Below are 288358 nucleotides of genomic sequence, written 5' to 3' on the forward strand. Positions count from 1 at the left end.
TTCAGCAAGGCTTTTGACACTGTCTCCTGTAACGTCCTACTAGGCAAGCTTAGGAAGTGTGGTTGGACGAGTGGACAGTGAGGTGGATTGAGAACTGGCTGAAAGGCAGAGTTCAGAGGGTTGTTATCAGTGGCATGGAGTCTAGTTGGAGGCCTGTGGCTCGTGGCATCCCCCAGGGCTTAGAATTGGGTCCCATCCTGTTCAGCTTTTTCATCAATGACCTGGATGAGGGGACAGAGTGCATCCTCAGCAAGTTTGCTGGTGATACCAAGCTGGGAGGAGTGGCTGAGGACTGTGCTGCCATTCAGAGAGACCTGGACAGGCTGGAGAGTTGGGCGGAGAGGAACCTCATGAGGTTCAACAAGGGCAAGTGCAGAGTCCTGCACCTAGGGAAAAATAACCCCAGGCACCAGTATGAACTGACCTTCTGGGGAGCTTCTCTGCAGAGAAGGACCTGGGAGTGCTGGTGGATGACAAGTTGACCATGAGCCAGCAATGTGCTCTTGTGGCCAGGAAGGCCAGTGGTATCGTGGGGTGCATTAGAAAGAGTGTTGCCAGCAGGTGGAGGGAGGTGATCTTGCCCCTCTACTCAGCTGTGGTGAGGCCTCATCTGGAGTACTGTGTCTAGTTCTGGGCTCCCCAGTACAAGAGAGACATGGAGCTACAGGAGAGAGTCCAGCATAGGGCTACGAAGATGATCAGAGGGCTGGAGCATCTGCCCTACGAGGAACAGCTGCAAGAGCTGGGCCTGTTCAGCCTGGGGAAGAGAAGACTTAGGGGGGATCTTATCAATGTGTACAAGTATCTGAAGGGAGGGTGTCAAGGGGATGGGGACAAACTCTTTTCAGTTGTCCCATGTGACAGGACAGGAGGCAACAGGCACAAATTGAACCACAGGAAGTTCCGCCTGCACATGTGAGGGAATTTCTTCTCTGTGAGAGTGATGGAGCACTGGAACAGTTTGCCCAGAGAGGTTGTGCAGTCTCCTTCCCTGGAGATCTTCAAGGTCCACCTGGACACAACCCTGTCTAACATGCTGTAGGTGACCCTGCTGAGCAGGGAGGTTGGACTAGATGATCTCCAGAGGTCCTTTCCAGCCTTACTGATTCTATGATTCTATGACTGGAGCCACATTAGGTCGAATGATCTGATCAAGGTATGTAGGTACTATTTTCAGTTCTGAAAGATCCAGATGGGTTATCACAAAACACACTGCAACAGGGACTCATGATTTGCTTCTAAGTGGCACAGTAGCATCCAAACCAACAAGAGGGGAGCCAGTAGGGACAATTTGTATTTGTGGACCACTAATCAAAATGAAATTAAGCTGATTATCGAAATATGTTTTTAAAAGAATATCACTTTCAGTAGTGCTTTTTCAGCTCTTTGTTTTCTTATACTGTAAGGTTGATCAAGAAAGAACTACAGTAAAACACAGGCTCATCCTCAAAGAAAGCAACTAATGTAAAAGAACAGTAACCCTAGCCTTGATTTTTGTGTGTGTGTTGTTTAAAGCCTTACATAAATCAAGAAGAGGCCCTCAAAGGGAAGACTGTTTGGTTCAGGGACTGGTCTTGATTTTCTGCTTAGGATAATCAAGATCAGGAATCCATCTCTAATTAAAGGCAAACATAAAATATGCAGCATTTTCACATACATTCTTTTCATACTCATAGTTTAACATGTTATGTATACAGTATTCTTTTCCTTTAATTCAACTTTCTCAAATTATGTGCAGACAGCCTCAGCTGCAAGGAAAGGTGGGAGGACTTAGGATAACTAGAATTTAACTGTTTCACTACTACTACAGAAAGACCTGTTTCTTTATCAGAGATATTCAGTAGAAAAGTGTTTTCTGCTTTCTGCAAAAAAAACCTCAATGATTCTGCGTGATTCTGATTTTTTCTTAATGAGCAGATCCTAGTGAAGATGTTGGTCTGGCTTCTCTGAAGAAAGACATACTTTTAGTTTTAATAAACATAGTATATTTCCTTGTCTGCTTCTGTTGTAGTTTTGGTTTTATTTGCAGTGATTTTCCATGGAAATGTCATTCAAGTGAATAAAATTTAAGCAGGATGTGGGTTTTGTCACTTTGATGGTGATGTAGTTTTCCAGATGCAAGATTTTTGTTAAGAAATTAATATTGGCAGATTGAGTATTACAGTAAACTAAACAAGCTCGAGTATGCAGTAGGACCACATCATTTTGCATAGTGATGTTCCAGTTCCCCCCTCACCCTGCCTGGTGAGGTCTGGGGTTGATCTGCATAAATTCTTGGATTTCTAACAGCAGCACCCCATAAGTTGAACTATTCCTTGTGCTTTTGGCTGCCTTTCTGAGAAATACTGCTGACACTTCCATCACTGAGACAGTACAGCCCAATCAATCAGTATCTGATGTCTAGGTTTTAATACAGGAAAAGGTCTCTGATGATATATGTGGTTGCATTTAACTCTGTAGCAATAAGATGAATGAAGATTAAAACTTGGCTGAGACAGTTCTGCTCTGAGAACGTCTTGATCTAATGCTTGGAGAATAGTCACTTGCAGAACTTGACTTTATCCACTAAACATGCTTTCTGTAATTAAAGAAAAGTCTGTGTGTCGGACTGCTTGCTGAAAGCCAGTACAGACTTTAGTTAGGCCAGTTGGCCAGAGTGATTTAAATTGTAAACTGCTAGGAGAGGAAATATAGAGGTAATTTCGTATCAAGCAAAAGATTCAGCATCTTCAGCAAAGTAACTTTCTCAAAAAAAAAAAAAAAAAAAAGCTTTTTTCGATTGAGCAAAAAAGGTAGTGCCCTTCTGCCTGGATGTAAGAATAGTAATCACTGTGCTGTGCATGCCAGAGCACTTTTTTTTGGAATGACTATTTACTTCTGTGGGCTGTTGCCCCAATAGCTCAGAGGCTTTATGTGAATCATCAGTATTACTGTGGGTGTTTTGTGAGTATGTATCTTTTAACAAGTCTTTTAGGAAAAAAGTCCCATGCACTTCTCACTTGGTTAGTCACCAGTGCATCCTTGGTTCTGCTTTTTTCCTTCTCTTCCATTTGTATGGACTCTACAATTTACTGCTCTGAGAAAAGTGAGCAGTAAGAGAAGGCTAAAATTGGAGACCTGGCAGCTATTTCTGAAATAATTCATAAACAAGGGTGTTTCACCTGCAAGCTTTAAACTGTGTAGGTGTTCATGCTAACAGAGAGGTCTAAACATGCCTCTTCAAATAAACTGTAATTTTTATTTGGCTTTTTAGAGTTGCATGTAATAGCTAGTGCTTTTAACTACAGTACTCCTGAATAGGAGGTTAAAGCAGGAGGCTGGTAGAAATGGGCCTTTTAAAGGTCTTCTTAAAAAATGACTCTGTGAAAGTTTCTGTTTTAGATCATTTGGAACAAAAATTGCCTCTGGCAATTAATATGTTATATTTCTTTCTTGTGAGGAATTCTATTAATATCTCACTCTTCTTACAGATTTACCATAGTGTAAAAATTTAATCTAAAAATATTTAAGGTTCCTTTTTTATTGTAACTTTAAAATTGGCAGTGAGCAACCACTGTAATTTGAAAGTAACAATTTTATATTTTGGTAAAGATTATTGAAATTCTTTCCACCAGCAGAGGAGTATTTTTATTTTTTCCTTCTCTTGTTTTAAAGAGTATAGAATATTGAGAACAGTTCATTTTTTCTGCTTATGCATTACAAAAAATATTAATTAATCAAATAATAATTTAAAACCAGACTGGTGTGTTTACTGTATCTTTTTTGGGATATTCTTGTTTGGATTACTGCTTGCCTTTGTCTTCTTTTTCTTGTAGTTTTTGGCTATGAGAGTGTTTTTTGAGCTCCTTAAAAACATTTTTTTCCATGATTATTTCTATCTCCCAAACAGTTAATGATTTTCTGGAAACAGTGTTGTCACAGTACCTTTGTTGTGCTAAGTTTTGGGTTTGGGAACTTAGGCTTTAAGTGTGCTGATTTGAAGCCACTTAGTAGAAGATAGACTAACATTTCTTTCCAAAACGGTATCTTGAGTCTCCTTTACTGCATATTGTTTGATTCAGTCTGCTGAATCTGCTTACTTAACCGGGATCATAATTTAGTGAATTTAGCTAAAACTCTTTATGAAATCAGTTAAAGGCTACTGAGTATTTCCAAATAAAAAAGAGCTAGTTATACACGAAATATATATTCTTGAGGACAGGCAAACCAGTTCTTTGAATATGAGCACATGTAGGTATCCACATTGGCTAGTAGCATGGATCCCCACTCTCCAACATGTACTTATACTGACGTTTAAGAAAGAAATATTTGTAAAATTAACAAACTCTGTGAAGTTTCAGTCTGTTGACAAAGTAAAGAAAAAGTAGAAGTGAACTGTGTGCAATTTTGAGTCATCTGCTAACTGACTATAAATCTAAAACAGTCTATTTATCACTTCTACCGTGGCTACAGCAGTTTAAACAGGCAAGAGAATACAGCTGCCTGTGCCTGTACATAGGGGCTATAGCAGGGTCGAAAACTGAGTGTAAATCAACAGTATTTGCTCTGAGGGACATGCACTCTATGGGAGCAATGCCTGTATGAGAAGTATCCTTCCCTCCTACACAGGAAGGTCATGCAGTAAGGTTTTAACTTGAATATTGTGTCTAGTGCTGGGCACCGCACTTTGAGAAAGTATAGGCTAAGGAAAGAAAACCCAAGAACACTGATGAGGATGATCAGAGTTTTCCGAAACATTGTCCACTAAGAAAGGCAAAAAAGACTGCAGTGGGTTTCTTCATCTCGGAAATGGAAAGACTGAGGGGCAGGTACGATAACTGTGCTCAAATACGTGAAAGACAGCACTTCATGCCTGCAGTGAGTGCAACAGGATTTGGTGAAGAGCAGCAAGGAAGGTTCAAGTCAGGAATTAGGGTTAGGAAAAGCTTTCTCATGACAAGCAGATAGAAGTACTGGAGAAGTTGTCTTCATTACCAAAAGTCTTTAAAACTGGACTAGATAGACATGTATCGGGGATAGTTTATGTAATCACTGTCCTTCCAAGGGGACCTTCTGAGATTCTTAACAGCCTTGAGACTTTTAGGAGATGCTCTAAGCAAATTCCTCCTTTCCTGAACTTGAGTAATATGGCAAGTTTTTTCAAAGCTTTGCAGTGAAATATTAAGGTGTATATAACAGGATATCCTAAAAACAATGGTCTGTATCTAAGTACCCAGTCCTGTTGCATTTTGTTGGCTGTGCCAAGCTGTTTTTATGTGAAGTAGTCTGAATTTGAAAAATAATTTTATAATTCTCTTATTTGATGATATACAGTTGCCAAAGTTTTAGCAGCATATTCAGGAAAAGCTTGGGGCAGGGTCAACAACTCTTAATAAGATGAGATGTGTCTCTAGATGTAGCTGTAGCTTTTCCAAGCATGCCAGTCCTGAGAAGGCTTGTGGGGCTAGTTGCTTGTCTCCACTAATATATCTAAAATAAAGAAGCATCTACAGAGAACTCTTGACTGGTAAGTTTATCTGACTGTTTATACTCACTTGTGCTTTTCTAATGGTTTGAATTGAGACTTGTTCTTTTATCTTTCAAGGCAAAAGCACACATATACTTCAAATTAGTAACGATCCAATAATAAAGCTGAATCTTGTTGATTTGATAAACATGGGATGTAAGCATGCAGGGTGAGGAGTCCTGGGGTATTTGGAGAGTGTTATTTTCCTTAAACTGCAGGGGCTCATTGCCAGCTGATAGCTCAGGGTGCCAGGTCAGTGGTGAGATATCTTCTTTAAGTGTTAGCCAAAATTTGTTGGCAGGCAGTAGGGATGTGGATGGAGGACCTGAAGGTCAGATGTTGTTCCAAGTGTGTCACAAGTATGTATTTGGGAACAGTTATGTGGGGGTGGAAAAGGCTGAGACACTAGATTTAAGCAGGAGACTGGTGCCTGATACCAGTGCAGACAGGAGTGTGGATAAAAGGACAGAAAACTGCAATGCTGTTTTTCTTCAGATTTCTGAAATGAAATAACTGTAGGGCTGCGTGTGATAGATCGACCTTAACCCAAATCTATCCCATACAGGAAACATGATGGCATACTTGAATAGTTTTGAGGTGTGCCTGCTGAGTGTCATGTAGATTCCTGAAGAAGCAGTAAAAGCAGAACAGTCTTTAGCTGCCTAAATATCAACACATAAATACTCTAATACTGGCCATCTCACCCAGTACGCTTTCTCTCCAACAGCATGAATAACCATACTTGCTATCTAGTGAGAGGGTGCAAGCCTGGCCATTTCTCCTGGACTGTTCCCCTTGTATTGTCCCAAGCCCACCATTGCTGGTCCAGGGACATTCAAGGACACATTCCTTCCTATTCCCCTTCTGCTTATGGACCGATTGTCCATAGATTTGTGTGATCCCTTTTTGAATCAGCTGATGCTGTCAGTCTCCAAAATCTCCCATGGTAGCACATTCCACAGCATTTACGTTAGATTTAATGTGATTTTTCATGAGAGGGACCCCAAGCTTACCTTTCTGATTTCTACTGTAGAAAGTTTTGATTTCTGCCTCTTGGTCACTTCAGAACCACAGCTTTGAACCATGTGGAGCTGGGGATGGAGTTTCCTTTCTGCCTATCTATTTGCACGTATTTGGAGACTTCCTGCTGGCTACCAGTAGGACTGCATGGAGACAAAAGTATCCTCCTAGCCATTTATCTATTTTCTTCCATATGATGTATCTTTAAGAAAAAGTGTCCATATTTCACCACTCAGTAACAAAACTAGACAAAATATTAACTAAAATTGATGCACTCCTATTTTGATCTCTTTAGAAGTTTGGTTTTTAGTATTAAAGTGACACTATTTAGTATTACTAGTATACCTGTAGCTAATTCAGGGTTGTCCTCCTGGTATGCCTGTATTTCTTTCAAGGGGACAGTGCTTGATATAGTGCCCCCAGTACAGGTTGAGGATTATCCTCTGTACAGGAAGACTCTTGGTCTCTCCCCTGCGAGTGAAGGTGATCACAAATGTATCTGCCACTTACGTGTTTGTCCTGAAGCTGCAACAGGAAGAAAGGAAGGAAAAAAAAAGCCTTTGACCTTATAAATTGAGCAAATTCATTTTTCTGTGCCTGGCAGATATTAAGTATTCTTCATGTCATTGTTGCAATACTTTTCAGACTCTACCATAAGGTGAACTGTGGCATGAGGTTCATTTTTAAAGCTCAGATCTGCAGCTTCCAACTGGTTACTTAATTGCATTTTTGAGTTGTGGTGGCAGCTCACTTGGTGTTACTGCAGCCAGAAAAGAGGTTAAGTTCAGAAAGGGATAGAAAAAAAACTCAGCATTTGTATCTTTTCTGTAATAGTTTCTGATTTCTCTAATCTGAACAAGTCAGATGTGGGAGAAGGCTTTTTCTTCCCCTCCTCCCCCCCCCCCCACTGGCAACTCTTTAAGTGTTTCCAAGAAATAGTCAAAACAGGAAAAAAAAGAATATTAGCGTGATTAGATTGTTGATGTAAAAAAATAAGTAAATTTGATCTTTGATATGGATTTATCCTTCCTACAGAGGAAATATTCTTATATTCCTAATAGTCCTAGGGAGGAAAAGTACTTAGAAACCTGCAGGATAATAGAGGCTGAAATTAAATATTTAACTTGGTTCTTTCAGGTGCAGTGTCTTATATTTGGGCAAGAGTTTTGTTTTTAAAATATTTTTAAAGTTCAATGATTTTTTTAAGTATTTAGTGGTGCACATATATCTTTAAATAGATATATAAAGATTTTAAAAGGGATGTGTATGTGATATGTGTACATATGTATATCTATATACAGACACACACACACATTTCATTTAACTTTCTTGTTGATAATTTTGTAAGGCTCCAAGGGTAAAATCTTTATTTATTTATTTATTTATTTATTTATTTATTTATTTATTTATTGTGCACCTTCTAAAGCAACCTCCTTTCCTCAGATGCCTTTGGCAGAGGAGAACACAGTCAGCGAAACTGAGTAACGCACAGCTGGAAATGCTGCTAATAGAGATGACAGCAGTGCTTTGTCACAGTGGAAAAACTTTGCAGCGTGAATCTTGCTTTGCTTCTTCGGATGTGCGAGTAGCAGCTCCCCATCCCCTACTTCCTTCTCATAGCTTCCCTGAAGTAAATGCTTTTCTCTAAACACAGAGAGATCTTCTGTTAAGAGTTAACATATGACTGCACTTACTTCCCTTTCTATTTTACTCCATTTCTGCTTTTCAGTACTGTTTAAGCATAAGATACTGTGCATTACAGAGGGAGCAATTAATCTAACACTTCTTTAAAAGTTAAAGCATTCAGATACAAATTCAATGCTTACATTTGTCCATATGCCTACAGGGCAAATCCACATATGATGAAATATGTTATAATTGTTGCACTTTAATTATAGCATATTGAATTATTATAATAAGATCATGCTAATGGATTCCCGCTCCCCACTTCTCAGGTTCTTCAACTTTACCAGCAGTGTCAGGGAAAAAAAGGAAGAACTGTGTGGTACCAGTTGCATTGCTTATTTATGGCCTTACAGATTTTTTTATTTGTTGTTGTTGTTATTGTTTTGGTTTGATTTGGTGTTATTTGCTTGTTCTTTCTTAGTTCCTCGCTGAAATAGCAGAAACATCCATCTTTTTCCTTTCATTGAGGAGAATCATTTATGAGTCCCAGATTTACCAACAGTATCAGTTACATCCAGCAAACCTCACTCTTGGTCTTATTAATTACTTTCCATCTGCTTTTCCCTCAGGCATCTTGGTTAGCAGAAAAATGCTGACAATCAACAGTAATAGCTTCTTAAGTTATTTATTAAGTCAAGCCTTTTGCAGATACAGTTTCAATAATTCAATAAATACAAGTCTTTTTTTTTTTTTTTTTTTTTTTTTTTTTTTTTTAGAAAGAGTCATCTTTGAATTGGACTTAGTTGAAAATGAAAACACAATAATTGCAGAAGCTGGGGAAGGTGTGTGGAGTGATTTTTTTTTTAACTGATAAATGATCTTAGTTTCTGTTTTGACTTTTTTTTTAGTTGTAGGAAACACCAGTCTGATTCGTTAGTTGCATTCTCAACCCATGGAAAAAGTAAAGCTCCAGCAAATGCTGTTGGATCAGATACTATGGGTAAAATGGGATGATTCTGCTAGGGTTTAGGGATTTTGCTGTTGTCTTATTTTATTTTATTTTTTTTAAGAGAACATTTATATTCTTCTTTTCCCATGACTTTTCCCTCTTTTGGCTAGGTTGCTGCCTTGGTCTCCTACTGGGAAAACAGCACTGAACTTGCAGTGCTGAAAAGATGATTAATGATAGGCAAAACTGTATACAACATGCAGTTTACTGAAGGGACAGGGAGAGAGCGCATAGCAAAACATCGCATTTGAAAGGTCTGGGCAAATGGTGTGTGAAATTGCTGACAAATTGCCCTCATTAAGCTCCCTAAATGAATGCTTTCATGAGAACATTGGCTTGGTATCACCATGTACAATGTAACCTCTATTTAAAATTGCATGTGGTGCTATTCTGATCTTTTAAACCATTGTAACAGCTTGAATGTAGCTACAAGGGTACCACTGTAGCTGTCTTCACTGTTTAGGACATGGGATGTGAAGGAAAAATGCTGAGGGAGATTTCCAGGTGCGGTTCTGAATTTTTGATTAATTTATTCACTATAATGTACTGTTCTGAGTACCACTGTTCCCGAATGCCAAGAGACGAATTTAGGAGTGCCTTAAGTTCCTGAGGGTCCTTAACTTGAGCCCTGTCCATGACAGAGGCAGTTAAAGAGCAGCGATCACAGAGGCCTCCATTTTAGAAGATGCAACTTCAGATACTGTTTGGCCTTGTTGATGGTAGAAAATCTGCAGAAAAAGGTGTCTTAAAGATGATAGTGTTTAACGAACCAGTATGTTCACTGGCATTTGAGTAAGATCAATGTGCACTACAGACTTTCCCTACCATATGGTACACTTAGGCCTACCATAAGCCTCAGTATGCCCACTGGATGGAGCTACTGGGGAGAATAATGCAGTATGAAGCCATTGCAGGGGGACTTACTGAAACCTTTAAAGCTGTAGGTGAGCCCATAACCTAGCATTAAAACTTATGCTACTGTGTGCATTTGTTACCAGATTTATCATAGTAAAACGGAAAGCACCCATGCAAAAAAAGAAGGTAATACCTCTTGCAACTCTTTGGTGATCCTGGACAAATAATGAAATATAAGTTTTAAGCAATCTTTTAACCTGTGGGCAAGTGAGCACCAGCTAGGGGGTTGTGGAGGAAGAGGAGAGCGAGACTGAATTAGCTACCAGTGTGAACAGTTTACCTTTGGGTAAGCAGTTGCTTTAGTTCCCACAAAAGAGTAAGTGAGATCACAGTCAATTCATGTTAAAAAAAAAATCATACAATGAAAAGTTGAAAAATCTCTGTCCTAAAACAAATGTATAGCATATAGGAAATGACATGAGTGTAGATACAGTACTCTCTTAGTGTTCAAGATTGTTAGTCTCAGTAATTTTGAATAGAAGTCACAGTATAGGGAAAAAATGTGGCATGAATGTATTCTCAGCCATTGATCCACTTGGGGTAAAACCAGATGTAGCTGGCGCTTCTTACAGCTTTTACTGTAAGAAGGGTCTGGCTGGAAAAGCTATTCATGCAGGAAGAAGAGGAAAAGCATACTATGTAAACAAGAGAGCGGGAGGGTATTTTTCCCTCATCCTTCTTCTCTATCACACAGTATGACTTCTCAGCTTATGCTCTTATATGGCTCCAGTAGTCCCCTTGCCTTTAAGTATTGCTAGGTAAGGGTGTGTGCAGAAACATCTGAAAACCCGGGAGAAATGTTCTGCGCCTAGCTTAGTTTTGCAATTGGGAAAAGGCTGAGCCTGACTGAATTATGTCGATGTGCAGTGCTGTGATCTGTGCTAGAAAATCATGTAAGCAGCCCAGGGCATGGCAGGGCTTGTGTGGGTGTTCTGGAGTCGGCCTCAGGCAAAGCCAGTGGTTTCGCTTACAGTATCTCTGTGGGCTGTTAAGCCAACCTTGAGACTTTAAACTCAAGTACCCTCGGGAGCGTATGTATGATCCCTTTCAACAGTAACACCGAGGGGCAAATACAGCTGGCACAGGTAGTTTGTACCATAAAGGTCTCTCTACATTTTAGGTCAGCTCAATTCAATATAGCCACTTAAGATCTGTCAGACTGTTGCACAGTGGGTTGTTTGGTTTAACCAGTGCATTTAAATTCATATTTTCTGAGTAATTTTCAGATTGAGCTTCCTTCAGTCCTTCGAAGAGGAGATCTTAGCGTGTTACAGGGCTAAGACTGTGAGTGACTGTGAGGTAACAAAGGTATTAACTACATATTAAAAAAATTGAAAGATGGAGCTTCTCCATATTTAATCCTTTGCCAAAAGTGAAATCTCCATATTAGCCAGGGAGAAAAATCTACTCTTACCAAGAGCACCACACAGAAGCAGAGGTTAAAAATTGCCTCAATTATTCCCCAGAGATCTTCATTTTTGCCCATTCTGAGAGTGAAGCTGTTATAGGTTGTCAGTTATAAATATTAGTATCACAGAGCAGTTCCAAATTATTTGGTTCATGGATCATAGGCAGCCTTTAATATTTCTCTATTTTCTTACTTGGGGACAAGCTTGAATAAATTTTCCCCACTACTACAAACTATGTAGTCCAATTTCCCACATTTACAGAAATCTCAGATGAGCTCCATCACCTTTGTAACCTGCTTTCCTGAACATGCTGTCTCCCCTCCTGTAAAAATACATGTATTCTGTGCCTCTGATGTGCTGAGGGTAAAGTGTAGGTGTGAGACACTTCTGTGATTTGAACTCAGCTTCTCCTGTTTACCGTAAAGCATATCCTCACAGATCACTCTTCTTTCCACAAGAGTCTACAGAGACTTCTCTACTCGTGATTAGTGTAACAGATTGCAGGGTGCATTGGCACTGAAGTGGGTTATGGAGTCCCTTAGAGAGGCAGTATCTGGATCTTTATTAATTCTGAGTATCCTGATACCCCAGAAATGGGGGTGTCTCATTTTAGGCAGAACAGAATTTAAAGTTGGTCACATATGGCTAATTTCTCTAAGATTGGGAGGTCAAACTTTCTTCTTCAGCAGTGATGTTAGGAAAAAGTAACTTCAAATACAACTATTGATTTGTCCTCCATAGCATATCTTCTAGTAACTGCAAACTAATGTGTAACATCTGAAAAATGTGAGTATTAGTAGATGAAGAAACTAAAGAGCTGTAATGTGCTTAACCTGGGAGTTAACTCTTGGTGCGAAAGAGAGGAGGAAAGAAGATACAGGAACTATGAAGAACATGGAGGGATGAATCATATACTGTTGGGGCAGGGCCTTCATGATCCACTTGTTCTGATGAGAATAGCTGCTTTACAGGTATCACAGGCTTCTATGTGGCCACAGATTGTTTTGAGACTTGCTCTTGTGAATCTTAAGTATCTCACAGTATTATGACCCAAGTGAGAAAGCTGAAGTTCACTGATTCTGGATGCTGTTTTGTATGACGACTCATGTTTCTTCAACAAAAGGCTGTGGGAGTTTAAGATACCGCTGTCCATCTATTCGTAATGCCCATCTATTGCCTGTGACGGTGGTGTGAAGCAGAAGGCAGTTTTTGCCCAGATGCCTATCATTCCCTTTTGCTAACAAAAATCTTAATTTATTGATGGTTTAAGTGACCACCTGGCACCTTGACCAGGTGTGGCTCAGGCACTTATTTGTTCAGCCGTACTGGCTACAGATCAGTAACTTCTGACAGAGGAGAACACACAGCTTGAGAGGTGGTATAATATTACACTGACAGAACAAAACCTGTTACAGGCTTTTAAACCATTCATACCAGTTAAATACTAAACACTGCCAGTTGGAAGATGTCAGCTTTGAAAATGGACAATTTTTATTCAGCTCTTAATTTTAATATTGCTTTAAGAGGTTTGATACTACATTTTGACATATAAGGGTAAGACAGTGGGACAGAAAAGAAATCTAAAGAGAAAACATCCAGGATATTAGCAATAGACAGCACTTCAATAAAGGATCTAAAATTTTATGTCAAACACTCCTATGCTGGTTGGTACCACCATCTGCTTCATCTATTTGATCTCTTGCTCAGAGGAAAGGGACAAGTTATGTAATTGATCTCAACTCCTGTAATTTATCAACTGAAGGCCTCCTCTTCATTTCCTTCCATCATGTTCTGAAGAAAGGATCTACTTTCATCTGTTGTGCTCTTTGAACTGTCACCAGATGTTTCTTGGAGCCAACTTTTGTGGTAATGGGTAGACTTCTCCTGGAGCTGTCAATGAGAGAAGCACATTGTGTGATGAAAAGGGATCTCAGAAAACAGAAATCAATGAAAGTCAAACTGAAAAAAATAGTGCTTCAACTGTTGGCTCACTTACTGATAAGATCCCTATGATAGCTCTCTTGACTGTGGAAGACATGTGCAAGTGATTTAATATGTATGAGCAAAAATATTTAGAATAATATATTTGAATGTTCAAAATGAAGCAATGCTACTTTGTTGCCCAGAAGCAACTGACTGATTTTAATTAAACCAGAAATTAGCTTGTTAGATGATGGCTCATAACATTGTGGGAAATACTGAGTGCATGCTAATTGTGCTGGCTTCACACGTGGACACTGTCCTCATGGTAGACTTCCAAATTAGTCAGGGACACATGAGACAAGGCAGGCTGTTTGTGGGGGAATGAAAGCTGCAGGGCTTTCTCACTGAGCATGGATGCACTGCATTGTAGAGCTGCTGCATTGGGATGTTTGCCCTGGGAAGAGGAAACTTGCTCTGCTATTATCTACAGGCCCTCTTTTATCTGTCACTGGGAAGGGCAAATGACAGGGCAAGATATGATATTGCCAGGCCTGTGGGGAAGTCAAAGGGCATCAGAGACTAGGGGGAGAGTGTTTTTTTTTTTTTTTTTTTTTTTTTTTTTTCCCAGTAAGCCTAGTTGTGAGTTATCAGCAAATTCCTTGTTGAAAAACAAGAAGAATCAAACCAGGATATGAAGGAAGTCTAGGCTGGCTGTGCAGGAAGTGGCACTTGCAAGGCAAGATGAAGCATTCTCGCCCTAGGCTAGACAGCTCAGGTGTGATGTTTCAGAAAGCTTTGAAATAGAATAAACTTTTTAACAGAAAATTGGTGACACTCCCTTCCCCTTTCACGTTGCTAACTTGTGCTACCTCCAAGAAGGGAAGAAAGAACTGGGAGGGAGCCCTTCAGGGCTGAATGATTCAAGAGTCAATGCCTGTGCATCTTCATAAGCCATTATGCATTAACAGCAGTCTAGGGCAGAAGAATGGAACCATGCAAGGAGGAGAAACCAAGAAAAGAAAACAGTGGCTGCAGGGAATGCTGGTAAAGGCTGAATGTAGAGAAAAGTTAGTGGAGATTAGTGCTGAGGAAAAAAATTTTGTGGAAATGTGAGAGAGGTTACTGGTTACTGCCTTGGGAAGGAAGGCAGCAGAGGAAGGAAGCAGGATGAGAAAACGAGCAGAGTGAAAGAGAGTTTTGCTGAGAAAGATGTCTGGAATAAATGGGGCCTGAGAATTCAGGACTACAGCTAGCCAAATGTGAAGAGCAGGATGTGGAATGAGGCATTGGTGTGTGTATGGTGTGGCACTGTTCCTTGTAGGAGAGCAGTCCACAGTGTGAGAGTATCCACCATGAACAAGCCAAGCACAAATCTCACCCAGCTCCATTTCTCACAGAAAGGAAACCTGGCCAAAACGGCTGAACAGTGAGCTGCAACCAGATTTCCAAGAAGGAAGTCAATTTAGACACAGCCACGGAGGATGGAAAACCTGGTGTTGCTATCAGTTCTTCTCTTAGCCCAATTAACAGCAGTCTGTTTAATAGAGCTTGGGTTTCCAACCCTGCCAATAATATCCATAGAGTCAATAAGATGAGGAAATATATCTTCATGCATTTGTTCTTTGCTTAGGTTCTTGGATCTTGCACCAGCCAACCCTGTGTTTTGAAACAAACAAACAAAAAAAGACTTGTACATTAAAATTGCAAGGTCAGATATAAGCTATGAAATGCCAGGATTAGTTTTGCTTATACAGACCTACTATGTCTCCATTATGCGTATGCATTATAATGTCATAAATTACATTATCACAAACTGCTTCTGGGAATAAAGTAGTTTTGTGATATTGGTTGTAGGCCCCAGCCTTGTTTGTTGTGGAAGGTGTACTCTAAGCAAGGCAGGGAAAGTCAGGACAGTGGTTCTGGATTTGCACTCAGTCTTCATTCTTGTATTTTCTAACACTTAAGAGCTTGACTTTGCAAACTTAGTATTCTTTTCAGTCAATTTTGCATATAATGTAAAACATGTTTCCACACAAACTGAAGTTTATTTATTGTTTTTGTTGTTGGAAGAAGAGAAAAATCAGGTCCAAGTGGGGTTTTTCTCCTTTAAGACTGAAAAATACCATGTTGGTTAACAAATTTTGTTTAAGATTTAAATAAGTTGATATTCTGGCAGATGGTCCAAACAAAACTGGATCTTTATTTAGCTGAAGTGTACTTCATCTGTTCTGCAATTCTATCATCACCTACCATAAGACAAACTCATTGAAGTCCAAAGAATCCTAAAATGTGAGCACCTCCTTGATTTAATGCATTTTAACCAAATCTATTGAAGTTATTATAGGAGTAGAGCCTTTGCTTGGCTTGGAATAGCCTAACCTCGTGTTAGGATATGCTATGGGAGTTCTTAGCCAGAAGAACAAACCCTACCAAAAGCTGTCTGTTAAAAGCTGTCTGCTATCCATAGATCCTGCAGCATTTTAGCCATGTAGACCAATTCAGTTCTAATTACAGTAAGGCTACTAACAAATAAAATGGCACATACTCTCAGATCATATGGAAATCAGGCCATAACTTTTATCTCTCATGTTAAAGAGAATCTAGATATTACTTAGGTAATAATAATGGGTCGTTCTGTAGTTAATAAAACCATATGCTTTGGATAATTGCTTTAAGTTGCCAGTAACTTGTTAGTCAAATTTCTTTTGGATTCTTTTTCACTTTAGAATGCCCAAAAGCAGTCAACACAGATATTATCATGGAGTGCTCACAAAATATGTACAGCCATACAAACATCCTGATTTAAAAGTAGAATTAATTAGAAAAATACCACTTGGTTTCTGCTGTCTCAGAAAAGAAAAAAACATACAGGTAATGCTATTTTTTTCATCATTTTATTTAAATACAAAGTGCAAAACCAAATGCTTTAAATGTCTCAATTATGAAAAATCAAAGCTTCCTACACAAAATAGGAAACTAGGCTCAGTTTTGTTGCTGGAATTTGAAGGCCTGGGATATGCCAGGCTTTTAAGCTGAAGCTGAAGCATAAAACTAACTGGAAGGTTTTGAGGTTTTTTGAGGGAAAATTTCAAAGAAGAAAACTTAAGTCTAAAACTGAAAAAAAAAAAAAAAAAAAAAAAAAAAAAGAACTGTGGCAAAAATTCCAAAGCCAAAATATTTAGCCTTGGAACTGAAATAGTTCATTTGCTTTCAAATTCATTTTCTTTCCCCTTAATCCAGAACCCTTTGTTTGGGTACTTCTTCCAAAAATCGCTGTGGTTTTATTCATGGAATGAAAAAATGGTGCATCATGAGACATGTAATGTACCACAGAGAGAGGCCCATAATGAATAGAGATGTAGGACAAACACTCTCAGGAAGAACTGTAGCAACACATCCAAACACAAACATTTTGGCCCACAGCTTTCTTGCTTTTTTCTCAGCTCTGATAACTTGTAAGTCCCCCTCCCTGGGATAGGATGCAAGTCTATGAAAAGTACTATGAGATCTCCTGATGAAGAAGGAAAATGACAATATAGGAAAGCATATCTTGTATAATAACAAACATTTCCCATGCTTGCAATAACAGTAGTTGATACTACTTCATTTCCTCTTCTCTTAGGTTGGATCATATTGATCATATTAAGAGACAACAGACTAGAAAGTTATTTTTCTCCTTAAAGGAAGCATTTTATCTCCTTTTGGCTGGTGCAAAGACAGCAGCAGAACTGATGTGCTTTCAGATTCTTTGCACCATTTTGAAGACTAGGGTATTTTTAAAGGGTTGTTATGAACAAAAATCATAGTTTCACAAGGGAATTATATGATGTGGTTCAAGGAGCTGAACTCAGTCACACCCAAGATATTCCTGCCAGTCCTTTGTATTTATGTACAAATACATTATATTTGCAGTTCAAGCTGAATAGTCTCAACAGACGCTGCTCACAACTAAGGTATTGACCAACTTGAAGACGAGAAAAAAAAAGACTACTACATAACTTTGTTGGGGAGGGGTGAAACATCTCTGAAATTGCTAACCTTCTAATACCTTCTTAGAGCTCATCCACAGGCACCAAAATCATACTAAGCCCCAAACCATATGCCTATGCCTAACAGGCCTGCCAGACTCCCACAGTGAATCCCACAAAGAACCAAGGGTTTGATGAATACTAAATGGCTCTGGGATAACTCAGTTCTAGCTGAGACTTGTAGGTCCACTTTGAACTAGCATTTCCCAACTTTTTTTGTTCATGTTGATGTTCTGGGGCTTAACAGGCTCCAAGTTTGACTGTCCTAAATGCCTTGCAGAAAAGGGTTACCCATTTTCAGTAGTAGCATCAGTGCCAAATATGCTTCTGCTGAGTTTTTTATGCCTTCCTACCCATATGAGTTTGGTACTTTACTATTTCTCCATGTGGCCTCCATTTCATTCTTCTCCGCAGAGTGTAATGAGATGTGCAGTAGAAATAGTCACTCCGTTATCTGAAAGCTTAATTCAGATCTCTTAAAACAAGATGTTCTTTCCTAACCATTATTTGTCTTCTGGTTCTGGTCATGTCAGAATACTCCTGGGCTTTGTGCCATAAACTTGATGGGAGTGGTGACTTGTTTGGGTAATTTCTTTATTCTTTACAAGGCTCTGTCCACAGCTGAACTTATGTCTCACAAAGCACTGTTTTGTGCTATTCTTAAAAATGCTCCCTGATAAAGGGATAGATTTCAATTGTGCAGCAAGTTTAGAGTTTGGAGGGAAACTGCTACCTTCCTTCTCATGACAGCTCTGTTCTTTTTGAATTCTGCAGCAACATTTAAGTGCATCTATGCACTTAAGTCTACGTGAGATGGTGTTTTTAATCCTAGGTGTTTCCTAGGAAATTCCTCTCTTATATGCAAGGAAGGCTACTGCAGCAAATTAACTACCTTTTCAGGAGGTAGAAGAGGGTTTGTTAGCCTTCCTGGCCTTATGACCTGCATACTAAACCTTCAGAGAGCTGGCTACCAAGGGATGCATAGCATAGGACGAAAGGAGCTGAAGGCCCGCCTAGGGAGTAGTTTGCAACAGCTACTCCCTTCTCTCTATTTCAGGATAAGATTAAGCACAGCTGGGCTGCACATGGAGCTGGGATGCAGTGATGCTGGTTTCAGCCTGTCTGCTCTCCCACAGCTGGGAATTAGCTTGCCCAGCAGTACCTAAAGCTGGGGAGATGATGTAGCTGGGATATGGTGACCACAGCTGGCCAACCTTGAGGTTGGGTTTGAGTGACACAGGTAGGCTGCCACACCAGAGAAAGTCACAGCTTTTTTCTTTAACAGGCTACTTTCCTCAAGTGAGCTTCTAGTAAGTATTTGGGAATGGGGTTTTCAAACCCTAGAAGCCATACTACAGGAGCAAAAATACTTTATGTCTTAGTTGGCAGCCTGGGCCTATATGTAAAGCAAACAACCTTGCACCATAATATTGTAGTGTTTTACAAATGTGAAGGTAGATTGCTTCTCTCCCAACCTCCAGACAGATGAAGCTCAAAAAGAAAACCAAGTGTGTTAAGAAGAGGTGCTTGTATCAAAGCATGAGCCTGCCTTGAAGCAGTGCAAATATTGGTTAATATCAGTGATTAGAAATTCACTTTTGATTCCAGAAAACTATATTTTTAGGCTAATTCATATTTTCTTTCAAAAACCTATGGTAAATTAATAAGATTGAGCCCAGTAGGCACTTTTTTCTTGTACTTTCACTGATTTGTGAGAATTAAGGGTGTCTATGTTTGTGTGTAGTCACCTTGGATCAGGACCAAAACTTCTTCTCAAGGGGAACCCTTAATGACCTGTATTTGATAGGATTAGAGTCTAAATAATGTTGCCTGACAACTTCTCATTCATTAGTGCTGCCGGTACTCATTTCAGCTTCAGATAATTAGCATGCTCCTTCATGAAAATGCACATTTATTTTTTGTTTTTCGTTATTTTAAAAAATACTCAAATCTCACGCTTTAGAGACTTCCTTTGGAGTGCTGTCAATGTTGATGCTTTTGTGTCTGCAGTTCCATGTGCTCTCTGTGTATTTAGACAAAGACATAACCTGCTGAAAACTACCTGTAGATGCAGTCATTGCCTAGTGCAATGTATTTAGGAAGATGGTCTTTTTGTTATACATGATTGTAGTGTGTTGGAGGGAAAGCAGATCAACTTGGGATTTAAATCAAATCAGGATCGCAGCATTTATTTATTAATGACATGTAACTGACTGGCAGTCAGTGAACTATATATTCAGGATCAGGATCAGCAGAACAACAGATAAGCCACAACAGTAGATATTTGCAAAATATTAGCAAGCACTGACACATTTCTAAGTGCGCTTCTATGACTAATCTAGAAGAGTCCTAATTACGTGCACAGTGGAGTTACAGGCACAGGGCTCCCACCCCTCTTTGCGCACCTCCTGGAAGAGATGTGGGTGCTCTGGCTTTCGGTGTAAATTCTCCTCTCTGTCCTCACTGTGGGCTGCTGTTGGCCTAGTGATGGCGTCCCTTACGGTGTTAAATGTACTCCCACTTGTGTGGTTACAGGATGCTCCCTTAGATAGCGTGGGCAGTGGCATTTGAACCCCTGTCAGAGGTTTCTAGTCCTGTGCAGAGCCCTTAGCGCGGCCAGTTGCCTCCTGCCATGCCCAGAACCCGGGCCAACCAGTGGGTGTCCAAGCCACCTGCCAGGTGAAGGGATAAGCAGCTGTTGGCTAAGAAAGCTTAGATAAAAATCTTATCTCAAAAGCACTGACCGAAAGAACTAATTTGGAGGGTGTTAAGATTTTTTTTCTCCTTTTTTTCTTTCTTCTCCCATGAATCGATGAAAGCCAGGAGCGATCCTCGGTGCCTGCAGACAGGCTACTGGCAAAGGCGAAAACGGAAAATGAGGTTTTTGTACGCTTTTCCCGCACCGCCGCGCCCAGTTTCTGGTGGCCGCCGCGGGTCGGCCGGGGGCCGGGCCGGGCCGGGCCGGCTGCGCGGCGCTGCGCGGGGCGCCGGGAGGCGGCGCCTGCCGCTAACAAAAGTGCGCGGCGCCGGGCGACTCCCCGCTTCGCTGCCCCCCGCGCACGGGCAACAAGTGGCCGCCGGCGGCTCCCCGCGGAGGAGGAGGCGGAGGAGGGGGGCGGAGCGGCGCGGAGGTGCGGCAGGACCGGCGCCCGGGGCCTGCCCGCCCGCTAGCGGATTACAGCTGGGGCCTCGCCGCGACGCCGCGTTTCCCCCCTCTCGCGTTTCTGGAGGCGGGAGGAGGCGGGAGGGAGGCGCCTCGGCCGCCCGCGGAGGCGCCGCGGAAGTCGCCGCGGGCATGGAGGAGTGAGGGCGCGGGGGCCGCCGGCGGCGCTGCCGCCGCGCTAGGGACGGTGCGCGCCGGCGCAGGGCGGCGGCGGGCATGAGGCGCGCAGCATGGGCGCCAACAACGGCAAGCAGTGCGGCAGCGACGGTGAGTGCGGGCCGGGCCGGGCCGGGCCGCGGCGGAGTGGGGGCGGCGGCGGCGGCTGCGCGCGGTTCGGCCGCTTTGTGGCCGCGCGGGGCGGTGAGCGGCCGGCGCTGGCAGCCGCCCCCTTCCAGCGGCCTCGGGCACCGCGAGGTGGCGGCGCGGCTGGTGCCGCCCTCCGGGGCCGGGTCCGCGCTGCGCTCCGCGGGCATCAGCGCGGCCTGAAGCGCCGAGCCCGGGTAGCGGCTGCGACGGCCGCACCGCGCCTCCCGCGCGCCCTCTGCAACGCTGCTCGGGTTGTCTTTATGTGCGCGGATTCCTGCGCCGCGGTTCGTGACCGCTTCCTGTCTGAGCAGGAAAAAAAAGGAGTTGCAACTCCCTGCGCCTGAGCGTGCAGCGGGGAGCTAATGTTCTCCAGCTGCTCGCGTAGATCCTAGTCCTGCAATTTCGCTTCAGTGAAACTTCGCGGGGTTCGATTTTAGATACACGGGGCCTAGTTCGTTCTTGTGGAAACTTCTTAGTCTCGCTGGAGCTGCGTCGGGATGAGTTTGAGCTGTCTTGCCGCTGGTGCGAAGGACTGCTGGAGCAGTCAGCTGGTGGCAGGCAAACCCCTGGGGAGCACGGAAAGCTTGTCCTGGCTACAGCCGCAGTGAAAGCGAGCTTCGCCCTGTCTTTGACTTCTGGTTGTCTTTGGTCTGCCTTGCCCTCGTAGTATTTGGAAGACTATGCAAGATCGCTGCCTTAATCACCTTCGTTTGATGGTTTGTGGGAGCAGAAGGAGAGATAGTCTCATGATCTGCTAGATTCTTTGGGAGTCTGGAAGGCAACTGCCAAAGAATACACCTCTCTCACATCCAAAGTATGTGTGGAGATTGGGAAAAGGGAAGGAAAAACACCACTTTTATACCAGAATCTGCAGCTCCTTTCATTTATTGCCAAATGAGTTCCGCCTTTGAAAAGAGTTCAAGAAGTCACACTCTCTAAGCTAAATATCTTCTCGTTGTTGTAGGGTTTAACTCTCTTCATGCCATTGCTAGAATAATTTGTGTATAACTGAGCTGAGACTGAAAATTGTGATCACAAACTTCTTTGGGTTTCCCCTTGCAGGGGAAACCCTAGTCTTCCCCCAGAGCTGGAAAGGTGTTTATAAAACTTCTGGTCATTTGCAGAAATCATGTTGCTGAAGGGTGTTTAGCATGATGATGGGAAGCCATGGCTGCATCTTTGAGTGTTCTTATGCGTTCAGAAGAATGCTTCCTCTAATTAATGTAAAATTTTTTTGGATGGGAATGATGAGTCCTGGCTCTTCTGCAGCCCTCTGCAAGCTGTTCCAGAGCTACTTTGTAGTAAGTGTAAGGAAGAGAAGGATTGCTGCAACTAGGATATTCTTAACTAATCCACCTTTTTCCTCCCTCAGAGAGGAGTGGAGGTCAGGCCTTTGAGACTGCAGACTAGTTGTGGCACGTGTGGCAAATTAATTTTTACAGTGCGGAGCATTACCTGAGTCGAAATATAATAGGCAGAGTATTGCTAGAAAACCCCAAATCCCTAACACTTGTGGCCAAAACTTTTTTCAGTTTAGGTAATTTGTTCTATGCATCATTAACGTGCTGGTAGATCTGGCTTTTCTGGCAGCTTGTGTATTGTCAGTTATTGTGGAACTTAGACTTTTTGCTCGCCACTTTCTTTCCATGTGATGCAGAAGAGAACAAATCTAATAAAAAAGAAGCCTTTTTTCATGAGGTACTTTGTATTCCCAGCTGGGGCCTTTGGTGCCTTTGGCATCTGAACTGCTGTGAAAAGTTGCTTTTAGCACGGTGTGATTATGATTCCCAGTGGGGAGGTAACATTGTCCATCTCTGAGAGAAAGTGCATCCAATTTTTGTATGATCTGAGAGCAACCCAAATGTCTGGGTTGAAGATCAGAGTGATGTTTGTTGTTAGGTAGGTAATTCTTGACATTGGGTATTTTATAGGCAATTCAATGTTGTAGTCCAGGATGCTGGTTTAGGGATGGAGGAATGTACTGCTGTTTAGGTAAATGTCTTGACTATTTTTATCTTAGTCACTGCTTGCTAGTGTCTTAAGTGAGATTTCAGAAAAGCAACTGAAAATAATTAAGATGTCTGTTGTTTGTTTGGCGTTCCTGTTGGCTGTAAAGCTAAAGAACACCAGGACTTTGCTGTCTGCCCAGGTTGCTTCTAACCTTCAAAGGTGAAGAGATGTGTTAGGGCAAAGATAACTCCTGTTCTGTGAGCCATTTCTGAAATACTAGATTATCTTTCACAACTGTATCTTACATGACTTACCATATTTTATTGCACTTACCAACACTGGACAGTGATTCAAAATTGACATATATTGATATATATAATTGACATACATGTTGCATATGTTTAAAAAAAGAAATCTCGTCAACTAACCTGAGCATTTGTGACTACTCACATAAACTACTCTGAACATCCTTTTATTTTTGTCTGAGGTTTTAGTGAGAAGAATTGTATTGCAAAGCAACAGGTTGCCATGTTAAGATGAGCGGGAGAGTTAGATATTGAAGAGTTTAACCATAAGTGACTTTTAATATCTAAATGAATAACTCTTGCCCTGATACACTTCTTCACTGTCTGCCCAAACAGCTTCCAATTTCAAAGGTGGAGCCCTGTGATGTTTATATCTGTTTTTCACAAATTCAGTTCTGTAGAAAAGGCCAAAACTTGCTCTGAACCAAGCTCAGTGCCAACATAGTTTCTCAGAATACTCGTGTGATGCAAATGGTGTATGAACAGAACTCTTTTTTTTTTTTTTTTTTCAAAAATACCCAAATTATAACTTAGCAAAATTATGTCTAGTGGAGTTTACCTGTTTTTTAAGAGTAAATTACTAAATGTAAGTTGATATTGCTAGTCATAACTTTAAAATATTTCTGTAAAGGACATGATTTGTGGAAGCATGTTTTCTCTCCCCCCCCCCCCCCCCAAAAAAAAAAAAATCGAACAAAAACCTTAAAGCTTGAGATTTCAGGCTTATCATAGTATGCAGTAGATACTGATTTAAGTATTAAAGCTTAAAGTTGGTCTTTAAAAATGTGTTCCAGGAGTCATGTTTGAATAGTGCAGCTGAAGCTAATAGATTATTGAAGTGAGAAATCCATTTGATCGTGAAGTAGTTTTTCTAAGGTTTGCCCCTATTTAATGGAAATGTAGAGATACCGTAGCAACAGTGCTTATTGTTGTTCTTCACTTTCTTGTCTTAAGAGTAAGTTATTCACCTTTACGTCACTGATTTAAATCTTTTCTTGGACCTTAAATAAGAAGAGGCATGCTTAGCTCATGGCTGACAGCAGAAGGAGCAGCACTTTGTTGTAGAAGCTGTTAAATTTTTTTTGTTTTTGGTTCAAGTATCCCAGTCAGAATATATTTCAGGAGAAAATTACAGCTGAATGGATAACAGACACAGCTCATCTTACAGATGAGTCTGAATTGAGGTGCATCAGCCTTTAACTGTTGCTGACTTGATTAGGCTCCTTAAACAGTTCTGTGTCAGGTCTGTGCAGAACAATTTCGTGTTTGCTTGCTGTGGATCTAGAGTGGAGGCTGGTTATGGGGCCTGTTGTAGGAGTGAGGAGCAGAAAAATTTCCCTTCTTTCTTTGGAAAAAGATGACTGAACCATGTCCCTCTTACCAAGTGAGAAATTTTTGCATCCAAAAAGGGGAGGGGAAGGACTACAAAATCTTTGCTTTCTGTTTTGTAAGGAGCTTGGTGCTGGGACATGAGCCAGAAGAGCAATCTGTATCATTACAAAAGGGAACTGTGGCATTTAGGTGGAATAGCTATTTTGCAAAATAACTTTTCAGCACTTGTCTTGCTGCCCCAAATGGCTTATTACTAAATTGAGAGATTTAGGAACCAGTCAAATTTGAGAGTAATTATATGATGTTTCAACATTTTTGACAATGAACAATGTTTAAGTATTATGTAGGAATAGCTTTTCAATTAGACAATTACCTCGATTGCTGCAGTTATTCATGCAATTTCTTTTGGATGCCTTGTGCCCTTTCTCTTTCTAGAGGCCTGTCTAGAGATGACCTGCTGCAGTGTGCAGCAGCTCTGGTTGCTCTGCCAAAAGGCACCATGAGAGAGTTGGCATGGCAGGGGGGCCTGGTGCTGTGGAGAGAGAGAATGGCAAGAAGAAATGAGATAAATGGCAGCTTAGGCAGGGAGATCAGCACTTCCTCTGAATTTAAAGCCTTGCTAACAAACTGTAGTTTTGCTTTTTGGATCAGATTATTTAAAATTGGAAGATTTAAACAGAAGCTCTTTTGTCATAATTTTAACCCAATTCTGACTTTAAAAATAGTTCTTTCTTCTCTACCTTCTCCAAAATTTTTTTGTGGTACTTTTCCATTTGCACATCACTTGGATGGTGGAGAATTCCTCTGTAGGTTTAAGTGTCCTGCTAGTATAAATGCCAGTCCAGAAACCTGGCTGTATTGCAAGATACAGCTGCAAAGCAGGGACAATGTGTTTGTGTGAAGGTGGCTTTAATTATGATGTGCTGTGAGCTAGGGTATGGTGACTGAAGCTTTTAGGAATTACATTGATAGCCAGCATGCAGCACTGTGGCAAAATAGGTCTATCTGTGTTCATTTTGGAGTACATTACTCTTAAATTCCTCTCTTCAGGAGAAGAAGATAGTTAACTCTGTTTTACAGACTTAAGATTTCATATGTCCTTTCTTGAAGATGTCTTCAGACACATTAATTACTTGTGAATGATGGCTTTGATTTCAAGTTTGATCTCTCAAGTAGGTGATGGTAAGTGTCCAGATACATGAGATGCTGTGTACAGAAGTCTTTTACTTCCAAAATTCTGTTTTTCATGACCTGTAGGGCTTGCTCCTAATAGGATTTGTTTCCCCACAAACTGGTGGTACATTAACTTCCCTAGCAGTGTTTGTCAGGTCTGAAATGCAGTTTAAGGTGGTAGCCTTGCACTAAAGCAAATGACTAGTGTTAGTGGTGGGTAGGCTATTTTATTTAAATAGTCAGTCTTGATACTATTAAGTGATGCTGGTTATCTGTATAGCCTTACAGGGTGTTTATTGAGGCTAAAGCAAAGGGAAAAGGCAGTAAATTAGCTTTCATTGAATTCTTTGGTTACAGTTGTGAAGCCTGTTTTGAGGTATAGTCTTCTGTAGGGCTTCACGTCTTTGAAAGCCAGAACAGTTTTTCGTGGTAGTATTTTATTTATTTATTTATTTATTTATTTTCCTTTCTTGCCTGTGATTCCCAGAATCAAGTGAAGGGTCTTGTGAAGGTAGGTGCTGAATGACTCTATGCTGTGCAGCTCACTACCACTTTGTTTTGATGCTTTATACACTGTGTTTATGCGTTAATATCTGGTGTTACACGTGAAGTTTAGCATATAGTCTTTTCTTGCTTGCTATTCTGATCTTTCCTGGATTCTGGTCCTGATTTGGCTAGTCCCCTCTCTTACATCCCCCAACATATAATTGCTGTGACTGAACTCTAGCACCTTCCATAAATAAATACTGAAATGTTATGATGCCACTTGGTGGTACTTTGTGTGTTGTGCTTAATTGTGTTATGTTCTGTTTTCTCGTGCTTGGCCAGCAGTGATGTTGTGTTTTACCCATAGCTGTGTTTCACTGCTGGGTGCAGGGAATAAGAGTTGTTGTCTCTTAACAGCAAGATTTGGGCAAGAAAGATGGCAAAACTTGAAATGCCAGTCCTTTAAGCGATGTTGATATTAAAAGTGAACTTGCAGAACTTGTGCTCTGACAGTGGCCAACTGCTGCTGAACAAGAGTAACCTTCATAAACTCTGCTTGTGAGATATATATTTTTTTTTAAACATGACTTTCAACTGAGTGATGCAAACGGATTGTGTGTGTATGTTTACTCAGTTTGTCTCCAAAAAGTAAATTTATTCTAGGCTTTGTGCTTGTATTGCTTGTTATTGTTTGGATCATGTGGGTGGTGGGGTGGAGTAGGGAGAGGCCTGGATATGGCAGTGAACTGAGCTGCTTCCAGTGCTGCTTGCAGTTTCCTGGAATGCAGTATTTGGTTTCTTAAAGTGAATGGCCTGTGTATATGCCTGTATGCATACGCATGTGTGTGCCCCTGCACATGAAAAAGTGTGTGTGTGTATGTATATGTATGTATACAAAGTGTCTTAGATTTAGGCTTTATCTGTAGCTTTCTAGAAAATTAGTGGTTTGCATGTTATCATGTTACTTTTTTTCATAAAAGGTTACTGGAGGAAGGTAGGGTTTTATTATTTCTTTGCAGATTTGAAGTAAGTCACTGTATTCCAAGGATTGTCTTTATCTTAGACGGTCCTTTCAGCCAAGTGAAAAAGTAACTGGATGCTATTCCTTTTGTGCATTTTCAAACAAATTGCCAGCTGGGTGCCATGCAGTGGCCTGAGTAAACTTCAGTGCTGGTGGTGTGTGAAATGGGAAGGCATCAATGGATCCCTCTCAGCAGAGATGGTGGAAATCTAGCCCTGGCAAAGATTGAGCCTTCTTTCACACCACATGTGAGGAAGTAAATGAGATTGCTTAGGTAACTTTCCTTAACAGAAATGGTATTTTTGTAGTCTTAAAAATGTCCTTCCACCAAACTGGACTTCATAAAATCCAAATTGAAATTGATACTGCATCATTGTGACAAACATCAACATTCATTCAAGATTGGCTGAATGGGTTGAAGTCTAGCATTAAATTGCCATGCTAAAGATCTCCACAGATAACTTAGTTTTTTGGCGTTTTCAGTCCTTTGGCTACTTCTGGATTCCTTGCTTCTACTAACAATTCCTAACTAGGAATTGGTTTGGCTCTTTGTGGGGTCTTGTTTGTGTTAGGAAGGTGATTGGCAGAAGGAAATAGATGACATTTAAAGGCTGAAATACACAAATGGTTTATGTCTGCTCTTCGGTTTGTTTGTTATTCAGCTATGCCTCTATTTTTTAATATAGAATGTGTGCTTTGCTAAATTAGGGCAACTATTTCCTTAAGGAGCAACGAGCTTGGAAACTTAAAAAAAAAATGGGTAGTGGGTGTTGTTAGAACATATTCCTTGTCCATGAGAAATATAAGCAACTAGTTTATTCCAAGAATTTGTATGTGCAAGCTTGTGACTTGATAGGCACGCCCTGAGACTGTTCATCTGAACAGCGTTTGCATTGAGTACTAGTTGAGTGTTGCTGTAGCCAAACTCAGGGAAAAGCTCTTAGTTATGTCTGACTGTATCCCTCACTTAAGTTTCAAGGCTACCTGTCTCCTTTAGTATAGACAATGTGTTATGGACAGTTTTAAACACAAGACCTTCTTGGAAGATCTGAAGCATAGAGAACTGCTGTTATTTTGATGCTGTATGCTGCATGTCATTGGAGAAACCCCTGTTATCCTGGCTTGCAACTCTTACGTGCCTGCTGCTGTGGTGACTGGATGTGTGAATGGCTGTTTGTGCACAAGGAGACTTCAGTAGAGACTCTAGCTGTTCCTCTCAAAAGATTTTGAGTACGATCAGTGTATTGATTAAAAGTAAGATTATTCACTCCACAAAGCTCTAAAGGAGCAGCAAGCAAGACTAAGTTGTACTGGCCAGAGAAATAATTTCAAATATTTTATCTAAGGAGGTGTGAAAAAGTGCTGCTGTGCTTGTGTTGTATAGACTGGAGAAAAGCCTGGAATGTGCACATTTTGTCCTTAAATGCTTTTTTGACTTCTATTTTAAACAAGTAAACGAGGAGAAATTTGCTGGCTACTCTTCCTGATAACCCTGTTAGTCCTGCCAAGTTGAAACCTGTTATTCCTATGTGAACCGATGTTTAACACGCATCTATATTTAAGCTGGATAATTACTGCAGGGATGAGATTGGGAATCCCTTTTCTTCTGAAGCTCAACAGAACTGTTTTCAGCAGACTCAGCCCCAGATTTTATGTGCATAGGCTCTGAAATGGAAGAATCTACAGTGACATGTTGGATATTGCTCTGATTTAAGCAGTTTTTTTGCTCTCTCTTGAGGGTTTGTCTTAACACATCTGTTCTCAGGACTGAAATATGAAAATGCATAGCAGGTAAAGGAACTAAAAGCATTCAGGAATGATAGCATAGTAAATCTTTTGAGTTGAAGAGTCATGTAGTTAGACTTCTGTTGTCCTGATGTCCTTGCTTTAGTAATGTACATGTTAATAGAGTACTTAATTTGAGCTATGTATTCCAAGCAATTAGTGGCATACTGTAGTAGTAAATTGTAATGGACCCTTCTGGAGTAAAGGGAGAAATGGGAAGTTCTTTCATGCTTGTGTTTCGAATCAGGAAATTTCTGTCTACAATACATAAATTTGTCATTTTAACATCTTAAATCACACAACATTTTTCTTTCTTGGAGACTTGTGTACAAGTGTGTATAATAGCTGAAGGACTACTAAAATCTTCTCAAATGATGTACTAACTTGGAGGACAGTGTTGTAATCATCTTCTCAGTGGACCTATTCTAGAAATTATCTCCCTTACTTTCCTTTGTTGTTTCTGGAAGAATGTGAATGAAATTTGCAGATGATGATGTGAAAGGAGCAGTTATTAGGTCAGCTGTCTTCTGAAAAGTTTGGGAGAAATTGGAAATACTAGCACGACAGCATTGAGAATTAGTTAGGAAAAAAAACTTTTTGATCAGAAGTCAAATGGGCTTATGTGACAGGAAAATGAGACTCTGGATTAAGCTAGTTGTCATGTTACAAGTGTAATCTTGTCAGTTTGTGGGAAGCCCTGAATTTTAGCACTTGTATGCCTGCAGGTGTTATGGAGAAACAAGTCATCTATTTAAAGCTTTGGTGCTACTTTGATATCATGTTCCACACAATTTTCTTTATATAAAAAGTGCAACTGGATTGGATTGAAGGATTTATTTTTCTTAAAACCGTGTTAAAATTCCTTAATGAACAGGTATTTCAATTAAATTCTATCCTTGTAAATCTATTGTGGGAGTTGATCAACAGCAATTGCATATATCTGAGAGTTTACTTAGAGTGCTCATGAGCTCCTAGCATGAAACATGTTGGTTTTGTCACAGCACAGTGACAGTAGTACTTGATCTAACTCATTCAGGAGTGTAAGGCAAAAGGCAACAGCTGGTCTCCAATGGAAGTACTGAGCAAATGATCTTTTCTGTAGTACCTAGCAAAATACATTTCTACTCTCATTATATTTGCCTTTTCTCTGACAGTTTATAAGAAAGTTGCTTGTGGCATCAACTTAATTCTCCCTCTTCCTCCCAAACTAAGATGATGGAAATAATAAGCTATTGCTGAAATATGTGGTGAAGATTGTTGATACACTACGACTTGTGCTTCTAGAATTTTTGGAACCTTAGGATCTACTAAGAGAGGTATAAATAAAAGCCTTGGAGCAGAGGTGTTTCAACTCTAGTTAGTCATGCTAGTTGATACTAACAATATGGTTTTATATGTCAAGAAGATCTAGTAGCTGTTCTTCCTCCTTGAGTTCATGTTTGATTGTACTCTTATGTAGCCAACAAGCCTGAAGGCCCTAATCTTTTTTTTAGCAGGCTCTTGAACATAGATGCTGTTACTGCAAGGTCTCTGACCGAGGAATCGTGTCCTCACTCTAGAGTACTAGACTGCTAGTGGAGCTGTGTACAGGCAGTAAAACTTCATTAGGGCATTTTTTAGTCAACTCCTAGCCATATCTTGATGTGTACTTCAGAGCCTGAAGCATACAGAGTAACAGAATTGTTGAGGATGGAAGGGACCTCTGGAGACTGCCTAGTCCAACCCCCTTTCTCAAAGCAGAGTCAACTAGAGCAGGTTGCTCAGGACTTTGTCCAGTCAGGTTTTGAGCATCTGCAAGGATGGAAACTGCACAGTCTCTCTGGGCAACCAGTTCTAGTGTTCAATCACTTTCAGTAAAAACAGCTTTCTTGTGTTTAAGTGGAACTTCTTGTATTACAATTGTTGCTTCTTGTCCTGTCACTGGATATCACTGATGAGTCTGGTTCTGTAGTCATGACTCCTTCCCATCAGGTATTTATACACTTCAATAAGATACCCCCTGAGCCTTTTCCAGGCTGAACCATCCCAGCTCTCAGCCTCTCCTCACATGTCAGATGCTCTAATCCCTTAATCATCTTTGTGGCACTTTGCTGAGATTTCTCTAATGTGTCCATGTTTCTCTTGTACTAGTTTGCCCAGATCTGGGCACAGCACTCCAGATATGAACTCAGTAGGGCTGAGTAAAGGGGAAAGAAACTTTCCTTGACCTGCTTGCAGTACTCTTCCTAATGCAGCCTAGGATGCTGTTAGCTTTCTTTGCTGCAAAGGTACTTTGCTGGCTCATGTTCAACTCCTTGTCTACCAGGGCCCCCAGGTCTCTTTTGCAGAGCTGCTTTCCAGTCAGTTGGCCCTCAGCCTGTACTAATGCATGGGGTTATTTCTCCCCAGGTGCAGGACTTGGCATTTCCTTTTGAACTAATTTCAAGAGATTCTTGTCACTTCTCCACTTCTCCAGCTTGTTGAGGTTCCTGTGAATGGCAGCACAGCTCTCTGGTGTATCAGCTACTCTCCCAGTTTTGTGTCATCTGCAGATGATCCACTTTCCCAGGGAAATGGAGCTGACCAGCCTGTAGTTCTTTAAATCCTCATTCCCGACCTTCTGAAGATAATGGTGACGCTTGCTTTTTCCAGTCCTCATGACCCTCTCCCAGTTGCCACACCCTTTCAAAAATAGAGTGGTCTCACATTGACATTGGCCAGTGCCCTCAGCACTTGGGGATGCATCTCATTAGATCTCATGGACCTGTGTGTGTCCAGTTTGTTTACATGTTTCCTAACTTGATCCTTGTCTACTTCAGCTGGTTGCTTACATTTGTGAAAGGTGCTACCTGACTTTCAGAAGCAGTAGAGTTCAAGTGTAGCAGATTCTGGCAAATGTTAAGGCTGACTTGAAGCGATGGAGTATCTGTAAACATGCTCCTTAAATTTGTATTTACAGGAGGCTTGGAGTTTCTTCATTTGTAACTTACTTTTACCCTATATTATTAAGAAATTCATGTCTTCCTCTCCACTGTTTAAAGAAATTCACTATTCCTGCATGATTACGTTTTCTCCAGTCAAAGAACAGTTAAAATAGAAGAATTTTTGTAAGAGCTGGGATATTAGTTTTTGAGTCTGGTTGTTTTGTTGCTGTTTCTGACAATAAATGGTCATTTGTTTTTTATGAAAATATTCTTTGAGTGAATTTTGCTCATTTCAGAAAGAAATGCTAGCTCAGGATCACATTTTGCTGTCCTAGAAAATAAAGATAATTGCTTTAGTTAATGAAGTGGTTATTTTTGTATTAGACATGGAAGGAAATTTTTTCTGAAGTTTCCAAGTAGATGTAGTCATGACTTCATCAATTTGTGATTTAAAAACACTGGAAAGTAACCCATATTCTGCTGGAGTAAAGACTTGATTCTTTCTGTGTATTTTTTTCTAGAATTGGATCAAAAAGCATTTAAATCCCTCACTAAATTACAGTGCCAGGTGTAGGTTAACAGTCAAGTTTAGAAGCAGCAGCCTATTTTCTGTATTGCTAAACTTATGAAATGTATTTGTCTTTAGTTTTAAGCTGAAGATGCTAAACTGAGAAGGATCTACTGGAGCTTTAATCACCAAAAATTAACCATGCCCTCTGGTATTTTTTTCGTTTTTGTTTTTTTGTTTTTAGAAGTAAACTCATGCAGAACAAAAAGATTTTTATGTATTGCTGTGTGTTGTATTACTTGAGCACTGGAGCTTATTTTGCTTTTGATACCAAAATGCTACCTTTAGGTTTAACTCACCTTAAAGTATTATCGGTTCCTTGAACAGCTCTTCCGTATGAGAAGGAAGGTGACTTCTCAGTAAGATGGAAGGATCAGTGCCCTGTGCCACTATCAGGTCTATGAAAGACATTGAGGCCAGAACTACATCCACAGTGCCTGAATTAAAACGTTCAGACGTGAAAAATGTTACCTAAAGTATTCCTAAAAATCTTTCAAAACAGGTTTTCTTTCAGTGTATATGTACAGAGTATGCAGTGTAGTCTGGTATGAAGTTTTCATTGGCAGCCATTAGGCATGGTCAAAATATTTTGCTTATGCCTTCATTTCTCTTGGGTAATTATTGCATTTATTCCCTTATGGATGTACCTTTTGTTACACTGTATGGTTGTCTTTATGGAGGAACATGAATCCTTGGTGTAGGTATTTGTTTCTTTTGCCAGGAAATGCTGGAACAAAGGGGAAAAATGCAAAACTTCCTTGCCCTCAAACAGTTGTTAACCTGTTCTGTTTTGACTCTGGTTTCTCCGTGCTTCATACAAGCAGACTTTTTCTCCTATCTGAGGAATTACCAAACTGTGAATGGGCCTGCAGGTTTTGGTCAAGTATTCGCACAAGGATTGGAAGTAAGCCGAAGGATTCCTTTCTGCTGCTTTGTCCAGAAATGTATTGATTGTAAGTAGTGAGCTTTAACATAGGGCTTTGATGATGATTTTTATTTCTCACTGTGAAAGTACATGGTATGTCGAGTTGTATTTCTCCAAGAGCTGAACTGGAAACACTGTCCAGCATCTTTAAACCAAACCTGTGTTTCTCTGGTTGGTGGGTCAGCTAACAAGGTGGATGCAAGACACTGTACTGTTTACAGTTTTTGAGCACAGGAAGAGTGTTGGCAGCAGAAGTCGGGCAAAAGAGAATGTCGCAGACGTGCTGAGTTTCCTGCCTTCGTTTTGCCAAGCCTCGTTTTCTGGAGAAAATACATGCCCTTCTGAGAATAAGCTCTTCCCCCATCCCTGCCCCCCCAGTCGACTACTGAAGTCTAGGGTTTCTTAATTAAGTCTCTACATGAGCAACGACATTCCTAGAAAGTGAAGCTAAACTTCCAGAGGATTAGACTCTAAACCAGAGCAAGTCTAGTCAGACACAGGAGCCTTTCAAGTAGGGGTGTCTGCTCTTGGGACCTGTGCAGTTTGGTGTTTTTTAAACACTGATTAATCATATCCTTGTTTTCCTCAATTTTCTTCCTAATGGGTGTATCATCAGCACTTAACTGAAAGGAGTGTGGTAGGCTTAAAAAAATAAGGCTCACAGAAATAAGGTGTTTTTTATTTTTATCTGGCTTGTTTTTATCACTAGCTTTCCATGGTTTTGAGTAAACGTGGGTGAAGTTATAGACAAATTGTGAAGGATTCTGAGTATTTAGGAGGTGTTTTCAAACCAAGGCCAAATCTCTAACTCTGCACGTGAGGAGAAGAATCCTTGTTCATTTTTTCTTTAACCCTGTAGATGCTGGCTTATCTCTGCAAGCAGAGAGTGGTTGAAATCCTAGTATAATCTGTAGCACTTTCCCCCCCCCCTTTTTTTTTTTTTTTTAACGATGTTAGGTGAGCAAATCCTGTATTTATCAAGGGCCAAAAGTGGTGAAACTTGGCTAGTGGACAGCCCTATGAGGGGAATCTTCAGGTCTGCTGACTTGTATCCAAAAGTGGCTGTCAAGACCTTATACCTTGAGGTAAAGTTTTTCAGTAAATAGCATTCTTCAGAAATAAAGAGCTTAGCCCCAAGCCGCTCTAACAGATATGCTGCATGAGGCTCACTCCTTGGGATCCAGTGATCCAACCCTGTAGTCCAAGGTGGCTGATGAAGAAACCTGTTGTATGTACCTGGGAAGGGCAGGAAGGGAAAAAGGTGTTTTGGGGTTCTGCAGTCTTTTGCACAAATCCTTAACTCATAGGCAGCATGACCACACTTAAACAAGTATGCTTTTTCTTCCCTCAGGCTTGTGTGGCAAATCTTTTGGTCATCCTGGTAACCTGTAGCCATATTGGTGATACAGGATGATCTGTTTGATAGTTCAAACATGTTTAAAAATGTGTTTTTTTAAAAACAACAACAAAACCCTCAGGATTATTGTTAACTTGTAACCTACTTTAAGTTAGCACACCCTCCAGAAAGTGTATGCGAACAGTGTAATGCTGCTCTGTGACACCTTTGCACTCAACCTCTTCCAGCTGTCCCTCAGTTGGACTCAACCTTTTCCACCTGTCCCTCCTCAGCTCCTTTTATTCTCTCTAGAGCTTTACTTTTTTTTTTTTTTCCTGCAGGAGGAAAAAGCATGAATCTTTACTTCTTCCACTGTTCTTATGGGGTGCTGTAACTTACCTGGATGGGAATCGATCTGTCTGCTTCTGTTCAGGTCACATTCTGTAGTGTCTAACAAAGATTTTATAAGCAAGGAGAAGTGCTGCTGTCTCATTGTCCTAGGTTTGGAAGCGTGTTACCAATAAAATCGTCAATCTATTTGGCTAGTGAAGAATCTAGTGAACTGTGATATTCCTGGATTTAACTCTATGTGTGTTTGGAGCAAAGGCAGTTGTAGTACATCAGCAAATGATGTCAAGTGTTATCTCTGCTATGCTGTGGTACAGCAATATTGAAGCTGAATTTGCCTCAGTTTTAAGAGAGGGATTATGTCCTACGCTATGGCTGAGCTGGTTGTCTCTGGACAAGAGTTGCTACTTATTTTAAAATAAGGACTTAATACTTTTAAAATCCATCCTTCATCATAGAGCCATGAAAAATTACAGAAGACCCTACTATGCTAATTCTTAGATCCAGGCTCTGAGTTTGTCAGACAGATGAAGTCCTGTCTTACTGATACTGAAGCTATAGTATGACTAATGTGGTCTTTGAAACTGTGTTACAGAGAAAGAAATAGCTGAAGAACAAAATTGTTTAGGAAACTGACCGTTCTTAAAAATTAAAGAGTTCTCTAAAGTCAATGCATATATTGCAGCAGATGTTGCCCATTTACAACATATGTTGTTATTCATGTTCTGGCTTTTTAGCTTAATGGTGCAGTGTATTTATAAGAAATTGCGTTCACAGCTTGCTTCTCACACTTTTTTTTTTCTTACTGTATACAGTAAGCTAATGGAAGACAAGCTTCTAAAATTCAAAGTTCTTGAATTCCAATAAGAATACTCAAAGTGGTTTTAAGTCTAGTTCTAGTAAAATGACTTTGAAGATTTAAGTCTGAGAATCTGACTTTCAGTGTTCCGTGATCATCTTTGACTTCTCTGATCTAAAATAGGCAGCTCACCTTTGAAATATTTCAGATAGAATAGATCTGTATTGCTATTTTTTTTTTTTGATTAAAATGGAGTAATGTTCAGATAGGAACAGTCAAATATAAGATGTCTGTCTTAAAAAAAACAAATAAAACCTACCCCCCCCCAAAAAAAAAAAAAAAAAAAAAAAGAGTGAGTGAGCACAAGTTATGGAGGAAGGAGATGTGCTAGGGAGGCTGGAAAATGGGCTGACTGCATATTATGTGAGACAGTCTATCCCATGTCAGATATACAGGAGAATCATTAAATCCTGGCCATCTTCTCAGATGCATCAGCTGAGTCCTGATAATTCTAATTGACAGCAGACCAATAACTAATTAATTGCATTTTTCATAACCAGTTTACCTTAATATTTTCATAGCAGGAAAGAGAAATGCATGCCTGTATTTTTTTGATGTGAGACTCAAAGGAAGTGTAGAAAAATCTGTAGAAAATTCTTCAACAGATGCATCTTTCCTTGTCTCTGGGTTTTGCATAGATGCTCCTATCTTCACTGTGTTGTGTGTGCTTGTTTTTTGAACAAGCTTTTTGTTTTGTTTTTGTTTTGCACAGGGGGAACACCTTTGGCAGTACCCTTAGACAGCTCTAGTCTTTCAGCATTCTTTTTATATAGTGTTATCCTCTTTGGAAAGTCAGAAGTTCAAAATTAATTCATCAGTGTAGTGTGTTCCTTGCTTGCTTGTGACAGGGCTGAGATGAGAAACCAGATGCAACAGACCGGGTATTCCGTGGTGCCTTTTTTTGGTGGCATAGATGCTCGGTGATGGAGGAAATGGACATGCTAAATGTAATTCTATAATGTGGAGCTATGCCACTGTAGCTTTTGTAATCTTAAACAATTTTGTTCTCCTCTTGCTTTTAGTAAGGACTCTTCCTCTTTCCCAAAAATTAGAGAAAGCTAGAGCAACTCAATGTTATCTTTTCTATTTTGCTTTGGTCATAGTCCGGTTGACCTCAGGGATCTGGCATGTCAGGCAGTCCTTAAATGTTTCTGTACAAGTTTGAGAAAGTATCACTGATTTCATTTTCTTGAAGATTGATTCTTTGCAATAGATGTAAGAAAACTCTCCCCTGAAAAAGAGGTATCAATGATGGGTAAATGGGCAACTGTTCCTATGAATTGTTCAGTAGTTGCTTTGCTACTTAAAGGAAGATTTATTCTGAAGTTAAGTTGCATTATTTTATAACATTGTACGCATAGATATGTAATTTAGAAAGCAGTAACACAAAAGCTTTCAAAGGTATTAAAAAACCAACCCACCTCCCCCAAATTCAATTACTTCCTGTGCTATCTGCTGTATGAATGCTGCAAAGCTCTGGGAAAATATTAGAGAAGTTAAGAAAGGTAGGGCTTTAAAAAAATGCATAAAGCTTAAAAAAAAAAAAAAAAAAAAAAAAAGAAGAAGAAGGATCCATCCAGAGGTTATTTGAGGAATTGGGGCTTGTATTTTGAGGTTAAATCTGGTATTGCTCCTTCAACACTTGTCTCTCAAATCATCTCTTCAGCTGAAAGCAAAATGAGTTAGTCTGGCTTCACGCCACTGTATTTCAAGAGCTGAACATGACTGGTTATATCTGCTTCTCAGATCCTTGGACTCGCAGTTAATTTGGTTGCGTGCTGCCCTTTTGTGAAGTCTGACAACGGTTTGTCATAGTTCAGTGACTGTCTGTGAAGTAAATAGTCTCAGGTTTGCTCCTACCGGCAGATTGTTGGCTGAGTGCAAGCACTGCTTATGACTCTTTGCAGCTCAGATAGTTGTGGGTTTTTTTTTTTTTTTTTTTTTTTTTTTTTTTCCCTCTGCTGGTGTAGTTAAGGCTGTTTTGAAGATGATTAATATCCTGATGAAGTATGCCTGAATTACCCTCCCAGTGGTTAAGAAGCTGTCCTTACCTTGCTTAATGGTGTCATCATCTCCTGAGAGGAGCATGAGTATTTCTCTTCTGGTGCATAGTTGAAATGTGGGAGAGTGGGCACTGTGACTGCTTGTTTTGTTTTGAAAATGCTTCTTGGGATCCAGACAAAAAGTAATGTCTGGAATATTTCTGTTTATTGTCTGTGAGAGGCACAGGAAACAAAGGCCAACTAAATATAGCAGGCAGCATGCTTCTCTGAAGCAAAGGAAAATTGAGGAGTGACAGAACTGGGCCTTGCTGCCCACTTGGTCTCTGTGGCTGTTTGTCATAAATCTAGTGGCAGGCCTAGGTTGAGGGTCCTTTGTTGCAAAAATAAATAAATAAAATAAATAATAATAAAAAAATGAGGGGGGGAAACAAAGCCAGAGGTTCAGAGCTGAACTACCAAGTCAGAAAGGGAGCATCTTCCCTCCTCGTCTTCCCTTCAAGTCTCTGTACTCTTTGGGCAAGTTCTCTGTTAAGTACCAGAACTAAAGGCAAATTTGTAGGTGAGATTTTTCTTCTAGTCTTACTTAACAGGACAGAGTCTTGATTTGTAGCAAGTGCAGCTGCACTTGCACATGCAAAACTTAGTGCTAAATTTTTCTGCTAAGATAAAGCCAAGGGAGTTACTATTTACAGTAGTCCATGCTAATTGTATTTCAAGAAAAGGTAGAGGTTTTCCTTGAGTTTTGAGTTCCTAAATTGTGCAAATGAGCTAGTTGCCTTCTTGAAATGTAACTCAACAGTTGTGTTTTCTGCAGGTCTTTTTATTTTGCTAGAGGAGTAGAGGTATTTCAGTCATAAACATCGAGTGAAAATCAGTATCCATACATGCCTCCTGGCCTTCTAGAGGCTTTGATAGACTTCTCTTCTGAGGTAACTGCAACAATTTCAGGTTAAGACTCTCCAGGAGTGACCTGCTGTTGGAGAAGCATACTCTGAGTCAGCTGCAGAGGACACTGTAAAGCAACCTTCTCATTTTGGCTCCTGGTAGGACAGTGGTGATGCTGAATGTATATCAGTGTATCCTCTTGTGAAATTAAAGCTGAAAATGACAGTGTGTCCAAGGACAGTAAAGACTGATATGCTATGTTAGTGTGCAGAAACATAAAAATATTGAGTGATTATGTGTTGCCTCAGCTAATTGGGAATCTCCAGGTTTGGCAAAATTTCAGCTCCTTTACTGTACAAATAAATAACCTGCCAGGTTCACTAAGTTCCTTAGCCTCAAGGCAAAGTTTTTCCTATTTTCTGACTACTGTTTTGTTGCAGCTGAAACTATTCAGTCTCTAGATTAAACAGTAGCATTCAAAAAAAATAATAAAATTAAAAATTTAAATCTGGGCATGTGGCCATAGTAAACAGACTAGGAGTTGCTGCTTCTTTGAATGTTTAATGACAATAAAATAAGTTGTTACAGAATACTTTATGCCTCATTTGTAGCGGAAGTACCATTTTTATCTCTAACTGCTGCTTGCACATGTGTGATATATAAATGTAATGTAGACTTGAGTATCTTTTGGTTTTTCGTTGACACTGTTCCTCAAATGGTGATTGGGTCCTTGGGATTCATTAATGGGTTTTCTGCTAACCTGAAATATGTACCTGACCTGAGAGGGTGTGCTGCTGGGGGGCTCCTTGCCTCCCATTGTAATATGGGCACCTGAGTGTTTGTCCTGCAAAGCAACACTCCCGTACAGGTTAAGGGACTCCGTGTTGCACTGTTGTGTTTCTTTTTTGGCATTTAATATTAATTCTTTTATCCTATCCTAAGAAATGTGTATTTTGCAGATGATGCTCATCACTTAAGGCTGAGAGCTCAGGGTTTGCACAGGGACTGTGTGCCTGTTGATTAGTGATTTTAATTAAAATCTTAAGGGCAGTTAACAACAGTGGTAGAAGTAGGCCACATGGATGCGATTGCCCTCTCTAAAGGGACTTTTGGAAGCGTCTTTCCGCAGAGCATGAGCATGTTTGTACTGGGTGAGACCCAAGGCCAGTATAGCCCGGTGTTCTATCTTCCACTGTAATTCTAAGTGGATTTTGAAGAAAGAATAGTAGTAGACATAGCTATAAGCCTGATCTTAGGACATCATCTCAACTATATAAAATACCAGTAGTAATATGAAATGCTTTTTTTCAGAAACTATAAACTAGATTTTTTTTGGGGTTATGACTAATATCTGAAGCAGGAATGGGTTTGCATGTGTGTGCTTTTCTTATTAAGTCTTCCTTTCTTCTTGTTAGAATTACTACATCTGGACTACTGAAAAAAAGTAAAAAGCTAGTCGTATTTTTTGTTTAAAAACTAAATTCTGCAAACTGTGGTTATGTGTCTTTAGTTATTTAAAAATATTTGTGTTCCTGACACCTTGTGGTTGAGTGCCAGAGCAGCAGCAATATGGGAAAGCCATATTGCTCTACTTCTACTTGCTTTATAATTCTGCTCTCCTACCTCTACCCCAAAAATGTTGGATGAAAATGTATTAACCTAGTTACGTAAAATCTTTCTGTTCAAGACGAGGAAGTTAATTGAAGCTCCGTGAATTTATGTTGAACTATGAAGGACCCTTCTAGCATTCTGGAAATTCAATTTTGTCATGTGTATAGTACCTCCCTAACTATTGGATTTATGGACCATAAGAAGTAAAACTGCCTTTTTCCAAGCTTATCTTTTTTCCTGCATAAGCATTTTTATTGTTCATCTGTTTTCAATAGCCCTCAATAAGGGATGGGTTTTATAAAACAGTTTTACATTAAAACCTTTGAAGCATATCGTTGTTTGAGTTCATCTTACCCTGAAATAGCTTTTTCCCAAATACTTTCATTGTATCGTATGGGACAGCTGTAGCTCCAAGTCTTGGCTCAGACTTACATGAGTGCGACTGGGATGACTTTCACTGTGAGTTACTCTGTCTGCAAGTCAAAGCCTATGTTTGCATGCAGAAAGTACACTTATCCTTCTGGAACGGTCTCCTTTAACTGGAGAAGCGAGAAGAGCTTTGAACTGAGGGTGAACATAGAGTGAGAGGTAGTCTACCAAATGACTTTATTGGCTGGGTATTACCCATAAGCTGTCTTGGGTTTTGTTTGACTTATGCCAGGAAAAGGCTATTTCTGAATGTAGAGTGTATAATAGTTTCCTCACTTGAGGAAAAGTATCATTGTTTGCTGGTATAATTGTCAAAGTTGAGGTCCTAGTCCACATAGAAGCTTTATAGGAAGACATGTTGCTGCTAATGGATGTTACTATATCAGCAAAAGTTTCTGGTAATGGTCTTGCCTGCGGATTCAAACAACATGGGTAGAACTCACTTACGGACTTGAACCTCTTCCAGAGGCTTAAGAAAAACAGAATTACTGGGCCTATGTTTCCTTTTTGGTAAGGATAGAAGACAGGCAAAAGGACACTCTTGCTATCTGTGATTATTAGCCGAATGCTGAGACTAGTGTTTTTTGTACCTTGCTAACAGCTCTGACTCAGAGCTACGTAACTTGCATGTCTGTTTGTAATCATCTAATCCTCCTTAGCCTTGCTTTTCCTGGTTTCTATATAGTGTGTTTCCTGCAACATGGGACTAAATTAGCAAACAGCTGTGGTAGGTGATTCAAACTGGGGACCTCCTTTAAGGAAACTTGTTTTGCAGGAGTGTGGGAGGGAAGGAAACTTAGGCCTGAGAAGTTTTGGTTCATGCCTGTTGAAATTTGAGTTTGTTTGTTGATCACGTAATGCTGGAAATATAGAAGCTATCCAACTAATTTAGTTAAATGTCAGGTCATCTATTTTAAGCTGAAATATCTAAAATATTTGGGTTATTAGTCTTTACACAAAGCAAACCAAACAGGAATACGTTGTAGCAAAAGCTGTTATGGGAAATGTCAAGGTAAGTAACAAGTAGTGCCCTTTCTACACAAATTGAAAATGATTATGAAAGACATGGGAAATCAAGAGCCTGAGTGGATATAACAGCATGGTCCAAATGCTGAAATCCTCAAAAATTTGTCCCATGTTTCTAGACATCCTGTCATGTTTCTTTTGTTAGGCTATGTTGCAATAATCAAGGTAAATATTTTGCCTGTTTTTTAATGGTGAATATTATAAATTCTGACTCCTCCTTTTTGCTTAGCTGTGTCATCCATCGGGGGGCCCATGAGTTGAGGCTTGCTATTGCCATGAGTTTGCCATTCATATCCATGTCTAAATCACAGGATTTGCTGGCGTTGGACCCAGGATAGCTGCTGTCAATAGCCAGTGTCGTCGTGGCCTCCATTAACTGAGCTGATAGAAGTCTACACTGGGCCCTTATAGTAAGATGTTATTCCCAGATATTTGCTTGGTTGGTGTGGTGTGTGTGTGTGTTGTGTGTTTAAGCAGGTCTGCTAGTGACAGAGATCTAGCAGTAATTAATATATCAATAACCCAGTTATGGTTTATGAAAGTTTGGTCAAACATTGCTGTGCTGCTGTAATATCAGAACCTTGAAAGAAAGGTAAGCATATAGTTTCCTTATGTTAAAAAAATTATTATGTATATACTTGACAAAGGAATACAAAGAGCCATTGTTACTGTTACTATGAGAGTTTAGAAGTTACATATGGAATGCCTGATGTGTATGGTTTTGTTTGTTTGTTTTTTTATTTTTTAGCAATTCTAACTTAAATGTGAGTAATAATCAAAAGAGTGTAGGTAGAATGACCAATATGTATTGTTTACAAATATATCTGTAACTATGTGCTTTTGAGATAGAGACTGAGAGAAGAGGAACTTCTGAGATGAGATCTGACATCTCTGCTTTACTGACTCTGACTGGCATAAGCTTTTGCAGATGCAAAGGTGACTTCTCAGTTTTCCTTCCTCTGTGCTGTGTCATACCTGCCTGCTACAGTACTTCTTTCTGCTCCTGACCTAGCAGGCTGTTAATGATCTTTGGCTGTATCTAAAATCTGAGTGTAAAGAAACAAGTGTTTGCACAATGTTATCAGAACATCCATTGCCTATTGCTTAGGTAGAGTGGGAACTACTGCCTTAGTTAAAGCCAAGACTCTGGAAATATGGTTAGTATTGGTTTGAAACAGATGGGAGAAACAATCTCTTGCTATTTATCTTGACATTAGATCTTATACTTGTGATGTGTACTGTCTTTCAAGGTGTTTCTCTGAGGTTGTGAAATCACTTCCAGTTTTATGGAGAGTAGCTAGTTGGATTTCATGAAGAGTTTTAGCTTTCATTTTAAAATGGGTATTTCTTCAGAGGTAAAATGACTATACAGACAAGAATTTCAAATCTTATGTCATATGAGCTTAAATTTGAAACTTAGCATTTGCTAGCTGTCCTGTAAAATTCTTTGCAGGGGAAGAATTTAGAATACTGTACCGCAGCTACAGCATACAGCAGAGAAAGCTTTAAAAGGAACCTAACTTCCATAAATTTTCATTTGAACATGCAAAGTGCTTTTAAGGATAGTCCAGCCTCGCATCTTCCTTGTAAGGTACAGCATCTGGAAGCTACTTGCTTTAATGGGTTCTTGTGGCCAGACAGATAAAACTTTTTGTACGTTTGGAGCACTGCAGAGTGCAGTATTTGTATACCCAAATTAGATATTCATGAAAATGTGGGTTAAAGACAGTAGCTTGACTTTCACAGCATTTAATCTAATTTAGCTGCAGTAATTATTACTTGTATTGATTTGTGGGTGCTTTGCTTTCCTTTTTTAGATATGCAAGTATGAATTTGAGTTCACAAGCTTACAAGTTTAAGGTTGCTTTTATAGGGCTTGACTATGAATCAGCCCTATGAGTTCTTGATTGAACTTTTTTTTTTTTTTTTTTTTTTTTTTTTTGGGGGGGGGCAACTGTTACACTTAAGATTGGAAGGAAAAGAATTTGATAAAAGGAGAGGAGACCTTTGGTGTATCTGTCACATATTCAAAGAGTCTTCCTCTTCTCTGCACATGCCATCAAAGGAAGTTTAATAATTGACAAACAAATCTTCCACGTATGAAATTTTTGTGGTAGTGGTTGTTTTGACCCTATATATGGCTATATTGAAAATGATACTGCTGAATTGTATTTTCAAACTTTTATTAAGGTGATTTTTAAATTGTGAAGTTCTGTCAAAACCAAACCCACAGTAGGTTTTATGGCATAAGGGAAGGGACTTTCTGCTTTTGGTAGTCTAGATTTAATGTGTGTTTCAGCTTGAGAGTGCACCCTCCAAAGGATTGTGTCATTGCCACTGGCCAGCATCTGTAGGATCACTGCAGCTCTCTGCTGCCTCATCCTCTCTTTAGCACCACCAGTATCCCTCACAAATCCGCTTTAGTAGCGTTAGTGTCTGAGCATGGATATACGCACACATACAGCCACAGAAGTATGAATTTTCTCAGCTAGTGAGTTCTGCCTTTGGAGGTCTTGCCTGTAACAAGCCTTTCAAGTCAAGGGTTAAGGAAACCTCTTTCTTCTTCTTTTCTTTTCTTTCTTTCTTTTCTTTTTCTTTTTTTTTTTTTTTTTTTTTTTTTAACAAACCCAAAACAATTTTTTTTAAGGCCCCCCCCCCCCCATCAAAAACACACACAGTAGAATTCCTGCTAATCTTCCTAACCCTTGGGGCCATTTTCTGAATCCTCTTCCTGCCTGGGATGATAACGCTCTCTACTGAGCCAAGAGTGTCTCTATTACAGAAGAACAACTGGCAAAGGAAATAAAACTTTATGGCAACAATTTGCCAGTAGACTCTCAGTTCAAGAAGCAGATAATGATGATCTGACTGGAGAAGGCAGAAGTTAAATAGTGGGAATAAATTGATTCAGGTAGTTAGCCTGACTTGCATACTCTCCAGTATTGTGCATTTTAAAACTGAGGGGATCACTTATGCAGAGGTGAACATGAACTTGAGAGATATTATCTTGGCCAAGGTGGGTTGTGTCAGTAGCTTAATTTTCTAGTTGAAACTTAAGTATCTTAATTATATCCACTGCATTGGCTTGTCCATGTAGATTTAATCAAGTCCTCTGATATGGTTCCCTACAGGGGAAAAATGGGGATTGAACTGGGACTTGACTTCCAGTGAAGAGAAACTTGGCTCATATGAAGAGTGCAATAAGCAGTTTTTGAGAGGGAGTTAGCACGATGGAGATGTTACTAATAATGCTCCCTCAGAGACCTCTCTTGGTTAATGTTTTCCTTAGTGTCTTTGAAGTAGAAGAGCTCTAGTGGATAACAGTTTGTGGATAACAATGGGAAACATTCCCACTGCAAAAGGACTTTATCATGTTACAGTAACAGAACTTTGTGGAGTGGAAAAGTAGAAATGGCATGAATTCAGTGGGGCAAAATGCTGAGTGATGCATGGTGGAGTCCGTTACAATACAGGTTTTTATAGTTGGCATCTCATTGATCGAGCACAGCTAAGGAAAGGGAGCAAGAGCATGCTGCTTGAGTGTAGACTGACCACAGGTTGGCAGCTTGGTATAGCTGTGAACTATATCGAGGCCACAATAAGGAAGGTATTTTTCAATAAGCAGAAGCATTAGAACCTGTGTAAGAGATCCTGTGGAGAGGGCCAGAAAAGCAGTGTTAGTTTAAACCAGAACATCTGTAGGGAAGTGCTTTTAGAGTGATTAGAGAACGTGGGAACTCCACCTTTCACAGGGGCTTCCTTTAAGAGCCTGGCATGTCTAGCACTATAAAACCAGGAATGTGGCTTGTTTCCCAGGGGTAGAAGAAAAGTTGTAAGCCGGATGCGCTTGCTCGGTATATGCTTTTGGGGAGTCATCCTTAATTCTTCTTGTAAAGATCAGGGGAATATAAATCAGTCATGAAAAAAGGCTTAAACTAGAAGTTGTAACACTTGATGTCAGCAGTAAAGTTCTAAAATAATCTTCCAAAGCTGGGAGCAGGGGCAGGGATTCGAAGTTAAAGCAAGGGGTCCTTAAATTGTTATGGTGGTGTTGGTCTCTATAACCTGAACCAAAAGTCGTTGTCTAGGTAAAAATGCCTAGAAAATCCATACTATTAAGTTTGCTGTTGTGTCTTATGTTTGTAAGTGTGCAAAGAAGTGTGGTGGCTTGGCTACTCTGAACCTTTTATCAGGAAAAGAGCATTAGGAAGGATCCAGACTGTTTTGTCCTGGCCCTATAACTCTTACCTAATGTCAGATTTGACTAGTTTTCATTGTCCTTGGAGAGTGCGAGCAGCTTTTGTATTCTGGGCAGAGACCACCCCCTATAGACTGATTAGGCACCCAGTGATCTGCAGTGTTACTTTCCTAGTGGAACAGGGCTAGTCACGAAGTCTGTACTATGCTGTAGGGAGAAAGCTGTTACGAGGTGCATTGTGAGGCCTCTGCATCTCTTAGTCTGCCCTTTTGAGGGTTTTGCTTCCAAAAAAAATTCCTGTAATAGGTCATCATTATTGCCACATTTCAGTGTGATGTACTTAAAGTATTCTTTAAGAGCAAACTCTGATGGGGAAATTGGTGTTAATGAGAAACCTGATGCATCCAGGAGGTTATGCCTGCTGTGGCAGATCATCTTCTAGTTAGAAGGGAGACTGGGATGGGATTAGCAGAATGGGGAGCAAACAAGCTAATTTGCAATACTGCAAAGTTTTCAGTAAACTTAATCTCTTCCTTTGTCCTCACAGAATAAGTAGTGGGTAGCTATTGGAAGCATACAGCTAATAGTCATCCTTCAGTTGCTTGTATTTTTGCACATTTTTATAAAGCTGTTGTGAAAGGCAGTCTAGTTCAGTATGCTCTATCAGTACAAACTTGTTAGATGAAGAGTGAAGAGTGACATGACTACTTTCTTTATTCTCTTGATTTCTACAGTTTTTTTTTTTTTTTTTTTTGAATCATTGTGGAAGGTAGTGGTATCATGAACTTGCATTCCTTTGCAGGGAACCTGTTATATGTCGCTTGACAGTTTGTTTTATCACCTTGTGGTGGATATTTGATCAACCTGAAGAGAGAGGTTTTTATTCTCTGCTCTTCAGTGAAAATCAGAAGATTAACTGCTTGCCCTCAACAGTAAAAAGTAGAAAAGCTGTCCTCAGACTCTTTCAAAACTGGAACGTTGGTAAGGTGGTTGCTTCTGCAGCTGGACTGCAGCAGTAGAATAAAACTCTAGTCCTCCAGAGCTTGTTGCCCTAAGTGCGGAATGAGTTAAATGGGTATAGGGAGGTGAACTGAGACAAAGAATATTTAATATTGGTTGGTGTCAGAGATACAGGCCTATCTACTGGCAGACTAGTTAAGCAAAGGAGAACATCACCTGAGCCTTGAAGCAGGAGGTAGCTTTGCAGAGATTTCATGAACTTGAGGAGCATCTTGGGGAATTGACTGCCCTGCAAACAGAACGGATTGTTGTGGTGGAAGAGCTGTTTCGTTTTGGTGGAACAACAGGTAGGATGGGCATAATATGCTGTGAATGAGTTTGAGTTAAATGTACTGGCTCTATTTTGTGTGGTGAAGCTTGGAGATAGTGTCCATGGTATTGACTTCATTAGGGACCAATGCTTGTAGTGCCAGTTCTTATCTTAAGATGTTTTGTATCAGTGGTGTGGTACATGAATGCCATTTTGGAAATGGAGACTGCCAGAAAGCTTAAGGAGGGTTTTCTGCACTGTTGTATGCCAGTGGGGTAGGATAATGCATCCTTGGGCCAAGACTTAACCTTTCAGATTTCTTGCCTAGCAAAAGCTCACCTTGGTGACAGCTCAAGCTTTACATTATGGAATCTTCCACCCCCACCTCCCTCCCCCTCCCTCCCCCCAAGAAAACCTTTCTACTAATAGTTGCTGTGAGGCAACTCTCTTGTATTCAGTGACTTATGAATGACTTATCAAAGATACTTTTATGATTAATTGATATCTTTCTGTGCAGCTTTAGATTTTATGGTGATGCTTTCTAAAGGTGGATTTTACTACTATGGCTAAAATCAAACTGTTTTCACTTCAACAGTATGTGCTGTATTAGAGGCAAAAGACAAGGAGCAGTGCATCTTAAAAAGTAATAGCATAAGAGAAAGCTTGCTGTGAAATATTCACTAACATTTGAAGTACAAATAATGAATTTCAACAAAGTAAAACTGGTGCAATTGTTATCCTGCAAAACTTCCATTTTCAAAGTGATCTTAAGAATGGAAATGCTATTATATTTGTGGTGTGTGTGTGTACATATATATACACATATGTATATATAAATGTGTATATATACATACACAAAGTTCTTCATTGAGTCTTCAAATTGGCATGAATGTTCAAATAGCATTCTTCTTTTGATTTAACTATGAATTATTAGATCTGCAATACTAGTTTCTTCCTGCTCTGTATCTAGTAAAACTGTCACAGCAAGAAATTTTCTAGAAAAGAAACAATAGTATTTTTTACTGGTTAAAACACTTTTCAGTGATTTTTTTTTTTTTTTTTTTTTTCCCTAAAGCCACTTCCTTTTGGTTGATTTTGATTTATTTCAGAGGTTTAGTGTGATCATTCCAGTAGTAGGAACATCTGTTCCACATTGCTAGTATAGTGTTTAAAAAAAACCAACTTATTTTATCTATGCTACTCAACTTCATTTTACATACATCCTAACTAGCTTTCTAATGTAGACAAAATAAGTTTTTCTTGAATTCTCCTCTTCACCTTTCTTCCCCTACACACTGTGACTGCTGATGGTTTGAGCAAGTAACATCTAGTAAGTTTGCTGTTGCCTTTAACGAAGTCAATTTGAAAACACTTGTGGTAGTTGCAAGTATTCCTGCCTTCTCTCAGATCCTCTGGTAGCATATTTAAGTTGTGCGCCCAGCTGTCACTTGCTGCAGGGGAGAAATCAGCTTGCTTAAATTAAACGCCCCTGGAGTTGGTTTAAGCTAACATATGGATTCTGCACTGAGGCATGTAGTGTACAATCGTGCGTTGGAGATGTAAGTCTTGCTTGCCCCAGCAGCACAGCTGGGATGATAGCTGAAATGAGGGTGGCAGTAAGACAAACCGCTGTGGGCACTGGGATCTGACCACACAAAATAGAGCTAGTACATTTAACTCACTCATTCACAGCATATTATGCCCATCCTACCTGTTGTTCCACTGAAACCAAACAGCTCCTCCACCACAACAATCCGTTCTGTTTACAGGGCTGGACTCCCTGGTGGGCTTGATCATTCCAGTCTGGTGGAGGACTGTGGTGGTCTTCCTGCTGCTCTGTGGCACTTGTACCCATGTTTAGAAAAAATACTAGCTCTGGAGGTTTCCTTTAAAGAAGTTAAGGAGTACCTAAGGAAATCCTTAGAAAATGTTTAAATGAGAATTTGCTGTTTCAATGTTAGCTTTAGGGTGTCTTGTGGTTTGAGAGAAATCAGTTTTACTAAACGTGCGCTTGTATGTCAATAGTCATACATACCCCACTAGGAATTATTTCAATATAAATGAAGTATTTTGTGCTTTTAAACTGTATTTTGCACTCAGTACTAACTGGTAGAAGAGTATCTTGAAATGTTCTGAAGGCCACTTCTGGGTTGGAGCTGTGGTTTAGCTCTTGGACTTTTCACCGAACGTAGCACTGAATAGCATGATGGTGAATGAGATAGACCAACAAAACTTCTGACTAGGGTGGGCAAGCAGTATGGCTTTTTCCAACTAGTGGTGCGACAGTGGGGATCAGAAGTATTTGTTGCCATAGTACAGATGTTTTTCTGAAGACTACATTTTAAGGGGAGTAAGTCAGGTCCTTGGCACGGCACTCAGCATTTCTCAGACTGTGATTTTATAGTGTCATTTAGTCAAAACATACATCAGAAAAATAATCATATGAGCAGTTAGCAGCTCTCCTAAGAGTATTTATCAAAGGATAAGCAGTCCTTTTAAAAGGATATTGTGGAAATGAACGCTGGAGTAGGCTTCCTGCACCTGGGTCTCTTTGACATCAGCTATGTTTTGATCTGATGTGCAGTTATGAGCGTGCAAGACTAGAGAAATGCAGGTGTTTCCCTCTGGCTCGTGTAAACTATATGCTTTCCTGGAAATTAAATGCAGATTGCTATTACCTACAAATACAAAAGTAGATGCTTACTAATGAAGGAAGTGCTTTGGTATGACAGGTGTAAAATGGCACTAGACAAGACTCTTTTTTTTTCTGAAAGGAGGGAGCAGGAGGAAATGCACAACTGTGGTTATGTCCTGTTATGTCCTGTTATGTTCAGAAAATTAAATTCTCTGCCCCATGATCTACTTTTGCATACAAAAGTCCTGACTTGCTCTGATCTCTAGCAAGAACCTGTAAAATTCATGATTATGTTGGTAAACTTAGTCCCTAGAAATCAGCAAACAAGTGGGTGCAGATACAGGAAGATGCAGAATAAGTTCCAAATAGCTAAATAGTCAGAAATCTTTAATCAGCACCTGAAAATCACTTTAAGACTGTGTATTGCTGGACAATTTTTGTTCAAGAAGTAGAGTAGCTCCTTGTGGAATGGAGTTACCAGTGATGAATGCTTTCAGCAAAACGAGAATAACCAGGGAGCCAGAAGGACCTGGAAAATGAAGAGAAAATGAAGTGGTGGGTTTTTTCTTTTGTTTTGGGTTTTGTGTGTGTGTGTTCTTGTCTAGTGACAAAAGCAGTTAATGCATATGTGGACACTTTGGCCTCACAGGCCTGCCATAAAAGCTGCTGTTGTGAAGTCTGCTTTGTTCGGTTCATCAAGTCAACATCCTTCGAAGCTCCTAGGAATGAGATGTTGATGCTTTACTGGAGCTGACTGGACAATCTCCCTTAATTTTGCTGCCCTACACAGATGTGCCACATAATGTAGCTGATTTCAGGGTGAAGCCAAAAACATTAACATGAATAACTAAGTGGAAGTTCGTGCAAGGAAAGAACCAGAAGGAGCATGTAGATAGTGTGCCTAGACATTAACCTAGTGACCACAGTTTGGCCTGTGTTTCCCATTAACCTACCTTTAAGACAATAGTCTATACTTTACAGCCCAATTTGGATTTATGGTTTCATTTTCATGACACAAAACCCCTTGATTTTCACAGCACTTCCTAACGAGCTATCTCTTCTTTTATCACTGCTGTTATATTTGCCATTTTAAATGCCCACTATCAATATTACTACCATTTCATATGCTCACTCTGAACCTGCAATAATTTTTACTACTACATAATTTTTACTTGCTGCATAGTTTAGCAACTTTTTATTAGAGCATTTTAGAAAATATTTTTTCATTTATTTTGAGTATGACTTTAGTTTTTATCGAAACTACTCAATTCAAATGTATGTGTTAAAGTAGTATCAAGAAGCAGAAATGATTACTGAGATTCTCTGAGCATTTTGGGGTGCCGTTGTAGTAAGGGTGGTGAAGATCTGCAATCCAATGATGGGTATTAATGCAAGTGTTATGTCCTCCCCTCCTCTTCCTTCTGGTGAGTTGGATCAGAGGAATAAACTTGCGTTAATAAATGAATATTGCAAGTTACCAGGACATCTGGCAGAGAATCTGGCACTGGAATTACATATTGTTGGATCTGGACGATATATTCTGACAGCTATGAATAATTTCTGTGTTAGGTTTGAATAGTATCATCACCTTCATATTGGGGGGAGGGGAGGGCGCGCTGTCAGGGACTTGACAGTAATGACTTTCTCCTAGTGTGGGGTTTTTTTTTCCCCCTTTCTTCCAGAGTATTTTGAGCTAACTGGTTCTTCCATTCTACCGTAGTTCTTGCCATTTATTTGGACATAATCTACTTCTCATTATCTTGTCTGTGCTTATCTTAACCTTATGAAGTCTAAGCTAGTTAGAGAAGAATTGTGTGAGCTACTCAGGCTGCAGCAAATTAAAGTTAAGTAGTTGCTGCTGGCCTTCACCCAGCTGCTTGTCTTGAGTCTGGCTATTAGTTACTGCCCTGTTACTCCTGTGCACTTGAGTTCTAATGCAGCTGTACCCTAGCTCAAGTGCTCTTTTTATGAATTGCATTTTAAAAGTGTGGATCTGTTATCTACATGTTAGCATTGCTGCTTCTCCACGCGGTGAGAAAGAGGACTGAAGAATGTTGTTTCACAAAGATACTAGATAAAACATTTTTGAAAGCACTGTCACTGAAATTTTTAGAGAATTATTCAATTTTATCTGAGTTTCAGAGATGTTCTTCAGAGGGCATTTTTCTTTAATCCTGAAACCATAACCAAAATCTATGTGACTTTCACAAGTGAAAATGGAAAAATATAAGTGGACAGAATTGAACTGCAGATTAATCAACTGGCTAGCTATTAAACACCTTCGTTTTGCCTTAAGGTGTCCTTCATCCACTTAATGTGTGCGTGAGTTACAGTAGAGTCCCCTGTAGGTATCAGAGGAAGCTAAAAAGACCTTTGTGTTTTTATTGCTAATCTATTGTGATACCTTAGAGTATGCTATGCTTAAAATATAGCAAGAAATTCTAACATCTTGTGGCTGATGCATCTATATTTAACTTTTCTGAGATCTCGTGTGCCATACCATGTTCTCTGAAAGGCAGGTTGATTGGAGGACAGCTCATACATCGATAACACTGTGGCAGAAACAAAAAAGCTCAACTGGCTTTTACAATCTTAATTGTTCTGTGGAGAATTACTGTCCTGCTTGTGTTTTGGGGACCTGTCTGGTGTTTGAAGATCATTTTATTCCCATATTTGTCTAATATGTATGTAGTGACTGCAGCAGCAAACTGTGCAGCTGCTTCATATGCACAGGCTCTGGACAGAGTTAAGACCACAAGATGATTAAGTTATGCAACTGAAACTACAAAGAGAGTTTTGAATAGGAAGAATGAGTTTGTTTCCATTGTAATCAAATAATCTCTTATGACACAGCTTCACATTGCTGGCAACTTGCAAAATATTTGATAGATTTACAACTGATGCTGGATACATCATTGAGCAAATATGTATGCTTGAAACAAAAAGAAAATCAAGTGGGGCTGATCTTTTTGCATTGCTTGCTAACATTGCCAGATGTGGTTAGTGCAGTTCCAGCTCCTTTACATTTCCTCCTTTTTCCTCTACCTTCTCTGTAGGAATTCAGAGTTGACCCTCCAATGTATGGTGTGAAGCCTTAAAGTTTGATTCAATTAGCAATTGTAAATGCTGCTTCTTTCAGACTTAACTGGTTTTATTTCAGTTTTGGTGGTGATGAGCTGGTTTCTAAACCCACAAATATGTGACTTCTAGATTTGATAGACTTGATTGTCAGTAGAAAAATGTAGAGATCCTTCTCAAGCACCCTGATTAAGATTCTGCTATATATACACCTTTTCTTTTTACAAGCCTGTTTTATTTAGTTTTCATAATCTCATGGTCTTTCAAGGTCTACTTTTACTTGAAATCTCAAGTCAACCACTTCCTTTTTCCCTTACCTTCTTCCCTATATCTAGCAGTGCAGAGAAGGTAAAAGGTGGTTTGCTCATCTAAAGCAGTGAAGTGATGCTTGTTTTTTTTTCTTTTTGTTTTCTTTTCTCCCCTCCATGTCAAATTCCCTTGAAGTGGTCTTAGGTGGTCATGTCTGTATTGTAATGTGAGAGACTTTCATGTTGTGTTTTACAGCAGTCACTTATACCTGCACTCTTTGTTTCTACACTGTCTTGATAAAGATATTTTGCTTTCTCATCCTGTTACTGTTGACTGACAATCCACTGTCAACACTGAAACTGAAAATGAGGTCATTTTAAACTTATTTATTGTATGGTGCTAATATGTACTATGCCAGAAGAGCTGTTTTCCAACTGCCAGCACGGCAGCAACCTTCAGCCAACGGTTACTTCTACTTTCATCATACCTGATGCATACAGCCGTGCAGTTACGGGAAGTATCTGCTTAATTTGCTGATCCAGCTTAGAATGAACCTAGAAGAAAAAGGAATTGTTTTCTGTTATGTCAGCAATCTGTACTATAATCTAGTCATGCAATTTAGTATCAGACCAGAAAAGCAAAACACCGTAAGTGGCAACTTTAAGCTCAGTATGTGGACTGCGTTAGGTTTCAGGTGACAAGAACCCAAGCAGGTTGTGGGAGTTCTCGTATCACGGAGAAGTGTGCAGAGATCTGTTACCTTGCTTAAGCACATGTGGACTAGCATATTTGGGTGGAAAGGCTTCTGTGAAAATCTAGATTTGAGTCAAGCTTCACAGACGTCAGACAAACTGCTTCTGTGTACTGTGCTGCTGCTGCGCTTTGTAAGCTGGAGAATTTGCGTTCACTTCTGGACCTTTCTCAAGTTTTCCCCTGTAAACCAGGTACTCTGAGAACTGAGACCACTAGCAAAGCAAAGAGCAGGGAGCAGTGAAGGCTCAACCAGCCAGGGACAGGTCTCCCTAAGTCAGCAGATGGTAGGATGTGGTAGGAGAATTTCAGTAGGAGAGGTGTAGCCTGCAGAGTCAGCTGTTGAAAAGAGGGGAGGAGCTGGAAACTGGGTTGGGACCATGGCTTGCTTTGGGTCCAGTCCTCAGGAGGGAGTAGAGCTGTGCAGCCAGATTGCCTGGATGACTGACTTTTAGTCTGTTTTGGGTAGAGATGGACATGACTAGGGATCAAACACTGTATTCAAAAAAAGCTTTGCATTCCCTGTATAGTTACATCTTTAAGTGCTGGTTAAAGCTTGACCTGTGAGGCTGACAGTGTTTTATATAAAAACTGTAAACAGAAGATCTGGGCCTCAAAAGGAAACTGGAAGTGAAAGACTAAGCTAAGGTGGTGAGACTGAACTTTTGAGAATGTCTGTGATAAGGAGGCTGTTAAAATCCATTTTCACAAGGATCTAGGCCACTGATAGTGGAAAGCTCACAGCCACTTCTGAGTGTAGTGTGCCCATTCATGCAGCAGCAATATGCACCTTACTTTTTTAATTAAAAAAAAGTGATTTAAACCATAATTGCTGTTTCAATTGCCCTCAGAGTAACTAAGGATGAAAGTTAATTTTTCTGAAGAGGATAACAGCATGCTGCAAGCTGCAACACCTCGCTATCTGCCACTTTTCAATCTGTTCTAGCCTTTCATTGCTGCTTATTTAGTGCTCTTCTCTGCTTACTGTTACCAGTAAGCTGAACAAGCCAAGTTCAACAAATAGCAATGATATCCTTTCAATAAAAATTGAGGTAATGTATAGGGGGTGCATCTGGAGGACAAAGCGGCAGGAGCTGGATCATCAAGATAGTCAGCTGTAGAAGATGGTGGCTCTTTGGAGTAGACTACAGTTCTGAAACATTTTTGCAGCTCTGTCTCTGATACTGAATACCACCTTCAGAGACTATGTGTAGTATTTAACTGAAACAACACCTACTGGGTGATTAATCTTCAGATGCTGTGTGCATTTTTTTTTTTTTTTTTTTTTTTTTTTTTTTTTTTGCTACGGATTCCACACTCGATCTGCAATAGCTCCCCCAGCTTCTGCTGTAGTTAAAAGGAAAGTCAAGTCTGTTCAAAGCTTACGTTCATATTAGATTCCAGGACCATAGTGTGTGCACTGGATAGAGTTCCAGTAAGCAGATGAAAGTTATAACCGAGAATCTCATAGCTTTTGTGCTTTAGGTGAAATGAGCAGTAAGATTAAACTTTTAATCCCGTGTTTGTCCAAGTGGTGAGACTATTTGTTTAAAATTTTTAAAAAAAATCTAAATACAAGTTTTAAATACTGATCGTTTTATTGTGGAATATGAACATATCAGTAGTGTTTTCTGCTGTAGGTTTCTGAACAATTTGTCACTATGAAACGAAATTCAAACCTGTGCCGAATGCCTGATGCATTCCAGTGTAACAGTAGGCTCTGCAATAGCTTTAAGAATCTTTATTGGCATTTATCCGTTCAGACTGCCTCCGCCCACGGGAATGCTGCTTGTGGCATTGTGCAAATGAAGGCTGTGCCAGTTTGGCACTGAGCTGAATAGCCATTGCCTTTTCAGAATATAAAAAGCTAACATTTTATTTAAATTTCAGTGGAGCCTGATGGGGGGGAGGAGGGTGGAATCTGAAGCCTCCATTAGTGGAGGGAGACTCTGGCAGTGAAGTAATATTCTCAGAGATGGTGTAAAACAAAACAAAAACAAAAAAAATAGTTCTGATTCAATCACATAAATTAAAATTTCTTGTATTGGTTTATTGGTTTAGTAGTTAATTTGGCTGGTTAATTGAATTAAGAGTTAAGTTTAGGGAGGTGGAGTTAGAAAGGTGTGTACTAAGGAAGTTTTCTTTCTAACCTAACTTCAGAATGGCATATTTTGAGTAAGTACTTTTCAAAAGTTGCTGGTGGCTGGAAGACAAATTGTCAAGAAAAGCCCCAAATTTAATAATTTGACAAATCTTGTGATTGGGAAGAAGGATGAAGTTCATTTCTCTGTTGCTTCTGGGGTTCAGTTGAAGGCCACATGGTAGGACCAGCTTTTAGAGTATAGGCTAAGCCATCTCAGTGGAAGGTGAGCTTTGAGTTGTAGTTTAAGACTTAGTCATGAGAAGTACTAGTCCTGTTACTTCTATTTACATGGCTGCTTTGGTAACTAAAAAGCAATGTTATAGATACCTAATCCTGTTTTCTCACTTGAAGTCCATAAACTTATTTGTATTCTTTTCTACTCAGGCAGCATTTCTTGAAGGAATAGACTAAGTCTAGACTTATAGACTAAATTGTTTATGGGTGCTTACTAGTGTTGAAAAACTAGAGCTTAAGGCTTGGAGTTGGGTGCAAAGTTTGGCTGCAAATTTGTGTTGCTTTCTGGCAAGCAAGACTGCTTAGGCTTCAGAGAGAAGCCTTGTACCAGAATAGTTTATAATGCGTTATTACTTCTTTGTTTTGGGGGGGGAAGAGAATAAACAATAATATTTGTTATTTATCAATCTATGTTGAGAAATACTATTATAAGGAAAGAGACCTATTATCTTCAAAAATGATGAAGGTGGTTTTAGTCCCATTAAGCAGTTTTTGGTTAACAAGTCTTGTCAGTAGTGTTGAAACTCCCTAGAAAAGGGGTCAATATCATCAACTGTTAGGTGGGGGAAGCAAAGGCACACTACTGAGACTGGGTACTTGAGAACTGAAAGCATGTGTCCTGCCTCCCCTTTTTTAAATCGTTAGATATGAAATGAGGCTGCTAGAAGATTACCACTACAGATTAAACAGATTCCCATCAAGCCACAGCAAGTAGTCTCTACCAGAGCTAATTAACAGTTTCTACTTAAAAAAATAAAAAATAAATAAATAAAATAAAAAAACCTTAGTTGGATTTTACATTTTTTTCACCCAGCCTTGCTGAACAGGTTAGCATGGTGACAATAAACATCACTCTGCTAGGCAGTTCTGAAAAGTTCATTTTGTCATGTGCATTTTACATACATTTTCAAGCTTGTTATAGTGTAGTGAATAAAACACTGTCTTACTAGCTACAGAATTTATGCAGTCATATTTGTCAGACTAAAATCAGGCCTTATTGTCATTGGTATTACAGCTTCACCTTGCAAGTGATTTATTGAATCTTGCTGTAGCGTTGGTTAATGAAAGACAATAACAAGAGACTGTATTCAAGGATTTGCTCTTCTGTGTTCAGATAAGTATTGTCTTATTCATATATTCTTGTTTTTATGCTCTTTAAGAATGTTTTATGTTGGGCAATCGGTAACTACTGCTTGGTTGGCTAGCCGTCAAGAGCAATTTGCATTTTATTGGTGCTTCAGATCCTTTGCCTTGTTGCCTATTTCAGCATGTCTTTTAGATGGGAAACTCCAGAAAAGGTTGGACAAAATAGGCAGAGTGCTGCCAGCAGGATGCTGTTGTGCATTGACCGGAAAGCTAACTGTACACCGACTTGATCAAGGAAGGCTTGCCAAGTGCATGGGGAAGCAGAGAATAAGCGTACTTGGACTTGTTCATACAGGAATTCAATGAATTTGTAAAGCAGTTTTTCTTATTCTGATTTGGGAAAAAAATTGGCTATAGAAACCCTGGTGTATGGGATGTCATCTTTTGACTATATGCAATATCTCATCTGAAACATTTAAATACATAACATTTAAATGTTATCTAGCAGAAAAGCAATGTATATGTGTACAAGTACCTGAAGGGAGGGTGTCAAGGGGATGGGGACAAACTCTTTTCGGTTGCACCATGTGACAGGACAAGAGGCAATGGGCAGAAATTGAAGCACAGGAAGTTCCACCTGACCGTGAGGTGGAATTTCTTCCCTGTGAGAGTGATGGAGCAGTGGACCAGATTGCCCAGAGAGGTTGTGGAGTCTCCTTCTCTGGAGATGTTCACGGGCCGCCTGGATGCAACCCTGTCTAACATGCTGTAGGTGACCCTGCTGAGCAGGGTGGTTGGACTAGATGATCTCCGGAGGTCCCTTCCAACCTTACTGATTCTATGATTCTATATGTCTTTTCATGTTAGGAAGTTAAATTAATGATTAATATCATGCATATAAGGATTGACTTCTTTACTAAACAAATTTGTCAGATACTCTTACACCTAAGACATTGCAATATAATGATTTTGGACAATTCAAAAATCTAATTTTTGTGGACTCTGTTTCCTTTTGCTATTTGTTCTGGATTGTTATGTTTTATTTCCATCTTAGTATTTTGATGAATGTTTCCCTTTGGCATGGCAAACAGTGGATTTGGCCCTACTCTGCCTTTAACTCCTGGGGTAATTTCTTCTGAAGGCCAACGTGCCATTGGGTGAAAACTCCATGTCAAGAATTACACTGATGTTTCTTGCCGGGGAGGCACCTAAGAAGTCAGGCTGTTTATATGATCTTAGTACATTTAAGACACAGCACAAGAAGAAACTCCTCAGAATTTAGGAGCAAATGTGTTGCAGAAAAATCCAGAGCAGAGTGGAAGGGGCCCGTACTACCAGAACACACTCTTACCTGTCCCAAAGGTCAGTGAGCTTCAGGTGCCTGATAGCAGATTGTGTATTTCTCTCAGCCCCTGGTTGTGTTATAGCTGCATGTGAAGTAACAAGAAGCAAAATGCCAAGATGATAGAAAAGATGACAATAATATTGCCAACTGAAACACCCTCGGGATTAGGACAGACTTTGCATGTGTGCTTTTGAAAATTCCTGTTTCTCTCCAAATTTTTGCGGTTATAGGTTATGCTTTCCTATATCAGTTTAATTTGCATTGCCTCTGTCCTGAAGGACTTCTGATGTCCTTGGCCCTTTATAGTGTGGTGTGTGATTGACTGAATCCAAAGTTTTTCATCAATTCAAGCTGTTTTCTTTCCAGTGTTGATGAAATCCTTCCTCTTTTGACATTTTGGTGCATGTTGGTTTTATTTCTGTCCTGCAAGTTTTTAAGTGGTCCTGTATCCATTGAGTGAGGTATTTGGAAAGTTGTTGCTCTAATTAATATATAGTTGGAAACAAAAAGCTGTAACTATTTATACAAGCAACTGGGAAAAAAACTCTTGCTTTTTGCAACAGTGCTGGAGTATAGAGTGAGAACAACCAAATCTTCTGGTGATATTTCATTGCATAATGTATAGTATCTTATCATGTGTGGTTATTCTGTTCTGATAAATTTTAGAAAAGTTCTTAGAGCTTCAATTTTCCTAATGTTCTCATCAATATAACTATCTGTGATAAAAAAGAAAATGGAGATTATTTTTAGTTGTGATTCAGAAAGGTCCCAGGTAGACTTAATCAAGTTATTAAGCACAAAGGCATCATCTATGACTAAAGAAATTCCTTGTGCTACAAAATGGAGGCTGAGAGAATGGTCAGGGAAAGTATTGCAGTGTGCATGCCATACTCTAATTTTCTTTCCAACAAGATCAAAATCAAATGTGTAGAAAACAGGATACTAGGCTGGATGGCTGGAATCCTGTTGCTGTGACTATGGTAGGGCTTTGGCACTAGTGAATGGAAAAAACTGTCCATACTGTTCCTGCTTCAGAAGCAGGTCAGAGACCTGATTTGAATTGCAATTGTGAAGTTTTGTTTTGTGTGGGGAAAGCTTCCCCCCCCTCCTCCCCCCACAAGGTGTGGTAAAGTTCATGATGTCCTCACTCCTGTAACAAATTGTGTTGTACTTTGTGAAAACTGCTTTCTAACACCATGTCTACCTATTGCAGTGCAGTTTGCTTTCTTATGGGTTGTGATTTCTGGCTTCAGAAGCAAAAACTGTGAATGTAAACTTAAGACCATCTCAAGTCATGCTAGGGAAGTATTTGGCAGACCTCTAATTTGTATTATGAAGAGTCACGTAAGCTAAGCTGAGAATTAAATATGATCATTACTACTTTAATCTCTGGCCCATTACCCTCTTTTTTTTTTTTTTGTCCTTCCAGTTGTCATTTTGATAAAACCCCTGCCAGGTTATATTTACTTGCTATGACTTTCTCCAGACATCTTTTAAGTTGAACAGGTGAGCTGATCTCTGAAGACTAGTGTTTTGCTGCATTACAAATATTTCTGTGGTTTTGGAGAAATCATCAAGCTTTGAATTTACATGACATGTTAGACAGACAACATTGATAAAAGTGCTGCAGAAGGACCCTACTTCACATGGGCTTGGGTGAATGTGCGAGACCTGGGAATTCAAGCCACTTACTGCATGCCTGGCAGAATATATATATGATCCAGTATATCTGGATCATAATATGCCTTTTTCCTTCTCCTTGCAGCTTGCTTCCCGAAAGGAGTATTTGAGCATCGCATGGTATGACAAAGAGCTTCTCTGGAGTGGTGTATCTTCTGAATTTGGGACTGGATAGTGTATTATCTAGCACTGGATTTCTGCGGAATAATTTTTTCTGAAACATTCCCTCTGGTTGCAGGCTCTTCTTGATCTTGTTTTGGGATGGTGAATTCTGGATGATAGGCTTAGTGTCTTTCATTTTTGTTTAGTTTTGGAGGTTCAACTTAGTGTATGTTAGTTATGGATCATAGAGACTACTACTTTTGCTGTTATTTGTTACCAGTCCAGCTGCCTGCAGATCTGTGTGTTGGAGAGCTTAAGATAGCTGTCTAGAAAACAAAAGGGAGGGGGGAAGTAGCTACATCTTTGGGAGAAATTTTTAGAGGAGCACATGATTGCATCTCTAGGCAAACAGCAAGAGTTCTAGAACAGGATATGAGCGGTTAAATTCTGGACTCTGGGTATATATGTTTGTAGTAAGCAGATAGTGAGACCTACTAGTTTACTAGTAGTTACTAATATTAAAGGTAAGAAATGAAGCTCATACTTGATATAGCCAGTTGCAAAGCAATGTGTATAAATATCTGAAGGGAGGGTGTCAAGGGGATGGGGACAAACTCTTTTCGGTTGTCCCATGTGACAGGACAAGAGGCAATGGGCAGAAATTGAAGCACAGGAAGTTCCACCTGACCGTGAGGTGGAATTTCTTCCCTGTGAGAGTGATGGAGCAGTGGACCAGGTTGCCCAGAGAGGTTGTGGAGTCTCCTTCTCTGGAGATGTTCACGGGCCGCCTGGATGCAACCCTGTCTAACATGCTGTAGGTGACCCTGCTGAGCAGGGTGGTTGGACTAGATGATCTCCGGAGGTCCCTTCCAACCTTACTGATTCTATGATTCTGTGGTTCTATTTATATAGTTAAAATGTTTGTAGAGGTGATAAAATTATGGGTTGATTGATGCAATTGCTGATCTAAAAAATGCTGTTCTTGTGGGTTGCTCAAATCGTAGAATCACAAAATAGTTGAGGTTGGAAGGGACCTCTGGAGATTGTCTAGTGCAGACCTCTCTGCTCAAAGCAGGGTCTGCTGTAGCAGATTTCTCAGGTGCTCAGGGCTGTGTCCAGATGAGTTTAGGAGACTGCAGTCTTTGATCACCCTCATAGTTTAAAAAACAATCAAAACCGAGAAACAGAAAGAACTTACATTTAAGTGGAGATTCTTTTATTATAATTTTGTGCCTATTGCTGCTTGTCCTGTCACTGGATATCGCTGACAAGAATCAGGCTCAGATATTTATACACTTTGATTAACTCCTTCCTCCCCCTCCAAGCCTTCTCTTCCTCAGGCTAAACAGGCCCAGCTCTCTCAGCCTCTTCTCATGTGATAGTCCCTTAATCATCTTTACAGCTCTTCCTGGGACCTGTTCAGGTATGTCTATGTCTCTTTTGTACTTGGAACCTGGGACTCATTCAAGTATGTCCATGTCTCTCTTGCACTCAGAAGCCCAGAAGTGGACCAACATCACTTCCCTCAGCCTGTTGCCAATGTTCTACCTAATGCAACCCAGGATGCTGTTGACCACCTTTGCCGTAAGCATGCTTTGCTCATCTGTGGTCAATTTGTCCTCCAGACCCCCGTGTCCTTCTCTGCCAAGCTGCTGCCAGCCTGTACTGGTGCATGGGTTTTTCCTTTCCAGGTACAGGACTTGGCATTTCCCTTTGCTAAAGGTTCCTCTCTACTCATGTCTCCAGTGTGTCGAGGTTAATGTGAACAGTAGCACATCCTTCTGGTGTATGAACCGCTTCTCCCAGTTTTGTATTGTCTGCAATCTTGCTGAGGGTGCACAAGCAGTGAGAAGTAGTGTCTGCTAATGTATTTAAAATAGATGCTGAAAATATACTAAAAATCATCCCTTACTCTCAAATGGAGTATTTCGAGGTAGACAGTGATAGAGAAAGCTTGCCTGAGAGCTTTATACACTAAGAGCCTAGTATCATAAAATACTAGAAGTATAATTGCAGGAAAAATGGTTAGTCTTTTGGTTGGATACACCGATTGGCTTTTTTTGTTCTTAGTTTCTAGTTGTTTAAAACACTTTCTCTCCCTGTGAGAACATAAGGTTAAAAGTAGAAGTAAATGGAAAATACCTAGATTAGTATCTGGCTGTCAAAGGTCGCTACAGACCTTGTAATGGTAAATGTATGCTCTTGTAAGTAATACATTACTCATTATAGGGTGTTGATAGCCTGTACCTCAAATAGTAATGTATTGTTGTTGTGCTCTTGGTGGCTTCCTTGTCCACAGTGTAAATGTAAGTAATATGATGTTAACAGGGAGTGTATGTGACTGCACGAAGTATTTGCTCTGTGAGAACAGAGCGTATGCCACAGATGCCCATCTGGCAACTGTTTTCTTTTGGTATTACTGACTTCCTTACAAAGACTTTTTTCTTGCCTTAGAAGAAATCCTGTTTGTTTGCTTTGAGGAAATCAGTTTTCTGTTCTTCTTTTCTCTATTAATCTTCATATGATTTTCTTTGATACAATGGTATGTGCCACTTGTCCTTGGAAGCTTGTTTTCTGTCTTTGACCTTGTAGTACTTTATAGGTGAGCGGCTGGTGGTGGCAATACCATGTAAACTTCTTCCTCATCGGAAGTGTTCCCATTCTCTGTTTTCTTTCTGGGAATGAGCATCTTGTGTCTGCCCTGCTCTCTTCTAATCTGCCTTTCTTTTAGCACAACCCTGGTTGCCTTAGCTGGAAGGCTAATTTGGGGCAATATTTCTGTAAAGATCATAGTCTTATTACTCCAGCTCCTGTCACAGCATGAGAGAAGTTGAAGTAGTATTCTAGACACACTACCTCTTGGGCTTGTTTAACTTTTTAAAGCAATGTAGAAAACAGTTAGTGAATCACAGAACGTGCACTTTTCTTCTTCACCCCTCCCAACTACTAGCCTTAACCATTTATTTTTTACTTCCTTCTGGCCTATTTAATATCCTTTCCCTTCACCATCATTTTTCAAACCTGAGCATGTTAATTTAAGGAACATTCTGTGGAGAATGATTTTCTAGGATTGGCTGACAGATTAAGTGGCAATACCTTGGTTGTGAAGCAACCTACGTTTGCACATTCTCCAGTCATTTCCCATTAAAACTTAAATCCTTGTTCTGCTGTGGCACCTTTAAAAAGCAGACCTCCTCCTTACATGTAAATGTTATGAAAACCAGGCACACTGTAACCCAGAACCCCAAGGAATGCATGATTGAAATAACAGATCAGGAAAGTCTCTTGCTAACATTCCTATGATTATAGGTTTACTCAAGTGACAGAAACATGGTGTCAGCTAGCTTTCTGCATACAGTCTAATTTTGGTTTAAAAAGTAACATAGCTTTTAAGGGCTTCACAGGGCATTGGAGATGTTAACAGTGGTGTTTGTTGGGATAGATAGCTACTTAAAATGTAGTGGTATTTGTTGCTTTTTCTCTCGAATTATCACATGTATTGCTGGTTGGATGGTTGATCAGGCTTGTACTGTGGAACAGTTTATCTCTGTTAGTAGTCACTGAGATAGAGTAGCATGAGGAAAGGGGAAGAGAAAGGAGTCATTCTTAGATGCTCTCCTGCAAGCCAGCAGACAGCTCTTGTTTTATCCCCTCAGCTCTCCTGAAGCACCTGTTGGAGTTGGTCTCTCTTTGTGCATGTATTTCCTCTCTCGCTGATCACAGTGGGTCTGACACACAGCAGATAGTTCTGGAGGCACTGATATACACAGAGTGTCCAAAAAAAAAAAAAAAAAAAAAAGCAAATGAAAAGTAAAGAATAGCAGGACTTTTCTTTTTATTTTTTATTTGGAAATAAGAATAGTTAAGCATGTTAAATTCAGGATGGTATATTACTGCAAGCAGTGCTATGGTGTAGTAGGAAACAGCAGTTACCTTGCATGTGACCCACTGACTTGACTATAACATGAAATAGAAAAGCCAACTCCTTTAAGGCATTTGTCTTGAATTAACTCTTCATACTGAGAAGGGTCAGTGTCTGTTTCTCCAGATCTGTGTGAGATATTTGAATGAAAAAAAAATGATTATGAAAGTTGTTATAATGCTGTTATTGGCAAATTTTCCTTTTATGATGGAGCTTAGCAAGTACTTATGAGAGCCCCTGTGACACAAGAGGCTGTTTGCAACCTTAATACACAAAGATGAGTGTGTTGTAAATAATACAGTTAGCTCCTACCACAATGTGTAGAAAAAGAACATCAGCAGCTTTAAACTTAGTTTAAGGCTTCCTGGCATTGTTCCAGGTTTTTATGTGGAAGGTCTTTTTCCTTCGCTGTTAATACTCATGTTCTGCCTCTCCACCTTTTTCTCTTCTTGCAGGCAAAGGCAGCTCAAGCATCTCATCTGACGTGAGTTCAAGTACAGATCACACACCCACCAAAGCCCAGAAGAATGCAGCTACCAGCGAAGGTAGGCATCTGGTATTCATTACCCAGGCCAAGGTCTCCCAGCGTAATGTTAGCTATTTTCAGAAAAAGAACCTCTCCTCCTCATTTCTTTGGTGTACAGCATTATTGACCTACTGAAAATTGACAAACAGAATTCTTTCTTTGTGGAGTTTCCGCTTTCACCTGCTGGAGTTTTTCCTCTAAGCTTGTGACAAAGGGTTAAGGATAATTCTACAAAAACAAATGTAGAGAGTTCTAAGTAATCTGCATGTGACTTCTTCATCAGAGGTTTTTATACTTGAGATTCAATGTAATCTTATTTTAAACTTATTCGTGAAGAATATACCTAATGGACATTTTTTTGGCCACAGTTGTAGGTAAACCTCGACCTCATACTTTCATACTAAGAACACCATGCGAATGTGAGTTGCTTATTTGGAAACTTGTGCCAAGTTTCCAGAAGTGCAGCTATGGACATGAAAAGCTGACAAAGATTTAATTAGATCAATGCATCTCACCTGTAGTTACTAGACTATATGATCATCTGGGACTAGATGTTTATGTCCGGGGTAAGAAGTTTTATGTGTCAGTATTAATATATTGCTGTATTAACTGGCTTATGAATAGAGAAGTGCTGATCCTTCCCTGCTGCCTGATTATATGTGAGTAGGTGTGTTCTGTTAAATGAAAATATATTGGCCCTGGTTTTTACAAGAGTGTCTTTGAAGACTGAGAGGAAATCATTAAATCTATATGTAATTTAATGATGTAAGCTGAATTTTTTTTTTTAATGGTGCATTTATGCCTTAACTAGCGTTTCTACTCAACTCAAACATAAGTCATCAACTGTACTTGGTAATTAGCAAATAATGATTCTAATTTTTTACCCTTCAGTCATTACAAATTACGTTACAACTCTAGTTGCTCTTGGTCAAGCTTTATTTCTTATCTTTTTGAAAAAAAAAAAAAACAGTTTGAATCGTTCTAGTTTGGCAAGTCTGATTACAACTATAGAATCTGTGCAGTAAAAGCAGTTCATATATCTAATAAACTCTAGTGATTTATGAGGTCATTTATTGTTTTGCATTCATAATCCCATATCACAAAGGAAGATTCGGCACCAGTGAACCAAGAGAAGTTCTGAATTAGAATCTCTGTTTTTTTAGTCTAGGTAACAAATTTAACAGTAGATGAGTAAATGGTTAATTAAGTTAAGCTGAATAGACATCTATTTCTTTAAGCTTTAGATCAAAATGTTTTAAGGTACCGGAAAGGGGCGAATTGCCAAGACAAGAAGTAAATTTAGGAAATGTATGAAAGAATCTCAACTCCTTTGTATGACAGCCTGGAGAAAAACAAAGGAGTAGTAGACAACTGAATCCCTGGGCATCCAGCTCTGTGGAGAGCATAGGATTTGGCATGAAAGGCCTTCAGCCTTGTACTCCTGCTTTACAGACTGCTTCCCAGCTTTGCAGGCGAATCTCACTCCTTCCATTTCTGCAGAACGTGTCGTTCTGCACAGCGTCTTGTCTTTTTTTGTAAGGCAGTTGTCACAACACTGTTGAAGTTAGATCAGTAAAGAGCATTGAAACAACTAGGAAGGAAAGCTGTAAAACTGATTCACTGCAGCCTTGTGGTACTCCACAGCAGAAAGGCAGACAGGTAAAGTATTTTAGCAATAGATTGCTAAGGAATGCAGAAAGAAGTCAAACAAGACCCTTATTTAATGACCAAAATGCATCAGGCAATATCTCACTATAGATATTAGCTTGCTGTTAGAGCAACTGTGAACTACAATTTAAATCTGTCTACTGGGCACATTCTTATTTGTGAATTTTCATATATATATATATATATATGAAATTTTATTTCTGCATAGGACGAGTGCAAGAAATGGATTACTATACTGCTTGAATATATGCTTATGTGGTTTACCTAGATAATGCTATTGAGGCTATGACAGTTAAATCTCTTGATGGGTATGGGAGATGCAGTTGTGGCCAAAGTGTAGTACTGTTAATCACACTGTAGACTGTGAGCTCTGTTGTGGTTTTATTCCACATGTATGCAATGGGATGCCAGCACAGCTACATCTGTAGAGTTGTGGGAGGAGGCTTTGTGTTTCAAAGAGACAGAATGCTTGCCATGCCATTCAGACGTGCTTCTGAATGTGCCTCGGTAGACTGTATATTATCTGCTAGTCAGCCACTTGTGGGGCATGTTAGCATCCTTAGCCATAGGAGCTTTCCTCACTGATGCATTGGAGAGGTAACAGCTACTGTTTCTATTGTGAGGATGAGTGCAGAGAGTAGCTGGCAGACCTCTCAACTTTTTGAACTCAAACTGTGGAGATGCCAGGTGATGCACGAGGAGGATGCACAGGTGAGGTTGTATGGGTGTAGCAACTGAAGTCCAGCCTGCAGTAAGCTGATCTGACTGTGGCTTTCACTTTCTTAACTGCTTCACTGAATATCAGCAGACAAAAATACATATTTATTGCCCTCTTTCCTTAAATAAATGAATAGGGTGTAGGGACTGTATGGCTACGACTTGACTCTGAAGGAAACGTGGTAGAATATGGATATGCATGCAAAAGGTTCCTCCCCACTGTCTGCTTTTCTAAGGATACAGTTTTTTCTGTGAATATACACTGCTTTTTGTTTTTCTCTCTTTTCCTGTCTCAGACATTGTAATTCTTTACCCCATCAATCAATTACCATTTAAAAACTTGAAGGCATAAGTTTGCCACCCCCTATTGCTGTTCTGGCAAGTGAAAGATTAAATGGATTTTTGTGGGCTATTTAGACACAATTTGCTAGATACAGTCTCAGCTGGAATACAGTTGTTTAAAATTTGATCTAAAGGATGAGGCTGGATATTTTTGTATGGGTTTACCTTGGTCAGGGAGCTTTCTTGTAACTCTTACCTGCAAAGCAAGAAATGATAGGCAGTCTCCAGTTTGGACGAGCTTGACTTTTTTTTTTTTTTTTTTTTAATAAAGAATCAATACTGTTTTCACTTTGAGTGTATGTGACTTAAATACTATTCTAGAGGCAGCTTTAAATTAAGAACTCATATGCTGCTCTAATTTATTTGCCAGTGTCTGTAAAATTGCCTTGAAGGCTTAGGCCAGAAGCAAAATGCTTGCATAGCAGAAGGGCTAACTGCTAAAATACTTTTGAGTGTGTGCTGTGAAGTGTTTATATTTTGAATTTTGCAGAAGTCTACTAAGGTTAGCTGCTGTATTCTACAGAGGTTAAAATTTTATCTGCTTATAGAAATGCTGACTCTTAGAGACCTTGAAAATTAGGTATTGAACTTTTTTTTTCTTTCTTCCGTGCCCTGAGAATTCCAGTGTCCTTTTTCATCATATACTGTTAATGTACCTTAAATATATACTTGAAAATGATTGTGTTTGGAAAACAGACTAATTAAGAGATAACGGCTTTTCACACATTAGCACTGAGATGCATGTTTAGGAGGAGATTGAATGTTTTGGCAGTGCCTGTTCATATGCATTTTGACAAAAGAGTTATTTCTTTTGAAGGTTAGATCTTGGTAGGTGCTTTAAAAAATGTACTCAGTTTTAGTTCTAGTAGTCATCCCCTCCTTTCTGTTTTATTAGGGCTTTTTAGTGGTTCTAGGAGAAGCAGGCCTTTTAGGCTGGTTGAACTAACATCATTCATTAGGAACCATTCCATCTGTTAAATCACATGCCTAGGGGTCAATGATATGAAAATGTAAAAATTTGTGGATGCAAAATGCTTTAATTATTCTTATAAGGGTGTTACCTCATACCCTCTCTGAGATGACACCTAGTTAAAGCCAGTCAGGCTGTATTGCTGTGGTCCTCAGCATCCTTTTCTAGTGGGTCCCTACCTCTCTGCCCCCAAACTATCTTGAAGGAGGTGGTGTAATAGTGACTATCTATGCTGTAGATTTTTCCACTGTGTGTTCTTACCTTGGCATACAGTCAATTCTAGAGAAAAGGATGGCTGTGAATCACAAAATTACAGAATGGTTGAGGTTGGAAGGGATCTCTGGAGATCATCTAGACCAACACCCCTGCTCAAGCAGGATCACCTAAAGTACATTGCACAGGATTGTGCCCAGGCAGGCCTTGAATATCTCCAGAGAAGGAGACTTCACAGCCTCTCAGGGCAGCCTGTTCCAGTGCTCTGTCACTGGAAAGCTTTTTTTTTTTTTTTTTTTTTTTTTTTTTTTTTTTTTTCCTTATATTCAGGCGGAAGTTCCTGTGTTTCAGTTTGTGCCTGTTGCCTCTTGTCCTGTCGCTTGGCAGCATTGAAGAAGTCCAGCCCCATCCTATTAACACCTTTCTTTAAGGTATTTCTATACATTGATAAGATCCCCTCTCAGTCTTCTCTTCCCCAGGCTAAAGAGGCCCAGCTCTCGCAGCTGTTCCTCATAGGGCAGGTGCTCCAGTCCCCTAATCATCCTTGCAGCCCTACACTGGACTCTCCCCAGTAGCTCTGTGTCTCTCTTGGACTGGGGAGCCCAGAACTAGACACAGTACTCGAGATGAGGCCTCCCCAGGGCTGAGTAGAGGGGCAGGATCACTTCCCTCCACCTGCTGGCAACACTCCTCCTAATGCACCCCACGATACCACTGGCCTTCCTGGCCACAAGGGCACATTGCTGGCTCATGGTCAGTCTGTCATCCAGCAGCACTCCCAGGTCCTTTTCTGCAGAGCTGCTCAGCCCCCAGCCTGTAGTGGTGCATGGGGTTGTTTCTCCCTAGGTGCAGGACTCTGCACTTGCCCTTGTTGAACCTCGTGAGGTTCCTCTCCACCCAGCTCTCCAGCCTGTCCAGGTCTCTCTGAATGGCAGCACAGCCCTCCGGTGTATCAGCCACTCCTCCCAGCTTGGTATCACCAGCAAACTTGCTGAGGAGGCACTCTGTCCCCTGATCCAGGTCATTGATGAAGTTGAACAAGACTGGACCTAGTACTAAGCCCTGGGGAATTCCACTAGCTACAGGCCTCCAACTAGACTCTGTGCCACTGATGCCAACCCTCTGAGCTCTGCCTTTCAGCCAGTTCTCAATCCACCTCACTGTCCACTCATCCAACCCACACTTCCTGAGCTTATCTAAGAGGATGTTATGGGAGACAGTGTCAAAAGCCTTGCTGAAGTCAGGGAAATATCCACTGCTCTCCCCTCATCTACCCAGCCAGTCATTCCATCACAGAAGGTTATCAGATTGGTCAAGCAGGATTTCCTCTTGGTGAACCCACGCTGACTTCGCCTGATCACCTTCTTTTCCTCCATATGTCTGGAGATGACATCCAGAATGAGCTGTTCCATCACCTTTCCAGGGATGGAGGTGAGCCTGACCGGCCTGTAGTTGCCTGGGTCCTCCTCCTCACCTTTTTGGAAGACTGGAGTGACACTGGCTTTCTTCCAGTCCTCAGGCACCTCTCCAGTTCTCCAGGACCTTTCAAAGATGGAGAGCAGCCTGGCAACAACATCTGCCAGCTCTGTCAGCACTCGTGGGTGCATCCCATCCAGGCCCATGGGTTTGTGGATGTCAGTTGAATGAAGAATTATCCTTCCCTAAGTGCTGGCTTTCATTCTACTTTGTCCACAACTGTTTAAGACCTTCAAAACAAAGTCAAATATTGGGGTTCCAGCTAGTGTGAAGCTTTCAGCTCATTGGAGTTCAAGGTAATTTGAAGTTTTATGAGTTGAGCTCTCGGGAAGACTTCTACCGTTTTGAGTACAGAAGTACAGATGTTCACTGAGGTTTCCTTTAATTAAAGAAATGCCAGCTACTCAATAGCTCTATTTGGGTGCATATTAAATTTAACAGAATAGATGTAGCTGGCTAAGATTTTGTAGAAGTTAGCTGCTGTTCATCTAATAGAAGCCTTCCGTGCAAATTTGCTGTGCTGCTATAATCATTTCTTCAAGTGTATTGGAATGACAATATCTAGCTGATAAAAGTAGGAACACACTTGTAATGTCTTTACTTTGACACTTAAAACACTAACGTTGTTTTAGATGATTGCAGTGAATAATGGAATAAATGGATGCCATTCATATAATTTTTATAAAAACAGTGGAAAGACAGCTTGAGCTTTATCAATGTGGAATTTCTCAAAGCAGCAGTTTTGTATCCTTGCTTATTTTCTCTGACTGAAAATGGGACATCTTTGTCTCTGGTTTTCATATTCAGAACTACAAAAAATATATTATAACTTGACCCTTTATGAGAAGCTTTTTTTGTATGAAAATTTGAGCTTTAGGTCAGTAAGCCTTTATCATGATTCTTTGTGAAAATAAAGTATATGGCAGTACTTGAATGCAGAAGGGTTTTTCTTTTAGGTTGCTTGCTGTTCATGCCACCTTAAAAGTGAAGTAACAAAATAAGATGACGTACTTGTGATAGGGTACTTCTGGTAGGATTCCGTGTTGTTACCCATTACAGGGTATGTTCAGGTAGGATGGCATGGCATGGTATGTGCCATGCCTGTATAATCTACTTACATCCTTTATAATCACAGTCTTTTGAAAAGCAGTGCATCTTCTACACCTTCAAGTAACCTTTAATTTATTCCCTGAGTTTGAGAGAAGAAATCTTTGCATTGGGCCTGAAGATGGACCCTGCCAAAAACTTGAACATAAGGAACAGCTTCTTCACTAATTAATGCCTTTTATCTTTAAAATAGCTTCCTGGTGGAATGGCAGCTAAGCTTGACAGCTCAGAGATAAAATCTCAGAAAACCGGTTTACAAAGCAGGTGACAATATTATGGTTTACATAATAAGGAAAATATGTTTGGTAACGTGGAGCTGTGTTGAGGCTTTTGAATTGTTTGTGCATCTTCTCAGGACGTTGAGCTAATTAAGTGTTGTGGGTAAAGATCACTGCTGAAAAGAGATGCTGTTTTCCACCCAAGTGGTTTCTTGGCTACCCCTTGAGCAGAAAGAGCTGTTTTGATTCATTCCTATGTCTGATACCTGTTAATGAATCTTTTCCAACTTTGGTTTATTAATATTTTTCCTTTCATTTTCTTTAAATATTAGAAGCTTATTAATTTAGTGCCAAAATTAAAAGCCTGTGTGATTGCTTTCTGGATATATGTGAGCATATGTGTAATTCCTGACTCTCTTGATTGCAGCCCTGCATCTCTGTCCTCACATCTTTGCACCATTGATTAGTGGGAGCTCAGGCATTTGGTTCTACTGTTGAAGTGTTGTCTGAGCAGATTTTTTGTGCGGCAAGCCTTGTCTGAATTTTATGAAATTCCTGAATTTGCCCCTGCTTACTTTGAACTGGGCTGAGATTCAGTTGGCTTTGAGCAAGCTGCGGCTGGTTTGAATTGGTAGTGAAACTGGAGACCAGGTAAGGTTCCTAGGGTTTTGTGTTACCTTTTTAACAGTGGAGTCTTCTAGAAAAGTGAAATGCTGCATTACTGAATGTGCCAAAATAGAATCATTGAAGCCAAAAAACTGAGGAAGGAATAAGAGGGGTGGGAGGCGTGACAGTTTATAAATCCAAAACTATAAACAGTTTGGCAGAATAAACAGAGCTCACTATTTAAATTCCTTTAACCAACATATCTGAATGCATATGCAGATACAATCACCTCAAGCAGTGTATAGAGGTATAAAGTAGTATGGAGGCTTGTTCTTAGGTACTATTTTTGTATTTAATCACATCTTGTTATGCTTTTGCTGTCTAATAGGCAATGTTCCTGCAAAGCTGTTCTGCTAATTATAACAATACCACTGCAATCAGCATTTAAATCAGAGTTCAAATGCAAGGCAAAAGCAGTTAGGACATTGGCAAGGGTGAAGTTGCAAATTGAAACCTTACGTTATTCTGGCTAATTTGTGCTGAAATGCTATAGCCAAATGTTTAAAACTTGCCCAAACAATACTAGGAACAAATTGGAAAGGCACATAAAACTGCAGTCTTATTTGATCTGCTGCCTGAAACGTGAGACCTACCAGAGCAAATGCATTTACAGTGTAGTTAGAAAGAAATGACCCTAATTTAAAAACGTAGTATTAGCTTTTCCAAAGTAATGTATGATAAGAGTGGCAGGAGTGATTACATTTTACTCAATTACCTGTAAATCTGATTTTAAGGAATCTAAGGTCTCAGATGGTGGTGGTGAGTGAGTTCTGTACAATACTGTTCAGAAGTACTTTGTATACTGCTGTCACAGGAAGCTGGTGCTGTTCCGTCTGTAACATCTTGTGCTAGCCATTAAGTGTTGTTTCCTTCTCCGAAAAAAATGAAGTCATCTGGAAGGATCTGACAATTCCCCAACGCTTGTTAGGCTGAAAACCACCTTTCCTGAATGCTCGGCTAAGTCTCTTGAAGACTATTTGAAGAATATATATATGTGTGTGTATATGTCTATATATATATATATATATATATATATATAAATTAATAATGATTATTTAACTATACTAGTTTTATCCATTATTCGGACTGAAACAAATTGCTCCAGAATAATTAAATTGTATCTTGGCTGAAATAATGAAATAAAATTGGAACAAGTTTTTGACTTTAGCTTGACAGTCTCTGTTAAGGTGTTGAACTCTGGTTTAATTTATTGCACAAAATATTACATCTCCATTTTCTTGTGTCTTATTATCTTTTTAAGTCAGCTTGTCAAACAATTGTATAATTTTTAAGAACAATGTTGCCAACAATGCCAAAGCAGCAGCATGCCTGAGAAACAGCACTTGTGAGTGCTGGCTGTGTTCTTCTGGCTCTCATATTGCTATCATGCCTGGTCCTGGGGGTTTCTTCAGTCACCAAAGCTGGGAATTCCCTAGTTTCTGCCAGTATTTCTCCAGTTTCCCTTGAGAAGTATGTGCTGAGACTGGCTGATGAAAATGGGCGTTCAAGAACGGCTAATGGTAATTCTTTTGTTTTCAGTTCTGACTGCTGGATCATCATAGGTTTAGACAGTTAAAGTTGACTAGAAATACAAGCAGAAATTATGAGCATGGGTATAATCTGGTGCTTAACAGTTTACACATTTGCTCTAGCTTTAATTGGCTGCAGCTTGACATTTAATCTCTGTGGCATTGTGCCTACTGTGTGTTCAGCAGCTCTCCAGCATGATCCTTTCTCTCATATTTAAGGCTTGCTTTCATCTTGAGCTGTAGTGATGGATGGAGAGTTTATGTCCCTTGAACCTCAAAGTATAATTACCATTTTAATGGTTTAAGTAACCATTTCTTCTTTCTTTTTTTGATATAAGGAAACAGTTGTGTACTTGGCACAAAGAAGGACTGCTGTAATAGTCTTCAAGAACAGAACCAAATGTGGCCTAAACAATAAAAGCGTAACTGGACTGTGTTCCTTGGGCTCCAGCTTAGAAGGCTGGTGTTTACTTGGCACTTCTTTTATTCTGGGCTCAGAGACACCATTAGCTTGGACTCTGCTTTCTGAAATTGCTGACTCTTTGCTGGTGACCCTTTTGCTTTTGGAACATCACTTTAGTCATTGATTGTAATCTGAGGTGAAATTGTATTTCAGTCTGATTTAATCTCTAAGCGGAATTTCTTTGCTGTTCCAGCAGTGTTAGCTTCCTGCAATTTTTTGTTTGCTTGTTCTTACTGCCCTTATATCAGATCCAGTTGTGCTGCATGCTTTTATGTCCTGCCTTGTGCTTGTGTTTGGAAGGCTCTTGTAACATTTAAGTACATGAACCTGATTGACCAAGAAGCTGATATACCTGGCTTTGGCAGGAGGTTAGTACAGCTCTGGCTGAAGCTTACAGCATGTTAAATCTGCTTGGGCCACCGCTAGTTAAAAGTGCTGATATCGGTAGGTGGCAGTTGACACTACTGGTTTATGAGACTAGACAAATACATTTTGGAGAGAAATTATTTTTTTCTTCTTATGATGTGGCATTGGATTATTGATGAATGTGCTTGTTTCCTTTGGAATTTAGTAATGGTCATTTCTGTCAGTGTCTAGCTGTGGAAGACAGATTATCACAGCATTTTGTAAAATCTAGATATTTTCCTGGGCTATTCTAAGAAAATGCAATTCCCAATAATTATTTTGATTTTGGTGCAATTTTAATCAAAATAACAGCACTACCACTCAATTCTTGGCTTCAGGTTCTACCAATTACAACTCTCTAATACATGAAAGCATTAAAGCTTTCATGATAGTTTCTTAATTTTGTACAAACAGGTTTTGTTTTGAACGTGCATTTGTGTATGGTCAAAGAAGAAATAAGCCTGAAATGCACAAAAATATGAATTCTCTACTATCATTTTTTAACTGATCTTTCTAGTGTTACTATGAGGATGTTAGTTTATTAAAAAAAAAATTATAGGGAAAGACTGAGAGGCTCCAAGAGCAAACATTATGCAGTTCTCAACCATAGGAAATTACTTCTCAGTTATCTGTGGAGCTCTATTTTGAATTAGTAGCAGACAACTGTTGATGTGAGCTGAAAAAACAAGGCTCAGGTCTGAGGCCATTTATCTCCTTTCCAGATTTCTGTTACGGATTTTTCCAGCTGCGATTGGGACAGATGCCTTGTGTGAAGCACAGCAGTATCCTCTTGATTTTGGTAATAAATTAGTAGCGAAGTTATTTTTGTAACTTATAACTAATTCTTAAGATTCTGAATTCAAACATGCGTAAAGGATTATGCTAGGATGATATATATATATAACTGTATTCACAAAAATATATGTAATACTTCATGCATGTTTGAATTAAGAATTTTAAGTAGTAGTTGTACATTTCTTAAATTCTTCATTCATTTATTTCACAGAAACCAGAACAAGTAGTGCTAGGGTAGCGACTTACTTATCCCTGTCTAAGAGAGAGATTTCTTCTCATATATTTCAGAAATATGATGAGCACAGATGGACAATGTGCCATGAACTTTTTGGTGTTTAACCGTTATCTGATTTACAGAGCAACACTATTAAAATATGTAGCATTCTTTACTATTCAGGAAAAAAACAAAAATAGCGACTAAAATACTGGCCTGGCTGGGCAAGAAAATAAGGTAGTCGGGAACCACAACTAGTAAAATTAGTTAAATGAAAGAAATGAGGGAAAAGGGGAACATATTTGTTGGAGAGTCATAAAAAGTGAGTGTGGTTAAAAGTACAAATGGTCAAATCTATGTATCCTACTGTCTGTTACTCAGTGTGATATATTGTGCTTATAAACTAAGCAAGCTCAGATAGTGCAAAAAGGATGAACTTGGGTACTTGTGTGTTTTTATTGTTTTTATTCATGTTCATAGTCGTTACTTATGTTGAAGAAACTAAATTCAAAATCTAATTTCAAAATCTAGATGAGCTTCAACTCTTCCCATCTGTGCATAGATTGGAGTTTTCAAGAAACTTGGCATGGGACGATGCTCAACTGAAAACGCTTTGGCAGTCCTTGCCTCTTGCAGTATATTGCAGCAGTCTGCAGTATATGTGTGTTTATAAGGTTAGAAAGGTTTTGTTGCCTTGGTTGCTTCTTGAAAACAAATAACAATAATTTTGTTCTGACTTTAAGTCTGTTTTAATGAGTAATGCAGTTCAGTTATGAAGTAATTTGTTTTTCCTTGGACAGTGGGTTTTCTTTTCAATTCTTGCACAGCATTGTAGGCATGTCTGTCATGTTCTGTAAATGACTTCACTCTTCTCAGGATTAGGTCTTCTACCTAACTCAGAACTTCTTATTTTCCATTGCTGTTTTATTGGTATACCAGCTTAACTTCCTCATTCATTCCCGTGTTAATTTGATCCAAATGTAGCAGCTCCCCATTTGTCTGGACATCCTATGCAGAACTCCATGTGTGACATGAAGGTTCAGCTCAACAGGTCAGATGCATGTAGGATGCGTTCATCTCAATGCATACATGCAAATTAGCTGGAGCTTTTGAAGCTTCAGGTATCCTGGTCAGAGCTGTTGCTGTCCAGCATCTGGAAGTAGTAGAAAATTGGCCAATTTTCTCCTTGAAGAGGAAAAGTAGACTCATGGAGTGGGCTAGGGAAATCCAGGTATGTTAATTGTGTCTTACCATCTGATGAATCCTGTCTTTTTACACTTCCATGCTATGGTACTCTTTGGGTACTGATAGTCTCACCAGACCGAGAGGTCGAGAAATGCAGACTGGCAAAGGATTTATGTATACATACAAACGTGTGCAAATATAAAAGAATAATAATAAAAAAAATGTATGCAGGTATTAAAATACATTATCTGATGCTCAGTGTTCAAGCATTGCATGTTAGATCTTGGGCCTAGGTGAAATACTGTATAAGAAATTTAAACACTGATTAGTGATTGCTTGTACTCTCAGTTGTATGCATGATTTTATTTGCACTCTTTCTGTTTTTGTATGTGTGAACTTCTGATGGCTGTGGAGTTTAATCTGGTAACTCAAGTCCTTTTGTGTTTAATTTTGGAACTTGAATGGAACAAACATACTTGATAGTGCTACTCAACTTGTGACTAGTGAATCTGAATAGACTAGTGAATCTGAATAGACTAGGATTTTTTTTTTCTCCATTTCTGCCATAGCTTGCTTTAGTTCAGTGTCAGGCAAGTACTGAACTGAGTTTTATTTTGGGGAAAGAAGGGACCAGTTAAATTAAAGACAAAGTGCACTGGAGTTAGACTGGGGAAAAAAAAGCAGTGATACCAAAAGATAACTGAGGTGGCAAACTGTAATTTAAAAGTAAAGCTACTGTGCATCCAGTTGTATCTCTGTAGAGAAAGATTTGACTGTTTGATGAACTAGTATCAGAGGTTTAGTAAAAGGAACCTCAAGTTAGAGGTAGTGGTGGAAATCTGGAAGTGCTAGTGGGCTATCAGCCTTTTGACACAATAGCTTGTGGCATTGAACAATTCTGAACTTGTACTTACTGAAGAATCTTTAATTATGCACTAGGCTGTTCTTGAAACAAAGTCTGCATCCAGATGGCTAGGTGGTTTTCTTCTAGGCAAGAATAGCTTTCTTTATGAATTGGCTGAAGCTAGTGACTGTGGGTATGAACTGTTGAACTCCATGTGTCAGATGCTTGCCTGCCCATACAGATAGTCTGTTACAGAACAAGGAAATGTTCCCGTGCTTCCAAGCTTTTAAGTGCTAAAGTATTTGCCAAAACTCACTTCCTTAGCATTTGAATCACTTAAATGAATGCATTTTGGCTATGAAAAATGGCACGAATGAGTTAAAGGAAGGTCTTCACATTTGCTTGGACTGCAGAAGTTGCTTTTCAGTGTGCACAGAACGGTTACAAATTCAGTATTACTGCTGCTATAATCTCCTCTTCATGAAGAACTGGTGGACTAAATTCAAGTTGAGACTGAAATTTGTAATGTTTAACTGAAGTTTACATTGAAAAGAGTACAGTTCAGCATTTAATTCCTAGTTTTCTCATTACATATCCTCTACATGATTTTTCAATGTTTTCTGTAATCCAACATGATGATCAAACATGCTAATCAGCCCAGCAAAATCCGCTTACTGTATTTGCTTTTCTGTGTCGACTATACCTCTTTACAGAGCCCTGGTTTTACCGTGGCTCTCATAAGCTTTGCAAGATACCAGTAATCAATATGTTAATAACCCTATTGGATGATGGAAATCCCCTTGATTAAAGCTCTGTGCCTGTTTTCTCCTCTGTTTTCTGATTGACGCTTGTTTTGCTGGGTGCTGTGTTCCCTTGGTCACATTCCTCTTAAGGCTGGCTCCTGGAAATGTCATGCCATTCCTTGTTCCTTTGCTAGTCTTCTGCTTTTAGGATGTGAGATGAAGCTGTCCTCATGGCCAGCTCGTTGTTTTCCTGAAAATGCTGGCCAGGTTGAAATGATATACATCATATTACAGGCTCCTTGCTGCCAAATTTTTGTCACATATATTGCTCGAGCTGAAAACATCCAAAGCAAACACAGAGAGGAAATCAAAATTAAATTAATTCTCTCCAAGGATGTATAAAGTATGGCTGCATTGAGGTTTACAAGCTGAGGGTGAGAGGGACCATTGGTTGTTTGGAAGTCAGAAGCCACTGCTATTCACAGCCCCCTTCTGTTGCATTGCTGGGCTGGGCTGTAGCTGCTTAGCTTGAAGATCTTAAGTTTTTTTTTTAGTGATAGCGAGACAAATGACTTTGCAAAACCTTGGTTAACTGTAGAACCATGGGGTATTCTTGGCAGTTTATGTTCACAGGATTAAAGACAAATGAGTCACCAGTTTCTCTGGAGCCCTCAGGGCTGTGCATTTACTTTATGTAACGTAGTCAAAGCATTGTAATTGAGGCTAAACAGAGCTCTGCAAGATTTGGCTTTTGGACATGGTGCAAGAGTTGCCTTGGAGACTTAAGTTTTCTCAGTTGAGGCGGTTGCATTAGGGACAGTGCTTAGTGTTATCCTACTGTCATATTCCTTCATGCTGTGTTTGGGATGGCCAGCAGGAGAAATCAGTGTCTCTTGAAGACTTTGAAGCTAGTCCCCTCTCAGCTGGCATGACAGGTTAACTGCATATTGGTAGAGCAGAGGCATGAAGTGGTTGCTCATAGGTGTAGGCATTTGGCATTTCAAAAAAAGCTAACATGTTTGCTGTTTGAGTGTGGAGAGCATGGATCAAATCAGTGAGTGGCTGCCTCAGTGAGATGAAAGTTGAATGGAATTACACAGTGGATCTTTGTGCAATTACAAGGTGGACTTGTATGCTGTTTCATCCAGAGTGAGTATTTTTATTCATTGAATTGTAGGCTTTGGATTTTGATCATCTCATCTAAAATGGATTGATAGCCTTTGTTGTATAATTATTCAGAAAAATACCTTAAGTAGTGGCAGTCAAAAAGCAATTGCTCTTTAATTTACTTGCACAAGCAGAAAGGTAGGCTTTGTTACTGAAGTGGCAGTCATAACTATTTTGCCACCAGATTTTTTGCACGGAAAGAACGAAATAAAAACCTTGCCTGTTTCTCCTAAAAACTTTAACGGACTTTAGGACTGTAAACGTGATATAGAATGTCATCGGTAATCACTGTGATTTAGCTGCTGTTTGCTCTGAAGTTTATTAACTTACAAAAAAACAGTTAAACTGTCTTGGATAACTTAAATGCCTGTTTAAACTGTTTTGAGAAATAAAACCGTAAAGTAAGCAGCTTGATCTGAGATTTTCTGGGGGAAAACTTTGAAAATGGATGCATCTGGACTAGATGAGCTCTGGAGTTACAAATGTCCCCTCTGTCCTGTTAATACAGAGGAGAGCATCTGATTGCAATCATGCAATATTTGTTGCTGAGATTTTGTTGCTTCTCTCTGTTGCTCAAGACAAGACCTGCAAGGAATAGTTAAGCCCTTCCGGAAGGGCTACTGTGGTAGGAAGTTACCAGTGTATTATCCTGTGGCAAATTATCAGTCTCCTCTTTGAATTTAATCTTTTTAGAAGTCCTGCTTGACTAATTTCTACAGATAGGCAAACAGTTTCTATTGGCTTTTCTTTTAAATATGTCAGTTATGGTTACTGGTGAAATTCAGAAGTCATTAATCAAGAATATAGTGAAGGATTATGCGTGCAGAGCTGGAAGAGTCTGGGAGAGTATAAAAATTACTGTCCATGCATCTTGGTGACTGCTTGCCAAAACAGTTAACAGGTTGAAAGTAATGTGCTGTGAATGACAACTTACTGATCTGCAAACCTCAAATTTTTTTTCCATGGAGTAGAGAATCCAGTTCTGAATTTAAGCCTGTTGACAATAGGCTTGCTTTTCTTTGTTGCTATTGACACTAACAAGTCCTGGGACTCTGGTGTTTCTAGACTAAGTAGAAACCTTTGATGTAATGAGACCTCTGCTAGAAAGAAAGGTATTTTGGGAAAATTCAAGGAACTTGAATTTCTTCAAACTAATCTTTTGAAGTTGTCATTTATTATCTCAATCCCTCTAATGGCCCAGGAAAGATTGGAGGGAAGCTATCTGCCATTGAAGGCAAAATTTATTCATATTAGAAACAAGTTTATTGAATATAGGCCAAAACACAGAGTAGGTATAGTTAAGTCATTAAGATTAGAGCTTAACATCCACTACTTTTAAAAATCTCTTTTTTTTTGTGATGTTTAACAGGTATGAAGGTTTCCTCAGTCTGGTACTCATTGAGGACATGGGCAAAAGAAGGATTTTAACTTCTACAGTTACATGTAGCAAATACTTGGAGCACAAGACTTAATATGAACACTGGCTCTTTGAGAATTTCACTGTGTAGCAGAGGAGAAAATACAGTAACAAGGGTGATGTCCTGCAGTCATACTTAATATGTTCAATGGCATTGTCCTAGCTGCTTTGCAAACTGCATAATCCTATGAATGGAATTTCTTCCTTCAAGGCCTGTAAGCTGCAATAGCAAAATTATTGCAAGACAAGATCATTAGGGGAGAGAACTTGTAGGATGGAAAAAGACCGTGTCAGTGGGCAATGCTGTCCCATGCTTCTGTGTTCTAGCACTTTCTTGTTGTAGACATGAGTGCCTAACAACTAGATTGCTATGCAGAAGTCAAGTTCAGCCCTTAGTAAAAATGGATTGTGTAATTTTGAATGTTTTTTTTCATAAACAGCTAATGGAATCATAGAATGGTAAGGTTGGAAGGGACCTTTGGAGATCATCTAGTCCAACCGTCATCATAGCCCATACAGGGATCGAACTCGTAACCTTGGCATTAGCAGCACCACGCTCTAACCAGCTGAGCTAAACCTGCCTCCCATGTAATAAAAGTGATTTGATTTTTAACTCAAATCTTTGTGATGATTGCACTTTATTGGAGTATCTGTGAATAAAATGGAAACTGAATTTTGTCAAAGTTGAATCCTAAAATAGAATGGGGATTTCGCCACTGAATTTCAAATTTCAATTAATGGCAGTGGTTAGCAAATTCGTGTTTCATTCAGCAATTCATGTTTCATTCAGCAATTTTTTTTCTGGAGTTGGGGAAACATTTTACATAAACAGATACCAGCCTGCTCATATTTGATAATCACTTCCTGGTAGCATCTAAAACAAGCACATGCCTTCTAAAAAGGTGTCGCTTGAAAGATTGGGTAAAATGAAGTGTTTAGTCACTGTAGTTTTTACTGACACACAGAATAATTTTATTTTCCTATTAGGGCATATATACTGCTACCCATTAACAGGAAAAAAGTGTTCATACCTGGAAGCTCTTCAGTTTTATAGGAAATTCTAGCAAATATGTCTATTCTGGACAGTTGTAGTAAAGCCCTTAAATGTGGAAGACAAATGCATTTTTCTTTTCTAGCCTAACCTGAAAATTATTCAGAGGCAATATTTTTTTGTAGCTCATTTCTCCCCTACCTTTCCTCCTCCTCCTCTGTCCCAATAAATCTTCATATTTAGCTAATGTCTTAACACCTCAACTGGTAGGGTTTGAAAGTAGTTTTGAGCCTTAAGATTACAATTGTTTTTTCTGATTACCTTCCACTTTTCTACTGCATATGTAGAACTATAGTGAGAAAGTTAACAGTATTGAATTACATTACTCTTTCTCTTTTCCTTTCTGTCTTATTTTAGAGGCCAACCTAATACTCCATCTAGGTAGACTTGATAAATGGAATTGTTCCAACTCTTGTGTGTGAAAACAAGGCAAGGATAGTCTAGAGGGCTGAAAATGTGCCAAAACAAACTTGGGTGGAATAGCTTAGTTCATCCAGCACTGCACTTTCTAACACCATGGGGCTTTTTTGAAAGTATTTCTGTTCTCAGATGGCTATGTGGTCCGTTGGGTGTCAAAGGAGGCAAGTGCCTTTGTAATGAATGAATTCCATGTTCTGCAGCACTTAGGCAGGATTTCATTCGTCTTGGTATGGAAGAAAGGACTGAGGTGGGCCCAGCTATACTGTTTTGACAACACACAAGCTCATGCATGTTTAAAATAAACATGATACTACAGGGTATATGATGTTAGGAAGAAAAGCTAAAGTAATTGAAGTTCTTGTACATTGACCTAAAGAGCTTACTTCCACAAGGGAGCAAATGCTTTCCTCCATCATGCTAAGAATTAAGATTGAATATACAGGCTTGTCTCAAGACTGACTTCAAAATACTCTTATACTTGCTTTTAGGAAGCATCTTGGCAGTAAATGCGAGGGTTTATGCATGTGTTTCATCAAAAGTGTACCAATTAGAGTAAGTCTAAAGGAAAACAAAAAGAATGTGTGGGAGTATAGAAAGTCTGACCTGTAAGGGAGATCACTGAAAGATCTGTATTCATTTAGTTGAGGAAAGGTAAGAAGAAGAGAAGAAATAACTCCGTCTTCAAATACATAAAAACAAAGGAGAAAGGATTCAGATCTTATCCATGCCAATTATGTGTAAGAAAATTAATACATTGTATTTAATATATACTATTCTATATCTAATATTTATATTAATATGTTAGATATATATTGGACTTTCTAGTGTGTTGACCAAGACAGCATAACCTACCACAGTCTCTGCTGGAAACATCAAGGAAGGATTAGCCTAGATATTTGTAGGACTTAAATTGGTTTAGCCAGTGCTGCCGTGGAGTAGAAGAGCTGAAGATGAAAAGGGATTGTCCGTGACTTTTGCAGACTCGATCTCGTAGATGCTATCATGTCTGACTTGCTCACAAATGAATATTTTCCTAACTGTTGAGCTAATTTTAACCTGTAAACCTTGCAAATTAATCATGGCTTATGAATTAAGGATATACTCATACTGTGGACAGATTCTGTCTGACTATGTCAAAGATAACATCCTTTCAGCTTTACTTAAATTCTAGATTTTCCCCTTGGAAATACCAGTCTGATGAAAATGGGAATTTGAATTGCCTCACAGGCTGGAAAAGCATCACTGATACGATAACTTTCCAAGGTAGTTCTTATGGAAGTGACTAAGATGTATTGTAAGGGGACTCTAGGAAGCTCCCTTGACCCCAGTTCTGTCATTGAATCAATTTTATAGGCATTAAAATTAAAGTAAAATCTAGGAAGAAGGCAGCAGGGGGGAGGAAGATCTGGCCACTCTTCTCATAGAAACACATAAAATAGAAATTATCTTTCTTTTGTGCGTGGAAAGGAGTGAAGCATACGAAAATACATTTGGAGACTTTATTAAAAACCCAATGTATGGTGAAGGCATTTTTTTTTTTTTTGCCAAAGTGCATACGTATAAGTTATATGGATCACAATGTTTAACATGCTCATGGCCTGTAGATGTGAAGGTCAGGATGTATCCTTATATAGTTTCACATTCAGGTAGTAAAATGTGCTTGGTTGCATGATCAAAGCTTTGTAGGCTCCAACTAATTCAGAGTTTATTTCAGTTTTAATCTTTCTTTAAAGTTTGATCTAGTTGGAACTTATTTCCAAATTCTAGACACTGTATGTGCTCATTTATTTTTCTGTTGAATCAAAGTCATCCCTTCAGTGTTTGGATGAGAAGATAATCTGTGTAGTAAGGTACTGCTGGAGGTAGTCCAGCTACCTGCTCAAAGCAGGATCAGCTCTGAGGTCAGACCTGGGGCTGAGCAGGGCTTTATCAAGTTGAATCCTGAAAACCTCCAAGCACAGAAACTGAACAACCTTGCTGGGCAGCCTGCTCTACTTCCTGACTCCCCTGCAGGGTGAAAAAGTTTCTCCTTTTGTAAACTTCTCTTTTCCAATGTATGCCTCCTGGCTTCTCATTTTCTCTGTGAAGAGCCTGGCCTTTTCGATGACCTCCTTGCAGGTACTGGCAGGCTGCTGTTAGTTCCCCCTAAAACCATCTTTCTCCAGGCTGAACAATCCCCAGTCCCTTAGCCTCTCCTCACAGGGCAAGTGTTCCAGCTGCTGACCACCTTAGGAGCCCTCTGCTCAACTCACTCCAGTTAATCGATGTCCACCTTGTGTTGGGATGCCCCAAACTGGATAAAGTTCTTTATTTGGTTCTCTACCCATCCAGACTTCAATGTCCTAACTTGGATACAGGATAATTGTGGGAGGCAGAGTAAAAAGTTGTGCTGAAGCTGAAGTAATTGGCCTCTAGTGCTCTCCCTTTCCCACTCAAATATAGTCATTCAAGTCCAGAAGGCAGCTAGGTGGGCCTACCTTCACCTTGGTAAATCAGTGCCGAGTGTTCCTGATTACCTTCTCTTGCAGTGCCCAGAAATGTCTTACAAGCGGACTTGCTCTCTGGTTTTCACCAAAGTGAAGTTGACCAGCCTGTAGGTCTCTGGGTTGTCCTTTTGGGCTTTTTTTGATAATGGTTGCTATCTTACAGTAGCTTTTTTCCAAAACAACTCTTTATTCTTGGTGAATTGATCCTGGCATATTTGCCAGGTGCAAAATCTTTTCCACTCCCTGTCTCTAGGGGTCACACTGAGAGCTGTGTGCATGTCACTGTGCCTGATACCTGGAAGAGCTGAAAGACTGAAATCTGTTAGGAAAGAGAAAGTCAGTGTTGCAGAACAAGAACAGTAAATATGGAAGACCCCTGAATGTGAACAGAATAATCTTACTTTCAGGGGAAAAAATGGGTTATTTAAAAATGTGGAGACATCCTTCCATTTTTTGACTTAGAGAAGTGTTTAATAGTAGTTTTGTAAGATTCACTACCTGAAAATTTATAGTGTTGGTATATTGTTTTGAAACTGCCAGCCCTGCCAGAAACCAAGAGATTATATGAAAAAGCAGAATAATAGGTGAAATTTAATTTTGTAATGAAAAGTAGTGTGGGCTTTTGAAGTATTTCAAATATGAAATAGTATGGTAGTATTGAGAAAAGCAAAGCTTTTTAAGATAAGGTGATCTTATGAAAAGATGAAATTTAATTCATTTTAATAAATAACTCTGGAACGTCTAATAATAACAGATCAAATCATAAAAATCTTTTCTGTAAGCAGAATTCTTTTAATAAATGTTGAAGCTGTTAAGCCATGAGGATAACCTGTGGCTTCCCCATATAAAAGGATAAGAAAGAAGTTAAGTTACATCACTTGTGTGTGTGTTTGTGGTATGTGCTGTGGATCTTTAGGTCCATTTTTTTTAAGCCTTTTTCATCACGGCAGATTAGCTATTTCTGAGGCAGCTGAGCAAGAAGACAGTTTTGTTGTCACATTAAGATCTTTTGTTTATAGTTTATTGTTTACTTCTCTAGCTGTGAAGAGCAAAATTCCTGCTTTGGAATTAGGGTAGTGTTTGTCAAAGGATATCCTTGGTGTGTCTGTTGTGAAATGTGCGGAGGGTTTTTTTTTTTTTTTTTAAAAAAAAAAAAAAAAAAAAGGAAAAAAAAACACCCAACAAAAAACCTGGAAGATTCGTTTTCTCTCCTTAAAGAGAGCTTAGCATATAAAGCCTTAGGTGTCATAGTGAACGTGGCCTAGGATCATTTCCACAGAGTACTGAAGCTGATAAGAAATGACTTCCTGAGTCTCTGACATCTCTCCACTGCTTACAGAAATATTACAGGCTGAACTGGGAAAGAGGGGAAAAAATCCCAAACCTTCTAACCCTAGCAACTAGGGACCAGTGCAGGAAGAGGAAAGGTGTATTTGTGTTTTGCAGCAATCTATGAAAAGGAATCTGGACAAGGGCCTGAAGGGGGAAAGAAAATGTGAATAGAAAATTAAATGAGAAGATGCCTTGTCTGGTCAGGAAGAGTGGCATAGGGTGGAAATCATCCAAAATGGACAGGGACTACTTAGTGTCTGCAGTAACAGTTCTCCGCTTGCTTAAATAGCAGAGCTTTGTGTAGTGGATCTGAAGGCTGGCTGTTCCTGCTGTTGAAGCAATGCAAGACCACAGTGTAAAACTTCTCTAGGTTAGATTTTTTTTTTTTAAGAAATGTGAAAACTAAATACCACAGAGATGTATAAATCATGTATAACCCTAACTTACTCTTGCCATGCCTGCATATTCTAGCAATCTGCATTTCAAAGCTTTTCTGCCTCTGTCAGTGTTTAGATCAGAGGGTGCTCATCATTCAGTGAGCTACTGTGGGCTGGTGGAGGTGGTGTTCTTGTTGTGGTTCTGACTGTGGTATCAGTACATCAGGTGTACTCCTCACAGCATATTCTAGATACAGTGGTCTTTGCCTATTTTATTGATGCATTGAGAAAGTTTTGGACAGAGTCAAAGCAGCTTTGCGATCAAAGCAAATCAAGCTTTGAGGGCTCACCTTGAGACATACAGGACTGACTTTTTCAATGAAAAGCAATTCATGTTTGAGGCATAGATCCTATTAGCCTCAATTTAGCATCACTTCTGGAAATTGGACTGGGTATCAGGCACCCTGAAAATGGGAAACATGCAATTTGAGATTTCCTTATAGAAGGATTGGTGTTGGGTTAGGTTGCATGTAAGGACTCTCCAGCTGCCTAAAATTTCCCAGCAGTGTTCCATAGTGGCTTGCTTAACTGAATCATTTTGGCATTGTTAAGTGTCATAAGCTTAAAACTTAAGTTTTACTTTATGCGTGAAAATGTGCAACTGCACATTTTGCATACATGTAAAATGATAGTCCGCAGCTTTTTGGACTTTGGGGGCCATCCGAACTCTTGGTATTAGTATTCTAAGTGTCACAACAGCAAATTTTTCTTGTGGATCTCGTTGTCAGTAAAGCAGCCCATTAATAGTCTTGTCACAGTTCTTTTGGGGGCAGTGTGCCTTGTGTGTGTCATTGGTAAGCTTTCTGCTTGAATGGAGAGTGTGAGGAAAATAGTATTTTCTCTTGTGAATGAGAACTGTAATATAGTCCCACAAAGTAGAAAGGGAGACAAATTAACAGTGCACTGATGTTTGTTTTCTAACTCTTAAGTGCTTACCTTTACATATTCACTAGTATTTTTAAATGGAAAAAAGAAAAAAAAATCATGCTCCCCATACTGTTTAGTCCTTACAACAGAAGAGCAAAACTAAACCCAAACTTCAGGCATCTGAATTAAACTCTCAGCTTTGCTTCAGACTAATTCATGTCAGATGATTTCTGCAACTATTCTCAGTTTGCAAAAATCTTACATGCTTATTGAACTAGCTCTTAATGTACCTTTGAAAAGAATGTAATCTGTTTCTTATATGCCACATCTAAAGACTTTTTAGCTACTTGAATCGATCTGCTTTAAATGATCTGAGTCCATGACTGATTATCAAATTCTTATGTGTGAATACATTCTTACGCTGTTGTGCATAAACAGGAAATAAAATCCATCTGCAAGTGTCACAGCCATCTTAATGTGCTCCTATACTGGGTATTCTCAGGTAGTTTATTCTTCCAGTTAGCTATCCTTTCTATAAACCTAGGATCCCATTTGCTGTGACCTCTGTGGGTAAGAGAAAAATGAGATTGTAGTCTGCCCTACTACTGAACTTAGGCCAAATAGTGACTAATGAATATAGCAGATGTTTCTACTTTTGAAGACTTTTTTTTTTTTTGGAAAGAATTTTATTGACCAATTTATCCTTCCTCCCAGGAGAAAATGGGACAGCAGTGTAGCTGAGATCTGACAACTCATTACGTAAGAGAAGAATGTATTAGTATTGACCCTTGCTGTGTTGACAGTAGGGTTTGAATTTAACCTTCTGCTCTTTTAGTTCCAGAAACCACATCCAAGTAGAGTTTTCTTCAAATCATTCAGCTACTGTGACACCTTGTGATGTCAGCCATGTTTTAAAAAGCTTGAAATACAACAAGCCAGATTTTTTTTTTTTTTTTGGTTACACTTATATGCAAGCCTGGGGTAACTCCGTTGACTTCATAGCTTTACTCCAGATATTTATTCATCTTACTGAGATTGTAATTTGACCACTGACTTTGAACAAACAACTCATGTTTGATTTGGTTTGCCACTGGGATAGGAGGTCTGTGGAGCTAGAAGGTTATAACAAATTCCCTCTCTCCCTTTGTTGCTGAGTTCTCAAAGGCATTCATCTGCAACTCATTATCTTAAACATGGGAGAGGATTGCTGTGTTGAAGTTTCATACCAGAAAGTGCAAAAACTCTAGAAATGAGGTTACCTGGAAAAAGTTCCTTTTTGTGCTGTAGGGGATCTTCTATCTTCTCGTCCAGGCGGGAAAGTAAATAAAGCAACTGTGAGGACTTCTATGACAGATAGCAAACAGGAGATTATTATAGTAGAATAATTTATCTGTGCTAGTATTGAGAATTATACTGGAAAGGAAAACTAAAGAGATAATGGAGTTTCTTTAGGGTTTACAAAATTTTGTACCAACAGTAGTCCAGAGAGAGAGTTGCAAGCTTTGAAGATGCTATCATAGGAAAATACAATAATGTGACATTACCCCATATCCTTGTTTTCACTTTACCTGCTACTGAAATAGGTTTATTTTAATGTTAAAAATTGATTCCCACTATGTGAAAAATACAAATTAATGCCATTGAAATGTCAAGCTTGAAGACTATGTGACAGAGTTTTCTTAACTTTTGTTAGTTTTGATCGCAGTCTTCCAAAGATCCATTAGTAAAGTGCCATTTCATGGATGTGACATCTGTATTGAAAAAGAGATTGTGCACGCAGCAAAACTTATGTGTGAGGTTTAGAATGGCTACAGTTGAATTCCTGCACAAAGGAGTGTTGCACAAAAAGCGTTTGAGTTGAACGTGAGTCTTATGAGCAGAGTTTTTTGAGAGGGACTTGTCAGGTGCAAGCTCCTTAGTGTGCTTGTTTTGCGATTACTCCTCCCAGAAGGCACTCTCCTGAGATCTGCTTGTATGCAGAGGGGGAACTGGGTTTATATAGAGGAAAAGAACCTTTAAAGACTACTTATGTAGCCTAATGTCCTCAGTCGTCTTTCGTAGCAGCTCTTCCAAGGGGATGCTGCACTCCATAATGCCCCATGTTCCAGGGATCAGAGGAGCGAATGGCACCTTCTGCAGATGGAGCATGGTGTCGAGAGGCTCATCTTCCTGGCATCTGCTCATTTGCATGCATCTGTTTCCATAAAGCCCAGTACTCTGCTCTTACTCCGCACACTTCAGTTCTATCTTCCTGCACCCATGAGCTAAGGATGCAAGGGTATTTTGAGCAGCTCATGTTGGTGATCTGAGCATCAGGAACCTGTGACCTTGCAAACCGATTTTCTTCGATCCCGCTCTGTTCTGCTGTTCAGGAAATCTTCTCAAGTGCAAGAGGTGAAATCAAGAATGATGTCATCAATGTGTAACTATTAATCACTGTAGGAATTCTGCTTTTCCAGGTGGGAAACAGTTAACAGCACTTATTCTCACATATGCATAGAACATGTACAATAAACTATGCACAAAATCAAACACCTAAATGAATAGCATTATTTAGGGCATGCTTTCAGAAATAAAAAAATCAAACTTGCTTGATAAGCAGGTAGCTGCATCATTTTCACTGATTGTTTGCAGATTTCTGCTGAGGGGAAAGGCTAGAGTAGTGTGGGTTCACAAACTGGTTTGTTGTCTTGAGACACACGGTTAATGTGAGAAGAGTTGGCTTGGAAAGCCTTTTTATGTGCATGTACATTAGTCTCTTCAACTTCTTTGTTTCCCTCAAAAGATTCAAGAGGGGTAAACTTAAAAGGTCACCAACTCTTCAACCTTAATTTTGCAGAGATTCAGCGAGTCCCATGCTGAGATGAATGGATGAATTAAACCTGGGAATGAGCAGTACTTAAATTTCTTTTGAACTACAAAGTTTAAAGAATAGGCTGACATTTGTAAAGTGCTGTTTTGGAGGAAAAAGAGGCCATTCTTGATGTTCAGATAAATCTCATTCAGTCTATATAAATAATCCATCCTTACCTCTGCGAGGCAACGTAGATTTCAAATTGGCTGGAAAAAGCAGATGCTAGAGCACTTAGAGAACTTCATTTTTAAACAGAAATGATTATTTTGCTTTAATACCTAGACAAGTGCTCTCCTGTGGTAGCATCCCTGTTATGACTTGTGTGAGTACTGACTGCTCTCACGTGCAGTGTGGGCTAGACTTCTTTCCAGATGAAAAGTTGATACATGTCCTGGTTGGGGTGGTGGAAGGGCAGTGACTGTTCCTCCAGTCTCTGGTTTTGGTGGCAGGGTACTTCAGCTCTGAGCTAGAGGAGCAAAGAACAGAACCAGATCTGGCAAAAATCAAGTCTGAGGTTTCAGTTTGAGGCTGTATTAAATAGAGACTGTTTCAGTTTAATGCCTTATGTGCCAGGAGGTCGCATGCGATTGAACAGCGTATCAAAAGCTGTGGGTTGGTAGGTTGCTTTATTTATTTTTTAAAAAAGCTTGCTTTGTTTGTTCCAGAATGCGGTGACTTCTTAGAGGTGGTCTTATTGTAAGACTTAATTGTGTTGCTTCTTCCTTTTTGTGCTTACATGTTTATATCTTTTAACTATGAATCTGAGCCTCCAGTCTGGTCTGCACCTTACTTCATGAGCTGCTATATGTAAGGGGCACATAGTGATAACTTACTATAAAGAGCTTTCAAGCTGTTGCTGTTCATGCTTGGCTTTGGGGTGTGTCATGCAACTTAGCTGAGAAGGCTTCTGACCTAAATACTTTATTATATTTCACTTGTCTTGTTGTTTGTCTTCCTGAGGTTATAAGCATCCTTGAAGACAAGAAGAAGCTTACAGATGAGTTCTGCATTCTCAAATTGTTTAGCTGAGCTTGGAATATCTCTCTCTTGGAGCAAGACAGAGGAGGAAAGAAAAATGGAAAAAAAGACTGCAACTGAAGGGGGGAAAAAGCTGGATAGGTTTTACAACCATAAATGGTAAAAGTAACCTTGCTCTGCTGCCAGCAAGCAGAACGACAAAATAAGGTTTTGATTTACAGGAACAGCTCAGCAAGGGCCTTGTAGAGTGCTTCATGCCTGCTATAAAAATGTGATTAGCTATAAAATGGGAGAGATTTAACAAGAGAATTTAAGCATCGGCAATAGCCCTATTTTGTGCAGATCATGGATGCTTGCGTTCAGGATTCTGGGAATGCAAGTTGGTTAGAAAATGTCATATTTTCCAAAAAGGCAATGTTGGATTATTTTGACTTCTTACCTGAGCATATAAAATCTTGGTTCCTTACCTATTCACCATGAGGACTCAAAAATCAGGCAGTGTTTATCCTTGTAGCTAGTTCTTCAGGTAGTTGTCTCCCAGGAGCCAGGCTTACAGTAAGCAGCCTACGGGACATACAGGAATGTATCAGATGCTTTTCCTTAAAGGCTTTCTCTTAATGTTGTTGTATAATCCATGCAGTCTCTCCCTACTTGTATATTACAGCTTTATTTTAGGAAGGTAAATTTGTTAGGGTAGGTAGAACTTCCTGGCAAACACCTTTCTCCAATTTGATATTGTCCAGGCTCCAGCCCTGAAGCAAAAGAATCCTGAAGTTCGGTTTTTCGAAAAAGAAGGCTCAAGAACGAGTGAGTTTTATCTTCGAATGTGCCCAGTGCAGTGAGGCGCTTGGGGAGAGGCTAGCGTTTTGGATCCCTGAAGCGATTCCTTGTGAGGACTCTAGTGAGGGAAGGAGGAAGCAGGGAAATTTGATTCCTTTCTGAAAAGTTATCAAGTAAGTTGTGAAGAATTTATAGTCCTCTCTGAAAATTGAGGCCAAATATTTCCTGTAAAGGACTTGTCATTCTTTTTCAAAGATGTGACAAGAAGGCACTCTGTTGTGTTTCACTGTGTGACTTAGACCCAAGCTGGATTCTGAGATATTTATCTATTACTTTTAATTAAGCCAAGTTAAACGTTCTTCATTTGTTGCCATTATACCTCCATAGCATTACTGATGTTTCAGGTAGTCTAAAATCAACAGTTTCTGGACTAAATACATCCCCGAGAGAGTATAAGCAGCAGAATTTCATTATTACTGCCAATTATGTTCTTTATATCAAAGATTGATTGGGAATCATCCCAAAGATAGTGGGGACACCAATTTAAGAGAACATATGTGCCTATGAATGTATGGATTTCCTAAGGTATCATTTTTCTTTCTTTTTAAATCTAATAAACTTTTTTCTTGTCCTCTAATGAAAAATAAGAGGCTTTTATGTTAGTTATTTGTGTGGATTGCCTGAAGATCATTGTAACAGGCCTATCTTTATAGGAACTTAAAGATATAGTTTAAAATTTTGGTTTTGTATGGAGGATTATTAAAATTAAACATTTGAACTTTTGGATTTAATACTCCAAGCATAAATTCAGAATTGCAGTATTCTACTGAATGTGTACAACTGAAAACTAACAAATACACTAATAAATATGTAGTTTTTATACCTATTGTTATAATTCTACCAGTATTTCAATTATAAACTCTTCATTTCAAGGGTTTAAAACTTTATACACTTTTTATATACTTTGTCATTTGAACTGGGAGCTTTTTTTAAAATGTACTATTCTAAAAATCTGTTTGTTTGTTTAAGGATTTAAGGATAAAAGGTTAGTATTAGAAGTATTTATATTTTTTAAAGAAGCTTAATAGCATGTCTGAGAAATAAATGCAGAGCTCCTGCATGTGGCAATACACCTTCTACTAATTTGACTTGAAGGATATTTGCTTAATCAAAACAAAATGGTTTAAAATTTCCTTTTCTTATTCAATCAATAAGGAGGACTTTTCAAATCACTAAGTAATATAAATTTCTTAGCTATAAAGAGTAATTTAGGTCTTTTACACAGGGAAAGTGTTGATTTTTATTTTATTTTATTTTTTTGTAATACTGTAATTAATGAACAGTCACTTTGGGGAGAAGCATTGCTAAAGATCTCTCTTCCTAGGGAAAAAGAACACAAAACAAAACAGATTTTTTTGGGGGGTTGAGAGGGTTATTTGTTTTTTTCCCATGGCAAATTCTATATTGTTCATTAGTATCAGTATATACCCAGAAATCTTTTAATTGCAATAATTTTATGGCTTTACAAGTATGCTTGAATTAGGATCAGAAATTGATACTGATGCAGAATACAGAGAGATACTTGGAATATCTTCTATTTGGCAAAACCTTAAGTTTAGCTTCTCTCCCTGTGATGATACGTACAATTTAAATATCCAAACTTCAAAATTAAAATTAAGCTCAAAGATACAGAAGTAGCTGCTGAGTAATTATTTCTTAAAATGAAAAGGCTATTTTGCCATAGGTTTTGAATACAATTATCCTCCTAATCTGGAAGAATGTTGTGGTTAAATGCAGTGCATTCCCTCTCAAAGGAGGGATGTATTTCTTCAGTTGAAATTCCGGTCACTTTTTTCCAGTCACTTTTTTTTTTTTTTTGGTAGTTTAGAAGCAGGAGTAGGATGAATATTAGGATAGTTCTGTTAATTCTGAAAACTTAGCTTATGACTGAGGTGAATGATAGTCTTTTGGCTTCTCAGAATGGTCAACTAATTTACCCATTGTGGAAAGTGATCCTTGGAAACTGAAAAACAGAGTAAAACTGCATTAGTGCGTGTAATGTAGATGGACCTGAGCAGATACAAGATCCTGTGACTGTAAATGCGCAGAGATCCATCACCTTGACCTTTGTGTATGTATTGTTGCTATGTAGTAACTGAAATTTCAGTATGTGCTGTTCCTTGTATAGGGCCTTCTCGTTACAAATCTTGAGTGAATGCATCCACTTGAACAGTAATGTGTTTGTTCAAGTCAAATGTTTGGAGGGAAATGCTCAGCAGTGTCTTTGTTTCTTCTGATAATTAAATTGTAGGAGGGAACATCATACTTTTAATTTTGCCTTTAAAAGGAAAGGTGCCTAGAATAGGATAGTTTCACTGTTGTGAGCGAGACCAAGGGTCTCCTCGCTATTTTGTAGGTGTGCTTTTTGCAGCTGTGAATGTGATCTGCTGGGTTCTTATGTCAGTTCCTAGTAGAAATGAGTCAATCTTCTCAAGGTTAAGCAGCATATCTAGTTACTTAGCAGTGATTTCTTCCTTTCCACTTTCAAGTTGCAGAACTTACGTGGCATCAAGTCATTCACTTCAGGTTTGGGAGGTGATTACTAAAAATCCAGGCCACCTCAGGAATCAATGATTCACAGAGGTGCAAAAAGGAAAATGCACTGAACTATGATAAGACCTCTATTTTGCCCTTTTGGCCTTAGTTCTTTTTTGCCAAGAAACAGAAAACTGCTAAACAAGTCAAAGCTTGACATCCATCCTTCAGATTTACCATTGCTGTGAATAAGATTTGTGAATTTTGATCTCCAGGACTGACTGAGGAACATACACCTGTACTATGTTAAAAGGTTGGGATTGTGTGTGTGTGTGTTCTTTTTTCTTTTTCTTTCTTTTTTTTTTCTTTTTTTGTATGATAGTCATGGTGTAATGACTGAAGATGACTTGTCTCTTCAAAATAAAAAGATACTACATCTTCTTAGGTCTTTATGTAAATGATTTTCTCCTGTCTGTCACTTACATGAAATGGAATTGCAGTCGTTAAAACCAAAGCTGAATCTTGCTGGACAGAAAACTAGTTAAAACTAAGCTGTCAGCCGTCTTTTAGTGCAAATACAGAGTTTTGTTGCCATAAACTTTGTTTCAGTCTCTATCCTACTGAATAAAGAAGAAATGCAGCAATGATAATTACCTAACCAACTTTAAGTTGTTTGGTGATCTGCAGAAAAGGAAGTGCCCATGCATGTTCTGATTAGCTGACTGCTGTCTTGTCAAGCCTAAAACAGCATTTACCTAGTCACTGAAGCTGATGAGGAGTAAAATTTGGCAGGAGCTTGCTGCTTCTTTGCACCTTTGCAGGTGTTTTGTCAAATGTTTTGGGCTGTCCTTTCAACCCCAAATTGATATCTAAGATGTATTGTGACTAATCCTTGTAGATATGGTCTTAGTACACAGGTTCACTTGCTTACATACTCCAAAAATGGAGTGATACTTGGCATAGCAGACCTAGTTAGAATTTGATTAATGAGGCTGTTTCATCGGTAATAACATTAATCTTTATATTTTTTATGTGTATAACATGTAACTTGCCAAAGAATAAAATGTATTAATATAAGGGATGATAGAGTGATATCTGTTACCTTTTTATATTAAAAAAAAAACACTCAAATGCAATATTTGTACTCAAACAATGGAAAATAGCATTTTCACACCAAGATAACACATCATAAATATGCTACTTTATGATTTAGTTATGTACACCTTTTACATGAACAAATGAATAAATGAGTCAGTCATGTACTTAGCATTGTGAATTAAGGTTTTTGCCCTGAACAGAGCATACTACTTCACAGTATAGCATATTAAAATATTTAAAACGCTTCATGAGTAATACTATACAACTAGTATGTGGTATAAATTACTGAAGTGCACTAAGGGCATGGATACTGCTAACTCATCACTTCTCATTCTTTTCAGGAGTTGAAAAGAAAACATGTCCTCCTCCTCTCCTAAAAGGAGAGAGAGCTTGATGCTTCCCTTGCTCCTTCTCCTTCTATCTGGGAAAGGAAAGACTTCTCATCAGGGGAACCTTGAGTAATTGCAGCATGTTATGTGAACATACAAACCTATATGCAGAAGGACTTCCTTTTTCATCACTGTAGTAAAAATGGACCGGAGGTCTTTAGCTGTGTTGTTCCAATTTCATCATTTTTTCCAGTGTTGACTGTGTATTATCTTGCACTTGTATCATAACTTTGGGAATTCTGGGCATTCGTATTTGGTAGCAATAGAATATGAAGAAATTAGGATGGTTTTGTGGTGTGTGGACATCTTTTTTTATTTATTTATTTATTTTTTTTTTTAAGCACCCTAACCGTTTTTCACTCTGAGGGTAGTCCCATTGGTAAGCAGCAGTGGATCAGTGCCTTGTTCTCGAGTTGTAAACTTGCACTTCATGAAAACACAGTCTTTACTTTCTTATGCTGGTTTATGAGAAGGTGGAAGAGACCCTAGACCTTGTACTAACTAATAACGAAGGACTGGTTGGAGATGTGAAGGTTGGGGGCAGCCTTGGCTGCAGTGACCATGAGATGGTGGAGTTCAGGATCCTGCGTGAGAAAGCAAGCCAGTAAGTAGGATTGCAACCCTGGACTTCAGGAGAAGCAGATTCTGGCCTCTTTGGGGATCTACCTGGAGGAATCCTATGAGCTAGGGCCTTGGAAGTAAAGAGGGGTGCAAGAGAGCTGGACCCCCAAGCATCACTTCCTCCAAGATGAAGAGCAGTGCATCCCTATGAGTAATAAACCCAGCAAAGGGGATAGGAGACATGCATGGATGATCAAGGAGCTCCTGGCAAAACTTAGAAGAAGAAAGTACACAGAATGTGGAAGAGGGGACAGGCTACTTGGGAGAATTACAGGAATGCTGTTAGAATATGCAGGGATGCAATGAGGAAGGTTAAGGCTCATTTGGAATTAAATCTGGCAAGGGATGTCAAGGACAACAAGAAGGGCTTCTTCAAATACATCAGTAGCAAGAGGAAGGCTGGGGAAAATGTGAGCCTGCCGCTGAATGGGGTTGGAGGCACTGGTGGCAGAGGCTACAGAGAAGGCAGAGTTACTGAATGCCGCCTTTGCTTCAGTCTTCACTGCCAAGGGCAGCCCTCAGGAATTCCAGACCCTGGAGGCAAGAGAGAAAGTCTAGAGAAAGGGAGACATTCCCTTGGTCAAGGAGAATTGGGTTAGAGATCTTTTGGGCAAGCTTAACATCCACAAATGCATGGTCCCTGATGGGATGCACCCTTGAGTGCTGAGGGATCTGGCAGATGTTGTTGCCAGGCCGCTCTCCATTATCTTTGAAAGGTCATGGAGAACTGGAGAGGTGCCTGAGGACTGGAAGAAAGCCAGTGTCACTCCAGTCTTCAAAAAGGGCAAGAAGAAGGACCCAGGCAACTACAGGCCAGTCAGCCTCACCTCCATCCCTGGAAAGGAAATGGAACAACTCATTCTGGATATTATCTCCAAGCATGTGGAGGTCATGGAGGCCAAGAAGGGCAAATACAGGGTCCTGTACCTAGGGAGGAATAACTGCATATACCAGTACAGGCTGGGGGCTGACCTGCTGGAAAGCAGCTCTGCAGAGAAGGACCCTCGGAGTCCTGACGGACAACAAGTTGACCATGAGCCAGCAATGTGCCCTTGTGGCCAGGAAGGCCAATGGTATCCTGGGATGCATTAGGAAGACTGTTGCCAGCAAGTTGAGAGGTGATCGTGCCCCCGAAACTCAGTTTCGGTGAGGCCTGATCTCGAGTACTGCGTCCAGTTCTGGGCTCCCCAGTACAAGAGAGACATGGAGCTCCTGGAGAGAGTCCAGCATAGGGCTACAAAGATGATCAGAGTGCTGGAGCATCTGCCCTCTGAGGAACAGCTGCAAGAGCTGGGCCTGTGTAGCCTGGAGAAGAGAAGGCTAAGATGTTTATGGACATCTTATCAATGTGTATCAATACCTTTATGTAGGATGTCAAGAGGATGTGCATTAAGTCTTTTCGGTGGTGCCCAGCCACAGGACAAGAGGCAACAGGCACAAACTGAAACACAGGAAGTTCCACCTGAATATGAGGAGGAATTTCTTTCCTGTGAGAGTGACAGAGCACTGGACCAGGTTGCCCAGAGAGATAGTGGAATCTCCTTCTCTGGAGATATTCAAAGGCCACCTGGACATGATACTGTTTAACATGCAGGTGACCCTGCTTGATTAGGGGTGTTGGACTAGGTGGTCTCCAGAGGTCCCTTCCAACCTCAACCATTCTGTGATGCCAACTTAGTTATGGGCCCAGGACTTTTGACTGAATATGCAGTGTGGAATCATTCTAGTAGATTTAGTCAGGTCTGGTCAGTGATATAAGGCTGTACTATTTTGCAAGAACATACCATTTTCTGGATGCTTCTCTGAGTGAGGTGTGATGCATCAGCACCTTTATGTACTGAAAGATGTTCCTTCCCTGTACCTCTGTAACTTTGCCACAAAACGAACAGCTAGGTACCACTGGCAGACCTGCTAGCCTGCTTAACGTAGAAAAGGAAAAAAAGGAGTGATGATCTTTTTCCATACTTAGGAATATAAAGCTGAAGAAAATGGAGCTTCTATTGACCTCCTGAATTCTACAAAGAAGTTGTTATTGGACAGAATGGAAGAGACTTGTTTTGTTCTCCCCATGTCCGGCTTTTATCCTGACCCAATTAGGATATGTCCTCTGGCTAGTAACCTGCTTGTAAATATGTTGGAATTAATTCCACTGGAGATTGCATAGGGTACTTAGAGTGTGGAAGACCATTACCAACTGTGTTAAACTACTGAATGGTTCCACATGTTGAAGGGTCTCTTTTCATTCACATCACTACCAAAAATTCTCTGGAAGGCACACTCTTGCTTTCAGGTATTTAAATTTGGCTCTGTGAAGTGTAACGTAACTTTCTTCACTGTCTTCATGTCCTTGGCTGTATTTTGTTGTCCCTTATATCTTCTGTGCTTACAGTACTTAGTTGTGCCCTTTTGAATCCTTAAAATTCACAACTTTCTTTATTCTTGTCCACATTCCATTTTATATCCATAGAAATTAATTTAATTTCCTGTGCATAGCTACCCCCCCTTTTTTTTCCTCGATCTGCAACTTTGTGCTGTTTCTCATTATCCTTTGCTGTCAGGTTTTGTGAAAAGTCAAGTGGAGAGGGTTTAACTTCCCTATTACCAATTACAACCACCATCCAACCCTTCTCCCCCACTTCTTTAATAGACCTAGAAATATTAATTGATCTAATGTTGATGCACAAAAATTTCTTTTTGACTTTTTAAGCTTGGAGTTTAGTGATAGCTGATGTTTGAGTGGAGAGACTTTCCCCTGTGGCATTTCTGTTCTTTGCCCCTCTCTGTCTGCATCTGTCATTCTTTTTATGCAGGAATTTGTGAAGCTACATAAAGCTAGATTTCTCAGCAAAAGGGCAGAGATAGTGTTGCCTCACCATCAGATTTTGCATGGAGGTGGCAGTTTTGTGAGGTTCTATGAAGTACTGCTGGGTAAAACTTGAGCATTTTCTTAACAGTGCAGGTTCTATAGTGTAAGTTTATTTTGCTTTCCTCTGTTAATTTTGGTAGTTTGGCACCCTCCACATAAGTCTCATACTACTTTCACGGTCACAATGAATAGTCAAATGTCTGTAGCCGTTCTGCCTCTCGCAGTGACATATCCTTGTGCCAGCTGTGGAGTGAGTCGGCATCCAGCGTGAATATGTTCCCTAGCTTGGGACTGCTTGTCACAGGTATGATTTTGAAACAGATCCTTTTGGAGTAGAAGGTCACTGGGCTTTTTTTTAATTAGCAGTTAAGGATATTGAGAGTACATGGTTTTGGAAGTACCCTTTTCTGGGTAGACTGAACCTGTGAGTCTTCGCAGTGGGAGTGACCCAGGATGATGATAATCAATATGGTCAAGAAAGCGGAGGATGTATTGACGAGTTTGTTTCAAGAAGGCATAGATAGGAATTCATCCTATGAAAGGAACATTACTGCATCTTTACTCGAGTCTTCCTAAATTTCCTGTTAGAAAAACAGGTCATGTTAGTATTCAGTCCTTCAGAAGGTTTCATCTATTTGTAAATAAATTTTACAGATGAATTTGAAGCTCACAACTGCCTACGTTATCTTTGTGAGTCTTCAAATATACGAGTCAGCCTCTGAACTAGCTTTTGTCTCAGGGTGAAATCGTAAGGGTCTCCTGTTCCATAATAAAAATGGAATGTTAGGTATTTGATTAGTGGAATCTTAAGCAATGTCATGAGATGATTGAAGATGCTTTTAGAGGAATCCAAGTATAGTACTTGGTGACTCACTACTGTAGGCTGGGGAGGACCACTTGATACCTGTCCTGAAAAAATAATGCAGTAAGTAGGACTTTCTAGTTGTAAACTACACTAAATTTCCTGCTTCGTTTACACACACAGTTGATAATTCTTGCAAAATGTGCATTTGTGTTCTTTTTGCACTATATACTATAATTCTAGGATGAAGAATTTTAGACTTTCGTAACAGCATCTTCTTGACAGAAGAACTCTCCTGCTAGAGCAGCAGGGCATGTGTTCGTAAATGCAGCTTTTATTCCAAGTTGGATTAAACCTAGAGAAAAGAAAAACCTTTTATATTTCAAGGGACAACAATTTGAGGAGAGTAGCAAGTGGATTGGGAAGAGTGAACTTCAGTACGTACCTTATACTGGTGTGCAGTTTAATACCAGTAGAATTATACTTGCACTAGGGATTGTATAGACTTAATTACACTTCCTAATCGGTAGTTCAGTACAAGAAACCTTCACTGTAATGTATGAAAGGTTGTTCTTTCCTTTTGTTCTCTGTTTTTGTGATTTAGGACAGATCTGCAAAGTATGTCAATAACATAGTTGCAGCATAACTTGAAAACCCAGTGTTTGATAGTTCAAGGAGACAAGAAGGATATTTTGACTGTGGAGTAACTTCATCACAGACCTGACGTGTTTCAGTTAAAAAATCATATTTTCCAATGGTGTATTAGAGAATCCTGTCTTTATCATGCATTAGAGAGTGTGTGCTGCTTAGAAGTTCATTGTTTACACTGTATCTGTAGAACAGCTAACAAAAAAAAAAAAACAAAAAAAAAACCCCAAACCTTAAGTCTGGTTCAGCTGTGGGTAACGGGGTTAACAAAGAGAAGCAGGTACTGCTGTTTATTTGACAGTTTAATTTTGGAGGGAGTAGAAGTGGCCAGAAGCACAAAAAGATGATTTCAGGCTAGGTTTACTCAATGTAAATTATTTGAGGTAAAAATTTGATAGTTACAGTTCAGTGTTGCATGCTTTGATTCTCTACAGTTATCTGTGCTGACTGAGTCCCATGAGGCAGATAGTGACATACTGTGTATTTCAAATAGATACAATTGAATTACAGATATCAGCTAGAGTTTCATGGCTAAACAAGGGCGCTCAAAGAGAAGGCAGCACAGCTTCATGAAGAAATGCGAGTCAGTGTCTGAAGAAACCACTTTGTGAAGTTTCATTCTTAGATGGATTTGGGGCAAAGCCAAGTGTGGCAATAATTGGATTGTCTCAGGGAGCTGGAGCTGCTGTCAAGAAAGGGATAAAACACGAGAAGACTTTGACCAGGCTTGTCTAATTACCAGTGGGAGTATTGGCCATAAGCTTGAGCCGTCAAGAGAAAGTCTACGCTATTTTCTGTCTTTTTTTATTATGTTTTGTCGTAGTCAATTCATCTACTTTTGAGTAGGTTGTTACCCCTAGGATTTCAGACACAAGGACTCAGTCCATTAACTTGCCATGATGCTTCCTGGTGGGAAAATCATTTAGCTCTTTTCTGTCAGTTGCTACTGCAAATGAGGGACTAACAGCCTTATCCATCCTTTTCCTAGCTGACTGTACCTGGAAAGTAGTATCTGGAACATGCAAAAATCTTTTTTGAAAATGGAGTTGTGTTCTTCACTGTTGTTTTATTGAAAAACAACTCTTTATGATTTTGTAGGCTGTTACCTAAATTCAGTTTGTTATCGTTCTGTTCAATCAATTTGGGAAGATTAAACTTAAGTTGTCCTAGCAGTCCTTGCATTGTGGTGAAATGCCAAGCAGTGAAGAGAGTTCTATTTAATGTAATCTCCTGAACATTTTCTGGAGAGCTGTGTGTACTCTACTTTTCCCTTGGTACTAATTGATTTTTATTTTATGATCTTCTGTACTTTTCTTCACCAGAAGTGTTTCTATCCTTCTAGCCTTTACCTTTGATACCTGCTGTCCAAGTTATTCAAGCTTTTCAGTGTTGGAATAATGCTGGAATCTTTTGCAGTTGCTCTGATATGAATGAGGTTCAGAATATTTACATCTGGGTGAGTGCAGGATTTGTGAGCAAAAATTTGACTTATTTAAGTAATCTTTGTCTAGATGATTGCTGCCTGTTTGTAGCTAAAGAATGCCTTTGGGGTCAGCAGAGGAGGATATCCTGTTTAAAATTAGCACTAATCTTTTCAGTTAGCAGAAATGAGTCTTTAAGAATCTTTAGGAAAAGATTATTTTTGAGAAAAGTATGATTGCTGTTGCTCAATAGCAAAAATATAATTTTGAAAGATGTTTATGCTCCTCTTCCAAATGTTAAGAGTATAGGTATTATCTTCCTGTAGTAGGAAGAGCAGAGCACAGTTACGGTGCCAGATGTGAACTGTATTAATTATGCTTTTGGAAAAAGCGTAAATTCTTCCAAGAGATATTTTCCTGTAAAAATGTGTCTTAATGCACATTTCACCCTCTTTGGAGGTGATTGTTTAGCAAAATCCAAGAAAACAACAGTTGTCATTTGGAAGTGTTTTCACATACAGAAATTATTACTTTCAGCTGTGAAAATAACAGGCTTTTCCTGCTTTTAATGTTAATGCTGAATCTGTTCTGATGCCCTTTGAATGTAACTTCTTCACAAAGAAAATACCTTAGGGGCTGTACGTATATAGAAGCCTCAGATTAAACTCTTTTATTATTTGTACTGACATAATCTAGTAGTGGTAGTTATCTCATGATTGGCTAACTGCAGAGTGCTTTCAGACATTTGCTATTTTTGAGCAAGAATCTCCAGTCTATCACAAAAAGGGATATTTCAAAACACTGGCAATCAGGTTCAATTGATATGTCATACTGTGACTTTTCCTTAAAGTAGTGTGGTGTTTCTTCATGGTACCCCATCTTAGTGTAGTCTTACTCTGTGATAAGAGGAGTTCTGGCTTCTGGAGTAGTGTTTTGGCCTTTTCCAAGATTTTCACATTTGTGTATCATGACTCCATAAAGGGAGATATGAATAGAAGTCCTTCTGGAAATGTGTGGTACTGGATAACTGACAGTAAAACTTCTTGTTGGTGTACTGCTTTCTCTGACAATTAAAGTCTTATTAAAGGAGAAAAAGCTCTGTATAAAACAGCTGCATGTGCCACCCAGTGAGCACTTCAGGCTAGTGTGGTGGGGAGTAGCTGTTTATGTTCTTGAGAGCAAAGGTAAGATCACCATTTGCCTGTTTTCTTCAACTTCCTCCCCCTGCCCAGAAGTGGATCAGATTGAGTCAGAGACTTCCACTGGCTGCATTGGGAGCCAGTGGTCACCTGCTGGGCTTGTCTGCGGTTTGGAACCCTCCTGTCCTGGTTGGCAGGGTAGGCATCAAGTGAGAAGATGCAATATTAAGTCAATTTTGAGATTGTTTCAGACAGCAAGGATGAAAGCACTTTAATGCAGGAGAAATTTTGAAATGAGCCTGTGGGTACTGACCATCAGTCAACAGTTGCCTTTCTGGCAAAGGTGATTGAGAGTATTCAGGACTGCATTTTGAAGAGCATTGCCAGTGGGCCGAGGCAGGTGATCCCTCCCTTCTGCTCAGCCCTGGTGAGACCATATCTGGAGTACTGTGTCCAGTACTAGACCCTCCAGTGAAGGGGAGAGATGGAGCTACTGGAACGAGTCCAGCAGAGGGCTACTAGGATGATGGAAGGGCTGGAGCATCTCTTGCTTGAGGAAAGGCTGAGAGAGCTGGGACTCTTCAGCCTTGAGAAGACTGAGAGGGGGACTTCTCCATGTGTATAAGCATCTGAAGAGAGAGTATCAAGAGGATGGGGCCAGACTGTTTCCAGTGGTGCCCAGTGACATGATGAGATGCAATAGTAACCAACTGAAACACAGGAAGCTCTGTCTGAACTTAAGGAAAACCTTTTTTCCTATGAGGCTGACTGAGCACTGGAACAGGTTATGCAGAAAGTTGTAGAGTCACCCTCCTAAGAGATGCTCAAAAGCTGCCTGCATGGGGTCCTGGACAGCTTGCTGTAGATGACTTTGCTTGAGCAGGGGTTTTGGCTTTGATGATCCCCAGAGGTCCCCTGCAACCTCAACCATTCTGTGGTTCTGTAGTGTCTCTGCAGGTGAGATGCAGGAGCATGGAGGCCCAGCTAGTGTTTCCTGAATCCTGCCAGTGCAGGAAAAGTTTTGAGGAGGAGTAAACAGGGCCTGAGGATCATCTCTGGACTGCGCAGCTGGTGTTGCTGTCAGGGCTTTGGCTTCTACAGCCTAAAGTTAAATGGTTGAGGAAATCAAGGTCTGCTACAGAGAGACAGGCTTCCTCTGACAATGTAGGGCAAGAGCATCCTAGTGTGGAGACTGCCCTGGGACGAGAGCTTTAAAGAAGGAAGGACAGGGAAGGGAGACTGTGCTGCAGAGTCAAGTGAGGTGGTAGTGCCCAGGGCTCAGAAGCACATGGTATGGGGTAGTGGGAATAAAGGAAGGACCTGGATTGATAACAACAGGAGAAGGAGCATCTACCTGTCATGTGTGCTGGGAAATGAGCAGGAGGAACCAGAGCTCTGCATGTGGTCAGACAACTTCAACTGCTTTGGAGTAACTGAGAGAGCTCACGTGGCAGGAGTGCTATGATGGATGGGTTCAGGCTCCTCAGGAAACTCGGACAGGGCAGAAGAGGAAGGAGGTGTCCCTGTATAAAAAGAAGCAGCATGGATGGGATCCGAGTGATGCATAAAAGCCAGCAGCTCACCTGCAATAACAGCTTCCACCTCTAAGGGACCCTCACACACTCAGGCCCTTTGCATGAGGGCAGAGACCAAGAGGCCTCCTCACACAGCGGGTGGTAGGCAGGAGCAGCCGGGCGTCCGCTGACCCCCTGGGCCCAGAGCGCCCGGGAAGGGGCCCTGCACCGGGCAGAGCCCGAGCCAAGGGGAGAGGCAGGAGGAGCCCGGGAGAGAGGGAGCTTGTGGTCGGGGTAGAGGTGACCCAGGGGTGCCTAACTGTGATGTCACAGCTCGCCCAGGAAGCCGATTGGCCAGCAGCGGTGGCCTTGGGCCTGCCTCGTGAGGTCCTGGAGCGCGTCACCAGGCACAGCCCTTGGCGAGGCCGGGCTGGGGGCCGGGCGGGGCTCAGAAGCGGCAGGCAGCAGAGGAGCAGCAGCGGCCACAGAGCCCCAGGGGCGGCCAGCGACGGGGAGAGCAGGTTTTGGCTTGCTGCAGGCTCTGGTGGTCGGCGTCCCACGGGCAACGGTCCCCAGGGGCAGCGGGGCCCAGCGCAGCGGCCTCCTCCGCACAGACAAGCTTCTCGGAGAGCAGGAACTGCCCATTCCTGTGGCCACTAGCAGCAGGAGAAGGCCCCTGCACCTCAACAGGAAACTGTTTACTGAGGCCCAGCACCAGCAGGAGACCTGTGGAGGTAAAGATGGGCCTGGACTCCCTGGGAAGGTGACTGCAGTGTTTTCTGGGCTCCCCTGGACAGCATGAGGAAAGCTGAAGCCCAGGCAGTGGGGATATCAGAGCAGCACAGTGCTAGTTAATGAATCTAAGTCAAAGGGACGTACATCAGGCATGATGTTGCTTGCTGGCTGTTTCTGGATCACAGAATCATATAGCAGGCAGTACAGAAAAACACTTGCTTAGAAAAATTAAAAGAACTCGTGCTTGGAAAAACCCCATGGGATAGGACCATAGGAGGAGGATGTCTCCTGACAGTGTTGAAATAGAAGAAGAAGTTAAATGGAAGGTTGAAGCAGGAATAGGTCACTTTGGAGGAATACAGGGATCATGGAGAATCAAACAGAATCAGTAATGTTGGAAGGGACCTCTGGAGATCATCTAGTCCAACCTCTTCACTCAAGCAGGGTCATCTAGAGCATGTTAGACAGATTATATCCAAATGGGTTTTGAATATTTCCAGAGAAGGAGATTCCACAACCTCTCTGGGCAACCTATGCTAGTGCTCTGTCACTCTCACAGCAAAGAAGCTCTTCCTTATATTCAGGTTGAACTTGCTCCGTTTTAGTTTGTGCCTGTTGCCTCTTGTCCTGTCACATGGCACTACTGAAAAGAGTCTGACCCCATCCCCTGGACACTCTCCCTTAAGATACTTATCCACATTGGTAAGATCTCAGTCTTCTCTTCCCCAGGCTAAAGAGGTCCAGCTCTTGCAGCTGTTCCTCATAGGGCAGATGCTCCTGCGCTCTGATCATCTTTGTAGCCCTATGCTGGTCTCTCTCCAGGAGCTCCATGTCTCTCTTGTACTGGGGAGCCCAGAACTGGACGCAGTACTCCAGATGAGGTCTCCCCAGGGCTGAGTAGAGGGGCAGGATCACCTCCCTCGATCTGCTAGCAACCTTCTTTCTAATATGCCCCAGGATGCCATTGGCCTTGTTGGCCACAAGGGCACATTGCTGGCTCACGGTCAACGTGTTGTCTGTCAGGACTTCCAGGTGCTTCTCTACAGAGCTGCTTTCCAGCAGGTCAGCCCCCAGCCTGTAGTGGTGCATGGAGTTATTCCTCTCTAAAGTGATGATTTTGATCATGATGATGATGGATGATTTTCAGGTATTTTGGGATGCAGCTAGGAAGGCCAAGGCCCACATGGGTTTGCTTTTGGGGAGGTCGGTCAAAGACAACAGAAAGGGATTCTATAAATAGTCAGTAACAAAAGAAAGATTAGGGTAAATGTGAGCCTGATGCTGATTAGGACAGGGTCCCAGGTGACAAGGGATAGAGAGAAGGCAGAGGTACTGAGTGCCACCTTCGCCTCAGTCTTTCCTGGGAAGACTGTCCCTCAGGAATCCCAGGCCCTAGAGAAGAGGAGGCAAGTCTGGAGAAAGGAGGCATCTCCCCAGGTGCGGGAGAATTGGGTTAAGGATCTGTGTAGCAAATGGGACATGCACAAATCCATGGTGCCTGATGGGATACACCCATGAGAGCAGAGGAAGGTGACGGTTGTCATTGCAAGGCTACTCTCAATCATCTTGGAAAGGTCATGGTGATCAGGAGAGGTGCCTGAGGCCTGCAATAAAACAAATGTCCATCCGTTCTTTCAAGAGGAGAAGAAAGAGGACCCAGGGAACTAGAAGTCAGTCTGCCCCACCTTAATCCTTGGAAAGGTGATGGAGCAGCTCATGTTGGATATTGTTTCGAGGGATGTGAAGGATAAGAAAGTGATCAGGAATAGTCAGCATGGATTCACAAAGGGGGAAATCATGCTTAACCGAACTGATGGCCTTCTGTGATGGAGTGACCAGCTGGAAAGATGAGAGAAAAGCAGTGGATGTTGTCTCCCTTGACTTAGCAAGGCTTCTGACACCATCTCCCATAATATCCTCTTAGATAAGCTCAGGAGGTGTGGGCTAGATGAGTGGACAGTGAGGTGGCTGGAGAACTAGCTGTAAGGCAGAGCTCAGAGGATTGTCATCAGTGGCACAAAGTCTAATTGGAGACCTGTAGCTAGCATTGTCCCCCTGGGGTGAATCCTAGGCGCAGTCCTGTTCGACTTGCTCCTCAGTGACTTGGATGAAGGGGCAAGGTGCACCTTCAGCAACCACTTTGCTCATGCTAGAAACCTGGGAGGAGTGACTGATACCCCGGAAGGCTGTGCTGCTATTCAGGGGGACCTCAAGAGGCTGAAGAGATGGGCAGGTAGGAAGTTCATGCAGTTCAGTCAAGGGAAATGCAGAATGCTGCACCTGAGGAGGAATAACCCTACAACTACAGGCTAGGGGCTGACCTGCTGGAGAACAGCTCTGCAGAGAAGGATCTGGGAGTCCTGGTGGATGACAAATTGACCACAAGCCAGCAGTGGCCAAGAAGGCCAATGGTATCCTGGGCTGCATTAGGAAGAGTGTTGCCAGCAGTTCAAGGGAGGTGATGATTCTCCTCTGCTCAGCCCTGGGGAGGCCACATCTCAAGTACTATGTCCGGGTCTGGACTCCCCAGTGGAAGAGAGAGATGGGGAGCTACTGGAGAGAGCCCAGCATAGGGCTACAAAGATGATCAGAGGACTAGAGCATCTTCCCTATGAGGAAAGGTTCTGAGGACTGGGACCATTTAGTTTAGAAAAGAGGAAATTGAGGCCGGACTTATCAAACTGCATAAATATGTGATGAAGTAAAGAAGAGCATCAGGCTCCTAGTAATGCCCTGTGACAGAATGAGACGCATTGGGCATGAACAAATGCAATTAAGTTCTGTTTAAAGATATTTTTTTTTCCTATGAGAGTAGTTGAACACTGGAACAGGTAACCCAGAGAAGTTGTAGAGTCTCCATCCTTGGAGATATTCGTAACTCATCTATGCATTGTCCTGGGCAGTCTGCTGCAGGCGAGCCTGCTGGAGCAGGGGAATTGTACTGCATGATCCCCAGAGGTCCCTTCTAACCTCAGCTGCTCTGTGTAATGTCATCTACTAGTTGCTATGTTGTTTTGGTGGCACATTTGCTTAAAAAAAGACTATATTATGTTTCCCATGGTAACTTAAGTTTCATGCCAAAGTAGGGCTTGGTTTAAGTATTATGTGAAAGATACTTTAACTAGGATATATGCTACTAGTTTTTTCATTATTTGAGTCAAAGAAGTGATTTTGGGTGGATGTTTAGTAGGGTGTAGTAGGGTGTAGTTAGTGATTTTTGTGTTCAAAGGAGTTATGAAAATAGTGCTTGGAGCATAATGTTGACTTATCAAGCCTTTCATGATCATAATGTACATTAAAAGACCAAATATGACTTGATGTTCAGACGGGTTTTGTTTGCAGAGTTGAGTTTTGGAAAATCTTAAATGTTTGTGATAAAATGGAGAAATATTCATTGTATTTTCCCCTTTTTATTAACTTGAATAAATTCTAACATGAGAATGGCTCTGAACAGCAGCACCTCAAAAATATTGCTGCAGTCCTGGAAAGAGAGAAAATAAGCAAGACATACACTCAGGACAGTGCTACACATTAAAGGTTAAGGAGTCCAGTTTTTAGTTTTGACCTTACATTCCTTATTTCACTGAATTGAGGAAACAGTGAAAATTACTGTTTTTTTTCCTTTTAGCTCTTTCTATAAAACAGCAATTCAAACTTAGCCCAGACTGCTGTTGGCCGAAAGTTGTAAGTAGCTGTTGTGAGTTCTCCCTGAAGCACCTAGCGCAAAGGAATCATATTCGCGTTTGGCCTGGATTCAGCCTTGGCAGACAGTAGCGGTTGAATGGAGTTCCTCTTTCAGGATGGAACTAAAGCAAACTCGAGATACTACTTCTGTTGCAAGTCTTTGACCACAGAAAAATACAGTAAACTGGTAGTAGCTACAGACATACTCCGATTGTCTAGTAATAAAGTTTCTGTTTACACTGTTAGTTTTAAATGGTGAATAACTTCATCTGTGGTTGCTAATGATTTCCCAGAGCAATGCTACCACAGGGTAAGATGGAGGCAGGAGGAAGGAGGAAATGGACACCAGCTAGCAAATGTTTATCTACGTGTTTCTTTTAACTGTTGACAAATTCTATGGCACCAGTTAACATTACTAGAAAAATATCCATCAATCATTATTGTGTTTGCATTATTCTACTGTTTTCAGTGTTCTGGTTCATAAAACACAGTCAGCTGCTTTCTGTTTTACTTTGGTTTCTTTTGGGCTAGTTTGTTTCGGACACTGAGCAGATTGCAGTAATTGTGCAATTACATTTGTCATCTTAAGTTGTGCTTCCCATTGAGAGCAGATTCAGATCCATGGGTGTAATGAACAAGGAAGCACGCATACCAGGAAAAGTCAGAGCCGCTCAAAATTTGATGTGGAACAATGAGCTGTTCCACTGTTGCCTCTTTCATAGAGAAGACCAGGAGATGTGAGGTTCTCAGAGTCAAGGACTTCGTGGCCTTGAAGCCGTCAGTTCTTTCTTAAATCTCTCTTCAGATAACATTTGTATCAAAAGAATGAGACTGTCTTGCATTGAATTTCAAATGGAACCCATAGCTTGTATGTGAACTTCTGAGTCACAAGTCTGAGATTTGAGTTTTTTTTTTTTTTAATGTTTAATGCTTTGAAAAGATTCATTTATTTATTATTGGGGATTCTAGTGGACATTACATGTGAAAAGTGAAAATGTTTTTATTTTTAAGGAGTATTGCTTTATGTGATGTGTGAAATATTCAAGGGAAGTTGTGTCATTGCTTGAGTGCAAATCTAAATGATATTTTTGCTTCACGGATGCAATGTCCATACCTGACAAACAACCTGATGACCACTAGTCTAGAACCATTAGAAACTGAGATGTGGATCTTCTGATGCCTAAATGTCTGAGCAATAACGTTACTTGTAAGGGGAGTGCTTATGTGCATCAAATACAACACAACGAGTGTTGGGTAGTAACCATGAGTCCTAATGATACCAAATCACTTTACAGCAATGTCTTATATGATCACTTTAAGTTATAAGCACCTGCTATGTGCCAGGTTTCAAAACAGACCCTCTGTATGACGACTCCCAACTGATTCAAGGCATTGCATGAGAGTTTAAAAGTCGTGTCTCAGTTGTACAACTAGAAAATTGCTTTGCTTTAAATAAGGAAGTATTCTAAAGGATGGAACATTTTGTACAAGATGTTTGTGCAGCTTAATTTGAAACCTAACCTTATCCTTTAGGTATGGCATGAAGTTGCCATTATTTTTTGTTTCCTAAATATGTGGCAGGAGCTTAAAAGTGGAGATGAAAAGCTGTTTGGAGCAATATCTGGTGTATTAATAGCCTAAACTCTTAAGTTATTGTTTTAAATTTTATCCACTCTAAAACAATCGTTCTCTGCCAAAAAAAAATGGCAGATTGTAATATTAAAAAGATTGCTTGTCTGCATTCTAACTATTGATGTAACACATTTTATTTTTGGAGGGTTTCAAAATTTTGCTCCATGGATTTTTGGAGGAAACTCTATCAGCACAGTTGATGTAAAAAGGAATGTGTTAAATTATGTTTCACTGGATGCATGGAAGCTTAGAAAAGAGAACTATTCTGAAAAATTTGGGATAATTTTGACAGGGTTAGCTGCTGTGGAAATGTTGAAGTAAAACTTTGTGACTCTAGCTGTTGTTTTTTCTGAGATCATCCAGAAGTTGTGTGCTCCTAATTGGACTCTCCTTTCTCGCTCCTTACTTGCAGGGGGTAGTTCGATGTGTTTTATCGAAGTCTCTATTCAAGAGGCTAATTCTGTGTGTACCTGTCTTGTAGGGTTCAACCTTCCTTGGATTGAAGTCTGCCAGTAAATCCTGGAGTGAGCATTTAATGAATATTGCAGCCTACAGAATAACTCTCTATTGAGCTCTTCATTCCATTGCTTAGACAAAAGCTGAAATTTAGTAATTGATTTTTAAGTGACTCTTTGACTAAATTAGTTCAATTTTCTTTTCAGTGGCTTTTTCTAATAAAACACAACAACAATTCAACAAGCTGAGTTATGTGTACTTGTTCGTAATTTCACTTGTATTAAATGATTGACTTTTTTAAATAAAAAAAAGCCTTACAATCTAAGTGTTAAAATACAGCTTTACTTTATAACCTTATTTCTTGTTTTATGACTTGAAATTAAACAGTCTTTCAAATGCAAAAGCAAAAGTAGTTATTTTACTCTGAGAAGTCATGTCACTGACTTGATCAGTTTTTACTGATGTTACGAAGTATCTTGAGGTATCATGACATTAGAACCAGAACCTTAACTGAAATAAAGTAAGATATTTGTTTTTCAAGATGGTTTCTTGCAAGTAAACCTCACCTTGATCTAATTTTTCTTCAATTATTGCTCAGCGTTGCTTGTAACAATGGAGTTATGTTGATGTGGAGATCTGTGTTATGTGCATTAGCTGGACAGTAATCTCTGACCATATATAGTCTGCCTAGGAAAATGTACTTCAGTGAAGGAAATATAAAAGCTATCTAAACTTAATCCTCTGGCTTCAAGAGTCTTGGTTCTTGAGAGTTCATACCTGGACAAAAACTGGCAGGTAACTTAAGTTCTTCCATTAGTCATGAAGATTTATTTACTCTTCTTGATTACTGTAGAACAGTGGACAAACTATTTGCTGGTCTCCAAAAGAAGCTATTTGCCCTAGTTTTGTTCACAGTATCTCAGTTTACCTCTGGGCTTCTGAGGCATTGTTTTGATGTGAGAGCAGAGTTTGCCCCTTACCCTCAGGGTGGTGGCGTTCAGTCTGCAGGAATTAAGACATATCTGAACGTTGGCTATGAATCTCATAACTGTATGAGATAAATACCAGATAGGAACCTTGAGTGATAAATACAGTAGTGCAGGAAAAAAAATGTACTGTTAGGCAGAGAGATTTATTCTTTTTGGTACATGACATTTTTGCCGCTTGTGAAGGCGAGCAATATGACTCAGTAATGAACTGTGATTTATTTAACAAGGAAGTATAATTTACTGTCAGAGGCATTGCAGTCCAGGGGTGGTCACAAAAGCAGAATTCTGTATGTAACTTTGTTCATCTAGGAATTTCCCAAAGAAACATTCGCTTATTGGTCACTTGGAGCTATCCAATACCTATTAAAAGAATATAGAGTATATTCAGTTCAGACTTGAAAAAGCATTGGTAAGCACTAGCCTTCTTTAATATTCTAGGTGGAATATTCCAAGTCAAGTACTGTTTTCTATGCATAATGATATTAGTCTGTGTTCATCAGCTGATGCAGTGTGTTTTGTGGTGTTGGGAAGTACCTCAGCAGAAATATGCAAACACTGTACTGTATGTATAGGCTGTGTATTGACTGATGGGCCTGATTTTTTTTTCCCTGACATTTATCTAAGTTATCTGCATCTGTATGAAGGTAGTGTAAAGTTATGATATTGGGTACCCTGTTCTAGTCACTTTGCAGAGGTACCAAAATAATGGAAAATTGTTCATAATGATTTTTTTTCTTTTATTCTTGAGACTTGAATATTGACTGAGCTTAAAGTATTTTAAAGCTGCTTTAGAAAGGAATTTTGTTACGGCAAACTGGCAGACTTCCTAGTGGCTACTAGGGAGACTTCAAAGGGGCATACTAACAATAAACTCTGGAGTAAATTAAGCACATCCATTCAGTAGTGTGGGTGGCATGCACATTACAGGAATTTGGGGGGGGGGAAATGAAAAACTAGTATAGTTAGCCTTTTAATGTGCTGCTTTGCTGAGTCACCATGTAAGTAGTATGTATGTGAGAAAGGAAAGTTGCCCAGTTTAAAGGCTGTCCACACAACTCATAAATAAGGGGAAATTCATGCAGTGGAGCAGATTGAATGTATATGTTAGCAAAATAGCTTTCTTCTCCTTGTCCGGGAGTGCTAAAATGTTACTAATCTACACTTTTACATTTACATTTCCAAGTGTTGCTGTCCATTATATGGTCATTCTGATTATATAAAGTTTTTTTTAGAAGAGATCTTTTTCTGGAATGTTGTTGGATCCAGTAGATTTTTATACTCATAACTCAAAGCAATCAATGACATCTTCAAGTGATACAACATATCCACAAGTCTGAATGTTTTAATTATCTCTTAAGGTGTATGTAATGTGATAACAATTCTTAAAAGTTAATTTAAAAGCAACATTGCAACTTCGGCCTGTCTTCAGCAAACTAAAAGGCAATGACTCTGCTCCAAACTAACATCTGAATTTAAAGCAGAGATGGATATGCTGAACCTTTTTACAAATAATTATCTATAGACAGCAGTATAAGAAGTTTGGAGGGAAAAAAAATCACTCTAGCAGGCTTTTGTCTCCCAATAGAGCTTATGATGTACACATGAAAACTTTAAATGATCCTCTTTTGGCTTGGCCAGTTGTGATAGCCAATTTAGACAACATTACCATGAAATCCCTTTTAGAGTTGCTTTTGAAGTGGTAATGTTTCTGGTTGTGTTTAGTGAGGAATGTTACTGAAATTCTTTCTACTCATGGAGACTGGTCTCTCACAGACTTCAAGAATGATGCTTGAACTCCTTAAATACCTTCTTGTAAGGTATTACAAAGGCCTTGCCTTGGTATTATTAAGAGTGGATTTTTTTAAACGTTGTCAGTCATATGGCTCTCTTATGCCAAATCAGTCTCAGAAAAAGTCCTCTCAACTTGTCAAAGCTTTTTCTGATTCTGGGCAGAGTGGATTTTGCCAAGTTACTTTAAGGCAAGATATGTTTGTAAAAGAGTGAGGAGGATATGTGAAGGAAGACAAAGATACTAAGATGCTTCTGCTGAATTGGTGCAAGGTTGAAGAGGACTGGATGCTTGTAGACCATTGGACTAAACTTGATTAACGGTTGGAGTCTCCAAACATGTCTTAATGTGGCAACTGGGAGGATACTGTAAAACAAACGCTAAGTTCGTGAGAAGCAGGCACTCTGGCAAGTTGCCTCATAAGATAATATAAATCTTGGCTTTGGAGAGAGTTAGTTACTGGTCAAAACTCCCTTCCCATTTGAAGAAGAGTCAGTGATGTGAGTGCTGAATGGGCATAAGATCACAAAATTAAATGAAGCATCTAATGTACCACATATTGGTGTGTTGTTTTCGACAGTATGGAAGTGGTGGAGATGGAACCATTTAAGAATTTTAGGAAATGAAACCTTGCAAAAGAAAATAAAACCATAAATCCTTTGAAGCGAAAGTCATTCAAGGTGAGCATATGCAAAGTAGATTGTATTTTTTGGAGAGTATTTGTTTGCCTATGCACAGGGTTAAAACCCAACAGTTCATGCTGATTTAGAGCAGGCTTACTGGAGCATAAATGGCTTTTTAGGACATAAAAAAAAATACTTGCAGGATCAATAGTTTCCTTATATTGAAATGCTTTTCTGCAGTATTGCCTACTCAGGCTATTCAGCAGGAAGTTCAGCTGTGTATGATCCAAAACCCAGACCCTTCCTTCTGCCCCTGAAAAACGAAAAAGTAAATGAACCGTTGTGGTGCTAGTGTCCTTCCATTTGAATAGACTTGATTGGTCAGCTGTAAGCCTTTGAAACTTAATGCAAAGTACTTGATTCATTTATGTCAAAAGTGAAGTGCTTAACGTATGTTTGTAAACATGCATCCGGGCATCACTAATTTTTTTGTCTGTTAGTTAAATGTAATAAAATGGCTTTATAAGCCTAATGTTTGTAATTAGTCTATTAAAAAGCCTGTTGCATAAAGCCTTGATGATGATAATTCACCTTAGGGCTTGTTTTATTATAGAATTTTGTTATTTAATGATCTTGGATAGCTTTGAAAGTTTTAGCCCAAATGTGCTGCTCCTGTATGGAGTTAACTCATCCTTTTAGAAGCACTTACAGTTCTCAAATACTGAAGGATGGTTAGTTTCTACCCCCATTACACCCATTTTTCTTTTCTTTAGAAAAGTGTTTCCCTAAGTTTTTATCTGTTAAAAGGAAACTCTGGTATATCTAGGCAGAACAGCTTAGAAACATGGAAGGCAAACTGTACGTAAGGCTTTTCAGTCATCTTTTTAACCATCGTGGTGCTTCAGTGAAATTGTGACTTCATTTGTTTATTGCTGTGTAGTAAATGAGAGAGGACTCTAATTTCCTGGTGAGGTCCTCTCTTCTGTATGTAACATTAATTTGGTTCAGGTAAGGTCAGGCTACTTCAGGGCCTGGTAAATGCTGCTCTTCTATGGCAGTGAAATTGTAATGGACTCTTCAGGTCTCTGGAGCTGTGGAACATGATGGATGAAATCAAAATAAATTTTAAGGTGTCTGTCCCACCCAAAGGGCATGGAAGATCAGTTTAGTCCCAGGCAAACCTCAGGATTTTTACTTGATCTGTGTTGTAAGAAGTTTCAAGAAGGCATTCTTGAAGTATTTTGCTGCTAGTTAAAATATAACGTTATTTTCCTTGTTATGGAGGTATTGAATATAGTGAGGGAGGAGGGGGAAGAAGAAAAGGTTGTATTTGTTTAATTGGCAATGGCTTTTTCTGGCACAATAGCATGTGCTTGATGATGCTATTTATGGATACTTCTTGCCAGAAATAACATTCACGTCAAATTATACTTCATGGCTGACAAAGATTATCTCTCCAGCATGTTATCATATTTAAGCCATTTGTTCCTTCTGAGCTGTTGTTTGTTGTTTTAATCCCCTTTGGTGAACTCCTCAAATCACTTACTCATTCTATGCTTTCTTTCACTCTTCAGATGCCAGCGATTTGTCTGGTGGCAGTATTCACGCTGACATCTATGTCCAGGATCATCTTCACCTGTGCCGTTTGAGTGCCCCATATCTAATATTTTGTTGTGCCCAGTGCTGCTGTGGATTAAACATGATTACCAGATTTTCACTGAAATGTTTCTTTTGAAGAATTTTGGGGACTCCACATTTGTCTAAAAGTTTGTAAGGAAAAGTGACTTTCTAACAGCCAACACTGCCAACTACAAGCAGCTGTTTTGCTTCTCCTGCCTCTGCAGCTCCCTGTCTGGAATACCAAGAAAAATTTTGCTATTCTCACCTGTTCTTCGCATGTTTAAAAGTTCTGGCTGCCCACAAGGCTGAACTCAAGCCTGCCTTTTCCATCTGTGTTTGGCCATGTGTGGTCATCAAGTCATAGTGGTCAGCTGCTGAGAGCTATTCAGGTCTGAAATAAATTAAGCAGCATGAAGGCAGGCCAATGTCCCCTACACAGCTGTTAGACTCACGATCTCTTCCCAGTAGAGAGACATGTTGTTTGCTTACATAGTACATCAAATGGCAGGTATGCTTAGGTTTTTCATGCTTACCTTGGAATGGTTGCAGCCCTTGGAAGGAGTGGAGAAAGAGTGGGAGCCAAGCAAATTACCCAGGACTGCATGGGACTCATTTTTTGCAAACTGTCTGGGAGGTGGAGAGCAGATCTGCAAGGCAAGAGGAACTTGTGTTGCAAGAGGAGATGCTGGAGGGACAGTGTTGTGACATGGCCGTGAGGCCACCTGCAACATGTCTGTCTTCAGACTAGGAATTTGTTTCCTAGTAGATTTTTATTAGTTGGTGGGTTTTTTTTCAGTTGGATTTAGAAGGTTGGTTGTTGTTTATTGCTTTTGGGAGTTGTTTTTTGGGGAGGATTTGTTTGTTTGTTTTCAGTAATGCAAGATGTAATCCTAGTTCATTAGGTTAGGTAGATAGAGATATGCAGTGGCAAATTACCTCTCTCTAGCCAAAAACATGTTAATAGAAAGCCCTGAGGCAGATTTAGCCTATTTGAAGCAGAACAGCTGGCTGGAAATGTGTAACTCATTGAAATGTGAAGTGAGGGAAAGACTTTTTTTCTTCATTGCCTGCCAGGACCTCTGTATTTCTCTTTCGAACTCCTTTTTCTGTTTGTGGTATGTTATTTTTTGTCTTTTTGATTTTTTTTTTTTTTAAGGTGTAATGGGGAGCTGTTTCTAAACTTTACTCATTTGTTAATTTGGTGTTTGTGTGGGGTTTCTACTAAGAATAGTTCTGTATCATGTTCTCCAGAAAAGTGCCACTGTCTCTACTGTAGTATTACCATGTATCCTTTGCCCCTTTCTAAAAAGGAAAAACTAGCATATGAGCTGAAGGGTAGGCCAACTGACCGTATGAACATAAAATACATGTTCTAGAAAGATATTTTGTCTGTACTAGAAAGTTTGGTGAAGAACGTAATGAGATATGCCTGTATTTACCTGTCTTTTTTGTGTTAGAAAAATAAACAGGCTAAATAATTTAAGCAATCTTAAATATTTTGTAGTGAGGTTAACGTCTCACTAATACATGATACTTATGCATTATGAGGAAATAGCTCTTAGGGATAAAATAGTATGGCTGGAGTTTAAACACATGCCTGTATTTAAAGCCCTTTCAAACATACTCTTAGTGTTTTAAATTGCCTACTCGTTTGTGGCAGCAATATTTTAAATAAGCAGTGTGCCAATTACCGATACTTGCAGATTCTTGGTGGCAACTGCTTAAAAGGTAGTTTCGTTTGTTATCCAACTTCATTAAACATGCATGTGGAAAGATGGCAGCTCTACAAATCTGATGATAAAATATTGTAGGAAAGCAAGCTGGGTCATAAAGAGATAAATGAAGGACTTAAATTTGCTAAACAATTTGCAGATGCTAGGAGCACAGGGGATTAAAATGGGAACAGCAAACTGAAGACTGTAACAAGTATGTGTGCTGTGGGCCAAGTTGCAGAGGCCTCTATTTGGCATCTTACTTTCTATTTGGTTACTTCCACCCACAATTGACTTATTGAAGCAAAATTGGAGCCACAGCAAATAAAACGTCAAGTCCTTCTTCCGTAATGTGCAGAGTCAAATAGTGTCTGTACCATAAATCAAGTGTTTAACTATCTGCAGTAACTTGACTTTGTAAAAGCTCTCTCCACCCCATCCCTGTCACTCATGCATCGAATGTAATGCATTTTGGAGGTTTTTACACATAGAGTAAGCAGCTCTGAAGTGAAGGTACCATGTCAGCTTACAGAATAGCTAAATGGTATTTTAAGAACTGCAGCTGTATGGCATTAAGCTTGAAAGCAATAGTGCAAGACAGTTTTTGCCATTCTCGCTTGCGCTCAAAACTGCAGTTCTAGTCCTTTCTCAGATGAAATATCTGAAAAAAAGACTTTCAGACTCCTGATTTCTAACAATAGTTTGGGGGTTCTAGGAACTACCAGTGAGGATGTGCTAACAATAATGTTGAGCAGTATTAACAATATAAACTTCTATGATTTTATATTGTCAGGTATGGTGGTAGAAACCTTCAAAAATGCAAGACACACTGATTCCCTAAGCCAAGGGACAGAAAGTGCCTTTGTATTAGCAGCGTTTTGAGACTTGCAGTACAACTGAGTTACTAATGTAAGGTTTTCTGGTTATGGATATCAGACTGATGCTAAAGCATTTTCATTTGCTCAGACATCTTTCTGGGAGGTCAGTGACAGCTGGAATATTCCAAAAGTGAGTCATTTTTTGTAGATAGCTTCCAGGCTGTAGTGGTTGGCCAATGATCTCAAATGATGAAGATGGAAAAACTATGGATTTAGGAATTTTCTGAAGGTCCTTAATGTGTTTCTTATTTCTTCCCCCCACCTCCAGTAAAAATAAAGCACTAATATTCTCCTCCCTCAAGACATCATTTTCACTGTGAAAGTAAAATACGATTTTCTGTATTTATTTTCCATTTTGGTATAGCGTAACATATCCAACCAATACTACAATAAAATATCTATTGCTAATGGTAGTAAGAATCAAAAACTGTGCTGTACTATAGTAGGATGGGACATGGAAATAAATGCTACAGTCTTTTTCAGACTCCTCCAGACCAAGTTGTTTGACTTTCTTTGTATTCCCATTTGTTTTCTAGAGTGACGACTTACCCTTGGTAACTTGGTGCTTAATCATGTGTGCTGTAAGCATCCTTAGTTCATGGATATTGAAATATTTGTAGCATGAAATTTGTACAGAGAACATCTTATATCAGCATCTTAAGGGACTGGGACCTTTGTATTTGATAGTTGATGGAATAATAATAATTTCTTAAAAAATAGATACCGTCCAGTGCAGATGTGAGTTAGTTGTCTGATCCTGTCCTTGTTAATAAAAGCAGATGGGAGAAGACCTCGTAAGACTTTGCTGATGGGTAGAGCTGACTGTAATATGAGGTAAAGCATGGAATCCTGTGGATTAGATGGAGACCTGTGTGCCCTGTTTTTTGACCTACAATATGACTAGGGACGGTTCATTCTTTCCATGTGAAATAGTTAAAAATCTTACTCTGGGGCAACAGTATGAATGATCTCATGCTAGAAAACTTGAACTCTAGAGCTTCTCTGTGCTAGAGCCTTCTGGAAAAAAATAGTATTTTTTTAATTGGGCAGAATTGGGCTATCCATGCTAGGAAGGGCAGCTTTGGATAAATTTGTTGCTTACATATAACTAATACAGGTCTGCCCTAGCAAATTAGACACATGTTTGAGTGCGGCAGTGATGCTCTCCCTGTAGTGATGTTTTCCTGTAAAAATCAGATAATTTCCAGAATCATAGAACAGTTCAGTTTGGAAGACACCTTGACATGACACCTAGTTCAGCTGCCTGCTAAAAGCAGGGTCAGTTCGGTCAGAGCAGGTTGCCTAGGTGTTTTTTCAGTAGGGTCTACCTCTCCAAGGGTAGAGACTGCATAACCTGTCTGAGCAACTTGTTCCATTGTGTGGCTGTCCTCAGGGACAGTTTTTCCTTCAATCCAACCTGAATCCCTCCTATTTCAATGTATAGCCATTGCCTGTTGTCCTCTCATGGTGCAGTGTTGTGAGGAGCCTGGCTCTGTCTTCTCGATGACCACCTCGTAGGTACTGGCAGGCTGCTGTTAGGTCCCCCTGAAGCTGTCTCTTCTCCAGACTGAACAAGCCCCAGTCCCATAGTCTCTCCTCACAGGGCAAGTGCTCCAGCTGCTGACCACCTTGGGAGCCCTCTGCTCAACTCACTCCAGTTAATTTTTTCTGTCCTGTACTGGGATGCCGAAAACTGGATACAATATTTGAGATGAATCTCATGAGTGCCAAGTAGAACGTGCTAGCGAGGCAGTCCCCAGTCTGTACCCCTGTGTGGTGTTACTCCTTCCTGGGGGCAGGACTTCTCATTTGTCATGGTTGAATTTCATGAGGTTCCTATTAGCCCATTTCTTCAGCCTGTCTAGGTCCCGATGAGTGGCAACCTTGCCCTCTAGCATATTGAATTCTCTCTCCTGTCCTCCCTCCCCCAGTCTTAAGTCATCTGCAAACTTGGCAAGACTGCGGTGTGTCACTTCTGTCAGATTATTGATGATAACGTTAAGCAGGATGAGTGCAAGGTTTGACCTCTGCAGTACTCCATTTCTTCTAGCCCAGGTTGAGTACAACCCATTGACTACTAATCTTGGGGCCTAGTCATCTAACCGTTTCTCCACCCTGCCCCCATGTGGTTGTCCACCCATGTAGACCTTAGTGCCCTTTCTTGGATGCAAGAATATTGTGGCAGATGGTGTTGAAGTACTTGCTGAATTTGAGGCAAAAGATAGCCAGTATTCTCCCTTGTTCATGAGTGCAGTCTTTCAATGACAGAAAGTCATGAGGTGGGTTAATCTGACTGGTCCCAATCACCTTCTTCTCTTGCAACATCCAGAAATGTGTTACCGAGAGAACTCACTCTAACTCTGAAATTTAAATCGCTTCTACAGCGGGAGAGGTAACTTCAGTGGTGGTTGGATGGGCTCAGTTCAAAAAGTTGCTAGTTGCAGGGCAATTAAGCTGCTGCAGTTTCTCATACCAAGGACTTGCTATGTAAAGATCTTCACAGTCATTGACAGAACTGAAAATTCCACAGTTTGAGTTGTAGCCAACAGTTTTCCTATTTCCTGTAGCTACAGATTAACAGCGCAGTAGAATTGAATAGTGGGAATTACAGGAAAATTGTTTTGACACAAAACTTCACTCTGCTACCAGACCCAGGGCTAGCTGTGAAGCATGCAGCAGAATGCTACATTACAGGCTACTTTGTCTGTGAGGGTGCAAGAAATGGTCTTTTGATGAACTTTCAAAACAGTTATTGAGTTGCCTGGAGGGCTTTCTTGCTGCTAACAGGTGTTAAATATCTGGCAGAAATGTTCCTGCTTTTGAGGAGGCATGAAGAATTCCTCTAGCAATCGCTCCCTTGCTCTTATTCATAACCAGCGCTCAGCTTTTTTTGCCCTTTTTGGTATCTCGCCTTTCTGCTTGCTTGCTTGTGGGTTCCTTTCTGCAGAATGATGTCTGGACTTGCAGTAGCTTCTGCAAAGATCTTTCACAACGTTCCCGTGTTGGTTTGCTCCAGCAGCACTTGAGCTGGGCAGTATTCATTCTCCTCTTCTGTCAATGTTTCTGCATTTCAGATGCAATGCAAGCTCATGGAAAGAATAGATGTTGGCTGTGCAGAAGCTCCTTTCTCATGCTGTCTTTCCCCATATGACTGCAGGACAACTCTCTGTCATTAATAGGTGTCACTCACGTTGAACTGGGGTGCCTGTCAGCCCTCCAGGCCAGACTGCCCTGATGCTGATGCCAGCATTCCTGCCCATTCCCCACCTCCTCTGTCGGTCAGGGCTGCAGTGCTGATGCCAGTTTTCACCATGGGCTTATTTGCCCTGAAGTCAGACTTAATCGTTCTAGCAGAGATTTACTTAATCTGAGTCCTCTACAGGCCCTGGGTGTTCTTGTTTGTTTTGTTTTGTTTTGTTTTGTTTTTAGTATGCACAAGCAAGAGAACTTTTTTCTTTTCTTTTCTTTTTTTTTTTTTTTTAATGCTTTTCATTGCTGTTGGCATAGTCTCTGCAGCTGCTGCCTAGACACCACAGTTTTAACAATTTTTGCTGTGGCTTATACAGATTGACGTACGCAGGCAAGGAATGTAAGCCACAGAAAGCTGAAGATGAAACCAAGCAGAGACTATTAAACTGGTAGCAACGAACAACTTAGCTGAAGTTTAGAATAGTATTTAAATTTATGGAGGCTTGAGTTACATTGTTCCCATTTTCACTTGATGCTCCAGCCCCTGTAAAGAAGCCCTTTCTATGCATGCTGCAAATCGCTAGACCCAGCTCTTCCTGCTCCTAAACTTGCATTGTGACTACATGTCTGCAGCATTTCCCCACAATAGAAAAAGTGGTGCATTCCTAAAGACTTACTCCATTTCTGCTTTTCTTCTAAATTCTGTATTCAGTTGACTGCAAGAGTCAAGTTTTTTACTGTAGGAGGGGAGACTTTGTGTCTATGTTCAATTCCTAATCTCTTTCTAGTATGTCTAGTAAACTTTCATAAGAGCAAGGTTTTATCTTAACTTTTGACAAAGGGATGATGCACAGTGTATGTTTAGAAAAATGGAAGGGAGTGTTATATTGTCAAAGAATATACTTAATGGGCAAGATGAGAGTCAAAATTTTGCTGTAAGGAGAGTTTATGGAATAAGACTATTCCAAATGGGGAAAAAACTTCATCTATTTTTCAGATTTTGAAATCTGTTTCCTGTCAGTTTTGACTTCTAACATGGTATTTTCTAGTATACGGTGCAAGAGAAATCAGTCATTTCATAAAGAACAAAAAGTGTTTTTGAAAATCTAACTATTTTGCTAAGTTCTTCGTAAAATTGGACAAATGCTTGACCGTTATTTCAGTGTTATGGAAAACACTTATTTCAAGAGAGCCACCTCTCACCAGAATACTTCTGCTGAAGCTTTTTCAACCATTTTTCTGTAAACTGAGTTAGCAGGATTTACACGTGTTAACAAACTGTGCCCTGAACATGTTTCAGAATTGGGACCAAGGTTGTTAGGGATGGAGGAAATACTTCTCAATGTCTCTTCACTTACAGAGTAATCTGGGATTTTAGCAATCTTGACTTACTGCCATACAGTTCCATTTTTGGAAATGGATCAACTACATTTGGAGAGGAAAAGGCTATGTAGACTAATTTTTCAAGGCTTTTGTTCTTCAGCAATAATGCTCAATTAGTATTTCTTCAACTAGATTTTTTTTTAACTTTTGTTCTGCATGTAGTGATGAAATAACATTTTTGAGGCTAAAAAAGGTTTGCAAATTATTTCAATATGTGAGTGTCATACTGATTATTGCAATAAAGGTGGGCAAGGAGGACTGACTTTGGAGAAAGCCAAAGAATTTGAAGGGATATCTTGGCACACTTGGGCCAACAGCTCTGCTGCTGGAGCAACCACATCATGTAATCCCTTTCATTAACTTGTTGAGCCCATCTTGAAAGTGTTTTGTCCTCTATTTCTGTGGGAGACTATTTCAAAGCTTTACTTATCTGAGGATACAGACTATTTCTTTCATTCAAAGCTTAAAATTGTTCGTGGCCAGAATGCCCATTTGTTCTTAAGCAGTACCCTTGAGTTAAAACACCCTTACTCTTAGTTAACTGGGCTGTCCCAGTTAAATGCCTAAATGATCATTTGCATTTCTTTGCAGGTAGTATCCCTACTACTTGCTTTTGCCTTTTTTTCCTGTGTACCTAAAGAATGTTTTGCTAGATGTTTAACCTTTCAAGGTCTAATTAAATATGATTTGTCAGCTCCTGCTTTATCCTTATGCTACTTGGCCTGTGATAGTTTTCTTTACTGATCAGTGTTTCTTTTAGTGTTTTTCTGTCCTTTATTTGGGCAGATACCTTGATATTACTATTCAAGGAAATCAGTGGTCCCTTCTTACAGACTTCCTTCTCTCCAGGGCATTCCTCTTGTGGGATACATTTCTAAATTGAAGCACTTCAGATGTTGAGCCAGCCCTCCTTCTCCTCAGCTGTCCTTGTTATGTACTTCTCTTAGTGTCATTGTTTGCTCCTTTTCAGCGTGAGCACTTTCCTTCCAGATCAATTCCTGACAAGTCACTTCTTGCTGACTGTAGTGTAGATGTGGTATCACTTTCTTAAGGTTTGTAGTACCAGAGTGCTTTGGGAACTGGTGCAAACTCACTAGGATTTTCAACAGAGTTCTGTTATAGGCTGAGCTTAATGAAATCAATTGTTTCAGACAACATACTTGGAGCTCAGCAAATACTCATTTCCAGTGATACTACATTCATTGGAAAACTTTCAAATAGCTGAAGTTGCAAAGCTCCTTCTGGATTTGTAGTATTCCAAATTACAAGTCCTGAGTCTTTAGCAGTAGAGTTTCACGGACCGTCACGCTTTCAGACATCTGAAGAAACTCATAAAAGACTACATGAGGTGTATCATAAGTAAAATGATGTTGCAGCTTTTAACTAGTTTGGATTAATCTAATTTGCCTGCCCTTAAAGAACAGGGTTTAACTTTCATCTTCAAATAACTTTTTTTTCAGTTTTATATCTGTCAAATTGCGTGTACTTTTCCGTGTTACTTCTGGTGGATATTGTGGTGGTAAGGTTACAACTTCAATAATTAGGATACAACCAAAGCCATTAAGCTCATTCTATTAAGGATATGTTTTTGAAAGAATACCAGGAATTTTGTTATATCTGCTTTAGCTTGCCCTGCTTTGAGCAAGGAGGTTGGACTGGATGATCTCCAGAGGTCCTTCCAATCTCAACCATTCTATTATCTGAATGTGTATTGCTAAATAATGTTCATTTCCTAGACAAGCGTTGCGTGAAAACAAGCATTTTCTATTTTCTTTTTCTGTAGGTATCAATTGATAATTAAAACACATTCAAACACAGTATTTCTAGTTAGTACTTCAGATGTCAGTGGCAGCCTGTACATTTCTTTACAAATAATTCCTGTAATCAAATTAGCTCTCCTCTTCTAATTTTAAAATGTAATTAGTGATTTTTTTTGTGATACAAGTTTGTGGATTGATATGTTTCCAGTTTTATCAGTCCTGTAAAATCTACTCTGTCATAAGGGTAGCTCTTCTAGTATCCACTGAAATAAAAGCCAAGGAAAGAGAAATGTTTCAGAGGATGAGATTGCTCAAACTTCCATAGTGATTGTATTTTCTGTTTTGAATAAGAAAACATAGATATATGTCGCCTTTTAAAGGAAGGAATCATTTTAGCAAAACTGAAGCAAAAACTTAAGTTGCAAGTGACTTCTGCAGATCATGCAGTCCTCTTTCCTGCTTAAAGCAAGTTCAGCTAGATCAGGTTACTTCCAAAGATGGTAATTTCACAGCTGTTCCTGTGTCTGCTTGCCCTCACAGTGGCCATTGCATCTCGTCACTACGTGCCTTTGAAGAGAGTCTGTCGGTATCTTCTCTTGAGCTTCCTAGGGGGTAGCTGGAGAGAGCAGGAGCAGGGTGCGGCCCCCTTGGCCTTTCTTCTCCAGAGTGACCCAAGGCATCTGTGTCAACCTCTCCTTGTAGGTCCTGGGCTCTGCCCATTCACTTACTTTGTGGGGACCCTCCTGGGGACTCGCTGCAATGTGCTTGTGTCCTTATTGGTGCAGGGAGCCCCACCATAGACCCTGTCCTGCTGGTGGGCTCCAGTGTGGGTCAGAGTGCACAGTGAGTGTGCAGCTGCCTTTGCCCCCACACCACTGACTGTATTTAATTGATTGGGCATTGGGCAGCCCAGGTCCTTTTCTGTAAAGTTGCTTTACAAGCCACAGGTAATGTAGTGCCTGGTGCTGGACCTGGCTTTGCCTGTGCACTTGGTTTATGTTGGCCCATTTTTTTTCAGCCTGTCGGGATCTTTCTAAATACTAGCCCAAACACCAACTCATTGACTGCTCACTCCTGTTTGGCACTGTCCTCAGATTTGCTGAGAGCACACTCAGTCCCTTCATTCAGGCCATTAGTAAAGCCATTAAACAACATTGACCCCTGTGACTTTTAATCTCAAACTATTTAACCAGTTTAAGAGGAGCAATGAATTTCCTTCATGAAGAGGAGATGAAGTGTAAGAGCACTTGCTGAGCAACTAAACTGCATGATGCCATCAGAGCCAGCCAGTTGCCAAAATGCTGTTGTATTTTTAGTGGCATTGCAGCAATAAGTGTTTAAGGAGTGAATGAAAGGTATCTCCTGTCCATCTTGGACTTAAAGAATCAGTTGAACTGTGGTAGATGCTGGTTTATATTTGCTGTTCCTTCAAATGAGTTGTGACTTCACTGTATCGTGTAGTGGAAAAGCATGAAATCAGATTCAATAGGGTGCTGAGTGTTTAAGATTGTTGTCTGGTTTCTGCCATCACCTGGGGAAAAAGGAAATTATACCCTCCTCACCCTGCTTGGCCATTTTTTTTTCTCTTGGAGACAATGCATGTGTGTATATGGACAAATGTTCTTGCTTTCCTTTTAATTGGTAGGCAACAGCACTTTGCCCCAGATGCCAGGCCTAGTTCTTCAAAAATGCTTAGAGAATTGAAATGGCAGTGTTTTGCACCAAAAAAAAAAAAAAAAAAAAAAAAAAGCAAGTCTTTAAAATGTAGTAAGCTAGTCTCATTCTCAGTAAAGTCCTTAGTAGAAAATCCACCCTTCCCACCCCCATTAGTCTCCATTAAATTCTTATGCTTGCTTCAAGCTCAGTATTTAGCTCTGGACAGAAATGGAGCTGAGGCTATTCCTGAAGTTGCTGACCTAGAGCTGCTGCTATGTTACCCTGCTCCAGATTTCAACCTTGGGCCCTTAAGGTTTGCTTTTACTGTGCCTGCGTGAGCAACCTTCCTGCAAAATCCTACTGGCACCTCAGTGATTTTGTTGTACTTCAAGGGGAAACTCGATGAGGTCAGTGATCATTTGTGGCTCATCTGATTCAACCCTAAGGCTGCAGTGTGTTATCTGCAGGTGATTTTCTTATTTAAAGCAAAATAGTATCACAGACCCCCAAACAGCCCCACAATGGGTAAACTTTATACTGAGGGCAGCCTTAAAATTACACTTACATAGGAGTGTCATGGGCTGAGCCCAGGAGGGAATAACCACCCAACCATTTATCCACCTCCAGGGGCCACCACTTTTGCTAACATGATAAATGTAGCTGAAACTGAGAATTAAGTTTTAAATGACAAACTTCCCTCAGCCTATTTACGTAGAGGTTTTTGTTTTGTTTTGTTCTCTGTTTTTTTCTCATTCTGCTAAATAAAGTACTAATTTGTCTTTTAGACTTGGTAGAAGGCTGTGATGAATGTACACGCTGCTTGAGCTAGCATGGGCTGGCTGGCACAGAAGGAATCAGAAAAGCAGCAAAGCAAGGAAGGAATCAGAAAAGCAAAGCTATTAACAGAGTTTCTACAGATGCAAGTAACTAATAATGGTTTTATATTGCAATTTGTTTTTCTCCATCAGTGCCTTCAATTTTTAATGTGCTGTTCTGAGACTATTAAACTGTGAAAGCCAATCCTGGATATTGTTAGCAAGGGCAAAGGTTGCTTGTATCCGAGAGGGGAAAACTAAGTGCTGTATGCATTCAAAATTGTTTAGGTGTGCTTCAAAACAGTAATTTGGGGAGCACAAGGTATATGTGTGGATGTGCACATGCATACGTGTGGTAGGCAGTTGTATCGGAATGGAGGTTATGCATGTGCTCTTAATATGAACAAAATCAGTCTGTGCACAGTACTTCCAGGCAGTGTATGCCTACAGGAAAATGACAGTGAGATTCTTTTTCTTACCACCTCAACCATAATGAAGATAAAATAGCTTAGTTGAAGTTTAGGTGTTTGAATAACTACATCAGTTGATATAAGAGGAGAAATGCAACAGTAGGTATTTGAAATAAATTTTAAGTTGGTAAAACATTCGGTTCCCTTCATATACATTACCTCAGCAATATATTGTTTTTTAAAGAAAGCCTGAGTACTTTTATTGTCATAAAAGAGCTTGGAATATGTAGAGAATGTCAGCAATGCATTTAGAAACAAATAAATGTAACCTGTAACAAATTTCCAGTATAAATTTAATAAATTTCGATGCATCAGAGTTGGAAACAAATGACTTCCAGCATTTAAAAAGGGGTGTGTGTCAAACTTTTTGGCAGTTTAAAAGCAGCCCTCCTGGTTTGTTAGATCTGATGAGTCAGAAACAACCTCCAGTGAACTGTGCAGTTTAGTGCTTAAAATCTTCATATATTTATCTAATTACTAAGTTAACTTGTGTGTGAAATACTTACTGAAAACTTATTTACCCATTGTGAGAAGTTTAAGAATATTAACGGAATGTTAAACATCAGACCACAGCTAAGCATTGCGTTGGAACATTGCGAGGATGTGCTAAATGGTTTCAAATCCTACTCCTGAACTCTTGGCGACTTCCAAGGAGCTGCTCACTGTTGGCCAGGCTCCTGAAGGGCATGTGGCTCAGCTTTCTGCTTTCATTGCTTGCTTTCCATCCATTTTTCAAGAGCAGTGAGGAGACGTGCGGCAACGTCAAATGAGACAGTGTTCAAAGGAAGGGCTTCAGCTTGGAAGGCAATCACAGAAGGTGCACAACTGCAGGTCTTACAAACTGACCCTGTACTCCAGCTTCCATTTGTTACATATCTTTCCTTCAAGATGTCATTACTGAAATCGGTCCTACTTTGTTCAGTGTTTTGAGCAGGTACAGCAGTACTGCATGTAGAGGGAATAGGATGTTAAGAGCGATCATGTATTATGGTGATGCTGGGGAGAACATGATTCTTAATTTCTCTTCCCTTGTTTCAGCACACTGCTGAGTAATCTGCAGCATTAACTTTTTGAGTAGGTAATTTTCTTTTCTGTCCTTTCAGAAATAATTGTAGCAGTGCCTGCACCAAAAATATTACTGCTTTCTCTCTAAGGTTGTGATGGAAAATGGCAATGTCATACCATAGCTGTGTAGCACAGTAGCAGCAAGAATTACTTGTGTTGCATGTATATGGGAGTTAGGTTGTATGGGAGCTATTTTTCTGCATCAGAAATAGCTAGAATTGTCTGGAACGTGCAAACATCTATTTTTCTAAACGTTTATCCAGTTGACTTTGTGGTAAATCAGTTGCCTACTCCAGGTTGCATCTATGAATGACTTTGGCCTACTTTGAGAGAGAGAGCCCTATAACTGTCTGATTTGTGTGTGCGTGTGTGGTCTGAATAGTAGGAGTTTCATCTGTGTGAGGCTGCAAAAGTGTTTTTTTTTTTTTTTAAAGAAATTGTTTTGATTTTTTCAGAGGCAAGCTTATAGGCTATTAGTAAGTCATTTCATATAGGGAATCAGCCAACTCTTCTGCAGTTAGTGTACATTTTTCATACCTGACTGTTTAAAGGAAATGTGTTTTTTGTAATAATTATATTAAAATGCCAGGTGTTTTTCCTTGTGTTAATGGGAACTAGAAAACTTGTCCTTGAGACATACTTTTTTGCTATTGAATTTCCTGAGCATGTGAGTGGTCTCACACTAAGGAGTATTATAAGTGGTGTTAAAAATGAATAATTAGGTGTCTTATTTGTGGTTTTGTTTTCAACTTTTTTCTTGACAAGTGGCTTGCAGTATGGGAACAAGTACTCTAGATGTTAAGACCTTGAGTTCATGGTAAAATCAGGAAATCAGGGCTACTGGTCAAGAAACTGATGCAAGTGAGAGCTCTTTGTAACACTGTAGTAAAAGATGGACTCTTGTCTTGTCATACATAGCGTGGTTTACTTGGAGAGTAAAAGTAGCCTTTTCTAATTTTGAAAGTCATTTCTATTTTGATATTTGGTACATCACTTTCGGATGTGAGAGGTGAACATACAGGCCTCCATCGACATTAATTTAAATTAAATTTTTTTGCTCTCCCAAACTGTTACCTGGATTTCTTTATTCATCCATGTGATGATGAGAGACCACGTGAATAGGCTTTTTACAAAATCAAAAGTGGCTTAAAAGTTTGAAGTAACAGATTACACTGTTCTTAAACATGCTTTCTCAAGGTATTTGTGTGCTCACCTATGTTCAATTCCTTTTTCTTCTCTGGCTTAATATGTTAAGCACTTAAAATATTTTTTTTTGTAAATGTTGCCCTTTGTGTTTAAAAGAACATAAAAATCAAATGAATTTGTTTTTTAGGTAAACTTTGTTGACACTCTAAGACACTCCAGCTTGAGCATTAGAACCATCATTTTAGTTGTTCTTAAAACTCAATCCAGTTGGCTATTCAATCCCCCAAATTTTCTTTTCCTTAAAGTCTAGAATATTGTAAGATGGCTTTGTTACTGTGCTCTCATCACTGCAGAGCAGATGTGCATATTCATCCCCTGGGCTAAAGCCTTCAAGGACTTCCTATGTGGAGATCTTGCTTTTCATAGGATAATCAGTAGAGACATCCTCCTTCCAATTAACTAAACGTGAATAGTGGCAGATCCCCATGATAACTAAACATTGCTTTGTTAGTTCTTTTGGTCATATTTCAAAAAATCTTAGAAAAGAAAATAAGTGGGCAGGATGAGACTGCAAAGGTGGAAGAATGTTGTTTACTCTTTATTTCCTTCTCTTTTGTTCACATTTGGCCAGTTGAATCTCATTCTCTGCTGCAGTACTAGCACTGGTTTCTAGCTTCTTACCCCCTGTCCTTTATTCCCACAGGATCAGGAGAGATTTGTTTGCATAATATGACTTTCTTTCTAAAGTAGCACCTTTCTTATTTTCTTTCTTTGCAATGATATCTAGTAAGCTGATTGATGTATATCTCTTCCTTTGGTAAAAGAGGCCTGGATGTGAGTAGTAAAGCAAGGTGTAGCCTCTTCTGTGAATGGTGCGTTTTCTCCCAAGACTTGTGGTAGGCTTCCATAGCTTGAGAGCTGTTGTTCAGGCACTGCTGTCTCTGACAGGAGACATCTGCTTAGAGAAGCACTGCTTGGGTTTTCAAATCCTCTTAATTTTCATGTGTTGGCAGTCTGCATTGATGATAGTAGAGACCACCTTAGAGGTTAGTGATCACTGCAGTGATACTCAACTGTAGACATCCTTTCCCTGGAGCAGCTATAGGGGTCAGAGCTTCATGAATTGTTCTTCTGTGCTATCTCCTCTTTGGCTATTTAGGTCATAAAATTTCCTTTTCTGGAAGTATGGAATTTGCTGTGCATGATTAGTATGGTCACTGTGCCCAGGAACAAAAATTTGGCTCCTTCCTAGGAAGGCTTAATTTGCTCTGCACACATACAATGGCTGTAGAGTGTGTATGTAGCGTGGTCAATGCTTTCAGTGTTTCAGTTCTTCCACATACACTGTATATTCACAGTTCCCATAGGGGAACAGGCTGCTTGGGTTGTAGAGGAGACACTGCAGAATGAACTGTAGGGAAGGGTCCATATAATCCTCAGATCAAGTAACTCGCAAGTCTTGTGGGTCAGTTTGCATTATTCTAGCCATACGTACTATACGCTTAATACCACTTCTTTCTTAGGCTGCCAATATAACATCCTTGGAAAGAAAGTAGAAGGAAAAAAAGAAGGATTTTCTACTATGTTAAAGCAGGCATCAGCTGTATTTCTTTCATGTGACCTTTCTGCTAGATGGGTGCATCTAGAAGGTATTGCTTTGTGCCAGCAGGGTAGTTACTAATGTCTTTTATGTTTCTTAAGCAGACAGGGACAACCATCACTTCAGTGAGAAAAACTTTTAATGGTTCCAGTAGGAGTGTTCATAGAAAAATTATCAAATGCACGTGTCGGTGTTTCTGAATATAGTGGAACAACTTTAGCTTTATTGGCTCTAGTTTAGAAGAAAAGTCAACACTGCTAGCATTGGAATCTTTGGTTGGCTTATCAGATCTGTTCATATATGTGAAATTACACTGTCCTGTTTAAGAAAATTACTTGGAGAAGGTGTGATAGGATGAGAGTGAAGAATAAACTCTGGATGCCAAAGCAACTTTTGGCAGCTGGCGACCTAAGCTAATGTTTTATTTCCTTCATGACCTATTGTTGTCTGCCTTGACCTCAGTCAGTTTGAGCTCTTAGACTCTGGCAACAGTGAGATCAGATTAAGTTAACTGCTTTATTGTTTAAAAATCACTAGACCAATATGCACAGCAGTCTTCAATGTAGCTTCCTAACAAGATTTTCAAGCAAAAAACAGCCTGATAGACTTGAATGAAAATCCTCATCATGTCCCTCCTTGCTGCTACAACAGCATAAAACTTTCAGCAGATTTCAGATTCATATTTCAAGGTTAAAAATCCCTGACTTGCCCTAGGCACCACTCTTAATGTCAAGGATTGTTTAATAAATTCTCTTATCTCTTTACTGAAAATTAAAATGTTCTTTTTTTAAAAGGTATGGTGTAAAGATTATTCATCTTACCATAGATCTTGTGTGTAATATGAATTTAGTTCTCCTACATTACCTCTCTAAAAAGGTAGTAACAAATTCCTCTTTATTACTCCTGTGAAGTTAAAGGGTTCAATTGCTTTGGTGTAATTGATGGCAGAACTTGGTTGGCAGCAAATTGCTGGCACTGATTAAAAGCTGAAATGCCATGAATTTCCAGCAGCACTTGTCTTTTTGTGATTCATTTTGGAAAAATTAGTAAACTTAGTTGTAAGAGATAAGCATGAATTAATGAGCCTTGCAAACACGGAGGATGAAGACTTGTATTACAATTGGGGTTTGGGAGAACTTTTCACCATGTCTTTATTATCCTCTGAAAGCAAAGAGGGATTTTTTACTTTTTAATGACTTTTCAGAATACATCATTTCCAGGTTCTGTGGCCAGGGCTTGAAAACAGTAAGGGCGTAATGCTAGATATTTGATTCCAGCCTTATGGTAAGCCTTGGCTGGCAAAACTCTTGAGCACACCTTCCTGATAGATTGCAAAACCACTTAGTTGTTTTTTTTTTTTTTTTTTTTTTTTTTTTAATGTATACAAAGCAAATACTGAGCAGAGAGCTAATCTATCCAACCCTAGTGAGGAATTGTGTGCAGTCTGGGTGCACTGGCTTTCTCGACTCCTCCAATCACAGTTTGCATGCTGCACCATGCAAGCAGTGTCCTGCCTGAGATCATGCTGAATGTCCTAGCTATGAGAGTGGCTGCAGAGGAAGAATTCACAGGAGGATTGTGCCTCGTATTCTGGAGGATCTGATCCAAGATGGACTGTGTTAGGCCACCAGCGTAGGTACTTGAGGCCATGCAGAGATTTTGTGTGGCAACTCTAACACTTTTCCTCATTTTGGTCAAAATGTTGTTACTTGACTGCCTCGATCTGGTCCTGACTGCCCAGGGCTGTAAACTGTTAAAAGCTGTACAGTTTCTTGTTGTTAGTCAGAACTTTTCCCACTGTATTTTTATTCTTCAACCTTTTTGTTTTCTCCTGATCTACTTTCTGTTTTTGTAGCTCTTTACTGGGGAGTACTGTGTCTTCTAGTCTGTTTCCATAGAAGCGCCCAACTAGAAGAATAATTTGAAGAGATTGAGACACAGATGCCAAAACCTTTAAAGAAGAAGAGGAGGGGGAGGAAAAAGGGGAGAATTTGGACTGGCAAAATGCAAGCAGCCTTGCCTGTCTTTTGCCAGCTATTTTCTAATGCTCATCTGCAAGCTCGTAGCTGACTGTACATCTTGCACCCGTTTGGTTAGAACTACATCTGTAATGCATTTGAAAAATATAACTGAGCCTGATGCTCAGCATATGTAATGTTAATGCTTGGAATGTGAGAATTTTTTGTTGTTGCTTTGCTTCTTTCATATATATGTGTGTGTGTGTATGTATGTGTGTGTGTGTATATATATATATATATATATATATATAAAAAATCTATATTTAATCAGATAATCAGATAGTGGCTAAGGCATTGAGATCAAAAGGTGAGAAGAGAAGAACTGAGGTATCTGCCTTTGTCACAGCCTCGTATATGCACACACATTTCCTTACTTTGACACAGAGCATGGTGACATAGGTACTCATGTTTCCTGTGGATCTCAAACAGTTTTTTAAAAAGCACATTGCAAGGTCCAGCTGAGTCAATTTTTCGGTCTCTGAATGATTAGCTAATCTGCCTATCTTCTTTTAGCTGGAGGCAGTCAGGAATACAATTACATTAGAAGAAGAGAATTGAAGTGAAGGAAATATAGCGTATTAGTTATATTTTCTTTATGATGCAAAATCTGATATTTGAATATTTAAACTTAACCATCCCCCCCCCAATCTTCATATGTAGAAGCGTAACTTTCCTACTGCCTTTCATATAGGAAAGGTGGTGAAAAGCTAAACCAGTCATGAGATGTTAGCCACTTCTCCTATGAAGAAAAATCTGTACTTTATCATGATCCTTATTTGCATACACCATTCTCATTTCCCATGCTTTCTTATACAGTGATGGTAGTCTTTCAGTATTCTCTTTGCTAAATATCTTCTAGACTCACCAGAAAACTCTTTGCTTTCTTTTCTGATTATAGTAGACTTCAAACACTCGCTGCTACCATCTCCCCTCAAACCAAGAAATACACCCCAAAAAACAAACCCCTTGATTGGAGAGGTTGCTCTGACAAAGGGACATGCTGGACATGTGGCCTTCTTTGGGGAAGGCAATTGCAGAAAACAGTTAATATGGGTAGTTGATTCCTACTCAGACATTAGCTAGATGACCAGGATGGACACTCCAAGCCCCTTTGGCTAGCAGACTTGCGTAGCCCTCTCTGTAGGCAGCTGCAGGCTTCATATATATTCCCATTTGCTTGGCTAATGCTGCCCTTTATGCAGCTGAGGGATGAGTTAGGTGGGGTCCAGCACCTTTCCTCCTCCTTCTGGTATTGCAACAACTCGGTTGCCACAATTTTACGTAGTAACTGATGCTCCATCATTTCCGTGGAAATGGATTTGGGAGTAGCTGACACGGGGATCCTAATCCCAACAGTAGTGTAGCTACCAAATGACTCCAAGAGTCTGGTCGGCTCCATTTACTGAAGCACTATGTGTTCAGGTTGAAGTGGTAAGGTTTGTGTTCCTGTGGTGCTATCTGGGAGTCTTTTCAATGGTAGTGGTATTTCGCTTGAAAGGTGCTGCTTGTACATGAGTAATGGCAGCATCTTTAGGTAGGCAAGGAGAAGACAGTTTCCTGTGCAGTCCAGTGTTCGAACCAAGCAGTATGGTCTTGCATCCTTCCCTCATCCTACTTCTGAGCCTTCAAGAGGAAGAGGTGAGTTAGGCAAGACTTGGAAACTTCCAATTTTTTTTTTTTTTTTTTTTTTTTTTTTTAAAGTTGTTTCTGACTGTTCAGGGAGTTCTTACAGTCACGAGGAAGAAGGGCCTTGGGGAGGGAGTCCTCGTGCATTTTTGGCTCTTCGTGTGCGTACTGGGTTAGTCCATACCTAATTGTTTTTAACAGTAAGACAGCTCAGTCTGGAATGTGCAATTTGTTTTGCTCAGTTGATGCAGAATCAGGGTAGTTCCTCGGTTAAGATAGAGTGGAGAGAGGAATGCAGAATCCTCAGTGGAAATCCTCAAAGGAAACTGTCTCATCTGTTTCCCTGCAACAAAATGGGCATTAGGATGCCGAAGAGCATCCCTGTCTCATGGCACAGTGAGGCATGTTTAGGACTCCAAGCAGAGCGTGTTGCAGAGTCTGCTCAGTGATACTGCCACATGCTTTGTCACAACATCAAGCTACAGTGTTCATGAGTATTTTAGATGTAACACATACCTCAAAAGTGATAAAGCATTGGTGTTTTGGACTACTGGAAATGCTTTCCAGGCCACTTTCACTATGCAAAGTAAAAGTGATACAGTTTAAAATTTGAAATTCAGTTAACTGATGTTGGAAATCTTATCAGAAACTCCTGTGACTCCATTCTACCAATGATGTACATACTACAGCTAACCTCAGGGCAAGCCCAGGTGCTCTCTGAGCTTGCCCCATGCAGCATCACAAGAAAGCAAAGATTTTGCTTGACTCTTTCTAACCTTTAGACTGAATAATGGGCAGTTTGTGCTTAAGTTGTTGCTGCCTTTTTCTTGTAGAAGAAATTGAGATTGTTTTTGTTGATGATTTTTGTTTGGGGTTTGAGGGGGGGGTTTGTTTGTTTTGTCTTCCTGTTTAGTTTTGCATACCAATCTACCACAGAACAGAGTTCTTTGTTCATTCCACCAAGATAATGTTAATCTAGAAAAAACTAATACCCTCTTCCCCCCAAGAAACAAAACTACTCCCCCCTCAAAACAAATACACAATCAAAATCACTTATTTAGAAACATCTGCAAGAAGCATAGAGTGAATTGACAGGCTTAAAATCTTCTCTTAAAGGAGGCTGATAGTATTATGTCTAACACCACATGTTTGTATAAATGCATATGCATGTAGGCCCCTTATTAGTCAGCGGCTCTGACTAATATTGAGCACTTGATCAGTGTTGACTAGTGTGTGTAGTTAAACTTAAGTATCTAATGGGCCACTGTCAGCAGTTGCTTCCTATTAAATGATTATCTCTATTAGAGAGACACGTTGCTGTAGTGTTCTTTCAATGACAGAGTATAGAATATATAAACAAATAGAATATATAATTATATATATTTATAAAATATATATATTAAAGCTCTGCTTGTCATTACATTTCAGGTGTACTTTGCTAAATGCAACCTATTTTCAGAGAAATGAATGGTATAAACTTTGTTATAGCTGCTTTCAAGAATAAAGGCTTGTCTCTGTGGTGCAATTGGTTCCTGTGTTAGGCTATTAACTGAAAGGTTAGTGGTTTGGGCCCACCCAGGGAAGCAATGCGATCTTTTAAGGCTGGAAACTGGTCACTTCTCATGGAAGAGAAAAGCCTCTACTCCTCCTGAAGACTTGCATTTGCAGCTGAAGAACAGGTTTAGTACCCTCCAGGATGAGGAGGAGCTGGGTATGGGTTCAAGGGAAGCAACTGAGCTGATAGACCCTGTGCCTTGCAGAAACACTTGGAAGAAGTGATGAGTAATTGTTGTGGGTAACTCCATGCTGTGGGTGATGGGGGCACCTGTCTACTGACGTGATCTCTTGTCTAGAGAGGTTTATTGCCTACCAGGGGTTTGTATGTGAGATGTCATCGAAAAACTGCCAAAGCTCATCCACATGTTAGACTGCTCCCCTATACTGCTCTTTCACATAGGTGCTAATGATACCAAGAGCAAATAGGAAATAAGCAAACAAGATTTCAGAGCTCCGGGGGTGGTGGTCAAGGGTCTGGGAGCCCAGGTGATCTTCTCAATCCTGCCAATGAGGAGGAAAGATAAGAGAAGGTGTAGATGGATTATCCATGTTAACAACTGGCTGCACGGCTGGTTTTGGTTTCGTGATCATGGGACCATGTTTGAAGATCAGCAACTGATGGGAAGAGATGGGATCCACCTTAAGTGAGACACGCGTGTCTTTGGCAACAAGTTGGCCAGCCTGGTAATGAGGGCTTTAAACTAGGAAGGATGGGGGAAGGGGAGAGTTACAAAGACAGGGTAGTCAGCAAAATACAGCTTAAGTCAGGAGGCCTCCAGTGGGTCCGTGCAGCTGGGGATGTGCACATGAGGTGTGGCTATGGGGGATCCTGGGAAACCTGCATGCACTACTTCTATGAAATGCCTGTACACCAATGCACGCAGCATGGAGAATAAACAGGAGGAACTGGAAATCTGCAGTTGCAGGTCCATGATCTCATTGCAGTTACAGAGACATGCTGGGGTAGCTCACATGACTGGAATGCTGTCATGGATGGCTACATGCTTCTTAGGAAAGGCAGGCCGGTAAGGTGAGGTGGAGTTGCTCTTCATGTGAGAGAGCAGCTGGAATGCATCAAGCTCTGCCTGGGGGTGGATGAAGAGCGAGTCGAGAGCTGGTGGGCAAAGATTAAAGGGCAGGCTAACATGGGTGACACTGTTGTGGATGTCTGCTAGAGGCCACCTGATCAGGAAGAGGAAGGAGATGAGGCTTCTACAGACAGCTAGAAGTAGCCTCATGATCACAGGCCTTAGTTCTTGTGGGGGACTTCAACCACCCTGACATCTGGTGGAAGGACAACACAGCTAGGCACAAACAGTCCAGGAGGCTCCTGCAATGCATTGGTGATAATTTCTTGTCACAAATAGTGGAGGAGCCTACGAGGAAGGGTGTCCTGCTGGATCTTGTCCTTAGCAACAGAGAGGACTGGTTAGAGATGTGAAGATTGGGGACAGCCTTGGCTGCAGTGACCACGAGATGGTGGAGTTCAGGATCCGGGGTGAGGAAGCAAGCCAGTAAGTAGGATTGCAACCTTGCACTTCAGAAGAGTGGACTTTGGCCTCTTCAGGGACGTACTTGGAGGAATCCCATGGACTCAGGTCCTGGAAGTAGAGGGGAGTCCAAGAGAGCTGGTTAATATTCAAGCATCACTTCCTGCAAGCTCAAGAGCAGTACATTCCTATGAGTAATAAGCCCAGCAAAGGGAACAGAAGACCTGTGTGAAAGATCAAGGAGCTCCTGGCAAAACTTAGACAGAAGGAGAAAGTACACAGAATGTGGAAGAGGAGAGAGGCCACTTAGGAGAAATATAGGAACATTGTCAGAATATGCAGGGATGCAATAAGGAAGGCTAAGGCTCATTTAGAATTAAATCTGGCAAGGGATGTCAAGGACAACAAGAAGGGCTTCTTCAAACATCAGTAGCAAGGAGAAGGCTGGGGAAAATGTGGGCCTGCTGCTGAATGGGGTGGGGGCCCTGGTGGCAGAGGCTACAGAGAAGGCAGAGTTACTGAATGCTGCCTTTGCTTCAGTCTTCACTGCCAAGGGCAGCCCTCAGGAATTCCAGACCCTGGAGGCAAGAGAGAAAGTTTAGAGAAAGGAAGACATTCCTTTGGTCGATGAGGATTGGGTTGGAGATTGTTTAGGCAAACTTGACATCCACAAATGCATGGTCCCTGATGGGATGCACCCTTGAGTGCTGAGGGATCTGGCAGATGTTGTTGCCAGGCCGCTCTCCATTATCTTTGAAAGGTCATGGAGAACTAGAGCGGTGCCTGAGGAGTGGAAGAAAGCCAATGTCACTCCAGTCTTCAAAAAGGGCAAGAAGGAGGACCCAGGCAACTACAGGCCAGTCAGCCTCACCTCCATCCCTGGAAAGGTGATGGAACAGCTCTGGATGTCATCTCCAAGCATGTGGAGGAAAAGGAAGTTATCAGGAGTAGCCAGCGTGGATTCACCAAGGGGAAATCCTGCTTAACCAATCTGAGAGCCTTCTGCAATGAAATGACTGGCTGGGTAGATGAGGGGAGAGTGGTGGATGTTATATACTTTGACTTCAGCAAGGCTTTTGACACTGTCTCCCATAACATCCTCCTAGAGAAGCTCAGGAAGCGTGGGTTAGATGAGTGGGCAGTGAGGTCGATTGAGAACTGGCTGAAAGGCAGAGCTCAGAGGGTTGTCATTAGTGGTGCAGAGTCCAGTTAGAGGCCTGTGTCTAGTGGTGTTCCCCAGGGCTTAGTACTGGGTCCAGTCTTGTTCAACTTTTTCATCAATGACCTGGATGAGGGCACAGAGTGCCTCCTCAGCAAGTTTGCTGATGATACCAAGGTGGGAGGAGTGGCTGATACACCTGAGAGCTGGGCTGCCATCCAGAGAGACCTGGACAGGCTGGAGAGCTGGGTGGAGAGGAACCTTCTGAAGTTCAACAAGGGTGTGTGTGGGGTGTGGCACCTTGAGAGGAATAACCTCATGCACCACTACAGGCTAGGGGCTGACCTGCTGGAAAACAGCTTTGCAGAGAAGGACCTGGGAGTGCTGGTGGACAAGTTGACCATGAGCCAGCAATGTGCTCTTGTGACCAGGAAGGCCAGTGGTATCGTGGGGTGCATTAGGAAGAGTGTTGCCAGCAGGTGGAGGGAGGTGATCCTGCCCCTCTGCTCAGCCCTGGGGAGGCCTCATCTCGAGTAATGTGTCCAGTTCCTGGCTCCCCAGTCCAGGAGAGACATGGAGCTCCTGGAGAGAGTCCAGCATAGGGCTACGAAGATGATGAAAGTGCTGGAGCATCTGTCCTATGAGGAATGGCTGCGAGAGCTGGGTCTGTTTAGCCTGGGGAAGAAAAGGCTGAGGGAGGATAAGTGTATAAGTACCTGAAGGGAGGGTGTCAGGAGGATGGGGCCAGACTCTTCTCAGTGGTGCCAAGCAACAGAACAAGAGGCAGCAGGCACAAACTGAAGCACAGGAAGTTCCACCTGAATATGAGGAAGAACTTCATCACTGTGAGAGTGACAGAGCACTGGAACAGGTTGACTAGAGAGGTTGTGGAGTCTCTTCTCTGGAGATATTGAAGGCCTGCTTGGTCGCGATCCTGTCTAACATGCTCTAGGTGACCCTGCTGAGCAGGAAGGTTGGTCTAGATGATCTCCAGAGATCCCTTCCAATCTCAACCATTCTGTGATTTTTGTGATAAGTTTAAGTCCTGTCAAGTATTTCTTGCCAAATGGTCATGATTTTTCTTAATGCATCAAAGTTTGTGCTGGAGTTATGGAGACTGAAGTCCTACCAGCATGGGAAAGTAAGTTGACCTTTAACAAAGATTTTTTTTTGTATATATATTCCTGTGTTTAGTATGGGCAATCAATGTAGCTCAGCCTTAGAAATGATTTTAAAAAGAATTACCTTGATGTACTTAGCTTTTGATGGTGTCCTTCAAGTACTTGTAAAGTAAATTTAATGGAAAAAGATGCAATTTCAGATTTTAATGCCGTCCCTGTAGTGAAGCAGGAACTATGAAATAACTTGTTGTAGCTCAACCAGTCAGAATTTGCAGAAGTATAGCAACTTGTCTCAGAAACAATCAATTAAATCATAAAAAGCAAAGTACCTGTTATGAATGGACTCTTTTTTTTAAGTGTTGTATATTCTTGATTGCAACTATTTGTTTTTCTGTGATTTTAAATCTTTAATGCTTTGTATCTCTACTGCCTAAGCCGTATCACATGAACTGCCTGCTTCCTGCTGCTGTTTTTTATCAACAAGGGTTATGCCAATGTTAGTCTTCCAAGTTTGCTTTTTGCTTTCCTGGTATTCTCATTAACTGCCCCTCTCCCTCTTTCTTTTTTATACAGTGTTTATTACTACTGTTTTCATAATGCAAAGTTTATAGCCTAAAATTAATTGTTAGGTGATTTTATTCGGTAGCAGTGATTTTCTGAAAACTTCCCGTGCAATTTTTTGGAGACCACAAAAAACTTCCCTGTACTGTGTTCAGGGGGAAACTACCTCTCTACTTGGATGGCTGCAGCATTTTTTTATGGAAGAAATGTTATGAAATAGGTACATTTTTAGTAATAATATTGTATTTAAACAAAAAGCCTGCTTTATATAATACCCTGTATTAATGACCATGTGTGACTCAGTGAAGCCCAGATTAGGTCAGTAAGCAGCAGGAGCCAGACTGAGCTCTGACTTTGAACTTGTTCTCAGCATCTGTTTTTAGGATTTGATTCCAGTGAAACTTCATGACATCCTACTTTCAAGGGTAGCTTTCAAGTACACCTTGTGTTTGCTTTCTTTTGTTCTCGGTGATGTGACTGAGAACACCCTTGAGCCTCTGAATCCTGAGTGATATGAGGAAATAAATTATAAGCAGGGCTTTGAAGACAGGAACCGTAAGCCTGATGAAACTATTAGTGCCACATACATGCCTAATTTCTTTATCTACAGTGATTATAGCATCTAGCATGTGTCCATAGTTTGCTTTGTATGGTAAAATGAAGCAATGATGAAATGTGTAGTAAGTAACAGCAAAAATGATTCTGGGTATTTTTTTGGTAGGCAGTAATGTAATAGGGAGAAGCATTAAGTTTTAAGACAGTCTGAAACAGCTTTTTGAGGAGAAGTTGCAGATTTTTCAGTTCGAGAAGCTCATTCTTTCCCCAAAAATATTTTTTGCAGGTGCTGGAAAAGACATTGAGTTTATTTGATGAGTAGTGGTTGTTATTTTAAAAAGTCACGTGTTAGAAAAGCAGGCGCCACTAAACAAGAGGACTTGACAGTTCCATCTGTATTGTTTTTGCTGGCAGAGTAAATCAGAGGCCTTCCAAGGGCTGTACAACGCATGCTACAAACCTCTAACACTGGAAAGAGCTCGAGAGTTTAATGTGTTCTGGCTTCACGTTACGTAAACAGGGGTCCCTGTGGCCCTATATTGATGGGGCTTGTGTTCCACCACTGTTTTTGTGGGTATGTACTAGCCCATAAAAATCACATTTTTGTTTCTGCCTGCCAACTCTCTTCTGTTATTTTGTCTCTTAGGCTGCTGTGGTAAGTGCACCAGCTGGTGCACTAAAGGATCTAGGGCAGAGCAGTCACAGCAGTTCAACTGCAGGCTGATGAGCCTGGGAGAAGCCCTTGGAAATTCGATAGTAGGGTAAATATGCTGTGAATTGCCAGAATTACTTTATACTATTTTGAGGATGACTGCGTATCCCCTGGTATCAGCACAGGCTAACGGCATGAGCACTGCAAATGCTTTGCAGCATATCTCTAGCAGCGTAGCCTAATGAAAGGACCACTGTGTGTAATCCAAAGGGTGTCAGATGTGAAGGCTCCTATATTTAATGTTATTATTTCATCTGTCCCCTTGCTTACCCTTCAACTCTGTTTTTTTGATAAAGCTTAGTCTTCATTGCACACTAGTGTGAAATATTTAGTTACAGTCATTGGGAAATTTTCCTAGCTTTGTTAACTTTTGACATTTGACTGCACGGAAGAGTTTAAGGGAAGTTGTCAGACTCTTAGACTCCATTTTTTTTTGGACAGGTAACAGTTACACTGCCTTCATAATACTCCCACAAAGGAGACTGGTTTTAGATTAAAATAAGTATGTTGATGTGTGGTGAAGGACTCTGCAAACTGGCATCCTTAGACAAAGAGTTCAGGTTTTTTTGATCTCCTGCTGCTTCCTGTCAGGTCTCTAGAACAGCAGTGTAAAAGCTTTGCTTGGTTTTGCAGTGGTTTGCAGCTGGTTTTCTGACACGTATTGAGTTTTTTTTTTGTTTGTTTATTTGTTTTTCACCCCCATTTCCCTTTTGAACATGGCAGCTGTAGAGCTTTCTGTGCTGTGCCTTGCCTTGGTGCCTTAGCTACACCTGAGCCATTTTCACTAGCTTGTAACGTTTCTGCATAGTTTGACAGTGAAGATCAGGCTCAACTTGTATTAGTAGGGTTGAATTTTAGTAAGGAGTAAAAGAGTGAGGAATGAGTGTGTTTTTTTAAAAATTAATTTATTTATTTTTATTAAACTTCCTTGAGTATCATCAGTGTCCATATGAGCAAGGTACTGATAACTCTAGTTTCACTGCCGAAGAGTTAATGACAATGGGCTTATTTTTGTTAGGTGATGAAGTCATCCTCTTGCCTTCAGCTGTTGTGATATATAAGTTGTTATGACTAGCATTCTTTATTTCTCAGTAGATTCCCTCAATCTCCTTAGGACTTTATCTTAAAATGATCAATTTTTTGCTTTTTCTTTGTAAATTGGAAAACTACACCAGTCTGCAAATACTTTTCTTCCTAACTATCTACAGCTTCTACACTCATGAGCTCTCCCCTTTGCCTTGTTCTTTGCTTATGTAAATTATAAAAGCATAAATCTTGGTATAATTTAAAATTAAACTAGAGGAAATGTTTCCAGAATATTTGGGCAACTTGACTTTCTAATAGAATGATCTTGCAACAAGAAGCCTTTCATTCAGTGACTGTCACGAGTTTCATTCGAGGCGTCAGCCAACAGGTGGGAGGTTGAATACCAGCACACATCTGGTAGTCTTCTTTGAATCTGTGAGAATTGCTTTTATTTTGTGTGTAGCATTCAGGCATACTTTTTATAATTGAATTCCAGAAGATCGAAGAAGTATATGTATATCTGTGTTGCAAGATTAATTGAGGAAGCTAGGTAGAAGTTTCGTAAGACATCCACAGCATCTAGTATTTGTAAAGACACTATTTGCTGTCCAGTTACTTTTTCTGCCAAGGATTGCATTACAAAAGAAGTCACTCTAAAGACGAAGGCTTTCTAGTAGTATTTGAAAATAGAGTGTTCCAGTGTTTCGAGTTCACTTTCTGGTGAGATAAAATAAGATCCCTAGACTCATTGCTCTATCTCATAAAGCCTGTCCTCTGTCATTGAAGCTTCTGTAACTTTGACAGATAAAAGCTTGCTCTAATCTCTGATTTAAAATTCTGTGATATAATGATTTTAAAATAATTTTCCTGTAATATAATAATTTTACAGTATTTTTAAGAGCTGTATCACTTTGTTGTCACCTTGATCTACCTTAAATTAATTCAGACATTTTATTTCTCTTCCATCTTCTTTGGACTGATGATTTTGCATGTAGTCTTACATACTTTCTTTTATTTTTCACAACTATCCTATAGCTGATGTCTACAGTACAGTACCTGAAGTGTACTCTAACGCTATGAACTTCTTACCCATGTATTCTCCAGAAAAGAACTGGATTTTACATTTGAAAAACAACCACCTTAAATAAAATGTTTATTTAGCATTTACTTAATTATCATGCTAATATATAATTATGGTACTGTATTGTAATATAACATGTGTTATACAATATTTTGTGATATATTAGAATATATTGTTGTATATAATTGATATATGTATATGTATATATATTATATATATACATGTTTTTGGATTTTGTTTTACCTTCTGTTTTTCCAAGTTTGCTAGGCAGGTTGAATCCACTTTTAATTGAGTAAATGCATGACAGGGCAATTTTTTCTTTTTATTATTACTATTTTTTTTTGACATAGTCCAAAGAAAGAGGAGAGGCTCCTCCCAAATATGGACTGTTTATTTTTACCCTAATGTTTGGATGGAGATTTTTGTCTTAAGGGCAGAAATTCTTTAGGACTACTAGATGCAATTTAAAAGCTGAACATCAGTAATACAAGAGGTAAATTTTCCACTTAGGTCTTGTAGGGTGAGACTACTATAGTGGAAAGAAGTGGGACATGAAGAAAATACTAGCCTATGGTTTAAAAAAAAAAAAAAAAAAAAAAAAAAGTAAAGAAAAGAAAGGAAAGTGCAGTTTAGGTTAAAGAAGAATAGTCTTGGATTCTGAGTGACATCTATCTTAGAACTAAACTTGTAGGTGTAGAGATGAATCTACTCTCCTTCCTCAGCATCTGAAGAAGAGACTAACTTGGATCGCAAGCCCCTTAGCTGATCCAGTTAAAGCATTGTGCGTGGAATCAAGCCTCTTGTTTTCATCGTATACTTAGGTTTATTATTGGCTATTTAGTCTGTATGGCTTTGCTGAACTGAATATAAAGTGTTTAACAGCAAAACAGATCATGCCTGAAATGATCATGTCTTTGTCTAGGAGGTTGGACATTTTAGGTGGGCATCATCTAATTATCCCTTGATTTTTTTTTCGAAGTGGAGTAATTTGTCCCTTATGAAAGAACAGTATAAAAATGTCATACCTACCCGAGAGACTGACCCACTGCAAGCAGCAAATATAAACCATGTATGGTGATACCTGCTTGTATGACTGAGCGAAGCAGCTGAAATCCTGTGATGCTGCTAGTCCCTGAAGTGCTGCAGAGAGTGTGCCTGGGCCCAGCTGTAAACCAGCAGAAAATCTGCACAGGAACTGTTGCTGCACACCCCAAAGGCTCTAATTGTATTGTAACCAGTCAATAACAGTTCTAGAAAAATCTCTGTTTCTGGAATAATACATCTGCCTTGGCTTGCTGTGGTCTTGTTACAGAGGTTTCCTCTGTGGTGACGGGGTGATGTAGGACTTGGCTGCTGCAAGCTGATCCCATCCCTGAGGCACTGCTGAGGGCGAGGTCTGGGTTTTGGAGCTTAGGTGGGAAAAGTGCTCGGTGTTGTAGGCTCTCCCCCATGTTCAAGGACATGAAGCTACCATAATTATTAAAAATAAACGCATGAGCAGATATTCTGGGTTTAGGTCAGTGTTCTTGTTTCTGCTAAAAATATTTACAGTCGGAATAATTAATCTCTTAAACAGTCAAACCTGACAGCAGCTCTTTGATAGAGGAAATCACTCGAGGCAAGAAAAATTGGCCGGAGATGACGAGAACACTGAAGTGGCCTTCTGCATTGTTCAAAGTGACAATTTTGTTCATTGTTTCCCTTGGACCGCCCTTTCTCTGCTCCCTGGTCAGCTGGGCAGCTTTGTGGCAGCAGGGTTTTAGAAGGGTTGGGACGCAGGGCTGCGCGATGATCACACAATTGTGCACCGGGCTTCGGCTCCTGTATTCTTGCCAGAGAACAAAAAGGCTATTGTTTCCAGCAGAATAATAAAGCAGGAAAAAAATCACAAAGGTCTTTCCTCTAGATAGAAAGTTGGCGTGGCGACAGGCGGGAGAGAGCTAACAAAGAGTTTATCTTCTGGAATTTGCTTCTCCAATTTGGATTTTGTTTCGTTTTGTCTTACTGATGGCTAGAGAAGATACTTAATACCACAACTGCAAAATCAGGTTGGGTAGCTGAAGCCTTCTGACTGCAAGTTGAAGGTGTGAGTATTCTAGCACTGAAACAGTGTTTTTCAGCTATGCTGCAATTTTGGTTTTAGAATGATTAAATCTTTCCAGTGGAGGAGCAATTGCCTGTGTGTGTGCATGCATGTGCATTCCCCTGTTGGATGGGGGAGCTTATAGAGCCTTGCTAGGAGCAGCATACCTCAATAAGAAAATACTTAGGGCTTGCCAAAGCATAATAAATTGCACACATCTCTGGGAGACAGGTTCTGCTGAAGTAAACCAGGGTACAAAGCCACTTCTAGGAAACTCTGCTCCAGAAAGGTGTTGATGGAACAAAATACCTCAAATGGCAGTCAGATCCAATTCTTCTGGGTCAGCACAGCTCTGAGAAGAGCAATTGTAATTAATTTTTTGTTTAATTTCCTGCTTCCGTCACCTCTATGCTGGTTGGGAAGGGGCCTGAGCAGTGCTACCCCTCCCCAGGGAGAGCTGTCCCCTGCAGTGTGTCAACTCCTAGGGCTGCTCCTCAGCTCAGTCACGTCTGGGCTGTGGGACTGCGACTTCCCTGTTGATTCCATATGGGAATCAGATACAGAAACCGCCTTCCTGGATCTACCCCATTGCCACTTTGATCCCTTACTATATCTTGATGCTGCTCTCAGTAGTGTTGTATGGCTCAGTACTTGCACTAGTGAAGTACAAATCTGTGTATTATGCTTGGGTAGATTTGTTTAATTCCTACATTAAGTTACATGCAAACTTAAGTCTCTTGCCATGAAATAATTATTCTACAGTTTCTTGTACAAACATTTGCATGTTTGCATGTAGATGGGATCACTTGTGGCCTTAATCAAGTGCCCAATCCCACTGTGGGAGATGATACAATCTTTAGAAATTGCCTGTGTTTAACAGCTGTTAGCAGTCTGCCTTCTGGCACAAGCTGAAGTTTACTGAGTGAGTTGCACTAGTATGGTAAGAGGTGACTTTTTCCTGGAGCAATACAATATTGAAAGCATACAAAAAAATTGTCTTTTTTTTTTTTTTTTAAAGAGGAAAAAACTACTTTTGGGGGAGTCCACAATGATCAGTGATTACTTATTGAAACTGAACTTTAATACTTCTAGATTGAGACAAAATATGAAAATTTAATTAGCAGATAGAAAGTACTGTTTGGTCAGTTTATGAAATAGTTTTTTTAAAAAAAATACTTTCAAGTACTACCAAATGTATTGACAGTCTTGCATTACAAAGTAATTTAAAAACGTGGTTTTTTTCCTTAACGATTTCTCTCTTAGGAAAATAGAAAATACCCATTTTAATACTAAGTAAGCATTATATCATCACAGCTCAGAAATGCTACTTAAATGGAGCCAATGTTATACTGGAGTTATAGTGAAGAAATTTGAATTTCTAGAGAAAAGCCTGGAAAATAGATATGCCTCTATATGCCTAATAATAGTGATAATACTTCATTAACTATGTTAATGAAGGACTTTATTAACAGCACGAGTAACTTGGCCTGTAGTATGTAACAAAGTTTTTGCAATGACACTTTATTCAAGTATGACCAACAGTATTTTGGTTGGAATATGATGAACCTCAATGTGGTGGATTGAATAATCCTGACTGTGACCCATATTGCCTGTTACAGATGTAGAACCAGAGTATGATGGGCTATGTAGAGAAGAAATGGCTAAAGGATGCACCAAGGTTAGCAAGCAAATTTAATAGGTAACGTTAGTAATTTTGCTTTGAAATTGGATTTGCTGCTAGTCATGTGTTTCATTATTAATTAATTGCATTACTTGTTTCTTTTACTTTGTATAGTACAGCTTGACTGTGGAAAGTGGAATAGTTAAAATGGTGTTCAAAAGCTTGTTGGCAAAGTCACCTTCATATTTTCCTAAAATAAGTTGTCGGGACTTGGTTTAGACTACATGAATGTTTTAGGAAGGACCACATGTCTTCCATGTTTGTGCAGTTCCTTGCATGTTACTGACATCATTCAACATCAAGTCGGTTGAGATGATGCACTTAATTTGACCCAATGTCCAACACTCACTAGCATAATGTGTGGAAGAGAATGCTTTTGATTTGGTGTTATCATCACCAACAAGCACTGAGCATTCACATTACCTGTTGAGTTCTGGAGAACATCTGTGGTGGTTTTGTATAGTCTTTAGAACTACTTTTTATGAAGGAAAATGTAAAGAGATTTAGGCCTTTTCTCACTGCTGCTTAAGCAAGTTTTGTGCTGGCTTCTGTGAATGTACTGACTGTTAATGCTGCTGGGAGTTTGGTTATTCTAACTTTAGGGGTCACCATTTCTGTATTTTCTTTTGGTGGTGGCCTTCATAGGTCTTATGGATTTCAAAAGTTCATTTTTAACATTGTCCTTGAACACCTTGGAGTATGCTGGGCTCTGCAGTGTGAATGTAAAGCCAGTTATGGAGCAGATGCACATCCTTTGGGGATGGCTGCCCGGAGAGGGAGTGGACATAGCAGCTGGTCTCTCAGCCACAGGGCAGAAGTTGCTGCTTTTTTTGTGAATGGGCTACATGAGGCTCGATAAGTTTGTCATAGGCACAAACAAATTTAACTCCAGTGCAGACAAACAAGTTAGTAAGATACCAAAAGGTCTGGAAAAGAGATACAGACAGAAGAGAATGACCTACAGGACATATGTTACCAAAAAAGAACAAGTTAATCTTACATCAGTGAGGAGACTGTCAGATAGCAGTCACTTCTGCTATTTGTTTTCATCTTCTCAGAGCTGTCTTTTAGTTTTCACTTTTGGATCCTGCAGTGGTCAAGCCAGTGTTACCTTCCATTTCAAGGAGAGGAGTGCAAGATTGGAGCATCAGCAGAGCTTAGCTCACCTAACGAATCATGGAAGAGATAGGTAGTTGTCCTGTTGTGAACAATAGTTGATGTAACACGAACAAAGTCTTTCTAATAATTCTGAAAGATTGTCCTCTGCAGCTGATTTTCACTGGGGGGGGGGGGGGCTTTGTGTTTTTTTTGAGAACTGAGTGGTCATGAATACTGTAACTGGAATGAATAGTTACTTGGACTATCTTACACCACTTTATGGCAAGGATCTTGCTTCCAGTTCTGTTACAACTCATGAAACCAAGACTTTAATGTTTCTTCCTGCACAATTCTTCCCGTTTGTTTCGGGTGTGGACTAAAAACCTCATCTATAGTGGTGCCAACAGGCCTTTAGTTTCCCTTGATATTGTTTTTTAGGAGATTGTTAGAATTTGTGATTGAATATACTGCAAATTGATGCTTATCTTTCATTCTGCTGCTGCTGAAGGACCACGTGTTTTTCTGCTAGCAGAGTTTTAACACGGTTCAGTTGATTAAAGATGACTGCCTTTTATTTTTTTAAAAAAATCTGAAGTTATTTTATTGGAAAACTTGTTCCTTTCACTTGAACTTTATTATAGTCATAGACATGCACAAGGTGGTGTTTTGGTCTCTTCAAACTAACAGTCACTCCAGGCCTTTTTACTTTTTACCACCTAGGAAATTGCACTGAATCAAAAAGATTCTACTTAAACTAAGAGTTTGTTTCATGTAAAACGATAATCAAAGGAAGTCAATGAACTTGAAGAGCTGCTAGACTTTAAACTTCCTTTTATAACCCTCTTCCATTATTACAGCTGAAATCTTTTCTCCAGTTTTGGCTTAATATATGTTTTGAGAAACGATATCATTTTCTTTCTACTGTTCACACAGTAACTATCTTGATAAATTATTGTGTGATTAAAGGCCCTGGAGTTCAGTACTAATGACTGAAGCCTTGTGGTTTCTCCGTATGCATATAATAAACATTTATCAATATATAGTTTTAAATAGCTAGATAGGCAGTTGTTTTGCAATCAGAAAGTGAAGCAGTTGAACAAAAAAGCCGGCTGTCGTTTGGCAGTCCTGTCGTGAGCAAAACCTGTACTTACGTTAGAGACCGCTAGTGTTTGGTATGTTGTTGGCAAACTGTTCGTTTTGTTTGCGATGGCAGAGCACCAAGCGTCTGTATGCTGCAGCACGCAGCTCTGGGCTTAGCCAAAATTCACATACGCACACTTCCGCATTAAAGCGCTCGCTCTTTCATATACAAACATTTTAGGATAGAAGCTGTCTGGTTTATGACTCTTTCTCCTTTCGTGCTCCCTTTCTAGCTCAGTTTATAATCCCCAGGACATTTGTGTGCAGATAACAGGCAGTGAAATCTCAGCATTGTTTTAGTCTTAATTAAGTACTGTTGTTTTTCCTTTTGGACCAGGTTTGTTATTTTTAAATGTTTCCCAGCCTCTCTGCTTTCTGGGAAGGTTTTTAAGAGCCATTAGTGACCTGTGATAGCAGCAGTTCTGTAAAATGCTGACAATATTTTTCTTTTTTTTTTTTTATTTCTAAGGTAGCCTTGATGGTCATGCAGACAGCACTAAAAGCTTGCAGGTGTTAAAACTGAAATATTAAATGCAGAAATGCTAGTATTATAATCTTTCTTTGGTAGAAAATAAAATCTGATGAAAAATGAAACTTTTTTCATTTGTAACTTTATTTCATAAGCTCCAAGCAACAAAGAATCAAATTCTGCTAAACTTACTTAAATGTGGTCGTATTGGGTGTTTTGTCTTTGCTTGCACTTGAAAGGAACTGTGTATGGGGAGAAGAACACAAGCATGAGTCTGGTCTCCAATCCTAACTTGAAACTGGCCTAGGAGCAGGAAAATCCTCATTTCTCTAAAAATGGTTTAGACAAGGCTGGGCCTAAGTCAAGCTGTGAGAAATTAGGTGACTAGTTCAGTTTCCTCCTTACCCATATAAGCTCATGTGTTTTCACCTCTTTGTGACCCTTAAGTCAAGCAACCTTAGGCATTTCTGACTTTTTCTTCTTTGTTGTAATTTGGATCAGAAAGCAACAAAATTCTGGGAGTGGCAAGCCTGGGAAGTTAAATTCTGCCAAGTTTCTCTCAGCCTTGATTTGGGCTGTGTATGCACACAGGTGATTGAGAGAAGTGCAAGCTGTCCTGCGATGCTGGTAGGAGAGACTTGCTTCATCAAGCATCTAACACCTAGTTGCAGGATTCATTTTTCCTGACTTTTTGCAGTAAAAATTACGATCTAGAAGAGAAGAAAGACAAACATAATCAGAAAGCTGTGCTATAGGAATGGAGCAAAACAATTTGTTAATCAGTTATCACATGTTGAAGATCATGGAAAGCAGTCGGATGTAAAAATCCTTCCATAGGCATTGCTCTAAAATTGCATTTAATCCAATTTCTTAAGAGATTGTGAAAGCCTGGGAGTGACTCTGTGTAACACTTATTTTGTTGCATATCTATTCTCAAACTGATTTTATCTGTTTTGATCCTTGAAAGTCAAATAATTCTAAAACAGTTTAAGTTTACCCGAAGTGTTAACATTCGTCACAATGTGTCATGTAAAGTAGCATCTTCCTACAAATGGGTTGGCAATATATCTTCTCCCTGTGCCCGTTTAGTGTAGCACCACATGCTATTTCATAACTGTACAGCTCTATTGCCGTGGATCCGGCTATTCTTTCCCATCTTGCTTTGTTGTGTGTTGGCTAAAATGTGAGAATAAATTTTTTGAGGCAGAGACAATGTGCTTATCTGTTTTGAAGGCACTGAGAAGAGATACCATAAAATAATGTAAATACCTAAATCGGGAGGGGAGGTACGGATGAATTGGTTGGTGGGTAGCAGAGACTTTTCAGTAAAGGAATATTTCTAATTTGCTTGCTTTGTGTTTTAGTAGGATCTTAGCATGTTATGAGCTTTTCTGTAAAATATGTGAACTTCAGATTAACAATGTATATTTTAATTTCTCTAGTTAACTAGGGTTTTTTTTGGGGGGGAGGGGGGTCTGAATGTGGTGCATGTAGAACTGTTTATGACTTCAGAAAGAGGTGGTCCTCTGGAACAATCCCAAAATTGTGGGGCTGAGCTTGGAGCTCTTCCAGGCTCCTGCTGGCTGTGGAGAGGGAGAATCTGGCAAAACTAGCAGACTTCTAGCAGCCTCATTTTATAGTTTTAACTAAGGTAGCAGAAATTGGTATTCAGATAGGTTAGTAGTGCTTTATATAGCTTTATCTTTCATCGATGTAGGAGGGACTTGTTGGCATGCTAACAAATTCTTTAAAGACAATGTTCAGTTATTTAACCCAAGCTTGGCAAAGCATAAAAAAAAGATAGGTCTTCTGTTCTCCCTGGGCTATCGTTCTTCCATGCTAATCTTCCCCAAAGCCAGTTAAGGGATCCCGTTTCTCTTCCACAACTTCTGTCACTCCTTTCTGAGCGGAAGCTGACCACTAGCTAGCCATGTCTGATAACTGTGTGGGCATGAGATCCCGTCATGGAGCGGGGCTCCCTAAGATGGAATCACCTCCAAATATACATGTGGTTTAGGCGTCTACTTTATTTCATGATTATTTGATCTGGTGTAACAGTAGAGGTGTACAGTTTTTATTTGGCTATGATTTGCACCAGTGTATTCACTTGTATAGAAAATCTGTGTGTAGTTTTTCGCTCTTACCTTCCTGTTGCTTGTGCTGGGTGTGCCTTTTCCATTCCTATCTGCTGTTATAAATGGAAACGCTTTCATAGTGTATTATACCTTGTCTGTCTTGGCACTTGGTACTGCTGCAGCTACTTATCTCATCGTGTGAATGAACAGAAATAGAAGCGAGATGACTCTTAGAGAGACAAAAACATTAATTAGCAGCACCAGGCAGCTCTCAGACAAGGAATAACTTTGTTTTCTCTATGGGAACAGCATTCCTCACTAACTCCATTATACATACAAGCTTGTTAAGCCCTTTAAAGGGCCCAGCTGGTGAGGTCCTGTGAATTGATATTGAAGTCTTAGGGAGCTATAGCAGGTGTTGCTTACTTGCAGGAAGTATTTGGGAACCTAGTTGATCAGCAAATGAGGCACTGATGTATTTATTAAATTAGATAACAATGTCCATGTAACTATTGCATATTAAATGCAAGTTTTTAGCAAAGGAGATTGATGAAGTAATCTCTCTTTAATTAGAAATGTGGTATGTGAGGAAGGAGGAAAAGTGTTTTTCTGTTCATTGAACAGCAAGGCCTGCTATTAGCATGGCTTACTATAAAAGCCTAGCAGTTAAATCTCCCAGATAATAGAAATGACAGTTAAGGCCACAGAAGTAGCTGGGAGATTGATTGCAGATCTTTTATTTTGCTGTGCACAGGGACATTGTCATGTATCTTTTCCTAGCTGCATAAAGAAATTGTTGGCTTACATTAGCTGAATGTACCGTAAATGAGTTTATCAACTTGGTGTATTTTAAGTGGCAGCTGCCAGCAAGGTAGGACAAAAGTAAATGGAGAAAGTAGGCTTGTGATGAAGGATGTGGACTTTCTGTAGTGTTAGATGAAAGTGAGAAAAACATTTGCCTCTGACATCTGCCAGTGAGAAGAAAAAGTAAGGCTAGATCTAAAACTGATCTTTCTTACTCTGCTCCTTTCCCAACACTTTAGTCACTACTGCTGAAGTTTATAGGGACAGCTCATCCTTCTCTCAGTCTTCACAAAGTGCATTAATGCTCCCGCTTCTAAAGCAGAAGGTCTCTGGCATGCTTAAAGCTTCAGTTTTCTGGGGACTTTGGGCTGGGGACTATGTGCAAGCTTGGCCCAGGCCTCCCCATTGTGCTCTGTTTTGTTTATACGTTAAGAAGAAGAAGAAGAATCTGAGTCAGAAAACTTCTCTCTGTCGATCTGTGGTTGTAGGGACATCAAGTGGTTGCCACAGATCTGTGTATTGCAGGCAGTGAGTTGTACTGCTGGTGAGGAGTGTATGCTGTAGTGTCCCACTGCTTGAATCAGGCCTTTAATGCTACTGCGAGTTTTAGTTTCCCTTCTTCCTGCTCTTGTTTTGCTTTAAACTGTGTGTATACGCATATGTATATTTAAAATAAAACTACATGCACCTATATTGCATATGTTTGTGTCTGTTCTCAAAATACATCAGGAAGACTTGTCAGTGGAATTGGAGAAGGGAACAAGTGCAGATGGTTAGCACTGAAATGTGTTATGCCTTCTGATGGGCTTAACGATCTAAGATTTGGATGCCAAGTTATGGTACTTGATCTCAGAGCTTAGCTCAAAGGCACGGCTGCCGATAAAACCAAACATCTCTACTTAGATAGAGCATGTCTGTGCATTGCTGGACCAGTGTCTCATTTTTCTATTCCCTTTAATCATTTGAAATTTAGTAAGGGAAGATAAAACACTTAAGTAGCCTAACATTTTCAAAGGTGGATGTAAAAGCACTGCTCTATTGATGCTGAGAACGTTTCCTGTGAGATTTTTTCTCCTTTGGAAAACACTGATTTGTTGGAATGAAAGCTTTCTTGTAGGAATATTTGTATCTGAGAAAATGGAAGAAGTGCCATCTGTTTTTGAAATGGCCAGAGGTTCAGTTATGGAGGGCGTTTATCTGAGATGTGGGAGACATGCAGTCAAATTGCAGCTCTGCTTTAGTAGAATCAGTCTCAGTTTTCACAAAAGCATCTTTGAAGGGATGTGGTTTTATCCTTGTATGAAGTAGGATAATACTCAGTTTTCTAAATGGCTTGGTGAAGAGGAGAAGTTTCCTGCCCAGCCCTACCATCTAGGGAAGGAAAAAAAATGGAAAATACTGTTTTTCCAAGTGATCGATTGTTCTGGTACTGTAACTATTTGTTAGGAACCAGTATGAAACTTGCCTTTGATTTAGAATGTCTCTTTGAGTCTTAACTGCAGAGATGACGCTTGCAAATGGTCCCCATTTGGGGATGTGCTGCTATTTCAGCTGTATACCACTCCCTTTGAGACGGCACTCTCTGCTTCATTTGAAAGGACTGACATTTTGCTGATCCTGCTCTATTAAGCATGTTACTTTTTTTTTTTCCACTCTCCACACTGGGTGTGAAAAATAAAGATGCTGAAGAGAGAAGTTCTACCTGCTTGGGGCAAATGTGCTATTTTCCTACAGCAATTAAATGATCTGGGAGAGAAAATGGGGTTGCTTATGATAATATAAGTCCATTTCTAATTTCTGAACTACTTCACTATAAAGGAACGGTAGAACACAATTTAGTAAGTGTTCATCAAAGTTAATGACAGCAAGAATGAAAAGGCAGTTTTGGTAGAGTCTGTTTGCAGAGTTCATCCTAAACCTGCCTGATGCTCTGTGCTCAAACTTAAATAAATGGCATCATGTTTACTGCAGTTACCTAATTGTTTTTCCCCAACCTGTTTATTTGTCATGCAGTTATCCACTGCTCAGGAATGAAGTAGTAGCTGTAAAAATGTAGAGCATATTTTGACCATGCCCTTTTTCGTGGTGACTCAGTAGTAGTGTTGCCCAGGGGAACATGTTGAGAATCAAGATTCATCTGTATGGAATGTTTTTCTTTTTGCACTGAAATGAACTATTGAAGAAGCAGGTTAATGTTGTCAAAATCTAAGGCTTTTCAGGAGCTTACTTGTCTTGCTTCTTTTTCTCTTCTAAAGGAGTAAGAGGGTTTCACTTCCTTAACTTAAAAGATCTCTTGGAATTCACTGGGGTTTTTACTGAATAGCTAGGAACGGAGGCATACTCTTGTCCCTGTTCTTCTTTCCAACTTGGTAAGCATTGATTTAGCAAAAGCTGCGCCTGAAGACTCCTGCTTTAGGGAAAGCAAAGAGGAAACTTGTGTGTAGGCTACTGCTGGTGGATCCCATATTTCCTACTTGCATGGTGACATTCAACATGGGGAGGAGATTCCAGGAAATTGCATTTTATTCATTTAGCTTCTGCCTAGTGCATGCTATTATGTGCCAAGTGGAGCCACAGGGATCTTGGAGGGGAACAACTACATTTTTCTGCTTTCAGTCTGAAAGCCCAGGACTTGGGCTCCAGAAGTGGTCAGTGTTTCCTCAAACTGCTGGAGCACCCTGAGATATCTCGTAGCAGTCACCTTTTGAAAACAAGCTCATGAAGGGTTGCTGCACTTTGCTTTATGCTATGTGTGAAGCTTTACTTGGGGAAGGTCAGTGGGAGATTTTGCTGTTTTTTATGCACGGACTTTGTTTTCTTTATGGTTCTGACCTCCAGGAAGAGTTGTAGTGATGTAGGAAGCTCAGTTTCTAGTCAAAAATCCCTGCCTTCCCCCATCCTGCTCTGTCTGAGCTCAGAAGAGGGTGCATACAGTCAATTGCTAAGTAGCACTCTGCTGCAGTCCTTGCAAAGCTGCTGCTGAAGTACAGGCAGAGGCAGACAGGGACAGGTGAGTAACAGTGGTGGGAACAGCTGCTCTGAATCAGGAAGCTCTGGGCACACAAGTGCTGAAATTTGGGAGTGAGAAGGAAGGGCTCGAGTGCTTGGGTAAAGAACATCTCTTTATCTTTTGGGGTATGAAAGCAGACCATTGCATAATAAATATTGCCATTTTGATGTGAAAACAAGGCTACTGAAGAAACATTCAGAAGAAAAGTGCAAACCTGTTGAGCTCTTGCTGTGAGTATTCAGTATCCTGAGCGAAGGAACACTTTTCAATAGAATGAACAGAGCTAGGTGCATCAGCAGCTCTGTTACATGGAGCTGTGTTGTGTATGTTGGTAGTGTCGTTGTTCCTCAGCAGCACTGTGGCTGCAGAGCTCCTGCACACTGCAGCACCCAGAGCTGCAGCTCTGCAAAGCAGCACTTGGCCATGTTATGTCCAAGTGGTGCCACGACGCCTCTAGCAGTTTTGCAAGTCAAAGGAGTGACAGTGTCCCCTGTTAGCACAGACTCGCACAGTAATGTTCTTTGCACGTTGCATTGGTGTATTTCTGTAGAAACATCCACTGCGGGTAACAATCAAAGTTAATTGCTTTTCATCCCATCTCAAAGCTCTCAAGCAGGGTAAGTATAAGAAGGACTGGATTAGAAAATTTAATTTCAGCTCTAAAGTGAAAAGGCTTTACTTTCTCTGTTCATAAGCTCCCCCACCCCCCTGCAGGGGTAGGCTGTCAGTTTTAATGAAGATTAAAAATGTACGCAGTGGTAAATTAATTTCTTCTCAATAAGAACCTGTCATACTTAGCCTCAAATACTACTCTCCCAAGCAATGTGTAATGGCAAAGGGAACTGGTTAGGATAGAAATTTATGGAACTCAGAGCAAAAACTGTACGTATAAAGTACCCTGCTTGTGGAGGAAAAGCCAGCTGCCGTTGTGGATCTGGGCAGTCGGGGGTCCCAGTCACTCCAGTGCAGCAGAAGTACACGTAACAAGCAGAGGGCACATCAACATGCATGTTCCAAAACTGGTCATTAAGAATAACTTTTGCATGAGAAGGGCAGTGCACGACTACAAGGAGTTCCCCGAAACTGTGAAATGAGTTGAGATGTTAGAAAGATGATCATGTGTTAGATATTAGGAAAAAGCTTCAGTTTATAATAGTGAGGCATAAGCAGAGACTGCCTGAATTGGTTGTAGAATCCCTGTGAACGGATGTTTTTAAAAATGTATTGCAACCTAGCTGTAATAGTACAGCTGTAATAGTCGAGGTGGTATCCTGTGTTAGGCTAATAGGACTGCAAGAATACTCGAGAATGTAGTCTACTTTTGTCGAAATTACAGCTGTGTTGCCTTCCGCTCACTAGGCAGGGCTTGTTTCTCTGCTGCTTTAAATTAGTTTCAGAAAGAATGACTGTCTTTCATTAACGCATTTACACTGAGTAACACTAGCGTGAAACTCTGTTTTTGTTATTTATATTTAAAAGAAAAAAAAATCCCTTCCAGGAATAAGGCTCTCCTGTGTGATGGCTTATGGTTGTGAAGAGCAGGACTTAGCAGTCCATTTTCGGTGATTTTTTCTATTCTGAAAATGCAAGTTTTGCTGTAAAATGGAAAAGTAAATGCCTTACATTTTTCCTAGAGGCTAAAGAGAGTTTGACCATTGGTGTGGGTCAGTATGGATGTGGCTTAGGGTTATGGAGCAACAGTTAAGAACAAGACTGTTGATGTAGGCCATGGGATACAACATTCCAGCTGCAAGTTTTTAACACATGCTTCTGCAAAGTTTACTACTGTCATAAGTGACATTGAAAGTCATACAGTATTTATCTGTCAACTTTAAACAGTGATATTCTGATGTCCAGTGGTGGCTGACAAGCACTATTTCCAGCATTCACTGAGGATTTCTTTCAAGGGAAGTTGTCAAGGAGATTGTCCAGCAAGTATGATTTTTTTAATTACTGTTTTTTTGTGTGAAACTACAACATACAAGCTAAGACAGGTTAGTCAAGTCCTTAGCCTAAAGTGTACACCTCTAAAGGATTCAGAACTGTAGCACTGTTACTGGTTTTCCATTTTTAATGAAGAGTTTCTGAGGGCAAATCATGTCCCCTGTTGCTTTAGTTGCCAGCATAGACTTAATTAGCTCTTAATTTCTTTTATTGACATTTGTTTTTTAATCTCTGCCCTTTAGGACAGCTTCAGAGTCAAAGATCTAACCCAGACTGAAACATGCCATAGGATACCAGAGTTTCCGTATAAGACACTCCAGTTTTCCATGATAATCATCCTCACAGTCTATCTCAGGGCTTTCACTTCTGTTAGTCATTTGAATTAGCTCTTTGAGTAAGTCATTCTTTGAATTACAGAATCACAGAGACTATGCAGTGTTTTCTGAATAAATTACAGCAACAGAGTCTTGAAGTTGTGCCACGTGGATTTGTAGTTCAAGAAAACAGCCCTCTGTTTGGATAGACACTGGGAAGTGTTTTCATAAAGAGGGTTTTTAATGAATTCGGTTGCTGTTTTAATTGCTTCTGAAAAACGTTACATAGTGTGAAGGAGATTATCAGTTACGCTGCTGTTGATCAACAGCACAAAGTTCAACTAGCAGCCAGTTACCAGTGGCGTCCCTAAGGGGTTGATAGTGGGGCCAATACTGCTTAATGTCTGTATTAACAGCCTGGATTGCATGCATTTTGAGCAAGCTTCTGGACAACACCAAACTGAGAGGAGGTATTGATATGCTCAAGGACAGAGCTGCTATCCAGGGAAATGCAAATAGGATGGATAAATAGGCTGACCAGAGCCTCACGAAGTTAAACAAAGACAAATGCTGAATCTTGCATCTGGGGTGCAGTAACTCCGTGCAGCGGTACAGGCTGGGGGCTGACTGACTAGAAAACATATTTGCAGGAAAAAAAAAATGAGGGAGCCTGGTGGGCACCAACTTAAACGTAAGTCAGCAGTGTGTCCTTGCGCTGAAGAAACCCAACTGCACCCTGAGCTGTATTAGCAAAAGTGTAGCCAGCAAGTCAGGGAGAGTAGTTCTTTCTCTTTATTCAGCCCTTGTAAGGCTGCATCTGGAGTACTGCATTCAGTGTGGATTCCCCAGTCTCAAGGAAGACATTGCTGTACTGGAATGAGTCCAATGAAGAGCTGCAAAGATGTTCAAGGGCTGGAACGTTTGCCTGTGAGGGAAGAGGGCTTGTTTAGCTTGCAGAAGAGACAGCTTCACGGAGATCTTACTACTGTCTACAACTACTTAATGGGAGAGCATAGACAAGGTGGAGCCAGACTCTTCTCAGAGGTGCACAGAGGAAGGATAAGAAGCAACAAGCACAAAATGGAACACCAGAACTAAATACAGGAAGATAATTTCTCTCACCGTTAGTGTGGTCAGACATTCAAGCAGGTTTCCTGGAGAGGCTGTGGAAAGACTATAGATACTCAAAAGTCAAATAGACAGTACCCAAGCAACCTGATCTAGCTGGTCATCTTTGAGCAAGGGGTTGATTTATATGACCTCCAAAAGTCCCTTCTAACCTAAATGATCCTGTGATTCTCTGAATGTTCTTGAAGCTGCTGTAAAGAGGCATCTGAAAAACCTGGTCAGTTTTTTTTCAAATGTGATGTAAATCTAAATTGACTAAATTTAATGAAGTCTAGTTACATGACTGCTTCATGTAAGAGTAATAGGATTGAAGTCAGGACTATTTAAAAGCTTTCAACTGATGATCATTTTCTCTGGAGCAATTAATTAAGAGCTCCGGAGTAATGTTTTCTGTGACTTTCAGATTTGCAAAATAAAGAAGTTAATATTAGATTTTTTTTGTATCTCTATTAGATTTTGATAAGATTTGCTCTTGACAGGGTTCTGATTTTTGGTTTTTTGCAATTAAGTATAGAGGAAAACTTTACAGTGCAGAAGAAATGCTGTGAAGACCAGGCAGAAGAATTTGCGAAGCATCAGATCATTGTCCTATAGTAGTTTTGTGAAGTTTACAATTTTTTTTCAAGCCAAGTGTTTAATAGTAATATGTTTTTAACTTTTAAATATTTTTTAACTTAATATTTTGGTTAAGAAACCAATAATTAAAAATAAAAGACATGATCAAAATTTCAGAAAATGGAAAAACCTTGGCTTGTATGCAATTAATAGTCAAGTTGTATTTTAATACGCTAGGGGAGCTGTTTACTTGTGATTCCTGATCAGATTTCATTGTGTGGCATAGAAGTGGTTCTTGAAACAAAGATTAAAGCTGATCTTACGGGGTGAATTAGATATTTAATTAATTTGACCTGCATTCCTGTAATTGGTTTGAAATTCCACCAACTGGAGATGTTAAGCTGTTCTTATTCACATGTGGCAGGAGTCTGTCATAGCTTGTTGAAGCAAGTAAAGCTTGTGCAGACCTGTCATGTGAGACCTGTGCTTTACACTTCCTATGTAAATATTGCTTTGTCAAAGAAAGGGTCAATTATAGGAGACTATTTGGAGCCCTCTTTGCTATGTCTTCCACGTCACTGTAACTGTCCTTTGACTTGCTGCTTACGTATTACTGTGTTAAAAAGCCCTGTGCTGGCCAAAAATCCACCAGATTCACTTAGTCAACAGTGAAGCTGAATAACTGTGCTGAGACGCTTCTGATAGAGCTACAAATAGCTGTCACGTTTTTGCTTTGAGAGTAGACAGGCCACAGCTAGGTTTCATAGAAGAACCAGGTACCTGTGACCAAGATCAGGGAACTCTGGGACCAGCACTAGCAGTCACGGAGGAGAACTTTTTTTCTTTCTTTCAAAGGAACTTGCCACGCTGTGTCTATAAGATGGATTAACCCTGATTTGTGCTGTCACACTGCCTATCAGAGGAGTGGGAGAGAGCATATTTGCTCTGTCGCCTCAGTAGCAGAAGTTGAATCCTACTGCTCGCCCCTCCATTGCTGTTTCTGATGCTTCTGTAGGGCCTTGACTACCACAGAAGTACATAAAAGCAAAAGGTATCTTCAGTGGCATATTCATTAATATAACAGCTACATACCATCTTGTAGTATTGTCATGCTCTTCAGGTGGGATTTTTCAGATTCGGATAATAGTCTAGAAGTCCTTGTCTAGCAATAACTCTAGGAAGTTTCTTAAAGCTGACTTGTTATACAGAGACAAATTTAAATGCATTCCCCCCATGACTCTTAATTTCAAATTTCACAGTTTACACAAAGAAGCTGCTGCTGAACTTGAATGAAAAAAAAATCCACTATGCTGTTGTATTTTTGGCATGACAAAATAACTCTAATGTAAACGTTGCTTAGAAATAGAAATCCTCCAGGAACACTGAGCTAAGTTTCAATTCATCAGTCCTTACTCAGGTTAGAGGAAAGTAGTTAGGCTGTTTGCATGTGGCTTCCATTCCTGTCACTAAGTGCGCTGAAGTCAGTAGGTATAAGAAGTAGTTGCATTTTGCTAATGAAGGCAGGGATAGAATACCTCATCCAGAAATATACTGAGGATACACAGACTATTAAGGCAGGAGTTGATATCCTTTACCTCTCAGAAAGCATTTGGCACTTCACTGCTTGTGCTGTTCAATAAGCTCAGAGGTCATGAAATTTTCAGGCTCTGAACGTCAGGCAGAAATAGTGTGACCCAAATACTTCAGTATCAGGCTCTCTAAAGTTAAAATATCATCCAAAAACTACCTCATCTTTACTGCAGGAGTTCTCTTTTTTTGGCATGTAGCTGGATTTACCGCTTTGATCCTTAATTTTTCTCCTGAAATACTTACCATTGCTACTGACCTTCCTTGCCTCCCAAATGTGCTCCATTCAGTAATTTGATTCCTGTCACCAGGAGCTTATGTCCTTTGATTCTGACTCAGGATTTATTATAGTCACTGGGGATTCTTCAAAATGGACTTAAAGGCAAATTCTGAAAGTTAAAAAAAAGAGAAAGTTTTTTTTGAAGGCTTTATTCCAGGACTTTTGTGCTAGCTGCTGCCCAAAAAATGTGCTACTGTTGTGTAACTGCACAAGGGAAAAGAAGTAGAAATATTGAGAGGACTATCAAACAGCATATCTTTTATACAAACCTTGGCAAAACTGCAGAACTTGCAGAGAAGAAAGCAAAGGTAAAAAACAGAAAGAGCATGGTTGGAAACAGTATTTAGTAGTTGACTCATTACTCAGTTCCCAAGGAGAATCTGGCTATCTAAGACTGAGTAACATGCAACTATTCACTTCTTTTTCAGAGTCGTGATACCACTGAGAGTTATTAAATCTGCCAAGTAAATTGATTGAATGTACTGAAGTTAATGCTTTGGGTAGGAACAAAACTCAGAACAAGAAACTTGGAGTCAAGTCTGGACTACCCCTTTTAGACAAGGAAACTGAGTGTGAAAAGTCATTTGGGCAGGGTTATTTCCAAAAATACTCAGAATAATTTATTTTTAAATCTGTTTAGATTTGACTCATTAGATTAAAGAAACTCTTTCTACCTTCATTTTGTCTTTAGAAGATCAGTTTCTCTGTTCAGAGACAAAATATACTGGGACAATGGAGACTAAATTGCTTTTCATTAATGTTTATATATTGTCAGAGCACATGTTGTTACCTACAGACTGTCACCTGCACTTTTCCTTAGTTGGAGTTTGCTTTCTCTTACTTTATACTTTCTCGTACTAATGCTTTATTAGTATCTTAAAAGTGATGATTTTTGTTCCTGTTTTGGATATTTTCTTTTAAGCCTCATTACTCTAAAACTTTTCACTAGTTTTTGCCTCTAATAGTATAGTAAGACCTTTGTTATCCTAATTTTTTTATCATCCACCCAGGTTTCGTTCCAGTATCTCAAAAGGCTTGTGAAATTTTTATCAATTTTGAATTTTTTTTTGAATTGCTTCTTCTGTCTTAACATTCTATCCCCGTTCCGATATCCATCCACTTTGTAGCATCTCCGTTGCTTCATGTTTCACAACTGGAAAACCTCTTTTGCTGTCCCTCCTCCCAAACTTCCTGGAGCTCCAGCCATCACACTTTGGGAGAAACTGCGTTTTCTAGCTTTGGATATGCTGCTAAGATTTTTCTTATAGCCTATAGTTGGCATCACAGAAATATTTTGCTATACTTTTCTTTGGCAAATGCAATAAAAAAAATATCATTTAAGGGAACAATAAGAAATAGTACCGTAATTGTCAGTCTTCTAGAATTGAAATATTTTTAGTGGCTCACCTGTAGCCTTGAAGTTTAAGACATTTGTTCTTTTCAACTGTTTGTTTAAAAAAATGATTTATTAGGAAATAAATATTAGTAAGAGTGAACTTGTATGATAGTATTAATAAACTACTGTCTATTGGTGATGAGTTTGGCAATATGTGCTTTATCTATCACCAGTAAAAACTGAACAGTGATTTGAAGTAATGTTGACACTACTCACTGTCAGTTCTGCCTGGAGCCAATGTTGTCACCCAGCTATGAGTGTTCTGCAGCTGGAATAGCTTATCTAATGTTAAACTGACTATACATCTTGGGAGTTTTTTTCTGACTAAAGATTTGTGCGAATTAAATGATTCCCTCCTCCTGTTTCCTGTGCTGCAGTCTCTTACTTCACTCATTTTATCACCTAATGCAGCTTCTGTGGCTGGTAGGGTTTGCCAGGCAAAAAGGATGGGGAGTTTCATTTTGTGTGTTCCCCTCAGGGGAAGCCTCTTCTTGAGGTTATTGCTTGCGGAATTGATCTAGTGATCACATCTTAATAGGGTGTACTGTCATCTTATCAGTGGCTATTTTGTAATTTTCTTTGGCACAATTTGATATATATTGGAAATATTCAAGGAAACTACATTTACAGATTATTAAGTATAAGTCAGCAGTAATTTTGAACAGTGGGAGGTTTTTTACATAATGGTCTTCACCAAGCAAATTGCTGTTTGAACGGAAAAGGACTTTGAAATGCTACAGAGGTTTCTCGCTCATAGCAGGAGCAGGGACATCCTGTGGAAGGACACATAGTGGGTATTTCATGGTCACTGTATCTGTGGAAGATGCAATTTTAAGATTGCTGTTGTTTTTGCTCTTTTTAAAGTTAGTTGGACACAAAGCAGGTATGACACAGTGCTGATGAAACATGGAGCCTTTCATCTTTAAGTTGTCAGCTCACATTCACTGTTATGATTGTAATCAAAATTGTGCTGACCAGTGTCAAATGTGTTGCTTATCATATTTGTTGGCTCCTCTCTATCCTATCTCATTTCTGGTAGTAAGAAGGCCAGAGTGGGGAGAAAGATGAAGGGAAATTTACTTGCTTGGAAAGGTGGCATGAAAAATATGAGAAAAGAGACCTAAAATTTATTGGATGATTCTGAAGTGGACTGATGGCAGAAACACGGCTGAGGGATTTCTGGTAAGAAATTGTTGTAAGCCATCCTCTGATTCCTCACTAAGTCAGAGCACCTGAAATCATAGTTGCTTTACAGAGGCTTCCGGATTGGTTTCTTCTTAAAAGTTCTCAAGAAATAGTTAACACGCTCAGCATAGGCATTGGCTCAGGAGAACTTTCCTGTGCTTTCCACTTGAATAAGAGTGGAAGTGAACCTTTCATTCAGCCTGATTGCTAGCATCTTCTTCTGGATGGTGCAAGACTGGAATGAATATACAACCAGAGCAGGTAACAAAGAAACAAAATGTAATATTTGAACATGCACTGTATCTTATCTGATGAATTACCTGAAGTCTGATGTGCACTAATGAGCCTCTACAAGTAATGTTAATTGTTTTCAAGCTTGCTAATTTAAAGTCCTGACTATCACCCGTAATGACTGGACCCTTTAGATTCCTCCTTTAGGACTAAGTCTTGTACGGTTAATCCGACTTCCCATCTGTAGTGTTTTCCAAATAGCTTCCAAGCCTTCCCAGGTGCAGAGTGCAACTAATTTATCCACAGAGTCACCCATTGTCTGGGAGTTGTTCACATCATTTGAGGTACCTACGATTCATGCATTTTTCTGAATTTAATTATTTTTTCTTGCTAGAGATCTATAGGGGGCTATAACACAAATTAAGCAGACTGAGTTACTGGCCTATAAAGCACAGAGGCACAAGTGACTTCACAATCCCAGGTATAAAACTTGCCTATGAGACAGGTCTTTCCTTAGCTCTGAATCAATATCAAATTCTGGAGCTTCAGGTTTATCTTCTGGTTTAATAGTACCAGGAATGGATGCAGCCTCTCCTGCACCAACCTTGTTGAGGGCACACACTCGTAGTTTGTATTCTTGATGTTTAGTGAGTTTTGTGATCTCAAATTGAGTGTCATGCACACCTGTCTGTGGAGTAATAAGTGACCATTCATCTTCATCTGCTTTGCAGATTTCTGCAAGGTATCCCTGGATCTCAGAACCACCATCATAAATAGGTTTACTCCAACTAAGTGTAACTGAACTTTTGGTGGTATCCACAATATGAGCATTTGTAGGTGGACGAAGCTTGAACATGGAATCACAAGCTTTAAAGTAAGGAGAATCTTGGCTTGGTTCACCCACTCCTGCAGCGTTTTCAGCAGAAACTCTGAATTCGTACTCATGATCCTCTGTTAATCTTGTAACTCTTAATACATAGGATAGGGGGAAAGTGCAGCAATATTTTGGGGTCTTTCAGGCTTATACTGCAATCATCAAAAGTCGTGAATAGTGAAAATGTGTTCCTTGTTTTTTCTCTCTTTTCTTGTAATTTTAAAGTGCATTGTTTTTTTGCAGACAAGTGATTTTACAGTAACATACATGTTAATGACAAATCCATTGGTCTGTTAATATAAGCTTCTCTAAATTACATAGTTCAAAGTGCTATTTGTCTGTAGGAGAATGGCATTGGCATGTAAAGCACAGAGGCGTAAGTGACCTCACAAACCCGGGTATAGCACTGGTCTGTCAGACACTGTGGCACAGGTGACCTCCCAGCAGCTAACAGCAGCAATGGCCATAGCATTGGCAATTAGAGCCTCAGGTAGAAGGCACCTCACCATCACTGATAGCAGCTGGGCATCCAGCTTTGTCCATCTTGCATTGCTGCACAAGTGACCTCACAACCACAAATAGGAGCCATTCAACCAGCACTGCCCCATCAGGCACTGAGGTAGAAGTCACCTCTATCGACTTGGGGAAAACCTAACTTTCTCCTGTCTATTTGGTTTTCACTGTGTTGCGAAAACCCAGCCAAGGTTGCTTTACTTGTTCAGTTCCAGACCAACATTGTGTGACTGGCGATCTCTTGATCCAAGTTCAGTTATCATAATGAGGAGCATTAGCCATAAAATTCTAAAAGCAGTTGCAGACTCTCCAAATTTGGTTCAGGTCTGTTAATTTGTTAAGATTTACTTTAGTTTTAGGGAAAAGGTTCCTAGAACATATGAAAACACATTACACTAGGGAATAATGGCAGGAGGAGGACTTTTCCACTCGCAAATGACAATGTTGGCTACTCTTGTCATACACGTGAGTTAAAATACAAAACAGTTTTAGGTTGCACTAATTCTCTATATATGAAGTATAATGAAACTTAAGTGAAAACAAAACCTTGCTGCTGTTTGTTTTGTTTAGATATTGGCAAAGTTCAAAGCATGTTTTTTCTTCCTACTTTCATAGCTATTTCAATAAAATGCAGACACAATTAATTAAGAATTACTCTGTCCCAGTTCGTGAGTGAAAACAGGCATCTCTGAATGCTCTGTCTATTGTTAAGGTATGTACAGTATTAACATAGTATAGAAAGTTTGTTCCTTGCCATGGAGCTATTTTTTGAAACTTAATTTTTGGGGAACTGGAAGATTTTTTTTTTCTTTAGTAGGAAAATTGTTGCATTAGAAAAGACAAAGTAAGCACTGAAAGACTTTAAGCTCAGCATATGTATAGTCTTATGTCTGAAGATCTCCAGAGTAGGTGGATTTATCAGCATCATTCACCCCTTTTTTCTTTTTCTTCTTTCTGTCCTACTGCATCCTCACCTAAAATCACTATTCTGACTGAAGGGCAAAAATTATTCTGTACTACACACTGACAGAACCTGAGAGCCAAGAAAGCAAAATATGAAAGAACTTCAGATGTTGAAAATTACTTGTTTCATTATAGCATGATGTTTTCATGGTAGCCTTTATGTGGCTTTGTACCATCACTGTCTAGTTTTTCTGAGCCCTCTGAGTGGGACTTTTTCTGTTTTAACAGCATGTTAAAATGCATTACCAGTACCTCAGATAACTGACTTTCAACTTCTTCCAGAGCTGTAAATTGGCAGTTGACATGAGGTGAACTTTTTTCATGATGAACCTCTCAGTTCAATGAGAAGCCATTTCCATGAGCCTTACCCCAAAGGGGTGTCTCAGGATGGAGAGTTTTCTTAAAAGCTAGAAGATGCTGTGTTCTGAAATTAGTCTCTTTACTCCCCTACTCTAGAATATCTTTTGAATTTCCTGCATTATTTTTGTCTGACTTTTTTTTAGCAATGTATTTTCTTATTCATCACCGTTATATCTGAAACCTTATGCTATTGTGTCCTCAGAAGTTGCAAGTAGTTTTTTCCATGGATGATTAATTTTCATTAGTGAAAAAAATCAGTTAATTTGTCATTTAGCAAGTAGGAGAATAAAAGAGCAAGGTACCTTCACTACAACTGTAGAAGTCTAGTCTCAAACCAGATGCTGTGCTGAATCAGGCAGTGGAGAATCAGGCCCAAAATAATGATTGATTTTAATTTATTGTAAACATGGGATTTTTTTTTCCAGGCAGGAATTTTTTTGGATGAAAAGGACCCAGAATGTCTGAATTGACTCTAACATTACAGCCATCCAAAACATTCATCATAAAATCCAAACCAGCTCAAATGTACTTGGTTTTTAGTGTTTCATTATAAACCCTTAACTCAGCCAAGGTTAGCAAGCCTCTGAAAACCTAGCCAGAACCATAAGGGAACCTAAGAATGAGAGAATCTAGGTCAGTTTATTCTTTGTGGATGGAAACATGTAAAACTTGACAGTTTTACGTGGTTTCAGCTTTTTAGCCAGGCAAAAATTCAAAGTTGAATTAAGTTCCAAGTGAACAATACAACTGAGTGGCCTACTTCCTATGTTTTGCCTATGTGGTCCTCCTTGTCTTTTGTGGTTTGATTCAGATTCCTGTGTCTTGCATTGGATACCTGAAGAAGAGAGCAGTGCTCAGTGCTGCTCTTCTGTGTGACATGGAGACTTGCAATCATTGTATTTATTTGGCCTTTCAGGCCAAATATTATTATAGCAGAGCACATGGCAAATAGAGAAGAGAACTAAGGGTAAATTTTCCAGGAGATTGGCCCTCACACTAGCACTGCTATCTATTGCAGAATGCATCCTCCAGCATCACCTCTGGGAGGAGAACATCTTTACAGGAGCCGAGCAGTGTTCATTATGGTTTTGACTATATAAGCAGAATGCGCTAGCTAGGTACATGAGAAATAGAATTTTCTGCTCCAACACAGAGTTCTTACTTATCCTCAGCCTTGGTTTGTTTCTGATAGGTGTAAGGAAGACAGGAAGAATGTGCAGATTATGTACACTTATCTATGATCTGGGCAAAGGGCTTCTTTCTAGCTGAGCTAGTGGGACATATGATGTCATAAAGTGTAACATTTGGTAGGGTTTCTCATCGTCTTCATAAATGTTAGGAATCCATTAATGGGTAGGTAGGATTATGTTATGGTGATATATTGCAGAATGGTTGAGGTTGGAAGGGATTTCTTGAGCAGGCATTTTGAACTAGATGATCTCCAGCATGGTCACCTAGATCACATTGCCCAGAAGCCTGTCCTGATGACTTTTGAATATCTCCAGCAATGGAGATCCCACAACCTCTCTGGGCAACCTGTTCCAGTGCTTTCTCACCCTCACAGTAAAAAGAGGCACCTCTCTGCTCTTCTCTCCAGCCTTTTGAGGTCCCTCTGAATTGCAGCACAGCACTCAGCTGTATCAGCCACTCCTCCCAGTTTTCTAGTCTCAGCATACTTGCTCTTACTGAGCATGCTGCTGAGGGTACACTTTGTCCTATCATCCAGCTCACTGGAATAAGTTGAACAGGACTGGTGTCAAAACTCACCGCAGAGGGACACCACTAGCTACAGGCCTCCAACTGGACTTTGTGCCACTGAACACAACCCTTGGAGCTCTGCTCTTCACTGTCTACTCCTCTAGCCTGTACTTCCTCAGCTTGCCTAGGAGAATGTTATGAGAAAGCCTTCCTGAAATCAAGGGAGACAACATCCACTGCTCTCCCTTCATCTGCTCAGCTGGTTGTTCCATCAGAGAAGACTGTTTGGTGGCCCCTTTAGTACTGATGGATAGCCTGTTGCCTCTTGAAAGGCTATTTAAAGCTGAAACAAGCCTACTGTGGAAAATATAGATGGAATGGATGCTGCTTGTGTCTAACTCACACCTCTTTGGTCCTCTCCTGCATGAATATGTTATCATAGTATTTATAAACCCAATGAATGTATCTGTGTGGATACTGTTTGTTGTGTGGACATGTTGTAGGCTACATCATGTCATCCTTCTGTGCAGAAAGAAAGTATTTGGTGACAATTTTCATAGTAACAACTGATAAATTGTTACTTCTTATTAGCTTCTATTGTAGCTATGTTGAATAGTTGAGAGAACTTAGGAAGCTTCACAATACCAAAACCCATGTTTATGAAAGTAGTCTTCCAGTGAGAGCTGCGCTTAAAACCATCATCCCCTATCCTAAATCACCAGACTGGAAGACAGCTCAAAATATATCCGATTATGTACAGAATTGCTTTGGATGCTGTGATGGTATGTTAAAACAGCTCTATGAATCGGCCATGATTCATCAGCCTTTTTTTTTGTTTGTTTTGAATTAGAGTGTTTGTTTTGGTACAACTGAAGCAGACTCATCTTCAGTGCTTGTGTCAGAAATACTGGTTCACAGGCTTTTAGGACAAAGTCTACATTTGGATAGAAATATATAAAGTGTGATTGCAAGGTGTTCTGAGAAAGTAGGTTGTCTCATCAGATGAATATCAATAATCTTCATATGAAAAATGGGATTTTTACACTACCTATAGATACAGGCATATATAGAGGGGGAAGAGAAAGATACAGTATTAGAAAAGCGAAGTATAAGAAATAAAAAGTAATTGAAACAGCAGTTGGTATTTCTGATCTGGATCTCAGTACTTCAGGAGCTCATGCATAACTGTAGGAATGGATGGAGCAACAATATGTTTCTGTAGACAAGTTATAAAGGGAAAAATATCCTACATCTGCTTTGCGTGGATACCAGTTCACCATTTTAAGCATCCACCTGCAGATTGGAGTTCTGTTGGTGAGGATTTAAAATGATTCGCGTAATGCCATTTACATATAATTGGGACTGATGTATGAGGAAAGAATAGAGGGAAAAAGGTGGTAGAGAAGTTAAATAGCCTAGTGCTCCTGTCCTGATGTTGCTCAATTAGCTCAAGAAATTGAGCTAATTTTCATTCACTCCTGAGTTCATTTCTTTTTAAATGCTTCCAAAAAATTGGGGTTTTTTTGTTTTTTGTTTATTTTTTTTTAAAGGAGGGAGGCCTGATCTGTTTTGGAGGTATGCTGGGTGTGCCCTGTTGCATGGGGCAGTGTGTATATGGCTCTTGAAGGCCTTGGCAAGAGTCCCGGTGGCTGGAAAGCTGAGGAACACTGCTTGCAAACCAAACTGGTTATGGACCTCCTGCAGGTTCACGAGTGTGGCACATGGACCCAACAGGAGCGCAACTTCTGCGTGAGCCCTTTTTGCACTCTCTTCTAATCATTCCGTTGTTGCTACATGGGGTTTTCTCCTACAAATTCACATACAGAGGAGTACGTACGTGGAGTTTACCTAACTGAAGCTTTCTGTTTACACTGTAATTAAAGTGATCCTAATTTTCATGAAGGGCATATCAGAAAATCTCACTGGCAACTTGAGATTACGTTTTGTTTAATCTGCTGTTTTTCACGCTGCTTGTTTGGGGGTTTTGGTTTTTGAGAATTTTTCCCGTTTTTTTCTTTGTGGGAGGGTTGGGGGGACTGTTGGCAATCAAATACTATTGGCTCCCCCTTGTGGCTACCTTTGAGGGGGGAAAAATAAAAGTCAATAACCTAATGAAAATGTATCATTTAATATATCTGTTAGTTCTAGTAGGGGATCATTTCAAACTACCAGTTTTACTGCCTGTTAGTTAAAGATAGTGATTTTCTGTATTTAAAGCTATTTTAAAGGCTTTCTTTGAATGTTCTCCAAATGTTTAATGAGGAAGGGGCAAGGTAGAATATAATCAAAGGTTGCAGTTAAGTGATAATAGTTATTTTAGGTACGGGTGGTCATTTGTGCACAGGCAGTTTTCAGCGAGTTTTCAGGGGAATGATAACACTTTACAACCAAATACTCCTCCTCCCCAACCCCATCAAATAAACGTTTCTCCATTTCAGTGTTCTCACTTTGTGTGTATGTACATGTTTATATATATTATATATATATATATATAAAATATTAAAAGTTATATATATACACACACATGTATAGCAATATGTACATATACTGTACAGAATTAGATCATTTTTTCTTGTATTTTTCATCCTGCTCTTAGAACATCCTCAAAACTTTGACTGCCACAATTAGTCAACTGCTAAAGCTGCAGTTGCAGCAGTACATATGGTTGTGTAGGCAGCGATTGGAAGGCTTCCTTCGGAGTTTTCTGATGATCTATAAAATAGCACTTTCCCACATGGCTCAGTATCTGAAGTGTGCTTTCTTGCCTTTATTGCAAACTATTTCGTTATGCAAATAGATAATACCATTTGGGTAGTATTACATAACAAAAATTTACAGAATTGAGCTTATAGAAGCTACCACTTTCTACATTAAAAGCCTGCCTTTGAGGCTAGCAGTAATTTTTTTTCCAGTGTCCCCCATTTTCATTTACTCGATTTAATGCTAAATTGCAGGGAAAGGTCTCTGGAATTTCTGCACATTTATGACCATTCTTTGCCCTTTCTAGCAACTTAACACAAATATTTTTACTGCTAGTGTAGATCCTGTAATTTAGGATATTCTGCTATCTGATATCTGTCGTTAAAGGCTTAATGTTTACAAGTGCCTCTTAGTGGCCTGGCATGGTTTTTGTTCTGTCGCAGCAATATGGGAATCTTTGCTCTGTCTAGCACATGTTCCCCAGGCTGTTCCAAGGTGCTTTTTTTCACATGTGATTAAACATAGTCATCAGATATTAAATGAATAGATTGCATTGCCTTTGTTCTTAAAAGGAAGGATTAAAAACACTTTGTTCATCTGGTTTTAAATGTGGAGCATAGTTGTCCTCCTGACTGAAGAACTACTATGGTTGCAGAAGATTGTTAAATGAAGGTTCATTAGTCATTCAAAGCTTTTTAAGTTTTTCTTTATACCAATTAAGAGGTACATAAAGTTAGATATGAAAGAAATAAAGAGTATTTTCCTGTTGTTTCAGCACTTGTTTAAAATACTGAAGACATGGAATATTTAGTAGAACTCTTAACTGGAGTCGTTGCAGTTAGTGTAGGTTAGCTGCAGGCTTGATCATAGAAATACTGGATTACAACATTGAAATCTGTGTCCTCCTTTATCTAAGGTTCTACAATCAACAGAAATACAAATTTCTCTCAGTGCAACCCTTTATCTTACTTTTGATCTGAAACCTTTCCACAGAAGTTTCCTTAGTTTGTTCCATCTAAGCACCTATTCACTTAAGAACTGTACAAAGGTGGCTGATTAAGCTTGACTCAGTGAGTAACTCCTGTTAAAAATACGTTTGAAATGTCTGCTCTCCTGAGACAAATCCAAAGTTGATGGGAGCTGCAGAGGAGAGGGAGCTTTGGAGTAGACAGTTACTCCTCTAACATATTTAGATTTAATGCTGTTCTGTTTCAAATATGCCATAATACTACAGGCCTGAGATGGCAGGACATGTCTGTAGATACCAACATCAAAAACTCTATGGCTTAGGCAGCCCAGCACCCAACTACAGTAGAAACATTTAATCGGCTTTTATTTTGATTTTTCTCAACTCAGTAGTTGTGCCAAGAAAAGAAAGAGCATCACCTCTGCTTCATTAACACTTTGGTTTTCGCATCATTGTCAACCAAAACAAGGATCCAGCTGAAAATCTTGCATCTAGTTCCAGCTGGCCAGCATCTGTCTGGAGCAGAACCACAGGTCTGTCACTTGTCTGATTGCTGAGAAAATTGATTCTCTAGAGGTTGTAGGAGACAGCTGCTTAATGACTTTAAAGGATTTCGGATGTGCATTTATTTGCAAAACAACTGGCAGTTGCTTAGAATCCTTACAGTTGGACACATTTCTGCTTCTGATAGTACACAGCAGTACAGCGTAAGTGTGACTAGACTCATTGAGATGAGTAGTAGCACTTAAGGCTGCTTATTGAGCCATGAGGCCTCCTTATCTGGCAGGGAGCAAGCAAACCACGTGTTCCTCTAAAGCATCGCTCCTATGGAGAATGCTGATACAGACACATTTTCTGGTGGAGAATGCTGTGCCCCCAGCAGATGCTCTGTGAGATGCTGGTGCTCCCCAGCTTCTCAGTTCGATTTAGGAAACAAATGAAAGCAGAGTGCTAATAAACATTAGAACATGCCTTTTTAGCCACATTTGTTACCCACATAAGAGTTCTTGCTTTGAAATGTCTTCATGCTTTTTGTTGTTGTTGTTTTATGTTCTGATAGGCCCTCAAAATCAGAATTAATCATTTGAAAAATCTCTCGGGCACCTTCCTTCTGAGAATGTTTTTACATATTGTACAAAAATGGAACAGAGTTAAACTTTGAAATCATTTTTATGGAATAATTTGTCTTTATTTTACCATAAATTTTTCAGAGCCATAGGGTTTCTATACTTTACGATGTTTTAAAAGTCACTGGAATTAAGTAATTGGCATGACTGTATCTTCAAAGGATAGGTGTTCATGCCTGGCTTCTAAGAAAAATTTATATATTCACTAAATAAATTCAGATTCATCACTGACGCTTTTGATAGTAAAACTTGGCTTGGCAGTTAAATGGTTTGTCTGACAAATCAGAGTGGGCTTTCTCGGAGATGGGATTAGAGTGAATGTTTCTGACTTTTTACTTGTAGTGATTAAATCATCAAAGTAAGTTCTGAAGCCTTTTACCTTGGATAATTTCTTATGTCAGTATGTTCTTAATGTAGCAGTCTATTGGGCAATAGTAGGGAAACATCTATTGTGCTTTCTGGTTTCATGATGTAATGTGTTTTTATTTCATTTTATTTTTTTTTTTTTATTCCTCTTACGTGGGTCAGCAGTATAGTATAGTTTTATGCTTTGGTACATATAAGTAGTATGGTAAAGGAACAGTCTGGGAACTGTACATAGCATGTACATTTTTCTGTTATGAGCTGCAATGCGTATGCCTTAATTTCACAAATCAGGCTGTGTTGTTTTTTCTCTCGTCTTGCTCCTTTGTGAAACTCTCACGTCATTCTACAAGCGGTCAATTAAAGAGCCATTTTCCCTTCCATGTGTGGGGTTGTGCCGTACAGCTTTGTTTGACACAGAACACAGCTTTGGGAGTTATTGCACATGTAATCAGCAGGGATGCATTTCCCGCAGCCCCTTCCTGAGAAGGAAGTTGCCAGGTTATTTCTTTCTTTCTTTTCTTTTTTTTCAAGCTTGTAGCCTTCCAACTGTCCCTAGGATTCTGAAGCAATGAAGTAATTTCCACATACAGATGGTTCATGGCTTCATAAACAGACCTGTTTCCCCCTTCTGGATTTCTACAAGTGAAGTAACAAATGAAGCTGGAAGTCGGTGACTTACCAGCAATGTGCTCGGCCTCTCTGTTGGTTCCCAAGTTTTGTTCGCTTTGCTGCATCAGTTATGTCAGGCTGCGTTCTGCGTTGTGCTGGCGGGAAAACTGCTTTGCAGGCCTCATACCACTGTCGTGCAAGGCTGGTGGAGTCTTCTCTTTGCTCACGTAACCTTCTACCACTTCAAAGTAAGCCAGGCTGGGCCAAAGTAACGGTGCCCTCTCGTGCTGTGGAGCGGAGAAGCTCCTCGGTTGGAGAAGTGGCGCTAAGGCAGGCGCTTTTCTTTGGACTTCGGGACAAATGGCATTAGCCTCATCCCAAGTGGGAGGGTGCTGGCTTGCCGGCTGTCCAAGTACTTGCACGTGGCAATGCAGAGCCTTCGTCGTCTGCTGTCTTCTTGCTGAGGCTCCTATTCATTGTAAATAGATTTCAAAATGTTTGTGTAGATTAGCTTAGTATCTTGAGTATTATTAGTAGTAAATTTGTTTTAAGGGAAGTCCAGTAATTAAATTTAACAGACCTTTGAAGATCTCAGTCAGGGATAACATTCTTCTTCCCCTCCGTGAAAACAGAAAACTCTCTCCAGAGTGTCAGTGACCTCCCTGCTTTTTGCCAGAATACTCTATTAAGATCTAACAAGAGATTGATGAGGTACTATGTTAAAATAGCTTCATTTCGGCAGTTGTTAGACATAGGGAGAGAATCTCTGGGTTCACTCTGAGAGTTACTTTCAAGCTGAACTTAAAACAGATTTCAGCTGTTGCTAGTGCCTCTGAGCCATTCCTTCTTTACAGGCATAACACTCAACAGTTTCCCATCAGGTGAGAGTATATCTGAAGCAGGATGAAACAAATAGCTAGTGGCTCTGGCCAAGGAGAGTTGCGACACCAGAGCGCATGCTCAGATTGCCAGGTTGCGGATCCTTGCCATGTTGCAGCCCATATCTTGCAGGGATGGGCAGCATGGGAGAGACCAGTGCTGCACTCATGCTGAAAATGGTACTTTCCTTCCTCTCTTGCAACAGTGAGCAAGCTATAAGATGCAATGATACAGGAGATGCCCTCCTTGTTTACTAGTTCTTGCATTAGGTGATTGAATAATAGGATAACATACACCTTTTTGGGGCACTTATTTTTCATTCGTCAGAGTTATTCAGGGACATTGCTTAAGACGTCACAGAGATGGTGGTAGAATGTTTTTCTTTACTTCAAAAAAAAAAAAGCCTAATAATAATTATTTCCAAACCTAATTGATGGTGTTTCCAAAAGAAGAATCTCTTTACAGATGTTGCAAAAGGTCTTTGCAATTTCTGTGAATTCAGTCATTTTTCACACCAGAGGGGACTGCTGTAAGTGCATTTTTCCTCGTGCATGACCAGGAGCTGCAGAACTTTCTGTCCTTGAATATGAGGGTATGTCTTTTTTTAGAACTGAAAATCTCAACTAGAAAATTGATGAAGGGAGTCCACCTCAATATTTGGTCAGTAGTTCCAGATCTTCATTAGACTTGATGTCAAAACTACACATTTTTAATAGAATGTCTATTGCAATTTCGGATGTTATACCTAATTATACCTTTCATAAACTAAACTTAGTTGACTTCAGAGGTCCCTTCCAGTCTTACTGATTCTATGATTCTATGAAATTTGTCTTTTCCTACTGGCACTTAAAAAATGTTACCACGAACCTTTTCTTTAAGATAAATATCTGAGCTGCTTACATTTCCTAGTCTGGCAAAAAATGTTCTAGTTGTTCTTGTGAATTGTCATTGATCTCTCTCCAGTTGTTCCATATTATTTCTGTTGCGGACAGCAGAACAGTGTGATCAGAAGATCAGCAGGGGTTGTGTTAGTGCCAAATAGAAGCAGTATAATCTTCCTACTTGGTATTTTCTTATCCACATACCAAGCCACAACTCTGTTGTGGTTACTCATGGCAGATGGTAATATTGAATTATGTGTGCTTTCCATCGAACCAGAGAGGATAAAAATCTAGTATCTTTGCAATTGCCATTTTGACTGAACAGAGGATCTCTGAATTGGAGTCTGTAACAGATGCTGATCTTGTCTGTATCATATAGGGAGAGATATTTGTACTCCATCCTTAATGGATTATATTCCATGGGTATTAAAGGAAGCTTCTTAGGATATAGGCGAGGCAGTGCAGTAAAGTTGGCATCCTGATAAGGATCACCTGTAAAAGCGGCCACTTTGGCTGAGGACAAAGACAAAACTTTCAGAATTCAAATCAGTATTTTTCCTGCACTGAAGAGACAGGCTTTGAGATAAGCTGTGATGTTCTCTGTGGAGTTATGAAAGGATGCATAAAAAGAATGCATCCTGTTACAGATGGACTCCATGACTTGGATATCTTGGATGTCGAAGAATAGGTGGGCGTCTGATGCCTCTGTTTCCCATCTGGACTAATGCAGACTACCCTTAATTTCTTTTATACGTTTAGAAATCTTGATTGTTCCGATCAAATGTAATCGACACTGTCTTGGCAGTTCATTTGAATCTACAGCATGAGGACTCCAGATCAAAGGCAAATCTGGCAGCACAGCGCAAAGGGCTGGAGTTGGATTGGTGGCAGCAGCTTAGCAGGACCTTGCCTGGGCACAGAGGGACCTGCAGCACTCGGAGAAATGGATTGTATTCGCTTTGTCAGGTGGAACTGCTCACTTGCTGTCACGGTGCAATCTAGTCTCTTCTGGGGTAACTGGATGCCACTTTAATGCACAGGTTTAATGTCTGGAAATGTGGAACTCCTGAGCTTAACTGTTAACAAGTGAGAGGAAATGGATGAATAAGGGAGAAAGAATTGGCAGAACATGTTCATTTTTCTGCTTCTAGACCACCAAATTGGATGTTTTTGTTTTTTTTAATGTTAAGTGAAACCAAGCAGTCACATAATACAGTGTTTTTTAAAAATATATTTATTTATTGCCTATTTGGGATAAGCCACGTCTCCCAAAGGGATTTAAAAATCTTTCTTACCGCAGTCTTATTTGACAGTTAGTCACACTTTGGCCATGATCTGATCTGTATAGTTAACAAAGAGCATCACCAGTCTGGAGGACATCATTGATATTTAATGCCTTAATAAACAGTCTGGGGGCTGTGAAAGGCAATGTAAACAATTGAGCTTTCAGTGTAAATACAAGCACAGAAAATAACCCACATTCCTTAAAGACCTTGTGCAGGATGAATCATCGGCATGGCTTAAGTAAATCATACGGAGTTGAGGAGGGTCTGCCTGGCAGCATTAGGCAGTTTGACATGGGGATAGAGAGCAATTAAAAAATGACTATTGGCAGATAGAGGCAGGGATGTTGCTGTCTGGGGGAGCAGCGCTGAGCTCTGACATGCACCCTGCTTTGCAGTGGGCAGCCTGCTCTGAATTTCACAGGCACAGTTTGTTAGGAGAAGCTAATTTAATTTTTGGACCAGATAATATAATATAGTTGGGGAGGGGGGCGAGACACAAGCTTTTGGATACGCCAGCCCTTCTGTAGATCAAAAATAGCTGCTGCAGTCTTCACAGCTCATTAACAGTTTAACAACTGTATGGAATTCAGATGGACTGCGTTGATCCAACCACCTGACAGCAGAGGTAGTTGGTAACTATATAGCCAGGAGGGAAGGTGGACAAATGCCAGGATTTGAGGGGAAGTAGCATGACATGAAACTCATATTGCCTGTGGATTGTGGAGGGGCTAGCTAGGAGGACGTTGGGGTATTGTAAATACCCCAAGACTAGTATTTCTGTTGAGCCTGTAATTTTGTTTATTTTATCTTCTAGCATCCAGTAGAACCTGTATGAATTTTAGTTCCCAGATTCTCATCTGAAAGGATTTTATAGATTTCGTTGAAGGATCAGTACGTAGTGAACACAATTCTTTTTTTGCTTAAGCTCTCTCTCTGGTAACTGGATATTTCTGCCCTTCATCAACTCTAAGTTCACTCTAGTGTGTGCTGGCTGCTTGTTTTTACCCTCATAGTTTCCTGGAGGCATTTTGTCCACCAGCTGACATGAATTGCTTCTTGGAATGAACAGGCATAGGCTCCAGCCATGTGTCTGATTTTTGTTGTGAGGGGAATTCACTGCTGTGATTGTGGAAAAGTTGTGGAAAAATTTTAACCCAAGCATGGTTCAGTTCCTTTTGGCTCACTTAGTTTGAAAGCATTACTAAATTTCTGATGTTGTACGAATTCAGCAAGTTGGAGGCCTGCTTAAATGCATAAATAGAGGCAGGGGAACCAACCTTTTGTTTGAGGTTGGTGTAAGTTGTGCTTGCAGTTCAACCTAGCTAAAAGCAAACTGGCTGCACATCACCACTTTGCCAGCCAGGAGTGAAATGTTCAGTCTGTTTCTGGTCTGCCGTCATTTCCTTTGGGTTGTCTAGCAGACCGTGCAATGACTGTACCTGTACTTCAGCCCAGAGCAATAAGATACAAGAAGAAAGATGCTTATTATTCTCCCATGGTACATCCATACGAATATGGCCAGATCCTTGTCCCTGTGTTACACTTTTTAACAGGTGAGTTCCAACCACTTGAGTTAGGAAGTCTTTCGTCTACCTTGTTCGTTAGGTCTTTCTTAAGACATATATACAGATGTATTGTGAACTAACTTGGGTGATACAACAGCATCCTACTTTGGAGTTGAAAAACTGCCAGCTTCCCCTTACCCCATACGATAGACCCCAAATTATATTTCTGCATGTCCCTATCCAGTTGTCAGTAGGTAAGCTATGGAGAGAATTCATCCAGCCGCTAGCAACTGGGGAGCTCCCGACTGTGATAGAGTTTACTTGCTGATATTGCCATTGCAGCCAGTGACTGCAGAAGTGAGGATGCAACATGCATGAGGAGCAAAATGCAGTGGAGTGAGAGTCATTTGGTACCTCTGCATAAGGCTGCACGTGTAACTGTACCATGACATCTTGTGCATTTTCTGTTACCACAGAACTACCATAGAGGTTACACTTCAGTTATTTCTCTGTCAGAAGAAAATAAATGCACATCAGCTGTTTAAAAGATTTTTAAGTATGTTTGGGAAAGTGGTACATAAAATGAATATTGCTGAATAGCAGGATATCAATTACATACATTTATCTTCACTGTAATTAGTATAATTGTGACTGACACACAGAATAAAACCCCAAAACTATACCAATTTGACCATAACAAATAGCAAGTGTTACATAATCCTTTTTCTTCTGTTCATTCTTCTGGAGAACAAGGAAAGTAAGTTATCATTATTTGTGATAAATAGGCAAACTAGGGCTTCTGTTTTATAGAATGCCATTTCAGATGCCCCCTCATGATTACCAAGGGTGTGTTTTACCTCTTGTAAAGAACAGGAATGGATATGGCTCAGGTGAGTCATGCCTTACTGCATTGGAGGTCCAGGTAGAAAAGTAATTGAGCAGTTAGGTGACAGATTTTCAGCCCCAGACTTGCATTGGGATAGTTTACCTGTTTGATGGAGTTGGAAGCGACACACCCACTTTCTGCCTCTCTCTTTTGACTGATCGTGCTGCACATCAAGTCAGTTATATTGACCAAGGTAAGTTTTGCTAGCAGAAAAGATGTAATAGAGCCTTCTTCACAGCACCAGACAACAGAAAGGGCAACAGGTTGAGATAGGTGGTACTTGGCTCTGTCTGCTCTCTAAGGAAGGCTGGTGAGGTGCCTGTTCAGTAGCAGGATAAAATGTGATCTGATATCTTAATGCCCCCCTCAGAGATAGAAGGTGGAGATTTACAGACTTCTAGCTCTAACAAAGGGCAGTCAGCAATGGGATATAGGCTCATGCATCTTGCACCTTGGGAAAGAGACTGGGGACTTCCAAACATAGTTTCTTAGGATTCCTAAATCTTTGCCCCGTTTTCTCCTTAGATTGACCAAGAGGTTTTGGTGTTTCTTGACTATGGGATAATGTTTGTACTGAATGTATCCCTAATTTCAGTTAAAACATTAAGAAAACATGTCCATGTTATCTACAGCAAAAAGTTTATACAATGGACCCATCTATAGGGCAGTCAGTTTATCTGGAAATAATGTGAAGCTTCATTCTGGAACCTGTCCAGCAGTGTGGCACATTGCTTGCTAAATAAGATTGGGCTTAAGCATGTCATACTTAATTTTTTTAGCACATTTTCTCTGTTCTGTTTTAATTCTGCTGGAGGAATTGTAACTTTATGTACCACATTTCAAGAAATAGAATTAAAATTTTATGAATATAATTTTTAGTCCAATGTAAAGAGTGTCATTTTCTCTGCAGTAACTGTCAACATGGGAGTATGTTTTGTCCTGAGAAAGAAGCATGTGGGGAGAAACATTACAAAGGTTAAAAAATAAGGGCAGTAGAAGTGATTGCTTCTAAGTCATCTAAACTGACTAAATGGTTGAATGCATCTGTGAGTAGAAAGGGTAGTGTCCAGGGTAGTTATATGGTATATGGGTAAGTACTTAGGCATTTCTCCCTATAGCCTGCAATGATTCCATGCTAATCATATAAAAGACATTTGCTTTGGAATAAAAGTGTATTATTTCATGTATCTTACAAGTCTGCAGAGGCTGAAGCTGGTTCAGAACCTATGCCTTCATCTTTTTTCCAATGTCTGGTTATTCTGCTTTTGAAAGCAAAGGTTAAGCACTGGAAATCATTTGCCAGACTTGTATTTTTCTGTTGCAGTTTCACTACCATGAAGCTAGCTGTCCGTAGGTCTCTTTAGTTGATTTGTCAGTTTGATCTTGCATTCTCTCTTTTGTAATCTGTAGTTTCCTTTTTCTTTCTTACTGTGTATAATCTAAGGTGCCTCAATAGTATATGAAATGCATTGACTGCCATACCTCACTTGAGCTGATTTGTTCATTGGTAGGATGGTGATTGTTCTAACATAACAGAGTTGTATATCATGTCTGCCTGTAATCAGACCTTGGGTAGCAGATCATTCCCCAGCATGCAGAGTGATGGGGAATGTTACACCTGTTAACACTTTTGCAGACTGCTTTTGGCCTCTTAAAACTGGTCTCATTTTGGCTGCAATACGGCACATCCCAGCTGGGATTCACCAATCGTCCTCTTCTGGCGTGCAAGAGGAGAAACTGCAGTGCTCTGTTTCCACAATGTGAGCACGAGCCAGACTCCAGAGAGGAGGCCCTCAACTTCAAGAGTCATGCAGTGCGGTGACACAAGAGCATGCTCTTAGATCTCTGGAGTGTTTCAGCAATCCAGCGAATGATGCAGCTGCACTTGGAGTTGCATCAACCCAGTTAACGGAGTGAAACCCTCTGAATCTGGCTAAGAGTCGAAGAAAATGTATCTCACAACTCGGTCCTCAGGCATGACAGGTTTGCAGGATCCAGAAGAGCAGAAGTAAGCTATTAATCGAAGACAGCTGCTATTCTGGTCCTTGAACTTAGACTGTGTTCTGCAAATAGTGAGAAATATCCTGGAATGTTTCACCTTGTCTGTCCCTCTGAGTTTGCATTAAATTCTGCGGAGTTGTTTCCTGTGAGAGTATTTGCTTTCTGTTCCTTAATGTTTCTGATTTTGGATAATTTTTCTGCCCATATATGTGCTAAAGTAATGCTACTGTAGTTCCTTCAGTCTGGCATTCTTAAGTTTGAATCGTCTTAAGAAAATGTCTAAACCTGTGTTCCTGATAAATTAAGGGAAGAGGGGTAAGCACTGGGCATACATGTCCGATTTGTCTAGAATCTCAAGTAATGGATGGAGTAATTTTTCAATTTTTCAATAGTACTGTTTTTCTTTCTGGAGAGCAGGAAAGGGTTGGTTTATGCCAACTGATGGCAGCATATGTCAGAGATTAGCCCATCAGTAAGTTACTGTGTATACAGATTTTGTCTGGTTTTAGAATTACAGTAGTATTTAGAGAAAGAGAATGCAATTGATCTACATTTTATTTCCCTTTAGAGATACAATATTCATTACAAGTCATTAAAAACTTTTAAATGGCTCCTATAGCTGGCCGAAATGTATGTAAAAGGGTAATTTTATGAACTTGTAAAAATCTACATGTTTTATAGGCAGCATAAGTTTTTGCAGAAAAATTAAACTAAAATTTCCATAGAATAAGTACTGAATTTAGGATGGGCTCTTGGGTGTATCTATACCAAAATAAGTCTGTTGCACTTTTTTTTTTCCTTTCAACACTGTCAGAACTGGTGGTCAGACAAAAGTGCAGAAGATTTTGTAATAAATAAATTATGCTTCCAAGAAATGTCTTACCCTTCTCTATTTTGTGACAGTCTAAAAGAATGCAAAGGTTAACCTTGCATATGATAGCTTTTATTTGCCTTCAAGTATTTTTATCTTTTGGCAAAATCTTAAACATGCAAATTCCAACTATCACTTTCCTAAGCAGTGTTACGCAGCATTGATGTTCAGCCTGGACTTTGCAGGGATAGGGGATGTTCATTTTTATTCTACAGCAATACAAAGCAAAACCAAACTCAGAATGCACTTGTGAATGACAAATTTTTGTTTTCTTGAAGCAGCGGTGACAGCCAGCAGTTTTAGACATGTCCATTTTCTGTCTGTCTTTTTGGGTTAAATATTTGACATGCTCCCTGGCCTATTTATTCAGAACTGCAAGCTCCACTTCAAATCAGGGGAGCATAACTGTTTATTGAAGATCTGGGTGTAGTCTTTCAAACCGAGCGTTCAGAATTGGTGGCTCCCAAAAACCTGAGTCCTGTGCTGAGCCCTGAAAGCTTGGCTCCACGCAGAATTTCCAAACGGGCAAGAGCTCCTCCATGTGTTCTTGGGAAAGGGATGTAAATAGCATCCCTGAAAAAGTTAATGATATGCTAACCAAGCATATAAATTTATGGAATTGCCTTTAAATATGCTAAAGACATTGTGGTTTGAGAAGGATATTAGCATCTGGCAAATTATAGGTTTGCATGTAAAGAACAATAGTGCCATAAAACATTAAAGTAGACTTGCAGGAAAATCTACACTGCTCATTTGTGTGCTTCAAATGCTGCGATGAGTGCAGAGTGAAAATGCGCTAGAGCATTTCTGGAAATTATATGAAAAGATTAGGAATAAGTGTAGAGGATGATAGTGTGGATAAGTATGGCATCACGCAGCAGAGAAGCATAAACTAAATGAGCAAAGCTGGAGATCTATGATCAATTTATATCACGATTACTTTCTTGCTATCGTTGGACAGAATTTGGGCCAAATTATCTTCTCAGAGTAGCATAAATATGAAATTGCTTTTAACGTAGGCTTTGGAGTGGCTTTATGGCCAAATTGGTCTTTCACTTCCTATGTTAGTGAGCTGCCTCTCAGATACGGAATCTGAAGAGTAAGCAAAGAGAAATGCTTTTTTTGGTCAAGAAAAATTTTCCTGGACAGAGAAGAGTGAAGGCATCCATCCAATTTCCAGCAAAATCTGACACTTTTATTTGCATTTTGTTTTATCTTATTTAGGACATGAAATATTCCAAGAAGCAATTGTACAGGCTGATTAAAAATGGTAAATGAAACACCTGATTTTGATGGTAGAATCTGATTAAGAGTTATTGGTCTTATAATAAAGTTTACTATTTGAGAGATACTATTAAAGGTAAAATTGAATTTTCACTGTAAAGTTTATATGATTGTGTTTATTAACGTTGCTTTCCCTAGAGGCACTTACATTTTGCTTAAGTAAAATATATAAAAAGTTAAATACTGGTCTGGCTGAGTTAAGATGGTTATATGTTTGGGTCCTTTCCTTTCTTCATTTTATTTTTATTAAGATCAAAAGTTTCTGTATTGGAGCAAAGGCTTATATTCAGGAAAACTCATACTTCCATTAAATCAGAGTGAAAATGGAATAATTTTGCCCTTCTTTAATACAAACAGTGTTTTCAGAATGCAATACAGTATGAATATAAACTTCAATCTCTAGGAAAAAATTGCAAGTATAAATACTGAGTACTGACTTTAAAAATGTTTTATACTGGCATTGAGAAGGTCTTGTGCAAATGTAAGAAAAAAAAGACTCTAGGATTAAATAATTTAAAGTAAAACTAGCCTATCATGAAAAGATCGAGTCTTAATTCTTTAAAAGTAAGATAACCAACCAAATAAAATATAAATTCTCAATAAAATGTAAATTCTCAGCTGTTTATAAGTTCATGGACTTCTTTTAAGTCACAAAGGTTTGTACTAAAAAAAAATGCAACGAATTTAAGTTTTGTTCTCCTCAGCTTTAAATTATTGATTCTTTTATATTTACAGTTTTTAATATAATAAGACTTTGTAAATGAATGATCCTTTTTTTCTTCCTATAAAGAGGATCAGATGCATTTTTTTGACATTGTGCTTTCCCTCCAACTACATAGAAAAAACTTGTGTGCAATGAATGCTTAAGTTCACTAGGCAAAGTCAAACCTTTGCTAATACCTAAAATTCTAAGCATGTCTCTGTAAAGGCATATTATCAAAAAAAAAAAAAAAAAAAAAAAAAAAAAAAGTGCTAACTAAAGCTGCTGTGCAACACTGTCTCTTCCTACTAAGAGGCACACAGGAGAATCAAACTTTAAGAGCTTGCATGGTGTTAGGAGAAGGAGTGTTTTCAGTTAGAGGCAACTAATTTGACTTTGAATATACTTTGGACCACACACCTTTGGCTTTGTTTTCCTCCTTATTGTTTCTTATAAGAAATAGGTTTTGCAGGGTAAGGCTGGTTCCCTTCCTTCCCCCTCCCCCCCCCCAATTCCATGTTCATAATTTGGCTTAAAACCCATAAAATGGTATGTTGAACTGTTAACAATATGTTTAATGCATAAGCCAGGAAGATGTCTGCTTTTCCCTAAGTAGTTTGATTTCTACAGTCAATTTTGTAATGTTTCCTTCCTGAATGTGCAAGGGTGATGGAGGCTATAAAAAGCCTTTAAGGTTATAAAAAACTGAGAGGATAACAGGGATACAGACTGGATCACCTTCAGAGCCTTGTCCCTGGGGGATTTCGAAGATAAGGAGTAGCTAGTTTTCCTTTAGGTGTGAATTTGTTACTCTCTGAGAAATAGACTTGGAATTAGAGAAGAATTAAAATCTTGAATGCTGGAAAGGGGAAAGGACTTTGCAAGAGCTAGAGGAAGGGACTGAAGAAGTATCTGTGAGCAGCTTGTCCTACCTGCCATGCTAACAAAGAAACCAAGCCTCGAGGTGAGATGAGCTGCTTTTTCCTATTAGAAACAGTCAGCAGAGAAGCTGCAAAAGACTAGTGGCTTTGGGAATGAAGCTGATCTGGGGCTAGAAAGTAGTCAAATGGCAGAACCTCATCCCAGTAGAAGGTGGGCTCCACATACAGAAGAGGGGCTTGTGGAAAGACTTGGAGCTACCATAGTGATGAAGCTAATGAAGTAACAGTGATATTCAGTATCAGTATTTCTTTCAGGAGATATTTCAGTGCCATGTGCTCCTACACAAACTATTCACAGGAGGGGAGGGGGGAAGCAGCTATGTAAGCACATGCACATGCCTGTTTTAGAGCAGAGGCCCTTAAAGTTGACAGTACTATGAAAGATGAGGAATATTGTGAAAAACTGCATTAAGGCAATAGCAAAAGTTCCTTAAAAACAGATCTTTCAAAATGCGTACCAGTGATGCAGAGAAGGGAATGGGAATCACAAGATGGAACCAAACAGATTTTGACTGGCAGGCGTACCAATAGGGAGGCTCTTGTGTGAACATTTAAGCTGGATGGTCAAGTAGAGATAAACAATATGACAGTGATTTTTTAGGAAGAAATGACTAGAAGAAACACTGTGAAGCTCAGAAGATGAAGCTAGCAAACTGAAGCAGGCTGTGATAATTGCGCTAAGCAGGAAACTAAATAACTATACAGAATAAAGATAACCATTGCTTTACATTGCAGAGTTGAAGCTCAAGGCAAGTGGTGAGTTGGAGATGAGAGGGAAATTTTCAGTACTAATTCCACCCCACAGTGTACTGTCAGGTACACTTGGGAAGCAGTAGGATATGCCCTTGTGCTTATCGTCTTTAGTGCACTGGCAGTGATGTTGGCTATAGTGTGAGGGACTGCCTGGATTGAAGCTGCCATTGACAAATGAGCGAGATCCTGCTAACTTTGGTGGCCAGCAGCATGCTTGGGATTGCCAGCTACCACAGCTGCGAAAAACACAGTGGGGAAGTTTTGCTTGGGAAGATTTGCATGAGAAAGATGAGGATTTTCCCCTTCAGGAAATCTATCATTAGTTTGTCTGAAGAAAAGTTAGTGATAAGTATTGTCATGCTCAACATACACTTGTCTTGACAGCAGGATGGGTTTTCTCCTGAGGGATGGTTATTTTTCGTGTGCTGACAGTACTGTAGATCCACCTACCTTACCAGATGGCCAAAAGATATTTGCAATTCCTTCTCTAGTGCTGATTTGCCTTTGTTCCTGCTTGATTCCCTTCCTTTTTTTTTTTCTTTTTTTTTAATGCTCTTATTTTGAAATTGGGAGAGTGGAGCATGCTGCCATGGGACCGTGCATGTGCTATGTGTGGTGAGCAGGCAGGTTTCTCTAGGGCTCCTGATCCAAGTTGTTACTGGTGCCACCAGTGTGAAACCCACTTGACTCTCTACATATCTGTTCTTTACAGGTACTTTGTTCACTTCAAGAAAGAATAATAAAGCTTCTAGACTGCACCTGTTCCTTTTCAAATAGCCTAAGGGGAACTTTAAACTCATTTATTTATTTGTTATTCATTCTTTCTTGAACATAGCAGCTGATTTCAGAAATAGTGGCAGCATTGAAAAAAATATGTATAAAATATATGAAAATGGAACATCATTTAGCTGTGTGCGTTGTGGGTTGTTCTCCTGCTTTTTCTTTAAGTTGGTTTCTTACCTTCCTCGTCTAACCGAGCCCTTTAAAAGCACCTTGGTGGAGTTTCCTTGTTTTATCAATTACGGATCCTTTGTGTTCCCAGGGCGGCTGTTAAAATAATGCTTATGATAGAGCTGTGCGTGGTTGCCAAAGCGACCTTTCTGCCCCGGTAAAATCAGAGCTGTCTCAAAGGTCAGCACGCACAATTCCCTAAATCAGCTTTGCTGAAAAATTACTTCTCCCTTCCGGGGCGTAAATGGCACAACGGGCCTGCGGCCGGCGGTGCAGCCTCTGCCGCTCACCCGGTTTTCACAGCGATCCGGCTCCATTAGGGAGTCACGCTCGTGCAGGCGATGGTGCCACACTTGGGTACTGCTTAGGGCTTGCTGGGTGCAGGAGGACGCTGTAACGTGAGTACGCTCAGGGAGGGTGAAACCTGCTTTGGCCTGGCAGTGTTTAACATGTGCCGTGTACATATTTGCAAACTGCGAACTCCGTCAACTTTGAAGAACTTAAAATTCATTTGAGGTAACACTAGCTTCAGTTGTTGGCCGGTATACAAATGCTGGCAACGTTGCTTCCAACTATGAATCTGAGAATTATTCTCCCACTTCTCTGAACTTCAGAAGAGCTCTAATGTGTTTGTGGGAATATCAGGCAGAAATACTTAATTTGTGCACCACTTTTCTATACACACCATTCTTCTGAGTTAAATCACTAGTTTCCATGTTACCTAGTTCTTTCTAGCTTGCTTTTGTCAGTGTCCATCTCCCACTCTGTTTTTGTTAACTCTTATCTTCAGATATGACTATTGAGAAGCCTAATGTTTGCCTGCCTAAGTAATTAACTGCACGGTAATTTTTTAGTTCTAAATGTCAGATTGCCTGTTTGCAACTTCACCTTTCCTCAGCCTAAGTTCGCAGCTTAGTTTCTTGACTTAGGGCCCTCAGCAGTGTTTCACCACCACTTGGCACCAACTGTTCTTGTAAGAGGAGGTCTTCAGTTGCACCTTCGAGTCAGCCTCAAGGCTTTAGAACAGTTTTCAGTTTCAGTCATGATTGCAATAGTCCATAGAGGAGACAGCGACTCTTGAAACATTGCAGTAACATATGTTTTCAGCCACCTATTTATTGGAAGTGCTTATATGACATGATCTAAAAAACACATGGCCAGGGAAGGAGTGAGGTTTAAAACAATGAGGGAATTGAGTAAAACACAAGCATTACAAACACGATAGAAAGAGGGGAGCTGGTTCTGGTTCTTCCAATGCTGCTGTCATCCAGCTACAGATTGTGTGAAGTACCAATTTCTTTCATTTGTTTCAATCTCTGAATTGCTGATTTCATGGGATTCTTCTGTTTGCTGGTGGGAGAGTGTAAACTCTGTATAATTTTCACTGCCATTTGTGACTTTATGGCATTTCAGTGTATTCTTTGTCATTTTTTTCTTTTCTAGACTGAAGAATGCTTAAATGTTTTCCATGCAGAAACTGCTTTGCTTGTCCTCACTGTCCTTCTCTGGACCGTTTCTGCTTATACTAAATTGTTTTGAGAGAAGGGAACCAGAACGGCACAGAATACCTGAGTTGTGGTTTTGCTTTGTGATGTTAATTGTTTTATCCTGTTCTTTACTCCTTTGCTAACCTTTTGCATTTACTTTTTATTTTTCATCTGAGATGAGTTTTTCATGCAACTATGGCATGTAACTATCCCTTGCAATCTCAAAATCTTATTCCTGAGTAGTAGCGGTCAGTTCAGAGCTCATTACCATGTATGGGAAATTATATATTTTTGTGTACATCTCTGTGAGTATACTCGAATTGAATTTCATTCATATCTGTGTTAAATTACTGGACAATGTCATGGCTGATAACCAGAGTGCAATTAAGATTTTTCTGCAGTTCCCTAGAGTAAGCGCTCAGCTCTATATCCTTGAGTAGCTTAGTATCACCCATGTTCATTGTTTTCCAATTAATTACCTTATCTAAATCACTTACGAGAACATGGAGGAGCCTGCGTCCTTCCTTTTATTGCAAGAACCAACTATTAACTTCTACTTTGTTTCCTATCCTCAAAATCTTTGGCCTTATGACGTCTGTCCTCTTGTCCATTTGGCTGCTCAGTTGCATTCAGGACCTTTGCAAGTATGCTCGTTCAACCATCATCTAGAAATTCAAGCAGACTACAGCCACGAGCTCTTCTTTGTCCCTGTGCTCACTGACTGCTTTGAAGGACTCTGTGTACATCTCAGTTCTAGCAGAGTTGAGATGTGACTTACCTTCCTGACTCCTCATTCATGGATCATTTGTGTGTGTTACTAATTCTGTTCATGTATTTTCTGCTAATTTATGTGATACAGACATCAGGCTTGCCAGTTGGTGGTTCCGTGGATCTCCCCTGGAGTTTATTAGGGATTGGTTTTGTGTTAGCCATTTTCTAATCACTGGTACTGAGACAGTTTTCTACAAGAGATTACACTCCAGAATTCTGTTTCTTACCTGAGCTTTCTAGAGCTCTTGGGTAGATCTCATCTGGTCCTGACAATTCGGTCTTTTTTTATTTTCTAACATTTCAGTTAAAGTGGGATTGTTCAGCATGTTGCCTGGGGACTACCAATTGATAAAATATTTGAAAGATAGGTTTTTCAGAGTATTTGTAAAACACTGCAGTAGTGTTGTGCTAAAGTAATGAATGTGCAGATCATGTTGAAGTCTGGACCATAGTCTGTGTTTTTCAGATTTCTCATTATCAGTGAAAATTCTGTGATTTAGAAAGGTAAATCTGTAATAACGGATAGCAATTGAATCTTCCATGATATTGACATGCTAGCAGCTATCACAATGATATCCAGATATCCTAATATTCTTAAACCCCATTGTTATGGCAAAGGGTCTGGGGAAATTTTAGGTGATGGGCAAGTAGGGGAGGAGGCAGCCTCATGTCATTCACTCCTCACATGCCATCTGCAGTTGTCCTCAATTTCTCTGTGGTACTGAGACTGGTCCTAGAGTTGCCCCATTGTGATTATGCCAGTAGTTGTAAGCCTAAGGAGGTGCTGAGACAGTGGTACAGCTTTCCTCCTTTTCCAAGAGCATGGGATTTGTCCCATGGAGCCCAATCCATACCACTCTCCCTTACCTGCTCTTCTCTTTGAACACACAGATCTTGTCCTAATGGTAGTGTTGGGCAGATGGTGGAGCACCACTCTTGGTGGGGGAAGGGGAACAGGGCAGGTTGTTTCTTGGCCCTCACTCCCATCACATGCATAATAAAAAGGCTCTGCAGATTAAATACCTTTTTTTCTAAAGAGAGGGAGCTGAAGGCAGAGAGACCAAATCAAGTCGCTGAAGATGGCTGTAGGAACATGAACCAAGACTAATCCTAAGCTGATCGTTGTTGGGTTATGTACGTATGTTCAGAATTACTGTCTTAGTGCTTTGCAAGTAATGCCCCTTTATATAGCACAGGAAACACTTGCCTTCAGTCCCTTTTAGAGTTCAGTATGGAACACTCACTTTTAATGCTGTATTTTTCTGTTTCACTTCTAGATTGAGGTCAAATTAACTGTAGAATAAAGAGAAAGCAGATAGCCCAGCAGGAGTTGGCTTTTGAGGTAGAAATTGGGAGAGAGACCAAGTAGTAAGCACTTGATCGGAATGACACATTGAACATCCCCTTGCAACTAAGGGATATTTATCTGTTTGCTGTTACATGCTGCATCTGATTAAGCCAATTACTCTGTTACAGATCAAGTAGCATAGTGCTTGCTTTATTCCATAGGGACTTTCCTTGTTTGGTAAGCTCTTTGATTTTAAATTAACACACCAGCTGGAACACAAAAGAATAAGGAAATATATATATATATATTTAAATAGTAGTACAGCTATTAATACTTTTCCTGGTTGAGGGTTCTGCCTGCAGAGATTTTGGTAGTCAGCTTACAAGTAACCCTAGTTTTCCCATGTTTTGGCCCTTTATATTTGGAGTTCTCTAAGCTCTCAATACCAAGCTATGCGATAGGGAATGATAGGCGTTTTGACTGAAAGACCAGTTTGTACAACTCAGTAATAGAGTAGCTTCTCTTCTCTGCTGTTAGGGGATGGATATTGCATAACTTGCCCTCCCAAGCTGAATAGCTTTAAAACTGCAGGAGATGCTGGTCTCCACGCTTCGTCGTCCAGCCAGATCGTTTAGAGTAGTATCAGTGGGAGCAGTTCCAGGACAGTCTCTGCAGCACAAAAGACCTACTGTGAGCCAGATCTGTGTCCAAGATGTATTCACATTATGCAAGTATTTCCTGTTCGAGATGACTATTAATCAAACCAGACAGCTCTCTTACAGCAAAAGCTTTCTATAAAATTCATGTTTAGGACATGGCATAAAGTTACTCCATAAAAACAGTTGTTGATGATTTGAAAAAAAAAAAAACATTCACAAACTGAGAATAAGGGAGTAGAAAGGAAAGTACTTTCTGCTTCTGGAAAGTAGAATGCCATTTAGTTTTTGTATGATCTCATCTTTATGCTTTTCAGGATTAATGTTTCATATTTCCAGTGAAAGAAGACTGCACATTTAGCCTTGAAAGCAGGAGCTACAAGAAGGGGAACTTGCATTTTTATTTCAGAAGTGCCTCGTGAGAGTGTGAGGTTTGAAGATAAGCTCATTTATTATAATCTGACAAGTGTGTCATGAGCTCCTATTACAAAAATCTCTGCTAAATTTGGGCATGCAAACTATATTAAGCAGTGTCACTGGCTTTATAATAGGCAGAATGCACATTCATCTTGAAAATACTTTACACTTTCCAAATTAAAATGTTGTATTTCAGAGAGTGAGAATCTCTTAGGTGATGAGCAGCTGCCACATGGAAAACAAAACAAAATGACCACTGAACTTTGCACAAAGGCATAAGTTTTCCTTGCCATACAGTCATATAATGGAAGAGTCCCGTAATTTAAAAAAATGAAATTCACCTCTGAAGTATCTCTTTGTTATGCTTCATCAAACAAAATAACTATAGCTTTCCTTAAAGATTTTTTTCATGCTGTGTTTCTGTTCTGGCTCCTGTGGCTGGTGTATGTCTAGTGATTCTCTGTCCACAAAACAGCTTTGCACGCACAGCTGACCCTGCATTCCCTTCCCTTGATGCAACTGTGCAGCTCTAGTTTTAAAATGTCTCTTCACCACCACCACCTTTTTTCCTCTGAGATGACAGCTCAGCTAGTCAAGATCTGTCCCATCCTCCTCTCTGAAAGGGCCAGTGTGGAATTTCATGCTGGAAAGCATGACAGAAAATTTCCCCTCTCCAGGGCATCTGATATTGAAGCATAGTTTGAGTCTTTGCTAACTGAAGGTGTGTGGACAGGAGAGGCAACAGCACATAGGACAGAAGTTCCTGCTGCCTTTGCTGCTGTTGCTGCTTTTCAGCTCACCTTTTCAACTCACCTTTCTTTTTCATTAAATAGATTATTTTTAAAGGCTCATTATGGGAGTTGCCTCACATAGCAGAGGGTGTGGGATGCAAATCTGGGAGAAGAAGGAAGAACAGGTTTTGTAAGTAGTCTGTTGCCTGCAGGCCACGAGCTCTTCAGGTCTCAACACTCCACTTGTTGGAGTTACAGGAATGGCACAGCTGACATCTTAGATGGTGTTTCTGAAATGGTTGATGGAAATCCATCTATGATACATGTTTGGTACTTGACAACTCATTGGGAAGCATAGTTAGATAATGAAGTACACTAGACAGGTGTCTTGAATGCAGTCCTCAAATGCATTTTACTCTTTCAGAAGTTATACTTTAATCTGTCCTCTAGAGATATCATGGTCTCGTTAGTCCCCTGGCAGTGAGTTTTTACTTTCCATTGCATCTGAGCAGACTGTAGAAGGACTGGTCAGATGTTCAAACCTTACCATGCCCTAGTGCCCAGCGACAGTGATGTACTTCCTTTTAGTATTTTAGAATGAAATTTTGAGCAAAAGCAACCCAACTTCGTAATGAACTTTGAAGGGGTATAAAAGCAAAATCTTGATTTGTTCCTCCAGACAACACCATTACTAAGCTTTCATTTGAACTGGAACAAGACTTTATCTTTCCTCCCCACCCCCACTAGTTATAATAGAGATTTCCTCTCATTAAGTGAACTTCAGATGGAGCCCACCATCAAATAAAAATCCAAACATTTTGTTTTGCTTTGGGCAAAGGAGGCAGAGAGGCAGGGAGGCATTTAAAATACAAGAGACAGACAAATAGCCTTTCTAAACAAACAAAGCCTAATTGCTCTCATAAATGTGGGTCCTCATAATTTAAGAGCAATAGTTTATATACTTGGTAAGCCTTATAAACAGAGAAAGGAGACAGGGCTGTGGTTGTGTCCGATAAAAGGCCCAATGCAACAAGACCCTGGCTTGTTCAGTTGTGTATTTTGTGAGCCTCCGCCAAGTTTACTCGCTCGCAGTGCTTTGCTCTGCATGTTTATAGCAGCACAAAGGAGAGTACTCTGGGAATTTCTCTGGAGAAAGTTGTATTAGTGGCTGTTTTTACCAAGAGGGGAGTTCAAGGCACAACCACGCTGTCCTGTGGATGCTGAATCATACTGTTGCTATTGTGTCACATGATAGTCTGGGTTTTGCAGGTGTAAGACTCATATGCAAAAGTTAAATTCAGTGTTTTTATAGTATAGTATGTAAAATACTAACATGAGTGTCATGTATTAGCCAGATGGTAGAAACAAGTAGAAAAAGCAGTAACTTTATATTCTTACCACAGGCCCCTAACACTAGATGACTCTTACGTTTCAAGGCTGGTTAATTTACCTGTTTTGATATCTCAGTTTTTAAAAGCGATATTAAGTGTTTCTTTATAAGGTTTTGAAACAGTGAATTAGCGAATGTTAAGGAGTCTTTCCCTTGAACAGACTTTGTTATGATTATTGACTTACTAGTAGAATCCTTATAGCGTGTCAAGTATGGGTGTGTTCTATCATACAGGTTGACAAAACTTGAACTGAAAATCGCCTGTGCTTCAAATAACTTTAGGGTTCCCAGGTTTTTCAGAGTTGCTTGCCAGCTGCTGCTGATTCCAAACTACGCAGTTTACTCATACAGTGGCACATCCAGAGACAGTATTTTAAATCTGCTAGCATCTCTAACCAGAGATGTTCGAGGAGTTTGTGTCACCATTAACAGTTATGTATCTCTGTTACTACTATAGTTGCAACAATGCTTATTTTAAAATACACAATTATGTATGAACTGAAGTTTGGTTTGTGTTCATTAAAACATAAGAATAAACCACTGCCATCATCCTCTGGCTCTTCTCATCCTGGTCTGTAAGACATTTTTGACATCACATTGTGCAGAGGAGGTGCGAGTTTGGCCAAGCGGCACACTGAAGAGAACTGAAGGAAATGGCAGTGCTTTTAGACCTTTGTGTTGAAGTCAGGTCATCGCATGCAGCATCCCTAGGAACCAATTAGCTAATAAGCTAAATTTAGCCCAACTTAAAAATAGTCATTTGCAATGTACATCTTGTTCATTTTTTTACAGTTCTATAAAGAAACTCATCTATGTCATTTGGCATTTACCATGCATCCCAGTTATACTGAAAAATGCTAGAAATATTTTTCTTTTTGTAAAATTTCTTCTCTGTGTAAGTATTTTGATTGAATTCCTGTCAGCTGGGGAGAAGATTAAGTCATTACCATAACTTGTCCACTGAAAGTTCAGTACCTAGTGGAACAGTTGCACCATGTTAAATGTCTCTTCTAGAACCTCTCATTACACCTACCTTAATTTGTATCACATATCCTCTGAACTCCCCTGTCATTCTTTTGTTGCTTAAATCTGATAGCATTTGAGATGCAGTTTTGCTCTGTCTGAACCTTAGCAGAGCGCTTTGTCATCAGTCTAGCTTCTGAAGCTGGTCTTACAGGAAAAGAGTAAGTCAAGCTGAAGGAAGGCTGGGACTTAGATCACATTAGTACTTTAGGTAGTGTTTGCCTACAAGCTTGACATAATGCATCCCACTAAGAAATATATAGCCTGAGCTCTGCCCTTACCACATAGGAATGTATATGGAGAAATATATGCTACTTTTTCTGCACTAACAAGGAAGACCAATAAACGAGTATACTACACAGGAGTCCCAAAACTGAGTCAAGAGAGTGCTGTCTTCCAAACTCAGTTTATAAGTTAACAAAAATTTTCAGTATGTTCCTTGTACTACAAAGAAGAACAGTCTTGAGGAATTTTTACTGAAGTGCAGGAGTCTTATCACTCCGTGTGTGGGGAGTTTAATATGTTTCTGTGGGTTGTGTATCTTGTAGTGAGCTTCATCTTCTGCTTACACTATACAGGGAACAGTCTGTATATTATGAATCATGAGTACAACATCTGCAAAAACCTATACTGAAATGGATTTTATGACTTTGCAAGGGCATTGCTTCTTAACACAAAATGTGCATCTGTGCCAACTCAATGGAGAACAATGGCACAGCTTCACTGATGAAGATAAGCATTGATTACGCACTATTATTCTGGTTTTTATTTTTCTTGTACCCTGTCTGTGCATGCCAAATTTGTTCTGGATTTTGTTTGTTTTAGAAAGGCAAGGATGGCTGAAAAATCAGGTCTTGTTGGTGATAAGAGGTGGGAAAATTCTTGCATCATCTTTCCTAAACAGCTTCTTAAAGCAGGATTTTTTTTTATCTGTGATTTCCTCTTTTTTTTTTTTTTTTTTTAATCTTGCTGCTTCTTAAAGAGCACTAGATGCTGTCAATGCCAATACCCCCTCTAGGCAGGCTATGCCTTGACGAAATTGTGTTCTCAGTGATATTTTTTTAACTCTCAAGCATTTTCTCTGAGTCTCAAACTTTGCTGCTGCTCCTTCTTATGTAACTTCTTAAGTACAGTAACCTCTCCATCACCTCTAGCTTTCATCTACATACGTTGGAGGCAATGGTCCATGACAGCGTATTCTTTTCGATCTTCAGCTGTGCGAGTCAAAATTATTTAACCTCTTCACTTAGTGTTTGTGAGTTAGCACATTTACTCTGATATTTCCATCGATTTTAGATTTGCTTTAATATAGCTATGTTTTTTAATCTCTGTGAGGGCTGAATCAAGAGAGATTTAATTGATTCAGTTAAATTAATATGATGGTGAGCATCGTATCGTAAAAGTCGTAAAAGACACTTTTGAATAGGAAGATCAGGTGCCAATTGAGTTGGAGCTCAAGGAGTTAGTGTAATGAAAAACTCAAAGTCTGCAAGACCCCGGTGGTGGGAGATGGACTGAAAGATGCCCAGGATGCAAAGGTTCATACGTTACCAATTTGAAAGTGATAATTATACTTCGTATTCTCCTTATAGGAGATATATTAAAGTTATTTCATATGGATCACTTTCTTCTTGGGCTTTCCAGGGGAAAGGAGCTTTTTATTTTACTAAGCTGCCACAGCTGTCATGATTTCAAATGCTGCTGATGCCATGTCCTTAAGCCTACTTCGTAAGATAACTTCGTTAGCTGGTCATGTTAAATCTGAAAGCAAATGTGAAATTCCATGTTGAGCTGGACATCAGTGATAGTGTTTGATACGAGTAGGTTGGGTTAAGATAAAAAAAAGAGGCTGAGGGATTTAGATAATGGTTGTTTTCGGAGTTCTTGTTTTGAATAATAACTCTTTCAGTGATTGTATAGAGGTAGACAGCACATTTTTTCCCCACATATTTATTTTTATTTCATTAAATCACAACAACATAAAAATAATCAGTGAATAATTATGCTTATTTTAGTAAATTGAAATCTCAATAAATTGAAAAGGAATAATTGCAGTCAGTTGATATTGTATATAAAATGAGGCAATTATTTATCATGACTTCCAGTAGACTGGAAGTTATTGAAATGCCATGAATACAGAGTGCTGAATTCTTAATTTATTAAGAATTTATCAGATGTGCATACATCTGATACTCCTCAAGTGTTAGAGTACCATATGTTGTTGCATATAAATAGCAATCTGCAATTTATACATTGCAAGGCACAGACATAGCACGTGGGAACTCAGAAAACAGAGCTGGAGCTTTAGAAGATGGTTAATGCACTGCTTTTGCAGTTTTAAGTACATCTGTTTTGACATAGTCTGGGACTGCCTCACACTGGCAGTCATGAATCCATGTAATTTACTGCAGTTGGAATCGAGCCAGTTATATTTTCAAGTAGTGTAAAGCAACTAGTGGCCATGCGTCTTTCCCAACCTAACTCCTCAATTTCCTATAAACTAAATTGTAATCCTTGTGGTTTGGTATTGATCTTTTTACACGTTACGGAGAAATTAGGAAGAATAAGCACTATGTGCTTGATCAGTGCCTCACTGTATGAGTGTTGCATGAGTCTGTAACAAGAGGAACTGCTGCTTGTAGTTCTAAGACTCTCATAAAGCAAAGAATCTTCTGTGAAAAATCCTCATGTTATGTATCCTTGTTAGAGGGGTTTTGGGTAAATTAGATTGTGCTGCTGTCCTGGATTTCTGGTTTGGAGACCTATTTTGCATTTCTTTTGTTTCCTCCAGAGTGTTCCTCTCACTCTGGTTCTAAAGCTGATTTTGGCCCGTTCTTTGCTGAGTATGTTCCTTTCTCTATAAAGGTAGTGGTAGCACTGTGAATCTGTAAGAAACTTAATACTGGGGATTAACCAGAGCTTTCTGCTAGTCTCCTGAAAAGCCCTGGAGAACAACTCTGCTTTCTCAGTTTGGCTGCGTGTCAAATGCTGGCAAAGGGAGGGATGCAACCCTAGAAATGAGGTATTTGACAGCAAAATGAGTGTGTGATTGCCAGTATTCTAGCAGGTGCTTTTGAATGAATCTCATTCCTAGGAAAGTAAATAAACTTTGGAAACTGAAGTGTAAATAAGTATGAGATGATCTGGAGCAGGTGTTCCAGGTTGGCCTTCTGTTACAGTTTGCATAATTCTGCTGAGTTTCTGTAATCCGGGGCATCCTGCAGATCAAGGCAGTGCTCTTGATGAAATCCATTCTAGTTTGCAAAAGCATGAGTCTTGAGTAGACACTTCTGTTTATTTGTAAAAGACTGGGAAACTGCTATCATCTCAGTGTGAAGTTCTCACCTACCATTGGAATGAGCAATGATGTTGTAACTAATCATGTAGTTTTTGTAGAAGGTTGAGTTCTCTTTCCCTTGTCAGCATTTTTAAAGTTGTTTTACTCCCGTGATTGGTAGCTTAGTTGGTACAGGGATACAGCATATGCAGGTGAAGTGAAAGAAAGGGGGGTGACCTGGAGGTCTGGAGCGTCTTCTGCGTCAGCATATGGCTCCACAACTGGAATACCACCCAGACACTTGTGGGTAAAAGGAAATCATCTGTCTTACAGGAGGTTCCAGCAGGAGCTGGGCAGAACTAAGCTGAATTGGGATTTGATCTGCTATTCCCACTTGTGTGTTTTTCTTTTTTCTGATTTTTTTTTAAATCTAGAGACCTCTTCTTGTGTTGTGTACACTTCTGTCCCATAATATAGAGGGTTGTTGTTGCCCAGATTATCAGGTAAGCCTATATTTACAAAGCCTGGATTTATTTTAGGGAAGATATTTGGACTATTCTAAATTCAGTTGATTTAATGAATCTCTAGCATCTAAACTTGAGTGTCAAGAGGAACACAACTTTGTGGCTTTAAAAGTCATGCTATTGTTCCATTTTCTATTTAGCTAGTACCTTTCCACTTCTTATCTCAAAATGTGGGGGTCCAATCCAGGATTTTCCTGTTAATTTGAAAGAATCAATCTTTTCTATGGGAATTGTAGATGTTTAAAATGCCAATCTTTGGTTATGAACAACAGTGTTCTCTTCCTCAAAGAATTCGTTTTTGGTGAATAAATTGGAAAACAGTCATTCTTGGGAGATTTATTTGTCTACTGTAGAGTACTGTTTGCTAGCAGCTGAATGTAGGTCTTGGTTACCCAACTAAATGATCATATCTTCCTATTGTCAGTTTTCCTCAGAGGCAAGCATTCATCAACTTTTTATATCATTTTCTATTCAGAGCAATGCACATCTGACAGGTTCTGCAGTTTTTCTCGGTTTTGATCCACATGAACAGTTGGAGACTTTGAAAATGTTTCCTGCCCATGAGTTTATATCCAGCAGCTTGGTTTGAATTTGTTCTATGATAACATAAACTGATAAAATCTTTATTCTAAATTCTTCCATGTTAGAGAGCAGCTGACTGGATTCCTGCATTTTAAAGTTGGAGTCATTAGGTATTTACTCCAGTTTTCCCATATAAATTCCAAAGATCTATTTGCTTCAGCAGGAACTTAATGTCAGTGTATCATTCAAAGACTGAGTTAGGATCAGTTTGTCCCAACACAGCATCACCCCAAATAATTGGTTCTGGTCACATATGGATTTTTGGAGAACCAGTTATAAACAATGTGCATTCATCTTACTTATACTTACATGAAGTAGGTTTTGAATGAAAAGTGAAGACTGGTATATAAAGATGTGTAACACACAAATGTGAACATTGCCTAGTCAGACAGAAAAATGTTTTACTGTACAAAATGTTTGCCCTGGAATAGTTCAAACATCAGAGTAACTCAAATAGTAGCAAGCCTGTTTCACCAAGTGAAGGCATTTTCTGAATGAATTGGGAGGGTTTGCTGTAGCCACAAGAAAGGAGTTCCCGGGTCAGCCAAGTCCCTAACAGTTTGTCAGGTGGAGAGACGGGGAGGATGTTTTCAGTATGGCTTTGGCATTAAGCAGACATGGGATCTTTTCATTGTCTCGTTTTCTCTTAAACCTTTATAAAGAAGTTTGGGATTTTGTAAATGCTTATTTTCATTTTAACCACAGCTGTGTTTGCTGTGCTTCAGATTGTCTAACAGCAAAGAACTGAATCTCTCAGATGTGGTAGTCCTGAAAATGGGGGGCTGTGAAACAGACAGTAAGTGCCTGGTTTGTTGGTAATCCAGTACTAGGAATTCAACAGGACACAGGATGCCTCTCCTCTAAATTACATGGGTTAGGTTGGGAGCTGGTAACTGAGGGGCTGGGGACAGCAAGGGGTGCACAGGGAAGTTCCTCACTGGCTAATAGATTCATCTTCATTAGCATTTTAATTCACTTCAGCGCACTTTTAGTCCTGGGTATAGGAAACCAATTCCTTTCAGGTGAAACTAAACAGAAAAAACAGGCTTGAAGAGCACACTTAAAGCATGTAAGGCAACCCCTAGTGAGCATTCAGGTTTTGAGATGAGAGTAGACATTGTCCAAAAACCAACACCCACCTCTGAAACCTAGAGTTGCCAGGTTCTCAGCAGTAACAGTTTTGCTCTGCAGATCCCCTCCTTTTGGGCTACACTACTTGCTAATGTAGATATAAATAAGCATTAGCTGGAGAAGCTTCCTGGCATGTAATAAGGAGTGTGGAGAGTGTCAGACCTGAAGGTGTTTAAGATGAGATTGCGCTTAAGCATGTAAGGAATTCATTTGGGGATTAGATATCTACAGAGTATGGAAAAAATGCACCGTTCCATCTATCTCTGTAATTTCTCAGCAATGATGCACTGACAGACTCTTTTCTCAGAAATGATATGCTAAAGTCACCAGTAGGAAAAATTAACGTGCTTTGACTTTAGAAATTAATCTGGATTATTTTTTTCCCTTTTATTACAATCTTGGTGGTATTAGCTCCATTCAAAAATACGGGAAAAAAATAATGCTTACCAAATGACAAGGGACAAAGTCAGTAGGGGGGAAATTAATTCTGACTTTTGACAAACATGTTATAAGAAGGAAGAATTATTTGCTTAATAAAACTGTAACAGTTACTTCACTTGCAGTGCTGTTTGACATTGAGCATCTATTGTGAATATGCCAGAAATGCAAGGTCAGGTCTCTAAATATGTTTAGAGGAGCTTATGGACTAAAGAAAAATAGAGCTCATAGGGAAGTTAAACCAGGAGAATCCAAGGTGTGAAATGTCATTGTGTCCTACAGAAATTGCTGTGAAATTGCTTTGAATTTAAGTTAACACATCCCTCTTCCACTTTGCCCTGTAACAGTTTCTCTCAGCTTGTACAATAGGTACAATTTCTTATTACATTCTATGGGAACGTTTTAAAAACTCTAAAAAACGATTATTTTGAATTCTGTGGAACCATTCCTTCTGGAAGCATGTGTACGTGGTTACTTCATGAACTCTTAATGCTGCTCACTTTTTACATTGAAAGCTCAAGCTTTGTCACAGGTCTTTGCTTTTGAAAAAAGTGTTACATGACCTACAAGATATCCCAGGATAAGAAATAAGTCTTCATCTTTTCCAAGGTTTATTTTTCCTTTTTCTTTGTTTTTCTTAAGTTTTCAGTCAGGTTTTGTGTGTTGATAACAAGTTACCTACTAGGTGGGAAGCAGCAGATGGAACCTGTCACAGGTTCATTTAGACTTTTACCTGTCTTACAACAAGCCAGAGAAATAAAGAGTAGGTAAAATCATCACCAGGTGGCCACAGGCAGAGAATAGGTATCACTGAATATTTGTCAACTGCAATATTTCAAGTGGGAATCTTCGGGGGTCTGCCCTGTGCTGCCCTACTCTACTGTTTTCTTCAATAGTTTAGGTTAGATATTCCATCCCTCTCCAGAAGTCATCTCTCTGCATTGAACTGAAGCACAAAACTACTAAAATATGGAGGAATGGGTTAAATTTTAGTGCACTGGAACTGTAGTATATTTGGAAAACTGAAGATGAACACAATTTGAGAAAGTTGCTCAGAACTCAGAATGCCTTTGAAAAAATAGAAGAATACAGAGGAGGGGAAGGTAAAACTCAGTAAGAAAACAAATGTGGGGAAGATGAACCAAGTATGTAAATATGGATGGGGAAAATAAATGGTCAGCACATGAGAATTTAGGCAGTACATTGAATAACATACTGAATACATCATCCTTCTGAGGCTGTTGACCATTAACAATGTGATGATCATAAGATACAACAGCGAAGGACTCCAGTCAGTGCTGGTGAGGACTTGGAGTGCTGTATCCAGTGCAGATTACTATGCTTTAGGAGAAATATGTAATTCCAATACAGATTAGAAAAGGTCTAAAAGAGAGACTAATAAAAACTGCAAATGAAAAAAAATGAGTAGGAAGAAAGGACCAAATATTATTTAAGAAAATATACATCAGAAATCCTTGCAGAAAGAGTGATGTTCTGTTATTCTCCACACTCGCTAGGAGAAGGGCAAGAAACAGCTTCTTACATGAGTTGGGTAATAGGAAAAACTTTGAAACCTGATGAAGTGACAACACTGGAACAGGCATCTCTATGAGCAGAGTAATAGCTTTCCCTGGAAGTTAAGAACAGGGCAGACAAATTCACATCAGAGATTTAAGTGTTCTTGGAGAGAGACCTCAAGAAAGTTAATCCAATACAGTTTCTGATTCTTTACATTCATGGTCATAAAAAGTTGCAAAATCACATAGGTATCTGCTGAGCAACCCTCTCTCTGTTGTACTTTACTGCTACAACCTCATGCTTGCCACACATTGAGTTTTGTTCCTGCTGCCTCTTTGCTGTCACAGGCTCTCAAGCTCCTTTCAGTCTCTTAGTGCCGTGAGGAACCTCAGTAAGCAGAGGTGCCTCGAATTAAAAAGAAATGAGTGAGATACTTGTGATACAGAAGACAGTCTTTTCTAGGTGTCTATATTTTGGGCTTTGTCTGTGCTCAAGTCCATAGAATCTAAATCATATGATTGTAGCATGTTGTCCTCCATTATCTTATTTAACAACTTTTTCTAATTTCCTGAAAAGACCAAAACCATGTTAGATATCAGTCTCTCAAATTCATGAGTCTCTCCTTTTATCACTTTTTGTTGTTCTCACTGTAGAATTCAGTCAGTTGTTTCTGTTGGCCTTTGCACCTCATACTTCAGCTTCTCCAGCCATTAAACTCCTGCTTTCCACAGTCTTAGTTAAAATAACTCTTGGTCTCTGAAAAAGTGATGGTACTGTGGTAAAAATGTGAAGTCTGAATCTATGTTACACTTAGTAAAGTATGTAGTGTCTATACAGCACTGTTGCTGATGTAAAAATGCTAGATACATGAGAAAACCACAGTATTGTTTGGATTATAAGGAATCTCTAGAGATCATCTAATCCAACCCCCCTGCTCAAGCAGTGTCACCTAGAGCAGGTTTCCTAGGACTGTGTCCAGTTAAGTTTTGAATATGTCCAAAGACGGAGACTGCACAACCTGTATGGGCAACCTCTTCCAGTGTTCAACCACCCTCACAGTAAAGTCTTTTTTCATGCATTCATTTGCAAATGCGTGTGTTGCAGTTTGTGCCCATTGCCTCTCGTCCTTTCACAGGGCACTACTGAGCAGAGTCTGGCCCAATCCTCTGTACTCCCTCCCATCAGATATTTATACACACTGATAAGATCTCCTGAGCCTTCTCTTGTTCGGTCCCAGGTCTTCTGTCCTCGTATGTAAGATGCTTCAATTGCTTAATCATCTTTGTGTCCCTTCGCTGAACTCTCTCCAGTAAATCCTCGTCTTGTGCCTGGGAGCCCAGAACTGGAGACAGTACTCCAGATCTGGCCTAGTAGACAGGAAGGATCAACCCCTTTCTTAGTTGCAAGGATACATTATGGTTCATATCCTGCTTAGTTTCCAGCAGAGCCTCCAGGCCCTTCTCTGCAAAGCTGCTCTTGTGTTATTCCAGTGTGCTGATGCATAGGTTTATTTGATTTCCAGGTGCAGGACTTTGCACTTTCCTCTCTGCCATTTCTCCAGCTTGTCAAAGTCCGTTTGAATTGCAGCACAACCATCTGGTGAATCAGTTACACCTCTCAACTTTCTATCATCTGCGAATTTTCTGAGGGCACATTCTGTCCCATTACCCAGGTCACTAATGAAGATATTAAACAGTTTTGGCTTCAGTCCCCCAGGGGACATCACTAGTGACTGTTTTCAAGCTAGGCTTCCTGCTGCTAATCACAATCCTCCGATCCCAGCAGTTCAGCTAGTTTTCAGTCCACCTTACTAACTGCGTTTCTAGCTTGCCATTCATCAGCTTGTGTGTGAGGATGGTATGGGAGACAGTCCTATGACTGCTAAAATCAAAAATAACATCTGCTGCTCTCCCCTCATCCACCAAGAGAGTCATCTCATCATATAAGGCCATCAGGTTGGTTAAGCATGATTTGCCTCTCATAAATTCTTGCCAATTACCCCAACCACCTTCCTATTCTTCACATATCTGGAAATAGCAGTATCCAGGATTAGCTGCTCCATCACCTTCCTAGGGACCTAGGAGAGGCTGACTAGCATGTGGTTCCGCCAGATATTCCTTCTTACTCTTCTTAAGATAGGAATGACATTTGCTTTATTCCATTCCTCAGTAACCTCACTCAATCACCATGACGTTTCAAAGATTGTTGAGAGTGGCCGCTCAGTGACATTGGCCAGCTCTCTCAGCACTCAGAAGTGCATCATAGCAGGGCCTGTGGTCTTATCTGTACAGTTTGTTTAACTGTTCCCTAAACTGATCCTACCTCACCAAGGGTAAGTCTTCATCGCTCCAGAATTCCCCACTGGTCTCAGGGGCTTGTGATTCCTGAGGGCTGGTCTTACCAGTAAAGACTGAGGTGAAGAAGGCACTGAGGACCTCAATCTTTTCTGTGTCCTTTGTCGTCAGGGCCCCCGCCCTGTTTAGTAGCAGGCTCGTGTTTTCCCTACCCTTCCTTTTGCTGCTTATGTGCTTGTAAAAGCCTTTCTTGTTGCCTTTCACATCCCTTGACAGTTTCCACTCCAGATGGGCTTTAGCTGTCCTAACTCCATCCCTGCATACTTAGACAGTGTCTCTATATTGACTCCTCTGTGTGGCCTCTCCTGGGTCACCTTTTGTACACTTCTATTTTATGTCTGAGTTCATCCATGCAGGCCTCCTGTTGCCTTTGCTTGTTTTTCTTCATGTTGGAATGAACCATTCTTGAACTTGGAGGAGGTGATCCTTGAATATCAACCAGTTCTTCTGGACTCCTCCTCCCTCCAGGGGCATATTGCGTGGGATTCTTCCAAGAAGGTCCATGAGGAGACCCAGGTTTGCTCTCCTGAAATCCAGGATTATGATCCTGCTATTTGCCCTGCTGCTTCTTTACTGTAGCTAACCGGGCATCAATTCTAAAAATCTCAGTGGTTATGACATATCAACAGGAGGGATGCATTTAGCTGCCTAAGATAAGAGTCTGAAGTTTTTTTGATCTTTATTGAAAGTTGCATTTTAATTCTGTAAACTTGAGGATCCTGGTAGAGAATTCACTTTAAAATACATATACATAGAATTTTATAGTGCCAAGGTATGGTTAAATGCAGTCACACTTTAAACGAGGAAAGCAGTTCAGTCTTAGTCCACAGTGGGATCAGGTGTTCTGGGCTAGTGTTCACTGCTGGTTTAACAAAAGTGTAACATTATTTTCCTTCTCTGATTCTGAGTTGAGAGCCTACATACTGTTGTCAAGAACAGAACACATGGAGACTAGATCTTGGTTTGAATTGTATATGTTTAAGGCTTTTTTCCCCAGATATATGTATTAATTGGGAAACTGAACCAAAAACAGGAAAAAAAAAGCCTTTGAAATAAACCAGATTCCTAATGGAATAAGAAAACTCCCTCCAGTGCATTTTCTCCCTCTATGTCAGCTTTTACAGTTCTGTTTCTGGCACACATCTTCTGAGATTTCTCTGAAGATTATTAAGAAATTTTCTCTTACATCAACAAACAATCCTCCGAGCCTGCGTGAAGCTGTAATAAAAGGCATCTTGAACAAAAGCATTGGTAATTGGCAAGGGGGTAAAAGAGGTTGTAAGTGCATTTTGTTTTTGTTTTGTTTTTGCTTTCTAAGATTAACCAAAATGTAACTTGCATTTTGAGTTTGTAGGCAATACTTTTTGGGGAGAAAATAGCACTTGTCTACGGCAGGCACTTGGAACAATTTTATCATTCCAAAACGGCAGTGTGTACCTTCACATGCTTTTAGGATTGCTTTTATTGATGTTACACTGACATTAAATCCCTCTGTCTTGGAGTGACCCAAACGGTTAGCTAGCACTCAATAAATGGTGAAGAACAGAATTTGAAGGAGGCTCTTAGATGGTTCAGATGCTATGGGAAGTCCCTCCCAGCAGTACTCAAAAAACTGGGAAAACATACAGCACAGCAAGCATATTCCTGAAGCTTTAAATGCTAGCAAAAAATTTACAAGTTTTTAATAGCAGAAAGCTCATGGACTCACCTGCTACTTTTTCCCTTTAAGGGTATACAGTGAACAGTAAGCTGGAGTACCTATATAAAGAGTTCAGTTAAGCTACTGACAAAATTCCTGTCTAATGGCATATTGCATTACGAACTCAGTGGATCAGCAACGCTCTCCTGGCTCTCTTGTTTGAGCTTAATGACAATACTGTGGTCCCTTTCCAATAGTGTGTGTGCGTGTGTGTGTGTATCTGTTGCATATGTATATGTCTGCTTGGCAGTCCATACCCTGAAGATGGGGGGAGCAAGTGTCACGTGAAGCACCCCTCAGTAAAGGACCCTGGAGCTTCGGGAACATGCGTGCTAATCAGAGAGTTAAGGGCACATGACACATTTTGGTAATTCATTATGCTCCCAGAATGCCTAAGATACTCAGTGTTCACAGCTTGCACAGGAGTGATGTGGGAATGCCACTTTTGATCTGAATTGCCCAAGTAGGAAATCAGGAGTAGAGATTAGCTGTATTAGCTTGATGCTTTGATCTCACGGGTTTTGGTGGGTTTGGGGGGAGTATAAAGACATACTAAAAGGTTCTTTTTTAATACTTAAGTAGCAATGGAGAATAGGTGAAAATATAAGTTTGAAAAATAAAAAGGAAAGTTAAAGATTCACAGTACAAAATACATGTGTTAGTGGGAGATGTATATCTAGTGGTAGAAACTTATATTGAATAATGAATGCATTTCCTTTTGTATTAGAGGCATCCTTACAATCTCAAGAAAGGAGCAAAAAGCTCCAAGTCTGCCATATCTTATGCAGATGTTTGACTTCAGGCACTGTCCTTGGTTTTGGTGGTAATGAGAGGATGGTCAAATAGATCGTAAGTCTTTGCAGAAATCAGTCTACAGAACTGCTGCCTAAGTGGCCTGTGGTGTCCCTGCTTGTCTGCAGGAGTCCGGCTGCTGCTGGTGAAGGTTTCTTCCTCTGCAGATGTAAATCTCATTTTTAAAAAAATGTAGTATGCTAGACACAGTCCAAATAACACTCCTCCGTGCAATTGTTTGCAATAACTGCCACCAGGGTATTAGGAGATCTCAGATGGGAAAAGAAGTGTCTGCAAAACCCACTCTGTATTAAGATACAGTCTTTTCTCAAAAATGTGCAAATCTTTGGGTTGGATCCAAGGGGCCATAGGTGAGACTTAGAAGCCTTGAAGAAGTTGTGTTTTCATGTCACCTATTGAAATGCTGGGTTTCTGTCAAAGAAAAAGAAGATGCAGATAAGGGAGAGGGAAGGAACTGTGTGGTGTAGCTTTTTTCTTCAGAGTTCAAAATAATGGCTCTGAGTTCTCTTCAGCTGAACTAGGTGGTCTTGGACAAGTTTTCGGACTTTGTGTCTTGGTTTCTTCAGAGTTGTGCATCTCTGCCTTGCAGACATGCTGTGAAAATAGTCATTTGCTTCCTACTATTATAGCCAGTGCAACAGGGAAAGCAGATGACCTGAAGCCCAGGAAAGCTCATCTTGTTGACTTTTTAGAGATCAGAACAGGCCTCTTGTTGACTAAGTAGAGGGAAATGCTTGATAGGGAATATATGTATGTGTGTGATATATTTATCACATTCATCTAAAATACAGTTAGCTTAAAAACTCTGCCCAACCCTCTATTTGTGTAGGTGTGTTGAATACAGTTCTGGGGGTGTCCTGCTTGGCCTGCATCTGTGCTGTCACAGTTGCAAAGCTGTAGAGCCAGTGCTTTTTAAGGAGAGAGTTTTATATGCCTCCCTGAACTGTCTGAACACTAAAGTGACAGAAGAAGATAGAGCATGGAGGAAATCTGGATGCTTTAAAACTGCTGTTTTTGCTACATTCATATTATTTGTTATTCTACTGCGTAATTAATTTTGGTTCTCATGATCGTCTTCTGAAGATGCTTTTCCTCTTAAAGGATTGCTGTTAAGATCAGTACCGAGAGACTAAAGGTGAAATTATTGAGCCCAGCTGCAGAATTCATTTCATATACACTGGTTGCATCTTGTGTAGCATTCTGCCAAAGTACTTCTGGGTCTCTGAAAGTACAGCCCTTGGCATTTTCTCAACAATCAAAACTATATCCCAGTTGCCTTCCGGTCTTTTACCTGCTGTTTTACAGAACAGCTGGAAGAGCTGGGAGCAAGAGACCTGTTTCCTGACGGTTTGGGGAATGTGGGAATGACTCTAAGGTATCAACAGCAACACAGAGAGAAACTGTTAAAAAAAACCAAAAACGCACTTTCCTCAAAGCAAACATAGTAGTGGAGGCCCTTAACTTTTGTGTGCGTTTTGTGAGTTGATTGCTTTTGGAGTAACTATTAGCACTAGTAAAAAGGTCATGCAAACATGGTGAAGAAGTGCTGTAACAAACTCCCAGGCATGCTGTTTCCTTACCACTTACTTTTCTGGGCTGGTTCTTTCAATCTGACTGAAGTTCATTTTAATCTATGTGGGTTTTGAGTGTGTTTGAAGAGGCATAACCAGCCCCCCTTTAAGAATTAGTTGCTAAGCTCTTAATTCAGACCCACAGTCCTTCCTTTGCTAGCGTTGCTCTGATAGCAGAGCTACGACTGTAACTCTGTGTTCTTGTAGTCAGCACTAAGGTAAATAGTGTTTTCAGATTATACTCTAATTTACTTGTACCTTACATATGATATATTATAAAATGTAAGTTAGAGTATATATAAAGAGTATATCTGAATACAGTATATTTTGAGAATATAAGTAAATTCTGTAAAAAATATATACAGGTAAATATAGTGTACCTGTTCTTGCTTACTCTTGTAAAAAATGACTGTTTAAAAAAACAGAAAAACAAACAAACAAAAAAAAAACCCAAAGTCTATTAGGCACCATTAATAGATAGATCTAGCGGGACGTTCTGCTCCGGAGCACCCTGTGGCCGGGTGCCATTCCCTGAAATCCTGTGCTTTGCCTTCCAGATTCCGACCTGAGCATGCGGACGCTGAGTACGCCCAGCCCAGCGTTAATATTCCCGCAGAATTCCCACGGTTTCCAGAATGGCAGAGGGTCGTCTACTTCCTCGTCCTCCGTCACTGGGGAGACCGTTGCCATGGTCCACTCGCCACCTCCAACCCGCCTCACACATCCTCTCATCCGGCTGGCAACCAAACACCAGAAGGAACAGGCCAACATAGACCGGCTGCCAGATCACTCCATGATCCAGATATTCTCTTTTCTGCCTACCAACCAGCTGTGCCGCTGCGCCCGGGTGTGCCGCCGCTGGTACAACCTTGCCTGGGACCCACGGCTTTGGAGGACTATTCGCCTGACAGGCGAGACAATCAACGTAGACAGGGCTCTTAAAGTGCTGACACGGAGGCTTTGTCAGGATACACCTAACGTATGTCTCATGTTGGAGACAGTAATAGTTAGTGGCTGCAGGCGGCTCACAGACAGAGGACTCTACACCATTGCCCAATGCTGCCCAGAGCTGAGGAGGCTGGAGGTATCCGGCTGTTACAACATCTCCAACGAGGCAGTCTTCGATGTGGTGTCACTGTGTCCCAACCTGGAACACCTGGATGTGTCAGGTAACGGGAGATAGTTAAATACTCATATGAGGTGGGGGCTAGAAGGCTCGTGCTAGCCCAACTCCTGGTCCCCACAGCTGCATAGGTCCCCTTTCTGTGTTACCTTTGTAAGTAGGACTACTAACCTTGTAATGCTCTAGTAGTGTGCAAGGCATGGCTAGACTTTATACCCCAAATGCCAGTAGTACCTCCAGAGTGGACAGGCTCCATCCACTGGAAACTAGCTAGCAGAGATGACCCATTAAATTAGCAAGATATTTTCTATAGGTTTTTGCATAAGGCACCCTTATGGAGGCCCAAGTTGCAATCATTAGTATATTGTATAGCAAAGGCTAGCTACTGGAATAAAATTTGTTTTAGTATGTATTTTTATGTGTGTATATGATATGAAATATATATATCTGTAATCTTGTTTGATTATTGACTTGAGCAGTAGCTCAGAATCAGTGCTAGACTTTTGTGTAGCTACAAATTGTCATCTCTAGCTGAACTTCATGGTCCTTTTGTTTCCATTGCTACTTTGACCAGACTTAGGGAGCTTGGACTCGTGTGTATGTACAGTATATACACTTGTTTAGTGGCTTCCTTCTTTTCCACCACAGTTACGTATCACTGAAGCTGGTTAAAAGAACAGAGATGTTTTGCTTAGTTTTCCCCAGATGTGCGCTGGGGGCACAAGGCATTTTTGTCCCCAGGTTCAGCCACACAAGATTTCCCCCCTGCAAATAGGTTGGCACTTAATTGAAAGGAGGCACTCAAGCAGAGCACTGAAGTTAATTTGGCATTCAATTCGTATTTTGTGGTCCTATCATGTTACTAGTCTAAAGTTGATAGTAATCAGCTGGCCAAGATTTACATTGCAAAGGTACTAATGGCTACACACAAGGCAGGGCAAAGTGGGGACAGAAAGCTGTTGAGTCACTGGCACTTATGTTCACAGGTTTATGTAAGTGCCTGTGTATGAATTTAAGAGAATTCAATTCTGGGGCCTTGATTTGAGCTCACTTGTAGTTCTAATGTTGGTAATTTTTGAGAATGCTTTGGAAATAGGATCCCATTTCCCCCCTCCTTCTGTCTGGACAAAATAAAATATATAAAAAAATGATATTCACTTTGTTTCTGTTGGACCCTGTTTTTTTTTTTTTTTTTTTTTTTTTGAAGGGTTACTGGGCAGTTTGCCAGTGTATGTAATGATGATCCCTTAGTAACATTATTGTTCTTATATTTCGCGTACACTGTACTTGCTGGCATGCACAAAGGGAGGGGAAATGAATCTAACTAAACAAACTGAATGCTATCTGATAGGGCAAAAATGACTTGTTATTTGTAGCAAATCCCAGGTTGTTGTATACACAGCACCGTCTTTGGATAAGGAGAGTGTCTGGTCCATCTTAATAGTATGTGTCCCAAGGATTGTATTAACCTCTCAAAATTTAGCTCCTATGGAAGTTGCTGCTCATGTGAAATAGAGTTCTTTAAAAAATTCTGGTATTCACAGGAACTAACTTAATCTTTCCACTTATTTCCTTATGCCTTTCCGCCTACTAGACAGGCAGGACATACCCTCTGTAAGCATGTTGGTCTTTAGTGAACAACAGCTTCCTTTGGAGTCCTAGCAGAAAGGCACCTCAGCTCAATAATGAATTGTAGGATCAGTGGGGAAAAGGCATCTTATAACACCCAGGCAGAAAAGCCAGATCCAGCAAGGATTCTGTGGAAGGAAGAGACATTTTGGGGGGGGGGGGGAGGGGAAGAAGTATAACTAATTTGGTGGACATCTCAGGGACTGGAGCAGACGAAAACCTTGGTCGAGTGACTGCTGATTCTGTCACGCAGGTTCAGATTCTCACATTAAACCTTACTTTGTCCATCTCTGGGGATGTTTCCTATAGAAGTGAGTTTTCTTGTTCTCGTTCTCTCTCTCCCTTCTCTCTGATTTCTCAAACAGAAGGGGTGATTACTGAAAAAAACAGGAGAAGCAACCTGTACATTTGTAGTTGCAAGTCATCCTCTTCAAGGGACAGGGGCCTGGGTTTTGACCAGCCTGCATGGATATGAAGGCGTGTGCTGAAATAACTTACCCTCTTGCAGAGCCCACAATCAGATTGTGCCATGAGTGCTTATGTGTTTAAATCGAAGGTAAAACAGGGGAGGCTGGAAGGAAAAAAAAACACACTTTTTTCATACCTGGGAGCCTGTTAAAGGAATTCCAGGATTAAGGTTTCAGGTATGATTTTGGTGCCTGTACAGATTCTTCCTAGATTCCCTAAAATGGGGCTATACTCTAGGTCTTTGGACAAACTTTGGGCTAAAATCAGATCTTATGCGAGGAGATCTCTTCTGTGATCAAGCCCAAGGAGCAATTAGAAGAACATGGCTTACATCTAATGCATGAGTGCTTCTTGAACCTGAAGTGGTCCATTGGTCTGGTCGCACACTGAGCCAGAAAAGTTGGGCACGTGTGCTAGAGGATAACACTGTACTTACAGCTAGTTAATTAAGACCCAATTTTTCATGTATACATCTATTTAAATCCCTCTCCTTCTTGGTCTTTAAGATGGTTACTTAGCAGCGATGATATCAGAATCTTTAATGTCAGAACCAGACATTCATATTAACTTCCCGAGTTTTCCACAACGTAAATTCTGTGACTCTCATCATCCATTTTGTGGGCAGCTCTGAGGTATCCCTAGAAGCTGGTTGAACTTGACTACAAGTTATTATCTAACATGCTAGCCAACATTTTTAAAAAAATTTGGAAGTTGCTCTTCCTGTTTTAAAATCAGTTACATTTCCTTTATGGAAAATCTTACTACAAGAGTACTATTTTTACATTTTTATTATTTAGGACAGAGGAATCATTACAGACCCAAAAACCTGTCATTTTGCCTAAAACCCAGACAGTTGTATATCAAGATGGACTCTTCTTGTACAACTATTTTGAATACCCTTCCTATGAAATATTTTATGTTATAGCCAAAATAACTAGACAACAAGAGGATGCTGTCTTTGTCAAAACAGTGATCACACGCTGATGTACAGTGACTGTAAGCCTGTTATGAGACTTCTGACCCATTCACCTTTTTAATTTCAGTCATTAAAGCATTCTTCCTTCTTGGATCCTCAGTAAACAGGCTCTTCTCCTCTGCCTCATTAATTCTTCATTCTCACTCAACCACATTTTAAACCTGAATTCTGGTCAGCAAGCAAAACATCCATATTGAGTCCTTAATCTGATAACCCCTTTATGCAAGCACAAGAGCAACAGCCGCATCAGATCTTGGAGAAGTTGGGAGAGCTTTGCCTAGGTACCAGCTTCGGCTGTGAAAACCCAGCTCAAGGCTGGAGACTGCTTCATGCGTTTTGTATCACCTAGACCAAAGTGTGTAGCAGACATGAAATCTTACTCCAGTAAAACTGAATTATATTCCTTCCCTTCAGAAAAATCACCTTGCACTGTCGAATGTCTATGTAGTTTTTATTTGAAGACAAACGTATTTTCAAAAATCCCACTGTGAGGTAGATGGATCTGCAACCCAATCTGAAGAGGAAGCAGCAGCAGTCAGTTTTAAGAAGACATTGGACATAGAACAAAGTTCTTTGCTTCAAAGACACAGAGCTTCTCCATGACCTGTGGACAATTTGCCAGTTTCATTTTGTGTGAGGCTTAAGGTAAACTTTGCATCTGTTCCAAGCCTAAATTAAAAATCCAGTTGCAAAACCTGATGGTGCCTGTAGGAATCTAATTCAAGTGCAAGCTATTTCACGGCCATACCCCAGGCTTCTGAGGGTGTTTGTTTGAGCCTGCTGGTTTATTTCACTTTTTCTTTCTTTTTCTTTTAGTTTTTAAAGACTGAAGCATACTCATACCTGCCATTAAGCCTCTAAATAAGAATTTGTATCTTTGGGAGGTTTTCCATGCAAAGATTACAAAGATCGTCATGCTCTTTATTTCCAGACTACAGGATTTGTGCAGCATTTCTGATCCATGCCAACTCCTAAGGTTGTCATTATAGCTTTTCTGAGGTTTTCTGGTTTGTTTTTGGGGGGTCTTTTTTGTTCTGGGGGGTTTTTCGGCACTTACACTGTGCTTTCCCCAGGGTTTGAGTTACTTCATCCCTTCCTTGTTGCCTAGTGTTTCCAGCAATACAGAAGAGCTCATTTTCCTATCCGAGGGCACCACTTCAGTTTACACTGCAGAATTTGTCTGAGTAAATATTTATGGCTAAAACTGATGGCCAGGGTCACGAGCTGGTAGAGCTCCCCTTCTTCCTTTCAGCCATTTCTAGCCGTGCTAATGCAGTGTGCACAGCTGAACGTGACACAAGTAAGACTGTCCCTTCAGGAGCTTCAGATTGTAGGTTTGCTATGAAGTAGAAGGAGCACCTTCCAGAGAAAGCTTTCATTCACCACCATGTGCGCAGTAGAGATTAAAATGGGAAAAGTCTATGAGCATGTTTTCCCCTTTAATCTAACTCTTAGACCAGACCTTGGAAGGAAAGATTGTCTCCTCCACTCTAGTTACCTCAATTTGCAGCCAGGCCTTCTTGCTTAAATAGTCCCCTTCCATATCTGTATGTGTCTTCCCTGCCCTTATAAATCTACTGTCCCCTTCTGTCTGTCTTCATTCTCCATAGATTACCCAAATCTCCACCCTTCTGCAAACACACAGTCTTGCCATAGTTTTTGTCCTTCCCAAATGACAGGCTTGGGGTAGGATAAACATCTGTTCCCCAGATGCTTTTTGGAGAGTGGGTGGGGTTTATCTTTTCCATAGTGGGGTTTGATGGTGAAACAGCCTCTAATGTTGGCTGATGCACTCGGTGAGGCTGCCTCTACCCAGAAAGTTGTCTTAGTTGTCAGGTAGTACCGTTTTCTCAAATCGTCACTGCATTAATGTTGCAATAAAGAATTAGATTGTCCCTAGATAAACCTAGGACTACATTTGGAATGTTGACAGAACTGTTTTGTTGTTTTGCTTGTGCTCAAAATCCCAAAGCAACCATGATGGCTCCAGTGGAGTTATTTAATATTTTTCTGGGTTTAGGGACACATCCCAGCAAATTTAGACTAGTCAGTCAGGATATTTCTGCTCTTGCAAAGTGAAAATATCTGCATCGTCTCCAACATGCAATATCATACCTGTCTTTCCAGTCTTTGAATGCTTTTTTTCACTGCTCATTTAAATTTGCTGTCTTTTTCCACCTAGGCTGCTCCAAAGTGACATGCATCAGTTTGACTCGTGAAGCCTCCATCAAGCTGTCTCCCTTGCATGGGAAACAAATCTCCATCCGCTACTTGGACATGACAGACTGCTTCGTCCTGGAGGACGAAGGACTGCACACCATTGCCGCTCACTGCACTCAACTGACCCACCTGTACCTGCGTCGCTGTGTCCGCATCACCGACGAGGGTCTCCGCTACCTGATGATTTACTGCACGTCCATTAAGGAACTGAGTGTGAGTGACTGTCGCTTTGTCAGTGACTTTGGCATGCGGGAGATTGCCAAACTGGAGTCACGCCTCCGATACCTTAGCATCGCTCACTGTGGTCGGATCACAGATGTGGGCATACGTTACATTGCCAAATACTGCAGCAAGCTGCGCTACCTCAACGCGCGGGGCTGCGAGGGTATCACGGACCACGGTGTGGAGTACCTCGCCAAAAATTGCACAAAACTCAAATCACTAGATATTGGCAAGTGCCCTCTGGTCTCAGACACCGGCCTGGAGTTTCTAGCCCTCAACTGCTTTAACCTGAAGCGCCTGAGCTTGAAATCATGTGAGAGCATCACTGGGCAGGGCCTGCAGATTGTAGCTGCCAACTGTTTTGACCTGCAGATGTTGAACGTGCAGGACTGCGATGTCTCTGTGGATGCTCTGCGGTTTGTTAAACGGCATTGCAAGCGCTGTATTATAGAGCACACCAACCCTGCCTTCTTCTGAAAGGACACCCCACAACTGTTGTTACAATATAGTATTAAAAACACTGATGTATAAACACACAATCCCATACTCAGTAATGCTCTCTTTTCTGTGGCTCACAGGAGTCAGCTGTTCTTGTTTGTTGGTGGTGAGGGGGTGTTTCTAGAGGACTATTTTGTTTGCTTTTTGTATGATCACTTTTTAAGGTGCAGTGAGTCTCTGTGGAGAGGCTGCCTTAATGCAAAAGCAGCGAGTGCTCAGCATCCCCACTGTGGTACCTTTTCCATAACAGCCCTGATCTTGTCCCAGGCTAATGTAGCTGACTCCAAAGGGAATAGCACATAATCCCTCCTTTGGAAGTGCTACTAAGCTGTGTCAAATACATCTGAATTCCAGCCGTGCTCATGAATCTGACTATGCAAGATACGTCGTATTCCCCAACTTAAAATATGCCGGATAAAGCATCTCCTTATCTCCATGTAGTTTCTCCTTGGTTGTCATTCCTTATAATTCCTCATGAAATAGTTTCTAAGCCAAACTGGGTAATGCCTTCAAATGTGCTTGACTAGGGCAGAAGATGAGCTGCTCGCTATTGCTGAGCATTGTGCTGCGTGAATTTGGAGATTGTGCCTGTGCATGGTTTCTCTTGGAAAGCCCTCTTCCAGGTAACTCATGCATCATCACCACTTACCTTCAGTTCTGCATCAGCCCTCTCCTGCATTTGTAGTACTGTAATCTCTGGTAGCCAACAGGGACTTTGGGTCTTATGAGCAGTGACATTTTCACTTGAGTGAAAGAAAACAGATATGATATTGGTGGCCTGGCAAAGGAAAAAGCCATCAGATCAGCCTGAGAAACCTTTGCATTTCTGCAACAAGCTGAGATAGTGCTGTGGTACATCAGGGTCTCTGAAGTGTTGTGGGATGGTTTGCATGGGGCAGTCCCAGTTGCTGTGCTACACTGCTGTAACCAGAAAGTCTGCCTGTCTGCCTTCACGGTGTCTCCTCAGCAGCCATGGCACCACTGCAGCTGACACTTTCTGAGCAAACCACATGAACGCATTGAGGTGTGTTCAATATATGCCTTAATATACATAGAAACCTGACCATTTTCTGTGGCCTTCCAGTTTAAAGGATGGATGGCCAGTCGCAAGAGTTCAAAGACGTTAGCCTGACACGAGATCACGCTTATAGGGAAGAAAGGGGCTTAGGATGTTATTGACATTAGGTTTAGATTTTTGTGAAACCTTGTTGATGTGTGTTCCCTTAAGCTGGAGAAACAGCTGCTGTTCAACAAGGAATTAAAACATTAGCCTTGCCCTATGACACTGGAAGCCCTTTGTACTCTCAGGATCACACTCTTGCTCAGGCAGGTGGTTTGGAGGTTCTCTCATCTTGTTGCCTCCTTCCCCAGAGCCCGTGGTCAATTTCATGCTTACTTCCTTCACGCTTTTCTGGCAGGTATTTTCTCTGCGTTTCCACATGTAACGGTCCAATCTGAAAGCCAGACATATTAGGAATGATAATGTTTTCAGGCAGGCCCCTTGCGCGTGACTGACAGGTGAATTCATACATTTAGCTCAAATACTGTAAATGTCTTGGTAGAGGATGTAAGAAGGGAAGCACTGTGTCTGGTTTTCGTAAGCCGTAGTTCCATCATCTCCAGACAACACTAATAAAATCATTGATACAAAGTAAAATTCCATATGCTCAAGAAAAACATGTAATTGCTGAGGAAATATTTGTAGCAACATGTTTTCAAATAACAAAAAACAGTATTTTTGCACATCTCTGCAGCAGGAACTTTGTCCTGCTTGTGCAAACATCCTGTAACTTGTGCATGTTCCTCCAGTTCTGAATTTCATAACTTGGGGGATATCATCAACTCTAAGTTGTAAGTAACATTGTACAAAAGCAAAGAGGGCCAAGGAAAATGGATTTTTCATTGCTATTGCTGGTCGGTGCCTAACAGGAGGCTGATACTATTCTTCGACCAGTTAACATCACTGTAGTTTCCCTTTTTGTATTTTTAAAATTAGAGATTTTCTTGCCCAAGCAGTATGGTATATTTTATCCAAGAAAGCTATACTCTGTTCGTCCTTTTTCTCAAAGTGTCCCCAAGAATAGTTAAATGTTAAACCCATTCCTTAGAGTGGTGGGATTTTGAGCCATTTGCACTCATGAAATATAAGTCTTATTAGCAACATTTAACTGTTTATTAAAACAAAAAAAAAAAAAAGCTACTTCTCTGGCTATGCTAAACTGAGTGAGTAGTGCTTACATGGTTTTTAAGGTTTCTAATGTTTAAATTGGCCTGTACTGTACAAATCTCACTATAAAGCCTTAATTTGCTACCAAGAAATAAAGCAATATATTGGTAACTGATGAGCATGCATGGTCATTTACACAAAGTGATTAACTTCTTGTCAAAATGGAAAGATATGAAACATTTATAGAAATTTGATTTCTTGCAGCTAGGTAAGTGAATGAGCACATCGTCACATGAGGTAGGTAGATGACTATAAAAAATGATTTATTATAGATTATGACCTTGTATGTCTGTTTCCGTATAATTTACTTTTCCTTATGTGATTCTTCTTGACCTTAAAGCGTAACCATTACCTGGAAATGTATGTAAAAGAAAACACAGTATATAAAAGGAGTATGTATAAGAAGTTCAAGAAGGCTTCTGCATTGATTAAAAGGCAAATTAACGTATTTGATGTGAAAAGTAAAATGGAACAGCTGAAAGACTAGAGTACTTATTAGTGTAATGTTTCTTTCTGAGTGTTTTAAAAATCTACTCTAGGGTGTCTAGTGGAAAATGAATAAAGGTAATTTTTCTAAGCCAAACATTTTTAAGTATATGATCTTACAGTCTTACGTGATCTGATTTGGCACTCTGAAACTGCAAAACTGAAATTTCAATTTAGCTTATTGATACAGCTTGCCTGCTTTGACTTTTAACCTGTGTCTGCTTGCAGACTGACACAACAAGAAAAGAAATCAAAATAGTGCATGTAGAGCTGGGTTTGTTGGAGAGGTTGCAACATGCAAGTTATGTGTCTTCATTCCAGTTTGCATCTGGCAGAGACTATAAATTTCCTAAGTGAAAACACCATTGATTCTTGAACCGTAAAATTCAGGCTCAAGCACTGAGGCTTCTTCCACTCCACAATAGCATATAATGATCACATCAAAGAAAGCAACCAGGAATCACATCAGTCAGGCTGGTGTGTTGCTTGCACCCCTAGAATAACTGTGTAACGCAGAAAGAAGTCTCCTAGAGAGGTGCATCTAAACCAGCGTGGTCTCAGATTATGGTCAAAGCTCTGTATCTACCTATCTTTCTCATTCCTTTGATTTTTGTTAAAAAATGGAACAATATTCCTTATATAGTTCCCTCAACTATTTGACATTGATGTGAAGTGTAACTTTTTGCCTTTTTACTGGTGCTCATATGGCTTCCTAGAAAATGTAAAACGGTTCCTGCTGAATGTTAGAATCATCACCCAGGTTGTAACCTTCCAGCAGTGGTTTATGCAGTTTCTGAAAATTTCTAGCCTTTGAGCTGGAAAATTAAAAAACTAGTAAAAGACCTAAGTTTAGCACTAGCCTTGAAACAGGTCCAAACTCTCATTGAAATGAAACACAGTGACCATTTTGACTGTAGACTGGCTGCCCTGTAGCTGTCAGCGTTAATTTAAGGGGGGCGGGGGGAGGAGAGATCTACAATAGCATTGGTAGCAAAGCTTCTTTTTGTCCAGAGTTACCCAGAATAATATCTCACTTTTAGTATTTTTATAATTTTGTCAAATTTAACTGTTTGAACTGAAACTTCCCATGTTGGGCTTGGAAAATGTGAGTTGAAGTGGTTCATCTGGTTCTGTAAATAAAGCTCGGAGGAAAATTCATTTTGCTCATACTAAACTCCTGATGACCTTTTTCTCTGAAGAAGATTTGTTGCCCTCCATCTCCCCCAGGGCCTCCGGAGTGGAAGTGCAAGCCTCACCAGGAGGTCAGCTTTAAGACAAGGAGGTATCTTACTGATCTCCTTGCTAAGATTCACCTAGTTTTAGCAACATGGTTTGTCTTTGAACATCTCCAATACCATGGTTGGGGAGAAAAGGGGTTGGCATCTTAAAAAAAAATCTCCAAAAAATTGTCTCCACTGGACATGCTCATGTCTCTCAAGGCTCGTAGTCTGGCGAGGCTGAGAGTTGGCAACGTTAAGAGGTGTTTATCATCTTGCCATGTGGAGGAGGAAATGACCGCAGTTGCATCTACGTTGCCTGGGAAATCGCACTGAAAGACAGGGAGTTTGGAGATCTGGGAAAAGAGGCGAGATGAAATTACTGGGCAAACAGACTGGGAAGGAGGCATGTAAAGAAGAGATCAATTGCTTGATTTTTAGTTTTTGAAAACAAAAAGTAGGGCTGGGGTTAGGAGAGGTGGATTTGTATGAGCAGTTGGATAGGGAGAGTTGGGCCAGAAGGAGGGTCAAATATTGAAGAAAGATGTTTGGGACAATGGTGGAAGCATGATGAAAATGGGCTGCATGATATGTAAATAAAGCACATTCCCTCCAGGGAAAGCTGAGAGAAGGGCTATTTCTGTGCGTGTATCTCAGAAATTTGAAACGGTCTTTCAAAAATGATACAGGAACATTGAATTTAAGGCATCCAGTATCTGTTTTATATCACGTGAAGCGGGAGAAGCTTTATAAGCGAATCTTTAGCCTTCACAAGCAAAAGCATGTTGGAGTCTGAGGTATTGGCAGCTTTGCTGTCTTATTCCTGCCTTTGCATCAGGTAGTGTGTTGAGAGCAACAAGGCAAGGCAGATTTGTAAAACTGCGCTTCCTTTTGCATTATGTTTCAGCAGCAACAACACTTCTGTTTTGCTAAGGTAGAGGCATCAGCATGAAGTCAAATTCATGCCCTTATGGCTGTTTCAGGGCCTAATAACAAGTTCAAGTTACTGCCAGGCAGTAGACATCAGAATTCAAATCTAGCATAACAAAAGTACATTTAGCTGAGCTGCATTACTGAATACTATTATATGGATTAAATCAATTTTCTCCATAACATAGTTGAGGATTGTTTATTTTCCTGCACCCCTGCTGTATAACTGTGCTTCAGAGCAGGGTTTTTTTCTGATGTTTCTATCTTCTGTGAGAACTGGACAGAAATGTCAGGTCATTTTTCTCTTGTCCTCTGGATGATCATAGAGGCGCGTCTTAGATTTATACTGGTTAATGAAAATCTTTTCCTAGTAGGCTCTGCTAATACAAATTTAAAAAAATACATTATGAGTGCAACAATCCAGTTGGCTATAGATACATCAAATTAAGCCATTATAAATATAAAAGTTGCTAAGCAGACACTGCAAAGAGAGACCAGAAGGATCTTTCTAAAACAAAAAAACCCAAAGTTTTTATAGATGACCCTGATAGTTTTAATGTGGAACAAAAATCTTAACCATTACTTCTAGGGCTAAAGATACTGTGTTTATTGGCATAGAATGGATTAATTTTCCTTTGTTTTTTAAAGAAACATTACACGCTGAAGCCTCGAGCTCACATAAATGGCAGAGATGGAAAAAAATCATCCAAAAAAGATGAGATTTTTTGCCAAAAAGAATGAATATTTTAACAGTTTGAAGTTGCATAGTCTGCTTGATGGTGCCTAAAATGATTTTTTTAAAAATCAAGTGAACAACCAGTTTGAGAACTTTCCATTACTTCTTCAATATTCGTCATTCATGTAGTTGCCTCAGTAGGTAGATATCTGAAGTTTAGAAAGACCAAATTTCTAGCTACAAAAATAACTAACTGCAGCTAATTTGTGATTTATATTTTGCCATCTTTATCAAGTTTTTTTCACATATCTTATCACTTATCTCATATAAAGGGTATATCCTGAAGGGAGGGTGTCAAGAGGACGGGGACAAACTCTTTTCGGTTGTCCCATGTGACAGGACAAGAGGCAATGGGCACAAATTGAACCACAGGAAGTTCTGCCTGCACGTGAGAGTGAATTTCTTCACTGTGAGAGTGATGGAGCACTGGACCAGGTTGCCCAGAGAGGTTATGGAGTCTCCTTCTCTGGAGATACTCAAGGCCCGCCTGGATGCAACCCTGTCTAACATGCTCTAGGTGACCCTGCTGAGTGGAGAGGTTGGACTAGATGATCTCCAGAGGTCCCTTCCAACCTTACTGATTCTATGATTCCATGATTCTATGATCCTAAGCCTTTACCTGGACAACTGATGAGGTATCACTATATGCTTAATAATAACCAATACTTTTTCATTGACACTCAAGTTTTTGCTTTAGATTTCTGTTCATGCTGTATTATATGCTGTGAAAATAGTGTGAAGGAAACAGAGTCTTGTATGGACTTGAATTACACTGAGGCCTTTGGCAGTGATGATCTCTTGCTTGCAAATTAATAATCCAGATTTGTCAGTCCTTAACCTATCTCCTTTCTTACCACTGACCACATGCTTCTGCAGCCTGGCCCTTGGTTCTTCTGTCCTCTTGCATCCCTTATGCTCTGCACCCTTCATAGAAAGAGAGGTGGAGCCCCAGAGGGCCTGTGCTGCTCAAGACTTCTAAAGAAACATTAAATAACACTAGCTTTCCAAAGAGGGCCAAAAAAAGATCTTGTCCTAGAACTTCTTTATGCTGTGGAAATAACAGCTGTGCAGCCCAGCCTGCTGCAGTAGGAGGAGTTTGTTTTGCTTACTTCCTACTGAAGTTAAAGTAATAGCCAGATCTCTCTCAATTTTTTGAAGTAATTTATCACCAGTACATCCACCTAGAGTCTGTTGTCATGCTACTACATTAGGATGAAGTCAACAAATAATTCTTTTTTTTTCAAGCTCACTCTGAACTAGAAAAAGGGCAGAGCATTAGGGAGGCAAGGACTTCACCAAACTAGAAGTTGCCATTTATATGAAACTTGTTTGGGTCATGCCAATATGTTTTGGTGTAATGTCCAAACCTGGCATCTCACTGGTAATTGAACACCCCAGTGGCTTAATACAGGCCAATATTACTCGAATTTTCAGTATTGCAAAAAGTAAAAACTGTTTCTTTCATTGACTAAGATCAGTCAGCCATTGGGTTTGCTACAGGTAAGTCCCTTTGACCAGGTTACTAATCTGGTCTTTCAGATGTCTTCTTTACTCCTGTTTTTCTTTGCTTCCCTACTCTAGTTTCTTAAAAGCTTGCTGAACCAGAGCAAACCTCAGGCACAAGCTGTAGGAAGACTTAAAGTGATAAGAAGAGACTGCAGGCCAGATGTCTGCTGCAGAAGTCCTTAGTTCGGGGACATGTCACTGCTCACGAGTGTCTGAGGGATCAGCTATTAAAAAGTCGGTGTGATTCTGGGTTTAGATTGCAACTGGTTGACAGAGTTGTTCTGAGTACCACCTCTTGAGCTCGTTAAGCCAACTTGCTATGTTTTAGTAAATTAACACCTTGCTTGAAGGCTACGGAATCTGCTTCTGAATGTTACAATGTTCATTATGGGTAAATAAGCTCATTTTTGGTTTTATGAAAATCTCTCTACTTGAATGCTTGACAGACATCTACATGTTACCCACTCCTAGGCTGGGCAGAGCACCATATGCTGAAGTTAATAGGACCTGTTCAACCACGCTGACCACTCTACCATCAAAGCTTCCCCCTGCACCTTTGTAGCTATTAAACTAACTGAAGTAAAACACAGTTTAATTGCTTTTACTGTGTGCTGTTTTCTCCTGGTCTTTCAGATCTTCATACAGCAAAGAGATGAAAAAGCAGCTTCAAGTCCATGCTTAGAAGGATCCCCTGCAAGTAAGTTGTTTGAACCTAGGCAGCATTTACCCACAAGTCTCTTGCACTCACTGTCTTTACAAGGCAACTGAAGACAAGCGGACAGATGCTGCTACTGGTTTCTTTTCAGTACTTGCTTTGATTATTCTAAGGTGATGTATCTCATATGGTCTTGTAGTTGCTGGAGGTGCATCTTTTGTGGCAACTGCTGGCATACCAAACTGCAAAAGAGCAATAGTATTTGGTCAAGTTTATCTCTTTTGTCTGTTTGGGTTTTGTTTACTTTTGTTTCATTTTTCCCTCTTGCTAGACCTGAAATGAAACAGTGAAATACTAAGATTCTCATAAAGAATCTTAAAATCCCCCCTTGGGGAAGGGGAGAGTTATAGAGACAGGATAGCTAGCAAAACATGGCTTAAGTCAGGAGGCGTCCAGCGGGTGCATGCGGCTGGGGAAGTGCGTATGGGACATGGCCATGGAGGATCCTCTTGCAGCCTTCCTGGGAAACCTCTATGCTCGATTACCTCTCTGAAATGCCTGTACACCAATGCACACAGAATGGGGAGTAAATGGGAAGAATTAGAGATATATGTGCAGTTGCATGGCCACAATCTCATTGCAGTTACAGAGACATGCTGGGATAGCTCACATGACTGGAAGGTTATCAGGGATGGCTACGTGCTTTTTAGGAAAGACAGGCCAGGAAGATGAGGAGGTGGAGTTGCTCTTTATATGAAAGAGCAACTGGAATGCACTGAGCTCTGCCTAGGGGTGAATGAACAGTGAGTAGAGAGCTTACGGGTAAAGATTAAAGGGCAAGCTAACATGGGTGACACTGTTGTGGGTGTCTACTACAGGCCACCTGATCAGGAAGAAGTCAGTGAGGCTTTCTACAGACAGCTGGAAGTAGCCTTGTGATCACAGGCCCTGGTTCTCATGGGGACTTCAACCACCCTGTTATCTGGTGGAAGGACAACACAGCTAGGCACAAACAGTCCAGGAGGCTCCTGCAGAGCAATGATGATAACTTTTTGACACAAGTGGTGGAGAAACCAACAAGGAGAGGTGTGCTGCTGGACCTTGTACTAACAAAGAAAAAGGACTAGTTAGAAATGTGAAGGTTGGGGGCGGCCTTGGCTGCAGTGACCATGAGATGGTGGAGTTCATGATCCTGCATGGAGGAAGCAAGATAATAAGTAGGATTCTGAATGACATCCTGGATGTCATCTCTAAGCATGTAGAGGAAATGGAGATGATTGGGAGTAGTCAGCATGGATTCACCAAGCGGAAATCCTGCTTAACCAATCTGAGAGCCTTCTGCGATGAAATGACTGGCTGGGTAGATGAGGGGAGAGCAGTGGACGTTGTGTACTTTGACTTCAGCAAGGCTTTTGACACTGTCTCCCATAACATCCTCCTAGAGAAGCTCAGGTAGTGTGGGTTAGATGAGTGGACAGTGAGGTGGACTGAGAACTGGCTGAAAGGCAGAGCTCAGAGGGCTGTCATCAATGGAGCACTCTAGTTGGAGACCTGTAGCTAGCGGTGTTCCCCAGGAGTCAGTACTAGGTCCATTCTTGTTCAACTTCTTCATCAATGACCTGGATGAGGGGACAGAGTGCCTCCTCAGCAAGTCTGCTGATGATACCAAGCTGGGAGGAGTGACTGATACAGTGGAAGACTAAGTTCAGAGAGCAAGGATGCAAATGAATCGGGCAAAGGAGGAGATGTTGGGGAGCAGCGGATACTATGTATTCAGAGCATAAAGATGAAGAAATCCTCAGTTGCAAGAAGTGAGAAACAATATTTATCTAATGATCCTGCAAGGTGGCTAGCTGCATTTCAGCATTTAAGTAGAATTTCCTGACATATTACCTGTATGACATGTAACAGCTACCAGAGCTCAGATCTCTTGTGCGACTGGCCGCAGGGGGTCTGAAATCACCTTTCTGCAGTAGTAGACCTTTATAGCAATTCATTCCTTCACTGCGTGAAACATCTTCTGTTCTATTGGACATAAATTCTTGGGACAAGATCTTACTTCAACACCTCCTTTGGTGAATATCCCAAATAGGGTTATGATCTTTTCTCCATACTGCCCTTTTCTTTCCTCTTCCTGTCATCGAGCATTATCTAAGCTCCTGTAAGGATCTGAAGTAATTAATTTGCCTCTGTAGGCATGCATAGTACACATGATTAATGGTCTATATTAGTATGATAAGTAAGACCGTTTTAATGGCAGGCAATCCAAATGACAAACTGAGATGATGATTGAATAAGTTAGTGACTACTCAGTGACCAAATCTTACTGATACTTTTCAGCGTAGGTGGAAAGTATATGCATGAACTTCAGGAAATACAATGCTTTTCTGATGCTTGTTCTTAGCATGATATGTAATCAGATGATGGTGGGGAGATTCCTTACATTCATTCAAATCATCTTTGTCAAAGTAGTTTGGTAGCAAATTGTGTGTATGTCTATTTGTCTTGAGTCACAACAGCCTTCACTGATTTCTGTATCGGATATAGCTGCTTATAATCTTCTATTAAAAAAAAAGGTAAAAGATTGTTGCTTCATTGCTCAGTGACACTGCTGTGACAGTGCTAGTTTTTGCTCTCCCGGATGTTATATTTCTGTGCCCGCAGAGAAATGGTCCAAATTTTCTCTCACCATATCTGTCCCCTAGATAGCAAGCAAGTTTCAGCAATTTGGTTTTTAATCCTCAAGCCACCCCAAGCCTGATGCTCCCCTATCTCACTGCTGGTCAGAGAGCTGGGCCATGGACCTCGCTCTCTCAGCCAGCTCTAGCCAGGACACATCTCAGCTTCTCTATCTGCTAAAGCTTGAATCCTTGCCACTATCACCTCTGAAATGTGTTTGCCTCTGCCTTTCCCTTTTCTTGGGAATTGTTGCTAGGAAAAGCACCCTTTCATGTTGAGGGGCAATGGGATGCCACTGCTGTGGGACCTGGTGCGTTTTCCAGACCCCCGAAGGGAAGGGTGCGCTCAGGCAGTGGAAGTGTTCGCAGTATGCAACATCAGCAGGAGAGATGTGGAGCCGTGGACAGGAGGCAGAGGGGAGGCACATTACCCCTCTGGACGGGAAGCAACGTCTTGGAAATGCAGCTTCCAGAAACTCCCAGGATGCAATGGAAAACCCAGGAAGGATTTACATTAGGAATTTCTTTCCTGGGACCATGGGAGCAAAGTCTTTGCATGCTTGCATGTGCAGGGAAACCTGAAGTTGTAAATCAAGGAGCTTCAAGGAGAAAAAATGTAGACCTTCCCAGTGGAGTTGGGTCTAAGAGTAAGGGCAGCTTTTACTGAGACTCCATTCAGAAATATCCATTTTTCAGTAGGGGATTTCCTCACATGCAGGTGAGCATGATTTTCTCAGCAGAGTTTATGCTGAGCAGGGACTACTCAGAAGCAGCAGAGATAAGGCAGAGGGGACTGTGCAGTGATGTGCTGAGCTTGACGCACCTTGGGTTGGAGCTGCTGACATGGATGGGAAGTCTCCCTGCTGGAGCAGGAACTGCCTCAGCTGCCACAGCTGGGGGGGCACCTTGGAATTTGAACATCCCTGGATGATGGGTCAAAACATGGAGTTTTCCAAGTGTAAATGACTGCTTCAATGAACCAATCTATATTAATCTATATGAAATATTAGCAAATCCATCAGAATTCACTATCATTTCATGCTACATGGGCAGGGCTCTTGCCCTCATTGTGCAATTGTAAATTAGTACCAAAGATGCAAGAATTTATATCTTAGTTATGTAAAGCCCAAGGTGACATGGGTCTCAAGAAGGGTTAGCAGGTCCCACACTGAAATTGTAGGTTTACATTTTATGCCAGCGAAATCAGTGATGCTGTTTCCTGTGCATCTCAAATGCACTCTTTCATACATGCAAATGGCTAAGCCTTCATTTGGGTGGAGTGTATGCAAGTTTTCTAGAGGTTAAGTAAATGGGCCATTTACCCATTTCATACAGAGTTCTAGCAGATTTTTTTTCATTATCAAAAAGTTTGTTTAGTATTGCAGTTATTTGTCCAGCCTGATGTTCTACAGCTTTCAGTGGCACCATCTCAGTACATGGTACATTATAGAAGTTTACGATGCAGAGACATTTCAGAATTGAAAACCTGGTGACCTCCCCATTCACACACACATTTCACGTATGCCTTCAGAAGAAACATATTTTCATTTGACTTGCTTTATCCGCACTAATATCAGGACATTGATTCTAATGATTTTAGCTAAATAAACTGGAATATTTTGCAGCTATAAATTAGAGTAAATCTGATCTTCCCTACCAGTAGCTTGACTCTCTTACCTAAGAAACCTCATAGAGTTCAACTTCTCTTATCTAAGCTTATTGTCTTGTAATTAATATGTTAAGGTTCTTTTGTTTGTTTTGGGGGGCAGGTGGTTTTGATGTTTTGATGTTTTTAGGCAACGATCTTTTGGAGTTTCTTGGTATTTACAGTTTGTAGGGAACTCTCATTCAACAGCATTATGACACTAGCTTATTTTCAGATCAGAAGGGCATCTGATTTCTGAATGTTGGTTTACTTTTTTATAAGGCAAACTGATGAAGGAACAAGAGGGCTCTGCAGCCTGAACACAGAAGCTCATAAAACTCTGGTAGGTTAAATCTGACAGCATGGTGAATGGACTTCCATTCCCCTGCCAAATATTTTTTTAAAAATCCCTGACAGGACCTAACTGAAAGATTCTACTTTGATTTTCAGAAAGGCTTTGTCACAGAGCATTCTTGTAACATCTCATGTAAAAGAGGAAAACCCTTGCACAGAGAAATAAGTGGATAAAAGGTAAAAATTAGAAGTTAGGCATAAATGATCAGTTCTCAGAACGCAGCATTTCAATGTATTCATAAATATTTTAGAAAAAAAGAATGGTTAGTGAGAAGATGCAGCTTTCTGGTGACAGCAGAAGTAGTGATGAGCACCAATTATGGAAAATCATGGACTTGGTTACAAAATGGCAGATTAAATATAGTATAAATGAAGGGTGCCAGGCTCGGTGTAGGCTAAGATGCTTCCATCTGGGAAACAGACAATTTGAGGGGGGATATGAGTCATGGACAGTGTAAAAGAGGAAGAGACTGAATATTTACAATGACTTCTACTAAAAAACAAACAAAATCAAACCAAAAAAGTGAGGGTGGGTCACATGAAGCTAGCAGGTAATGGATTCAAAGCAAGTTAAAGGAAGCAGCTCTTTTCTTGCTGAGTATTAAAGGCTTGGACTCTTGCTATAGGATGTTGTGGATGCTAAATGCTCACATCAATTCGAGAAAAGACTGGACAAGTTCATAGTGGAGAAGTCTATGTGAGGCAGTTATATTTAACAGACCACCTCTGGCTCAGGAAATGCCTGAGGCAGAAAGTGTTGGAGACTGGCAGTCTATTCTGGGAAAATATGCTTACTCTGTTCTTACACTCCTCTCTAGGCATCTGGTTTTTGGCTACTGTCAGACAGGATATTCAGCTACATGGACCTTTTGTCAGTGGCTGTTTTCATATTTTGATATCATCTGCGCCCACCCCTGACACAGAACACGTTGCCACTCCTTGGTCACAATGTTGTCATGCTGAGCTACTCAAAGTCCTCCAAATTGAAGATTTTTGGCACCCTCTTTTCTAAAATGCTTGTGCTCCAGAGTGCAAAACCTAGTCTTGCCAGGAGCTAACATCCTTCTCTACTGACTGTCAGGGGAGAAGACACTAACTTTTGCTAGGGGCTTGGTACATTGTGCGATTATGCCCGACTAGTCCAGGCCTGCAACAAATGTATCTCTGTATTTAGATGAAAAAAAAGGAAGCAGACACTTTGCTTCCCAAGTCATTATGTGCTTTACTTAATGCTGTGTTTTCGTATGGTTTTCCCCAGAGCATGTGTAACCTGTCTTTATATCTCTTACCTGCTAGCCCCTGAATAATAAGGAAGTTGAGTTAGGCTGTTCGACTATTTTTCAAAGGGGCTTTCAGACCTGCCTTCATGCACTACTTGCAGAGGTGTAGTGCTCTGCAAGGTCCCCTAAGTTCCATCGGGGACAGGAGAGGTCCTCTCAAACTATGGGCTGTCTTTAAAACTAGTGGAAATCCATCATGTAAACACTTTTTATAGAAATACTGTGTGCCAAATTTTAGCTTAAAAAGACAGGATGGACCAAGGGCAAGAGAAGCAGAAGCAGAAGAGGTCATTTGGCAGCTACTAATGGTAAAGAAATTGCCCACACATTCTATATCCCACTCAGTGCTGTAACAATATGTCCAGTGCATAATCCATGACTGGGTGCCTATAGCTTTACGGTCCTACTAACTTTTATGGCAAAAAGCTATGATAATGCACTAAAAGATCTCTGATGCTTTTTTTTGCCTTTTTTTTAAGTTTCATAGCCCACAGCTTTGTCAATTAAACTAATATGGTGCCATGTGTGAAAGACTGCCTGTTGCCAAGCTTAAGACAAATGCAATGAAGGTGTAATTCCTCTTTTTCATAGTTCAAGGTTCCACTTGAACAAAGCCAGTAAATTAAAAATAAGGAATAGACAATAAAAGAGTAGTTTTGTAAGAAGCACAGATTTTTTTTTTTCTAAATCCAATAAATCCAAATCTATTCATGTTTGTTGCTGTATTTTTTTCATCTTAAACTGTCATTAAGGAAAAATCACTAGGATATGTCAATTCGTGTAAAGATATAGGCACCTAAGCAGTAAGTACCTAGTGACTCTATTCACAGAATCACAGAATGGTTGAGGTTGGAGGGGACCTCTGGAGATCATCTAGTTCAATCCCCCCCCCCCCCTGCTCAAGCAGGGTCACCTAGAGCACATTGCATAGTATTGTGTTCAGGTATGTTTTAAAAATCTCTGGAGAAGGAGATGCCACAACCTCTCTGGGCAACCTTTACAAGTGCTCTGTCACTCTCACGGTGAAGAAATTCCTCCTCATATTCAGGCAGAACTTCCTGAGGTTCAGTTTGTGCCCATTACCTCTTGTCCTGTTGCTTGGCACCGCTGAAAAGTCTGGCCCCATCCTCTTGACACCCTCCGTTAAGGTATTTGTAGACATTGATAAGATCCCCTCTCAGTGCTCTCCTCCCCAGGCTGAACAGGCCCAGCTCTCGCAGCCTTTCCTCATAGGACAGATGCTCCAGCCCTCTGATCATCTTTGTAGCCTTGTGCTGGACTCTCCATGTCTCTCTTGTACTGGGGAGCCCAGAACTGGATGCAGTACTCCAGGTGAGGCTTCAGCAGGGCTGAGTAGGGGGAGAGGATCACCTCCCTCGACCTGCTGGCAACACTCTTCCTAATGCACCCGGGAGACCATTGTCTTACATTCATTTACAAGTAGAAGTTCTTTGAAGTTCCCAGTTTTCTTGGAAGTCATGAGATGCCTCTGATCCAGAGCCTGCATTTTCAGATGCTGAGTTTTGTTGGGGCTTTGTACAAACTTTCTCCACAGCTATGGATAAATCCTTAAAGTTATAAATGTTTTGCTTTACCCTTCTTCATCAAAGGCATCTCCCAGCCAAAGAATCCAATGTTGTACTCTTCTGGGCTCAGAAAATAGAGAAGCAATTCTGGGGCAGTTGGTCACAAAGACATGCTGCTTTTTTAGCTTTCTCTCACATTGTTCAATTTCCAGGGAGAATTTGGGACCTTCTGAAGTGCTTCATGCCTTTAAGATGGCTGTGCTGTCTCTCTGTAATTGAAACTAGAACTTGCCTGTAGCTTGCACTCAGCCAAGGAAGTCTCGTCCAGTGTTGCCAGGGAGCACATTTGCCTCTTGGTTTCTGCTTCCCTTTATTCATTTCTAAAAGGGGCTATCAGTCACTCTGTTAATCTCAGACATAAAAGTCCATATAAGGGAAGTGCACTGTTCAGAGAGGTATTTAGCAGTACTTAATAATTGGCTCTGATGTATGGTGAAAATTAAATCCCATTTTGATGACAGAAAGGCAGAGCCTGATCAGCAAACAGATTTTTGTGCAAATTGTAGTCATCACACAGCAGTTCATGGCTGTGCAAGTGATTCTCAAACTAGCCTGAAGGAGGCAGAAATGCTGTCCAAATCAGCAGCATAAAGTCACTTCTTTGCTTCTTAAAATCTTTTGCCTACTGCTGGCCCTGGGCCCATACAAATACCCAAACACAGCAAGGAATATAAACTCACAAGGGTCTCAGCTTTCATAATATGACTAAGTTGTTTTGATTTAAGAGTGCTCTTCTTGCCAAGATTGGAAAAAATTAGTCCATTCTCTTCACGGCTGGATGTCAAAGTACACCAAGGTTTTCAGACAAATGCCCCAAATGCTCTCACTTAAAGGAGTGACTAGACCAAGTTTTGAGCATTGTAGAACTTAACTCTTTCTTAAATTTTGTTCCTAGGGAAGCTGGAGAAAAGTAGGAATGGCAAGGCTATTAAGTTTTTAAAAATTGTTCTCTTCTGAGGCTGAAGACAAAGTCAGTCATTGGGGTACTATTCCGTAGGGTGCAGAGTACTGGCAACATCTGAAAGCAATGGGGGCAAGGAGAGAACCATGACAGCATAAAATGGCCAAGTCCTTACCCTGTGCATGTCCCAGATCACCCATATTAAAAAAAAAAAATACATGCAGAATTAGTGTGCTGATCTCAGACAGAGTACTAAGACATTCTTTGAAATACTCCTGGACCTCACTCAATTTTCTGCACAGAATTTGCCTATGGTGCAGCAATGCTTTGTATGTTTACAGACTTTGCTCAGTTTGACTCTTCATGCTTTGCACAGTGCACAGATAAAAGGTATAAACAACACTGTCGCTGTTTAAACGTGTTCTGGGTCTTCTTTAGGGTCATAAATTACTACTCCTTGTTATGTAGTCTTAAGCTGTCTTTTTTTAGTAAGATGTCATTCCTGTAAGGCCATTGCAGCTCAGTACAAACATAGATTCATACTCTGGAAAATCGGAGCAGTATAGCAAAGCAGCTTGTAGGAAGATCTGTCACTGCAAACGAATCCACACATTTCTGGATCCTTGGCACATCAGTAGGCCTATATTTATTCATTATTAGAGCTGGAGTTTCAGGAAAAGTGTTAAGACTTGAGGGGTCAATTTAATCGCCCAAACACTGGTTTTCAATGCCATTAGAGATGCGAAAGGGTGTCCAAGGCATCCACAGAAAGCTGGCAGGGGTGACGCAGTACCTGAATGCCCTTCTGCATGGGCAGATGGGGGTCAGGCAGATGCCCTCAAGCATCTCAAATGGCTTTAGTTGCCCTTGCTTACGCAAACACGCTCCAAGTGTTATAGGGAAGCTGTCTGTGGTGAAGCTCAGACAGACTTTTTGCTGGGCCGCAAAGACACAAAAAATAAACCACAAATGATTGACTGGGCAGGCAAGTCTAGAAACGGCTGCCATGTGACGGTATGTTCACATTTTGTAATGCTGCCTGCTGCAGTTCTCATGAAATTGTTTTACTGTTAGAGTATGGACAGTTCATGCTTCTTTTTTAAAATCAAAGTGTTTCTCAAGTTAAAAAAAAATCAAACAAACATCTTATCTCTTATGGCCTAGCTTCTGCTGAAGGTCTCTGAGCCCCTCTCTGGGACTTGAGTGAAGAAGTCATCTGAAACTGTAGCACTGGCTCCATCCCCATCTGAAGGGCAGGGGATGTTGAGTCATAGTCTAAGAATTGCTGAGGATATCCTAATGCCTAAAATAGCTGCGGGGACACAACTCTATTCTGTCTGAGATTCTGCTGCAGAAGCAGGATCTCATGTGGAGTCCCAGAGTTAGGCAAAGAAATACAGAGCCAGTTGACCTTTGCAGTTATGTTGAGGCTCTTCTGGCAGCAGAAAGTGACTGCAAGTGCCTCCTGCTTGTGGTCCTGCAGAGATGGCATACAGCTTGGGGTGTCTTGCAAGGGAGGTGCCTGGTGCCAGGAAAGAGGGATGGGTGTCGAGCCAGGGCTGAAGAAAGGCAAGAGACCTGCAGGGATCTTCTGGTTTCTGTCCTTAAACCCCAGAGCCAGAGCATTTGTAATTCATCTTGGGGATCTAGGTATTTCCATGTGCTCTACAAGGCAGTAAGAACCAACTAAATAGTTTGCTATTCCTCCTTGTTCTGGTTCTTATTTTTTTATTCCCTCTGCATTTTTGCTTTGTTTTTCTCAACTTGCCTTTCCTGCTTCTGCAGTGGCTTCTACACCCTACCTGTTACTTTTTGGGTTGAAACCAGCATATTTTCCTTCTGTCAAGCAGAAGACTGCAAAGAGCTCTCTCAGAAATCCTTGATGTTTTTATTTTTTTCCCTCACATGGTCAAACTAGGAAGATTATAGCATAAACCATTGACTGTGTATATAATAGAGGAATGACAGCCTTGCTCTCTGTGAGTTTAGACTATTAAATGCTTAAAGCTATTAATCAAATTGCATTTTATTTGATTTTTGTCAGTAGCCATAGACATTTAATAGATCCTTTGAAACTACAAGCTGATTTGTGTGGAAAACATTGGTAGCTGATGACAGCATGAAATTAATTTACTTTTGTTTTGTATGGGGATGTTTCCTGTAAAACAGTAAGCCTAGCTCATTACTCAAGGTGAATGATTCTTTTGAAAATGATTGTTTTGAATTGCATTACTTGCAATATCCGTTGAAAGCAATATGTCAGCTATAGTTGCTAAACAACAATATCCTATATATATATATATATATATATATATATATACACATAAAAAAACTAGTTTGGCCTCATGTATATCCTCATAAAACGCAGAGATTATCCCATGTTTTATTTTGTAAAAAAAAAAGGTCTTGATGGATTTGTTCTGAAGAGGGCTTTCCTCCCTTCTTTTTCCAATCTTTCTAATAGGGTGAAGTCCTTTTAATGACCAAGGTGATTGAATTCCTATTTCACTTAAGTAGTAAGAATTATCCTAAATAAAGCCATGTATTGTCACAGAGGTGTTGTTAGATTAAAAACCTGTAGCTCTTATAGCATTCTATTTATTCTCATTCCATTTATTCTAGTATCAGGCATTTAAAGCACCTCACCCATTACGAGGCATCTAATATTTAAAATATCAAATCATAGAAGTACCAAAGCACAAATGTATTAAATAGGTGTTCTAACTCTATCACTCTTAAGTTTTCATGTCAGTTTTGAAAATTGGATTCTGCTGTTTCCATCTCTTTGATGTGGCTCTGAGGGCTTTCTGATGCCTGCACCTTGCTGAGAAGGGCACCATTCATACCAGCAGGGGAAGCGTCTTCCAAAGATCTGGTGTCTGGAAAAAGTGATCCTTGGGCTGATCCTTGCAGTCTGATCAACCTTTCCTTCATCCCTGCTAAGTTCTTGCAAGGTGTAGGCACCATGCCTGGTTACAGGCTCACCAAAGATTTGTTGATATGCAGTGAAACATTTGAATTCTTCATTTGTGAAGAAGAAGGGTATACTAGTTTGTTAGATTCAGCCAGATCCAGTTAATGCACGACAAGCTTCATGCGGGAACTAAACAGGTTCAGTTCTGACTAATGAAGAGTTTATGGCTCTGTATCATAAAGAGCTTAAAATGATTTTGCAGTATTGCAGACTAGGCTCACCTAGTGTGAAAGCAGTTTATTCAGCATATGCATCTCTTTTCATCACGTTGTATCATTAGGGACATCAGTTAATGCCACAACTCTTGCTTTTTCTGGAATGCTGTTATATTTCTTCATAGCCCGACCAAATTCAACATAGAGGGGACTCTCTTATTCTGAGATGTATACTTGTATCTTGGTCTACTATTATTGATCACGTTTGTCTCAGTATTATAATCTAGTTCTCTGCTACACTGGCAGCCAAGAAATGTTGTGCTCCAGGATCAAAAATACTACTGATTGTGTTCTTGAAAGAAATCTGTCTGTCTTTCTCTCTCTCTCTGTCTCTCTCTTTTTTTCTATAAGATGGAACCATTTAAATCCCCTTGACTTGTGAAATGGGATCAGTTTCACTGATGCAGAACAAAATATTTTCGGAACAATTCAGAATGCTTTTTTAAATGTTGGATTTTTAGTCTTGGGTTTGATATAACCTGTGTTACATTCCCTTCCTTCCCAACCTGACCAACCTTCCTGCAAAAAATGGCTCATTTCACTGTTTGAATAAAAACACTTAAAAACAACTAAATGAAATGATAGCAGCTTCCAAATAAAACATTTGGACTTCATCAACATGTATCATTTTACTGGTTTTAGCATGATTCATTTTGATGTATAGCTCCATTCTGTGAACACTTTCAAAATTGTTTTCTCCTAGTTTAGGTTAAACAAAATTTGAAACCTACAGTGTTTTAGGGGAAAATGGCATTTGCAGATTTGGGTTGGCTCTTTCCAGGAGCCCTGGCTTTACACGCTCAACCATTCACCATTGCTCTTGTATAGATGGCAAAACATAATACCTAAGCTGCCTTTGCAGGCATTTGCTGACCGATAAATGAGTCTTACAGAGAGGTCTACTGTTAATAGTTCTGATTAGTCAGAAGCAATGATAGGAAATTGGATCTAAACACAGCATGATTTTATGGGTTCCCGTAGAATGTAAACTTTTCCTGGCAAGGGCTGTGGTTACTTGACAATTCAGCTTACATACTTTTTATATCTTTTCAGATCCCACTGTGATTTTGATCCCCTGTTAGGTCAGCAGTGAGCTGTTGTTCTGTGCTTTCTAACTATCCTGGCTTCTCCTGGAATTTGCTAATAAAACCAGCTTATTTCACATAAGTCTCCTGGAGTGAAAAATCACAATCTGATAAGATTGATGGAATGAACTGTTGAAACCTGACTGCATAAACTGACTTTCCTTGTGGAGCCTGCTTCAGCAGCAGTTGTGCTGGTGCTTTCTTGAGCAAGAGCTCCATCTAAGGGAAAAGGACTAAAATCCTTACCTAGGTAATGTTACAGGCTTGTATGATGAAGCCGGGAAGCAATCCAGCGTTGGTCACGCTGCAAATTCATTGTGAATTAGTATTTTGCTAAAACACCCTGCCAGAAGAATCTGCAAAGAAAAATTAACTACATGAATCCTTCCAGTACTGAGCAGGGGAAGTTAGGCACTGTGGAAGTGGTGATGCCAATGGATAAGGATTTGTTTTCTCCAGCGCTGTTACTGCAGTTTTGGAGATTGCCTGAAATCAACTTCAGTAAGGGATATCTAAGCATTTCACACACAAGCATAAACTGCGACTGCTCCTCTAAGTGGCTCTGCATGTGTATGTTTGTGTGCTGGTCCCTCTCCATCTGGATTCCCACTCTTCCTTTTTTGGTTTGGTGATGTCATTCACATTAAGTGTGAGCATTTGGCATTGTACCCGTCGGAACAAGCACAACTTTTGTATGCATCCCTTGCTTGGCTAAATCTCTTCCATATCTTTAGGCTGTAGTTGCAGCTAGCATTACCAGATAGTTTTATAGCAGCATAGTAAATTAGTGTGGATGCTTCTGGGAATGTCTAGCATGATTAACATTTTCTCACAGCTCTCATTCATGACAAACTGGCAGACAGTTCCCTATTACTTTTTTATTACCTAATGTAATTTGTCTGGGAACTGTCATCTTCTGAATTTAAATATGGCTAGATACAGTCTCTCTGTTTAGCAAGGGGGAGATGTAAATCTCTGACAGCTGGCTTCTCTTCTACCATTATGAAAGCTATGAAGTTTCATTCCTGAGGAAAGAGATCTCCACTCAGGAGATGTCCATCATTTCTGTCACCAGCTACTCAAGGGGCCTATGCCTTACCATGGTTTATGTATGGTCTTAATACGATTTGTTTTCTTTATGAACACCAAGTTCAGTTACATGTTAGCAAAAAAGATAGGAGGCTTTTTTTGCAAATGTAAATTCATTTTATAGTCTGTACTTTACAGTTTATCTAGCTGGGTTGTGAAAATTCTTTGAGCTTCAAAGGCTGTGTATGCCTAACAGTAACCCTGCCCCTGTCTCTTCCCATGAGAATCCTCCTAGAGCATCACAAACTGCTCAGTGTGAACCTAGCCTAAAAATCCTATGAGCTGCCTTGTGCCAGTGGCCTGCGTATCACAAAGCAGAACTGCACACGTAGATCGAGGTGAGCCTGTGGTTGCCTTTGAGGTGTGTGCTAAGGGCGTGAGCATGGGTTTCCATCCAAATGTTCCTCTGAGCATTTTGGTGGCTCAACTCTGAGTTGAGTAGGTTTTCCAGAACTTCCTTTCAAAAGGATTTTTCTGCCTTTAAGTAGATACTATGTTTATACCATAAAAAAAATAGCCACAGTTAAGGAATTCTAATAGTAGCAGTTTTTTCCAGGAAGTATAGAAGGGGACACTTCTGCTTTGTTAACATTGATCATTTTAACCCTGTGGATTATTACAGCTGGCCAAAAGGTGTCTCCTTAATTATTGCCTATATCCAGTTCCCTCTAACTTTGATGGGAAAAGGTCTTTCCCTGATGTAACAGGTCAGTTTCTGAATTAAGCTGTATATTCTTTTCTGTCCCAACTTTTATTATGAGACTCATCACAAAAAGAAAAGGAATGCTTTCACTGCTGTCCCCCTGAATAGATAACTATTTGTGTATATTGTAAAACATCAACACTATAACCATTAGCAGTGCCGCTGCACCATTCCCCCACAGTGTTACTGAAGTAAACATTTCCAAAATAGGTATCACAGACGCTCTCTAGGGAAGAAAAGTCTGAAACAGGAAGGTTTCCTTTGCTTGCTTACAGCACTGTTAACATCATGTCCTAAATCTGTCCTAAATTTCTAGTTATCATCCCCAAAAGATGGTAGGTCCAAATCTACCTGTCTGGCTTATACTGAAAAATGCCTTCCTGTGCAATTAATAGTGCTGACTTAACTGCCCTAACTTGATGAGGGCACTGCACAACAGGAGAATTGAATGAATTTTCTTTTTTAAGAAAATTCAATGCAATTTAGATGGAGGATTTGCTTATGTTCACCCAACATTCAATTGCATCTGGCTCTAGAGTACAAAACATCAAATAAATTGGAAATCTTTTCACCTGCTTCTGAAATGCATGCATCAATATTGACTTACAACAAGGCAGAATGCAGGGGAGAGAGAGTGGGTGATTTGTCTTCTTAGAGATGTTTGCATCAATCGTTATCACTGTATTCCAGCAAACAGAAATATCATCCAGAAGTATTATTTGAAAAAAAAAAAAAAAACTTTTCTTCTACTTCTTTTGGAGGTGGAGTGGGAGATAAATTCTGTGCCTTGACTGATACAATTCTGTTCTGATTTGAGAAATCTAAATTGAAAACACTGGGTTCCAGCCCTTACATTATACACCAGCTCATCACATACATGCTTATTTTTACTTTATGGTTCAGCTCATCTGGTGCTACTTTATATTGTTGTTCCATATTTTTTTTTCTCTTTGCTGGTAGTGATCTTATTCTTCTTTTCAGGGAAAATGACTGGAGAATGTGTAGCGTATTACAGTTTATTGAGGTCAGATTTTATTCTGATTTCAGGGATAAATGGATGTGTGCATGTACACTGGGAGTCAAACTGGATTTTGAGAGGGTCTCCATGGCCAACGTGGATTTTGTGAGGACCTGCTTGGTCATTTGTAAGGTCTCCTTGGATCTCTTTGCAGACTGAAAGGACTGAACTTTGATTTAGCAATAATTTCAGCAAAGGCAGCTCCTTTGTGGGAGATGGCCCATTCCCCTATGATCTGTAATGAAACTCATATTTACACTACCTAGTGTTCAATGTTTGTTTAATGGATCTAATATATTGGGGGGGGGGGAAGCACCACATCTAGCCTTCACACATTGTCTCTTGCTGTCCATTAATTTCTCTCTTTCTCTACTAAAATTCAAGCTTTATATGGATAAGGCATTCTCTGAGTACTGGATACTAAAGAAAAATACATTTTCAATGTCAGCACAGCAATTACAATTTGAGTCTAATAATTTTGACTTGTGGGAATTAATATAAAGAAGTTGAAATAGCCCAGAAAGTACAGTATATCTGAATAGAGTGCAAGTATTTCACTGTCTCGAAGTAGCTGATATGCAAAAGGCTGGAATTTTGCTATTCTTGCTTGGTAAAAGTTGTTAAGATCTGCTGAGCGTATTACACCAGAGAAACTGATGCTGCCTCCAAGATGTGGAGGTGCCTGATGTGGTGCTTACTGAGTAAGACAGCAAGTAGCATTTTTTCTGGGTTAAATAATGTAAAGTTATGCTCTGCGTGTCACCACTGAAGTCACTTTTTTTCCTTTATCATACATGCCACCATTATGATCTTCTAGATTCAAGTATTTTAAGACTTCAGCTTCCTCCAACAATAATAGCCAAATGTAAGTGGTGATTTTGCAGTGTGCATAGAGGAAAACTTAGATGAGAATGCTTCAGTTCTTCTTCACTCATGTTCAGAGTCAGAATCTGTCTTGGAGCTCAAGTTCCGTAGGTGAATTACTGTGTTAGTTCTCTTTAAATAAACCTTACATTTCCGTATGGTGTGATTTCATGAAGGTTCCGCAGAAAAATCTAAGCTCTCCTATGTCACAAGGTCCTAATTCCAGCGCCCTTTGGCTCTGCGTGTTGTAGTACTTCCAGTGCTCTGGGCCAGGGCATCAGTACAGTTTAGTTTGTGTTCCTGAGCAGCATCCCAGGTTTAAGTTTTGCAGAGCAAGCTTCTATATTATAGTCAGTTCTGAGATGGTATATGTAAGTCAAACTAACAGCCCACAGCAAAAATGACTGCAAAAAAACAACATGCCAGAACAGAGGATGAAAAGTTGCATAGAGGAGCCAAAGTACTAATGTTTCTCTGATTAATAATCACCTATTGCCCATTCAACTTTACCAAATGCTTCTTAAAATACTGATGTCCCTTCAGCACAATGAATTTCCTCCAGCTCATCTGAAAATCTCTTTATCTGCATGTTTCGGCAGTCCTCTACTTTGGCTACGTAAAACCGTTCCATCATTTTGAAATCCCATGAGAATTTAAGTTGAACAGGACAAAAGAAAAAAATCCAAAGGAGCAAATAACAATCTGAAAGAGCAAGAGAGGTACAAGCTGGTAAAAGCAAAAATGCTACAGGATCTGTGTTTCTGTGTAAGATTTGGATATCCATTTTTTGGAAATGTACCTTTTCTTTTAAAGGGAGGCTCTACAAAAATACCAAATCCAGCCCCAAAATCATAACCACTGGTTTTACATTTTCTCTCTAAAACTTTGTATATGGCTACAGTTACTGTTTATGTAATAGAAAAAAACATTCAAACTTAAAACCACACTAAACCACACTAAAATGGAGCTAAGGTTTTGACTTGACTTTATAGCAGTTTGGAAGCTCATGATTCTAGCCAAATCTCCATCCTTTTGTTTTGCTAAAATGCCCAGCTTGTATGATTTTGCTCTGTCACTCCTCTGCCTCCCTTTCTGATAGGCAGAGGTGAGGGGTTATAGGCTTTCCTGCAGGTCTGAGCTCTCCTTCTGTGTCTAGCCACGTTGTCTTGAGCACTGGTCTTTACTGGCACTGGGATGTCTGGCTGGCTGGCTGCCAGCTTTGCCGTCCCAGTCCCAGTCCCAGTCCCAGTCCCCGTCCCAGTCCCAGTCCCCATCCCTGCCCCCACCACCAGTACAAACTTCCCTCTTGATAAAAGTGATGATGTTTTAATTCATGCAACCTGTAATCAATTTACAGCTTTGCTCCGTAAATATTTCCCTGGAAGCAGCTAATAAGTCTGCTTTACTGAATCTGCACCTGTTTTTTTACACTGCATCTTTATGCAACAACTTATCTTGTTGAATTAATTGAATTCAAGCAAGCATTTAATACTGGATTCATATTTAGTAAAGGTGCAATATTACACTCGAGATTTGGACAGATGATGCTGCCATATTATGTTATACTACATTTACGTAGGCTTATGAAGGCCCTACTGGAGAGAGTACTGGCCACTTTTGATATGCTATATATGCACGAATAGTGAGGAAGCTGTATTAAAATAGAAAATAAAAGAATCTAAAATCTAATCTAAGTACATAATGGGTGAGGGAGATCGAGGCACAGAGGAGCAAAGTGACTTTAGTCAAAATGAGAAAAGCAATCAGCAGAGCTGAGATGTAAGCCTAGGTCTCTGTTTTCCATGGTCCCTTTCCACTGAAAATTGCTTTTTCCTGTACTACCTTGTTCCCACTTACCAATTGAACTAAAGAGAATTTGGGCTTTATTTGTGATTTCTTCAACCAGTGGATGAGTCACACTCTGGACATGTTGGGATTTTTGTTTTGTTTTGTTTTGTTTTGTTTTTTTTTTTGATAAATATGCGATTACCAACCTCACTGGGAAGTGATGATACCTTAACGATACCGGAATGATATTTTAAAAAATGAACAGTCCTCAGATGATGGGCATTAAATGACCTTCAAATATAAAAAGAAATTCCATCAAAACAAACTGTATTCAAAAAGTATAAGATCCAGAAAAGACATCCTGGTATTTTTCCAAGGGAAGATTGGTACTGATAAAAATCCCTTTCTCCCTCAAATCCACAGTCTTTTTTCTTTGAGTTGATTTAGATTTAAAATGAAGGAGGTTTCCTCATTCAAGAAAGGACAGCCAAGATGCTAGCCCATACTTGCCCCTCTTGTAATTGAAGGAGATTTTTATGTGGCTGGAACATAACATCATGAACACTAGGAGCTTAAGAGTCCTCACATGCTTCCATATCCTGAAAGCATTTGAGAAACTATACTATGGCACGTGCTGAAAGTTTTATGTGTGGCAAAAGAACCTTTGCTCATTTTGAAGATGGTAGTTATAAATGGATATAACATTAAACAGTGATAATACCTCTAAAAAATGCCCAGTTCTTTATATATAGTGAAATGTTCAAAAAGATGCACAATAGTGACCTTTAATATTAATATTTCACTTCACAAAAAATATGTTTCCTAAAACTGGCTGTGTTGCTCACTCTAAGTGTCTATTTCAGATCACCTACTGTCAGTGAAGTTTTTACTCAGGCTCTACTTTTAAAAGTGGTTTTCAGTTCAGTGGTGTTGACATCTGGGAATCTTTATAGAAATTTCTATAAATGTGCACAACCAATGGTGTGATTCCTCTGGTTAATGTTCTTATTATGAAAGATATGTAGGAAGCCTTATTCAACATGCAGTTAGTACATGTTTTGCAGTTTCTGAGTTTGTAGGAGAAGAAATCAGCAGAAAACAAAAATTAAGCTACAATTGGTCTGGAAGATTAATCACTCTGTCTTCCAAAATAATCAATGTTATCATATATGAAGAAGAAACAAAGAAAATAGGGGAGGGAAGAAAAGAGGCAAGAAAGAAATACAAAACGTAAATATAAAAAGACTCCGAATCTTACAAGTTTGGAAGCTCTCATTTTTTGGTTGCCTTACAATGAAATTCTGCACTTTTCAGGTGGCTCCATATTTTAATACAGCTTAAAGATTGGCTAGGGTTGCATAGTAATTCAAGTTTGTAGCCTTGTTGTTCTCTCAAAACCTCAATTTAAAAACAATTTCCCGTGTGTAGAGGCATGTGTATTTGGTAGCTTGCACCTATTGCCTATGGAAAAAGTCTTTTTATAACGGAGGGCACAGCAAAGCTTCATTTCCCTGCTGAGAATATGTTCTGTTCAAAACCAGCCACAGAAGAGGTTTATACATTGTTAAGATAACTGAACTGAAGAATGAACACAAAAGCATTATTTTAAGTATCTGGATTGGTTTTGCCATAAATAAATTGTTCGAAAACTTTTTTTCCATAACATAGCCCCCCCTTTTTTTTTTTTAATGGCTGAATACTAGGATGTTTCCATTGATGGCACACATCCTTTATTTCCTTGCTACCTCTAAAGCAAAATGGAAGAGCTTACTGGATGTTTAAGACTTCTCAGTAAAAGAATAAATTGAATCTTAACCTCCTATGGCAGGGAGGAGTGAGCTAATGCCTGAGCTGCTGAGTGTCTCATCCTTTCTCAATCCGGCAGAGAGACTTTGAGAATATTTACTGCATTCAGACTTCCATGTGATGAAAGGAGAGGAAGAGCCACCTGCGGTCTCTCATGGGGACTGTGTATAAGCCTTGCTGTGTTGCAGTTTATCACTCATGCAATTTCGACAATTCTCAGGGTGTAAAAGACGGAGCCCTCAACACCAGTGGGCCTTCCCTGGAAAAGACCGAAGTGACATATGTCCCTTGTGTGACAGCTGAACAGAAACTTTCTAGACTTGCTTTACAACTACGAGAAGGACTTTGTCACCCACGGGGAAGTATATAGATACCTAAGATAATCAATAGGATCTTTCTAAGCTCATTATTGCGCTTGTAGTTCTCTAATTTATTTTACTGTTTGCTTCATTCTAAAATAAAATGGGCCAGCTGTTTTATTCATCTAAAGGAAGTAATAGTTGCTGAAAAACAGTGGCCAAAAATAAAGCTACTTTGAAAGAATTCCTCCACTTAGCACCGTTGAAACTCAGCTGTGCTATGGGAAGTAGAGAAGAGTTTTCTGCCAAAATGGATACTAAAAATACATGGATTCAGAAAGAGGGAGGAAGCAAATGCTCTGTAATTCGAGGACCACTATGGGTGGACTGCAAAGAAAACATATGCTTGAAAAGCTAAAATGACATAAATGTATGCTCAGAATTCTGGCTCTACAAACCTCTAAGATGTCATAAAAGACAGAATAATGAGAGATAGATAGAAAAAAATAAGATCTTTTTACGGGTTTTTTCTATACAAGTTAAGAGTAATGGCGTGAATACAATTTGTAAGGCATTTCCTCCAACTAAACCACAGCTCTGCTGTGGGCCCCATCTCTGGAGAGGTACTTTGAGGCATTTGTTTCCTCACTGTGGACACTGCCTCTGGTATTGGGGGGATTGCCTGCACTGCTCGATCTCTGTGGTGGACAAGGAGATACTAATAAAGCTCGACTTACTCTACCTGGAGAAGAGAAGGCAAAGGGGAGGATGTTCTTGCTTATTTTCAGCTACATAACGAGAGGACATAGTTGATGGTAGAGTCCATAACCTCGATATTTACTCAGGTTACAGGCAAAGGATGAGAAATGATACAAGGTACAAGTAGCAGAGAGAAAAAAATCACTAGGACAATACATAGAGGGTGGTCAAATACTGAAACAATATGGACAGAATCTGCAATCTCCACCTTGGAACCTTCAGAATTTGGCTACAAAAGATGTTGAGTTACTCAATAGCATTTAATCTTGGCCATGCTTCGAGCAAGATGTTTGACTAAAAATGTCAAAATGTCCATCCCACCTTATCTGGGAGGCATTTTAATGGCAACATACTACATGCTTTGATGACTTAGAAGCTTACTAACAAAAGATAAGGAAAAATACAGATTGCAAATGGGTGTAGAAAAGAGGGACAAGTAGTAAACTTCTGTGGAAACAAATCAAACTTTCCTTAAAAGAGTTTAATGGGATATATCCATGAGTTCTGAAGGAGCTGGTGGAGCTGGAGCTGGTCATTGCAAAGAGATTTCCTCCTCTGAAAGAAGTGGGAAAAGGCATCCCTCTGCTGGAGCAGAAAGCTATAAGAAAGGTCATGAAACACCAAGCACAATGCATGATGAGGCCGGGTTGGTGGCCGGGCAGGGCTCAGAGGCAGCAGGCAGCAGAGGAGCAGCAGCACCGGCAGAGCCCAGGGCAGCCAGCGATGGGGAGAACAGATTTCCGCTTGCTCCAGACTTACTGAGATACTATCCAACAGGGCCAACCAGAACAGTGTAAGGTATAGAAAGGAGAAAGGCAAGGCCTGCCCACCTGGCACAGCATTGTGCCAAGCAGCATCGCAAGCTGTAAGCATGCGAGTTGACTCCGCCTGAGCCAGCCAGCAGCACCCAAGGAAGTCTTCGGTTTTCACAGCACACTTCCTCTTTAAGGAGGCTTGCTGGATGTGAAGCGATCAGATTGGAGGTGATGTGGAGAGAGTGCCGAGGATAATCCAGCTGACAGACTCTTACCCGTGCTGATAATGCCCATGGGCACCAGCCCAAGTATCAGGGCAGCAGTTGCTAATATCCAGAGCAGCTGTGCGTGCCCTGAGCTGGTGGGGTCGAGGCTCCTGCGAGGAAGGAGCAGGGCAAAAGCCAGCCTCCCAAAGCTGGACTTGAGGAGAGCAGGCTTGGGCCTCCCTGGGGAGCTGCACAGAGAGGGGGCGACAGGCAGGAGCAGCCGGGCGTGCACTGAGCCCCTGGGCCCAGAGCGCCCGGGAAGGGGCCCTGCACCGGGCAGAGCCCGAGCCAAGGGGAGAGGCAGGAGGAGCCCAGGAGAGAGGGAGCTTGTGGTCGGGGTAGAGGTGACCCATCAGGGGTGCCTAACTGTGATGTCACAGCTCGCCCAGGAAGCCGATTGGCCAGCGGCGGTGGCCTTGGGCCTGCCTCGTGAGGTCCTGGAGCGCGTCACCAGGCACAGCCCTTGGCGAGGCCGGGCTGGGGGCCGGGCGGGGCTCAGAGGCGGCAGGCAGCAGAGGAGCAGCAGCGGCCGCAGAGCCCCAGGGGCGGCCAGCGACGGGGAGAGCAGGTTTTGGCTTGCTGCAGGCTCTGGTGGTCGGCGTCCCGCGGGCAACGGTCCCCAGGGGCAGCGGGGCCCAGCGCAGCGGCCTCCTCCGCACAGACAAGCTTCTCGGAGAGCAGGCACAGGCCATTGGCATGGGCAGCGTGGCCAGCGGGAGCGTGGCCCATCTGAGATATGAAGGAGACCTGTGGAGGTGAAGATGGCCTGGCCTCGCTGGGAGGGCAGCAGCAATGTTTGCTGGGCGCCCAAGCAGGGCATGAGGAAAGGCAAAGGCCAGCCTGCGGGGAGACGAGCATGGCGCGGAACGATGGGCACCCATGCTCTGCGGGCAGCAAGGGCAGAGGGAGCAAGGAGGTGCAACCGCATTTGGGGGGTAAGTAAGTGAAGCGCGCTGGAGAGCTTCTTTGGAGGGGGGGTCTCTGCTTCTCCGGCTGAGGCAGCTGTGGTTGGGGAAAGCTGGCCGAGAGGTGGGGACTGCTGAGCTCCGCTCCCCTTTTCTACGTAGCTGGCACGTGGGGCAGGCAGCAAGCCCAAGTGCAGGCAAGGGCTGCCACAGGGCGCAGCTGTGAGCAGGCTGGTGCGCGTGGCAGGGCTCATACAGGTGGCAGGTTGCAGCAGTCGCGCGGGGCCCCTCCTGGTTGCTGGTGCTCGTGGTGTGGTAGGGAAGCGTTGGTGGGGATCCGAGACAGGTTGCAATCTCTTGGTGCAGCGCATAGGAGTGCGTGTTGCTCGCCTGCCAGAGGCGTTGAGCCTGCGAGAGCTCCTGAGGAGGGAGCATGTGGTTGCTGAGGTGCGGGTCTGCAGGCAGGGAGGGCCTGGTGCTCCTGCCTGGCCTGAGCACTGCGGGAGCTCAGGGTCTGGACGTGTGCCCTGATGGCTCACAGAGCTGTCAGGGGAAGGAGCTGCAGGAGGCGCTCCGCAGGGTCTGCTGCGGCAGGGAGGTGAGCAGGAAAGCGATAGGAAGCCAGCAGCGCTGCTGCAGGGGCAAGGGCTGAGGCGGGGATCTCGCGAGCAGGCCAGCCCAAGGCAAGGCTGAGAGAGGACAGGCAGCCTGGAAGATGGTGAGCTGTGGCAAGGGTGCTCAGGAGTGCGGGGAGGTTTCCCGAGAGAGGCTGCTGCAAGCGGCGCCTTGGCAGCCCTTTGGCCTCCTCAGGAAGAGGCGCAGGCAGCGCAGGAAAGCAGCCGGGACGGACAGCGAGCTCCAAAGGGAGCTGCAGTGCCGAGGAGAAGCATCTGCAAGCGGAGAAAGGGAAGAGCCTCCCAAAGGAGAAGGCCTGGGTGTGCAGAGGTGCGTTTTGGAAGGCAGAAGCTGTGCTGGAGCTCAGACTGGCAAGGGAGGCCCCAAATGCCTGGAGGGGCCTGCGCAGGGAAGCTAGCGGGAGGCGGAAGGACAAGAAAGGCGGAGGGGCTGGCAACTTAGTGGCCGGTGACACGGAAGCGTCCGAGGAAGTCAGTGGCTTCCTGCGCTTGGTCTTCAGGGCTAAGCTGAGCCCCAAGGAGCAGCAACAAAGGCAACAGGAGAGCGCTGGTGGTAGAAGAGGGTGGAGCTGGGGACCACGTGTACAGAGGAGACCCGCACAGGTCCATTGGAGCTGGCAGCACGCATGCAAGGGTGCTGGGAGAGCGGGCTGGCGTGTTTGCAGAAGCACTGGCTGCCATCTTGGAAAGCTCACAGGGGTGCGGGCAGGTCCCGCTGCGTGGGAAAGGGCCGCTCTTGGGGCCGTCTGCACAGAAGCTGAGGAGGAGGCTGCGGGAGCTGGCAGAGTCAGTGCAGCCTGCCTTCAGTTGTGGGGAAGAGTGAGGCAGCGGAGCTCAGGAGAGCTAGCTGCCAGAAGCGCAAGGCCAAGAAGGTGCCTGGGTGGAGCCAAGAGAGATTCACCAAGGGGAAATGGTGCTTGATCGCCGTGGTTGCCCTGGAGGAGGAAAGAGCTTGCTGAGGAGAGGAGCGGGGAGAGGCAAGGACGGCATCTGCCTGGATTGTAGCAAGGCTGCTGACAGGCTCTCCCCCAAGGTGCCTCTAGACAAGCTGGGAGGCTCTGGCCGGGACAAAGGGCCGTGAGGAGGGTGGAGAACAAGCTCACCTGCGGAGCTCCAAGGGTGCCGGGTGCTGGTTGCAAGTGCGGCCACGGGCAGAGGTCAGGTGCGGAGGGACTCGCCGGCTGCTTCCGACTCCCGAACTAGTCAGGATCTTTGGAAGGATCAGGGTGCCAGTGTGAGATGCACGCTCCCCACATTTGCGGGTGCCACCAAAGTGTCAGGGGAGACACTTTGCTCTGCTGGGAGGAAGAGCGAGCATGGGGAGAGATGGCGAGAGGCTGTCGGACGGGGCCAAGCAGCGTTGCAAGCTGGAAGCACGCGAGGCGGCCCCGCCTGAGCCAGGCATCAGCACCCGAGGAAGCCCCCATTTTTGGAGCAGACTTGCTGTTGAGGGGGGCTTGCTGGTTGCCAGGGGCTCGTATCTCAGATTGGGGGGTGTTATGGAGAGAGTGCCGAGGCTGCTGTGGCCGCCTGGCTCTCGCTCTCGCTGGTTATGCTCCTGCGCATCAGGGATAGTGCCGAGGGACACGCTGCTCGTATGCGGAGGGGCTGTGCGTGCTCTGAGCTGGTGGGGTCGAGGCTCCTGCGAGGAAGGAGCAGGGCAAAAGCCAGCCTCCCAAAGCTGGACTTGAGGAGAGCAGGCTTGGGCCTCCCTGGGGAGCTGCACAGAGAGGGGGCGACAGGCAGGAGCAGCCGGGCGTGCACTGAGCCCCTGGGCCCAGAGCGCCCGGGAAGGGGCCCTGCACCGGGCAGAGCCCGAGCCAAGGGGAGAGGCAGGAGGAGCCCGGGAGAGAGGGAGCTTGTGGTCGGGGTAGAGGTGACCCATCAGGGGTGCCTAACTGTGATGTCACAGCTCGCCCAGGAAGCCGATTGGCCAGCTGCGGTGGCCTTGGGCCTGCCTCGTGAGGTCCTGGAGCGCGTCACCAGGCACAGCCCTTGGCGAGGCCGGGCTGGGGGCCGGGCGGGGCTCAGAGGCGGCAGGCAGCAGAGGAGCAGCAGCGGCCACAGAGCCCCAGGGGCGGCCAGCGACGGGGAGAGCAGGTTTTGGCTTGCTGCAGGCTCTGGTGGTCGGCGTCCCGCGGGCAACGGTCCCCAGGGGCAGCGGGGCCCAGCGCAGCAGCCTCCTCCGCACAGACAAGCTTCTCGGAGAGCAGGCACAGGCCATTGGCATGGGCAGCGTGGCCAGCGGGAGCGTGGCCCATCTGAGATATGAAGGAGACCTGTGGAGGTGAAGATGGCCTGGCCTCGCTGGGAGGGCAGCAGCAATGTTTGCTGGGCGCCCAAGCAGGGCATGAGGAAAGGCAAAGGCCAGCGTGCGGGGAGACGAGCATGGCGCGGAACGATGGGCACCCATGCTCTGCGGGCAGCAAGGGCAGAGGGAGCAAGGAGGTGCAACCACATTTGGGGGGTAAGTAAGTGAAGCGCGCTGGAGAGCTTCTTTGGAGGGGGGTCTCTGCTTCTCTGGCTGAGGCAGCTGTGGTTGGGGAAAGCTGGCCGAGAGGTGGGGACTGCTGAGCTCCGCTCCCCTTTTCTACGTAGCTGGCACGTGGGGCAGGCAGCAAGCCCAAGTGCAGGCAAGGGCTGCCACAGGGCGCAGCTGTGAGCAGGCTGGTGCGCGTGGCAGGGCTCATACAGGTGGCAGGTTGCAGCAGTCGCGCGGGGCCCCTCCTGGTTGCTGGTGCTCGTGGTGTGGTAGGGAAGCGTTGGTGGGGATCCGAGACAGGTTGCAATCTCTTGGTGCAGCGCATAGGAGTGCGTGTTGCTCGCCTGCCAGAGGCGTTGAGCCTGCGAGAGCTCCTGAGGAGGGAGCATGTGGTTGCTGAGGTGCGGGTCTGCAGGCAGGGAGGGCCTGGTGCTCCTGCCTGGCCTGAGCACTGCGGGAGCTCAGGGTCTGGACGTGTGCCCTGATGGCTCACAGAGCTGTCAGGGGAAGGAGCTGCAGGAGGCGCTCCGCAGGGTCTGCTGCGGCAGGGAGGTGAGCAGGAAAGCGATAGGAAGCCAGCAGCGCTGCTGCAGGGGCAAGGGCTGAGGCGGGGATCTCGCGAGCAGGCCAGCCCAAGGCAAGGCTGAGAGAGGACAGGCAGCCTGGAAGATGGTGAGCTGTGGCAAGGGTGCTCAGGAGTGTGGGGAGGTTTCCCGAGAGAGGCTGCTGCAAGCGGCGCCTTGGCAGCCCTTTGGCCTCCTCAGGAAGAGGCGCAGGCAGCGCAGGAAAGCAGCCGGGACGGACAGCGAGCTCCAAAGGGAGCTGCAGTGCCGAGGAGAAGCATCTGCAAGCGGAGAAAGGGAAGAGCCTCCCAAAGGAGAAGGCCTGGGCGTGCAGAGGTGCGTTTTGGAAGGCAGAAGCTGTGCTGGAGCTCAGACTGGCAAGGGAGGCCCCAAATGCCTGGAGGGGCCTGCGCAGGGAAGCTAGCGGGAGGCGGAAGGACAAGAAAGGCGGAGGGGCTGGCAACTTAGTGGCCGGTGACACGGAAGCGTCCGAGGAAGTCAGTGGCTTCCTGCGCTTGGTCTTCAGGGCTAAGCTGAGCCCCAAGGAGCAGCAACAAAGGCAACAGGAGAGCGCTGGTGGTAGAAGAGGGTGGAGCTGGGGACCACGTGTACAGAGGAGACCCGCACAGGTCCATTGGAGCTGGCAGCACGCATGCAAGGGTGCTGGGAGAGCGGGCTGGCGTGTTTGCAGAAGCACTGGCTGCCATCTTGGAAAGCTCACAGGGGTGCGGGCAGGTCCCGCTGCGTGGGAAAGGGCCGCTCTTGGGGCCGTCTGCACAGAAGCTGAGGAGGAGGCTGCGGGAGCTGGCAGAGTCAGTGCAGCCTGCCTTCAGTTGTGGGGAAGAGTGAGGCAGCGGAGCTCAGGAGAGCTAGCTGCCAGAAGCGCAAGGCCAAGAAGGTGCCTGGGTGGAGCCAAGAGAGATTCACCAAGGGGAAATGGTGCTTGATCGCCGTGGTTGCCCTGGAGGAGGAAAGAGCTTGCTGAGGAGAGGAGCGGGGAGAGGCAAGGACGGCATCTGCCTGGATTGTAGCAAGGCTGCTGACAGGCTCTCCCCCAAGGTGCCTCTAGACAAGCTGGGAGGCTCTGGCCGGGACAAAGGGCCGTGAGGAGGGTGGAGAACAAGCTCACCTGCGGAGCTCCAAGGGTGCCGGGTGCTGGTTGCAAGTGCGGCCACGGGCAGAGGTCAGGTGCGGAGGGACTCGCCGGCTGCTTCCGACTCCCGAACTAGTCAGGATCTTTGGAAGGATCAGGGTGCCAGTGTGAGATGCACGCTCCCCACATTTGCGGGTGCCACCAAAGTGTCAGGGGAGACACTTTGCTCTGCTGGGAGGAAGAGCGAGCATGGGGAGAGATGGCGAGAGGCTGTCGGACAGGGCCAAGCAGCGTTGCAAGCTGGAAGCACGCGAGGCGGCCCCGCCTGAGCCAGGCATCAGCACCCGAGGAAGCCCCCATTTTTGGAGCAGACTTGCTGTTGAGGGGGGCTTGCTGGTTGCCAGGGGCTCGTATCTCAGATTGGGGGGTGTTATGGAGAGAGTGCCGAGGCTGCTGTGGCCGCCTGGCTCTCGCTCTCGCTGGTTATGCTCCTGCGCATCAGGGATAGTGCCGAGGGACACGCTGCTCGTATGCGGAGGGGCTGTGCGTGCTCTGAGCTGGTGGGGTCGAGGCTCCTGCGAGGAAGGAGCAGGGCAAAAGCCAGCCTCCCAAAGCTGGACTTGAGGAGAGCAGGCTTGGGCCTCCCTGGGGAGCTGCACAGAGAGGGGGCGACAGGCAGGAGCAGCCGGGCGTGCACTGAGCCCCTGGGCCCAGAGCGCCCGGGAAGGGGCCCTGCACCGGGCAGAGCCCGAGCCAAGGGGAGAGGCAGGAGGAGCCCGGGAGAGAGGGAGCTTGTGGTCGGGGTAGAGGTGACCCATCAGGGGTGCCTAACTGTGATGTCACAGCTCGCCCAGGAAGCCGATTGGCCAGCTGCGGTGGCCTTGGGCCTGCCTCGTGAGGTCCTGGAGCGCGTCACCAGGCACAGCCCTTGGCGAGGCCGGGCTGGGGGCCGGGCGAGGCTCAGAGGCGGCAGGCAGCAGAGGAGCAGCAGCGGCCACAGAGCCCCAGGGGCGGCCAGCGACGGGGAGAGCAGGTTTTGGCTTGCTGCAGGCTCTGGTGGTCGGCGTCCCGCGGGCAACGGTCCCCAGGGGCAGCGGGGCCCAGCGCAGCGGCCTCCTCCGCACAGACAAGCTTCTCGGAGAGCAGGCACAGGCCATTGGCATGGGCAGCGTGGCCAGCGGGAGCGTGGCCCATCTGAGATATGAAGGAGACCTGTGGAGGTGAAGATGGCCTGGCCTCGCTGGGAGGGCAGCAGCAATGTTTGCTGGGCGCCCAAGCAGGGCATGAGGAAAGGCAAAGGCCAGCCTGCGGGGAGACGAGCATGGCGCGGAACGATGGGCACCCATGCTCTGCGGGCAGCAAGGGCAGAGGGAGCAAGGAGGTGCAACCGCATTTGGGGGGTAAGTAAGTGAAGCGCGCTGGAGAGCTTCTTTGGAGGGGGGTCTCTGCTTCTCCGGCTGAGGCAGCTGTGGTTGGGGAAAGCTGGCCGAGAGGTGGGGACTGCTGAGCTCCGCTCCCCTTTTCTACGTAGCTGGCACGTGGGGCAGGCAGCAAGCCCAAGTGCAGGCAAGGGCTGCCACAGGGCGCAGCTGTGAGCAGGCTGGTGCGCGTGGCAGGGCTCATACAGGTGGCAGGTTGCAGCAGTCGCGCGGGGCCCCTCCTGGTTGCTGGTGCTCGTGGTGTGGTAGGGAAGCGTTGGTGGGGATCCGAGACAGGTTGCAATCTCTTGGTGCAGCGCATAGGAGTGCGTGTTGCTCGCCTGCCAGAGGCGTTGAGCCTGCGAGAGCTCCTGAGGAGGGAGCATGTGGTTGCTGAGGTGCGGGTCTGCAGGCAGGGAGGGCCTGGTGCTCCTGCCTGGCCTGAGCACTGCGGGAGCTCAGGGTCTGGACGTGTGCCCTGATGGCTCACAGAGCTGTCAGGGGAAGGAGCTGCAGGAGGCGCTCCGCAGGGTCTGCTGCGGCAGGGAGGTGAGCAGGAAAGCGATAGGAAGCCAGCAGCGCTGCTGCAGGGGCAAGGGCTGAGGCGGGGATCTCGCGAGCAGGCCAGCCCAAGGCAAGGCTGAGAGAGGACAGGCAGCCTGGAAGATGGTGAGCTGTGGCAAGGGTGCTCAGGAGTGCGGGGAGGTTTCCCGAGAGAGGCTGCTGCAAGCGGCGCCTTGGCAGCCCTTTGGCCTCCTCAGGAAGAGGCGCAGGCAGCGCAGGAAAGCAGCCGGGACGGACAGCGAGCTCCAAAGGGAGCTGCAGTGCCGAGGAGAAGCATCTGCAAGCGGAGAAAGGGAAGAGCCTCCCAAAGGAGAAGGCCTGGGCGTGCAGAGGTGCGTTTTGGAAGGCAGAAGCTGTGCTGGAGCTCAGACTGGCAAGGGAGGCCCCAAATGCCTGGAGGGGCCTGCGCAGGGAAGCTAGCGGGAGGCGGAAGGACAAGAAAGGCGGAGGGGCTGGCAACTTAGTGGCCGGTGACACGGAAGCGTCCGAGGAAGTCAGTGGCTTCCTGCGCTTGGTCTTCAGGGCTAAGCTGAGCCCCAAGGAGCAGCAACAAAGGCAACAGGAGAGCGCTGGTGGTAGAAGAGGGTGGAGCTGGGGACCACGTGTACAAAGGAGACCCGCACAGGTCCATTGGAGCTGGCAGCACGCATGCAAGGGTGCTGGGAGAGCGGGCTGGCGTGTTTGCAGAAGCACTGGCTGCCATCTTGGAAAGCTCACAGGGGTGCGGGCAGGTCCCGCTGCGTGGGAAAGGGCCGCTCTTGGGGCCGTCTGCACAGAAGCTGAGGAGGAGGCTGCGGGAGCTGGCAGAGTCAGTGCAGCCTGCCTTCAGTTGTGGGGAAGAGTGAGGCAGCGGAGCTCAGGAGAGCTAGCTGCCAGAAGCGCAAGGCCAAGAAGGTGCCTGGGTGGAGCCAAGAGAGATTCACCAAGGGGAAATGGTGCTTGATCGCCGTGGTTGCCCTGGAGGAGGAAAGAGCTTGCTGAGGAGAGGAGCGGGGAGAGGCAAGGACGGCATCTGCCTGGATTGTAGCAAGGCTGCTGACAGGCTCTCCCCCAAGGTGCCTCTAGACAAGCTGGGAGGCTCTGGCCGGGATAAAGGGCCGTGAGGAGGGTGGAGAACAAGCTCACCTGCGGAGCTCCAAGGGTGCCGGGTGCTGGTTGCAAGTGCGGCCACGGGCAGAGGTCAGGTGCGGAGGGACTCGCCGGCTGCTTCCGACTCCCGAACTAGTCAGGATCTTTGGAAGGATCAGGGTGCCAGTGTGAGATGCACGCTCCCCACATTTGCGGGTGCCACCAAAGTGTCAGGGGAGACACTTTGCTCTGCTGGGAGGAAGAGCGAGCATGGGGAGAGATGGCGAGAGGCTGTCGGACGGGGCCAAGCAGCGTTGCAAGCTGGAAGCACGCGAGGCGGCCCCGCCTGAGCCAGGCATCAGCACCCGAGGAAGCCCCCATTTTTGGAGCAGACTTGCTGTTGAGGGGGGCTTGCTGGTTGCCAGGGGCTCGTATCTCAGATTGGGGGGTGTTATGGAGAGAGTGCCGAGGCTGCTGTGGCCGCCTGGCTCTCGCTCTCGCTGGTTATGCTCCTGCGCATCAGGGATAGTGCCGAGGGACACGCTGCTCGTATGTGGAGGGGCTGTGCGTGCTCTGAGCTGGTGGGGTCGAGGCTCCTGCGAGGAAGGAGCAGGGCAAAAGCCAGCCTCCCAAAGCTGGACTTGAGGAGAGCAGGCTTGGGCCTCCCTGGGGAGCTGCACAGAGAGGGGGCGACAGGCAGGAGCAGCCGGGCGTGCACTGAGCCCCTGGGCCCAGAGCGCCCAGGAAGGGGCCCTGCACCGGGCAGAGCCCGAGCCAAGGGGAGAGGCAGGAGGAGCCCGGGAGAGAGGGAGCTTGTGGTCGGGGTAGAGGTGACCCATCAGGGGTGCCTAACTGTGATGTCACAGCTTGCCCAGGAAGCCGATTGGCCAGCGGCGGTGGCCTTGGGCCTGCCTCGTGAGGTCCTGGAGCGCGTCACCAGGCACAGCCCTTGGCGAGGCCGGGCTGGGGGCCGGGCGGGGCTCAGAGGCGGCAGGCAGCAGAGGAGCAGCAGCGGCCGCAGAGCCCCAGGGGCGGCCAGCGACGGGGAGAGCAGGTTTTGGCTTGCTGCAGGCTCTGGTGGTCGGCGTCCCGCGGGCAACGGTCCCCAGGGGCAGCGGGGCCCAGCGCAGCGGCCTCCTCCGCACAGACAAGCTTCTCGGAGAGCAGGCACAGGCCATTGGCATGGGCAGCGTGGCCAGCGGGAGCGTGGCCCATCTGAGATATGAAGGAGACCTGTGGAGGTGAAGATGGCCTGGCCTCGCTGGGAGGGCAGCAGCAATGTTTGCTGGGCGCCCAAGCAGGGCATGAGGAAAGGCAAAGGCCAGCCTGCGGGGAGACGAGCATGGCGCGGAACGATGGGCACCCATGCTCTGCGGGCAGCAAGGGCAGAGGGAGCAAGGAGGTGCAACCGCATTTGGGGGGTAAGTAAGTGAAGCGCGCTGGAGAGCTTCTTTGGAGGGGGGTCTCTGCTTCTCCGGCTGAGGCAGCTGTGGTTGGGGAAAGCTGGCCGAGAGGTGGGGACTGCTGAGCTCCGCTCCCCTTTTCTACGTAGCTGGCAGGTGGGGCAGGCAGCAAGCCCAAGTGCAGGCAAGGGCTGCCACAGGGCGCAGCTGTGAGCAGGCTGGTGCGCGTGGCAGGGCTCATACAGGTGGCAGGTTGCAGCAGTCGCGCGGGGCCCCTCCTGGTTGCTGGTGCTCGTGGTGTGGTAGGGAAGCGTTGGTGGGGATCCGAGACAGGTTGCAATCTCTTGGTGCAGCGCATAGGAGTGCGTGTTGCTCGCCTGCCAGAGGCGTTGAGCCTGCGAGAGCTCCTGAGGAGGGAGCATGTGGTTGCTGAGGTGCGGGTCTGCAGGCAGGGAGGGCCTGGTGCTCCTGCCTGGCCTGAGCACTGCGGGAGCTCAGGGTCTGGACGTGTGCCCTGATGGCTCACAGAGCTGTCAGGGGAAGGAGCTGCAGGAGGCGCTCCGCAGGGTCTGCTGCGGCAGGGAGGTGAGCAGGAAAGCGATAGGAAGCCAGCAGCGCTGCTGCAGGGGCAAGGGCTGAGGCGGGGATCTCGCGAGCAGGCCAGCCCAAGGCAAGGCTGAGAGAGGACAGGCAGCCTGGAAGATGGTGAGCTGTGGCAAGGGTGCTCAGGAGTGCGGGGAGGTTTCCCGAGAGAGGCTGCTGCAAGCGGCGCCTTGGCAGCCCTTTGGCCTCCTCAGGAAGAGGCGCAGGCAGCGCAGGAAAGCAGCCGGGACGGACAGCGAGCTCCAAAGGGAGCTGCAGTGCCGAGGAGAAGCATCTGCAAGCGGAGAAAGGGAAGAGCCTCCCAAAGGAGAAGGCCTGGGCGTGCAGAGGTGCGTTTTGGAAGGCAGAAGCTGTGCTGGAGCTCAGACTGGCAAGGGAGGCCCCAAATGCCTGGAGGGGCCTGCGCAGGGAAGCTAGCGGGAGGCGGAAGGACAAGAAAGGCGGAGGGGCTGGCAACTTAGTGGCCGGTGACACGGAAGCGTCCGAGGAAGTCAGTGGCTTCCTGCGCTTGGTCTTCAGGGCTAAGCTGAGCCCCAAGGAGCAGCAACAAAGGCAACAGGAGAGCGCTGGTGGTAGAAGAGGGTGGAGCTGGGGACCACGTGTACAAAGGAGACCCGCACAGGTCCATTGGAGCTGGCAGCACGCATGCAAGGGTGCTGGGAGAGCGGGCTGGCGTGTTTGCAGAAGCACTGGCTGCCATCTTGGAAAGCTCACAGGGGTGCGGGCAGGTCCCGCTGCATGGGAAAGGGCCGCTCTTGGGGCCGTCTGCACAGAAGCTGAGGAGGAGGCTGCGGGAGCTGGCAGAGTCAGTGCAGCCTGCCTTCAGTTGTGGGGAAGAGTGAGGCAGCGGAGCTCAGGAGAGCTAGCTGCCAGAAGCGCAAGGCCAAGAAGGTGCCTGGGTGGAGCCAAGAGAGATTCACCAAGGGGAAATGGTGCTTGATCGCCGTGGTTGCCCTGGAGGAGGAAAGAGCTTGCTGAGGAGAGGAGCGGGGAGAGGCAAGGACGGCATCTGCCTGGATTGTAGCAAGGCTGCTGACAGGCTCTCCCCCAAGGTGCCTCTAGACAAGCTGGGAGGCTCTGGCCGGGACAAAGGGCCGTGAGGAGGGTGGAGAACAAGCTCACCTGCGGAGCTCCAAGGGTGCCGGGTGCTGGTTGCAAGTGCGGCCACGGGCAGAGGTCAGGTGCGGAGGGACTCGCCGGCTGCTTCCGACTCCCGAACTAGTCAGGATCTTTGGAAGGATCAGGGTGCCAGTGTGAGATGCACGCTCCCCACATTTGCGGGTGCCACCAAAGTGTCAGGGGAGACACTTTGCTCTGCTGGGAGGAAGAGCGAGCATGGGGAGAGATGGCGAGAGGCTGTCGGACGGGGCCAAGCAGCGTTGCAAGCTGGAAGCACGCGAGGCGGCCCCGCCTGAGCCAGGCATCAGCACCCGAGGAAGCCCCCATTTTTGGAGCAGACTTGCTGTTGAGGGGGGCTTGCTGGTTGCCAGGGGCTCGTATCTCAGATTGGGGGGTGTTATGGAGAGAGTGCCGAGGCTGCTGTGGCCGCCTGGCTCTCGCTCTCGCTGGTTATGCTCCTGCGCATCAGGGATAGTGCCGAGGGACACGCTGCTCGTATGCGGAGGGGCTGTGCGTGCTCTGAGCTGGTGGGGTCGAGGCTCCTGCGAGGAAGGAGCAGGGCAAAAGCCAGCCTCCCAAAGCTGGACTTGAGGAGAGCAGGCTTGGGCCTCCCTGGGGAGCTGCACAGAGAGGGGGCGACAGGCAGGAGCAGCCAGGCGTGCACTGAGGCCCTGGGCCCAGAGCGCCCGGGAAGGGGCCCTGCACCGGGCAGAGCCCGAGCCAAGGGGAGAGGCAGGAGGAGCCCGGGAGAGAGGGAGCTTGTGGTCGGGGTAGAGGTGACCCATCAGGGGTGCCTAACTGTGATGTCACAGCTCGCCCAGGAAGCCGATTGGCCAGCTGCGGTGGCCTTGGGCCTGCCTCATGAGGTCCTGGAGCGCGTCACCAGGCACAGCCCTTGGCGAGGCCGGGCTGGGGGCCGGGCGGGGCTCAGAGGCGGCAGGCAGCAGAGGAGCAGCAGCGGCCGCAGAGCCCCAGGGGCGGCCAGCGACGGGGAGAGCAGGTTTTGGCTTGCTGCAGGCTCTGGTGGTCGGCGTCCCGCGGGCAACGGTCCCCAGGGGCAGCGGGGCCCAGCGCAGCGGCCTCCTCCGCACAGACAAGCTTCTCGGAGAGCAGGCACAGGCCATTGGCATGGGCAGCGTGGCCAGCGGGAGCGTGGCCCATCTGAGATATGAAGGAGACCTGTGGAGGTGAAGATGGCCTGGCCTCGCTGGGAGGGCAGCAGCAATGTTTGCTGGGCGCCCAAGCAGGGCATGAGGAAAGGCAAAGGCCAGCGTGCGGGGAGACGAGCATGGCGCGGAACGATGGGCACCCATGCTCTGCGGGCAGCAAGGGCAGAGGGAGCAAGGAGGTGCAACCGCATTTGGGGGGTAAGTAAGTGAAGCGCGCTGGAGAGCTTCTTTGGAGGGGGGGTCTCTGCTTCTCCGGCTGAGGCAGCTGTGGTTGGGGAAAGCTGGCCGAGAGGTGGGGACTGCTGAGCTCCGCTCCCCTTTTCTACGTAGCTGGCACGTGGGACAGGCAGCAAGCCCAAGTGCAGGCAAGGGCTGCCACAGGGCGCAGCTGTGAGCAGGCTGGTGCGCGTGGCAGGGCTCGTACAGGTGGCAGGTTGCAGCAGTCGCGCGGGGCCCCTCCTGGTTGCTGGTGCTCGTGGTGTGGTAGGGAAGCGTTGGTGGGGATCCGAGACAGGTTGCAATCTCTTGGTGCAGCGCATAGGAGTGCGTGTTGCTCGCCTGCCAGAGGCGTTGAGCCTGCGAGAGCTCCTGAGGAGGGAGCATGTGGTTGCTGAGGTGCGGGTCTGCAGGCAGGGAGGGCCTGGTGCTCCTGCCTGGCCTGAGCACTGCGGGAGCTCAGGGTCTGGACGTGTGCCCTGATGGCTCACAGAGCTGTCAGGGGAAGGAGCTGCAGGAGGCGCTCCGCAGGGTCTGCTGCGGCAGGGAGGTGAGCAGGAAAGCGATAGGAAGCCAGCAGCGCTGCTGCAGGGGCAAGGGCTGAGGCGGGGATCTCGCGAGCAGGCCAGCCCAAGGCAAGGCTGAGAGAGGACAGGCAGCCTGGAAGATGGTGAGCTGTGGCAAGGGTGCTCAGGAGTGCGGGGAGGTTTCCCGAGAGAGGCTGCTGCAAGCGGCGCCTTGGCAGCCCTTTGGCCTCCTCAGGAAGAGGCGCAGGCAGCGCAGGAAAGCAGCCGGGACGGACAGCGAGCTCCAAAGGGAGCTGCAGTGCCGAGGAGAAGCATCTGCAAGCGGAGAAAGGGAAGAGCCTCCCAAAGGAGAAGGCCTGGGCGTGCAGAGGTGCGTTTTGGAAGGCAGAAGCTGTGCTGGAGCTCAGACTGGCAAGGGAGGCCCCAAATGCCTGGAGGGGCCTGCGCAGGGAAGCTAGCGGGAGGCGGAAGGACAAGAAAGGCGGAGGGGCTGGCAACTTAGTGGCCGGTGACACGGAAGCGTCCGAGGAAGTCAGTGGCTTCCTGCGCTTGGTCTTCAGGGCTAAGCTGAGCCCCAAGGAGCAGCAACAAAGGCAACAGGAGAGCGCTGGTGGTAGAAGAGGGTGGAGCTGGGGACCACGTGTACAGAGGAGACCCGCACAGGTCCATTGGAGCTGGCAGCACGCATGCAAGGGTGCTGGGAGAGCGGGCTGGCGTGTTTGCAGAAGCACTGGCTGCCATCTTGGAAAGCTCACAGGGGTGCGGGCAGGTCCCGCTGCGTGGGAAAGGGCCGCTCTTGGGGCCGTCTGCACAGAAGCTGAGGAGGAGGCTGCGGGAGCTGGCAGAGTCAGTGCAGCCTGCCTTCAGTTGTGGGGAAGAGTGAGGCAGCGGAGCTCAGGAGAGCTAGCTGCCAGAAGCGCAAGGCCAAGAAGGTGCCTGGGTGGAGCCAAGAGAGATTCACCAAGGGGAAATGGTGCTTGATCGCCGTGGTTGCCCTGGAGGAGGAAAGAGCTTGCTGAGGAGAGGAGCGGGGAGAGGCAAGGACGGCATCTGCCTGGATTGTAGCAAGGCTGCTGACAGGCTCTCCCCCAAGGTGCCTCTAGACAAGCTGGGAGGCTCTGGCCGGGACAAAGGGCCGTGAGGAGGGTGGAGAACAAGCTCACCTGCGGAGCTCCAAGGGTGCCGGGTGCTGGTTGCAAGTGCGGCCACGGGCAGAGGTCAGGTGCGGAGGGACTCGCCGGCTGCTTCCGACTCCCGAACTAGTCAGGATCTTTGGAAGGATCAGGGTGCCAGTGTGAGATGCACGCTCCCCACATTTGCGGGTGCCACCAAAGTGTCAGGGGAGACACTTTGCTCTGCTGGGAGGAAGAGCGAGCATGGGGAGAGATGGCGAGAGGCTGTCGGACGGGGCCAAGCAGCGTTGCAAGCTGGAAGCACGCGAGGCGGCCCCGCCTGAGCCAGGCATCAGCACCCGAGGAAGCCCCCATTTTTGGAGCAGACTTGCTGTTGAGGGGGGCTTGCTGGTTGCCAGGGGCTCGTATCTCAGATTGGGGGGTGTTATGGAGAGAGTGCCGAGGCTGCTGTGGCCGCCTGGCTCTCGCTCTCGCTGGTTATGCTCCTGCGCATCAGGGATAGTGCCGAGGGACACGCTGCTCGTATGCGGAGGGGCTGTGCGTGCTCTGAGCTGGTGGGGTCGAGGCTCCTGCGAGGAAGGAGCAGGGCAAAAGCCAGCCTCCCAAAGCTGGACTTGAGGAGAGCAGGCTTGGGCCTCCCTGGGGAGCTGCACAGAGAGGGGGCGACAGGCAGGAGCAGCCGGGCGTGCACTGAGCCCCTGGGCCCAGAGCGCCCGGGAAGGGGCCCTGCACCGGGCAGAGCCCGAGCCAAGGGGAGAGGCAGGAGGAGCCCGGGAGAGAGGGAGCTTGTGGTCGGGGTAGAGGTGACCCATCAGGGGTGCCTAACTGTGATGTCACAGCTCGCCCAGGAAGCCGATTGGCCAGCTGCGGTGGCCTTGGGCCTGCCTCGTGAGGTCCTGGAGCGCGTCACCAGGCACAGCCCTTGGCGAGGCCGGGCTGGGGGCCGGGCGGGGCTCAGAGGCGGCAGGCAGCAGAGGAGCAGCAGCGGCCACAGAGCCCCAGGGGCGGCCAGCGACGGGGAGAGCAGGTTTTGGCTTGCTGCAGGCTCTGGTGGTCGGCGTCCCGCGGGCAACGGTCCCCAGGGGCAGCGGGGCCCAGCGCAGCGGCCTCCTCCGCACAGACAAGCTTCTCGGAGAGCAGGCACAGGCCATTGGCATGGGCAGCGTGGCCAGCGGGAGCGTGGCCCATCTGAGATATGAAGGAGACCTGTGGAGGTGAAGATGGCCTGGCCTCGCTGGGAGGGCAGCAGCAATGTTTGCTGGGCGCCCAAGCAGGGCATGAGGAAAGGCAAAGGCCAGCGTGCGGGGAGACGAGCATGGCGCGGAACGATGGGCACCCATGCTCTGCGGGCAGCAAGGGCAGAGGGAGCAAGGAGGTGCAACCGCATTTGGGGGGTAAGTAAGTGAAGCGCGCTGGAGAGCTTCTTTGGAGGGGGGTCTCTGCTTCTCTGGCTGAGGCAGCTGTGGTTGGGGAAAGCTGGCCGAGAGGTGGGGACTGCTGAGCTCCGCTCCCCTTTTCTACGTAGCTGGCAGGTGGGGCAGGCAGCAAGCCCAAGTGCAGGCAAGGGCTGCCACAGGGCGCAGCTGTGAGCAGGCTGGTGCGCGTGGCAGGGCTCATACAGGTGGCAGGTTGCAGCAGTCGCGCGGGGCCCCTCCTGGTTGCTGGTGCTCGTGGTGTGGTAGGGAAGCGTTGGTGGGGATCCGAGACAGGTTGCAATCTCTTGGTGCAGCGCATAGGAGTGCGTGTTGCTCGCCTGCCAGAGGCGTTGAGCCTGCGAGAGCTCCTGAGGAGGGAGCATGTGGTTGCTGAGGTGCGGGTCTGCAGGCAGGGAGGGCCTGGTGCTCCTGCCTGGCCTGAGCACTGCGGGAGCTCAGGGTCTGGACGTGTGCCCTGATGGCTCACAGAGCTGTCAGGGGAAGGAGCTGCAGGAGGCGCTCCGCAGGGTCTGCTGCGGCAGGGAGGTGAGCAGGAAAGCGATAGGAAGCCAGCAGCGCTGCTGCAGGGGCAAGGGCTGAGGCGGGGATCTCGCGAGCAGGCCAGCCCAAGGCAAGGCTGAGAGAGGACAGGCAGCCTGGAAGATGGTGAGCTGTGGCAAGGGTGCTCAGGAGTGCGGGGAGGTTTCCCGAGAGAGGCTGCTGCAAGCGGCGCCTTGGCAGCCCTTTGGCCTCCTCAGGAAGAGGCGCAGGCAGCGCAGGAAAGCAGCCGGGACGGACAGCGAGCTCCAAAGGGAGCTGCAGTGCCGAGGAGAAGCATCTGCAAGCGGAGAAAGGGAAGAGCCTCCCAAAGGAGAAGGCCTGGGCGTGCAGAGGTGCGTTTTGGAAGGCAGAAGCTGTGCTGGAGCTCAGACTGGCAAGGGAGGCCCCAAATGCCTGGAGGGGCCTGCGCAGGGAAGCTAGCGGGAGGCGGAAGGACAAGAAAGGCGGAGGGGCTGGCAACTTAGTGGCCGGTGACACGGAAGCGTCCGAGGAAGTCAGTGGCTTCCTGCGCTTGGTCTTCAGGGCTAAGCTGAGCCCCAAGGAGCAGCAACAAAGGCAACAGGAGAGCGCTGGTGGTAGAAGAGGGTGGAGCTGGGGACCACGTGTACAGAGGAGACCCGCACAGGTCCATTGGAGCTGGCAGCACGCATGCAAGGGTGCTGGGAGAGCGGGCTGGCGTGTTTGCAGAAGCACTGGCTGCCATCTTGGAAAGCTCACAGGGGTGCGGGCAGGTCCCGCTGCGTGGGAAAGGGCCGCTCTTGGGGCCGTCTGCACAGAAGCTGAGGAGGAGGCTGCGGGAGCTGGCAGAGTCAGTGCAGCCTGCCTTCAGTTGTGGGGAAGAGTGAGGCAGCGGAGCTCAGGAGAGCTAGCTGCCAGAAGCGCAAGGCCAAGAAGGTGCCTGGGTGGAGCCAAGAGAGATTCACCAAGGGGAAATGGTGCTTGATCGCCGTGGTTGCCCTGGAGGAGGAAAGAGCTTGCTGAGGAGAGGAGCGGGGAGAGGCAAGGACGGCATCTGCCTGGATTGTAGCAAGGCTGCTGACAGGCTCTCCCCCAAGGTGCCTCTAGACAAGCTGGGAGGCTCTGGCCGGGACAAAGGGCCGTGAGGAGGGTGGAGAACAAGCTCACCTGCGGAGCTCCAAGGGTGCCGGGTGCTGGTTGCAAGTGCGGCCACGGGCAGAGGTCAGGTGCGGAGGGACTCGCCGGCTGCTTCCGACTCCCGAACTAGTCAGGATCTTTGGGAAGGATCAGGGTGCCAGTGTGAGATGCACGCTCCCCACATTTGCGGGTGCCACCAAAGTGTCAGGGGAGACACTTTGCTCTGCTGGGAGGAAGAGCGAGCATGGGGAGAGATGGCGAGAGGCTGTCGGACGGGGCCAAGCAGCGTTGCAAGCTGGAAGCACGCGAGGCGGCCCCGCCTGAGCCAGGCATCAGCACCCGAGGAAGCCCCCATTTTTGGAGCAGACTTGCTGTTGAGGGGGGCTTGCTGGTTGCCAGGGGCTCGTATCTCAGATTGGGGGGTGTTATGGAGAGAGTGCCGAGGCTGCTGTGGCCGCCTGGCTCTCGCTCTCGCTGGTTATGCTCCTGCGCATCAGGGATAGTGCCGAGGGACACGCTGCTCGTATGCGGAGGGGCTGTGCGTGCTCTGAGCTGGTGGGGTCGAGGCTCCTGCGAGGAAGGAGCAGGGCAAAAGCCAGCCTCCCAAAGCTGGACTTGAGGAGAGCAGGCTTGGGCCTCCCTGGGGAGCTGCACAGAGAGGGGGCGACAGGCAGGAGCAGCCGGGCGTGCACTGAGCCCCTGGGCCCAGAGCGCCCGGGAAGGGGCCCTGCACCGGGCAGAGCCCGAGCCAAGGGGAGAGGCAGGAGGAGCCCGGGAGAGAGGGAGCTTGTGGTCGGGGTAGAGGTGACCCATCAGGGGTGCCTAACTGTGATGTCACAGCTCGCCCAGGAAGCCGATTGGCCAGCTGCGGTGGCCTTGGGCCTGCCTCGTGAGGTCCTGGAGCGCGTCACCAGGCACAGCCCTTGGCGAGGCCGGGCTGGGGGCCGGGCGGGGCTCAGAGGCGGCAGGCAGCAGAGGAGCAGCAGCGGCCGCAGAGCCCCAGGGGCGGCCAGCGACGGGGAGAGCAGGTTTTGGCTTGCTGCAGGCTCTGGTGGTCGGCGTCCCGCGGGCAACGGTCCCCAGGGGCAGCGGGGCCCAGCGCAGCGGCCTCCTCCGCACAGACAAGCTTCTCGGAGAGCAGGCACAGGCCATTGGCATGGGCAGCGTGGCCAGCGGGAGCGTGGCCCATCTGAGATATGAAGGAGACCTGTGGAGGTGAAGATGGCCTGGCCTCGCTGGGAGGGCAGCAGCAATGTTTGCTGGGCGCCCAAGCAGGGCATGAGGAAAGGCAAAGGCCAGCGTGCGGGGAGACGAGCATGGCGCGGAACGATGGGCACCCATGCTCTGCGGGCAGCAAGGGCAGAGGGAGCAAGGAGGTGCAACTGCATTTGGGGGGTAAGTAAGTGAAGCGCGCTGGAGAGCTTCTTTGGAGGGGGGGTCTCTGCTTCTCCGGCTGAGGCAGCTGTGGTTGGGGAAAGCTGGCCGAGAGGTGGGGACTGCTGAGCTCCGCTCCCCTTTTCTACGTAGCTGGCAGGTGGGGCAGGCAGCAAGCCCAAGTGCAGGCAAGGGCTGCCACAGGGCGCAGCTGTGAGCAGGCTGGTGCGCGTGGCAGGGCTCATACAGGTGGCAGGTTGCAGCAGTCGCGCGGGGCCCCTCCTGGTTGCTGGTGCTCGTGGTGTGGTAGGGAAGCGTTGGTGGGGATCCGAGACAAGTTGCAATCTCTTGGTGCAGCGCATAGGAGTGCGTGTTGCTCGCCTGCCAGAGGCGTTGAGCCTGCGAGAGCTCCTGAGGAGGGAGCATGTGGTTGCTGAGGTGCGGGTCTGCAGGCAGGGAGGGCCTGGTGCTCCTGCCTGGCCTGAGCACTGCGGGAGCTCAGGGTCTGGACGTGTGCCCTGATGGCTCACAGAGCTGTCAGGGGAAGGAGCTGCAGGAGGCGCTCTGCAGGGTCTGCTGCGGCAGGGAGGTGAGCAGGAAAGCGATAGGAAGCCAGCAGCGCTGCTGCAGGGGCAAGGGCTGAGGCGGGGATCTCGCGAGCAGGCCAGCCCAAGGCAAGGCTGAGAGAGGACAGGCAGCCTGGAAGATGGTGAGCTGTGGCAAGGGTGCTCAGGAGTGCGGGGAGGTTTCCCGAGAGAGGCTGCTGCAAGCGGCGCCTTGGCAGCCCTTTGGCCTCCTCAGGAAGAGGCGCAGGCAGCGCAGGAAAGCAGCCGGGACGGACAGCGAGCTCCAAAGGGAGCTGCAGTGCCGAGGAGAAGCATCTGCAAGCGGAGAAAGGGAAGAGCCTCCCAAAGGAGAAGGCCTGGGCGTGCAGAGGTGCGTTTTGGAAGGCAGAAGCTGTGCTGGAGCTCAGACTGGCAAGGGAGGCCCCAAATGCCTGGAGGGGCCTGCGCAGGGAAGCTAGCGGGAGGCGGAAGGACAAGAAAGGCGGAGGGGCTGGCAACTTAGTGGCCGGTGACACGGAAGCGTCCGAGGAAGTCAGTGGCTTCCTGCGCTTGGTCTTCAGGGCTAAGCTGAGCCCCAAGGAGCAGCAACAAAGGCAACAGGAGAGCGCTGGTGGTAGAAGAGGGTGGAGCTGGGGACCACGTGTACAAAGGAGACCCGCACAGGTCCATTGGAGCTGGCAGCACGCATGCAAGGGTGCTGGGAGAGCGGGCTGGCGTGTTTGCAGAAGCACTGGCTGCCATCTTGGAAAGCTCACAGGGGTGCGGGCAGGTCCCGCTGCGTGGGAAAGGGCCGCTCTTGGGGCCGTCTGCACAGAAGCTGAGGAGGAGGCTGCGGGAGCTGGCAGAGTCAGTGCAGCCTGCCTTCAGTTGTGGGGAAGAGTGAGGCAGCGGAGCTCAGGAGAGCTAGCTGCCAGAAGCGCAAGGCCAAGAAGGTGCCTGGGTGGAGCCAAGAGAGATTCACCAAGGGGAAATGGTGCTTGATCGCCGTGGTTGCCCTGGAGGAGGAAAGAGCTTGCTGAGGAGAGGAGCGGGGAGAGGCAAGGACGGCATCTGCCTGGATTGTAGCAAGGCTGCTGACAGGCTCTCCCCCAAGGTGCCTCTAGACAAGCTGGGAGGCTCTGGCCGGGACAAAGGGCCGTGAGGAGGGTGGAGAACAAGCTCACCTGCGGAGCTCCAAGGGTGCCGGGTGCTGGTTGCAAGTGCGGCCACGGGCAGAGGTCAGGTGCGGAGGGACTCGCCGGCTGCTTCCGACTCCCGAACTAGTCAGGATCTTTGGGAAGGATCAGGGTGCCAGTGTGAGATGCACGCTCCCCACATTTGCGGGTGCCACCAAAGTGTCAGGGGAGACACTTTGCTCTGCTGGGAGGAAGAGCGAGCATGGGGAGAGATGGCGAGAGGCTGTCGGACGGGGCCAAGCAGCGTTGCAAGCTGGAAGCACGCGAGGCGGCCCCGCCTGAGCCAGGCATCAGCACCCGAGGAAGCCCCCATTTTTGGAGCAGACTTGCTGTTGAGGGGGGCTTGCTGGTTGCCAGGGGCTCGTATCTCAGATTGGGGGGTGTTATGGAGAGAGTGCCGAGGCTGCTGTGGCCGCCTGGCTCTCGCTCTCGCTGGTTATGCTCCTGCGCATCAGGGATAGTGCCGAGGGACACGCTGCTCGTATGCGGAGGGGCTGTGCGTGCTCTGAGCTGGTGGGGTCGAGGCTCCTGCGAGGAAGGAGCAGGGCAAAAGCCAGCCTCCCAAAGCTGGACTTGAGGAGAGCAGGCTTGGGCCTCCCTGGGGAGCTGCACAGAGAGGGGGCGACAGGCAGGAGCAGCCGGGCGTGCACTGAGCCCCTGGGCCCAGAGCGCCCGGGAAGGGGCCCTGCACCGGGCAGAGCCCGAGCCAAGGGGAGAGGCAGGAGGAGCCCGGGAGAGAGGGAGCTTGTGGTCGGGGTAGAGGTGACCCATCAGGGGTGCCTAACTGTGATGTCACAGCTCGCCCAGGAAGCCGATTGGCCAGCTGCGGTGGCCTTGGGCCTGCCTCGTGAGGTCCTGGAGCGCGTCACCAGGCACAGCCCTTGGCGAGGCCGGGCTGGGGGCCGGGCGGGGCTCAGAGGCGGCAGGCAGCAGAGGAGCAGCAGCGGCCGCAGAGCCCCAGGGGCGGCCAGCGACGGGGAGAGCAGGTTTTGGCTTGCTGCAGGCTCTGGTGGTCGGCGTCCCGCGGGCAACGGTCCCCAGGGGCAGCGGGGCCCAGCGCAGCGGCCTCCTCCGCACAGACAAGCTTCTCGGAGAGCAGGCACAGGCCATTGGCATGGGCAGCGTGGCCAGCGGGAGCGTGGCCCATCTGAGATATGAAGGAGACCTGTGGAGGTGAAGATGGCCTGGCCTTGCTGGGAGGGCAGCAGCAATGTTTGCTGGGCGCCCAAGCAGGGCATGAGGAAAGGCAAAGGCCAGCCTGCGGGGAGACGAGCATGGCGCGGAACGATGGGCACCCATGCTCTGCGGGCAGCAAGGGCAGAGGGAGCAAGGAGGTGCAACCGCATTTGGGGGGTAAGTAAGTGAAGCGCGCTGGAGAGCTTCTTTGGAGGGGGGGTCTCTGCTTCTCCGGCTGAGGCAGCTGTGGTTGGGGAAAGCTGGCCGAGAGGTGGGGACTGCTGAGCTCCGCTCCCCTTTTCTACGTAGCTGGCAGGTGGGGCAGGCAGCAAGCCCAAGTGCAGGCAAGGGCTGCCACAGGGCGCAGCTGTGAGCAGGCTGGTGCGCGTGGCAGGGCTCATACAGGTGGCAGGTTGCAGCAGTCGCGCGGGGCCCCTCCTGGTTGCTGGTGCTCGTGGTGTGGTAGGGAAGCGTTGGTGGGGATCCGAGACAGGTTGCAATCTCTTGGTGCAGCGCATAGGAGTGCGTGTTGCTCGCCTGCCAGAGGCGTTGAGCCTGCGAGAGCTCCTGAGGAGGGAGCATGTGGTTGCTGAGGTGCGGGTCTGCAGGCAGGGAGGGCCTGGTGCTCCTGCCTGGCCTGAGCACTGCGGGAGCTCAGGGTCTGGACGTGTGCCCTGATGGCTCACAGAGCTGTCAGGGGAAGGAGCTGCAGGAGGCGCTCCGCAGGGTCTGCTGCGGCAGGGAGGTGAGCAGGAAAGCGATAGGAAGCCAGCAGCGCTGCTGCAGGGGCAAGGGCTGAGGCGGGGATCTCGCGAGCAGGCCAGCCCAAGGCAAGGCTGAGAGAGGACAGGCAGCCTGGAAGATGGTGAGCTGTGGCAAGGGTGCTCAGGAGTGCGGGGAGGTTTCCCGAGAGAGGCTGCTGCAAGCGGCGCCTTGGCAGCCCTTTGGCCTCCTCAGGAAGAGGCGCAGGCAGCGCAGGAAAGCAGCCGGGACGGACAGCGAGCTCCAAAGGGAGCTGCAGTGCCGAGGAGAAGCATCTGCAAGCGGAGAAAGGGAAGAGCCTCCCAAAGGAGAAGGCCTGGGCGTGCAGAGGTGCGTTTTGGAAGGCAGAAGCTGTGCTGGAGCTCAGACTGGCAAGGGAGGCCCCAAATGCCTGGAGGGGCCTGCGCAGGGAAGCTAGCGGGAGGCGGAAGGACAAGAAAGGCGGAGGGGCTGGCAACTTAGTGGCCGGTGACACGGAAGCGTCCGAGGAAGTCAGTGGCTTCCTGCGCTTGGTCTTCAGGGCTAAGCTGAGCCCCAAGGAGCAGCAACAAAGGCAACAGGAGAGCGCTGGTGGTAGAAGAGGGTGGAGCTGGGGACCACGTGTACAAAGGAGACCCGCACAGGTCCATTGGAGCTGGCAGCACGCATGCAAGGGTGCTGGGAGAGCGGGCTGGCGTGTTTGCAGAAGCACTGGCTGCCATCTTGGAAAGCTCACAGGGGTGCGGGCAGGTCCCGCTGCGTGGGAAAGGGCCGCTCTTGGGGCCGTCTGCACAGAAGCTGAGGAGGAGGCTGCGGGAGCTGGCAGAGTCAGTGCAGCCTGCCTTCAGTTGTGGGGAAGAGTGAGGCAGCGGAGCTCAGGAGAGCTAGCTGCCAGAAGCGCAAGGCCAAGAAGGTGCCTGGGTGGAGCCAAGAGAGATTCACCAAGGGGAAATGGTGCTTGATCGCCGTGGTTGCCCTGGAGGAGGAAAGAGCTTGCTGAGGAGAGGAGCGGGGAGAGGCAAGGACGGCATCTGCCTGGATTGTAGCAAGGCTGCTGACAGGCTCTCCCCCAAGGTGCCTCTAGACAAGCTGGGAGGCTCTGGCCGGGACAAAGGGCCGTGAGGAGGGTGGAGAACAAGCTCACCTGCGGAGCTCCAAGGGTGCCGGGTGCTGGTTGCAAGTGCGGCCACGGGCAGAGGTCAGGTGCGGAGGGACTCGCCGGCTGCTTCCGACTCCCGAACTAGTCAGGATCTTTGGAAGGATCAGGGTGCCAGTGTGAGATGCACGCTCCCCACATTTGCGGGTGCCACCAAAGTGTCAGGGGAGACACTTTGCTCTGCTGGGAGGAAGAGCGAGCATGGGGAGAGATGGCGAGAGGCTGTCGGACGGGGCCAAGCAGCGTTGCAAGCTGGAAGCACGCGAGGCGGCCCCGCCTGAGCCAGGCATCAGCACCCGAGGAAGCCCCCATTTTTGGAGCAGACTTGCTGTTGAGGGGGGCTTGCTGGTTGCCAGGGGCTCGTATCTCAGATTGGGGGGTGTTATGGAGAGAGTGCCGAGGCTGCTGTGGCCGCCTGGCTCTCGCTCTCGCTGGTTATGCTCCTGCGCATCAGGGATAGTGCCGAGGGACACGCTGCTCGTATGCGGAGGGGCTGTGCGTGCTCTGAGCTGGTGGGGTCGAGGCTCCTGCGAGGAAGGAGCAGGGCAAAAGCCAGCCTCCCAAAGCTGGACTTGAGGAGAGCAGGCTTGGGCCTCCCTGGGGAGCTGCACAGAGAGGGGGCGACAGGCAGGAGCAGCCGGGCGTGCACTGAGCCCCTGGGCCCAGAGCGCCCGGGAAGGGGCCCTGCACCGGGCAGAGCCCGAGCCAAGGGGAGAGGCAGGAGGAGCCCGGGAGAGAGGGAGCTTGTGGTCGGGGTAGAGGTGACCCATCAGGGGTGCCTAACTGTGATGTCACAGCTCGCCCAGGAAGCCGATTGGCCAGCTGCGGTGGCCTTGGGCCTGCCTCGTGAGGTCCTGGAGCGCGTCACCAGGCACAGCCCTTGGCGAGGCCGGGCTGGGGGCCGGGCGGGGCTCAGAGGTGGCAGGCAGCAGAGGAGCAGCAGCGGCCGCAGAGCCCCAGGGGCGGCCAGCGACGGGGAGAGCAGGTTTTGGCTTGCTGCAGGCTCTGGTGGTCGGCGTCCCGCGGGCAACGGTCCCCAGGGGCAGCGGGGCCCAGCGCAGCGGCCTCCTCCGCACAGACAAGCTTCTCGGAGAGCAGGCACAGGCCATTGGCATGGGCAGCGTGGCCAGCGGGAGCGTGGCCCATCTGAGATATGAAGGAGACCTGTGGAGGTGAAGATGGCCTGGCCTTGCTGGGAGGGCAGCAGCAATGTTTGCTGGGCGCCCAAGCAGGGCATGAGGAAAGGCAAAGGCCAGCCTGCGGGGAGACGAGCATGGCGCGGAACGATGGGCACCCATGCTCTGCGGGCAGCAAGGGCAGAGGGAGCAAGGAGGTGCAACCGCATTTGGGGGGTAAGTAAGTGAAGCGCGCTGGAGAGCTTCTTTGGAGGGGGGGTCTCTGCTTCTCCGGCTGAGGCAGCTGTGGTTGGGGAAAGCTGGCCGAGAGGTGGGGACTGCTGAGCTCCGCTCCCCTTTTCTACGTAGCTGGCAGGTGGGACAGGCAGCAAGCCCAAGTGCAGGCAAGGGCTGCCACAGGGCGCAGCTGTGAGCAGGCTGGTGCGCGTGGCAGGGCTCATACAGGTGGCAGGTTGCAGCAGTCGCGCGGGGCCCCTCCTGGTTGCTGGTGCTCGTGGTGTGGTAGGGAAGCGTTGGTGGGGATCCGAGACAGGTTGCAATCTCTTGGTGCAGCGCATAGGAGTGCGTGTTGCTCGCCTGCCAGAGGCGTTGAGCCTGCGAGAGCTCCTGAGGAGGGAGCATGTGGTTGCTGAGGTGCGGGTCTGCAGGCAGGGAGGGCCTGGTGCTCCTGCCTGGCCTGAGCACTGCGGGAGCTCAGGGTCTGGACGTGTGCCCTGATGGCTCACAGAGCTGTCAGGGGAAGGAGCTGCAGGAGGCGCTCTGCAGGGTCTGCTGCGGCAGGGAGGTGAGCAGGAAAGCGATAGGAAGCCAGCAGCGCTGCTGCAGGGGCAAGGGCTGAGGCGGGGATCTCGCGAGCAGGCCAGCCCAAGGCAAGGCTGAGAGAGGACAGGCAGCCTGGAAGATGGTGAGCTGTGGCAAGGGTGCTCAGGAGTGCGGGGAGGTTTCCCGAGAGAGGCTGCTGCAAGCGGCGCCTTGGCAGCCCTTTGGCCTCCTCAGGAAGAGGCGCAGGCAGCGCAGGAAAGCAGCCGGGACGGACAGCGAGCTCCAAAGGGAGCTGCAGTGCCGAGGAGAAGCATCTGCAAGCGGAGAAAGGGAAGAGCCTCCCAAAGGAGAAGGCCTGGGCGTGCAGAGGTGCGTTTTGGAAGGCAGAAGCTGTGCTGGAGCTCAGACTGGCAAGGGAGGCCCCAAATGCCTGGAGGGGCCTGCGCAGGGAAGCTAGCGGGAGGCGGAAGGACAAGAAAGGCGGAGGGGCTGGCAACTTAGTGGCCGGTGACACGGAAGCGTCCGAGGAAGTCAGTGGCTTCCTGCGCTTGGTCTTCAGGGCTAAGCTGAGCCCCAAGGAGCAGCAACAAAGGCAACAGGAGAGCGCTGGTGGTAGAAGAGGGTGGAGCTGGGGACCACGTGTACAAAGGAGACCCGCACAGGTCCATTGGAGCTGGCAGCACGCATGCAAGGGTGCTGGGAGAGCGGGCTGGCGTGTTTGCAGAAGCACTGGCTGCCATCTTGGAAAGCTCACAGGGGTGCGGGCAGGTCCCGCTGCGTGGGAAAGGGCCGCTCTTGGGGCCGTCTGCACAGAAGCTGAGGAGGAGGCTGCGGGAGCTGGCAGAGTCAGTGCAGCCTGCCTTCAGTTGTGGGGAAGAGTGAGGCAGCGGAGCTCAGGAGAGCTAGCTGCCAGAAGCGCAAGGCCAAGAAGGTGCCTGGGTGGAGCCAAGAGAGATTCACCAAGGGGAAATGGTGCTTGATCGCTGTGGTTGCCCTGGAGGAGGAAAGAGCTTGCTGAGGAGAGGAGCGGGGAGAGGCAAGGACGGCATCTGCCTGGATTGTAGCAAGGCTGCTGACAGGCTCTCCCCCAAGGTGCCTCTAGACAAGCTGGGAGGCTCTGGCCGGGACAAAGGGCCGTGAGGAGGGTGGAGAACAAGCTCACCTGCGGAGCTCCAAGGGTGCCGGGTGCTGGTTGCAAGTGCGGCCACGGGCAGAGGTCAGGTGCGGAGGGACTCGCCGGCTGCTTCCGACTCCCGAACTAGTCAGGATCTTTGGGAAGGATCAGGGTGCCAGTGTGAGATGCACGCTCCCCACATTTGCGGGTGCCACCAAAGTGTCAGGGGAGACACTTTGCTCTGCTGGGAGGAAGAGCGAGCATGGGGAGAGATGGCGAGAGGCTGTCGGACGGGGCCAAGCAGCGTTGCAAGCTGGAAGCACGCGAGGCGGCCCCGCCTGAGCCAGGCATCAGCACCCGAGGAAGCCCCCATTTTTGGAGCAGACTTGCTGTTGAGGGGGGCTTGCTGGTTGCCAGGGGCTCGTATCTCAGATTGGGGGGTGTTATGGAGAGAGTGCCGAGGCTGCTGTGGCCGCCTGGCTCTCGCTCTCGCTGGTTATGCTCCTGCGCATCAGGGATAGTGCCGAGGGACACGCTGCTCGTATGCGGAGGGGCTGTGCGTGCTCTGAGCTGGTGGGGTCGAGGCTCCTGCGAGGAAGGAGCAGGGCAAAAGCCAGCCTCCCAAAGCTGGACTTGAGGAGAGCAGGCTTGGGCCTCCCTGGGGAGCTGCACAGAGAGGGGGCGACAGGCAGGAGCAGCCGGGCGTGCACTGAGGCCCTGGGCCCAGAGCGCCCGGGAAGGGGCCCTGCACCGGGCAGAGCCCGAGCCAAGGGGAGAGGCAGGAGGAGCCCGGGAGAGAGGGAGCTTGTGGTCGGGGTAGAGGTGACCCATCAGGGGTGCCTAACTGTGATGTCACAGCTCGCCCAGGAAGCCGATTGGCCAGCTGCGGTGGCCTTGGGCCTGCCTCGTGAGGTCCTGGAGCGCGTCACCAGGCTCAGCCCTTGGCGAGGCCGGGCTGGGGGCCGGGCGGGGCTCAGAGGCGGCAGGCAGCAGAGGAGCAGCAGCGGCCGCAGAGCCCCAGGGGCGGCCAGCGACGGGGAGAGCAGGTTTTGGCTTGCTGCAGGCTCTGGTGGTCGGCGTCCCGCGGGCAACGGTCCCCAGGGGCAGCGGGGCCCAGCGCAGCGGCCTCCTCCGCACAGACAAGCTTCTCGGAGAGCAGGCACAGGCCATTGGCATGGGCAGCGTGGCCAGCGGGAGCGTGGCCCATCTGAGATATGAAGGAGACCTGTGGAGGTGAAGATGGCCTGGCCTCGCTGGGAGGGCAGCAGCAATGTTTGCTGGGTGCCCAAGCAGGGCATGAGGAAAGGCAAAGGCCAGCGTGCGGGGAGACGAGCATGGCGCGGAACGATGGGCACCCATGCTCTGCGGGCAGCAAGGGCAGAGGGAGCAAGGAGGTGCAACCGCATTTGGGGGGTAAGTAAGTGAAGCGCGCTGGAGAGCTTCTTTGGAGGGGGGTCTCTGCTTCTCCGGCTGAGGCAGCTGTGGTTGGGGAAAGCTGGCCGAGAGGTGGGGACTGCTGAGCTCCGCTCCCCTTTTCTACGTAGCTGGCACGTGGGGCAGGCAGCAAGCCCAAGTGCAGGCAAGGGCTGCCACAGGGCGCAGCTGTGAGCAGGCTGGTGCGCGTGGCAGGGCTCATACAGGTGGCAGGTTGCAGCAGTCGCGCGGGGCCCCTCCTGGTTGCTGGTGCTCGTGGTGTGGTAGGGAAGCGTTGGTGGGGATCCGAGACAGGTTGCAATCTCTTGGTGCAGCGCATAGGAGTGCGTGTTGCTCGCCTGCCAGAGGCGTTGAGCCTGCGAGAGCTCCTGAGGAGGGAGCATGTGGTTGCTGAGGTGCGGGTCTGCAGGCAGGGAGGGCCTGGTGCTCCTGCCTGGCCTGAGCACTGCGGGAGCTCAGGGTCTGGACGTGTGCCCTGATGGCTCACAGAGCTGTCAGGGGAAGGAGCTGCAGGAGGCGCTCCGCAGGGTCTGCTGCGGCAGGGAGGTGAGCAGGAAAGCGATAGGAAGCCAGCAGCGCTGCTGCAGGGGCAAGGGCTGAGGCGGGGATCTCGCGAGCAGGCCAGCCCAAGGCAAGGCTGAGAGAGGACAGGCAGCCTGGAAGATGGTGAGCTGTGGCAAGGGTGCTCAGGAGTGCGGGGAGGTTTCCCGAGAGAGGCTGCTGCAAGCGGCGCCTTGGCAGCCCTTTGGCCTCCTCAGGAAGAGGCGCAGGCAGCGCAGGAAAGCAGCCGGGACGGACAGCGAGCTCCAAAGGGAGCTGCAGTGCCGAGGAGAAGCATCTGCAAGCGGAGAAAGGGAAGAGCCTCCCAAAGGAGAAGGCCTGGGCGTGCAGAGGTGCGTTTTGGAAGGCAGAAGCTGTGCTGGAGCTCAGACTGGCAAGGGAGGCCCCAAATGCCTGGAGGGGCCTGCGCAGGGAAGCTAGCGGGAGGCGGAAGGACAAGAAAGGCGGAGGGGCTGGCAACTTAGTGGCCGGTGACACGGAAGCGTCCGAGGAAGTCAGTGGCTTCCTGCGCTTGGTCTTCAGGGCTAAGCTGAGCCCCAAGGAGCAGCAACAAAGGCAACAGGAGAGCGCTGGTGGTAGAAGAGGGTGGAGCTGGGGAGCACGTGTACAGAGGAGACCCGCACAGGTCCATTGGAGCTGGCAGCACGCATGCAAGGGTGCTGGGAGAGCGGGCTGGCGTGTTTGCAGAAGCACTGGCTGCCATCTTGGAAAGCTCACAGGGGTGCGGGCAGGTCCCGCTGCGTGGGAAAGGGCCGCTCTTGGGGCCGTCTGCACAGAAGCTGAGGAGGAGGCTGCGGGAGCTGGCAGAGTCAGTGCAGCCTGCCTTCAGTTGTGGGGAAGAGTGAGGCAGCGGAGCTCAGGAGAGCTAGCTGCCAGAAGCGCAAGGCCAAGAAGGTGCCTGGGTGGAGCCAAGAGAGATTCACCAAGGGGAAATGGTGCTTGATCGCCGTGGTTGCCCTGGAGGAGGAAAGAGCTTGCTGAGGAGAGGAGCGGGGAGAGGCAAGGACGGCATCTGCCTGGATTGTAGCAAGGCTGCTGACAGGCTCTCCCCCAAGGTGCCTCTAGACAAGCTGGGAGGCTCTGGCCGGGACAAAGGGCCGTGAGGAGGGTGGAGAACAAGCTCACCTGCGGAGCTCCAAGGGTGCCGGGTGCTGGTTGCAAGTGCGGCCACGGGCAGAGGTCAGGTGCGGAGGGACTCGCCGGCTGCTTCCGACTCCCGAACTAGTCAGGATCTTTGGGAAGGATCAGGGTGCCAGTGTGAGATGCACGCTCCCCACATTTGCGGGTGCCACCAAAGTGTCAGGGGAGACACTTTGCTCTGCTGGGAGGAAGAGCGAGCATGGGGAGAGATGGCGAGAGGCTGTCGGACGGGGCCAAGCAGCGTTGCAAGCTGGAAGCACGCGAGGCGGCCCCGCCTGAGCCAGGCATCAGCACCCGAGGAAGCCCCCATTTTTGGAGCAGACTTGCTGTTGAGGGGGGCTTGCTGGTTGCCAGGGGCTCGTATCTCAGATTGGGGGGTGTTATGGAGAGAGTGCCGAGGCTGCTGTGGCCGCCTGGCTCTCGCTCTCGCTGGTTATGCTCCTGCGCATCAGGGATAGTGCCGAGGGACACGCTGCTCGTATGCGGAGGGGCTGTGCGTGCTCTGAGCTGGTGGGGTCGAGGCTCCTGCGAGGAAGGAGCAGGGCAAAAGCCAGCCTCCCAAAGCTGGACTTGAGGAGAGCAGGCTTGGGCCTCCCTGGGGAGCTGCACAGAGAGGGGGCGACAGGCAGGAGCAGCCGGGCGTGCACTGAGCCCCTGGGCCCAGAGCGCCCGGGAAGGGGCCCTGCACCGGGCAGAGCCCGAGCCAAGGGGAGAGGCAGGAGGAGCCCGGGAGAGAGGGAGCTTGTGGTCGGGGTAGAGGTGACCCATCAGGGGTGCCTAACTGTGATGTCACAGCTCGCCCAGGAAGCCGATTGGCCAGCGGCGGTGGCCTTGGGCCTGCCTCGTGAGGTCCTGGAGCGCGTCACCAGGCACAGCCCTTGGCGAGGCCGGGCTGGGGGCCGGGCGGGGCTCAGAGGCGGCAGGCAGCAGAGGAGCAGCAGCGGCCGCAGAGCCCCAGGGGCGGCCAGCGACGGGGAGAGCAGGTTTTGGCTTGCTGCAGGCTCTGGTGGTCGGCGTCCCGCGGGCAACGGTCCCCAGGGGCAGCGGGGCCCAGCGCAGCGGCCTCCTCCGCACAGACAAGCTTCTCGGAGAGCAGGCACAGGCCATTGGCATGGGCAGCGTGGCCAGCGGGAGCGTGGCCCATCTGAGATATGAAGGAGACCTGTGGAGGTGAAGATGGCCTGGCCTCGCTGGGAGGGCAGCAGCAATGTTTGCTGGGCGCCCAAGCAGGGCATGAGGAAAGGCAAAGGCCAGCCTGCGGGGAGACGAGCATGGCGCGGAACGATGGGCACCCATGCTCTGCGGGCAGCAAGGGCAGAGGGAGCAAGGAGGTGCAACCGCATTTGGGGGGTAAGTAAGTGAAGCGCGCTGGAGAGCTTCTTTGGAGGGGGGGTCTCTGCTTCTCCGGCTGAGGCAGCTGTGGTTGGGGAAAGCTGGCCGAGAGGTGGGGACTGCTGAGCTCCGCTCCCCTTTTCTACGTAGCTGGCAGGTGGGACAGGCAGCAAGCCCAAGTGCAGGCAAGGGCTGCCACAGGGCGCAGCTGTGAGCAGGCTGGTGCGCGTGGCAGGGCTCATACAGGTGGCAGGTTGCAGCAGTCGCGCGGGGCCCCTCCTGGTTGCTGGTGCTCGTGGTGTGGTAGGGAAGCGTTGGTGGGGATCCGAGACAGGTTGCAATCTCTTGGTGCAGCGCATAGGAGTGCGTGTTGCTCGCCTGCCAGAGGCGTTGAGCCTGCGAGAGCTCCTGAGGAGGGAGCATGTGGTTGCTGAGGTGCGGGTCTGCAGGCAGGGAGGGCCTGGTGCTCCTGCCTGGCCTGAGCACTGCGGGAGCTCAGGGTCTGGACGTGTGCCCTGATGGCTCACAGAGCTGTCAGGGGAAGGAGCTGCAGGAGGCGCTCTGCAGGGTCTGCTGCGGCAGGGAGGTGAGCAGGAAAGCGATAGGAAGCCAGCAGCGCTGCTGCAGGGGCAAGGGCTGAGGCGGGGATCTCGCGAGCAGGCCAGCCCAAGGCAAGGCTGAGAGAGGACAGGCAGCCTGGAAGATGGTGAGCTGTGGCAAGGGTGCTCAGGAGTGCGGGGAGGTTTCCCGAGAGAGGCTGCTGCAAGCGGCGCCTTGGCAGCCCTTTGGCCTCCTCAGGAAGAGGCGCAGGCAGCGCAGGAAAGCAGCCGGGACGGACAGCGAGCTCCAAAGGGAGCTGCAGTGCCGAGGAGAAGCATCTGCAAGCGGAGAAAGGGAAGAGCCTCCCAAAGGAGAAGGCCTGGGCGTGCAGAGGTGCGTTTTGGAAGGCAGAAGCTGTGCTGGAGCTCAGACTGGCAAGGGAGGCCCCAAATGCCTGGAGGGGCCTGCGCAGGGAAGCTAGCGGGAGGCGGAAGGACAAGAAAGGCGGAGGGGCTGGCAACTTAGTGGCCGGTGACACGGAAGCGTCCGAGGAAGTCAGTGGCTTCCTGCGCTTGGTCTTCAGGGCTAAGCTGAGCCCCAAGGAGCAGCAACAAAGGCAACAGGAGAGCGCTGGTGGTAGAAGAGGGTGGAGCTGGGGACCACGTGTACAGAGGAGACCCGCACAGGTCCATTGGAGCTGGCAGCACGCATGCAAGGGTGCTGGGAGAGCGGGCTGGCGTGTTTGCAGAAGCACTGGCTGCCATCTTGGAAAGCTCACAGGGGTGCGGGCAGGTCCCGCTGCGTGGGAAAGGGCCGCTCTTGGGGCCGTCTGCACAGAAGCTGAGGAGGAGGCTGCGGGAGCTGGCAGAGTCAGTGCAGCCTGCCTTCAGTTGTGGGGAAGAGTGAGGCAGCGGAGCTCAGGAGAGCTAGCTGCCAGAAGCGCAAGGCCAAGAAGGTGCCTGGGTGGAGCCAAGAGAGATTCACCAAGGGGAAATGGTGCTTGATCGCCGTGGTTGCCCTGGAGGAGGAAAGAGCTTGCTGAGGAGAGGAGCGGGGAGAGGCAAGGACGGCATCTGCCTGGATTGTAGCAAGGCTGCTGACAGGCTCTCCCCCAAGGTGCCTCTAGACAAGCTGGGAGGCTCTGGCCGGGACAAAGGGCCGTGAGGAGGGTGGAGAACAAGCTCACCTGCGGAGCTCCAAGGGTGCCGGGTGCTGGTTGCAAGTGCGGCCACGGGCAGAGGTCAGGTGCGGAGGGACTCGCCGGCTGCTTCCGACTCCCGAACTAGTCAGGATCTTTGGAAGGATCAGGGTGCCAGTGTGAGATGCACGCTCCCCACATTTGCGGGTGCCACCAAAGTGTCAGGGGAGACACTTTGCTCTGCTGGGAGGAAGAGCGAGCATGGGGAGAGATGGCGAGAGGCTGTCGGACGGGGCCAAGCAGCGTTGCAAGCTGGAAGCACGCGAGGCGGCCCCGCCTGAGCCAGGCATCAGCACCCGAGGAAGCCCCCATTTTTGGAGCAGACTTGCTGTTGAGGGGGGCTTGCTGGTTGCCAGGGGCTCGTATCTCAGATTGGGGGGTGTTATGGAGAGAGTGCCGAGGCTGCTGTGGCCGCCTGGCTCTCGCTCTCGCTGGTTATGCTCCTGCGCATCAGGGATAGTGCCGAGGGACACGCTGCTCGTATGCGGAGGGGCTGTGCGTGCTCTGAGCTGGTGGGGTCGAGGCTCCTGCGAGGAAGGAGCAGGGCAAAAGCCAGCCTCCCAAAGCTGGACTTGAGGAGAGCAGGCTTGGGCCTCCCTGGGGAGCTGCACAGAGAGGGGGCGACAGGCAGGAGCAGCCGGGCGTGCACTGAGCCCCTGGGCCCAGAGCGCCCGGGAAGGGGCCCTGCACCGGGCAGAGCCCGAGCCAAGGGGAGAGGCAGGAGGAGCCCGGGAGAGAGGGAGCTTGTGGTCGGGGTAGAGGTGACCCATCAGGGGTGCCTAACTGTGATGTCACAGCTCGCCCAGGAAGCCGATTGGCCAGCTGCGGTGGCCTTGGGCCTGCCTCGTGAGGTCCTGGAGCGCGTCACCAGGCACAGCCCTTGGCGAGGCCGGGCTGGGGGCCGGGCGGGGCTCAGAGGCGGCAGGCAGCAGAGGAGCAGCAGCGGCCGCAGAGCCCCAGGGGCGGCCAGCGACGGGGAGAGCAGGTTTTGGCTTGCTGCAGGCTCTGGTGGTCGGCGTCCCGCGGGCAACGGTCCCCAGGGGCAGCGGGGCCCAGCGCAGCGGCCTCCTCCGCACAGACAAGCTTCTCGGAGAGCAGGCACAGGCCATTGGCATGGGCAGCGTGGCCAGCGGGAGCGTGGCCCATCTGAGATATGAAGGAGACCTGTGGAGGTGAAGATGGCCTGGCCTCGCTGGGAGGGCAGCAGCAATGTTTGCTGGGCGCCCAAGCAGGGCATGAGGAAAGGCAAAGGCCAGCGTGCGGGGAGACGAGCATGGCGCGGAACGATGGGCACCCATGCTCTGCGGGCAGCAAGGGCAGAGGGAGCAAGGAGGTGCAACCGCATTTGGGGGGTAAGTAAGTGAAGCGCGCTGGAGAGCTTCTTTGGAGGGGGGTCTCTGCTTCTCCGGCTGAGGCAGCTGTGGTTGGGGAAAGCTGGCCGAGAGGTGGGGACTGCTGAGCTCCGCTCCCCTTTTCTACGTAGCTGGCAGGTGGGGCAGGCAGCAAGCCCAAGTGCAGGCAAGGGCTGCCACAGGGCGCAGCTGTGAGCAGGCTGGTGCGCGTGGCAGGGCTCATACAGGTGGCAGGTTGCAGCAGTCGCGCGGGGCCCCTCCTGGTTGCTGGTGCTCGTGGTGTGGTAGGGAAGCGTTGGTGGGGATCCGAGACAAGTTGCAATCTCTTGGTGCAGCGCATAGGAGTGCGTGTTGCTCGCCTGCCAGAGGCGTTGAGCCTGCGAGAGCTCCTGAGGAGGGAGCATGTGGTTGCTGAGGTGCGGGTCTGCAGGCAGGGAGGGCCTGGTGCTCCTGCCTGGCCTGAGCACTGCGGGAGCTCAGGGTCTGGACGTGTGCCCTGATGGCTCACAGAGCTGTCAGGGGAAGGAGCTGCAGGAGGCGCTCCGCAGGGTCTGCTGCGGCAGGGAGGTGAGCAGGAAAGCGATAGGAAGCCAGCAGCGCTGCTGCAGGGGCAAGGGCTGAGGCGGGGATCTCGCGAGCAGGCCAGCCCAAGGCAAGGCTGAGAGAGGACAGGCAGCCTGGAAGATGGTGAGCTGTGGCAAGGGTGCTCAGGAGTGCGGGGAGGTTTCCCGAGAGAGGCTGCTGCAAGCGGCGCCTTGGCAGCCCTTTGGCCTCCTCAGGAAGAGGCGCAGGCAGCGCAGGAAAGCAGCCGGGACGGACAGCGAGCTCCAAAGGGAGCTGCAGTGCCGAGGAGAAGCATCTGCAAGCGGAGAAAGGGAAGAGCCTCCCAAAGGAGAAGGCCTGGGCGTGCAGAGGTGCGTTTTGGAAGGCAGAAGCTGTGCTGGAGCTCAGACTGGCAAGGGAGGCCCCAAATGCCTGGAGGGGCCTGCGCAGGGAAGCTAGCGGGAGGCGGAAGGACAAGAAAGGCGGAGGGGCTGGCAACTTAGTGGCCGGTGACACGGAAGCGTCCGAGGAAGTCAGTGGCTTCCTGCGCTTGGTCTTCAGGGCTAAGCTGAGCCCCAAGGAGCAGCAACAAAGGCAACAGGAGAGCGCTGGTGGTAGAAGAGGGTGGAGCTGGGGACCACGTGTACAAAGGAGACCCGCACAGGTCCATTGGAGCTGGCAGCACGCATGCAAGGGTGCTGGGAGAGCGGGCTGGCGTGTTTGCAGAAGCACTGGCTGCCATCTTGGAAAGCTCACAGGGGTGCGGGCAGGTCCCGCTGCGTGGGAAAGGGCCGCTCTTGGGGCCGTCTGCACAGAAGCTGAGGAGGAGGCTGCGGGAGCTGGCAGAGTCAGTGCAGCCTGCCTTCAGTTGTGGGGAAGAGTGAGGCAGCGGAGCTCAGGAGAGCTAGCTGCCAGAAGCGCAAGGCCAAGAAGGTGCCTGGGTGGAGCCAAGAGAGATTCACCAAGGGGAAATGGTGCTTGATCGCCGTGGTTGCCCTGGAGGAGGAAAGAGCTTGCTGAGGAGAGGAGCGGGGAGAGGCAAGGACGGCATCTGCCTGGATTGTAGCAAGGCTGCTGACAGGCTCTCCCCCAAGGTGCCTCTAGACAAGCTGGGAGGCTCTGGCCGGGACAAAGGGCCGTGAGGAGGGTGGAGAACAAGCTCACCTGCGGAGCTCCAAGGGTGCCGGGTGCTGGTTGCAAGTGCGGCCACGGGCAGAGGTCAGGTGCGGAGGGACTCGCCGGCTGCTTCCGACTCCCGAACTAGTCAGGATCTTTGGAAGGATCAGGGTGCCAGTGTGAGATGCACGCTCCCCACATTTGCGGGTGCCACCAAAGTGTCAGGGGAGACACTTTGCTCTGCTGGGAGGAAGAGCGAGCATGGGGAGAGATGGCGAGAGGCTGTCGGACGGGGCCAAGCAGCGTTGCAAGCTGGAAGCACGCGAGGCGGCCCCGCCTGAGCCAGGCATCAGCACCCGAGGAAGCCCCCATTTTTGGAGCAGACTTGCTGTTGAGGGGGGCTTGCTGGTTGCCAGGGGCTCGTATCTCAGATTGGGGGGTGTTATGGAGAGAGTGCCGAGGCTGCTGTGGCTGCCTGGCTCTCGCTCTCGCTGGTTATGCTCCTGCGCATCAGGGATAGTGCCAAGGGACACGCTGCTCGTATGCGGAGGGGCTGTGCGTGCTCTGAGCTGGTGGGGTCGAGGCTCCTGCAAGGAAGGAGCAGGGCAAAAGCCAGCCTCCCAAAGCTGGACTTGAGGAGAGCAGGCTTGGGCCTCCCTGGGGAGCTGCACAGAGAGGGGGCGACAGGCAGGAGCAGCCAGGCGTGCTCTGAGGCCCTGGGCCCAGAGCGCCCGGGAAGGGGCCCTGCACCGGGCAGAGCCCGAGCCAAGGGGAGAGGCAGGAGGAGCCCGGGAGAGAGGGAGCTTGTGGTCGGGGTAGAGGTGACCCATCAGGGGTGCCTAACTGTGATGTCACAGCTCGCCCAGGAAGCCGATTGGCCAGCTGCGGTGGCCTTGGGCCTGCCTCGTGAGGTCCTGGAGCGCGTCACCAGGCACAGCCCTTGGCGAGGCCGGGCTGGGGGCCGGGCGGGGCTCAGAGGCGGCAGGCAGCAGAGGAGCAGCAGCGGCCGCAGAGCCCCAGGGACGGCCAGCGACGGGGAGAGCAGGTTTTGGCTTGCTGCAGGCTCTGGTGGTCGGCGTCCCGCGGGCAACGGTCCCCAGGGGCAGCGGGGCCCAGCGCAGCGGCCTCCTCCGCACAGACAAGCTTCTCGGAGAGCAGGCACAGGCCATTGGCATGGGCAGCGTGGCCAGCGGGAGCGTGGCCCATCTGAGATATGAAGGAGACCTGTGGAGGTGAAGATGGCCTGGCCTCGCTGGGAGGGCAGCAGCAATGTTTGCTGGGCGCCCAAGCAGGGCATGAGGAAAGGCAAAGGCCAGCGTGCGGGGAGACGAGCATGGCGCGGAACGATGGGCACCCATGCTCTGCGGGCAGCAAGGGCAGAGGGAGCAAGGAGGTGCAACCGAATTTGGGGGGTAAGTAAGTGAAGCGCGCTGGAGAGCTTCTTTGGAGGGGGGGTCTCTGCTTCTCCGGCTGAGGCAGCTGTGGTTGGGGAAAGCTGGCCGAGAGGTGGGGACTGCTGAGCTCCGCTCCCCTTTTCTACGTAGCTGGCAGGTGGGACAGGCAGCAAGCCCAAGTGCAGGCAAGGGCTGCCACAGGGCGCAGCTGTGAGCAGGCTGGTGCGCGTGGCAGGGCTCATACAGGTGGCAGGTTGCAGCAGTCGCGCGGGGCCCCTCCTGGTTGCTGGTGCTCGTGGTGTGGTAGGGAAGCGTTGGTGGGGATCCGAGACAGGTTGCAATCTCTTGGTGCAGCGCATAGGAGTGCGTGTTGCTCGCCTGCCAGAGGCGTTGAGCCTGCGAGAGCTCCTGAGGAGGGAGCATGTGGTTGCTGAGGTGCGGGTCTGCAGGCAGGGAGGGCCTGGTGCTCCTGCCTGGCCTGAGCACTGCGGGAGCTCAGGGTCTGGACGTGTGCCCTGATGGCTCACAGAGCTGTCAGGGGAAGGAGCTGCAGGAGGCGCTCCGCAGGGTCTGCTGCGGCAGGGAGGTGAGCAGGAAAGCGATAGGAAGCCAGCAGCGCTGCTGCAGGGGCAAGGGCTGAGGCGGGGATCTCGCGAGCAGGCCAGCCCAAGGCAAGGCTGAGAGAGGACAGGCAGCCTGGAAGATGGTGAGCTGTGGCAAGGGTGCTCAGGAGTGCGGGGAGGTTTCCCGAGAGAGGCTGCTGCAAGCGGCGCCTTGGCAGCCCTTTGGCCTCCTCAGGAAGAGGCGCAGGCAGCGCAGGAAAGCAGCCGGGACGGACAGCGAGCTCCAAAGGGAGCTGCAGTGCCGAGGAGAAGCATCTGCAAGCGGAGAAAGGGAAGAGCCTCCCAAAGGAGAAGGCCTGGGCGTGCAGAGGTGCGTTTTGGAAGGCAGAAGCTGTGCTGGAGCTCAGACTGGCAAGGGAGGCCCCAAATGCCTGGAGGGGCCTGCGCAGGGAAGCTAGCGGGAGGCGGAAGGACAAGAAAGGCGGAGGGGCTGGCAACTTAGTGGCCGGTGACACGGAAGCGTCCGAGGAAGTCAGTGGCTTCCTGCGCTTGGTCTTCAGGGCTAAGCTGAGCCCCAAGGAGCAGCAACAAAGGCAACAGGAGAGCGCTGGTGGTAGAAGAGGGTGGAGCTGGGGAGCACGTGTACAGAGGAGACCCGCACAGGTCCATTGGAGCTGGCAGCACGCATGCAAGGGTGCTGGGAGAGCGGGCTGGCGTGTTTGCAGAAGCACTGGCTGCCATCTTGGAAAGCTCACAGGGGTGCGGGCAGGTCCCGCTGCGTGGGAAAGGGCCGCTCTTGGGGCCGTCTGCACAGAAGCTGAGGAGGAGGCTGCGGGAGCTGGCAGAGTCAGTGCAGCCTGCCTTCAGTTGTGGGGAAGAGTGAGGCAGCGGAGCTCAGGAGAGCTAGCTGCCAGAAGCGCAAGGCCAAGAAGGTGCCTGGGTGGAGCCAAGAGAGATTCACCAAGGGGAAATGGTGCTTGATCACCGTGGTTGCCCTGGAGGAGGAAAGAGCTTGCTGAGGAGAGGAGCGGGGAGAGGCAAGGACGGCATCTGCCTGGATTGTAGCAAGGCTGCTGACAGGCTCTCCCCCAAGGTGCCTCTAGACAAGCTGGGAGGCTCTGGCCGGGACAAAGGGCCGTGAGGAGGGTGGAGAACAAGCTCACCTGCGGAGCTCCAAGGGTGCCGGGTGCTGGTTGCAAGTGCGGCCACGGGCAGAGGTCAGGTGCGGAGGGACTCGCCGGCTGCTTCCGACTCCCGAACTAGTCAGGATCTTTGGGAAGGATCAGGGTGCCAGTGTGAGATGCACGCTCCCCACATTTGCGGGTGCCACCAAAGTGTCAGGGGAGACACTTTGCTCTGCTGGGAGGAAGAGCGAGCATGGGGAGAGATGGCGAGAGGCTGTCGGACGGGGCCAAGCAGCGTTGCAAGCTGGAAGCACGCGAGGCGGCCCCGCCTGAGCCAGGCATCAGCACCCGAGGAAGCCCCCATTTTTGGAGCAGACTTGCTGTTGAGGGGGGCTTGCTGGTTGCCAGGGGCTCGTATCTCAGATTGGGGGGTGTTATGGAGAGAGTGCCGAGGCTGCTGTGGCCGCCTGGCTCTCGCTCTCGCTGGTTATGCTCCTGCGCATCAGGGATAGTGCCGAGGGACACGCTGCTCGTATGCGGAGGGGCTGTGCGTGCTCTGAGCTGGTGGGGTCGAGGCTCCTGCGAGGAAGGAGCAGGGCAAAAGCCAGCCTCCCAA

The 288358-nt window shown here is 43.5% G+C and overlaps 1 protein-coding gene across 6 annotated transcripts; it reads left to right on the plus strand.

The window, feature by feature from the left end:
* Positions 1-20557: 20557 nt before the first annotated feature.
* Positions 20558-221352, plus strand: FBXL7 (F-box and leucine rich repeat protein 7). 6 transcript variants are annotated; one of them, XM_062569823.1, is made up of 5 exons: positions 42220-42260; positions 64998-65087; positions 149256-149314; positions 211876-212487; positions 217697-221352. In XM_062569823.1, exons 3-5 carry the CDS (start codon positions 149305-149307, stop codon positions 218431-218433), a joined length of 1359 nt encoding a protein of 452 aa, XP_062425807.1. In that variant the 5' UTR covers positions 42220-42260; positions 64998-65087; positions 149256-149304; the 3' UTR covers positions 218434-221352. The 6 variants fall into 6 exon arrangements, with proteins under 6 accessions (XP_062425806.1, XP_062425807.1, XP_062425812.1 ...); XM_062569822.1 differs by lacking the exons at positions 42220-42260; positions 149256-149314 and adding an exon at positions 20558-20866; XM_062569828.1 differs by lacking the exons at positions 42220-42260; positions 149256-149314 and adding an exon at positions 62022-62043.
* The last annotated feature ends 67006 nt before the right edge of the window (positions 221353-288358 follow it).

Source organism: Rhea pennata, chromosome 2, assembly GCF_028389875.1.
Source record: "Rhea pennata isolate bPtePen1 chromosome 2, bPtePen1.pri, whole genome shotgun sequence".
NCBI classification, from domain to species: Eukaryota; Metazoa; Chordata; class Aves; order Rheiformes; family Rheidae; genus Rhea; species Rhea pennata.

Excerpts from the sequence above, each read along its gene's own strand:
- FBXL7 (XM_062569822.1), top strand. The coding sequence starts at position 20,830 with ATGGGCGCCAACAACGGCAAGCAGTGCGGCAGCGACG. Across the intron at positions 20,867-64,997 it reads CAAGCAGTGCGGCAGCGACG|GCAAAGGCAGCTCAAGCATC; the intron begins GTGAGTGCGGGC and ends CTCTTCTTGCAG. Across the intron at positions 212,488-217,696 it reads GGAACACCTGGATGTGTCAG|GCTGCTCCAAAGTGACATGC; the intron begins GTAACGGGAGAT and ends TTTTCCACCTAG.